The following is a 288,358-nucleotide window of genomic DNA, read 5'->3' on the forward strand; positions in this document are numbered from 1 at the left end:
CTGGGTAGAAGCTGTTCTTGAACCTGCTGGTGTGTGTGTTCTAGCTTCTGTCTTCTGCCTTCATGAAATTTCAAGGACTTTACACTGTCTTTTGATGCATTTATTAAATCTTTAACAATCTTCCAAAATTATAGAGCTACAGCCATTTTACTCTGACATTTCTTTCCATTCATGATTCCAGACTTATCAGTATTCCTTTCAAGCAATTTTCGATTAGGTGATATATTTTTTCAAAAGATTTTTGCTGAAAATACATTAAACCAATTAATTCACAATTTCTAGGATTCTTTTCTAACTTTCTTGCCTTCTGACCATAAAGAAAGAAAGACTTTCAGTTACATAGCAACTTTTATGATCATGGGATTTTCCCAAGCTTTAACCTTCCTTATGCAGTGCATTCATTACTGTACTTGCCCAAAACATCATGTGAAAAACAACAGGTTGTTGACAATTTTATTCACCTTAATCCTGTCAAGAGTGACAATTTTCAAAATAAACACCTGCTCAGTGACCAGCCCAATGCCCATTTGTCTTGAATAAATTTCACATTCAGCTTTTTGGTACATTCAAAAGTCTGATTTCACCTCCCTCTTTGGGAGAAGCTTACACAGTTAATTGATCTGTCAATTAATACATCAGTACTCCTGCTGTGCTTGGATTATAATGTGAATAGTTATGTGATATGTTTCTAAGACTGAAGCAATGCCAAGTTGTAACTATATACTTCCACTAAGGAGCACTCTATGGGCCTAACCTAAACCTTCTTCCAATCTCACCAAAGTGTTCAACAAACTTGCTGAAATATTTTGGATTAACAAACTGTGCTATAACGTCCAGATAATTTAGAAGTTTCAAATGCTGTCTTTTAATGGTTAAAAATCACACAAGACCAGGTTATAGTCCAACAGTTTACTTGGCTTTCGACACACTGTCTCTTCATCAGGTGGTTTTAATGGTTTAATTCATTGGTGGCCAAGAAAATTTATAATTTGCTTTACTCATTGGTGGCCAAGGAAGTTTTTAATTCATTATTCTTTTTGTCAGCATCTACTAATAACTTCACAGGGGTCAGTTAGTTCAGTTGTCTGGACAACTGGTCAATGATGCCAACAGCATGGGCTCAGTTTCTGCTGAGGTTACCATGAAGGTGTCTCCTTCGCAATTTTGCCCGAGGCCTGGTGACCCACAGGCTGAGTTTGCACTAGTTGCTTTCACTGATGAGGGAGTGGGGCTATGATGACTTTGCCCTTTAATAATTTCACAAACTCTACCTGATTCTTAATTCTCCATTCTTTCCCTTCTTAATTTTTCCAAAAGTGCAAATGGTTTACCTTAGGTACATTGTTTTCGTTAATTCATCCTGACTGAGTGTTTGCTTTGGAAAGAAATCAGGCATTATCGGTTGTTTGTACCTGTTAAAGAGTCATAATATCATAGAGATGTACAGTATCTTTCAGTCCAACTTGTCCACACAACCAGATATCCTAAATCAATCCGGTCCCATTTCCTAGCACTTGGCCCAATTCCCTCTAAGCCCTTGTAATTCATATACCCATTCAGATGCCTTTTAAATGTTGCAATTGTACCAGCCTCCACCGCTTCCTCTGGCAGCTCATTCCATTCATGCACCACCCTCTGTTTGAAAACATTGCCCCTTAGGTCCTTTTTAAATCTTTCCTCTCTTAAATCTTTCCTCTCTTAAATCTTTGCCCTTTAGTTTTGAACTCCCCTACCCTAGGGAAAAAAAAGATTTTGGGGCAATTCACTCTGTCCATGCCCCTCATGATTTTATAAACCTCTGTAAGGTCACCCCCCCACAACGGTCCAGCGAAAGTAGCCCCAGCCTATTCAGCCTCTCCCTGTAGCTTAGATCCTCCAACCCTGGCAACGTCCTTGTAAATCTTTTCTGAACCCTTTCAAATTTCACAACATCATTCCTGTTGTGATTGTGTGCTCAGTGCTATGTGGCACTCTCACTGTTTAGAGAAGTCTTCTTACTGGATCAAACTTTCCCACAAACAGTAAGATGCAAAACTGGCTGGAGATCAAATGCAATTTAATGTCTATACAGTTATATGCTGTCCCCTTATGGCACAGGCATCAGATTATAACAAAACAGCATACATTTCTTTGTATGAAAAGACATACATTGTTCCATTGTTATATTGGTTATTTTGTTTTTGACCTCTTGTAATTGTGTTCAGGTATTAAAACATCTGTGTGTACACATATACATATGTAACAGTGGTAGCTTCATTTAACATCCCCAGAGCTTCACATGACTATTACTGAACATATTTGACACCAAGCTACATAAGTAGATATAAGTGCTGATGTCCAAAAGAGCTAGGTTTTAAGGAGGGAAAGAAAAAGAGTGTTGGAGTGGTATAAATCCGCAAATTTGGGCTAAAGGGACATCTAATTAAAATTAATGCTGTATAAGAAGCCAGAATATTGATACAATACAGCAAGACCCAAACAATATCCAGACTCCACTGACAAGGGTCAAGTAACAACGTTGAACACCATTCACAACTCACTCAATGCCCAAATGTGGCAAGATGTGGACAACTATCAGCTGACAAGTAACATTTACACTGCATAAGTACCAGGCAATGGCCATTTCCAATTAGAGGATCTAACCATTACCCCTTGATTTTCAGTGACATTGCCCACTACCAATGTACTGGTAGGTACCATTGACAAGAAACTGAGCAGAGGCAAAAGTGAGGATCGCAGATGCTGGAGATCAGAGTCAAGATTAGAGTGGTCTGGAAAAGTACAGCAGGTCAGGCAGCATCCGTGGAGCAGGAAAATCAATGTTTCGGGCAGGAGCCCTTCATGAATGTCGATTTTCCTGCTCCTAAGAAACTGAACATGGCTAGTCACATGAATGCTATGGCTACAAGAACAAGTAGATTGTAGGTGAGTAACTCAACTCCTGACTCTGCAAAGCCTGTCCATTATCTGCAAGGCACAAGTCAGGAGTGTGTGGAATCCTTGCCACTTGCTTTGATGGGTCCAAATCCAATAACACTCTAGAAGCTTGACACAATTCAGACAAAGTAGCCTATTTGATTATGCCACATCCACAAACATTCACTCCCTCTACCAACAACACTCAGTAGCAGCATTGTCAGCTACTGATATGCACAGCCCAAATTCACCAAAGTTCCTTAGACAGCATCTTCCAAATCCAGGATTGCTATAATCTAGAAGGTCAAAGGCAGCAAATACATGGGAATGCTACCATCTGTAAGATCGTATCCATGCCACTCACCATCCTGACTTGGAAGTATATCACTGTTGCTCCTGTGTCGCTGGGTCAAAATCTTGGAATTCCCTCCCTAACATTATTGCGTGTCTACCCACAGCAAATGGACTGCAGCAGTTTAAGAAGGCAGCTCACTACCACCTTCTGAAGGGCAACTTTGGACGGGTAATAAATGCTGGTCCAGCCTGCGAATAATCCTGTGAGTGAATGACGTTTAGTGGGTAGAGACAATTACAGGCATAGGGAGGATCAACACCATGAGGGGATTTGAAAATAAGGATAATGTAACATTCACTTGTGCTTCTGCATCCAACAAAAACCATGTGTCCTTTCCATTCGTGACTCATGGTAATTTAAAATTTGTCTTTCATTTTTGATTAGCTATTGCTAAATCCATATTAAAATCCCAAGTGACTGTTCTTACATGTTGACCTTCATTTTGTGGGTTGCATTTTCTGTGAGTTAGGATATCCTGTTACTTTCGCAACTGTTGGCTTTATTCTTGTCTCTTAGTCAGATGCTGTTGGCTCATAAAAAGGCAGTTGGCACAGCATTACAGAGGGAGTCCTGCACTACTAGTGGCGCTGTCTTTTGGATGAGATGTACAACTGAGTTTCAGTCAGCACTCTCAGGTGAATGTCAATGATCCATTGGCACTATTTCAGAGAGGAGTTATTTCCAGTATCATAAGCAATATTTGTCCCTGAATCAACATCATAAGTCATTACTTGGAGATGCCGGTGTTGGACTGGGGTGTACAAAATTAAAAATCACACAACACCAGGTTATAGTCCAAGAGATTTAATTGGAAACACTAGCTTTTGAAGTGTGTTCCTTCATCAGGTGGTTGTGGAGTACACAATTGTAAGACACAGAAATTAGAGCAAATTTGTTTTAAATTCTGTGTCTTACAATTGTGTACTCCGCAACCACCTGATGAAGGAGCGTCGCTCTGAAAGCTAGTGCTTCCAATTAAACCTGTTGGACTAGAACCTGGTGTTGTGCGATTTTAAACAAGTCATTACCACCTTGTTGCTTATGGGATTTTGAAATGGGTTAATTGACCCCCTTGTTTCCTATTCACAGTGGTAACTAAAGTTTGAACATCCTGAGGTCATGAAAAGCGCTACATTAATACAAATCTTTCAGCATATATATATGACAAGACTTATTTGGCAATCCACAAATTATCTTGTTTGTTAATAGTCATTTTGTCTTCTCCCAATTTTATAAGCCTTATAAATTTTTAATTCCTTCTTTTAGTTTTATTAATTCATGGGATGAGGATGTTGCTGGCTAGGTCAGCATTTATGGCCCACCCTACAGGGCAGTTAAGAGTCAACACATTGCTGTGGATATGCATTCACATATGGTCCAGACCAGGCACGGAGACAGTTTCCTTCCCGAAAGGATATTAGAAAGTTTATGTTTGTTTTTCCATGTGTGTGCTTGTATACATTTGGTAATTTTAATAGGAATAAAGTTTAAGTTACATCTATTAGAAAATGTTGTTATGACATGAGGTAAACCCTTCTGCTTAATTTAAACCAGCAACACAGAAAAGATCTATCCCATGCAGTAATCTGTGAAAATTCAAGAGACCAAGAATTATTTCAAGTAAAAATTAACAACTTTATTTCTTAAAGTATAACAGAATAATTAACCAATAATGATTTACCACTCCTTCCTCTAGGCTATCTTTTACCTTCCTTCTATAATACTAGTCTGATAAAAGCCCCCTGATTAAGATTTACCAAAAATTCAAGTTTTCAAAACCAACCAGCTGTGGAATCTTCTATTTGTATCTTCCTGTGTCTTCTTTTCTTCTTCTTAGGGGTTATGCTTCGCAGGTTACTGATCAATAAAGGTACCTTTAAGAAAGCTATTCTCTGGACAGCCTGCAGATGTCGTTGGCTTGGCAGTTCTCCTCCCAACTGTTCAATTTTCCCTGGTCTTATCCCCCTAATGCATCAGATTGTATCATTGGCTTTTAAGATTGTCAATATACTAAATTCAAACTTGATTGGAATTTGGAATTTTTTGGGATATGATTTAAACTGATTGGGCCCAATTCAATCTGTTTTGTTGTTTCCAGGCAACCAGCTAATCTAGCTTTTGACCAAGTGTTGCATTGTTACTTTATTCAGAACACTTGGTGCTGTCAGGTAGTTCTGCTAGCTTTTAACTCTCTTAAAGGTATAGTACACCCACATCTTCAGAGCAATGTGTTCTAGTTATAGTTAAGAGTGCCATAATAACAGTTATTTTTATTGTTACCATAGAAACCTGATATCTGGAAAACTGAAATAAATCCAATTTGCTGGAAATACTCAACAGATCCAATAGCCTCTGAGGAGAGAGAAACAGCATTAACATTGTGAGTCCAATGGCTCTTCTTCAGTTTGCTTTTGTTTTGGATGGCAGTAAGTCAAAGACAGATAGAGACTCACGGTAGTTTCATTAAATCGTCACATTTGTCATGACTCTGGAAACTTTGGGCCTTGATTTCCAATGTATTATCTCACTGGAGGCATGCCAATTCTATATTTTTGAATGGTTTCTTCCATTTCTGCAAAGGATAATTCTGTACTTTTTAAAATGATGTTATAAATCAATCAGTGTCTCCTGTTAACTAACAAGAAGATGATGCAGGAAAGTGGGCTTGAGTTGATGACCCAATTGAGCAATGGAGCATTTTAGATGGGCTAAATGGACTACTTGTGTTCCTATTCATTACTGCATCCCTTGCCAAATTATCTCTCCATTCATAAATTTTAAATGTAGCAGACAAAACATCACCATCTGCAAGTTCCTGACAAAACCATTCATCATCCTGACTTGGAAATATATCACTGTTCTTTCAGTCTTGCTGACGCAAAATCCTGGGACTCCTTCCAGAACAGCATTGTGGATGGTATCCATCAAACAGACTGCAGTGGTTCAAGAAAGCAGATCACCACCACCTTCCCAAAGGCAATTAGAGATAGGAAAAAAGTACTGAACAATCAGCAAAACAACATGACCATAAATCGTTACTCTAGATTAATAATGGGCCTAACACACTTTAATGACAATTACCTTTAAAAAGGCCACACAGCTGGAAGTTACCTCCAAATGTAAATTCAGGGGAAACCTGGAGAAAGAGAGACTGGAATGTCATACCTGATGAGGTGTCAAAGAAACTTCAGTTTCTAACCTCCTGGGAACTTATGCTCAGAAAAAGGCAATTGTCTGGACAAAAGCAAGATTTGCGCCTTCATCTCTTTTTCAAAAATACACCGACAGAGTTTAAGAACAAGCTTTGGGCTTGTCAGTGTGTGTTAGCTTGATGCTTCAGCGTAGGAACCTGTGTGCTGTGAAGGTCACAATTCTGAGATGGCCATTTAAACACTCCTACACTGCAGGTGAAGAAAGAAAAGACTCTGTCTGACACATTGCATGTTCCTAGTCAGTCACTGCTAAAAGGAATGAAAATAAAGGTGCTTCAATCAAATCACAAAGCAAGGATCTAGAAATCAACTGCTCAATTGTTAATGTCCATGCAGCTAGTAACATGTATGGAGCAATTGCAGCATTCAACTATTCACTATTCACAAACAATTCAATATCACGTATCATCTTTTTAACCTGTCCTTTTTGGATTCACGCACAAGTATGTGGATTGTGTTACTAATCCTTCTCGTGTTTAGAAATTAATAAACTCATGCTTTCTTGTTAATTCAAGGAAGTCTGGTAAATTGGCTCCTTTTAACATATGAGTTCATTTAGGTCTGAAGGAAAAGTATGTACAGGCAAAGGGATCCTCCTAAAATTAACCTTGTTGCAACTAACCGAGTGCATGGGTTATTAGCCAAGGGTTGCCTGTTTGTCCTCCTCATCTGGGAGCATTACTGAATGATGTATTCTGTCCAGAATCATAACAAATTGGGGAGCAATACCTGGGTGTCAATTGCCAAAGCCATATAAAGTGATCAGTCAGAGAATCTATGAAACAGAAAAAGGCCCTTCAGCCCATCGTAACTGCACTGATCAAAACCAATCACCTAACTATGCTACTCCCAGTTCCCAGCACTTGGCCCATAGCCTTGTATCAAAAGATGTGGTGCTGGAAAAGCACAGCCATTCAGGCAGGATCTGAGGAGCAGGAGAGTCCACGTTTTGAGCAGATGCTCTTCATCAGGAAATCCTGACACTTTTTGACACTGATCTCCAGCATCTGCAGTCCTCACTTTCTCCATAGCCTTCTATGCCTTGGTATCGCAAGTGCACATCAAAATACTTTTTAAATGCGATAAGGCTCTCTGCCTCAACCACCCATACAGGCAGTGAGTTTCAGATCCCCCCCACCCTCTGGGCGGAAAAGTTTGTCCTAACTTGATTGAATATCATATAAAAGCTTGTCTCTATATAGTTGCAGTAACGTAATAACAAAACTCCCAAAGCTATTCAGGGTGTTAGCAGATAAAATATGACATGAAGCAAAACAAGAAGATACTAGGATGGGTGAACAAAAGCTTGGTCAATGATGGAGGATTTGGGTTTTGATGTGATTGTTTCTTAATGAGGGAGGGAGAGATGGATAAATGCTGCAGACACAACAGACAGTGTTCTAAGTCCGACCTCAAAAGATGGAGGTCCCCTCCCTCTCCTTTACCTGACTGGCAAGACGCAGTCTTTCCTTGCTGAAGAGTCTCCTCTTGGTCATCCAGCCTTGAGAGACCTTCCAAAATGCACTGCAGAAATTCACCAAGGTTTCTTCAGATAGCACCTTCCAAACCCACAAATACTTTGTCTTGAGGGACAACGGTAGCGGATACATGGGATCACTCTCAAGTTCCCCTCCAAGCCACACATCATCCTGAGTTGGAAACGTATCACTGTTCCTTCACTGTCACTGGGTCAAAATCCTGGAATTCCTTCCTTATCAGCATTTTGGGTATACCTACAGCAGGTGGATTGCAGTGGTTCAAGAAGGCAGCACACCACCACCTTCTCAAGGGAAACTAGGGATGGGCGATAAATGCTGGCCCAGCCAGTGATACCCACGTCCCACAAGTGAATTGAGAAAAGTCCTTTACCGGATGGTAAGCACATCCTTTGGTCACTGGTTGGCGAAACCGTCGAATTGTTGTGAGGTTGCTGCTCCCAACGCGGTGTGGGGTCATGACCTGCATTGTATCATGACATTGAATTCCAATGCAAAAGTCAAAGACCTGATTAGGCTTTCCAGCACCCTTACAATGTCAAAGACAGGAGAAAGTGAGGACTGCAGATGCTGGAGATCAGAGCTGAAAATGTGTTGCTGGAAAAGCGCAGCAGGTCAGGCAGCATCCAAGGAGAAGGAGAATCGACGTTTCGGGCATGAGCCCTTCTTTGTACATCTGAGGCCTTGATAGGTCTTTGCAAACAACAGGCTAATTGAACTTAGTGTCACCATCAATGGCCTGGGAGCCTGTCCTGTAGCAAGATCACAAGCCAATTTGACCAGAAACTAACTCTGTGCCTCTTGCTTTTCTTAACAATTTCTATCCCGCAGCCATAAAGCTAGAGGTGGGAAGGGGAGAAGCGTATCTTTCTTTGCTCAGTAATAGTCTCTCTTTTCACATAATGCTGTTGACTACTGAACAACAAACACACTTGTATGATGTTTTTGGCTGAACATTCCAAGGCACTTCATGGGTGTGTTATCAAGCAAGGTTTGAGTGGAGGCCTCCAACAATCTCTGAAAATAACTGGGGGTTGATAGATGTGGAGCTGGGAAAACACAGCAGGTCAAATTGCATCTGAGGAGTAGAAAAGTCAACGTTTCGGCCCAAACATTGACTTTCCTACTCCGAGGATGCTGTCTGAACTATTGTTTATTCACAGCTCCACATCTATCGACCCTGACTTCCAGCATCTGCGGTTCCTAAACCCTCCAAGTCTCTGAAGATAATTGTTCATGAGCATTGACTGTGTTTTTTTTTAAAAATGAAAGAACTGTGGCTGCTGGAAATCAGAAACAAAAGCAGAAATTGCTGGAAAAATTCAGCAGGCCTTGCAGCCTCTGTGGAGAGAAATCAAAGTTAACGATTCAGGCTAACGCCCCTTCCTCAGAACAGTTCTGAAGTCTTCTGAAGGAAGGTTACTGGACCTGAAGTGTTGAATCTTTCTCTCCACGGCTGAGCTTTTTCAGCAATTTCTGTTTTTGTTTTCAAACCTGTGTTTGGCAGGTTGCAATATGTTGGCCCAATGACGATGTCACTGCATGTTGTACAGAGGAACAGCCTCTCACTATCTACAGCTCTGTGATTATTAAGTAACAATCTCTCCTTTTAGTTGCTGAGACCCACTAATCTGGCAATGTGAGCCTCTGTTACATTGTTAAATGAGCCGACCCTGTCTTATTGGGAGAGGGGAGGCTGTGGGTGGAAGTAAAGGTTAGGCCCATGGCACAGTAATAGTGTGTTCCTGAGAATAACTCAGTCATTATTCCAGAAGGAACATTAACTGTTGGCATTCTATTCCCTGCATACTGCAAAACAATTTTTATGGCTTTGTTTATAGTGACTCCAATAGGGTAACAATCTCTCTTTGAATGTGAACTCTGTTCACTGAATGTTTGACTGGGTGAGGTTCTCTCTCTCCAAATAAACTGGTTAATTGCTTGACGCCATCTCCTAAATGTAATTCAATGGACAAAGGTCTCTCCCTAAATCATCCAAAACAGACCAACTGCAATCATGCGATCTCACTGAATCACAATAGGCCTTGTATCGGAAACCTCTGAGATCCTGTGATCTGTAACCACACGGGACTCGGCAGGAAGTTCCAACATTGTTGTGGTATGTGGGCACCAACCGAGATTTTGTTATCTATTGTCTAACACTTTGATTGTCTCACTGCAAGGTTTTGTGTGCAAACTACTAGCCCAAGATCAGTTACCAAAGCGAAGTGAAAAAGGAAAGAATAGCAATTAAATAGCACTTTTCACAACTCCCGCAGGTCTCAGACACATTCACAGTGGAATGAAATACCTTTTGAAGCTGTTGTGCTGTTGAAAATGTGGTAGCCAATTTGTACGCAGCAAACTCCCTCAAGGATAATGACCAGATTACTGGTTTTTCATGATATTGATTGAGAGGTAAGTATTTGTCAGGACACAGGACTACTCTACTCTCAAACATATCTAGTCAGGGTAGCTGCAGGAAGGATATTCTTAACGCCCGGAGAGTCCAGCAGCTGGGCTCACAGCCTAGGTATCAGGGCTCAGAACAATCCCAGTCACAATCACACAACACCAAGTTATGGGCAACAGGTTTAATTGGAAGTACTAGCTTTTGGAGCACTGTTCCTTCATCAGGTGGACGACCCTAGTGCTTCCTATTAAACCTGTTGGACTATAACTTGGTGTTGTGTGAATGGCACAGCAGAGTTGAAGGGCTGAATGGCCTCCTCCTGTTCCTATTTCCTTTATTTCTGTGTTTCTAAAATTGTGCCATGGGATATTTTAGTCGCAACTGCCTGAGCAGGCCGATGGGGGGTGGGAGAGAGGCAGGGTCTGGGGAAGGGTGAAGTTCCTGTTGAAGGAACCTTGATGAGTTACCACAGTGCATTCAGTAGATAGTACAAACTACTGCCAGAATGCACCAGTATTAAAGGGGGTGAGAGAATGGAAGATTTTAAACATGATATTTATTGATTTATTTCCCATTGAAGTTATCGGATGACGGTTAAAATAACCAACTAGCTTTCATTTCGATATATATTGCAGATTTTCTCTGTGTGGGAACATTAAGGTTGATTTCAGTATCTCCTGGTGTTTGCACACAGTCATGACTGGAAAGTTATACGCAAGAACAAGTCAAGGAGAATGCCAATGACAGAAAATCCTGAGGAACTCAAAGACTTTGGGAGGTGCCAAAGCTGAGACTGCTTGAAGGAGTCGGGTTTCATTAAGCAGGCGCACTGTTTTCCAGTCTCACCAATGTCCCCATAAATACTTTAAAGAACAACCTGGTAAAAAACTATACCGACATCTCTCACAAAAGTCTTCAATGCTTGGCCTCAACAGTTTCCTGTAGCAGAGAATTCCATAGGTTCACTACTCTCTGGGTGAAGAAATATCTTCTGTCCTAAAAGACCTGCTACCTCTTCAAAAAAAAATGAAAAACTGCAGATGGAGGAAATCAGAAACAAGAACAGAAATTGCTGATGAAACTTTTATCAGGTCTGGCAGCATCTGTGGAGAGAAAACAAAGTTCATGTTTCTGGTCCAGTGACCCTTCTTCAGAACTGATTGTGATTGGTTTGGAGATGCTGGTGTTGGACTGGGTAAAGACTTTGCACTGATTTGGTACCTTTTCATAGCCTCAGGAGAAGACATTCCTAAATTCTGTCGGGTTGCATTCCCAATGAAGGGCTTATGCTCGAAACGTTGACTTTCCTGCCCCTCGGATGCTACCTGACCAGCTGTACTTTTCCAGCACCACACTTTTTGATTCTACATACTTTACAGTCACTGAAATGCTATTTAGAATATGCTGTCTGTGAAAAGTAGGGAACAGCTATCCCAGTCACTCCTGATGCATAGAAGAATCATGGAATCCATGCAGGCCATTTGGCCTAGCGAGTCCACACTGACCCTCCGAAGATAATGCTGCCCAGACCCAACCCCCTACTCTATCCCTTCATTTCTCATGGCCAATCCACCTACCCTGCATTGTGGGAGAAAAGCCACGCAGACATGAGGAGAATGTGCAAACTCCACACAGACCCAAGGGAGAAATTGAGGCGGAAGTGAGGACTGCAGAAGCTGGAGATCGGAGTCAAGAGTGTGGTGCTGGAAAAGCACAGCAGGTCAGGCAGCATCCGAGAAGCAGGGAAATTAGCATTTCGGGCAAAAGCCCTTCATCACGATTGAGGCTGGGAGTCTCGGGGGGGGTGGAGAGATAAATGGGAGGGGGCTGGGGCTGGAAGGAAGGTAGCTGAGAGTGCAATAGGTGGATGGAGGTGGGGGTAAAGGTGATAGGTCGGAGGGGAGGGTGGAGTGGATAGGTAGGAAGGGAGATTGACAGATGGGACAGGTCATGAGGTTGGTGCTGAGCTGGAAGGTTGAAACTGGGGTATGCTGGGGGGAGGAGAAATGAGGAAACTGGCGAAGTTCACTTTAATGCCATGGAGATGGAGGGTCCTGAGGTGGAAGATGAGGCATTCTTCCTCCAGGCGTTGCGTGGTAAGGGAATGTCGATGGAAGAGGCCCAGGACCTGCATGTCCTCGGCAGAATGGGAGGGGGAGTTGAAGTGTTTGGCCACGGGGCGGTGGGGTTGATTGGTGCGGGGATCCCTGAAATGTTCTCTGAAGCGCTTTGCGAGTAAGCATCCAGTCTCCCCAGTGTAGAGGAGACCGCATTGGGAGCAACGGATACAGTAAATGACATTGGTGGAAGTGCAGGTGGAACTTTGATGGATGTGGAAGGCTCCTTTGGACTGAGGTGAGGAGTGGTGACGTGCGGGTACAGGCTTTGCAATTCCTGCGGTGGCAGGGGAAAGTGCCAGGAGGGGAGGGTGGGTTGTTGGGGGTCATGTAACTGCTGATGTAATCATGGAGCAAACAGATGCTGCCTGACCTGCTGTGCTTTTCTAGCACTGCATCTTCAACACTAAAAGTTCTAGCAATACCTGCATCCCATTCATAAATAAAGGAACAAAAAAGGCATATGTATGGATATATCTTGACCTTTATCAACTTCAGGAGTTTCAGAGGTATTGAAAATTGCCCACCAAGCCACTCCATGGACAATTATGACTCGGCAATAAACTCTACCACAGCCAGCTGTCCCCACAAATGAATAAAATCAGAATGATAGACTTTAAAAGAACTTGAGTAGTTATAGCATGTTTTGAAATATCCCGGGGTTATGATAGCATTTACAGAAATATAAGACTTTATTTTTATGAACATGGAGAGGACATGTTTCGTTGCCGTTGTTAACTAAAAGCACAATCCAGCCATTGATGTGCTAATGAAATATAGTCACTGTTGTCATGAACTAAGGCTCTCATTGGATGTTAATTATGAATGGTACAGGTCAAAGAATAGAACTTTGTTTTAAAATTAATCTGTGGATGGAATGTGAGCAATGACAGCATTTGTTGTCCATCTTTTGGATATGACTTGTTCTCCAAGCTAGTTAAGAGTCAACCACTGTGAGTCTGGAGTTATATGTAGACCAGACCAGGTAAGGACCACAGATTTCCTTCCCTGAAGAAAATTAATGAAGGCCCCATGTGAGTTTTACAATAATAGACAAATGGTGACCATTAGACGAGCTTTGAATTCCAAAACTTTATTGAATCAAATTTTACCATCTGCCGTGGTCTGGATCTTAGCTGGATCTCTGGATTACCTTTCCACTACAGCTCCCACTGGAGTTAATGAAAATGAACTGACAAACAGACAGTGCTGTAGTTACTCCTGGGGTCTGGCAGCATCCGTGGAGAGAGAAGCAAAACTAATGGAAAGACTCTTCAAGTCCCAGTGGAGTTGCAGTTGGAGGCAGGAAAAGCATTTAGGGTACATCATCTTTGCCAGCTACTCTCAGTCACTGGAATCAGGATTGGGGTAGAGTTTGCCAACTCTCCACTAACTGAGGTTCTTAGGAATCCAATGAAGGTCTATTTAAGGGCATCAGGCTGACACTGCTGGGATTGACTTTTGTCTTCCCTGAGGCAAGAAGAGTGTGAGTTACTTATTGGGCAATGGGAGTGACTTCAGTCAAAGATGCCCAGTGCCTGACAAAGGACATGGGCATTCTGCAGAGGGGTGGCTAATCCACCATGCCCTTTGCTTCCTACCTCCCATTTCCCACTCCCCCCCCCATGTCTCGCGTGACTTTTCCTGTATCCTGGGGTGACACTGTCTCAGCAGAATCCAAAACATTCCAAGTGAAGCTGTCAAGTGAGGGAGCTGCCTCCCCTCTGATTGGCTGGCAGTTCCTGTCAGGAGGGAGCTCTGACCTGGGCTAACAAAGCAGTTAGTGCCTGAAAGGGTTAACTGTCATCATAAGCTAGGATCATCAAGATATAAAGGACTGGTCATGGGAGACGCTAACCATTTCTGTGTATCTCCCATGTGCTCTGTCCAGAAACAAAACAAAAAGGAACAGGAGGAGGTCATTCAGCCCTTTGAGTCTGCTATGCCATTCAATACAGATCATGGCTGATCATCCAACTTAGTTTGCTGTTCCCATTTTCTCCTTATTGTCCTTGATTCCTTTAGCCTTAAGAGTGTATCTAACTCCTTCTTGAAAACATTCAATGTTTTGGCCTCAACCACCTTTTGTGGCAAAGAATTCCACAGACTCACAACTGTCTGGATGAAGACGTTTCTCTTTGTCTCAGTTCTACATGGCTTACACCATATCGTTAGACCATGACTCCAGGTTCTAGATTTCCCAGTTATCAGAAACATCCAATATGGGCTCCCCAGTATGGGTGTAGTGCTCCAGTGATTGTAATTGTTAACTGCTTGTGGCTGAAGTAGTCATGTATACTTAATCTTAAATTGAGCTGGATAGTCTCACAAGAGTCAATCGCTTATTGCAGGTGTAATTATAACTAGCTTGGAGCAATATGTAATATCTTGGTTAACAAAGCCTGGTCTTACTTCTGCCTCAGATTTTTTTTAGCGACAAAAAAACTGCAGATGGAATCTGGGCACCATGCTGGGCAGCACAGTGGCTCAGTGGTTAGCACTGTTGCCTCCAGCACCAGGGACCCGGGTTCAATTCTAGCCTTGGGCGACTGTCTGTGTGGAGTTTGCACATTCTCCCCGTGTCTGTGTGGGTTTCCTCTGGGTGCACCGGTTTCCTCCCATAATCCAAAGATGTGCAGGTCAGGTAAATTGGTCATGCTAAATTGCCCATAGTGTTCAGGGATGTGTAGGTTAGGTGCATTTGTCAGGGGTAAATATAGGATAGGGGAATGGGTCTGGGTAGGTTACTCGTCAGAGGGTCAGTGTGGACTTGTGGGCGGAAGGGCCTGTTTCACACTGTAGGAACTCTAATTCTAATCCAAGGTAGACAAGCAGGTGGCTAGATAAACGCAGCGACAGGAGGTGGAGAAATCAACACTCCTGAAGAAGGGTTTACACCTGAACTGTTGACTTCTCCACCTCCTGATGCTGCCTGGCTCAGAGGCTTTGCGGGCATTTTTCGTCACATGGTACTGGTGCTGGTACTGGTACCATAATGGTAACAAGATGGGTTGGTAGTGGCAAACCTACCCAAAATATCTCAGGTGGTTTCAGTAAAAGACAACGTATGCAGAGAAACCTGATTGTGTATTGGTACTGCCTGTTTGACAGGGTCTCCAATGGGGCTTCCTTAGGGTCTCTCACTGGCACCGCAGCTGTATCTAAACCCCAAACTGCCACTGTGGAATATTCCACCTAACGTTTCAAATCAAACATGATTCTTCTTTAGAACTATTAGCGAGAGTGATTGCCTCAGTTAAAATATATTGTATTCACACATTGTAACTATTGAAAATCTCTGTACTATATTATGCACCATGTCTGTGGCATTGCACATTTATCTTATGGGCGTAAGCCCTTCATCAGGAGCCTCATTTCTGATGAAGGGCTTAGGCCCGAAATGTCGATTCTCCTACTCCTCGGATGCTGCCTGACCTGCTGTGCTTTTCCAGCACCACACTCTCGCCTCTGATCTCCAGCATCTACAGTTCTCCCTTTCTCCACAATAACCTTATGTTTATTTTCACTAGGGCGATTTTTAAAAATCCTTTCTATTGATGCAAGACTGCAAGCTTTAACAAAAAGAGATATTGCACAAACGCAAGACACTTGAGAACTGGGCATGGCAAGAAGGCAGCTTTGAGAGTACAATGCTGCGGTATTCTAACCCTTCCTGTAAGGGCTCCTGTCCAATGCATCAGAACACTCACAACGTCCCAAGCAAAGTGCTGCAGCAATGAAGAAGTTAAACGCTGTAAAAATAATGACAGTGCACAAATCAAACAAAAGGACACTGAACAAAGAATGAACAGACAAAAGGGGTGAGTTAACAATCGAAGAGAGACAAAAGAGACCTCGGACAAAGGAAACAAAACAATAGCTCCATTGGCAATGCAAGGCAATACAAAGGGCTCTGTGACAGCAAGACAATGGCTCCACTATATTTACTCCAACATTATCTCTTTACAGCTGCTGGCTGTTCCATTTTTGCAGCGTCTATTTTTAATAGCCCCTTTGTTTGACATTGCCCAGCTTTTTTTCTTTTGTTGAGTGCCTTTGTCTGTTTGCAGATAAACGAATTCTGTTCAACCAGAAATAAATTGAGTCTTTCTTTGAGACACACTAATAGTTTCCACAGCAAAATATCTCTGTCCATTCTCTCCTCTTTCACCCTGTCCTCTCTCTTTACCTCGTTGCCTGTGTTTACTCATTTTATTTCTCCCCTGCCCACATCACTATAAGATTTCACGTAGGATTTGGTATTTTTTTCACCTTAAAAGAATGTTTTATGAAATACTTATGGGTTTATATCTGTACTGATCATTCTGCCAAGACAGTTAGCTATTTGTCATTAATTAGTTTATTGTTTAGTTAACGATCTAGATGGCACAGTCTAAACTGCTTCGAGAGATTGATTGAATTAGCAGTAATTTTTGTTTGAGAAGGGACAAAGGAACATAAGACCTCAGAAGTAGTCTATTTAACCCCTCAGGCCTCTGCCAGTCGACAACATCATGGCTAGCCTAACTGGGGCCAGGGCTTCACTTGTCCACCTATTCCCCCAGAACCTTTTCCTCCCCAGTCAATCAAAAATCCAATGTTCACAGCTTTGAATATACCTTGCATCCTTCACTGCTCAATGGGCGGCACAGTGGCTCAGTGGTTAGCGCTGCTACCTCACAGCGCCAGGGACCCAGGTTCAATTCCAGCCTCGGGCAATGTGTGGAGTTTGCTCATTCTCCCTGTGTCTGAGTGGGTCTCCTCCCACACTCCAAAGATGTGCAGGTCAGGTGAATTGGCCATGCTAAATTACTAGGTAAAAACAATGACTGCAGATGCTGCAAACCAGATTCTGGATTTGAGTGGTGCTGGAAAAGCGCAGCAGTTCAGGCAGCATCCAAGGAGCAGGAAAATCGACGCTTCAGGCAAAAGCTCTTCATCAGGAATACAGGCAGAGTGCCTGCAGGGTGGAGAGATAAATGAGAGGACAGTGGGGGTGGGAAGAAAGTACCATAGAGTACAATAGGTGAGTGGAGGGTGGGGATGAAGGTGATAGGTCAGAGAGGAGGGTGGAGTGGATAGGTGAAAAAAAAGAGAGGCAGGTAGGACAGGTCATGGGGACAATGCTGAGCTGGACGTTTGGAACTGGAGTGAGGTGGGGGAAGGGGAAATGAGGAAACTGTTGACCATGTCCTCGGCAGAGTGGGAGGGGGAGTTGAAATGTTGGGCCACGGGGCGGTGTGGTTGATTGGTGCGGGTGTCCCGGAGATGTTCCCTAAAGCGCTCTGCTAGGAGGCGTCCAGTCTCCCCAATGTAGAGGAGACAGCATCGGGAGCAACGGATACATAAATGGTATTGGTGGATGTGCAGGTAAAACTTTGGTGGATGTGGAAGGCTCCTTTAGGGCCTTGGATGGAGGTGAAGGAGGAGGTGTGGGCACAGGTTTTGCAATTCCTGCGGTGGCAGGGGAAGGTGCCAGAATGGGAGGGTGGGTTGTAGGGGGGCGTGGACCTGACCAGGTAGTCACGGAGGAACAGTCTTTGCGGAAGGCGGAAAGGGGTGAGGAGGGAAATATATCCCTGGTGGTGGGTTTGGAAGTGGCGGAAATGTCGGCGGATGATTTGGTTTATGCGAAGGGTGGAAGCCTGAAACGTCGATTTTCCTGCTCCTCAGATGCTGCCTGAACTGCTGTGCTTTTCCAACACCTCTCGAATCCATGCTAAATTACCCATGGGGTTAGTTGAATTAGTCAGAGGGAAATGGGTCTGGGTGGATCACTCTTTGGAGGGTCAGTGTGGACTTGTTGGGCCATAGGCCTGTTTCCACACAGTATGGAATCTAATCTAATCACTGTGGAGGATAATTCCAAACACAAATGGCCCTGTAACAGATATATCCATCCTAAATGGTGCTATCTCTTATTTTAAACTATGCCTCTTGCTTCCAGACTCGCCCACAAGAGGAAACGTACTTTCAGCATCTCATCGGGATCTTACATGTTTCAAAAATGTTGTGTCTCACACTTTGAAACTCCAATGAGTATAGACTCAAACCTCACGGCCCTGGAAGCAGCCTTGTTGACCTTCCCTGAACTGTGAGAAAGTGAGGACTGCGGATACTGGAGAGTCAGAATCGAAAAGTGTGGGGCTGGAAGAGGCACAGTCGGGACTCTCCTGCTCCGCGGATGCTGCCTGCCTTACTGTGCTTTTCCAGTGCCACACATTTTTTTCTCTGAACTGTATCCTGCCTGGATTCCCTTTAATTCCTCCAGCCACTGCATGGAACTCTGAAGTCTGCACGTTAGCAGCTGGAGACGTTGGAAGTGACAGCACATTGATCGGTGTGCATAGACCCTCAGAACCACTGAGCAGCTTAGCAAGAATGTTGCTTCCAAGGTAAGTATGTTTCATTGCGAAGATTTATTCATTAGATGCCAACTTGTGAGTTTTTCACATCTTCCAGGATATTCAATACTTTTGTATTACTGATCATTCAAAAAACCTCACTGGATGAAAGGCAGCATTCCCACTGACACCCAGGGATCACTGGTCTGAGACCATCCAAAGTGGAGAAGGAGCAGCCAGGGAAGTGGCGAGCATCTTGAGACTTACCATCAGGAAGAAATGGAAGCCAGGCAGCAACAGTGAAAGGAGCTCATTGCCGCACCAACGCCGCATCCACCCCTTCCCAGGACCACCTTCTGCCCCAAGTGAAATGGAGCCTGTGGAAGCCACCTTGGTCTGTACAGCCACCCACCTAGAGACTCAGCCTGAGAGTGGCAGAGAGTCATCCTCATCTGCAAAGGACTGTCAATGATTACTGATTATAGAGTTATAGAGTCACACAGCATGGATGTACAATGTCTACGCTGTCCAATAAACACGAAATTACATTAATCCCATTTACCTGCTTTTGATCCATTACCTACTATGGCTGAGCATTTGAAGATGCTTCTTAAATGTTGCAAGAGCATCTGCCTCCACTAACCTCTCAGGCAGAGTGTTCCCTATTTCTGTTACCTTCTGGGTGAAAAAAATCTTTTTAAACCATTTGCTCCTCACCTTAAACTTTTGCCCTCTGGCCTTCGACGTGTCTGTCATGGGGAAGAGATTATCTCAATCTACTCTGTTTATGCCTCTCATAATGTTGTATCCCTCAAGCTGATCCTCCTTCAGCCTTCTCTGCTCCAAGGAAAACAAACACAGCCTATCCAGCCTCTCCTCATAACTAAGACTTTCCATCCGAGGCAACATCCTGCTGAATCTACTCTGCTCCCTCTCCAGTACAATTGCATCCTTCCGAGAGTGTAGCCATCAGAACAGAACACAGTATTCTATCAGTGGCCTAACCAATATTTACTAACGGGTCCCTGATGCTAACCACTGAGCCACCATTCTGCCCACAATGGCCTCAGACACTAATCCACCACTAATCCACTGTTGATACTGTTTTATTATTGAATAAAGTACTTTCTTGCTTTCCCAAGATGAGGGCCATTTGTGCTAGGCAATAGATTTTTTTTTGCATTTTAATTATCTACTGGTAGAATTAAGCACGTTACAGTCTGGTAGAATGAACTAGATGCAAAGTAAAACTGCCCTGTGCTCCACTAATCATCCCAGCCCCACTCTGAAAGGCACAATCCTTACTGTCCTTGTGTAACATGGCTTTGCCATTTCTCCCACTTTTAGTGAAATCAGGGTTAAATTGGGACAGATCAGTTTATAACATAGATCCGGACTCACTGAGCACCTGACTGAGATTGCTTGAACTCTTCTGGGCCTTGAACAGACACGACTATCATTGTATCTGTTTGGATTTGATAGGTCAGCATCTAATCCAGTGATGCTCAAATGGGGGTTCAGGTGGCCCTGGAAGGGTCCGCAGGATCTTTCTCATGGATCTGTGAAATACTGTAGAAGTTTGAGCAAAGAGATGGGCAAGCTGAGCAAAGTGAAAGAGCGGTGCCAGGAGCAGAGTGTGGACACCATACTTACAGCATGTAATGGGGATGGTTGTCTCTTGGATGGGCAGTGTTGAACATTGCAATACCAACCCCAAGTGGCTTGGTCTGCTGCAAATCTTCCTTTCCAGTCAAACAAAAACATTAATTGTTTAAACAGCTCCTGTTGGGGTGTTGTAAAAATCAAATGGTCAACAGATGACTTAACTAACTATTGTCATCCAGGGTGATGGTGCACCCCAGTATGAACATTAGGTTTGGGGTCCGGATTAGTAGCTCAGTTACATCATCACTACTTTCGAAACATTGTTAAAACCTGATCAGGCGCGCTTCTGGAGAAGGTCAGACTTGAACTGAGGAAACCTGGTCCAGAGGTAGAGACACAGCCACTGTGCCACAAGAGCATTCCTCCTCCTTGCTATGCTGAGCCTAATGGTTTGCAGAGAGAGAGGATAAACCGCTGCTGAGTCTTAATGGGAAGAGGCATTTGACTGAACAACTAGAGAGATCTGACTGCATGATAGCAGTGGATAGCAGGAGCAAGGGATGTCTCCATTGGGACTTTGTGCTCAAACTGCTTCTCCTCCTCTCAAAGACTGTGAGATCATCAGGTCGGATGGAGCTTAGTACAAGTTCAACATTAATTCTTTGGAGCCATAATCTTATATCTGTGTTTTCATAAAAGCATTAAAGTAGAAACTACATGCAAGACTTTTACATTCTCAGTATTATGAGGTATTCTAATTAGATGACAGAGGTGTAGTTGGATGAAAGAGGTGTAGTCCATGATTACTCATCCATTTGAAAAGAGGGTCCTTAAAGTATAAACATTTCTAAAGTAGTGGACCAGCCCAATGTGTTACCTAATTCTCCAGCTAAACGGTTGCTAAGGAAACCAAGACAACAGCTTGGTAGGTATGCAGGGCACTGAAAGTGATCCAGTGTGAGTCACAATTACAGCCTCATGTGAAAAGAAAAGGAACAAAGAAACAAGAATTAGAGGAAGACATTCAGTATATTGAAGTTTATCTCTCCAAAGGTAAAAATAAGAACTGCTCTCCCATAAGAGAGTGGCACCTGGTAGTGGTTTAACTGAGAATCACTGCACCTCTGGTGACAGGGGAGGTTGGGGCAAAGAGTCGTTCATGGTAAACTCATGCAGTGCAAGGACTGAACCCTTACTGTTAGCATCACTCACCAGCTATCCAGCCAACTGAGCTAACTGTTCCAACTTATAGCTCTGCACTTTAACTCAACCATTTCAAAACCCAACTGTATTTAACAATGTCTTTGAATGGTTGGAATGTTTCAGCTTTTGTTGAAAGGTTTTTCCAATTATTTTGCCGCCAAACAAGGGTCTGGCCACTCATGTCTAGGGGCTGCTTGACCAAGTTAGTCAGAGGTCAGAGGTGAATAGTTTTGAGCTCTGTGCAAAGATTAATGAGGTGATCCAAGGGGAGTCTGGAGGAGCAGAAGAGGGAGTCACTGCTAAAAAGAAGTGGGGCAAAAGCAGAGCCATTTATAGAAGTGGGGGATACATATGGTAATAGGGGAAAAACGCAAGATGCATAGGATTATATTGAATGGTATTGGAGATCAGAGGTTATAGGCACTGACTACCAACAGTAGGAATCTAGAGAAGCAGGGTAGGCCTCATTAAGGTGTAATGTCAGAGTTTGGGGGAGGGAAAATAGTTGAGATGAAGTTTGATGTGGTGAATCAATTGGTTGGTGGGGGGGAAGTAAATGGAAAAGAGCTGCCGGGCTAGTGCAAGATAAAAGGGGAGGGACCTGGATACTTTGCAGACTGGGTCACCAGGTGGAGCCCAGTGATGATGATGCCTACTGTGAGCTGCATTCTAGAGGCATGTCACTCTCTAGAGGCAACTGAGAAATGTCTTGGACAATGCCCAAGGTGGGCAGATTCAGTGTCACTTCAATGGGTGAAAGTGTAGGATCCATGACTGCTGGATGTGAGGACATTGAAAGGGCAAGTTTATGAAGCACATGTTTGGTTGGAATGCAGCAGGCATCCCCTTTTGGAGGTAAAGGGTTGGTCAATCAGCCGGCATGGCACCATCGCCGAATTGGCACACAATCTGCATCTACGGGCATGGTGGAGCTGATGATAGGGCAGCTGAAGACATGATTCCCCAGCTTGGACTAGTCTGGGGTGTGCCCTCCTTATAGTCCAGCCAGAGTGTGCCATATCATCCTGGCATCATGTGCTGTCCACCACTGGGGCTGCCAGTGAGGTGATGTAATAGATGTTGAGGAGTGGGGGAAAAGGGAGCAGTCATCTGAGGTAAAGGAAGAGGACATTGAGCAGGAGGAAGCTCTCCATGAGGATGACAGAGGTATACAAGGTAGAGAGGACCTGACTGATACCCGGTTCCTGTAGACATCAACTGGGTGCAGCAGACCAACATGGACTGTCAAGATCAAGATTCCAGTATTTGGTTTGCTTGCGGGGATACACTGCAGCCTTGGCTCATTTAATTGTGTCCCCCTTTGCTGGGTGTAAATAAAAGCTTCTGTTTTGGACTTGTCTGATTATTTGTCTGTGTGTGATGTTCCCTACTGGACAAACTGTGGCTGTCCAGTGGGCACTGGGGACCAAATAGGGGTGGCATAGAGAGTGTTTTGATGGGATGTATCTAAGGTCAGGTAAACTGTGTGATCTGGTGGTTTAACAGTGATTAGGGTGAGAGATCGGGGTTGTATGTGCAAGTGAGTGTCACCCACACCAGCTACATACTGTGGGCAGCGTGGCTTTGTGCTACTTGTCTGCAAGTGGGGAGTCGGATTGCCCAGGGAACAACAGCCTTTCAGAATTGACTATGGGGACATAAGGGATCCCAATCTTTCCATGGATGTTTGAAATGATGTGCTGTTCTGGAAGTGGGGCATGGAAAGATGGGGCTACAATCGGACGGAAGAGATGGGGGGGTTGCATTTGGTAAGATGACGGGGACGGGGGGGAATCTCGCTGGGCACATGTGTAAAGCCCCATAAATAAAACCGTCTCTTCTGGCACCTGGCCAGAAAAGCCCACAGCTTTCTCAATGGAATCTCTGTTCCTGGCTGGCAGAGATCCCTTTCCACTAGATAAATTAATATCAGGAAAGGGGAAGCCGAGGCCATGGAGATCAGGAGATCATTGTCGTCTGCTGTTCTTTAGGCCAACCATGAGCAATGTGACTTTGTCACTGACCGCAAAATAGAGGGCATAGAATTTACAGTGCAGAAAGAGGCCACTAAGTCCAATAATCTTACTCAGCTCCCTCGCCTCCGCCCCGCCCCCCAACCCACCGCGCACCCCCACCACCCCCTCCCCCCCTCCCCCAGCCTGTGCCGGGTTTAACATTGTCAGTCTCAAGAGGCTGACTGCTTTTTCTGAACTCCTACTCCTGGGCCCCAGTATGGAAGTGCAGAAGTGGGTGGTGGTGCTCAATCACTCTTGTCCTCCCTCAGATCTTCACAATCCCCATCTTTGTAACTTTTCTGAAATGCTGCTTTTCATGTAACCACTTCCTGTTGTCACACATTAAGTAAATATACAGTCTGCTGAACGTTCTTATCGTCCAATGAACTTGACATCCTTTTTGCTAAATTTGGTTACAGCTATAACAAAATCCATCTGCTGTCTTATCTTTCAGCTTATCCTCATTTATTCAGATTCAAAAGAAAAACAACTGACTTTGACTGCAATCAACAGTGCTAAAAGCTGACACAAGAATAAAATAACATTAATTCTATTTTACATTCCTGGGTGCATGCATCCAACAGTTGATCCCTCTCAGATGGTTATGTCTCTCTATGGAAGTTTTCTTATGTTGGATTTAGACTGTCTGCGGGTTAGTTTTGACACAGCAATTTATGTTAGCTATAAGCTGGAGTGAAAGATCCTATTCATCATATCCAAGTTTTGAGTGATGTACACAATTCTGCAACACCTTTCAAACACTTGCCTTCTGCTTCCTGAAAGGACAAAATCATCTTGGAAACATGACTACCACACAAGTTCCCTTCCAGCCGCACAACCATGCCGACCTGGGAAAATCCTGGATTTTCCTTCCGAACAGCTCTCGCTACATCATTTGCAGTGGTTCAAGAAAGTGATAGAGTTAGGGCTAGTCTGCTGAATCGCCCTGTTAGCCCTTATCTGCTTGTACAGATTGTGGAATGTAATAATGTGAGTATGTAGCCCCTGTTCCATCTCATTTACCCATTATTCAGAACAAATTTGGTTCCAAATCTGATCGTTATGAGTATTTTCCATTACCAACACTTTCCCCCATAACCCCACATCCCAGCTATCTGCCCTTCTGTTGTTGAGTCCATTCTTAACTCAGCAAGACAATTTGTAATTGATCTGGGCCACTTGAGAAATAATCTTGATGAAGCCGCAACAAACACCACAATTTGCATTTATATTATACCTTTAATGTATTAACACATCTCAATGTTGTTTACACCGTATACATTTGTGTAAAAGTCAAATTTTGTCAGACTATTTTTTTAAAGTTAAATTTATGGCGTTGACTATTACATGGATACCACTTTTGAGGAGATGAAATTCAAACAACAGTCCAAAATACCGCATCATTAGCAGAAACCCAATTGATCTCTCAACGAATAAAGAGAAAAAAACACAAAAGGAGGTTGTTACCTGACTGATCTGATCCATTGTAAATTTTCACACCAAATTCTTCTATTTCCCTCTGTTTTCTCTTGTCTCCTGTTGTTTTAGTTTTTCAAACTAACAAACTAACTGAAAAATATTTATTTCCTCATCACAACATTTATCGACATGACTTACAAATGTGATCTGTTATCTGTGAAGAACTGGGTTGACTTTTACATGAGATATATGGAAAATTCCAGATTTTTTGGCCAAAAATAGAGGGTAAACTTTTACATGAGATTGATGTTTACTTGAGTATATACAGTAAGCATTGTCTACCAAAGTATGACAGAATAATAACAACTTATATTTACGTAATACTCTGAATAGAATGAAATGTTACAATTATCTTCACAGGAGCATTATCGAACAAAGTTTGACACTGAGTTTGGTGAAGGGTTATGAAGACCGGTCAAGAAGATATTCAACTTTGTCAGAAAGGAAGAAGGTAGAAGCTGATAGGCTTAGAATGGGCATCTTAGAGCCGGTCAGCTTGGATTGGTCGCTGCAGGATGTCCTGAGGCACTATGGAAATGTAAGTGCTCCTTTTTTCTTTAAGTAATCTCAACAGGTGGTGAAAGTGAAGATGTTGAGCAACTACTGACAATATAATAAGTGTTTTTTTAAATACTTGTAAGAAAAGGGAAAGAAAATAAACAATGGAAACACAAATTCAGGATAGTTGGGGAAGGAAACATTGCAGGAATAGCCACTGGAATAAGGGAAACTAACTGGAGTGAAGGAGATATGGCCAGTAGAATAAGAGTACAAATCCCTTGAGACCAAAACCAATTTGTACCAGTCATTGGTATTACCCTGTATAGAATAATTTGTGAAGTGCTGAACATTATACTCCATTGGAATCATTGACAAAGAAGGTAGCAAAGCATAATTTAAGACATTAGAGTCCAATGGGAACATTCAAGAGCCTATAATCAGGAAGGGAACCAAGAGTTATGAGGAAAAGACAGGAAAGTGGAGTGGAGGATTATAAGATCAATCATTGAATGCCTAGGCAGATGAAAACCAAAGGAAACTAAAACAGACACACAGTATTCAAGATGTGGTCTCACCAATGCCCTGTATAACTGAAGCATAACATCCTTATTTTTATATTCAGTTCCTCTCATAATAAAAGTTAGCATCCTTTTAGCCTTCTTAACCATTGTTGTACCTGCACTCTAACTTCTTCTGGCCCACATACTCCTAGAACCCTCTGCACCTCGACAGTCTGCAATCATCTTCCGTTTAAATAATACTCTGCTCTTCTGTTAAGTATTTAAGGGTTTTATTTGCAGTTTGTAAATCACATTCCACCACCTAATGTGACAGCAACATTGGAACATCTTCTCTCCCGTGATGGTTCAACGAAAAGTAGTGAACCTGGAGATTGGTGATATCAGAGATGGCCACATTATGGGCACGAATTCATTGTTTCAAACATTGCTGGATGTTGACAGTTGAAGAACGTTCATGCTTTTTACTAATGACTGTGGCATCACATTGACTCTAGTTACCCATTAATAATTTGCTGTTAGCTCAGTGGTTATGGTGTGGAGGTGCTGGTGTTGGACTGGGTGGGCAAAGATAAAAATCACCAGGTTATAGTCCAATAGGTTTATTTGTAAGTACCAGCTTTCGGGGCACTAGGTTTGTTCAATACATCGCATCAGTTGTATGACACTTTGATCATTTACTATAAATTCTGTGATCCTGCCACACCAACTATCTGAAAAAGGAGCAAAGCTTGTACTTCCAAATAAACCTGTTGAACTATAACCCAGCGTTGTGTGATTTTTTAACTTAACTCAGTGGTTTGCACTGTTGCCTCACAGCACCAGGGCCCTGGGTTTGATTCCACGCTTGGGCGCCTGTGTGTGAGGAGTTTGCACACTCTCACTGTGTCTGTGTGGGTTTCCTCTGGGTGCTTTGGTTTCCTCGCACAGTTCAAAGACATACCAGTTAGGTGGATTGGCCATGCTCAACTGTCCACAGATGCGCAAGCTGGATGGATTAGCCATGGGAAATGCAGGGTTACAGGGATGGGGAGGGATGCTCTTTAAATAGTTAGTGTAGACTTGATGGGCTGAATGGCCTGCTTCCACACTGTAGGGATTCAAAGATTTTAGCTTTTGACTAACTGCAAGTTAGTATGGATTGATACTGAATGTTGCTGTTGTTATGTATGGTTACTTGCTGCCTCCAATGATCACTGTTGTTTTAGCTGGTTGCGTAAAGTTGCACGCATATTGTCAGAGATTATTGCTTGCTTCTACAGATCATTTTTGACTGTTGTATGGAGTCAGAGAGTCATAGAGATGTACAGCATGGAAACAGACCCTCTGGATCAACTCGTCCATGTCAACTTGATATCCTAAATTAATCTAGTCCTATTTGCCAGCACTTAGCCCACATCCCTCTAAACCCTTCCTATTCAGTTACCAGTTATAAATCCAGATGCCTTTCAAATGTTGTAATTGTATCAGTCGCTACCACTTCCTCTGGCAGCTCATTCCACACACACACCACCCTCTGCGTGAAAAAGTTACCCCTTAGGTCCCTTTTAAATCTTTCCCCTCTCACCCTAAACCTATGCCGTCTAGTTCTGGACTCGCCGACCCCAGGGAAAATATCTTGGCTATTCACCCTATCCATGCTCCTCATGATTTTATAAACCTCTATGAGGTCACTCCTCAGCCTCTGACGCTCCATGGGAAACAGCCCCAGCTTGTTCAGCCTCTCCCTATAGCTGAAACTCTCCAACCCTGGCAACATCCTTGTAAATCTTTTCTGAACCCTTTCAAGTTCACAACGTCCTTCCTATAGGAGGGAGACCAGAATTGTGCACAATATTCCATAAGTGTCCTAACCAATGTCCTGTACAGCCACAACATGACCTCCCAACTCCTGTACTCAATACTCTGACCATTAAAGGAAAGCTTACCAAACGCCTTCTTCACTATCCTATCTACGTGTGACTTTACTTTCAAGAAGTTATGAACCTACACTCTACTGTTTATGAATTATTGCTGACTTCAGCACATGTTGTTGCAGATGGTTGTTAGCTGTAGCATTCAGTTAATGACTTGTTTCTATTACTTTGCATGTCTTAATGTATTGTTGAAAACCTCAAGTCAAAGTAGTAATGTGATGAATTGCTGGTGGGACACTCATTCTTTCAGATAAATACCCGATGAGTGATTGTCACACTTCCCAGTTAAGTGTCATTGACTCATAGAATTGAGACAGCACGGAGACAGGCCTTTTGACTCAAATGGTCCATGCCGAGCAAAATGCCCATCCACGCTAACCCCATTTCCTCGCACTTGGCCCATATCCTTCTAAATCTTTCCTATCCATGTATTTGTCCAAATGTCTTTTAAATGCTGTTAATGTGCCCACATCAACCATGGCAGCTCAGTCCATATGCATACCACCCTCTGTGTAAAAATGTTGCCCCTCAGGTTCCCTTTTAATCTTTCCCCTTTAATCTTAAACTGATGCCCTCTAATCCTCGATTCCCCAACTCTGGGAAAAGACTGAGTGCATTCATCCTATCCATGCCTCTCATGATGTTATAAACTTCTATAAGATCCCCCCTCAGTCTCCTATGATCTAAAGAAAAAAGTCCTAGCTTGGCTAACCTCTCCCTATAACTTAGACTCTTGAGTCCTGGTAACATCCTTATAAATTTCTTCTGCACTCTTTCCAGTTTAATAACATCCTTTTTATAGCAAGGTGACTAAAACTGAACACAATACTTCAAGTGCGGCCTCTCCAACGTCCTATTTAACTGTAACGTAACATCCCACCTTCTATATTCAATGCCCTGACTGATGAAGGCCAGTGTACCAAAAGCCCCCTTCACTGCCCTGTCTACCTGGGACTCCACTTTCAGGGAACTGTGCACCTGAGCTCCAAGGTCCCTCTGTTCCACTACACTTCTTTAGGCCCTACTATTCACCGCAAAACTCCTACCTTGATTTGACTTTCCAAAATACAAGACCTCATAATTATCTAAATTAAACTCCATTTGCCGTTTCTTGGCCCACTTCCCAAGCTGGTCATGGTCTTGTTGCAATCTCTGATAATCTTCCTCACTGTCCATGATACAACCTTTTGTAGTGTCATTTGCAAACTTACTAATCATGCCTTGCACATTCTCATTAAAATCATTTGTATCGATAACAAACAGCAATGGGCCCAGCACCGACCCCTGAGACACTCCACTAGTCTGACAGGCATCCTTCCACTATTACCCTCTGCTTTCTACCATCAAGCCAATTGTGGATCCAATTTGCCAGCTCCCCCTGGTCTCCATGCGATCTAACCTTCCACAGCAACCTACCAGGTTCCACTGAAATCCATATAGATTACATCTACCGCCCTGCCCTGGTCACTTCAACAAAGAACTCTAACAAATTTGTGAGGCGTGATCTCCCACTCACAAAGCCATGCTGACTATTCCTAACCAAAACTCTGCCTTTCCAAGTGCATGTATAACTTTTCTCAGAATTATCTCAAGTAACTTACCCACCACAGATGTTAAGCTTGCTGGCCTTTAGTTCCCAGATTTTTCTTTGCAGCCTTTCTTGAATAAGGGCACAACATTTGCTGCCCTCCAGTCTTCCGGGACCTCACCCGTGGCTAACGATGATGCAAAAATATCAGTCAGGGCCTATAATTTCTTCTTTAGCCTCTTGCAGTGTGTATGGATATAGCTGGTCAGGACCAGGAGATTTATCCACCTTCATACATTTTCATATGTCCAACACCTCCTCTACTGTGACATGGACTGTCCCAACGTACCACCACTAACTTCCCAAGTTCCCAAGTTGTCATGTCTTTCTCCACGGTAAACACAGAGGAGAAATATTCATTGCAGACCTCATCGACCTCCTGTGGTTCTGCACATACATGTCCATGTTGGTCCTTGAGGGGCTCTATTCTCTCTCTAGTTATTCTTTTTCCTATAATATACTTAACAAATCTTTTTGGATTCATCCTAATCTGCTCAGCCAAGGCTATCACGTGCCCCCTTTTTGCCCTCCTGATTACTCTCTACCATCTCTTAGAGGTATTCGGAAAGCAGTTGTGAATGTGGGGTAGGAGACACGAGGAAATTAACTCAGACCAACAGCAACACATATATACAAACATATTGCCTTTCACATCAACAATATAAAACAAAATATAGCACAGAGGCACATAAGGAGATATTAGCTCAGATGATCCAAAGTTTGGTCAAAAAGGTAGATTTTAAAGATTGTCTTAAAGGAGGGACGTGTGGGAGAGAGGCTTAGGGAAGTCATTGCAGAGCTTGAGGCCTAGATAATAAAAAAACATGTTCCATAGATTCACCACTCTCTGGCTGAAGAGGTTTCTCTTTATCTCTGTTATAGAGTCATAGAGATGTACAGCATGGAAACAGACCCTTCGGTCCAACTTGTCCATGCTAACCAGAAAACCTTAACCTAATCTAGTCACACTTGCCAGCAGTTGACCCAATGCTTCCTTCTTTGGAGACTGCAATTTCCCTTCCCGCGTGGTTGAAGTTTCCCTCCAACGCATCTCATCCACATCCTGCATCTCTACCCTCATACCCTAGCCTTCCAACCGTAACAAGGACAGAACCCCACCGGTGCTCACCTTCCACCCTACCAACCTTCGCATAAACCGCATCATCCGCCGACATTTCCGCCACCTCCAAATGGACCCCACTACCAGGGATATATCCCCCTCCCCACCCCTTTCCGCTTTCCGCAAAGACTGTTCCCTCCCTGACTACCTGGTCAGGTCCACGCCCCTCAACAACCCACCCTCCCATCCTGGCACCTTCCCCTGCCACTGCAGGAATTACAAAACCTGCACCCACACCTCCCCCCTCACCTCTATCCAAGGCCCCAAAGGAGCCTTCCACATCCATCAAAGTTTCACATACACTTCCGCACATGTCATTTATTGTATCTGTTGCTCCCGATGTGGTTTCCTTTACACTGGGGAGACCGGATGCCTCCTAGCAGAGCACTTTAGGGAACATCTCTGGGACACCCGCACCAATCAATCCCACCGCGCCGTGGCCCAACATTTCAACTACCCCTCCCACTCTGTCGAGGACATGCAGGTCCTGGGCATCCTCCACCGCTGCTCCCTCACCACCCAACGCCTGGAGGAAGAACACCTCATCTTCCGTCTTGGAACATTTCAATCCCAGGGCATCAATGTGGACTTCACCAGTTTTCTCATTTCCCCTCCCCCCACCTTATCCCAGTTCCTAACTTCCAGCTCATCACCGCCCTCATGACCTGTCCTATCTGCCTATCTCCCTTCCCACCTATTCACTCCACCCTCCTCTCTGACCTATCACCTCCATCCCCACCCCCATTCACCTATTGTACTATTTCATACCTTCTCCCCAGCCCCACCACCACCCCCAACCACCATTTATCTCTCCACCCTGGAGGGTCCCTGCTTCCCGAAACATCGATTTTCTTGATCCTTGGATGCTGCCTGACCTGCTGTGCTTTTCCAGCACCACTTTAATGTAGACCCCCCCATCCCTCTAAACCCTTTCTATTCAAATACTCATCAGCTGTCTTTTACATGTTGCAACTGTACCAGCGTTTGCCACTTCCTCTGGCAGCTTGTTCCATATACGCACCACCCTCTGTTTGGTCCCTTTTATAACTTTCCCCTCTCATCTTAAACCTAATGCCCTCCAGTTCTGGACTTCCACACCCAGGGGGAAAAGACTTTGTCTATTTACCCTATCTATACCCCTCTTGATTTTATAACCCTCTATGAGGTCACCCCTCAGTCTTCGACGCTCCAGGGAAAACAGCCCCAGCCTGTTCAGCCTCTCCCTATAGTTCAAATCTTCCAACCTTGTAAATATTTTCTGAACCCTTTCAAGTTTCACAACATCCTTCCAATCGGAAGGAGGCCAGAGTTGCATGCACTATTCCAAAAGTGGCCAAACCAATGTCCTATACAGCTGCAACATGACCTCTCAACTCCTTTACTCAATACTCTGACCGATAAAAGAAAGCATACCAAACACCTTTTTCACTATCCTATCTACCTGCGACTTTACTTTCAAGGGGCTATGAACCTGCATTCCAAGGTCTCTTTGTTCAGCAACACTCTCTAGGACCTTATCGGTAAGTGTATAAGTCCTGCTTAGATTTGCTTTCCCAAAATGCAGCATCTCGCATTTATCTAAATTAAACTCTGACTGCCACTTCTCAGCCCATTGGCTCATCTAATCAAGATCCCAGTGTAATCTGACATAACACTGTTCACTATTCTAGAAGGCCTTCCCTTTACTCTAAGGTCGTGCTCTTAGGTCCTAGTTTCTCCAACCTATGGAAACATTTTCCCAATATCTACACGATTCAGGCTATTGTATATTTTGTAAGTTTCAATTAGGTGCCCCCTCATCTTTCTAAACTCCATCGAGTATAGACTCAGAGTCTTCAAACATTCCTCATATGCTAAGCAGTTCATTCCTGGGACCATTCTCGTGAATCTCCTCCGAACACGCTCCAGAGCCATGCATCTTTCCTGCGATATGGGGCCCAAAACTGCGCCCTATAGAGCCTCAAAATCCTTGCTTTCATATTCAAGTCCTCTCGAAATAAATGCCATCATGGCATTTGCCTTCCTAACTACTGTCTCAACCTGCAAGTTTACTTTGACAGAATCCTGGACTAGAACTCCCAAGTCTCTTTGCATTGCAGATTTCTGAATTTTCTCCCCATTTAGGAAATAGTCCATGCAGAAATTTTTCCGACCAAGGTGCATGACCTCACACTTCCCCACATTGTACTCCATCTGCCACTTCTTTGCTCACTCTCCTAACCTGTCCAAATCTTTCTGCAACCTCCCTGCCTCCTTAATGCTACTTTCTCTCTACCTATCTTTGCATCATCTGCAAACTTAGCCAGAATGCACTCAGTTCCTTCATCTAAATCATTAATGTACAAAGTGAAACATTGTGGTCCCAACAATGAAAGCCTTGTGGAACAGCACTTGTCACCGGCTGCCCTCCTGAGAAGGACCCTTTCATCTCCACTCTCTGCTTTCTGAACCCATGTCACCAGCACATTAACCTGCAGTTGTAGATTACCAGTCCAGCAAAGTTATCACCATACCCCTGCTTTCGCCATCCAATAGCAATAGGAAAAGGTGAGGTAATGGAGGGTTTTGAAATGGGAATCTGAATTTTAATAACAATTTGTTGCTTGACCTGGAGCCAATGAGGTTCAGCTGACACAGGGTGCAGTGATTGTAATGAGGTCAGCCAGGTGGATCTCATTAGAATATGAGTTCCCTGTTTGGGGCTGTTAACCTGGTCCAATCAGGGAGCCCTGGCTGACAGATAGAAACAGGAGTGCAAATAAGCACTACCACAGTTAGGCAGTAGTGTGAAAAAAAAATTCTATCGAAGGGCAGTGCTTGTCACAGACCACTTGGGTGTTTTCCCCCTTTTGGAGATTGGATCAGTGTGTGACTGTGACTCTGTGTGTGAACACAATAATAAAAAAAAGAAACAGGAGTGCAGGACTCCCAGCCATTAATATCGACAGAAACACAACCTCCAGTATAAACACAAATACAGCTTCTAATATCTACAGACACACAACCTCTAGAATAAACACAAATACAGCCTCTAATATCTACAGAAACACAACCTCCAGTATAAACACAAATACAGCCTCTAATATCAACAGAAACACAACCTCTAGAATAAACACAAATAAAGCCTCTAATATCGACAGAAACACAACCTCCAGTATAAACACAAATACAGCCTCTAATATCGACAGAAACACAACCTCCAGTATAAACACAAATACAGCCTCTAATATCTACAGAAACACAACCTCTAGAATAAACACAAATACAGCCTCTAATATCTACAGAAACACAACCTCTAACATCAACACAAGCAGCTTTTAAAACACCATTTTCCAAACATTTTTCCACTGCGACCCCGTTTACGAGGCTTGAACATTGTCATAGCTCCTTGATGAGAAATGTGAAGGCAGGGTAAAGGGGTGGGTGGGGTGACCGAGGTCAATGGCAGCCATAGTCACCTTGGAATTTGCAAGCCCCAAAATCTCTACTTGTGACCCCACTAAAAGGGGCCGTGACTTACTTTGAGAAACCCTGCTCTAATATCAGCAGAAACACCTCATTCATCATCAGCAATAGCACATTCGGTGGTCCCCTGTTGTGCAAAGTTTCGGAAGTATCCAAAGAAACCTGAGGCACTGCACCAGCACAAACATCAAGGTTCTAATTTAGTTCATATCATAATGTCTGTGAGAATAGAAATAAGCTACTTCCTGAAATATGCCCTGACGTAAAAGCTAGTAGGAGTCCTCACTTTCTCCCATTGTCACTGAGAGTTTAACCAAGATTGATTTGCATTAACTCCAAGCTCAGTAGTGGGCCCAACTCACAAAGTCAGAGATCTCCTGACAGTACTTTCACTATTTGGAAAGGCAATGGCACTTTGATAGACACAGTACTTTGATTACGTTTCTCCCTACCTTTTCACTAGATTGGGAGGTTTTGCGTGTTAACCAATTCAAACTAGTTTTCTGAAAAAAATTCAGAAAAACAACACTGGAGTTCTGGTGGCATCTATGGAGAGAAAAACAGAGTTAATCCTGTTACAAAAACAGAAATTGCTGGCTAAACTCGGCAGGTCTGGTAGCATCTGTAGAGGGAAATCAGAGTTAACGGCTTGTGTCGAGTGACCCTTCCTTAGAACTGATGATAACTAGGAAAATGTTAGTTTATATGAAGAGGGTGGGTAGAGGGTGGGAGGAGGAGTAAGCAACAGAGCCCAAAGAGAGAAAAGAACAGTTGGACAGAAAAAGGAGTGGATAACGGTATGGCAAGGTGGGTCAATATTTATTAATAGACTGTTAGTGGCTAACAATGGGATGTGTGCAATAGCAGATTATGTGATATCAAGGCCTGGGATGTGGGGTTGAGTAAACACATGGGAGAACTCAAGCCCTCAAATTATTGAACTTGGCATGGTGGCACAGTGGTTAGCACTGCTGCCTCACAGCGCCAGGGTCCCAGGTTCAATTCGCGCCTCAGGTGACTCTCTGTGTGGAGTTTGCACATTCTCCCCGTGTTGCGTGGGTTTCCTCCGGGTGCTCCGGTTTCCTCCCACAATCCAAAAATGTGCAGGTTAGGTGAATTGGCCATGCTAAATTGCCCGTAGTGTTAGGTGAAGGGGTAAATGTAGGGGAATGGGTCTGGGTGGGTTACGCTTTGGCGGGTCGGTGTGGACTTGTTGGGCCGAAGGGTCTGTTTCCACGCTGTAAGTAATCTAATCGTGAGTCCAAAAGGCTACACGGTCCGCAAGTGGAAAATGAGGTGCTGTTCTTCCAGCTTGTGCTGAGCTTCACTGGAGCACTGCAGCAAACTTGAGTCAGAGATATTGTCCAGGGAACAGGGTGGGGTGTTGAAGTGGCAGGCAACTGGACATTCAGGGTCTTAAACCTGTTACGGTTGCTCTAACAACTCTTCAGATCAATGATCTTTCACTATAACTGGGAGAAGTTGGAAACTGAGTTTGTTTTTTACACAAATTCAGAGACAGGGATATATGGACGGGGAAAAGAGGAGATGTGGAAGGTAATTCAAAAGGAAAGGTTTGTGATAAAAGGAAGGAAATAACAATAAAATACATTGATCTGGAGATGGAAGTTTCTCACCATATAGATGCTGCCTAATCTGTTGAGAATTTCCAGAATTTTGTTCTTTTTAGTTTCAGAAAGTAAACTGTCCACTTTTATTGTTGCCTTTCCTTACTCCAATATCTGGTTGTGCTAACATGTGAGGAATGTTCCCTGATGCACAAGCTCTAACTAGTTTTCATTAAGCATTCCTCCAAGAAGACTCTTATCCTTTTGCATGTTCAGTGAAACCTGTCATACTGAAACACACCATTTTGTACAGAATGAACCACTATCTTTTCCCCAGCCTACGCAGTTGACCTAACTGGATGGCGTAAGGTGCACACTTCATTCCATGTAAACTAAACAAGGCGAAGATAACTTTTCCTTCTGCCTCCACTCCCTGTTTCTGATATTGTCTCTTAAGGTACCACCTGTCAATGACATGATTCCCATTTCCAAAGTTGTCTGGGTGAGATAGAAGCTATGGGTGGAATCCTTGTAAGCCCTGAACAGTCTGGGCCATGTTGAGAAATCTCATAAAATTGGGATGAAGTGTGTTCAGTGAGGGGTTTCTTAATGTCAAGAGCGAAACCCCATTTTTAAAACCAGTAATGGACAGCAAAATGATTAGATTACATTACAGTGTGGAAACAGGCCCTGCAGCCCAACAAGTCTACACAAATGCACAACCCACCCATACCCCTAACCTAACACTACAGGCAATTTAGCATGGCCAATTTACCTGACCCTGCACATCTTTGTGAATGTGGGAGGAAACCGGAGCAAACCCACGCAGACACGGGGAGAATGTGCAAACTCCACACAGTCAGTCGCCTGAGGTGGGAATTGAACCCGGGTCTCCGGCGCTGTAAGGCAGCAGTGCTAACCACTGTGCCACCGTGCTGCCCACAAATGAGATTCCCACCAGTGAGCAACAAGAGGTCAATTTGTATGGATTATTGCTCATTATCATCCCAATCTTTGTCTTGTTTCTCTGATTGATCCAGTGGTAAGGTCTGCTGTCTTTACCTCCTCTGCCAGTCCTAGGGGAAGAGGGAAGCCCTCCTCCATACCATTTCATCCAACAGAACATCCAGGGCCGAGTCCACAAAGCAAGGCATCGATATCCCCTTGCTGTTATTTCTGGGGCAAGTTAACTGAACGATGAAGATAGCTCCGCACTGCCAACTGGCGCTTAGGGGCATGAGGGTCTTGTTAATATGGCCCCAGCATCAAGGATCCCAAGATAACCTGGCAGTGGTGAATTGGACTAGCTTCAGATGAGTGGGATGCCATAAGGATGTGGTGCACATAAGGAGGTGAGTTTGGAATAGTTTGTGAGAGAACTCACTCAGCTTCACAGAGCAATCCCTCCACAAAACTCTACAAAAAGGACACTTAGTCAATTTTTGGTAAGGTTCAGCTCAGTGAATCTGCCTCAGGAGGTTTCAACCTCAAACATTGATAGGGACACAGCAGATACTGCTAAAGATTCAACCAACCCACTACACAGCCCACCTTTCATAAAACTCTCAGGAGGAACAACAGAAGTACTCTAGTGCTCCGGCCAGACTTCGATCGGAGACTGTTGCTCTGAAGATCCCACTAGATCTCTTTGGATCCCACTCTTCTCATTTTTCAGCACAGGTAGATCCAGAAGCTAGCATCAAAAGTAGATCTCCACAAGAGACCTGATTGTCCCCAAGATCCAAGTTATACCCTTTCATCCATTTCTCATATATATTTTAAATTCCCTGGTCAAAAGGAAACAGTATCTTTACTCTACGTATAACTGCTGAGCATGTGTGAATGGATGTGGATTAGATTGACTTCAAGTCACATGGAGCTGGAACTTGGGTTTGTATAACTCCAGGTAAGATACACTGTCTGCCCATCCCCTGGATATTGTTATATTCAATATGGAAAGGCAAGATAGATTAGGACTTCTTACTCTGGACCATAGGAGGTTGAGGGGTGACCTTATCGAGGTTTATAAAACCATAAGGGACACGGATAAGGAGAATAGCAAAGGGCTTGCCCCTAGGATAGGGAAATTCAAAACGAGGATATAATTTTAAGGTCAGAGGAGAAGGATTTAAAAGGGACCTGAGGGATGGCTTTTTCACATAGAGTTTGGTTCAGATGTAGAATGAACTGTGAGAGCAAGTGATAGATGCAGGTACAGTTATAACATTTAAAAGACGTTTGGATGGGTAAATAATTAGGAAAGGTTTAGAGGGATATGGGCCAAACCCAGGCAAGTGGACCTAATTCAGTTTGAAAAATCTGGTCGGCTTGGACGAGTTGGACTGTCGGGTCTGTATAACTCTACTAAAATCTGTTAATGATCACTCACAAGAATATAACCCTCACATTAGTGCATCAAGTACAACACTACTTCAGTCATAGTATTCAGATGAAACTACCCAGAGAATCCTGCATCACTTTGCAAACTTCAGTGTGAGTCAACCTCTGCACTACCCCATCCCACAACCTCATGACTGTTTCTTCCATCCCCAAAAGCCCCGGTAGACACATCTATGCCTTGTGCGTTCATGGCCAGAGACAACACCTCAAATGTTAGATATGCCTCAGAATGAGAGCTAGTACATATCATTAGGGAGCTTAGAGTGTCATGGGATTCAGAAACGTAACCTCGATTCTGGCATCTGCAGAAAATGGGCAGTGTCCAAGCTCAAGATTAAGTGCTACATATCAGCATTACACAGGGGCTCCATCAATGTCAATGTTCCATTCCAAAGAGAAAGTTCCCCTGACATACTTACTATTGCCTGAGTCCTGCTTTCTGAAGCAGCAAAGGCTAAGAGGTGATTCAATGGAGATGTTTGAAATCATGAAATTCTTAGATTGTGTAAATAGTGAGAAACCTGTGAGAGGACACAAATTATAGAGTCATAGAGATGTACAGAATGGAAACAGACCCTTCGGTCCAGCCCGTCCATGCCAACCAGATATCCCAACCCAATCTAGTCCCACCTGCCAGCACCCGGCCCATATCCCTCCAAACCCTTCCTATTCATATACCCATCCAAATGCCTTTTAAATGTTGCAATTGTACCAGCCTCCACCACTTCCTCTGGCAGCTCATTCCATACACGTACCACCCTCTGCGTGAAAAAGTTGCCCCTTAGGTCTCTTTTATATCTTTCCCTCTCACCCTAAACCTATGCTCTCTAATTCTGGACTCCCCGACCCAAGGGAAAAGACTTTGTCTATTTATTCTATCCGTGCCCCTCATAATTTTGTAAACATTTATAAGGTCACCACTCAGCCTCTGACGCTCCAGGGAAAACAGCCCCAGCCTGTTCAGCCTCTCCCTGTAGCTCAGATCCTCCAACCCTGGCAACATCCTTGTAAATCTTTTCTGAACCCTTTCAAGTTTCACATCTTTTCGATAGGAAGGAGACCAGAATTGCATGCAATATTCCAACAGTGGCCTAACCAATGTCCTGTACAGCTGCAACATGACCTCCCAAATCCTGTACTCAATACTCTGACCAATAAAGGAAAGCATACCAAACGCCTTCTTCACTATCCTATCTACCTGCGACTCCACTTTCAAGGAGCTATGAACCTGCACTCCAAGGTCTCTTTGTTCAGCAACACTCCTGAGGGCCTTACCATTAAGTGTATAAGTCCTGCTAAGGTTTGCTTTCCCAAAATGCAGCACCTCACATTTATCTGAATTAAACTCCATCTGCCACTTCTCAGCCCATTGGCTCATCTGGTCCAGATCCTGTTGTAATCCAAGGTAACCCTCTTCGCTGTCCACACCTCCAATTTTGGTGTCGTCTGCAAACTTACTAACTGTACCTCTTATGCTCTCTTCCAAATCATTTATGTAAATGACAAAAAGTATATGGTCACAGGCCTCCAGTCTGAAAAACAACCCTCCACCACCACCCTCTGTCTTTTACCTTTGAGCCATTTCTGTATCCAAATGGCTAGTTCTCCCTGTATTCCATGAGATCTGACCTTGCTAATCCGTCTCCTATGGGAAACCTTGTTGAACACCTTATTGAAGTCCATATAGATCACATCTATTGCTCTGCCCTCATCAATCTTCTTTGTTACGTCATCAAAAAACTCAATCAAGTTTGTGAGACATGATTTCCCACGCACAAAGCCATGTTGACTATCCCGAATCATTCCTTGCCTTTCCAAATACATGCACATCCTATCCTTCAGGATTCCCTCCAACAACTTGACCACTACCGAGGTCAGGCTCACCATAAACAAAAAAAGCAATATTTATGCAGTGAATGGTTGGGAGCTAAAATGCACTGTCCATTAGACACCTAGAAACATATGTAGGCTATGTAGCACTTGGAGCCTATTCTATCATTCAATGTGATTATGGCTGATCCATGACCTATATCTATATACTCGCTTTTGCTTCATCTCCGTTGTTATGGCCAGAGTATGCCTTTAAAGCTTATTAGGTGATGGGCAGTTTACCTTAAAAACAAATGGAGTATTGGTGTCAGGTGACTTCCTTCAGACAGCCAAGGACAAACATGGTTACATAAATTGCATCAAAATGTGCCTTTCAACTTGGCTTCCCTGCAAAGTGGAAGAACCTTTTCAAAAGAATTTCATCTCACTCAATGGAGAGGGGCAAGATCACATTTTTTCACAATACAAACTTGATTATAGTTTTGACCAAAAATCCAAAAATCTAACCTCTATTTGTTGTAGAGTCATAGAGATGTACAGCATGGAAACAAACCTTTCTGTACAACTTGTCCATGCTGACCAGATACCCTAAATTAATCTAGTCCCATTTGCCAGCATTTGACACATATCCCTCTAAACCCTTCCTATTCATACACCCATCCAGATGCCTTTTAAATGTTGTAATTGTACCAGCCTCCACCATTTCCTCTGGCAGCAAATTCCATACACCCCAGGAAAGAATTCTGAAAATTTTGAATCGTAACTTAAGGAATGTAAAGAAATGACCAATTTCTATTTTACCTTTCTCCTAATCTAAGTACATTTTATATCTCCAGCACCCATTTTGTATGTGTACATTTTAAAATGGGTCTTTCTATTGCCTTTAATTTTGGGCATTGTGGAAACAAATATTTATTTTCACTTTTGATTTAAATATACAATAAAGTCTGTTCTTGTCTGTCACTACAGTCAAGGAGTTAAAATGCTCCTCTTCAAATACATCTTGTTGCAACCAGCCAAGGAGTGAGATAAGACACAAATTATCCCACATTGCGCCCGATCTGTTACACCAAACAAAACATGATCAACCTCAGTGTGAAAGTAATGCTTGATGCAGCGTCAAATGCCATTCGTTGAAGAGAGTTCCAAACAGCGACCACAATCTGTGCGTAGAAGTGTTTCCTAATTTCATTCCTGGTAAGTCTCGTTCTAATTCTTAGACTAGGCCCACTGTTCTAGATTCCCCAGTGACAATCATTTCTTTCCTTCTGCCTTATCAATGCCCCTTCATATCTTGAAAATTTCAATCAAGCCACCCTTAACTTTTTAAATTCTATGGAATACAATCTCATTTTGTGTACTCTCACCTCCCACATTAACCTTTTGTGACCAGGTAAACATCCTAGTAAGTCTGTACTGTACACTTCCAGAGGCAGTATCTCCATCCCAAGGTGTAGTTCTTCACTGGTGTTGTCTAACCATGACTATGTGTAGCAGCGGCATGATTTCTTCTCCTTGTATTCTAAGGTGATGGATACAGATTTAACAGTGACTTGGGAATAGCTGTATTAATCTTTGAAAGAGCTCATTCAGACTCAAATGACTGAATTGCCTCCTTCTGTGGTGTACTATTTTATGGGTGTACATCTCAGCACCTAATCTTCCTAATTGGAATTCTCTCAGGCCCTGATTCATCTCGTATCCTACAGGACACTGCTGAACCTTGCCCATGGGACAATGAGAACTGCCCTTATCAATCTGACAGGTACAAGCCTCATTACTGGTTGTAAGAATGTGAACCCATCTCACCCTGTCCCTTCCTGATGGTTCCACAATATGGTCAAAGAATATATGAAACTGATCTCAATCCCACTGATGAATGTTTGACCTTTGACTGGTAGCACATGGACTCCCAGTAACTAAGACAAAACAAGTTGCCTCACTGCCTGATCTATATTACTCGTAATGCAAACAGAATCAAGCTAAGAGCTTAGGCTGTATCAACGCAGTCCCACTGTAAGCAATTAAAGTACACAATAGGCTCATAAAATACACACATGAGTGTATGCTTCAATGTACAAGGCCACCACATGTGCTAAGGTACATACAAACTTTGAGAAGTCAATAAAATTATATTTTAATGTGCATTTGCAGGCCAGGCTTCATGCAAAGGAGGAAAGGAATGTTTAATGCTATCACTGTGATCCCTCAACACAGCTTAATTCCTTGTTTCAATCATATTGGCTCAACCATGAAATCTTAAAATAATTTATGTCCAAATTACATATGGTTTTTATGGAAAAAAAACGTTCTCACTGAAGAGAAGCTTAGTAGCCAAAGGACATATTGGTTTAAGTGGACTGGTAAAAGGGCAAGAGGGGATATTTAGAGAAATGGCCTTTAGGGATCTAGGGAGTCCTTATGACCTGGAATGGGCTGTTTGAAATGGTGGCAGCAACTTTCAGAAGGGAAGCTCAAGAAGGAAACACTTGCAGCCTATGGGTAAAGAGTACTGAACAACACCAATTGAACAATTGTTTTGAAAGGCCAGCACAAGAATGATGGTTCCAATGGTATCATATCGATAGAATCAACATATCATCACTCTGATTAATGCCTCCCACACCTCCTTTCAGCTCTGGGAAGCACAGGGATATGAGACAGGTGTAGATGTTGTGTGACCACAGAACACCTTGGCAATCAAGATTACTGCAGTTATCTATTGTAAAAGATTTCAGCAATGCATCTGTAGTTAAAATCCCAGTGAAAGGAAACAAACTGAAGTTCTGGAATTTTCTTTTCTGTTTAAAGCAACTGAGGGTTCCAGGATCACATATTTGTGGCTCAACAGCTAAAATTAAAGGGGTGAAGTGGTCGATTATTTCTTCAAACTCTCTTACACTTTGACTGTTTGCACCTTGCACTTCAGTAATCTCTAAATCCTTCACTGCCGCAAACTGCATGTTCAAGTGATACCTTGTCTTTCATCTGTCTCACACACTTTCAGTCTCACTCCTTGCCATGGGTGTGCACCAGGCGCCGTTTGCAAGTTGGGAATTTTTGCCCATTTTTCTTTCCCAGTTGTTAGTCAATGATTGGTCATCTGTGTAAATGGGTCACATGGGCTTGAGGCACACCGTCCTGTTGGATAGACCCATCTCAACAATTCTCAATTCACTCTGCCTGATCCCCGTTCCCAAAGAGCTTCACAGAAAGTAAAAGGGAGATGAATATGGGTGAAAGAACAGTGGCCTTTTGGATCTCTGCAGGCCCAACACGGAGACACTGAACACGACTACTACACTTTGCAAAGATTTTATAGATTACAGATTTGAATCTGTTTATCATTAGGGGCAGTCAATCTGGTAATCTCTTAAAGGAAGAAATATGCTTCTCATTTCCTCCAACACTTCCAGTCTTCTAACTAACTTAATGAGCTTACTGCGAAATTACTGAAAAATGGTTCCATACATTTTATGAGTTTCTGGCTGGAGTCTTCAGGTTCACATGTGCTGACAGAGATGATTCTGTGCTTTATTAACAGTGCCTGGTATTCACTGTGGGCTACAACTGTATAGACGTGTTAGCTGCTGCGCCAAGTCACACTAGTTCCCAAAGGATCATTTACTGTTTCCTAGGATTACCGAGATCTCTAGTTCTTGAAATAAAGTTCCTTCATTGTTTATCTGTTTTTGATTTTACTTTGCAAGTAGCTGCCAGGAAACAAATTGAAAAGAAAAATACAAACACTCTCAGACTGCTGCGCTGCCAATGTCAATGAATCCCAATTCCAACATCATTTTCAGTCCATGTTGCAAATCAGGCACACCCTTTGTTTAAAAAACACATTCATTGTATGTATATTGATTGTAAATTTTTACTACCCAAAACATGTTGGCATAGAAGAGGGCGAAAGAGCAAGAAAGGTAAAATAGGAGTGGGAAAGCAAGAGAGAGAGAGAGAGAAACAAAAAAAAAGCAAGTAGTAAAATGAGAGAAAGAAACAGATGAGAGCGAAAGAAGGAAAAAGAGGAGAATGAGAGAAATGGAAACAATAAGGAAAGGAGAGAGAAAATTACTGAAAGAGTTAAAAAGACAATGCGACAATGATGTTGCATACAAATGAACAAAACCAGAGACTGGCAGGCCCAATGCATTTATACAAAGAGACAAAGAAAAATAAGTGCAAATAAATAATTGAGAGACAAGGACTAGTTTACACAGATCTCATTTATAGGACATCTGTCCAGTGCAACATAATTTCAAGGCTGCTTGGAAAAATGGAAATGTTTCAGCAGATCGTTGGCTTTTGCAACTCAGTGTGTTCAGGGTGTAGTCAGGATGGAGAAGGGGCCTGGTCCAGTAAATGTAGCATTACTTGTTTTTCAGGTGTACTGTTTTCATAAATGCTCACCATAAATGACGTTACATTTACGATTCTGTCGATAACATTAAAGACACCTCAGAACGTGCACGTGCTCTCAATTCTTCTCAGCTCCTGTGCACAAAGTTTATCTTAAAAACAGAGTTAAGCTCTACTGAACACTTAATCTTCCGCTCATATCAACTATTCAAAGTATCAAAGAGGGGTGGAGATAGTTAACATCCTTAGATACACTAACACTGAAAAAATATCAGAATACATTAAATGTTTCAGAGGAGATTTACCAGGATTTGGCTAGGCTGAGTTTTTACTTATAAAGAGAGGTTGGATAGACAGTGGTTATTTTGCATGAGGCACAGCAGGCTGAGGGGAGGATATGACTGAGATGTATAAAATTGATGGGGTATAGACAGAGTGGATAGGAAGAAAAGCTTTGCCTTGGTGAAGGATCAATGAGCCTGGGGAATAGATTCAAGATCACGGGCATGAGGGTTAGAGGAGATGTGAGGAAAACCTTTTCAACCCAGAGGGTGGTGGGAGTGTGGAGCTCATTGCCTGTAAGTGTCGGAGAGGCAGAACCCCTCATAACATGTAAGAAATATTTAGATGTGCAAATTTGATGCCAAGGTAAACAAGGCTATGGGCCAAGTGCTGGTAAATAGGATAGTTAGATGCGTGCTTTTGTCTGGAGTAGACTCGATGGGCTGAAGGACCTTTTTCTGTGCTATAGATCTCTATGACTCTATCCACTAAGAGCAGGAGTAGGCCACTCAGCTCCTCGAGTTGCTCCACCACTCAATAAGATCATGGCTGACCTAACTGAGGCTTTAACTCCTCCTTCCCGCCAACCTCCAATAACCATTGACTCCCTTGTTAGTCAAGCATCTGTTTACATCTGCCATAAAAGTACTCAATGACCTCCAGCTTCATATCCACCTCCACTGCTTTCTGAAGAAAAGAGTTCCAAAATGTCCTCTTCATCTTAAATGATGGACATCTTATTTTTAAACGTTGTCCTCTAATTCTAGAGGCTCCTCAGATGGAAATATTTAATTTTAATTCATTCATAGAAAGGGAAAAAGGAAAGACTGGCATTTATTTTAACTCCTTTCACAGTTAATGAACTGACTCAAAGTACTTTTCAGCCTTTTTAAAACTGCAGTCACTAATGTGGAAGCTCCCACAAATAGTATTGTGCAAATGACTAGATAACCTGTTGTGTGATGTTGATTGAAGAATAAATAATGGCATGGACAAAAGCAATAACACTCCCACTTCTCCAAAATAAGGCCACAGAATCTTTAATGCACATTGAAACGGGGCCCCACTTTGCTATCCTGTAGGGAACATGACAATTCTGATGGTGAAGCATTCCCTCAGTTCTGCACAAGGGCTTCAGTCTTGATTTTTGTACTTAAACTTTGGAGTGGACTTGAACCAAAAATCTAGCAACTAAGAGATAAAATGACACCAACTCAGCCGCAATTCATACACTCATGCAATGTAGTCACAAATATAAGCTGCACAGATTTCTCTGTAGAAATAACATCTTGGAATGCATTATGTAATTTCAAGATGACATACTACTGTCTAACATATGAAGGATAAAAAAACTTATGTTGGATCTATAGGTCACAGAGCTCCCTGTTCTCTCATTTCTATGTCTGTTGTTAATTAATTGATAGAGACAGATTGTTATGATCAGTCAACAACTCCATTATCATCATTTGCAGGAAGGTAATAGGCAAACTAGATGGACATTGGACTTTTATTGTCTTATGTTCTTATAAGCAAATTAGCAGCAGTAGCGACAGGGTTTCACTTGATACTACAAGGGTTTTAATTAGCTTTTACAATTGTAAAAATTGATTGTAACCAATCATCTTTGATTATAGTTGAGTATAGTTAATCAAAATAACTGCAGAGTAGATAAATAGTCTATAGATCACGGAGGTACACTGACCCTCACAGGCAAGTTATCTGAAGCATTGTTACGTTAAAATAAAACAAAGAACTGTGGATGCTGGAGACAAACAAAAACAGAAATTGCTGGAAAAACTCAGCAGGTCTGGCACCACCTGTGCAAAGAAAGCAGAGTTAATGTTTTGGGCTGAGTGACCCTTCTTCAGAACTAATGGTAGCTTGGAAAACGTTGGTTTAAATGCAGAAGATAAGTTGGGGGAGGGAGTAAGGAGTAAATGATAGGTGGGCATCGATCCCAAAGACAGAGAAGAACAGTTGGAAAGACAAAGGAGTGGATCTGGCTGGGAGATGGAATAGCTATTGATGGAGACTGTTCGTGACTAATCATGAGATGTGTACAGCAGACTACTGTATATGACAACAAGACCTGGGAGGTGGAAATTGGTGTCAGGACATGGGAGCGATCAAGCCCTAAAGCTATTGAACTCGATATTGAGTCCTGAAGGCTGCAGGGTCCCCAAGCAGAAAATGAGATGCAGTTCTTCCAGATTGCACTGAGCTTCACTGGAGCACTGCAGCAAACCTGAGACAGAGATGTTGGCCAGGGAACAGGGTGGGATGTTAAAGTGATAGGCAACTGGAAGCTCAGGATCTTTTTTATGGACAGAACCTGAGTTTCCATTTGCCTGTCACTTCAGCACACCACCCTGTTCCCTGGCCAACATCTCCATCTCAAGCTTGCTGCAGTGCTCCTGTGAACCTCAGCACAAGCTGGAAGAACAGCATCTCATTTTCCACTTGGGGACCCTGCAACCCTTTTGGACTCAATATCAAGATGAACAATTTCGGGCTTGATCTCTCCCATATCCTTACCACAATTCCCACACATTTGGCCTTGCTATCACATAGATTAGAGTGGTGCTGAAAAAGCACAGCAGGTCAGGCAGCATCCGAGGAGCAGGAAAATCGACGTTTCGGGCAAAAGCCCTTCATCAGGAATAGAGGCAGAGTGCCTGCAGAGTGGAGATATAAATGAGAGAGGGGTGGGGGTAGGGAGAAAGTTTCATCGAGTACAATAGGTGAATGGGGGTGGGGATGGAGGTGATAGGTCAGAGAGGAGGGTGGGGGAAGGTAGCAAAGAGTCCACTCTACAGGCATCCTGCCTCTATTTCGGATGAAGAGCTTTTGCCTGAAACATTGATTTTCTTGCTCCTCGGATGCTGCCGGACCTGCTGTGCTTTTCCTGCACCATTCTAACCTAGACTCTGCAGTCCTTGTTTTTACCTTGCTATCACACACAGCCCAATGATAACCACTAACAGTCCCCATTAATAACTATTCACTCTCCTAGCCAGATCGCTACCCACTCCTTCAGCTGTCCAACTGTTCTTCTCTCTCCTTGGGCTCTATCCACACCTATTGTTTATTCCTTACCCCGTTCCCACACCCTATATTCTGCACATTTTCCGAACTACTATCAGTTCTGAGGAAGGGTGACTTAACCTGAAATGTTAACTCAGCTCTCTCCACAGATACTGCCAGACCTGCTGAGCTTTTCCAGCTATTTCTCTTTTTGTCCTTGTTGTGCTAAATATTGGTGACTAGCGGCTGCTGAGACACAGCTGTCAGACTGGAGCTATACTGTTTGGGTTGCATATCTCTTTCTGAAATATTGGAGTTTTTCACTCAGCTACATTTAAACATCAACTGAATTTTAATGTGTGCAGTATCCATCCCAGTGACAGCTCCCAGTTTATACTAAAAATATATAAAAATAAGGTTTTCAAGATCAGTCGACATGCACTGTTTTTTACAAAATGCTTTGCTTTGTGTGACTCTGACAAGGCTGAGTGTACAGTTTGAATGATGGTAAGACTTCCATGCTGCTTCAATTGGCAGAAATGGAAGATATAGACTGTAGGGAAATAGATGGTGACATCTTGCAAAATGTCCAGAATACAGAAGAGGAAGTGCTGGATGTCTTGAAACGGTTAAAGATGGATAAATCCCCAAGACCTGATCAGGTGTACCTGAGAACTCTGTGGGAAGCTAGAGAAGTGATTGCTGGGCCTCTTGTTGAGATATTTGTATCATCGATACTCACAAGGAGGTGCCAGAAGACTGGAGGTTGGCAAACTTGGTGCCACTGTTTAAGAAGGGCAGTAAAGACAAGCCAGGGAACTATAGACTGGTGAGCCTGACCTCGGTAGTGGGCAAGTTGTTGGAGGGAATCCTGAGGGACAGGATGTGCATGTATTTGGAAAGGCAAGGACTGATTAGAGATAGTCAACATGGCTTTGTGCATGGGAAATCATGTCTCACAAACTTGATTCAGTTTTTTGAAGAAGTAACAAAGAAGATTGATGAGGGCAGAGCAGTAGATGTGATCTATATGGACTTCAGTAAGGCGTTCGACAAGGTTCTCCATGGGAGACTGATTAACAAGGTTAGATTTCATGGAATACAGGGAGAACTAGCCATTTGGATACAGGACTGGCTCAAAGGTAGAAGACAGAGGGTGATGGTGGAGGGTTGTTTTTCAGACTGGAGGCCTGTGACCAGTGGAGTGCCACAAGGATCGGTGCTGAGCCCTCTACTTTTTGTCATTTACATTAATGATTTAGATGCGAGCATAAGAGGTACAGTTAGTAAGTTTGCAGATGACACCAAAATTGGAGGTGTAGTAGACAGTGAAGAAGGTTATCTCAGATTACAACAGGATCTTGATCAGATGGGCCAATGGGCTGAGAAGTGGCAGATGGAGTTTAATTCAGATAAATGCGAGGTGCTGCATTTTGGGAAAGCAAATCTTAGCAGGATTTATACACTTAATGGTAGGGTCCTAGGGAGTGTTGCTAAACAAAGAGACCTTGGAATGCAGGTTTATAGCTCCTTGAAAGTGGAGTCGCAGGTAGATAGGATAGTGAAGAAGGCGTTTGGTATGCTTTCCTTTATTGTTGAGTATTGAGTACAGGAGTTGGGAGGTCACGTTGTGGCTGTACAGGACATTGGTTAGGCCACTGTTGGAATATTGCATGCAATTCTGGTCTCTTTCCTATCGGAAAGATGTTGTGAAACTTGAAAGGGTTCAGAAAAGATTTGCAAGGATGTTGCCAGGGTTGGAGGATCTGAGCTACAGGGAGAGGCTGAACAGGCTGGGGCTGTTTTCCCTGGAGTGTCGGAGGCTGAGGGGTGACCTTATAGAGGTTTACAAAATTATGAAGGGCATGGATAGGGTAAATAGTCAAAGTCTTTTCCCTTGGGTCGGGGAGTCCATGGAGGACATGGGTTTAGGGTGAGAGGGGAAAGATATAAAAGAGACCTAAGGGGCAACTTTTTCATGCAGAGGGTGGTACATGTATGGAATGAGCTGCCAGAGGATGTGGTTGAGGCTGGTACAATTGCAACATTTAAGAGGCATTTGGATGGGTAAATGAATAGGAAGGGTTTGGAGGGATATGGGCCGGGTGCTGGCAAGTTGGACTAGATTGGGTTGGGATATCTGGTCAGCATGGATAGGTTGGACCGAAGGGTCTGTTTCCATGCTGTACATCTCTATGACTCTATGACTCTATAAGTGGTGTCATTGGCATGGCAAACATTTGAATAGATTTGGGTTTGATTTATTATTGTCACATGTACCTAGGTGCAGTGAAAAGTTTTGTTTTGTGTGCAGATCATAACATACAAAGATCCTTAATTGCCCTTGAGAAGTTGGTGGTGAACTGCCTCCTTGTACATCTGCAGTGTGTGTCATACAAATATACTTGCACTGCTGTGGCCTCCTACCAATGAAGGTAGACATAGACAACAAAATTCATCATTGTTGTCAATTGTGTCAATTCAGCCTTTGGCCGACTAAGGGAAAGTACATTTGAGAACTGGGATCTCAAACCTGAGATTACAGAAATATAGACAGTACAATACAGTACCACTATTGTTATGGTCTACTGGGCAGCAGTGATCTCTATGCTCCTATTTGCTTCTGAGCCTTGTACATCCTACAGTAGCCTAAAATACTGTTGAATTGCCAGCAGTTGTGCCTTTGCAAGGTGCTCAAAATTCATGGCAAGAAGGATGGTCCAATAACAGCATTCTCTCCAGAGCCAACCTCCCCAGCTTCAAGGTGGGAATCACTTAAAAGCACTTCGACCTACTGGGCCAAATTGATCATGAGCCTGACACCAGTCTCTTGAAATAATTGTCTCACTTGACAATAGATTGCGACAAGACACTCCCAAAGGGACTGCGGAAACACTTCAGGGAAAAATCCCCTGGAGGAGGACAAACACTCCCCACCCCCATGTGGAAAATCAAAGTTGGCAACTCACCAACATTTGGGAAGGCACTGAAACTGTCATGAGACTTTGTCACAAATATGCAGAGATAAAGTTGAAGCTTTGGAAGGAATGAAAAACCTCCAAAAAGCTCAGCTACCTCACCTTTTAAGCACCTGCTGACTTGATTGGAGCTGGGTATACAGTCCATGCACTGGACATACTGATTATATTAGATTAGATTACTTACAATGTGGAAACAGGCCCTTGGGCCCAACAAGTCCACACTGACCCTCCGAAGAGCAACCCACCCAGACCTATTCCCCTACATTTACCCCTTCACCTAACACTATAGGCAATTTAGCATGGCCAATTCACCTAACCTGCACATTTTTGGACTGTGGGAGGAAACTGGAGCACCCGGAGAAAACCCACGCAGACACAGGAAGAATGTGCAAACTCCACACAGACAGTTGCCTGAGGCGGGAATTGAACCCGGGTCCCTGTGAAGCAGCAGTGCAAACCACTGAGCCACCGTGCAGTCCATAATTGTCAGCTGTCTCTGAGCTCATTGAACCATAGAGGAACCAAGCCATTCTTCATAAGAATAAAAAGGAGAAGGTAGCTGTTTAGAGAGAAACTTATCATTCAATATGCTTTGAAATTAATCTAATATAACGATACACTATATATGGCCTGTAGTAGGCACCACAGGGAGTGCAGTGCATTATTTCCCTCTTCAACTCTATTTTGATTTAGTCCCTGCCCTCCCCTTCATTGTTTGATCACACAGCCTTGCCCTTTGATGTGAAGGGCACTGCTTGTCACTGGCCACTCGGGTGTTTCCTTTCTTCCTGGTGGAAACTGAATAAAGATTTGTGCACCTTGTGTCTTTCACTGTGTCTTACACCTATATAAAAAAAACGCCTGTAATACTTTGCTCGCTGAGCTGGAAGGTTTGTTTTCAGATGTTTCGTCACCATACTAGATAACTAGACTTCACCGGAGGCTCACTGAAGATGTTACCTAGTAGGGTGACGAAATGTCTGAAAATGAACCTTCCAGCTCCGCGAGCAAACTTACATCCAGAACCTCAACCTGAGCTATAAATCTTCTCAAAAACTCGGTAATTGGTAAGAGTTAGATACGGTTTGGTTGGCACACTGACCTTCAGGTTAGAAAATTCAATTTCCACCTGGAGCAATCTAAATTGATTGTCAAGAGGCTCTGGCTTTCTGTCAAACCAACACTTTGGCTGTTCTCTTGGATAGATGCTGGCACTATGTAGAGGAAAGGTGGCTGAGCCCTGCCTGGTGTCCTGTCCTATATTTGTTCCTCATTCAACATCAGTGGAGAAAAAAATAACACAGGCTATATTCATATATTCATTGATGTTTACAGGACAGGAGGAGGTTGTTCATGCCAAACTCAGCGGCATTTAAACATTAACTGAATTTTAATGCTTGCAGCATCCATCCCAGTGACAGCTCCCAGTTTATATTAAAAATGTATAAAAATAAAAATAAACTTCTGATTACAGCAACCCTATTTCCGAGCTCTTAGCCCTTAGCCCTGGAGGCCATAGCAACACTAGTGAACAGCTAAGTACTGCTTACATGAGAGTTTCTGATTCAAGCACCTCTCAGGCAGAGGATTGCAGATTCCAAACACCCCTTGGCATGAAAAAAGGTTTCTTAACTCTTTTCTGAGCATTCTACCGCTCACTGAGTTGAGGAGGAACTTCTTTACCAAAGGGTTGTGAATCTGCGGAATTCTCTGACCAGTGAAGCAGTCAAGGCCAACTCATTGAATGTTTTTAAGGCAAAGATAGATAGATTTTAAAATAGTAAAGGAATGCAGGGTTATGGTGAGGAGGGCGTGTGAGTGCAGCTGAATCCTTGAAAAGCTCAGCCATGATCTTCTTGAACGGTGGAGCAGGCTGGAGGGACCAGATGGTCTGTCCCTGTCTTGTTTCTTATGTTCTTAAAACGGTGCCCCTTGTTTATTGATTCCTCTCATACATTACTGTTTGTGTGCCTTACTTATTATATAAGTTTAGAGTGGTGCTGGAAAAACACAGCGGGTCAGGCAGCCTCGGAGGATCAGGAAAACTGACGTTTCGGGCAAAAGCCCTCAGATGCTGCTTGACCCGCTGTGCTTTTCCAGCACCATTCTAATTTTGACTCTAATCTCCTGCATCTATCTGCAGTACCCACTTCTGCCTTATTGTATGTTATCTATACCCCTCCAAATATTACTGTTTGTGGGAGCTTACTGTGTACAAGTCAGCTGGTACATCAGCACAGTAGCGACACTTTGAAAATACTTCATTGATTGTAGAGAGCAATGGGACATCTGGAAGTCCTGAAAGGTGCTAAATAAATGCACTTTGTTAGGTGCCGCTTTGGCAGAAAGCTGGACGCTAATATCTTTATGGACTGGTCCCCAGGATCTATATTAATTGAAACATGTTTTTGTACAGGTTTAAATCAGAAAACAAGTAGCTAGGCTGTTAATTCTCACACCTCACGCGTTGGGTTGAGTTGTCATTATTTCCAACCAAGACTTGTTTTTAATATTAGAAAGTTCAAACAAAGAATTAATTGGAAGGGGGGGGGGGGAACATGATTATTTCTGGGCCACGCATGTTCTTTTTTTTCCCCTCTTCCCGTAATGACAGTGGCAACGCCGCGCCTTTAATGAGCGAGCTGTCGGCCAAAGGGCTGCGGACCTGCCCCTTTAAGTGCCGGCGAGTGGGTTCCGCTGCTGGTTACAATGGAAAGGGAGCCGGGATCGCGAGAAGGCGTCTGCATTCGGGGAGCGTTGCTTTGACTCCCGTCCCTGCCCGCTGCCCCTCAGACACACCGAGTGAGCGAGTGCAAGGGTCCGTGGCGTCCCCCTGAGCACAGGGCAGGCTGTGAGTGCTCACTGATCGGGCAGCCTAGAGCCTGGAGCAGTCGCCGAGTCAAGGGAACAAAAGGACAAGAGAGAGAGAGAGAGGAGTGTCCGCTGTAAGTGGGGCTCTGAACTCGCGGTGGGGGGGGGAGGACACCCAGAAGGATCGGTCGGGTGAGCAGAGGAGGGAAGAGGGTGCAATATGGAAACCTCCAGTAACACTCGAGATTTAAGTAGCCCCCTATCTCCTTTCTCCCGGGGGAGACTGAGGGTCTCAGTTCCCCACATCTTCCCCTTCCCTCCCCTTCACCCTCTGTGTGTGTGTTCCCCGGTATTCGATCCTGGAATCCTTGTCCATTTCATTTTCACTTTCATTGCCTCATCATTGTTTTGCATTAAAGTTCACACTTGCCTCTTTGACAACATCTGCACTTTTTAAGAGAAAAATGCCCCCCACCCTTTATCTGTCCGTGTACGGAATGAAACTCTTGTTTCCAGAAACCCCCACCCCTTTTTTTTTGCTTTTAAACAGTTAACAGTGAATTTTGACTTGAACGCCGGTCAGTTGAGGTTTAAGGTTTTTGCTTAAAGTTAATCCCTGAAAACTTCTAAGCAATTCTGTCTTTTTTTTTCTTTGGCAAACGCGCACATTTCACAAGCAGGACCGGAGGTTGGCGAGATCCGATTCAATCATTTAAAATTACCAGCGTTTTAAAAAAAATTATAAACCAGGCGGCAGAAAAAGAGGAAAAAAAAGTTGACAGGACATTTGGCGCCAACATTATCTACAGGAACCAGTTTATTATATATTAAACTTTTTTTCCCCCGTTCTCTTTCTCTCTGTATAAATGGAGCGATTGTTAGTGTGTTAATTTTTGTTGGTCTATTCACAGAGCACAGAGTGAGTCTGTTCTATAGCACATTCCAACCTCTGTTTGAGGTAATATAGGCTTTCAGTCCAGAGCAATGTGGTGTCCACAAAGAGTGAACGAGTGTCACTGTATTAATCTTGTCTTGAATGAAATAACTAAGTGATCCCTGATCAAAGCTAGTGACAGGATGAGATGCGGGGTTTTAAAGTAATCATTTTCTCTCTGAATTGGCTGTCTTTCATCTTGTCTGTTGTCCTCTTTATTTATATAATTTGTGTATAGTTCGATCATTTAATTTTCTCCTTGGAATTGATGACCAGATCCTGGTGAACACACTCCCTATAAATTGGCAGGCAGTTTAAATTCTTGAGCATACCAGCTTGCAAGTGAATGGGTTTTTTTTCAATTAAAGGGATTTTAAAAATTTAAGCAATGATTTCTCTTAAAGCTTGTACTCTCTGTTTAAGGGACACTCGGTCATGTTAGATTTAAACTTCTGGTTTATTCTGCAGCCAGTAACATTGGAAGGGATCGTGGACAGTACCCTGTACTCTCATGGCTGTTTTCCTGTTTAATTCTGCAGATGTACAGCAAATTTGGTTAGATTTATGTCCGCAATTGAAACACAGATTTACTCTGTCTGTACTTTCTGTGTTCATAGGGAGCAGGATATTCAATGGACAATATTGTGTTTCTGACGGTATGCTGGTGTTTAAACATGTACATCTGCTGCAAGTGAGCACTTCATATCATAAGTGAATGTCAGATTTTGTTTTATAATGTTGGTAGTGAGTTGTACCTTTAAATTTTGTTTACTGGATGACTAGAACAGAGAATTCCTTCCAATTACACTATGCATTCAGACAAAGAATCTTATAGATTTGCTGAATTAACCACAGTCAAAGCTAATGTGTGGCAAATTGTGGTGCCCAGTGTATTGAACAAGCAGTTCATCACACAGTGGGAGCACCTATGGAATCTCCTCAGCCTGACCTGAGTTTGGGGAAGTTCAAGAAGAAATGAGTCCTGGATAGTCACACCAGAATGTGAAATACTTTTGTTCTTCTGACGCCAACTTCCCTGTTTATTTTTGGAAAAAAAAACTCGCTTAGACAGAAATGTTGATTTGAGAGTCTGTCAGTCAGCCAGCATTTTGTTTGTATTGTAAGACTCTGAGTGAATTTCTTGTCTCAATTTATAGAAGGGGATCTCTTGTTCCCTGGTGAATGTTCCCCAAACACCTCTGAAAACAGGCCTGCCTTCCAAAGAAACTGAGAGAGGGACATGACCAATTAATTTGTCAAGTAGATTGTACCCATCTCTTAGTTTGTGTGTGATTTCAAAACAAATAGTCTGTTTGAATTTAAATGTGATTTTTCTTTTAATATGCTTTTCTACGGCATGAGCTTGCCTCTTCAGGATAGGAGTATGGTGGAAGTCAATATTGGATTTAACACATCAAATATTGGATTACGTACTTTTGAAATGTGTTGTCCACTATAATCATCGCTACGTGTAAAATTCATCGCTACTCTTCTATAAATGCAATACCTCTCTTTGTCAAAAGTTTGCTGAGAGCAGTATAAATTATGTATTAACATTTTGGGCTCAACATAGAAGCACTGTGTGTTTTGTATTGTTTAAAAGAAAGGTCTGCAGTCGTGTTCTAATGCTTTCCATTTCTGAAAATCATTCTCAGAACTATTGTTTACTATTTACACAAGACTTCTTATCAAGTTCAAATAAAAAAATGTTTTTAATCCAGCTGAGCTCTTATTGGATAAATAAGTCTCGGCTTTGGCTGATTTAAAACAGGGCCTTCTTTCAATTTTTTTTAAATTGTAAGGAAACTAAAAGGGCCAATCTACAAATGTGTGCAGAGCAAATGGGAAAATCACTCGTAACCTCCTAAGCAAGAATAACATTGTATAAGAAAGGCTTTGTTAACTAATCTGAAAAGGCCATACTTTAATACATTCTAATTCAGTCTCCGTGCAGAGTCCACTGTTTACTGCATGGTCTTGGGGTCTGTATATCGTGATGTTGGTGTGAGAGTCTGTGCCTTGCTCTGAAACCTAGTAGCTTTTGAAGCTAAAAGGAGTTGCTTTATGTAAAAGAAAAGTCTCTTCAACACAAAAGTTATATTTACTCCTTCCGTGTCAGTGAAATTTAGTTATTCAAATTCACTACCTTGACAAGTAGATTGGATATAGTGGCTGGAAAATGTTTTCTTTAAAAGGTAATTTTTAAAAAGGTTGTTGCACAATAACTACTGTAAACTATTTTGGAGTCGATGGGCCTATTGGTCTGTATTACCGCTAGCAGCCTTATTTTGTTTCAAGGCTGTCATATGATTACTTAGGATTTTTTTTCAGTTGTTTAAAAGGACCTCTTTCACTATTGTGGAAATCAGTAGGTGTTGAAAGACCAGGATAATGGTCGGAAAGGTCACTGAATAATCTGACTTCAGCACCGAGAACAATAAGAATGGGAATGCACATTCTGTGCATTTCTGAATCCACAGTTCTGCAAACTGTTGCTGGAGATTGTTGTGGCATGGGAATCATCTACCTTTTAATAAGCACTGGTCAAATCTGAGACCTACTGGCTTGACTTACAGAATGAGAAATTTTGAGATGCTGTGACAACTCATTGATTGTCCAGATCAAAATGTTCCTGGCTTTGAATAAATTTTAAAATTGGAAATTGCATGCCCATGTGGATCTGTTGAAAACTCTGCCACTGAGGTCTCCTTTGAAAACAGAGATTGTGATGTGAGCATTATCTCTTGATTTATGTGATTTTGTATTGATGATGAGCGGTGGCAAATGATAGAAACTTTTTTTTTAAATAAAGGGAAAAATCTGAAATCTTAAAATGGTTTCTTAACGTTTTCACCTAAATTTGTATAAAACATCGTCACCTTTCCTGACAAGGTGCCTTTGACAATCATAGTCAGGCTGTGTAAAGCAACCTTCCTTCATCTAGCAAGGTTTCTTCTGAAGCTGGCTGAGTGGGGTTTTGAAGGATTTTGAAAAAGTGCCCCAATGAAAAATTTGAGATGTCACTCAGCATTGAAATAAGGATAATTTTCATTATACTTGCTATAGTGAATACCACCAAAAGGCATCTGCGCTGAGGTTAGTCCAGGTGTGTGTTTCTGTGAATCAACCATGACTACTCCTACTCAGGCTCCTCGTTTCAGATGATCCTAACTTGTGGGTAGGTTGAATTTTAACAGAAGTATTCATCTCGCTAAACCATTTAAAAGGCATCTTGATGGGTATATGAACAGGAAGGGTTCAGAAGGGTAAGGGCTAAATGCTGGCAAGAGGTTTATAAAATCATGAGGGGTATGGATAGGATAAATAGACAAGGCTGAGGCACTTGGGGCTTTTCTCATTGGAGAAAAGAAGGTTTAGGGGAGATTTGATAGAGGTGTACAAGATGATTAGGGGTTTAGATAGGGTTGACAGTGAGAACCTTTTTCCGCCAATGAAGTCAGCTGTTACTAGGGGACACCGCTTTAAATTAAGGGGTGGTAGGTATAGGACAGATGTTAGGGGTAGATTTCTTACTCAGCGGGTTGTGAGTTCATGGAATGCCCTGCCAGTAGCAGTGGTGGACTCTCCCTCTTTATGGTCATTTAAGCGGGCATTGGACAAGCATATGGAGGTTATTGGGCTAGTGTAGGTTAGGTAGGCTTCGGTCGGCGCAACATTGAGGGCCGAAGGGCCTGTACTGTGCTGTATTTTCCTATGTTCTATGTTCTAAGTCTTTTCCCTGGGGTGGGGGAGTCCAAAACTAGAGGGCATAGGTTTAGGGTGAGGAGGAGAAAGATATAAACAGACCTAACGGGCAACCTTTTCATGCAGAGGATGGTACGTGTCTGGAATGAGCTGCCAGAGGATGTGGTGGAGGCTGGTACAATTGCAACATTTAAAAGGCATCTGGATTGGTATATGAGTAGGAAGGGTTTGGAGGGATATGGGCTGGGTGCTGGCAGGTGGGACTAGATTGGGTTGGAATATCTGGTCGTCATGGACAAGTTGGACTGAAGGGTCTGTTTCCATGCTGTACAACTCTATGACTCTATAAGTCGGATTAGATCAATTTAGGATGACTGGTTGGCATGGATGAGTTGGACCGAAGAGTCTGTTTCCATACTTGCATCTTTCTTACTCTGCGTTGGTACTTTTGGGAGGTGAATATAAAGTGCAGAGGCTAGCTTGGTTGGAATGAGGAGTTTAGGCTTTGTAGATTGACACAAGTTGGTGGTAGGAGTGCTGGGCAGGCTGGAACTTTAGGTAGAGTGGTAGTGTTGGGGGGGAATGAGTGGTTTGCCACATCCTGTGGTACAATGTACAGGGGCAAACTCTAACTGAGAAGGGAAGGAGAGTGGGCCAGTCTGAAGGGTAAGTCACCACGCGTTGGCTGTTGGAGTGGAAAAGGAACATGTACATGTCATGGCCTGGTATCACCAGAAAATCGATGGAAGATTTGATGACCTATAAAGCAGTGTAGTGGACTGGGTTTCTCAGTTTATCACAGAGTTGGCTATGTGGAACTGACTCACCATGCTGGTAGTTTAATACTGAAAACCACTGTTGAGACAAGTGAAGCATTAAAGGACTTGTTGCTGTCTGGCAAAGTTACTGTGCTGTGCATGCTATACGGTGGCATCCTGTTTATACTGTGGCCAGGTATCTAGTGATCAGCAACCTCCTGTCACTGAGACAAGAATCCACTTTGTTCTAGGTAAGCATTCGGCTCACTCAGCCTTGGCATTGCCGCTTCTGTGTGATTTATAGAGTCCCACCATGTCAGCAAGTGCTGTCCCAGTCTGATTAAACAGAGTTGCAGATGATCAGTTGAATTCATCACAAACTATGTAAGGGAGAACTTCAAAGAGATCTTGCCACCGGCTGGGATTTGATTTAGTAGCGTGTGTACGTTTGGTGAGTAAGGTGGAGCTCGGACAATCGGTGGTCGGTGGGGTAAAGATTTGGCAGCAGATTTAGTTTGATTTCCAGCTTGCGTTTGACTAATATCAGCTCTCTTGGTTCAAAGAGACCTTTTCCATTATAAACTGGTTTTAGAGACATTTTGAGTGGGTTATGTTTCCGGAGAATGAAGGGAGATCGTCAGTCAGTTTTCTATAAATACACTGCAGATGCAATTGAACCTTCAGTGATTCTTAATAATATCTTGTAAATGAACTAAAATATGATTGCTCTTTTAACTCTTAAATTGTTCCCAGTGTGCATTTTTTTCTTCAAAGTAACCCCCAAAACCTTGGGGCAACAGAAAAAAAATTACATTTGTTTAAACAAATTATTTCAAAACTAGAACTTGCAAGCATTTGTGAACTCAAGGAGCCCAAATTTGGTTCTGTCCATTATCCCTTCCAGCACATGACAACAGTTCTTTTATTTTCTTGAGTTAGACTGGAAAGAATTAGCTGCCGTTAGAAATGTTGTTGTGATTGTAATTATTTGTCCTCATCTTTACAGAGTTTGCCTTTATCAGAGTATTTCGAATGGGGGCTGAAGAAATGACTTGCACTTTTGTAAAAAAAACCAAAACAACTTCCTTTGGGAATCTACCTGTTGAAGATGAAGTGAATATGGGTTTTTGTATTTTTTTGGAAAGGGAGTTTGCATCAGCTATCCTGGTGATAATGTCGTCTCGGCCTGTTCAGAGCTGGGGACAGTGCGCGTGCCTCTCAAATATAGTCCCATTTAAAGTTTAGAAGTCGAGAAATGATGGGATCGCGCCTTTTTTTTTCTGGAGTTAAAGCCGCGCGTGCAGAGTCTAGAACACATATTGGTTATTGCTGTTTGACGGAAGCATTGTGGAGCGTACAATGGGTACAGTCCACACTTTGCACCGATTCGCTTACATTATTTACACGATATCCGATATAGCCTCTTATCAGCAGCGTTCGTTTCCTTTCTGTTATTTAGTGACTGTTCTCGAATCCTTTTTCTCTCTTTCTCTTTGAAATCCGAGGGGAATGGTGATGGTTGCACTGTACAAACTGCAGCTGTTGTGCACACTGAGAGAGAGAGGGTGGAAAGTCCAAGATATTGTTACCAACGTGGTTGACCCAGTCGGAAAACAATTCAGTAGCTTTTATTTTGAACGGTGATGGGGAATGTGATCAGCTTTTTGCAAATAAAAAAAATCCTGTTTTCCCCCTTTGCAAGGAGTGGTTGAGGACAGCTGGAGAATATTTTAATTTCCACTGGGAAGGTATTTTTGTCTTTGCGACACACTGGTCAGTAATTCATTTATGTGGTGTGTGATGTGTAATTCTAATGAAATTATGTGGGCAGGAACTCTCCGCAGGAAGTTGGGCTGATTACAGAACTGTCCTGCTTAGATTAGGGGGAGAAAAAAGGCATCGTTTTTCAAGAGTGAAGTTTTAAAACTCCTGTTGTATTATTAGGTGGAATTGGAGAAGAGGTGTCAATGATTTTTGTCTTCGAGTCAGAGATGTACAGCACAGAAACAGACCCTTCGGTCGAACTCCTCCATGCCGACCAGATATCCTAAATTAATGTAGTCTTACTTCCCAGCACTTGGCCCACATCCCTCCGAACCCTTCCTATTCATATACCCATCCAGATGCCTTTTAAATGCTGTAAATGTACCAGCCTCCACCAGTTTCTCTGGCAGCTCATTCCTTACATGCACCACCCTCTCCTTGAAAAAGTCACCCCTTAGGTCCCTCTCACCCGAAACCTATTCTACTTCTGGACTCCCCCAGTCCAGGGAAAAGATCCTGTCTATTTACCTTACCCTATCCATGCCCCTCATGAACACATAATGGTGACACTGCTCAGATCTTGGATTCTGGTTTCTGATATTTCTAGGCTGGGAGCGGTTGGTTCTAATTTTTACTTATTCTTGGGATATGGGTGTTGCTGGCTAAATGAATATTTACCACCCATTCCTGATCACTGGCAGTTAAGAGTCAACCACATTGCTGTAGGCCACACCAGGTAAGGATGGCAAATTTCCTTCCCTATAAGACATTAGTGAAGCAGACAGGTTGTTCCCTACAATGGTTCATGGTCTTGATTAGACCCTTAATTCCAGATATTTTATTGAATTCAAAATCCACCATCTGCCGTGATGGGATTTGAACCTGTGGTCCTCAGAACCTTACCTGGATCTCTGGATTAATAGTCCACCAATAATACCATGAGACCACCACCTTCCACTAGTCAGCAGTTTTAAATCTGCTCGGGCCAGAAGAGGCAATGACCTCATTGGATTAACAGTCCAGTGACAATACTGAGACACAGGTAATGTTCCAGGGGACTGGGTTTGATTCCTGCCATAGCAGATGGTGGCATTGAGTCCTTGTTGATTGTTGGAAGAGTCCATCTGGTTCATTAATGCCCCTTAGGGAGGGAAATTGCCATTCATACCTGGTCTGGCCTACACACCCATATCAATGTGGTTGACTCTTTACTGCCCTGTGGACAATAAATATTGGCTTTTGGTCCAGTCAGCGACACACCCCCCCCCCCCCCACCGCATCCCATGAATGAACAAAATAATCCTCATAACCCACCTGAAGGGAAGCCTGGCATTGTGAAAGTGTGATTAACTTCCCTCTTTTCTTCCTTAACCTCAGTTTGTGTTTATGAGGCCAAGGGCAGCCTTGCTGATGGTGAGCATGAAATTTGTCTTTTTTAAAATCTGATTCACTGAAGTCCCTTTTGGGGAAGGAGACCAGTCACCTCCTACCTGGTCTGACTACAAATCCACAGCAGGTTGCAGAAGGCAGTAGAGTCAATGATTGAACAGGCTTCCCTGTTAGTGACAAATGGGCAACAATTGCTGGCCTTGGTCCCACCACTTGCATTGCATTAAATAATATGAATAATAAAAGAATAATGAATCTCAGCGGCCTGAATTAGTATTGAATGAATGGCATCTCTCCCATTGATTATCATTGTATGAATAACAATAAATGTACTTCTATGATACAGAATTAAATAAATTCACCAAAGATCCTTAGACAGTGCCTTCCAACCCCACATCCACTTCCATCTAGAAGGACAAGGGCAGCAGATACATGGGAGCACAACCCCTTGTGAATTCCCGTCCAAGCACTCACCATCCTGACTTGGAAATATATCACTATTCCTTCAGTGTCGCTGGGTCAAAATCCGAGCATTCTCTCCCTCGTGGCATTGTGGGTCTACCTGCACCAAGTGGGCTTTTGTCAGAACACACTCGATGGGCCAAAGGGCCTGTTCAGTATTGCATGATTCTGTGAATGCAGGGGTTCAGAGATGCAGTTCACCACCATGTTCTCAAGGGTAACTCTGGGCAGGAGCAACACCCATGTCTAGTGAATGAATAAAAACAAAATAATTTCTTTTCACTCTCCTGTGTCATTGGTCATATGTATTGTGAATGCTTGCTGTAGTCAGTATGTGCTCTGACATATCTAGCTGCAGATACTTTGCATAAGGGGCATGTTTTTGCCTGAAAAATTGTTGTTCGAAGCAGGAATAATATGAAGCATTTTGTGCCATTTGAAGCTCTGAGTCTGCTTGAGTTACTTTGAATATATCCCTGTCTGCAGCTCTGAACTTATTGATTTTATTTTCATATACATTGACACCTCAAGCCATACTTGTACCTAATTCTTTCTTTTTCCCAAATTGTGCTCTTGATTTTTCTGTTTTGGCCACTGTAAGGGGGCAGTTGTTCATTAAGTGCATTAGGGATGATCTTGTTGTATTGCAAAATCCTTTAGAAGCTGAACAAATTGACACTCGCCATTGCTCCTTGAATTGAGTGGAATCCATCACTTTATTTTTTGTTTTGAATTTGGCTGTGGTGATTGTGTTGTGTAGCATGATAAAGAAAGTAAGCATTTGCTCAGTTACTAGGTGCAGGGTGAATTGTTGGAACATGTGAATATTTCATTACCAGGAGGTGCTGAGGCACCTTTTTTAATTGATTAAGCATTTGGGATGCGGGTTGACAGTTTTGGAGACAGGCTGATGCAGTGGGGTTGAATCTTAGTTTGAAAATTGTAAGGACTGTGACAATATGCTGAATGGCTTCTATCTGTGCTGTGATCTCCCATGGATCTGATAATGACCCTGGGCTGTAAATTTGCTCCAGTTTGTGTATTGCTTTTGTTTGAACATTGTTCCCACACCCCAAGTGTATTTGCTGTTACAGTGTTTGGTTTGTTTATTAATGGCTAACTTTATACATGTACATATGCACACTGTAGTATTGAGTCTCACTTTCTTCAGGGTTGAAGCAGAAATATTAGTCATTCCTCCTGCACATTTCTCATGTTGTAGCAGCATGTAGCCATTTAGGTGAGAATATTATCTTGAGGCCCTACTAAAGCAGTTGAGAAGACTTACAAGATTCTTGCTGGGTTATGATGATGTTATATTTAACAAGAATCTGTCTTTAAGCTGATCTTCACAGGTCCATCTCTTCAAATTTGTTGTATTTGGGATTTGGGATTGTGTTCAGGCCGGATGTGAGCTTTTCTTTGAAACATTTAAAATGTATTTATCAGGCATTTAATTGCCCTTAGCTTGGATCAACTAACCTCCTAGCTTCATGACTTTTGTGACCTGTTGGTCTACTGTTCGATTCCTCCTAAATTAGCAATCTCCACCATGTAGAAGGGAAAGGATGCAAGTATAGGGTATCGCCATTACTTCTGAGTTCCCCAGAATTTGGACCTGGGCATGTCTCACTTTTTGTTCCTTTCCTACATCAAAAACTTGGAACTAATTTCCCTAAAAGCTTTGCACAAGTGCCTTCACCGCACAAAGGGCCCATCACAACTGTCCCAATTGTAGCTAGGAATCACAAAGACATTCTGAAGCATTGTCACTCTTGCAATGTGGAAAAAACAGTAGCAAAATTGTGCACAGCCAATGGCTGTAAACAGTGCAATAATGAACAGATAATGTTGAGAGGGGTAAATATTGGTGGTGGCATTGGGGGGGGAGCTCTTTGAATCTTGTACAACCAACCAGCAGGCAAATAGAGCCTTGGCTTAATCACTGTAAGACAGCACCCCTGACAGTGCAGCACTCTCCCATTACTGCAGTGGAGTCTTAGCCTTGATATCTTTGTGCTCAACCTCTGGAGTGAGACTTGAACCCTGAATGCTGTGACTCAGAAGTGAGTGTGCTTCTGAGGCATCCCTAAGGTCTTGAGGAAGTGCAGATAATTTATGGTTTGTAGAAATTGACCTGGATTTGGTCTGAGTTGTACCTCTGCCCCTATAGGCCTCCTGGAGCCAGATTACACAGAGTTTATTTATTGGCCTAGTTGAAGTTTGCAATGGCTCATTGACTGTGCTACCCCAAATCTTCCAAATTCTTCACTTCCAACATTTAAAGTTCTGAAGAGTCTTATCGCCAAAGCACAACAAAGGCGACTGTCCTTTTTTATGCAGCAACTAAGTGACTGAGCTTCATTTAACTTGAGCACAGGGAGGATGTCTGCTTTGTGTTTGTCTCTGTCAGCAAAGCAAATGTCTTTGTTACCATCAGTGAATCTCGATGTATTTGTCGTATTAACCTATGCACTGTAACCACTGAAACCATACTGTGTTGAAAGATACTATTCTGTAGAGATAAGTAAGTCATGAAGTGCCAAAGCAGCTGTTTGGTGCTAAATATGGGCAGATACTGTTTACGCCAAACCACAGGTGAGAGTTACATGTAGAATTTCTCAGTTGCAAGCCAGGAATTCCAGGTTATGGACTGTGGCCAATTCTCCAGGATGAAGACTGAAACCTGAGATTAGTAATACGCCACATGCAGTAGTGATTTTGGGCTGTCCTTGTAGAACTCGTTCTTACAATCTTTATTTCTGTCCTCTGCCCAGAATGTGTTCTCACAATGTTGCTCTCCTCTCACTGTTGTTTTACGACAGATGATGGTGACTGAAAGCTTCAATGCTCAAGTATCGGAGGGTTTTGCTGTATAAAGAAGGATGGTCAGTATTAGGAAAAGTGGGCACTTTGCTTAAATTTGTCATTATACAAGAAAACATTTACTTAATAGGATTACTTAAAGTGAAAATGTCCAGGGTTACTGTCTATTTGTTCAGAAACTTTGATGTGTTGTACATCCTCTGCCTTGCAACCACTTCCGTCAGATAGAAGGTACAGTAGCTTGAACACATGCACCAACTGGTTTGAGAACAGCTTCTTCCTTGCTGCTATTAGGCTGCTGAATGGACCCCTCCAATTTCAGATCTAATGTTGACCTGGCTTTGAGCACTTCCTGTGCAGCCATAACTTTGTATACCTCATTCTGACCAAGCACCCTATGATCTGTATGACCTTTTTGCTATGATCTGCCTGTACTCCTCACAAAACAAAGCTTTTCACTGTACTTAGGTACATGTGACAACAATAAATCAAATCAAAATTGATTTGCTTATGGTATGAAAGTGAGATGGCAGATTTTGAACAATGAAAATAAGCTGCAAGATATTGCTAGGATGAAGACAAAGAAAGAACAAAACTGGCTATAACCTGGGACATCCACTCTTGTGTAACATTTTATTAGAATTTATGAAGTTTATAAGATTTATGTTTAAGGACTGCCCTTCAATCTAAACTTAAAATGAAAGGGGTCACATGATCTATTGAGGTCTACTGACTGTAAGCCTGGATGGTTTAATTGTTAAAGATCAAAGGAAAGTTTAAATTGTTTGTTTGTTTTCCTAGGAAGAAGGTGCAAGATATGCATGCTTGGAGGCAATGGCAGCAGTATTTTGAGTTCACACTGAGAGTAGATGTCGAGTCTCCCAAAGTCCCAGAAAGATGTTGAAAGTATAGAGTTGTAAACAGATTTGCTATGAATTGTCCATTGACTTTAAAGATAAGAGATTAGTTGGTGTCAACAACAGATAGTCAGCATTTCTCTGTTGATGCATGGCAAATATGTTTCATGCAGCCATGGGAAGAGAAATCCATATTTGAGATCTGGTCACAGGCTGCCCTTCAAATCAGTGAATGTCACCCACAGACTGTAGGTTTGTGTAGTTACCAGAGAGCGGAGACTGGGCTTGTGAGATGTCATAGCCAGATGCAGAAAAGGAAATATTGTCTACTGGCAGGCAGCTAAGGATCCAGCAGAGAGTCACATCACTGCTACCTACGTGAGCGATTAGCATACAAATTCATGTGGGAGCAGAGCAAATACCCAGAGTTAGTTGGTAACTCTAAAACAAGCTGAATGCAACAAGTAAGAATGAGCTGTTTGTAAAGAAGTGGAACAGTAACAAAAAACTCTTTTTATCCCTGCCAATCAGTAAGTTGTGCCTACAATTATGCAAATAGTGTGAATGAAGATGGGAGTGGTATTAATTTGTATTTGTGATTTGTTAATCTGTTGTACGTTTTGTCTGTGCTACACGTATCGGACGGGGCCGCATTGCATCTTTTAAAATTCTCTTGGTTTTGTGTGGGACAATTTGTACATTTGGATTGCACCATTTGGTTTTGATGTTTGATTTCAGCTCAGGTGCTTGGGAACATGCTGGCTGTTCTTTAATTCAATTGGTTGGAGCATAGGAATGGCTGCACCCCCTATTACTTCCCTGTTTTACCATCCATTTAGGCCATGGCTGATCTGTGACTTAATCCCATTGACCTGCTTTGCCTCATTTTCAGAGATTCATCTTGAAATTAAATTGAACCAAAATCCTGGGAGAGGTTTCGAGATCTCTGCTGTTCTCTGTCTGGGAAACAAGCTCTCTGTTTTCATTCTTAAATGGCCAAGCATGAATTTAAGAAAATCTCCTCCTTTTTGTGTTGGATTTTTCCCATCAGTCAAGATAATATAACAGAGGCTGATGTTAAAATATTGATGCTGAACGGGTTTGACAGTTAGGTACTGAGAGGATGTTTTGTCTTGTTCATGATATGGATGAGCCGGTGTTGGACTCGGGTGTACAATGTTAAAAATCACGCACCAGGTTATAGTCCAACAGGTTTATTTGGAAGCACGCTAGCTTTCGAAGCACTGCTCCTTCATCAGGTGGTTGGTGAAGGAGCAGTGCTCCGAAAGCTAGTTCCTCTTGTTCAGTGTTGAGGCGTCACTTATGACAACAGATCTGGTCTCATACTTGCATGCATGTGACTGCTAAGAATGAAGATTTTACCAAAATGTGAACTTTTTATTTCCTGAAATTGAGCTTGTCATCATTCATACCAAGGCTTGTTCATTTGTCACGTTGCACTCAATTACCTACTTGGATTCCTGGACCAACTGCAAAATTCTGTTCATCGATTTCAAATTCGTCTATAGTCTAGTCCTTCTTCAGCCCAGTACCTTCCTCTTACTCTTCTTAACTTTCCTAGTCTCTGTGCTCATCCAGTTCTGTTTAATTACATGTCCCTGATTTCCTTCTCTCTGTCATTGGCGGCTAGTTGTCTTGGCATTAAGTAAGTTTTCTCTCTTTCTTTCTTTTTTTCTTTCTCTCTCTTTTTTTTTTCTCTCTCTCTTTCTCTTTGTCTCTTTCTCTTTGTCTCTCTCTCGCTCTCTCTTCTGTGTTAAAACCCTATCTTTTGAAAAGCTACTGCCTTAATATCAAGGCCTTTTCCCCACGGTAAGGGAGTCCAAAATGAAAGGTGATGAGGGAATGATATAAAAGGGATCCATGGGGCAACTTGTTTAATGCAGAGAGCAGTGTGGGTATGGAATGAACTGCCAGAGGAAGTGGTGGAGGCAGGTACATTTATAAGATTTAAAAGGCATCTGGATGGGTACAGGAAGAAGGAAGGGTTTAGCGGAATATGGGCTAAATGCTGGCAAAGGGGACTAAATTAGGTTAGGATATCTGGTCAGCATGGACAAGTTGGACTGAAGAGTCTGTTTACATGCTGTACATCTCTATGACTCTATTATCTTATATGGTTTGTCATCCAACTTTGTTAGGTAGCGTTCTTGTGAAGCATCTGAGATCATTTCACTGTGTTAAAGTCACTATATAAATGCGTCACTTTGTTTTTGAAGTACTTCATTCATTCCCTGTGATCTAGGCTCTAGGTGTTTTTAGTATTTTAAAGGTAGTTGACAGTGCCATTAGTTTGGAAAACCGGCTGCTCAGACAAAGCTCCTCGATGGATGTTTAACATTAAATAAAAGACTTGCTTTGTTGTAAGCTGAGTGAAAGTGAGCATTTGACTGGGATGTTTGCTCCTGGCAATTCCTGTCACCACAAACCCAATCCCAGAAGCAATTCCTCGATATTAGGATTGCCATGTGATGTTGGGGTGGGGCTGGGCAACGGAAAGAGTTCAGAAGCTGTTGGGTACAGAGTCAGGCAGGACAGAGGTCTTACCCGGTGCATTCTTTGTCGCAACGATTCAAATAAACATTAAAACAAAAACCAGCTCTCTAGCCTGCAAGTCGCCTCACGCCCCACATTCCCCTTCTTTCCCAATCCATACTCTCTCATGCTCTCCTGCACTCTTCATACTGACCCAAGTCCTCCCATAATCATCCCTTTGCCTTACAAATAGAAGACCAACTAACCTGGAGTCACCATGAGCATACTTCAGGAGCCATGCTAAGATTAAATAGAACTCTACATATCTATAGATTAATTCACTGCCTTTTTTTTTAAAAAGAAAAGACTCTTGTTGGTCTTTAAAAATGCTGCATTTAGCAACCTTGAATCCTACCAAACAAGCATTTCCAATCGTAGTCCCACATCAAAGAAGTTGCAACTATTTGCAACTTTCAATCAAACAGTGAATTGACAGACATCCCACTGTGATAATGCTGTGAAATCAGCTTTACTTTTCTAATGAGAAGTGTGCAGCAGATGAAGAAATAGCAAGCACTGATTTCTTTAAGATCGCAGAAGGATTTTCTTTATCCCTTAGCAGGAGGTTGAGTGCCTTAGTAGTTTTCTTGATAGTTCCAAACAAAGTGATATTTGCAATGAGTTCATTGTACTCCTATCTCCTTCTAACAATTCCAAAAGACAGCTTGCCTCTTCCCAAAGGCTGCCTGGCCTCCCCCGGAACTTTTCCAAAAGACTTCAGCAAGAAACTTGTGTAGATCTGCTCCTACCAGGTCTAAAGCGCACAAATCATATTTTGGACATTCCACTAGCAACATTCAGACCAGTCTCGGGCAGATACCCTCAACTTGTGCAGGGATCTCCAGGAACCACGGCAGTACAGACTCAACTGGCTCCATCCCTCCCCTCTGAAAATGGACGTTTTATGTTGAGGGATAACACTTCCAAATTCATGCCTCTGCTGCCATCCTGTTTTTGCAAAGTCAGGACCCTGTCCATCCCTGTGAAAATTCATTCCCCTGTTTCAGGGCACAGCAATTGTCTACTCAGCCAATCAGTTACATGTCACCTTTTTATGTTTTGCACGAGTCTCCTTCCATCCTTTGTCATCGCACCCATCTAGTGATCCCTCCGCATTTCATCAAAATTCACAAAGGGGAATGGACTAAAATTCCCCCTGTCATTCATTAATCGTTTTTTAAAAAAATGAAATTTCCAAATAATCATTCCTTAAGATTAAAGCTGTCAATAATTTAAGCACTGCGTGTGATCGAACAACATTACTTAAAAAAATTTGCCATCCATCATTTTAAAGTGTGTAATCACCAACTGTTTGAGGAAATGATAATTCACTGGCTAGAGGGTCTGGAGTCCTCTTCATTCTGCATTAATAGAGAATGTTGACTGTCTACTTTTCCCTTTTTTTTTCATAACTTTCTGGTTGGATTGTATAACTGAGAGTCTTTCTGGGTTTGCATGCTGTTTCAACACAAAGGCAAGACTAAATGACATCTTGGTCAATGGCTACATTACTGTCAGGATAAACTCTATCCTTCAGTATGAGTATGTATCTGAAGACTTTGTATCTTATGGATGTCCCATTCGAAAGCTTTGAGGTTTATTTGCAGGCATTAACTGTTTTTAATATACATGAATATATAAAATTTGAAAGCCAGTTTGCTGGGTTCTTTTGACCTGGGAGCAGAGATTTACAAGTAGTTTAAATTATCTTAAGAAGTGACAAACCATTAAAGTTCTGTGGGGTTGCCTGTTAAGATCATGCCTCATCAGGGTGTACTTGAATGAACTAAGAAGGATGGGAATAGGCTACTTGGGCCTTGTTTCTGTGCAGTTTAATGTTTCAACCATGCTTAGTGTCAACTCTAAAAATCACACCACACCAGGTTATAGTCCAACAGGTTTAATTGAAAGCGCTAGCTTTCAGATCGCTGCTCCTTCATCAGGTGGTTGTGGAGCGGCTGTGGAGGAGCAGCACTCCAAAAGCTAGTGCTTCCAATTAAACCTGTTGGACTATAACCTGGTGTTGTGACTTTTAACTTTGTACACCCCAGTCCAACACTGGCATCTCCAAATCAATAGTGTCAACTCAGTTGATATCATGCCTGCCTCTGAATCCCAATCTGGGACATGAGCACAAAAAGCAAGGCTGCATTATTGAACAACAGGGGAGTGTGGATTGGGTGGGGAAATGGAATATCAGATCTGATCATTTGGATTGTTCAAGCAGCTTGAGTGGCCATGTTTGATTGTGAGCTGAGATGAGTGTTGGCTGTTCACTTACAGAATGTGCACGTTTTCAGTCTTTTCCTCATTCAGGGTTAACCTGAGAGCACTTTTCGGGGGTGGGAAGGATGTCTACAACTATCTTTTTATTCACTTTTTAAAGTAGTCTTTTGGAGTCATCAAGTCATTGTGGCCCAGAATAAGGCCATTTGGCCTATTGAGTCCATGCTGGCTCTTTGTAGAGCAATTTATTCATTTTCATTTCCCCACTGTATCCCCACAGCCCTGAAGATCTCTGTTCATCTGGTTCCCTTTTCACTGAACTCATTGATCGTTTCTACATGCACCTCTTTCCTAGGCAGTAGTTTCCACATTGTTACCACATGTTGTGTAAATTTAAAAAAAAATCTTCCTCGTGATCCTGCCCAAAGGTTTAAATCTGCACCCATGTTGTTTTTGTAGCATGAGCTGTTGGGAACAGCTTTTCTTTGTATGTCTTAGATAAACCTGACATACACTTGTATACATGCTGGAAAAGCACAGCCAGTCAGGTAGCATCTGAGAAGCAGGAGAATTGACGTTTCTGGCATAATCCCTTCATCATTATGCTCGAAACATCGATTCTCCAGCTCCTCAGAGGCTGCCTGACCTGCTGTGCTTATCCAGCACCACACTCTCCTGAGGCTGACCGGTGACCTTGTCGGGGTTTACAGAATCACAAGGGGCATGGATAGGGTGAATAGCTAAGGTCTTTTCACTAGGGAAAGATTTAAAAGGGACCTAAAGGGCAAATTTTTCATGCAGAGTGTGGTGTGTATCTGGAACAAGCTACCAGGGAAGTGTTGGAGGCTGGTACAATTACAACATTTAAAAGGCACCTGGATGGGTATATGAATAGGAAGGGTATAGAGGGATATGGGCCAAATGCCAGCAAGTGCGAGTAAATTGATTTAGGATTTCTGGTCAGCATGGACGAGTTGGACTGAAGGGTCTGTTTCTGTGCTGTACATCTCTGACTCCCAACTCTGATCTCCAGCATCTGCAGTCCTCATTTTCGCCTATATATACTCTTGTGTATCCCTATCTGAGCTCCTGTCAAACTCCCTGATACCAAAGAGAAACAACCCCAGATTCTCAAATCTACCCTTTTTATTGTTAAAATTCCTTCCTGTGAAACCCAGATCATGCTGAATACGGAATTTTGTTCAGTTTGCCAAGGGATATGAGTGCTGTGGATATAAAATTTTCCTAACTTTAAAGAACCCTTCATGACGAAAAAAAATTGGATAAGTACTTCTGTTAGATGATGACAAGAATGGTTGAGACGCGGAATGAATGGAATTAAACTGGAATGCGCACATATTTTGCAAACCAAGCAAAGAACGAGCATTTACATAGCGCCTCTGCTAACTTTGAGACATCTCGAAAATACCTGATAGTAAGGAAATACCTTTGGAGTGTTGTCACTGTAGCACCAGGAAAGGCTGCAAGCTATTTTACATTACAGTCCCACAATGTGATAAATGACCAGATAACCTGCTTTAGCAATGCAGGTTCCAGTATAAATACTGGCACATTGTGAACTGCCAGGAGCAGCCAAATGTTCCAGTGGCCCTTCTGGCTTAAAAAGCCACGAGAATGCACAGGTTTCACATCAATCAAAATGTTCTTTTATTCTTGTTTGATTATGTATGGCCTTTGACGCAGTTGTGTGAAGGTTCTGGATGACGATACCCCTTTAAGGGTCCAGTAATATCCGGGTTTACAGCACTTTCTTTCTCTCACACACTAAAAGTTTCCTTTTGTTCACCAACAATAGGGACGTTATCTCGCCAAAGAATCTGAACAGCAGCATTTTTTCTGTCACAACCGTAAATCTATGATTATTTTTCCCTGGTGAAGCGTGGAGACTCGAGATGACTATCTTTCCTTTCTGAGGGAGTGGGGCATGTTTTTACAGAATACTGCTGCAATTCTTTAGAGTGAGAAATGTTATAAATGTCAAGATTAATCCTTTTGAACCTGTTGGTGCTGGCTTTCCATTTTACAGTCTGTGGGTGCCCTGTGTATATATTAGCTTGCACAAATGGACCAAAGGATGTCTATTGTTCTATCATACTGGGTTGTGCAGTACCGATTGTTTCACACGCTACAGTTTAGTATGAACATGACCTGCTTTTAATCTCCCCCTTTTTCCTGAAAATACACACACAGACATTGGGATCTTCTCAACCAAATGATCCCTCAATTTTTTTTTTAAACAGGAAAGACAATGTACTGTGTGTCTAAATGTTACCTCTCTGTCTTCTGAAGTTATGGTACCAACTGAGGAGAACTGAACATTGAAACGGATCTTTGTGCTAAATCTGTGACTCACAAGGACACTGTGGTCCAGTAGGCAGGATGTGTTGGATGTGGCCATCAGGGGAATTCTTCTACCCCTCGTCTGGAGTGTAAATTAAGAGCAAGTTCATTGTCAACATTAAACTTGAACTTGTGGGCCAACTCAAAGAGAATGGGTTGAGTGGGAGACACAGTTGCTTGTTGTCTCATTCCTTGCCCTGTCAACACTATTGAGTCATGCCTCTTCACTGCCACTAGTATTTCTGTTTGCTTCTCGGGAAATGGGCATTTTATTGCTTACTCCTAACTGCCCTTGAGCTGGCGGTAGAGTTGGTTGCAATTGATGCTAAATTAAGGACAACTTTTAAAATGCCTTCGTCGCACAAAAACACTGAAACATTTGGACCAACTAAGCTTGTTTTTGTCCAGACCCAGAACGGAGAGAGGGAGTTTTCCACCTCATTAATCTGAGTCGGATTTATTTTCCCAACATGACTGAAGCGATATCTCCACATCAGTAACATCTGGTTTCCCTTTTAGTTACCTTGATTTCCAAAAGTGGCCTTTTGCAGTGACTCCTAAAATGTAGCAAGCGAACAACTTCAAGAAAATGGGCTTCAAAGGAATGAGACTTCTTAAGAACGTGTGCAGAAATGCAAAATGTTGCTGACAGCACCCAAAGCTATTCTTCCTACTGCAAGGTCATTTGCAGTGCACATATCTGTATAGCTACTGTATTGCAAAACAAACAAGTACCTGTTTCATTGAATGCTATTATAAACCTTTTGCCGGTGCCAGCTATGGCTCATTGGGTGACACTCTTTCACCACCACAAATCCACCCCCCTCGCCCCAGCAGAGCCAGGAGGTTGTGTGTTCATATTCTACTCCTGAGGCTAGAGTACAAAATCTAGGCTGACACCCCAATGCAGTCCAAAGGGACCTCTGCCCTGCTAGAACTCTGTACCTTCTCCAAGGTGGACTGCTGTAACTTGGCAGAGCGAGTTTGACAGCATCTTTTCAAACGCACAGCCTCCATCTTCCAGAAGGACAAGAGCAGCAGGTATGTGTGAAGGCCACCATCAGCAAGCTTCCCCTCCAACTGTCAAACTGTGCTCTCTTGGGAGTGATATCACCTATTCCTTTAGTGTCACTGGGTCAAAAGTTTGGAATTTCTTTCCTAAACGCACTGTGGGTGTGCAGCACATGGACTCTTATGGTTCAAAAAGACAGCTCATCATCACTGGAAGGGCACTCATTGCCCACATCCCTGAATGAATAAACAAAAATGTCCAAGGTGAATGTCTAAGATCCCATGGGACTATTTGAAGAAGAGTAAAAGAGCTATTTCCCATAGTACCCTAGTTGGTATTTTCACTAAATCGTCTGATGAAACACTGTCACTGCATTGCTTTTTCTGGGAGCTTTCTGTGCACAGGTTGGCTTCTGCATTTCCTACCTTTTTTTAGAATCATAGAATCACCTAAAGGGCAGGAGGAGGCCATTTCAATCCATCAACTCTGCACCAATCCTCAGAAGAGCATCCCACCCAGACCCAGCATGCCCACCCTATCCCTGCATTTACCCTAGCCAGTCCACCTAATGTGCACATCTTAGGAATGTGGGACCCAGCAGTAACCCACACAGACGCAGGGAGAATGTGCAAACTTCACACAGACAGCTACCCAAGGCTGGAGTCGAACTCCGTCCCTGGCAACCGTGCGAACCACTGAGCCACCCTTTACAACAGTGATTACAATTCATAATCTCTTCATTGACTATAAAGTGCAAGTCTGTCTTTTTCTTCATTCATCAAATTAACAACTGAAATAATGAAGGATGTAGAGAACTTATAATCTGCGCTGTGCTGGCACTTGGCTCTTCTTTTCCGTCATCTGAATTGTGTGATGGCAAAGCCGTGACCAGATCAGATATATAAACCATGTGGGTAAACATGCCACCTGGGGCATTCCACGGTTTGTGTATCTGCAGTCTGGTATTACCATTTTGTTCCATTCCAGGTCATAAACTGAGTGCCACACTGGCATCACCAGCTTCCCTGACTGCCTGGGTACTGCCAGCCAGGAAATTAGCAGGATTTACCTTGACTAGCAGTGAGGGAGGCCCTGGCTTCTTGCCTGATCCAGAAGACAGGAACAGATCCGGTGAGTAAAGCACCATGAAATATTATGGATGAGACGGAAATATTGAGCTACACAGTATGATTCTGTCAGGGGAATGGACTTGGAAGGAAATGTTGAAGTGAATGGATCTTTGCTTTAATATTGAACACTCAATTATGAGTCTTTTAATCACTAACAAGGTGGAGATTTGTTAGATGGTGGTGGAGGTGATGAGCGTGTGGCTGGGTCATGGGGTGCTGTCAGTGACTAGGCACAGGCTGTGTTTCTCCAAGGATTATTGTGTATTTGAATTTGAACGTGTGTGCCCAGGGAAAGGATTGCCTCTAGGAATGGCCTGCAGTCTTCAGAAATTGATGATTAATCGTCCAGACAATCGCCATATGTATTCCTGGAAGGAAATAACTGGGACATTGAGAAAGATGGACTTTCATTTTGTCTTTGTTTTTGAATGTCACTCTTTACTCATTTCCAAAAAAAGGCCATTTGGCTGTCAATCAGACATCACCTGATTGGACACAGAGTCTTAATGCTTTCCAATTGGTTTGATGGTACTGCATCAAGAGAGTCGATCTGTTGGCTGACTCCTGATCTCTCTCTCTCTCTCTCTCTCTCTCTCTCTCTCTCTCTCTCTCTCTCTCTCTCTCTCTCTCTCTCTCTCTCTCTCTCTCTCTCTCTCTCTCTCTCTTTCTCCCCCCCCCCCCCCATTCATTTTCACTCGCTCATTCACGCTCACTTGTTTTTTTTCACGATCCCTCTCTTGTTCGAACTCTCCCTTCCCTCTGCCCCTGCCTCTCGTGTGCTCTTTCTAGCTTTCTTGGTCATTTGCTGTCCCTTGTGATCTCCTTCATGCCCTCACCCTCTCCTTGCTGCTCTCACTGTCTTTTCCTCCACACTCTGCTTGCTGTCTTGTTCTCTGTCACTCAGCTGGAATGTATAGCAGTGGCTTTAGCAACAGCACTTGTTGCTGGGATCAACAAACCCATGGCAAATGTTGCTGCTGTTGCGTTGAGTTGTTGACCGCCATGTTTCCTGAACAGCAATTTGTACCCAGCAAGCACCTACAAAACAGCAATGCGATAATGACCAGATGATTTTTTTTTCTCAAGTGACATTTGTTGAGGCATAAGTATTGACCAGGGAACTGGCCATAATTCTCCAGCTCTTTTAAATCCACTTGATGGGCAGGTGCAGGGCGTGATACAACGGGCCTCATCATTGGGTTTTGGGTCTTGCTGTGTCTGGGCCAGGAGTGTAGCCAGGAGCAACATTGAGGCTTGTGATTTCTGTCCCCACACCCGGGCAAGTGAGACTCCTGTTGCGTCATCCAAAAGTTAGCACATCTGACAGTGTAGCACCAGAAGGTCAACCTCGATTGTGTCCTTGAATCTCTGAAGTGGGCACCTTGATTGTAACTTCAAGGTGGCAGAACCCCCAATATAAAATTGGCATCAGCTGGTTACTGCAAACATGCACACTGATCTGCTGCTTCTGATGTGCTTGTGGATTGAGTGCGACAGGGAGTCTGCATTATAAAATCTAGCCATGGTTTTTCACAGACCTGGGAAAATGTAACTTGGCTTTGAAAGCCAACAGCAGACTCCTGTCAGTCCTGGTGCCAGGGGAGGTCTAGTCACCTATTATTCCCTTTGATCTTCTGATTAGCCTGACATGGTATCAAGACATCAAAGGAAACCCTGGGATGCAGCCAGTATTTGAACTCTGATGGTTGTGTAACATTAGGGGCTGAATAAGAAAGGAGGGGACTTGCCCACCTTCCAAGTTTTTAATATATATTTATTTAAAAAATAGAAAACATGCATTTCTTCTAAAAATAGACCTTATTTTTGAAAGGATTTGTTCTGCGACAAAATTTTCAAGTGATTCCATTTTGTATTCTTAATAGAGAATCACTAACAAGCTACAACAGTGGCTTATATTTGGATAGCGCCTTTTAACTTTGCTCAAAGTTGTTGGAGAAACTCAGCAGGTCTGGCAGACGAGGGTCTGTGGAGGGAAAGCAGAGTTAGCGGTTTGAGTCCAGTGACCCCTGAGAAGTTCTGAAGAAGGGTCACTACAGTCACTGTTAATTCTGCTTTCTCTCCACAAATCCTGTTGCATTTCACAAACATCATGAAGTAAATTTCAGCACCAAGCTGTGTTAAACATCAATATCTTTGACATAAACATGCTGTCCAGGTTACTCCACTCTTTGAAGGAATCCTTTGCACCAAGGCAGGTAAGGTGATACTGGTCAGATGACCAAAGGCTCTGTCTATAAGTAGGTTTTAAGGAGTGCATTCAAAGAGCAAAATAAAGCAGACAGTGTTCCAGAGCGAGGCAACTGAAGATGCCGTCACTAATGGTGAAGTGATCAAACTTGGGGATGCACTTGAGGCTGGACTTTTGAGGGGTGCAGATATTTCAGAGGGTTGTAGCAGCTGGTGAGTTGAGTCAGAAGCATGGGATTGTGTTGGAGTACAGAGGAGAATCACCAGATGTTGCCTGGTGGGGGTTAGTCTGGATAGGTCCCTGCAGACCCGACGGGCTGAAGGGCAGCATCTCTGTGTTGCTTGTGTCACACAATGTAAGATAAAACAAAGAACTGAGGATCTGTGACTAAAATTGTTGGAGAAACTCAGCAGATCTGGCAGAGGAAGATCTGTGGAGGGAAAGCAGAGTTAACATTTTGAGTCCAGTGACCCTTGAGAAGTTCTGAAGAAGGGTCAGTGGAGTCGATATTAATTCTGCTCTCTCTCCACAGATGCTGGCAGTGCTGCTGAGTTTCTGCAGCAATTGCTATTTCACATGATAAGAATGTGTTGCCTCCGCTCTGATCGTGTGCTTGATATTGGGGAACTGCAGAGTTGTAACATGGTTCCACAGTTCTGTTGTTGGGGTAAGGGAATGGGTCATGCTGTGGGTATCTGGGGAATGCAAACTTGGTTGAAGCATTTGAGTTGCTCGCTTTGTGAAAGTGGAATCTTTGTGCCCACTCTTTTCAAAAGTGTTAGCCTTGTCCTTGACATTTTATTACTCTGGATGGCGCCTGGAGGGTTTTGCATATTTTACTGAATGTTTGTATTGCATGTAAAGGTCATTAATAAAACGGCTGCAATGGATCAGTCCCTTGGTCAAAATCCAAGAAAAATGAGTTGTAGATTTGGGATCCTGCTGGAGACAGAGGCAGTGAGAGAAGAGGGAGTGTATAAATCCTTCACCATTGACACCAAGTCCTCCAATGCAGGTTTCATTTAATGTGCTGATTAATGATATTTATTTATCCCACTTTTTTTGTGTGTCTTTCGTAGGACCGTCACATTAAACACAAAATGGGTGTGTGTCAAAACTTTGGGCCAGTGAAAACAGATTTTGTTTTCGTAAAGCTAAGGCTATCAGCACGACACCAGGAACAGGGTTAGGTGTGGAGACAGTGGTATTGCCACTGGTCTAGTTATCCCTAACCTGAGGCTAGTGTTCTGGAAACATGGGTTCAAATCCCATAATGGCAGATAGTGAAATTAGAATTCAGGAAAAAATGGACTTAAAAGCTAGCCTGATAGAAACCATGTAACTATTGGTCAGTTGTCACAAGAACCTATCTGGTTCACTAATGTTCTTTTAGGGAAGGAAATGTGCCCTCCTTATGCAGTCTGGCCTACATGTGACTCCAAATCCGCAGTAATATGTTTGACCTTTAGCTGCACTCTGGGTATTTGGGAATAGGCAATAAATGTTGGCTTTGCCATATCCCACAAGCCAATTTTTAAAAAAGAAACAGGCAATTTGTGTTTGGCTGGCTCGAGTCATAGAGATGTACAGCATTGAACCAGACCCTTCAGTCCAACCCATCCATGCCGACCAGATATCCCAACCCAATCTAGTCCCACCTGCCAGCACCCGGCCCATATCCCTCCAAACCCTTCCTATTCATAGACCCACCCAAATACCTCTGCAGCACTAGCTTTCTGAGTGCTGCTCCTTCATCAGGTGGTTGTGGAGTATAAGTTCTTACATTCCACAACCACCTGATGAAGGGGCAGTGCTCCGAAAGCTAGTGCTGCCAAATAAACCTGTTGGACTATAACCTGGTGTTGTGTTATTTTTAACTTTGTGCACCCCAGTCCAACACGGCACCCCAAAATCACTAATTAATCTATTCTTATTGACCAGCACTTGGCCCATATTCCTTAAAACTCTTCCTATTCATATACCCATCCAGATGCCTATTAAACATTGTAATTGTACCAGCCTCCACCACTTCCTCTGGCAGCTCATTCCATAAACTTAACACCCTCTGCATGAAATGCTACCCCCTCGGTCCCTTTTAAATCTCTTCCCTCTTAGCTTAAACCTACCCTCTAGCTTTGGATTCCCCTACTGTGGGGAAAAGACCCTGTCTATTCATGCCCCTGATGATTTTATAAACTTCTATAAAGCTACCCCTCAGCTTCCAACACTCCAGGGAAACCAGCCCCAGCCTATTCAGCCTTTCCGTGTAGCTCTAACCCTGGCAACATTCTTGTAAATCTTTTCAGTACCCTTTCAAGTTTCACAATGACTTTCCAGGGAGACCAGAATTGAATGCAATATTCCAAAAGTGGCTTAACCAAGTCCTGTACAGCCGCAAAAAAAGAGACTGTTTATCTCGAACCTCTCAGCCATTACATAGGGTTAAGGGTTTGTGTTGATTATCAGGAGAACAAGAGTTGAAAATTATATTGGCAAGTGGTTAAGAGTTAGAATGGATTATCTGGGGTGGCAAATGGATGCAGATTCATTGGTAGCCTTGGAAAGGGTGGTGGATTAATGCTAAAAGATGAAACACTTACAAGGCGATAGGCTACAAGGAGGAGCGGGGTGTAAATTTATTTGTCTGCCTCATCTATTCAATAGGCTAAAAAAAGCATTACATTTAATTTGTATATAGCCATGGCCATCACCAGGTAATCTATCTTTAGTGATTTTAGTTGTGGAGTAAATATAAGGACACTGTGGAACTCCTTCTTTTGCTCGAGTGCTTTAACTTCTGATCAATAAGAAAGCCCCTCCAACTATGCAGCAATCCCTCCGTATTGCGCTGGGAATGTCAGCCTTGATTCCGCCATGCTCTCCCTTTTTTTTTGGAGGCCAGCCAAATGGATCAGGTCGGAAATTTGTTTCAGGATTGGGCAGCAACAACAACAGTGTATGTTTATGGAGTGTCTTTTAAAAAAAATGCCTTAAAGTGCTTCACAGCAACATTATAAAACAACATACAACATTGAGCTACATAGAGGTGTTGGGTCAGATGTGTTAAAGATTGATTAAAGAGGTTTTTTAGGGAGAAAGTGAGGACAGCTGATGCTGGAGATCTGAGTCAAAAAGTGCGGTGCTAGAAAAGTCAGGCAGCATCCAAAGAGCTGATGCTCAAGACATCGACTCTCATCTTCAGATGCTGCCTGACCAGCTGAGCTTTTCCAGCACTGCACTTTTTGACTAAAGAGTTTTGTAGACTGTCTTAAAGAAAAAAAAAGTGAATGTAAGAGTGTTAGGAAAGGAATTTTGAGAGCTGGGGCCCTGGGTAGCTGAAGGTAGGGCCACTAATGGTGGAGCAATTAAAATTGGGGAAATTCGAGAGACCAGATGTTGGAGGGTTGAGGGGTTGGCCAAGTTTATAAGAGATAGGGAGGAGCTAAGGCATGGAGAATTTGAAAGCAAGGATGTGAATGAAAAATGAAGATTTTCTTTGATTGTCAGCCACTCTCGATTGATGAGCAGAACAATGTGAGGTGAATGGGACTTTAGATTAGATTACTTACAGTGTGGAAACAGGCCCTTCGGCCCAACAAGTCCATACCGACCCTCCAAAGAGCTATTCACCTATACCCATACACCTAACACTATGGGCAATTTAGCACAGCCAATTCACCTAACCTGCACATTTTTGGGCTGTGGGAGGAAACCCATGCAGACATGGGGAGAATGTGCAAACTCCACACAGACAGTCACCTGAGGCAGGAATCGAACCCAGGCCTCTGGCGCTGTGAGGCAGCAGTGCTAACTACTGTGCCTCCATCCCACCCACGAAGGACTTCTTGTAAGTTAAGACATGGACAGTAGTGTTTTGGATAAATGCAAGTTTACAGAGGGTAGAATGTTGGAGACCAGCCAGGACCAAGGCAGAATAGTCAAGGTAACAAAAGACAACCTTTCTTTTTTTTTCAAAGCTATCCCATTCATTTGTTGCTGTTTCATCTTCTCCATGACACACATATGGGCCTGATGGAATTGCTAATCTCCCAAGGAGTTTGTAATGATGAAGATCTTAACACAATTCAGTGATAAACTGGTTCAGTGGTGAATGAATGTTTTTACACAATCAGAAAATCCCACAGGAATTTACTCAGAAGAGTTATATAGTTCCATAATGCAATATCAGAGCCATATCTGGGGACAGATGAATCATGCTGGTAATAAACAGAAGGACTCCTTACCCTGACTGACCTTAACCCGTCAGTAATTGGGTTTTTAGAAGGAAGCAGCTGGCCTATTATCACTTATCTGCTTATCCTGAAGTCCAAAATATCAAACCAATCTTTTTTTTAATTTCCCTTTTGTGAATGTTAGGAGACCAGCCTCTAATAGCATAAAATTGCTTGAGATCAAAACACTGCCCATCAGCTGCAGCACCTTTGGGTATAATGGCCAAAACAAAGCTTTCTCACATCTCTGCTAGACTTGTGTTTCCTTTCTGCTGATTGCTAAGGTTCATCCAGATTTGAGTACTTTTACAGCCCCTGTCTGTCCAGTTAGCCAATGATTGACTTAGCCGATGTTAGGGAGCTGTAGGAGCATAGCATGAAGAGCACCATACCTGGTTCATGTAGCAAGGAATCGTAGGAACAGACTGCACTTTGTGGTTTAGACTGTGGTTTAGCTTTTGTTAGACTAGCCTTGCCTCAGTTCCCACTGTGTCTCCCATAATTTATGTTGCCACCAGTTCTAATTTGAAGTCTCCATTCCACCACTGACCAGCCAATCAACTCCGTCAAATCAGGAAGCAAAGGTTTGTATAATGTGCACTCCTCTCAATAAGTTCTCCTTGTTCTCACTGAGATTGCTATTCCCTTTACAATTCCTTCAGGGTTGGGGAAGAGGCACTTTCAAGTTATCAGTCAGGAAGTGGCAGAGTAACTAATGAGAACTTATTGAGAGGAGTGCACATTATATAAACCTTTGCTGACAGATCTCAAATTGCTTCCTGATTTGACTGAGTTGATTGGCTAGTTGCTGGTGGAATGGAGACTTTGAATTAGAACTAGTGGCAACATTAAATCATGGGAGATACAGTGGGAACTGAGGCAAGGTTTGTCTGACAAGAGCTAAACCACAGTCTAAACCACAAAGTGCAGTTTGTTCCTATGATTCCTTGGTCGCCTACATGAACTGGAGAAGTCCAGGTATGGTGCTCTTCATGCTAAGCTTCCTAACATCGGCTAAGTCATTGGCTTACAGAGTAACTTACTGCAAGCAAATGAAGTGCAATCGACTCCCACCTTCAATGTGCTTAATTCTGATTATTATGAGTACTAAATCTTCACATTACCTCAGAATATGGCTTGCTTCAGTCCAGCCTTTACAATTTATAAGACTTAATTTAACAAAGTTTTTTAAATATAAAATGTGGAAAATGACTTCAAATCATAAAGGCTAGACTGAAACCAGCTATTTCTGAGGTAAAATACTGCAGTTGCTAGAAATCTGAAGTACAGACATTCAACAGCAAAAGATTTAAACACTTTGACCTGTGGCATGAACCAACATCATTACATCCTTGTTGTATGAGGCTCTGTCTGCACTATTGCTCCCCATGGGGTAGATTTACTGTCGCCCTCCTCTCGTATAAAGTGGGGATCTGCAGGGTGCCCTCTGGAATAGGTTTAGTAGAGGAAAATCACTTGGTAATCTAACGGGAAGAGGTTCTTGTCTGAAACAAGGTGTGGTTTATTGCCCTTTCACAACTGCGTAAGTTGTGCAGCTGTGATAGACATTGTTACAAAGACTGAGGAAGAAGCAGATGGTCGGTCCTAATTCTTCAAGGTCCTGAGCTGTTCTCCCACCAAGTCTGTATGATGTCATCGTTGTGGGTAATGCTTAAGACACACCTTGGCATTAAGCCTTTCAGACTCTTGCATCCTTCTGTATAACACTAACCTCAGGCTCTTCTGGCCCAGGTTCAAATCCCAGCTGCTGCAGAGATGTGTCGTAACAGCTAAACAGTTTGATTTTAAAAATATCCTGAACACCCTCCACCTTGTCTCATCCTTTTTACACTTGCTCAAAACCTTTTACATTTCTATCTTACCTCAGCTTTGATGAAAGGTTAATGTTGAACCCTATTCCTCCCCTCAGACACTGGCAGATCTGAAGAGTATTTCGACCCTTGTTTCATTTGACTTCAGATTTCTAGAATCTGAAATATTTTACTTGAGTAGAGCTGTGAGAGAAACTGAGACTAAGTCTTGATTTGTGGGCTTGACCTATAGATTATTTAGTGTTGACGTGGTAAATGTATTGGATGGTTCCTAACTTATTTCATCTGGAAGTTTTTCATATAAATGTTCATGCAATGCATATTGGCCATTATAATTTATAATGTATTGGTTGTCTTCTTACACTAACCTGACCAGACATGAGGATACAGTTGGATTGTTAAATGGCACCAGGGTGTCTCAGCTATTTGAATTGCCAATGGCTGACATATTCAGTAACTCTGTCCCAAGTTGGTGTTGTTTTTGGGTGAGACTTAATGCTAGAAACTTTGGGTATCTTGCAATTGCTGACGCCATAAAATTTTCACCCAATACGTAGTGCAAAACTGTTGACTCCTGTGATACATCAGTGGCCTGTAGATAACTGTGAGGAGTTACGGCAAATCATCAAACAAACCTTTTCCATTTTGAATGATGCAATGGGATGTTTAAGTACAGGACAATTTTAGCAGAGTGAGATCCATTGGCTGAAGTAAATGAGTTGAGCTCTGGAAAGGATGCAAGTTCAAAATGGAACAAAATGTGGTTGCTGGATTTCACTGTCACAAGGTGGGTTGTACTACGTCAGAAGTTTGGCAAGATGCTTTGTTTGGAAATTCTGACTGCTCTTGAGCAGGTTCTGCTGGTTTCCTGTAAGCACCAAGTTAAAAAGAGGGGTCTTCAAATGGTTCCACCCCAGAAAGGGTGGGGTTACACTTAAAAGTTGTTGTCCTATCGTTTGTTAGATTAGGTTATTCCTGTCTGACTGAAGAGGCATTAATGCAGTGCAAATAACTTTTGTGTGCATGGTAACCCTTTTGTCTTTGCACCTAATGTAACCTGTCTCCTTGGTGACCTTCGCCATCGAGCTGTGGATATGCACCAGCATTCCAGGATGTAATTGTTCTCGTGTCTGAACTGGAAGACTAGTTTTGAAGTAATGCAAGCAAGAATCTTAACAAAGGGTCAAAGCTTCTTGAAATACAGGGACACCTCCCACCTCTCTCCCTCCCACCACCTTTCCCTGAGTAAAACATATTCTTGTCAGTTTACAGATTGCGGGTGAGTCCCCTGGACTTCAGTTACTGGGGGATAGTATTCAAAAGAAATTGGATTGGCAATTATTTTAGAACTTTGCTCTTCTCATCCTGTTCCATTTGAGTATTCCCTTGCTGGGCAATAAGTTGAATGGAGTTGGCAATGTTTTGCTGGAATTACTGATGCCATAGTCTATAAAGATGGAATCTTACATAAGGCAAGTTGGGTTGTGTTGACGTTTTCCATTCTGCGTACTTTCCATACTTCATGTGTCATAGCCTTGTCAACAATTGGAATGCTGAAGTGTTTTTTTTAAATGTAAGTTGTAAGGCTGAAGGTTCTTTTTAATGGGCTAGTCAGGTGTTATGTGTTTATTTATGTAGCTTAGCTTGGCAAATGCATGACAAATTTGTATTACTCATTCTGAGTCAAAATTCAACTTGCGATTTATCATAACATTTTTTTTTTCTCTTTCTTTCCTCGTCTTTAAGTTTCTTTTACGGGGCTTGCATATTATAACATGACAAATAAAAGCCTTAACAGTTCTCTTAAGATCATAAGGCATAGCAGAAGTAGGCCATTCAGCCCATTGGGACTGTTCCAATGTTCCATGAGATTATGCCTCATCTGAGGATACTCAACTCCACATTCCCGCCTTCCTCTCCATAATCCTTGATTCCCTTCCTGGTTTAAAATCTGTCTGTTTCAACCATGAACATACTTAATGACTGTGCTTTAACAGCGTTCTGTGCTAAAGAATTCCATAGATTCACTACCGTCTGAGAAAATAAAATCCCCCTCATTTGTCTTTTAATGTCTAACCCCTTATTCTGTGAATATTCCCTCCCATCCCAGCCTTTCCCATAAGTGGAAACAACCTTTCCACATCTACCCTATCAAGCTCACTGAGAATCTTATAAGGTTACTGCTCACTCTTCTGTATTCCTGTGGGTACAGGCCCAGTATATTCTATCTCTGTTTATAACACACTCCTTCCATACCTAGTGTGAGCCTAGGGAACCTTCTCTGGACAGCCTGTAATGCCAATGTATCTTTCCCTTGGCTAAGGGGGCCAACACTGTCCACAATATTCCAGCTGTGGTCTGACTAGTGCCTTGTGTAGTTTTAGCAAAGCCTCCCTACTTTTAATTCCAATGGAATGGAGTATAAAAGCCAACAGTCTATTTCCCTTCCTGTTGCCCATTGAACTTGGATGCTAGCTTTTGTTATTAATGGATGAGGACTCTCAAATCCTTCTGTTCCATTGTTCTCTACAGTCTTTCTCCATTTAAATAATAATCAGCTCCTCTACTCAGTTACGTGGGAATGAGTTGCAGACTGAAATCTATTCAAGGGGTTCAAGGTTGTTTATGTAGAATAACAGATGCCAAGGAGTGAATTACTGATTGGTATCTAATTGAGGGATCCAGGTCATAATTGCCTATCTGGTTTTGTTTTATCACCCCTCCCATCCCCATTATTCTGCACCCAGAATGTGTTATAGTCTTCTGTTCATTCCATGTTTTCTCTAATTTGGTTTTGTTTTCTTTTCACCACCCTCCTTTCATCTTTTTTTCTACAATTTCTCCCTCACTCCTTCAGTCATGTTATTGTTATGCAAGCTGCGAATGTCACTATCATGTAAGAATATGGGTGCAGAAGAAGAGGAAGAAAATGGGGTTTTAATTTTTCAGTTCTGTGTTTTGAAAGTCAGTCATTTCCGAATAATGAATTCAAAACAACATTTGCAATAAGTCATGTCATTCAGCTAAATGGCCAATAAGCCATCCAAGGAGATGTTTGCTGTAGTGTCTGCTGAATTGTGTTTTATGCCAGATCAGAAGCAAGTTCATGTGGGAGGAAGAGGCCCATAGCAGCAGATGCGCTGTTAGTATTTTTCTTCTAAGTTAGTTAAGGCTGGAGAGAAGTTCTGAGTTGCTTAGAAGTCCATGAGAAGAAAGCTTCAGAAGCAGAAGGTGGCATCGGAAAGCAAGACATCGTACAAGATTGTTGAAGGCAAAGGTTTAGGGAAACCATGTTGAATAAGAATGAGTTGAGTTAGCAGTTGGTTAGCTGTCCCAGGCACAGACATGAATTGAAGAAAATAGCAAATTTCTGCACAAGGAAACTGATTACAGCTGGGCAAAAAGACAATGTGAAGATGGGCTGACTCTTCACTGAGTGTCAGTAAGGATACTTCTTGATAAAAGAAATGGATCTTTCTTTCTGATGTGTGCGATAAGATTGTTCCATTCATTCTTGTGTAACACAGTTTGTGTTTTACATTTGCTCATGTGATGGGGGGAATCACTGTCTCGGCCAGCGTTTGTTACCCATCCCTAATTACCCAGAAGGCAGTTAAAAGTCAACCACATTGCTGAGGGGTTGGTGTTACTTGTAGACCAAACCAAGTAAGGGTGGCAAATTTCCTCCCCTAAAGGACACTAAGTGAACCAGCTGAGGTTTTATGACAATCAGCAATGGTTACATGGACCTAGTTAGGCCAGTTTTTATTCCAGGTTTTTATTAAGCTCATGTCCTGCCCTCTACCATGGTGGGATTTGAGTGTAACATCACTGGAGCGTTGGCTTAAGGTTCTGCTTTGCTATGTCACCACCTCCTCCAAACAAACCATTTTTATGTTCTTCCTTTAAAAGTGTATTGGCATCCTCTTGAGAATAGTTCATAGCAAAGAAGAAAGAAAATGAAACTTGACAATCAAGCTGAGTTTCACTCAGCTGGGATCTGACTTGTCCAGCATTTGATAAGTAGAGATCATTACACTAAGTTCCTGCTGTGTTCTCTGGGCTGCTTACATATAGCCATTGGAGATTTTGAGTAGTGCCTTGCCTTGCAATTTGAAGAATTAGCACATGAAATTGCCTTTTTGATTTTGGTTTTAGTTTTTAGCATCAACACTGTTTGCCTGCCTTATTGTAGTATCTATCCGAATGCATAGTACAACAACTACTCTCTGCCCAGGACCGTAAGAAACTAGAGAGCTGTAAACACAGCCCAGTCCATCTCACAAGCCAACCTACCATCCATGGACTCCAACAGTACTTCTCATTGCCTCGGAAGGGCAGCCAACATTAGCCTCCCACCCTGGTTATAATCACTTCCAACCTCTTCCATTGGGGAGAAGATACAAAAGCTCAAACACACAAACCAACATATTCAAGGACACCTTCTTCTCTGCCATTATTAGACTTCGGAATGCACCTCTCAAATTTCAAATTTAATGTTGACCTCGCTCTTTGTGCACCTCCACTGCAGCCATAACATTGTAGTCCTTGCTCTGTTCTGTTACTCTTAAGCACTTTGTATGGTATGATCTGCCTATACTGCATGCAAAACAAAACTTTTCACTGTACCTAGGTACATGTGACAATAATAAATCAAGTCAAAGCCCCTGGTTCTGAGAGTTCCTAACCTACACCAAGAATCTAAGGATACAATCTAATGTAAATACTTCAGAGCCTCACAAGAGGAGTGCTGCACTGTTGAGGTATTTCTATTCAAGTGTTAACCCAAAGCCTATTTGCTTCAATGTACAAATAAGTTTCCATGGTAAAGTCTTCTGTCCTTCACCATTCATCCTTCAACCAGAATTTCCAGAACCATATTAGTTGACCACTTATCTCCTTTCACATTGCCGATCTTGCCTTGATAGTGACTCAACCTCCAAAGTGGCCGTGAATGTTCTTCAGAGCATCTCGAGGAAATGGAAGATGATTACGTAAATACCAATCTGAATGTGATCAATATGCCCCAACTCTTGAGCTTCTTTGTTCACTCTGGTTGCTGCACATCTGCTTCCAGTATTTGCAAAGTGCTTTTCGCAATTAGCAATAATGGTGGAAGTAAAATCGATCCATTTGCCTGAATTGACTAACGGGCAACACAAAAGGCAGCAGGCTATTTTCATCCATGTTGAAGCCAATGTAATAAAAGTAATTACTTTCCATGAGTGTAAAGCATTAGCTGCTTTGAATACTATAAGAGTGGAGATAATTGTAGTGTTGTTGTGAGGTGGTGTTGTAATGCATTGGAAAGAGTCTGTCTCGAACCAGAAGCCCAGGGTTTGAGTCTGGCTGCAGGATTTGATAGCCAAGGAAGGTAAGTTCATTAAATGGCCAAACTGTTTGTTTGAATATCAACCTTTTATGTTCTTTTGGCACCTGGCAATACCATGAGGTGAGAGCGGGAGATCAATTTGACGGAAAGCAAGTCGGAATAAATACATGCTGGAGAAACTTGACAGGGGCTTTTGCGGCATCTGTGCAGAGAGAAACAGCTAATGTTTAGTGTCTTCTTTGGACTGAAGAGTTCTATTGGACTCACAATATTAACTCTGTTTCTGTCTTTGCAGATGCTGCCAGATCTGCTGAGTTTCCCCATTGTGTTTGGCTTTTGTTTCAGATTTACAGCATCTGCAGCACTTTGCTTTAATTGGAAGAAAGGTTGGACCCAATATTTCCGCAATCCATAGCTCCAGACTGAAGCCTGCATCTAAAGGTGCATGTTACCAGAGTAACTCCAACTCCGAGTGAACATGCCACTGCCATTTTTACCCCTGAAAGGAATTGTGATGAACATTTAAAAGATAGAATTTTTAGCAATCTTTTTATTGTCTTTCTGTCACCTTCAGTGAAGTGTTAAATTATATTTTTTATCACGAAATGTGTTGAGAAGGACAGAAGGTTAGTTAGGCTGAAAACAAGTATGGGGGAATTTCTTATGAGAATCACGAGAGGCATGGGTAGGGTAAATAGACAAGGTATTTTCCTTGGGGTGGTGGAGTCTAGAAATAGAGGACATTATGACTGAATGGTTGAGTAGGTTGGGTCTGTACTCATCAGAATGTAGAAGAATGCAAAGAAACCTTATTAATAAATACAAGATTCTTAGGGGACCTGAGAGGGTAGATATGGAAGAGTCGTTTCTCCTTTATGGGGAGGGTCGAGAAGCAGAGGGCATAATCTCAACATGAGGGGTCACACATTTAAACACCAAGAAAAGGATGAATTTCATATCTTGCAGTCATGATTTGGAGATGCCGGTGTTGGACTGGGGTGTCCATCTGATGAAGGAGCGGCGCTCCGAAAGCTAGTGCTTCCAATTCAACCTGTTGGACTATAACCCGATGTTGTGTGATTTTTAACTTTGTACATATCTTGCAGGGCAGTGAATCTGTGGAATTCTTCACTGCAGAGGGCTATTGAGTCTGGGTCATTACGTATATTCAAGATTGAAACATACAGATTTTTAGTCAATAAGGAGATCAAGGACTATAGGGACAAAAGGCAAGAAAGTGGAAGTTGAGGATTATCAGATCACCCATGATCCATTGAATGACAGTGCAGACTCAATGGACTACATGGCCTACGTTTGTTCTTATATCTCATGGTCTTTGTCATGGCTGATCATGACAGAAGAAAGTGAAAAGTAATGCTGAACTGTTCACCACTTTTTCCTTGTGTGCAAGTTATCTGCAGTCTCTAACCTTCCGAATTTCCAGTTTTTCCTTCTCTTAACTTTATGAGGATATTAACTTGGACCCTCTTGAACTGCATAACAACACAAATGTGTGATTCTCAATGCTGAGGAGAAACAACCCTTCCACAAAAACACAGACTGGGACTGCCATAGTGTTAAGGGTTTAGATGGAGATGAATTTGTTAACTCTGCATAAAAAAGTTTTCTGATTCATATTTGGATGTATCTACTAGAGAGGTTGCAAAACTTGACCTACTCTTGGGAAATAAGGCAGGGCAGGTGACTGAAGTATCAGTGGGGGAACATTTTGGGGCCAGCGACCATAATTCTATTTGTTTTAAAATAGTAATGGAAGAGGATAGACAGGATCCAAAAGTTGAAGTTCTAAATTAGAGCAAGGCCAATTTTGATGGTATTAGGCAAGAACTTTCAAAAGTTGATTGGGTGCAAATATTCGCAGGTAAAGGGAAGGCTGGAAAATGGGAAGCCTTCAGAAATGAGATAACGAGAGGCCAGAGAAAGTATCTTCCTGTCAGGGTGAAAGGGAAGGCTGGTGGGTATAGGGAATGCTGGATGACTGAAGAAATTGAGGTTTTGGTTAAAAAATAGAAGGAAGCATATGTCAGGTATAGACAGGATAGATCGAGTGAATCTTTAAGTATAAAGGCAGAAGTATACTCGAGGGAAATCAGGACAGCAAAAACAAGACATGTGATAGCTTTGGCAAATAAGGTTAAGGAGAATCCCAAGGGTTTTTACAAACACATTAGGGATAAAAGGGTAACTAGGGAGAGAATAGCACACCTCAAAGATCAGCAAGGCAGTCTCTGTGTGGAGTTGCAGGAGATGGGGGAGATACAAGTATTTTGCATCAGCGCTTACTTTGGAGAAAGACAAGGAAGATATAGAATGTGGGGAAATAGATGATGACATATTGAAAAATGTCCATAGAATCCCTACAGTGTGGAAACAGGCCCTTTTGCCCAACAAGTCCAGACCTACCTTCCAAAGAATAACCCAACCAGATCCATTTCCCTACCCTATTACTCTACATTAACCCCTGACTAATGTATCTAACCTCACACATCCCTGAACACTATGGGCAATTTAGCATGGCCAAATCACCTAACCTGCACATCTTTGAATTGTGGGAGGAAACCGGAGCACCCGGAGGAAACCCACGCAGACACTGGGTGAATGTGCAAACTCCATACAGATAGTTGTCGGAGGCTGGCATCAAACCAGGGTCACTGGCTCTGTGAGGCAGCAGTGCTAACCACTGAGCCACTGTGCCCCCCATACTACAGAGAAGTGGGGTGCGGAGGGTGGGGTGTTGTATTTCTTGAAACGCATAAATCCCCAGGACCTGTTCAGGACCTAGAACTCTGGGAAGCTAGGGAAGTGGTTGCTGGGCGCTTGCTGAGATACTTGTTTCTTTGATAGTCACAGGTGAGGTGCTGGAAGACAGGAGGTTAGTAAGAAAGGTGGTAAGGGCAAGCCAGGGAACTATAGACCAGTGACCTGACATCGGTGGTGGGCAAGTTATTGGAGGTAATCATGAGAGACAGGATGTACGTGTATTTGGAAAGAATTGGACTGATTAGGGATAGTCAACATGGCTTTGTGCGGAGGAAATCATGTCTCATGAACTTGATTGAGGTTTTTGAAGAAGTAACAATGAGGATTGATGAGGGCAGATTGGTGAATATGATTTATATGGACTTCAGTAAGGTGTTTGACAAAGTTCCTCATGGTGACCAGTCAGCAGGGTTAGATCATATGGAATACAGGAAGAGCTAGCCATTTGGATACAGAACAGGCTCAAAGGTAGAAGACCGAGGGTGGTGTGGAGGGTTGCTTTTCAGACTGGAGGCTTCTGACCAATGGTGTGCCACAAGGATTGGTGCTGGGACCAATACTTTTCGTAATTTATATAAATGATTTGGATGTGCACATCAGAGGTATAGTCAGTAAATTTGCAGATGACACCAAAATTGGAGGTGTAGTGGACAGCGAAGACGGTTACCTCAGATTACAACAGGATCTGGACCAGATGTGTCAATGGGCTGAGGGTTGGCAGATGGAGTTTAATTTAGATAAATGCGAGGTGCTACATTTTGGAAAGGCAAGTCTCATAAAGGGCAGGACTCATAAACTTAATGGTAAGGTCCTGGGGAGTGTTGCTGAACAAAGAGACCTTGGAATGCAGGTTCGTAGTTCTTTGCGAGTTGAGTTGCAGGTAGATAGGATAGTGAAGAGGGTGGTTGGTATGCTTTCCTTTGTTGGTCAGAGCATTGAGTACAGGAGTTGGGAGGTCTTGTTGCAGCTGTACAGGACATTGGTTAGACCATTTTTGGAATATTGTGTGTAATTCTGGTCTCCTTCCTATCGGAAGAATGTTGCAAAACTTGAAAAGGTTCAGAAAAGATTTACAAGGATGTTGTCAGTGTTGTAGGGACAGGCTGAATATGCTGAGGCTGTTTTCCCTGAAGCATTAGAGGCTGAGGGATGACTTTCATAGAGGTTTATAAAATCATGAGGAGCGTGGATAGGATAAATAGACAAAGTCTTTTACCTGGATTGGGGTGAGCAACATTAGAGACATAGGTTTAGGGTGAGAGGGGAAAGATTTAAAAGGGACCCAAGGTGCAACTTTTTCACGCAAAGGGTGGTGCGTGCATGGAATGAACTGCCAGAGGAAGAAGTAGAGTTAGAGGCTGGTACAATTGCAACATTTAAAAGGCATCTGTATGGGTATATGAATAGGAAAGTTTTGGAGGGATATGGGACGGGTGCTGGCAGGTGGGGCTAGATTGGGTTGGGATATCTGGTCGACATGGATGAGTTGGACCAAAGGATCTGTTTCTGTGCTGTATGTCTCTATGGCTCAATGACTATAACTAGCCTGTCAAGTCTCCTAAGATTCTTATACAAATCAATAAGGTAAGAGGAGAGGCTGTTCTAGATTTGTAGCCTGAATGGTGAGTGTATGATGTTCGTATTGTATGACCATAGAACGCTGGGGCATCGACTTTGGGTTAAACTATAATCCATATGTAAAAGCCATAATACATGCTTGATGGAAGCTTGGGTAATTTCTGAACAAAATTGCACAGAAGCTACAGCAAAGAAACAGATAATTTAGCTTGTTAATCTACACTGCTGTTTTATATTTCACCTGAATCTGTTGCTGATTTAATTGCCCGTACTCTCTCTGTTTCTGTAGCTCCTTACTCCCCTCTCCTTCGTATGTGCATCTAACCGCTTCTTAAATCCATTCACTATCTGCCTTTAATCTGTCCACGTGGCAACAAATTCTGTTGTTTTTTTTTGCACTTTAACAAAATAAATTTCCTGTAAATTGGCTATTTAGCTGTTAGTGCCTTTTTAAAAAAAAATTATTCATCAGTGCACCCCTTTTTCTCCTCATCTGCCTTACCTCACGATTTTCGTAGATTCATCCAGTGAAGAATACGCCTTTGGGCTCATCAATTTTGTACCGACAATAACTATCACAAAGCATGCGCTCATCCCAATTTCCTGTCCATGTTCCATACCCTGAATTTTATGATAGAACATCCAGACATCTTTTTAAAGGTTGTAAGGTTTCCAGCCTTCGCTACCTTCCCAGGCCGTGCATTCTACATTCCTATCACCCACTGACTGAAAAAAAAATTTTTTTCCCCAAATCCCCTCTGAATCTTCTGCCCCTTACCCTAAAGCTATGTGCGCTTGCGATGATCCCTCAACCAAGGGATTTTATCAGTTTCTATCAGATTTAGTCATTGTCCTTATGTTCCAGAGAAATGAAATGCTCGACCATCCCATTTGTTGCATTCTCTCAATTCTAACTATGTCCTTATGAACTTTTTTATTTTGGTCAGGATTGAGCGAAGACCACAAGCTGCACAAATTTGGTATCTGCACGGTGGCTCAGTGGTTAGCACTGCTGCCTCGCAGCACCAGGGACGTAGGTTCTATTGCAGCCTCTGGCATCTGTGTGGAATTTGCTTGTTCTTCCTGCATCTGCCTGGGTCCCCTCAGGATGTTTGTTTCCTCCCACAGTCCAAAGATGTGCAGGTTGGGATGGATTGGCCACACTAAATTTCCCATTGTGTCCAGGGATGTGCAGGCTAGGTGGGTTACCCGTGGGAAATGCAGGGTTACAGGAGAGGATGGGAGGGTTGGTGTGGACTCAATGGGCTGAATAGTCTGCTTCCAGACTGTGTAGGGATTCTATGACGTATAAGTGATGAGCTGGCTCCTTCCAGTTCTGTGTAGGTCCTGTGAGATTGCACGGCTCAAAGTGAGCAAACATACCTCTACTTGTTCTTTATACATTTGTAGCAGAATTCTTTCTCATTTGAATTAGGATTCCCCAACCCTGCTCCTGAGTACATTGCCTTGTTTACAAGAGGTTCAAGATTCCTGACCTTTCAGGTTGACCCCTAAGGCACCTGCTGAGATTTCCCGAGCCCAGGGCACGATGAAGAATTGTGGAAAATTTCAGCGGCGCTTGAAAGGGGAAATCCTAGGCTCCGACAAACTTTGTGTACAATATGTCGAACACAATTCAGTTTTATCGCTGCATCTGCACAGGAAAAGCTGGTTTTAAAGTGAATGCTTGCTTATCACTGGGCAGAGATTAAAAGCTTCCAATCTTCAACTCAGTGCAACACACTAACTGAAATTGTATGGCAATCTGAGAGCTAACTTTGTATTGTACAAAATTAACTCTTCTATGAACCTTTCCAATGCCAGTTGGTTATGAAATCTTGCAAATTCTGTTCGTTGCTTATTATGTCTGGATCTTTGATGAGAATCTCCAAGTTATTATGGTTCCAGACTGAAAGCAGGGTCTCCTTTATTCATTTGCTGCCCTCAGTTTATCACAGCAAAGTTCATTTGAAAATGATCTGTATCTTTTTAGATGTTTTCACCTGGACCAAGTGAGTTTACGTTTTAAAAGAAAATGATTTAATTAAGCTTTCTTGAGCTATCAAAAGAGTGAGTTTATTAGTTACTAAACATAAGTTGAAAGAATAGTGACGCTCATGCACACGTACACGCTCATGCACACGTACACGCTCATGCTCACGCGCACACACACACACAGAGTAAGAATGATTAAAATTAAAAGATCTATAGATCAGTGTCTTCACGTCATTCACGAAGAGTAGATAGCATAACAGTTGAACAGTCGATTTTGGAATCCTTGGTTGGTAGTACTTGAAGCAAGGCATTCCTCCTTGTCCTGTTTCCTTCTGATTGGTTTGCTAGCTAGTTGGCTACTAACACTCAGCGAGAAATTCCTTTTACCTGCAATGCAGGTGCGACTAGTGGTTTTTCAACTGTTACCTTCACAGCACAATATGCTTGAACCCAGGCTAATTACAAGAGCTTCAGTTCACTAATACTACTCCTTCCATGAGTGCACAGATCACCCATGATGTACTCAACACTGTGTGCTCCAAGTCCTTTTGACACTATTTGTTAACAAAATGCCATCTCAATCTTAAGACCACCCTTAAGCCTTTGCATCACCCTGTCCTTCAATTTGAACAAATATCTTAAGTGAAAAACGTTTAATTGGTTCTGGTATTTTAACCCAGCGGTCCTGTGGCTTCCTGTTGTGTGAGAGCTATCCACAGTTCCACTACAGCAGTAAGGCTTGGTGCTCCGAAACTTGTTTGTCCTGTGACACTGATGCAATGAAACTAAATTGATATGAAGCCTAACTATGAGAGGAATATTCATAAGGAAGATGTATAACAGATTGTGTTTCCTTGATAAATGAAATGTCAGATTCTTTATGGTGCGACTGGATTCCACTTTTTAAAATTCTTTTAATGACAAGTCACTACCCACTACTGTGTCTATTTAATTGGTTGGTGTGGGTTTTACACTACTGTTTGGGGAAATGTGGGGCTGGATAAGCAACCTTTTGTCTCCTTTTGTTGAGAATGAGATTGGATTGTGTTTTGTACGTCAGTGAATTTCCTCCTCTCTAGAAATAAAATTGATGGCTTGAGTGTAATGTGAAGATGCTTGTGAGAACAGGAAGTGTTGTCACAGGAATTTGGCATAGAATTTGATTTCTGAGGAACTTCGTATTCTGACTGTGTGTTTTGAGGTTACCCGAGACAGACTTCAGTAAATAATGGTCTGACCTTCCCATTGTCCATTGCTGATGCTGCAGATGCTCCCAGCACTGAGGCTGAGAGGTGTCTATTGTGACACTGCCAATCGAGGCTCTTGCTTTCCTTTCTGTGTTGATTTGTAGTTTAGTGAGAGGAGATTGTTCAGCAGGATTATACAATAATTGAGTGAAATCCAGGCAAAATGGATGTCCGGGTCACTAGTGTGAAATGTTAATTAAACAAGGGATGAGTCTGCCAGTGCAAATGGTGGTTAATGCTGTGTAGAGCGCAGGTTTGTTTGAACATGGGGCATTTGCATTTTTGGAAGAGGCAAAGTCAACTCTCCCAACTGATATCAATCTTTGACTCAAATTGGCGTCATCGCCAGGCTTTTGGGTATTTTGTGATTTACTTCTGTGTGTTGGGAGAGGTACTGGATATCCTTTTTGGATGGAGTTGCAGTCGTGACAAATAATTTGGGTAATATCACACTTTCTTTAAAGCTGGATTCTCATTGTCAGTAAACCTTCTATGATCATTTCACCTCAAACCCAGTCTCTCCATCATTTAATTAACCAAATAAAAACAGGTGATTGACATACATTAATTGGGACTTTTCATGGCATGCTGTAAACATGTCCTGATGACACTTCATTGCAATAGGAAAACCATGGGCTTAAAAACACCACGTTCGACTAAACTGTTCACACAGAGTAAGTGGAGTTGCACCACAGCAACTGACCAAACCTCCCCTTCCAAACCCGTGACCTCCTCCAACACCTAGAGGGCAGCAAAGGTACACCATCAGCTACAATCACCTCTCCAAGTGGTGCAGTATCCTGACCTGAAAGTAGACTGCCATTCCCTCAGTGTCAGTGGTGTCAGAATCCTGGAACTTTCTTCCTCACAACACTGGGTGAGCAGCAGAAGGTCACTCACCATCTTCTCAAGAGGGAGTTAGAGTTGGATAATAAGTGCTTGTCCAGCCTGTGATGCCCACACCCTATGAATTAATAAAGGGATTCAGCTCTGTTCTGAAATGTGCTGCACCAATGCATGATGTTTTAAACATCAAAACCCTTGTGCCAGCAGTGTATTTTTACAAATGAACTCATAGGATCCCTACAACATGGAAGCAGGTCATTTTTCCCATTGAGTCCATACTGAGCCTCCGAAGAGCATCCCACCCAGTTCCTAACCCTTACCCCCTGCATATTCCATGGCTAATCCACATAGCCTGCATATCCCTGGACACTACGGACAATTTTTAAAGTGGCCAATCCACCTAACCTGCACATCCTTTGGTCCATGGGAGGAAACCTGAGCACCTGGAGGAAACCCACGCAGATCCAAGACAAACTCCACACAGACAGTTGCCCAGGGTTCGGATTGAATCCAGGTCCCTAACGCTCATTTCAGCCCAACGTATTTTGGTACGACTGCCTTTGGATTTTTATAAAGATCATTCATGCGAGATGTCTGTCAGAGGCAAGGCCCAGGTTTTCTTGCCCATCGTAACCACCTTTTACAGAAAGACTCGCATTCCCCTTGGAGAGCAGTTAGGATGAAGCACATTATGGATTTGGAGTACAGACCAAATAAGAACAACAGCTTTCCTTTCCCACAGAAGTGAATGGGACAACTCCGTAATCAAAAACTCACGGTGACTGTCATGAATGTCTTTGCCCTGCTATGACTGAGGGTTGTATGTTGCTCCAGTCCCACTACTATTTGGGATCACAGCACAAAGTAGAAATGCAAATAAGTGCTGGGGAAACTTGACAGGTCTGGCAGCATCTGTGATGACAGAAAGAGTTAAAGTATTCAGTATGTGCATATCAAATAAAACCATCTTTTTTTCAGGTTACTGAGGGGGGGGCCAAATAAAACCTATCTATGTATGGTTTTAAATGAAAAGATCCATAAAACAGCTTTCTTAATAAATATAATTATTAGCTTATTATCAAAACAAATGAAGATGCAATAGGAATTTAGCTTATGCAGTCAGTAATACAGAAATAAATATAAATGCTTAACCATCTAAATATCCCCAAAGTGTGGACGTACACACACAAATAGACACGCACGTTCACGCACACACAGACACTCTCCTACAAAACAAGTGATGGATTATCCCTCAATGCAAAAGGAAAGAGACATGAGAAATAAGAGGAATAGGTCATTCAGTCTTTCAGGGTTGTCATTCCATTCTATAAAGTCCTTGGCTGATCTACACCTGGTCTCAATTCCTGTTTTGTGCCAGCACCTCATAGCCTGCAACTCATTTGACTATTTCAAACATCTCTCCCTCAGCTCCTCTTCAAATACTTCCAGTGATCTAGCCTCTACAACTCTTTGGGGTAAAAAATTCTCAGACATACACTCCCCTCTGGGAGAAGAAATTCCTTCTCATTTCCGTGTTAAATGAATGTCTGTTTATTTTGTAACTATGTTCCCTCGTTTAAGATTCTTCACTAATAGAAATATAATCTCAAGATTTAGCCTGTCAAACTCCCAAAGTATCTTGTATTTTTCAATAAGATCACTCCTCATTCTTCTAAACTCTAATAATAAAGGCCTAACCTGTTTAGCTGTACAATACCCTCAAAATTGTGAGCTCCTTTCATGTGCAATAGCCTTCTCTGTGACATCTTATCCAATTCCTTCTGGAAATCCAAATACACTGAAAGTGTTCCCCTTTGTTTTTCTTCTGCTTATTGCGTCTTTTATCCCAGGAACGGAGCTAGTCAATCTCTTGGACAACCTTCAAATGTCTGTATATCCTTTTGAAAAAAACAGAGACCAAAACTGTACATCGTATTCATGCCTGTAGTCTCTTAACACTCTGCATAATTGGAACAAGACTTTGTTCTTTTTAAATTCCCACTCCTTAGTAAAAATCTCACTTTTCTTTTTAAATTACTTGCTGCATCTGCAAGGTAACTTTTTTGTTTTATGCACAAGGACATTCTGCTTTCTCTCTGCTGCACTTTTGTTTTTAATAGCCTGCCTTTTGATTCTTCCTACCAAAACACATGATCTCTCACTTTCCTGCACTAACCTCCATTTGCCAAACTTTTGCCCATCTACTCAACCTGTCTATTTCCCCTTGCAGATTCCTTGTGAGCTCATTGCAACATTCACTCCCACCTGTTTTGCTTCACCAGCAAATATGGCTACATTACACTCTGCCACTTCCTCCAAGTCATTAACGAAGATGGTGAGCAACTGAGGCCTTACAACTGATCCTTGTGGCACTCCATAAGTTACATCGTTCCAATCTGGAAAAGATCAATTAATGCTGACTCTTGGTCTTCTATGTGTTAGCCAATCCTCAGCTCCTTTCATGTGCAATAGCCTTCTCTGTGACATCTTATCCAATTCCTTCTGGAAATCCAAATACACTGAAAGTGTTCCCCCTTTTTTTTCTTCTGCTTATTGCATCTTAAATGAATTCTAGCAGATTTTTTGAACATATTTCCCTTTCACAAAACAGTGTTGATTGTGTTTGATTGTACTAAGTTTTTCTGAATGTCCTTTGATAATGGACTCTAGCATCCTCCCAACAATGGATGTTACGCTATCTGGCTTTTGGTTTTGCGGCTTTCTGACTGCCTCCCTCCTTAAACAGGGCATCACATTAGCGGTTTTCCAATCCACTGGAACCCTCCTGAAATATTTATACTCGGGGTCTCTGCGGTCAATTCTTTTAAAACCTTTTGGATGTCTGCTAACGCATTCTGGTGACTTGTCTGCTTTTCAGTCCTACTAGTTTATCAAATACTTTGTCCTTTGTCCTTTGTCCTTTGTAATACAGATTATTACAAGACTCTCCACCCATTAGCATCTTTGGGTTATTTATCACATCCTCAACAGTAAAGACGGTTGCAAAATAATAATCATCTGTAGTTTCCCTGTCCTTCATTATCGTTCCTCTGATGTATCCTCTAAGGGCCCTCACTCACTCTAGCTGTTCTTTTTATATTCCTGTAGAAACTCTTGTGATTTGTTTTCATATTTCTTGACGATGTGAGTTCCTATTCCCTTTCCTCCCTCTTTATTAGCTTTTTAGTGTCCACTGTTGTTGCATCAAAACAAAAATTCCAAACTGCTGGCCCTACCACTAGTTTTGACTGCTTAGTTTGCATTAGTCTTTAATTGGTTATTCTCCTTAACAACTTTTTGTTAACTATGGGTGTTTCACCCTTCTTGGTGAGTCCTTTTTGACTAGAATACGTTTTTGCTGAACATTTTGAAAGATCTGCTAAAATGGCTGCTGCTGGTCATCCACTGATGTTCCCCTTTGTCTATTTTCCCAGTCCACTTTAGACAGCTCTTTCTTCCTACTTCTGGAATTACCTCTGTTTAAGTTGAGGACACTGGTTTTGAAACCCAAGTTGCTGTCCCTGAAATTGAATCTTGACTTCTACCATATTGTAATCTGAAACTCTAGGGAGGCCTGTGATCTCCTATGAATGCTCCTTCATTACACGTTACTAAATCTGAAGTGTCTTTTTTCCAGGTAGGTTGCGCTCTAGGATGAGAAACTGAGGACTGCAGATACTGGAGATCAGAGTTGTCACTAGGGTACTGGAAAAGCACAGCAAGTCAGGCAGCATCTGAAGAGCAGGAGAATCGATGTTTCGGGCAAAAGCCCTTCATCAGAAATGACGATGCCCTTCCAGATGAAGGGCTTATGCCCGAAATGTCAATTCTCCTTCTCCTCGGATGCTGCCTGACCGGCTGTGCTCTTCCAGTGCCACACTCTCATCGAGTCATAGAGATGGACAGTATGGAAACAGACCCTTCAGTCCAACCCATCCACGCCGACCAGATATCTCAACCCAATCTAGTCCCACCTGCCAGTACCCAGCCCATATCCCTCCAAACCTTTCATATTCATATAACCATCCAAATGTCTCTTCAATGTTGCAATTTTACCAGCCTTCACCACATCCTCTGGCAGCTCATTCCATACACGTACCACCCTCTGCGTGAAAAAGTCGCCTCTTAGGTCTCTTTCTTTTTTTTTAATATATCTTCCCCTCTCACCCTAACCTATGCCCTCTAGTTCTGGACTCTTCAATCCCAGGTAAAAGACTTTGTCTATTTATTCTATCCATGCCCCTCATAATTTTGTAAACCTCTATAAGGTCACCCCTCAGCCTCCGACGCTCCAGGGAAAACAGCCCCAGCCTGTTCAGCCTCTCCCTGTAGCTCAAATCCTCCAACCCTGGCAACATCCTTGTAAATCTTTTCTGAACCCTTTCAAGTTTCACAACATCTTTTCGATAGGAAGGAGACCAGAATTGCACGCAATATTCCAACAGTGGCCTAACCAATGTCCTGTACAGCCGCAACATGACCTCCCAACTCCTGTAGTCAATACGCCGACCAATAAAGGAAAGCATACCAAACACCACCTTCACTATCCTATCTACCTGAGACTCCACTTTCAAGGAGCTATGAACCTACACTCCAAGATCTCTTTGTTTAGCAACACTCCCTAGGACCCTACCATTAAGTGTATAAGTCCTGCTAAGATTTGCTTTCCCAAAATGCAGCACCTCACATTTATCTGAATTAAACTCCATCTGCCACTTCTCAGCCCACTGGCTCATCTGGTCCAGATCCTGTTGTAATCTGAGGTAACCCTCTTCGCTGTCCACTACACCTCCAATTTTGGTTTCATCTGCAAACTTACTAACTGTACCTCTTATGCTCGCATTCAAGTCATTTATGTAAATGACAAAAAGTAGAGGGCCCAGCACTGATCCTTGTGGCACTCCACTGATCACAGGCCTCCAGTCTGAAAAACAACCCTCCACCACCACCCTCTGTCTTCTACCTTTTGAGCCAGTTCTGTATCCAATTGGCTAGTTCTCCCTGTATTCCATGAGATCAAACCTTGCTAATCAGTCTCCCATGGGGAACCTTGTCGAATGCCTTACTGAAATCCATATAGATCACATCTACTGCTCCCCCCTCATCAACCTTCTTTGTTACTTCTTCAAAAAACTCAATCAAGTTTGTGAGACATGATTTCCCATGCACAAAGCCATGTTGACTATCCCTAATCAGTCCTTGCCTTTCCAAATACATGTACATCTCATCCCTCAGGATTCCCTCTAACAACTGAGGTCAGGCTCACCGGTCTATAGTTCCCTAGCTTGTCTTTACCACCCTTTTTAAAACAGTGGCACCACGCTTGCCAATCTCCAGTCTTCCTGCACCTCACCTGTGACTATCGATGATATAAATATCTCAGCAAGAGGCCCAGCAATCACTTCTCTAGCTTCCCACAGAGTTCTCGGGTACACCTGATCAGGTCCTGGGGATTTATCCACCTTTAACCGTTTCAAGACATCCAGCACTTTCTCCTCTGTAATCTGGTCATTTTGCAAGATGTCACTATCTATTTCCCTACAGTCTATATCTTCCATATCCTTTTCCATAGTAACTACTGATGCAAAATGTGCATTTAGTATCTCCCCCATTTTCTGTGGCTCCACACAAAGGCCACCTTGCTGATCTTTGAGGGGCCCTATTCTCTCCCTAGTTACCCTTTTGTCCTTAATGTATTTGTAAACACTCTTTGGATTCTCCTTAATTCTATTTGCCAAAGCTATGTCCTGTCTCCTTTTTGGCCTCCTGATTTCCCTCTTAAGTATACTCCTACTTCCTTTATACTGTTCTAAGGATTCACTCAATCTATCCTGTCTATACCTTTTCATATGCTTCCTTCTTTTTCTTAACCAAACCCTCAATTTCTTTAGTCATCCAGCATTCCCTGTACCTACCAGCCTTCCCTTTTACCCTGACAGGAATATACTTTCTCTGGATTCTTGTTATCTCATTTCTGAAGGCTTCCCATTTTCCTGCGAACATGTGCCTCCAATCAGCTTTCGAAAGTTCTTGCCTAATACCGTCAAAATTGGCCTTTCTCCAAGTTAGAACTTCAACTTTTAGATCTGGTCTATCCTTTTGCATCACGATTTTAAAACAAATAGAATTATAGTTGCTGGCCCCAAAGTGCTCCCCCACTGACACCTCAGTCACCTGCCCTGCCTTATTTCCCAAGAGTAGGTCAAGATTTGCACCTTCTCTAGTAGGTACATCCACATACTGAATCAGAAAATTGTCTTGTACACACTTAAGAAATTCCTCTCCATCTAAACCTTTAACACTATGGCAGCCCCAGTCGATGTTTGGAAAGTTAAAATCCCCGACCATAACTACCCTATTATTTTTACAGATAGCTGAGATCTCCTTACAAGTTTGTTTCTCATACAGCTTTCAGAAACAATCGCTGATACACTTGTCCATCTGGGTCAATATGCAGATTAAAATCATTCATGACAATTGTCATGTCCTGCTTACATTGTGCTACACTGAGTCAACTCTTCATGTGCCCATTAAAGATTCCCACTATGCCTCCTTTCCATCAAAACTCTTTGCACATCACAATCTCCAATCCTCCCATATTCATACTCACTGTCACACTGATGCTATTCTTTATTAGCAACACTGACTCACTTTCATTTCCCCTTTTTATTTTGCCTGTTCTTCCGGAATGTTGAATACCCCTGAATATTGAGTGCATAGTCTTGGTCACCCTGAAACCATATCTCTGTAATAGCTATCAAGTTACATTAATTTATTTTTAATTCCGCTATCAATTCATTTATCTTGCTATAAATGCTGCATGCACAACTTTTATCTTTGACTTGTCGCTACTGTTATTAATTCTGATTCTAGATGTTACCCCTTCCTGTCACACTTTCCTTATCATTCACATCTTTATTACCCTGCACCTCTGCTGTCACATTTTTAAAAATTGGTTTATAGTTTGCATTCAGTTGAATCCCTGTCCCACAACTAATTAAAGTCCTATCAACCATCCTGAGATGTTCAATTCACCAGGATTCTGGTCTAGTATGATGCAAAAGAACAGCTCTTTCATATCCCAGTGCTGGGATGGTGCCAGTGCATCATGAATCCAAATCCATATCTCTTGTACCAGTCTTTGAGCCATGAACTTATCACTGTAATCTTATTCAGTGTATACCAATTTGTACGTATCTCTGATAGTAATCTTAAAATTATTAACTTTATTGCTCTGCTTTTTAATTTCGCCTGAATATCTATAATCCCTTGAGAACTTATTTCCTAGTCTCAGGTGACTGTCTGTGTGGAGTTTGCACATTGTCCTCCTGTCCCTGTGGGTTTCCTCATGGTGGCCCAGTTTCTTCCCACAAACCAAAGATATGCACGCTAGGTCAATTAGCCATGCTAAATTGCCCATAGTGTTCAGGGATATGTGGGTTAGGTGCATTATATTGGGGGAAATGTAGAGGAATAGGGTAGAAGAATGGGTCTGGGTGGGTTACTCTTTGGAGGGTCGGTGTGGACTTGTTGGGCTAAAGGAGGCCTGATCCAAACAGAAGGGATTCTATAGTCCCACCTATGTTATTGTATCAGTGTGCATTATGTTAACAGGAACTTTCACCTCCCACTTAAAGTTCTCCTCGAGCCCAGAAGAGATGGTCCTTAACCTTAGTACCATGTAGCTAACACAGCCTTTGAGATTATTTTTGCTGCAGAGAACAGTGCCTATTCCCTTAAATATACTGTTCCTTATTGCTACCATATTCCTCTTTTCTCCCCCAGTTGAATGTGGCTGTGTACAATGGAGCTTTAGTCAGTTTGCTCATCCTCCCTGGAACATTTGCTCCAGATGTGGACAACATGGATCACACCAGTGTCTAGGAGCTCCCACATACTACAGCTGCAACACATCACCTACCCTACCATCCCAATTCTATTTAATTAATTAAAGTTGGACATTAAAAGTTTTAAGTGCACTTCTTAACTATACTCCAGCCATAATGAAGTCTCACCCTGACTTAAGCCTTTGACCAACCAAAAGAATAAAGCATACAATGTGGTAGCATACATTATTAAGTCACTAGTCATGTTATCTCTGGACAATCTGCAGACACAGCTTGTTCAGGAAGTACAAGCGTCTCTTTCAGAAGAGCAAATCAGTTTCAACTTGAAGTCAACATGTGTGTTTTCTTTTCTGAAATGGATGAGCATACCAACATTATAACTTGGGGCAGGAGTAGGCCATCTGGTCCATTGAGCCTGCTCCGCCATTCAATAAGATCATGGCTGATCTTTTTGTGGCCGCAGCTCCACTTACCAACTTTCATACCGTAACCCTTAATTCCTTCATTGTTCAAGAAAATATCTAAATTTCCAATCTGCTGGAACTGCCCCAGAGTCCAGCGAATTTTGTAAAATTACCACAAGTGCATTTATTATTTCTCCCGTCATCTCTTTTAGTATCCTGGGAAAAATACCTTGCTCATGTCCATAATGACCTTTTCCAATCACTTCTTTTACAGGAACCACTCCAGGTATTTCCACAAAACTTGAAGGACTGTAGAAAACTTGAGCTGGAAATAAAATCCATTGTTATTCCATAGTCCATCGAAACTCAAGTCCTCCAAGCAATAGTAAGTGTCTTCCAATTTTTTTTTAAAAATTGCTAACTGAATGCTGTGGTGGGATTTGAATCTCCAACTCTCATTAATTAGTCTTGGTCACTGTATAATGAGTCCAGTTAAATAACCACTATCCCACCAGTCGCAGTGTTCTGGATCCAGCTGGAATTGGGCCATATGTGCATCTTCTAGGTCTATGTGGGATTGAATCAAGAACAATACAGACCCTTCGGCCAACATGTCTGTGCCAACCGTGATGCCATTCTGAATTGATCCCATTTACCATGGTCCACCTCTCTCTATTCCCTGCCTGTTCACGAATATGTCTAAATGCTTCTTAAATATTGCTTTCATATCTGCTTTTATCACCTCCCGGCAGTGTATTCCAGGCACTTACCACCCTCTGTGTAAAAAAAAAACTTGCCTTGCACACTCCTTTAAATCTTTTCCCCCTCTCACCTTAAACCTATGTCCCAGTATTTGACATTTGCACCCTGGTGGAAAAATACTCTTAACTATCTGTCTTATCCATTTTTAATAACTTCTATCGGGTCACTCCTCTGTCTCTGATGTTCTAACAAAAACAATCCAAGTTTGTCCAACCTCTCTTTATAGCAAATACACTCCAATCCAGGTAGCATCCTGGTAAACAAATAAAAACCCAAACAATTATAGATGCTGGAAAACAAAAATTGCTGGAGAAATGAGCAGATCTGGTGCATCTGTGGAGAGAAAGCAGAGTTAACATTTCAGCTCTAGTTTAGTGACCCTTCTTCAGATTTGGAGTTTTCCCAGCAATTTCCGTTTTTGGAACGTCCTGTTAAATTTCTTTTGCACACTCTCTCTACAATGTCTCCACATCCTTCGTATAGTGCGGTGACCAGAACTGCGCACAGTACTCCAAAAGTGACCTCACTGAAGTTGTATATAGCTGCAACATGACTTGCCAACTTTTGTAAGTAGGCATGCCATAAAAAATCCTTTGCCACCTTATGGACTTGTGTTTCACCTTTCAGAAAGCTATGCGCTAGCACTCTAGAATCCCTCGATAAATCAATGCTCCTAAGGGTCCTGCCATTTACTGTGTACTTGCCCCTTGCATTTTACCTCCCAAATGCATCATCTTGTACTTGGCCAGATTAAACTCCATTTGCCATTTCTCTGCCCGACTATCGAACTGATCTATATCCTTTTATGTGCATAACTTCTGAACTGCGTTGTTAATAATTTGGTTTCAAGGACAAGTGATTTAAACCTGGAGGTGAGCAAGGATGGCTAGGATTTTGGGAACTCTCATTTGGCCATCATGGTCTTCAGACGAAAGAGTCAACACCGTCAACAAACTGAAGTGTGACCTCAGCTACTTGTCTGATGTTTTAGTAGGTAAAAAGACTTTGGGGTATGTTGTGGTTCATGACTTGAGTGTCCATGACGTGCCCTTTACAGTCAGTTCTTTTATAATGCAATGGTCGTGTTCTTGTGCAACCCCGCGCTGTAGAAAAGTCACGCTTTAGAAACATCACTTAAAGTGTTGTAATCATGTTACAGCCAACACAAGTTTTAAAAGTTCATGCTTTAGAAACAGTGTCCCCAATTCGTCAATCGCATTAGAGCGAATTTGCATTGCCTAAATGCGGGTTATAACGGAATGACCTGTATATATTTCAGAATGCAAGTTACTCGGGCTGTTTGTTTTTCAGTAATCTCTTTTGTGGGTGCATCTGTCTATATGGCTTTTAAGATTATTATAGGGGAAGTAGGACAGACACATTTCCATTGCTGTTCAAGTGCATCCTATCTTGTATTGTAATTTAAACATTTTTGTTTTAATTTTAAAAGTTTTATTTGTGCATCTTTCATTGAAGCATCTTAACCATTCCTCAGTTTATGGCTCTTCTGAAGAGTAGGTGGCATGTTGTAATGTCACTCGACTAGTTAACTGGAACCCCCAGGCTAACATAAGAACTAGGAGGAGGAGTAGGCCCTCCAGCCCTTGAGCCTGCTCTGCCACTCAATAAGATCATAGCTAGTCTTTTCGCAGACTCCGCTCCACTTACCCACATTTTCACCACATCATTTTGGGGACAAGACAGATGATAGAATTTTAGTTGAATCAAAAAACAATAAAGTCTGGAATTAAGAGCTTGCCTAATGGTGACCATGTACCTCCTGTTGATGGTTGTAAAAACCCATGTGGTTCACTCAAGACTCTTTTAGAGAAGGAAATCTGTCCTTACCTGGTCTGGCCGACATGTAATTCCAGACCCATAACAATGTGGCTGACTCATAACTGCTCTCTGGGCAGCTGGAGATAAAAAAAATATTGTTTTTTGTAACAGCACCCCACATCACATGTAGGCTTGAAACAAAAATTTCCACAATGATCAGAAGTCTCTGTCCCTTTTGTGACAAACCCATCATTAATTTTTTTCATCAGATTTGTCTTGAGGTTTCTTCTCTAAACCCTAGCTCCTACCAGCTATGATAACAAAGTTGCTGCCTTTTGAGATTCAGGCTTTGATAAGACTTGTTTATGTTAAGAACACTTCTTGGTAAGTGTTCACCCGGAGATACATTTCCAACGATAGAGATGCGTAAGGCAGTACGGTGCACGTGGACAGATTATTCTGTCAGGTAATTCTGTTTTCTAAGCAGTCTTTTCTTTTACAGTATTGCTGTTGTTTGTGCTCCTCTGAACATTTGCCTCATTCTTCTTCAGCTTTTGTATATATGCATCCTTCCTGTAGTTGGTATCTTAATCCTATTGCAATCACAATGTTTTGCTCGAAGTTCTCACAAAGGAGACAAGAATGGATTATTGTGTTGGCTTTTTAACTGAGACAAGATTTTGTTATGGAAAAAGGCGTAGGATTGGGGAGGGACCGGGGAGAGTAAAATCAGTCCTGGAAAATAGTGGCAATTTTCATGAAGATCTGATGTGATTAAATCAATGCTTTGTTCCAAAGATGCACCTTTTGATATCCTGCTGTTCACTGTGATTCTATGCATGTTGCACAGCTTTTGTTTGTTGACAACCCGTTTAATAAATTGCTACTTATTCACTGAAAATTGCAACACCTTCTATTGGTTGGAAGAATTGAGATGCTCCATGACCTATTGCAAATCTATTGCTGTCTCTTGTGGGTTAATTTTCAAAGGGAAACATCTGAGCTGACTCCATAAGAGTGAGCAGTTCTCAGCTTTTCTAACCAACAAAAAATAAAAAGGATTTTGTTTAATTTGCCTTTTATGCCATAATGCTGGAAAGAGTGTCATCATTTAAGAATGTAGCTTCTGTTTTGAAGATAACACATTCTGAAGTCAGTGGTGATGGTTAATTGTATTCATGTGATGTTGGGGACTTACTGATATTCATGTACATAGCACCAGCTGCCTATGGGCTCATTGGTCTGAATATTCCTCATCTCCTCTAATTCTTGTATACTAAGCACACTTAGGCCTGGTTAGCACTTGAATGATAAAGGTCAATTTGCCATTATCCTATCAAACCACAGGACGGCTCTCTCATTACAGAGAGACAACTGATGGTGGTTTAACCTGAAAGTCACTATGTCTTGGATAAGGGGAAAGAGTGAGAAGGTGAATCCTTTTATGGTAACCTCAGCTAGTGTGTGAATTGAACCCACACTATAAGCATCACACTTCATTGCAGACCAGCCATCCAGCTAACTGACCTCCGAGGCATACCAGACACAGTTGTCTGGGTCTTCTGATGCAGTGACAGTGTCCTTGCCCCTGGGCCAGAAGGGAGAAAGGTTCAATCCCACCGTGATGACCACGGGAGTGTGCTGTAACTTGTCCTAGCAGGTTAACGAAATATAAATTGTACAACAGCAGGGAAATAAAAGGGAATATGTTGAAATACTACAATATTCAGTGTGTGCCCTAGCTAAATGTTTGATTGTAAGTAAGGACTAGATTCCAATACATTTTCCCTTCACCACCTGAGATTTGAGAAATTTAATCTCTTATTTTTATGTGTAGAAACGGCAAGTTTTATGATTCCCAGTGCACATTCCAATATAAATTTTACTGACCTTGTGCTTGGTTTAGAGCCCAGGTCTTACTTTGAGAGTATATTCAGTCTGATATTTAAGTAGAGCACCTGACTGTGATTGTACTGTTGGATTTTTGCTGACTAACATTTGGATATTTGGCTGAAAACTATAACACTCCATATTTTGGAAGTGAATGTTTGTGGGGTCTATTATCCTGAACTGGTGGAAATAGCTAGGATTTAAAAATACCCAGACCTCAATCCTATTGCACTTAAGTCATCCTTCCCATGACCTTTGAAACGATATAAACTCTTTCGCTTCCTCAACTTCCACGTCATCCTATAATAGATTTAGCATTACACTGTTATCATTTGTCTATCTCGGCTGTTAAAATGTTATTATCCTGATCCCTGAGAGATGTGCTGTAAAGAGGAAGGACCGTTTGAGCATTTCCTGGTTTGGCCTGAAATAACTAGTTACTTTAACTCCAATCTTGTGAATTAAGAAGTGCTGAAAGCAGATGCCGAGTTCTGAAGGAATTAGAATGAGGTTTCATCATCATCCGTGATCTGATGATATACTCACTAGACAGGATCTAGTTTTGGAGCCAGGCTGACTTAGCCAGTGTTCTGATGGTGGACTCTACGTCATTATGTTGTCTTTATCATTTCTTTCTTCTGGGTCCCAGCTGCTGAGTGTGTGTGTGTGTGTGTGTGTGTGTGTGTGTGTGTGTGTACACAGGATTGTGACAACCTGCCACTAAAAGGTTTAGATGAAGTTGAGAGTAAACCTTGAATGTTCCTAGCTGCTTCTTCTTGCAGAAAGGATTATTTGGGGGTGAGGGGGTTACTGTACATGCTTTCTTTTGCAATGTTACTTGCTGAAAGGTAAGCTTTTAAGCATTCAGTGTGCACATTACTAAATGAGTTAGTGAGTGGACTGGAGTGATTAGCAAGTAACTGGGTACTCCTTGTTCATCTTATTTGTTTTCTATTTCCTTTTTGTGATGCTTTTTTTTGTTTGGTTTTGCCCCCACCCCACACACACCCCAACCACCATTTTGCCTTCTTTAAGAAGTTTCATCAGAACTGGGGAAATGTTAGAAATGTGAATGGTCTCGACCTGAAATATTAACTCTGTTTCTCTCTCCGCAGGGACTGCCAGACCTGCCGAGTGTTTCTGTTTTAGGTTTGGAACAGAAATTGGTCACTTAACCCCTTGAACTAGTTTTGGCCATTCACTGCTAACACAGCTGGTCTGAAACCTTTATTCCCCTTTTGCCCTATATCTGAAACTATATTGGCTAATCTTTAGATCAACTGTTACCCTGGAATCTAGGATTGTGTGTCTTTTCAGGGTGGTCATCCAAACTTCGACCAGACTTTTGTGTGTAAGAATGGTTCCTAATTTCAGTCCTGCAAGTCTTGCCTTTTAATTTTAGATGCTCTGGTGCCTGTATCTATCAAGCATTAGAAATAGTTTCTCTTGACCCCCTGTTTTATCCCCTTAATATCTTGAGAAGTTTGATGAAAATCATCTCTTAAACCTTGTAAATAGAACCACGGTCTCTCCTTGTAGTTTAACCCTTGGGAATTCAGATATTACGGTAAATCTATTCTGCTCCCCCAAAGGTTTAATGTCCTTCCTAAGATATGATACCTAAAACTGCTCATGGGTTTGATTTTAACCAGGGCTTCTTATCACTGAAACATAACTTCTTTACTCCTGAATTCTAGAACTTTGGATATAAAGGCCAATGCTTCATGAGGCTTTTTGATAATTGTCACTATCGCCTATGCCATTTTAATGATCTGCATACCTGGGCAATTGCTTTGGTTGTCCACTGTTTCAGTAGTGGCTCAGTTGGTAGCACTCTCACTTTGGAGCCCGAAGGTAGAGCGTTTGAATCCCTCTGTGGTACTTGAACATATAAATCAATATTAATACTCCAAGAGGTACTGAAAGAGTGTGCATTGTTAGAGGTGCTTTGGTGTTTATGATCGTTAACTCCACATCAGGTGCTATTGAGATCAGTTGTTTCCCTCAATTTAATATCCTTCCATTTCGACTATAGGAAACCAGACTCCAAGGCCAATAGAATCCACCTTGTCTCCCAACTAAGTGGTGTGGACTTGTTGGGCTGAAGGGCCTGTTTCCACACTGTAGGGAACCTAATCTAAGGAAGAAAGCCAGCCAATAATGCTTCCCCTTTCCCAATTGTTTAAAATCTAATTTTTTGTTTCTTAACTAGATTGTAATTTTCCTGGATAAGGATCATTGAGAATCTTCTCACTGGATATTGCTAGGTATATTATATGGATATAACAAGGGAATAAGAGTTGGGTTGACCGAGTTGGGTTGAAACAGAAAACTAGTCAAGACAACTTAAATTGAAAGTATACATATGGATTTATGCAACTTTGGCTTATCAAGAGTATAAATCACAAAACTAAATCCATTTTAAAAAGAAGACAAAATGATTAGTTCTTGTATCTGAGAGAATCCAAAATTTTTATTCCTTTCAGATGTCAGACTTTAAAAAGAAGCAAGAATATCCAACAAACCTCAGAGTAAGGGTGCTTTTATCCCCAAGAGTCTCATTAGCTTCAGCATGAATCTGAAGTGGACGAGACTAACTTCAATGCATCTCCACACAATTCAATTTATGTTGAGATATTTGGAATGGATTTTATTTTGACAGTGTATTATGTAGAGGTTGCATGGTAAATGGTCATTCAATCTGGTCCGCATGGATGAGTTGGACTGAAGGGTCTCCTTTCGAGCTAAATGGCTCTAATCAGTTATAGACCACCTTATTAATAAGCTGCTTTTAAGTAGAGAGGATCAGCTACTGCACTGAGTTTGGAAATTGTTCAGTTTCTAAAGCTTTATTTTTAATTAATCCTTGAAACCTTAAGTGCTATGTAACAGTCACGTTGGTCAAATCGTTGAGTGAAATTAGTACATTTAGAAAGTTGCTAAGACATGGGGACCTGAAGTTGCTTCATCCAACTGTGTTTTAATCATTAGAGCCAGTATTATGTTAGTGTGAGTGTCATCATACAATTCCCCTGCATATTCCTTTTGTTAGGTATGTGTAATCCTTATCAGCAACCTCACATTGTTGTGAAGGGAGTTGACCATATTGGTTTTGCAAGCTGACTTTGTCCTTAACAAAAAAAAGTGCAGTTTTTTTTTACTGAAAAATAACTTTTTAAGCAAGTTTTCCTGCATCAATCCTATGTATTTTAACATTGGTTCTTGGCAGTGCAAATTTCAAGTGAGATGCTAAAGCAAGGCTTTGGGTCTTCTGGATGGAAAAATGTTCCATGGCACCAAATTTGAAGAGGAATAAGAAAATTCTCTGTGGTGCCTTGGCCGGTATCTTAAATCTGTTTTTATGATGCAGACTGAGATAAATAATGTGCTATTATAACAGTGTTTTTTGTGGGAACTTGCTGTGTGTAAATTAGTTACGGTGTTTGCTATGATACGAGGGTAACTGCAATTCCAAAGTACTTTAATGGCCATAAGGTGCATCGGGGTGTCTGGAGGTTCTGAAACACTCTGTATAAATACAACTGTGCCTTTTCTCTTTTGAACATTTGGAAAATATCCGACTCCATTCATTTCAGATGCAAATATGGCAAAAGGAAAGATATTGCATTGTTCTGATCTGGGTTGCATAGCCTGAAATGGTGGTGGAAGCCGATTCAGAGCAAAGTTTCATGTTGGAATTGAATGCCCACTTGTAAAGGAGCAATTAGCAGGGCCTTGGGGGAGAAGTGGCATACATTGGATTGCCTTTTCAGACAGCTAGAAGTTTTATGATCGGGCTGAATTGTCCTTTTCTTTTCTATTGTAACGTTCTGACTTGGTTGTAACGGATTTTGTTTTGCTCAATATTTTAGTTGCTTTATGCAATTTGTAGCGGCTTTTGAACTGAAATGAACGCTGTCGCTCACAATATTTTTTTGTCTCAAACTGCTGTTCTTAATTGTATTGCTGAGGACTGCTTCCGTTTCCTTTGTAGATGTAAAGATACTTTGTGCTCAAACTTTGTGCTCTGTCCTTATACCAAATCTAGTCTTTAATCTTCCCATTAGATAAAGCTGTGAACGTGTTTATTTAATATTACTGATCTTTGTTCCAGTACATACAATCTACCATTGAAACCAACAGAAATGAATTGTAAAAGACAAATAGTTCAATTCTACTTGAGACATTTCAGTGGTATATTTAATATTATATTTCCCAAATGTAGGATGCAGTTTGGATGTGTTTACTCCATTACAAGTGGCTATACTACAAAATGTACTTTTAGCCATTTGCTTGTACACAACTTGAATGTTGCTGGGAAAACAATATTTAGACAATGACTGACAGTTAACTGCCAAATTTTGAAAATATTTGGCAGTTAATGGTCAATCATCACCTAATTGGTGCATTCATCATGGTAAATTTCTCTATCAGTCTTCCAAGTAACCAGCACACTCTTCTTGTACTGTAAAAAATGTTGTTCTCTCTTTAAATTGGCATTTCTTGCAAACTGTCCTGATGAGCAGAAAAGTAAAAGTCTCAACAGAACGTTTTCTTTTTAGCAAAATGCATGTTGTTTAAAACCACAAGGACTTTAGCTAGAACAAACAAAGAGATGTTTTTCTAGTAGCCAAAGAGGTGATAACAAAGGGCACTTTTTAAAAACATTCATTCACAGGATATGAACGACACTGACTATGCCAGCATTTATTGCCCATTCCTAATTGCCCAATCACATTGCAGTTTGTCTCGAGTCACATGTAGGCCAGACCAGGTAAGGATGTCAGTTTCTTTCCTTCGAGGATGTTAGTGAACCTGACAGGTTTTCTGACAATCTGCAATGGATTCATGGTCGTCATTGGACTCTTAGTTCCACATTTTTATTCGATTCAAATTCTACCATCTGCCTTGGCAGGATTTGAATCCTGGTCCCCAGAGCATTAGCTGGGTCTCTGGATTAATAGTCCAGCAATAATACCACTAAGGCAATCGCATGGGTGACTTGTTGGTGCATTTTGAGTGAGATTCTTTAAATTTGGGATTGAGGAGGGAAACATTTAGAATCTGCTAGTATTAAGAGAGCAACTCGCAGTTTGGTGTCAATGAGAATGTTAATGTGCTGTAATAAAGTTGGTAATACAGCAACATGCCACTGATTATATCTGGTGTGAATTTCTTCCCTTCTGCTGAACTGAATAAATACATATATTGTGAAAGAGTTCTTGCTGCAAAATTGCCTCGTCTTTATTTTCAGTGATGTAGCTGCAGTGACTTTTCTTTGGCCTTCAGCACGCTAATGTGGGAGAGGGGAGCATTGTCTAAAAATTCAACAGTACGGTAAGGAGGAGGCTCAAGGCTGATATCTGCTGTTGTTATGCTTTTTAACAACGTATAATCTACTTAGGATCTATCCTAATTGCGTGCTCTAGATCTAAAAGCATGTTTGAGCCTCCCAATGGATCAATCCAATGAGATATGCTCCAAGTTCAATCTGAGTTAACTGAATCAGGGATAACATGGGAGAAGCTAGAAATGTTCTCCGTGTCTTGCACTGGAAAAGGGAAAATTGATTAGCATTCCTACTCCTCAGTGGCAGTGGCGTGTCTTGCTGGAATAGCCACTGTGCGGGCATTAGATGGTGCCAGGATTGCATTTCCTTTGCAATGTTCTGACTGCTAGATAGCCTGCCCCTACTTGCTAGCAAGACCTCTATGTGTAGGACAACAACTTGAGTGAGGAACAGGAGAGTGTCAGGTCTGAGACTAGAAGCAACATTGCAACATTGCCTGTGAATGCAGTGGAATTTCTCTGTTTCTTTATCGGGCTTCTGTAAAACTGCTATGCCCAGGGCTACAAAGTGCTGCACCCACAAAAGTCTCCACTGCCTGATTTGAATTCTGCAGCTTGCCACTGGCGGTTTTGCAGAGTGTGACTGAGAAGACTGTGTAACTGGGCACTGTGGGTGGGCTGAAGACTCCAGCTATCTCTTAAACCAGAAAAATAGCACCGTTCATATCATCTGCAGAATTGTCCAGGAGTTTGAGATGAGTTTATTTTCTCGAGCAAATGTGGCAGCCTCATTCACCTTTGCGCTGCCACTTACACCGTAGTGAGATCAAGGCAGTTTGAATTGCCTAGAGTGGTGGCTGATGGTGATACTGGTGGAATAACACTAACTCTGAAGGACTGAGAGCGTCTGATTCGAGCTGAGACATTACCAATGTAGGAATGAGGAGAATTGCCTTAAGAGTTTTATTCACAGTGGTTTCCATTTGTTGCTGAGCAGACTGTAACCATAATAGATATAAAGGATACAAGATCTTTAAATTGCATTATTTTTTAGCCAAATCTTTGGTCTAATTAATACTCTTCTCCCTGACTTGTCATATCTGGGCTCAAATTTCATTTAGTCTGTCCTAAAGAATTCTTGGAAAACTCCAGGGTTAAAATTCTACTGTGTGCTATGAAGGAGGTCAAAATGTTACAATAGCTAATATGCCTGGGAATTTTACACAAGCCCATTAACCAATACTCTAAAAATAACAATCAGTGGAATTTCAGCCCATTAATGTGTCCAAACTGGACTCTGATTTAAATACCATTCCGTCTGCTTTAACTGCCTGATCAGCCATGCAATAAGTCTGTGCTTTCAGGGATTGGAAATGTGAACCGCAGCAATGAAACTATCGCTTCAATAAGTGTAAAACAGAATTGAGTGAAAGAATGAATCAGAGAATAGAATCCCGACAGAGTGGAGGCAGGTCTTTTGGCCCATCGAACCCACATTGACCCTCTGAAGAGCATCCCACCCAGAAACCGCCACAAGAGGAAACATATTTTCAACACCCTCTGTGTCAAATCCGCTCAGGAACTTTTGTATGTCTCAATTAATTCAACTCTGACTCATCTAAACTCCAGAGGATACAAAAAACCTGCCTGTCTCACCTTTCCTCCTCTCATTTCAAGGCTTAGTAAACCTTCTGAACTGCTTCCATAACTCCACCTGCATCTTGAGAATGGGGTTGCATTTCAATCTCCCTGAGTTTCCTCTAGTGGGTGCTTTTGGCGGGTTTGGGTTGACAATGGGAAGGATGGGGGACAGAGAAGGAGAGGGTGGGCGTTCTTGAGAGCTAAGTTCCTTCTGCAGGAGGTTGTTCAATAACAATTGGGAATGTAGAATCATAGAATCCCTACAGGGTGGAAATAGGCTCTTTACCCCAACAAGTCCACATTGACCCTCCTGAAGAGCAACCCACCCAGACCCATTCTCCCACCTTAGTTTTCCTACATTTACCCCTGACTAATACACCTAACCTATACATCCCTGAACACTATAGGCAATTTAGCTCAGATGGTTCACCTAACCTACATATCTTTGGATCGTGGTAGGAAACCGGAGCACCCAGAGGAAACCCACACAGATACAAGGGGGGAATGTGCAACCTCCACAGACAGTTGCCCGAGGCTGGAATTGAAGCCAGGTCCCTGGCACTGAGACAGCAGTTCTAACCACTGAACCACTGTGCCGCCCCACTGATGCTTTGTAACGACTTCTTCCTTAGTCCAAATCTACAAGAAGCTAGGGGTAATATTCTGGTAGAGCGAAGCTGGCGCAGGGATTGAATCTGGAATCTTTCTGACTTATTGGTTGAGTGCTACACGCTGCAGTGCATGTACTGACTTCACTTTGGGGGAAGGAGAGAGCCCATGTCTCGTTCTTCCAGCTGCCTCTAATGGAAAATGACACCTTTTGAGCAGTTCTTGCCTTCTATCATCTAAGAACACTGTATCTGTTTGAGAGATCGATAATTAACCTTGCACGAGCCAGATACCATCGTGGTAAAGACTGCAAGAGGCTGGTGAGGAGATGAGGTCTCAGATAGTTGTGTGTGAGCGAGTAAAGGATGGATTGTTGCTTCCTTAATACTTGCGTGGCTAAAAAATGAACAAAAACATTGTTGATAAGAGATTGTGGTTTTAGTTTTAACAAGCTCCTAACTTTTCCTGCTTATTCTAGTTAGTTAAAATATTTTTTATGTGTTCTTCCCATCAGAAGATTGAATTTGAATTCCTTCATAATCCCTCATCTCACCCTGCCATTTGGCAGCCTTGCCTTATGTTCTGTAATTCCCTCCAGCAAGCTCTCTGCGTCGTTCTTTCTCTTTCTCTTCCTTTTCCTCATGATCTTCCTAGAAACCCGGCTCTTTTTGACGAGACTGATTGTCACCCCCTGTAATGGCTTTTGCCCGAAATGTTGATTTTTTTTTCCCTGCTCCTCGGATGCTGCCTAACCTGCTGTGCTTTTCCAGCACCACACACTCTTGCCCCCCTTAATGGTCTTTCTCTTCTAGGGCAAGACCCTCCAAAGAGTGAAGCTTTATTGAGCCCAGCTGATACATGGTGTTGTTCCTTGGGTCTGAGTGTGCAGCCACTCTTCCTCAACCCACATTGTCAACATATCAGGAGTGAAATAGTGCAGATGCTTAAAATCCAAAATAAACACAGAAAATACTGGCAATACTTTCATTTCTCAGGCAGCCTATGTGGAGTGAGAAATGCAGTTAATAAATTGGGTTGATAACTTCTGTTCTTCTTCCACTCTTTCCTCCCCTCATTTTCACTTGCTTTAAATATATTTACGTTTTAAATTTTCCCCACTTCTAACAAAACGCCTTTTGAATTAGGCACTTTATTGCGATTCAGACTCTCCATTAATTCAACATTTTTGAACCTTTAATCTCTGCGTCAATGGTTGTTTCCTTTTTGTCTTTCATTGGCTTTGCTTTACACCTTTTTTTAAAATTTCGTATTTTGGGTGCAGCTGCTCTTCATTCTACTATTCACTCCTCCTTGACAGTCAATAAAAAAAAATATGGAACTAGAAACTTGAAATAAAACCAAAATGATGGGGATACTCAACTGGTCCAGCAGTTTTCGTGGAGAGGGGAACAGTATTAACATCTGTTAAACCTGAAATGTTAACTCTGTTTCTCTCTGCAGATCTTGGTCTGTTGAGTTTCTCCAATGCTTTGTTTTTCTTCTTCCTATATTTATCTTGTACAGCTAACTCTCTTTTTGTTTTGTCATTTAATTTTCTCCTGTCTTTCATCCTTTCACTTCCCTTCACCCACCTGAAGAGAGATTGAACACTTGAGTTTAGAAGAATGGGAGGCAATCTAATTGGAGTATATCAGATATCAAAGGGGATTGACAAATATATGTAGAAATGATGTTGCACTTGTGGCAATCTAGAACAAGAGTTTTAGGTAAGCACTGGCAGATTTAAAACAGCTGGAGAGAATTTACTTCTCTCAGAATTGGGTACCTGGAATTTGGTACCCCAGAGTGCAGTAGATTTAGGAATATTGAGTAAATTTAAGGAGATAGATATTTTTAATTAGTAATGGGTTGAAGGGCTATTGGGAAAGGGCAGGAAAATGGAGTTGCGACTGAGATGAAATCAGGAGTGATCGTATTAGATGGCAGATAAGGCTTGGGGGGCTATGTTCTTGTGTTCTTTTTCACTGGCTCAATGCAATCGCCCAACCCTTACCATCCGACTCCTGAAGGAAGAACGGCTCATATTCCGCCTTTGGGACACTGCAACCACATGGGATCAATGTGGATTTTACCGGTTTCCTCATTGTCCCTCCCCCCACATTGTCCCAGTTCCAAGGCTCCAACTTGGTACTGCCCTCTTGACCTGTCCATCACCTTTCCCATTTATCTGATCTGACCTATCACCTTCTCCACTTCCTTCATCCATCCATTGCTTTCCCAGCTACCTTCCCACCCCCCCCTCCCCCCCGCCCCTCCTATTCATCTCTCAGCCCCCCGGCCTACAACCTCACCCCTGATGTTAAAACCCACGCAACACCGGGTTATAGTCCATCACGTTTATTATGCCCGAAACATCAATTCTCCTGCTGCTCAGATGTTGCCAGATCTGCTGTGCTTTTCCAGCACCACACTCGGTGCTTGCTTAATGCACCTTCTTTGCAGCCATAACCTTGTATTCTTCGCTCTATTCCATTACCCCAACGCACTTTGTATGTTATAATCTGCCTGTACTGCACGCAAAACAAAACTTTTCACTGTACCTAGGCACATGTGACAATAATAAAATCAAATCAAAAAATACTTCTGAAAGATCATCAACCTGAAATGCTACTCTCTCTCTCGCTCCTCATTGATGTCATCTGCCCTGTGAAATATTTTCAGCTTGTTATTCCCATTAATGTATCCTTCTGCCTTCTTCATTTTTTTGAGTCAAGGCTAGCCAACCTTTTTGCAAGAATTGGAAATGTGGGGGCGCATTTCAATGTGTTTTTTTTTCCTGGGGTAAGGGAACAACTTTCAGAAAGCTATGGATTGTCACAGTAGGAAATATGAACAAAACGCAAAAATCAATGAATTGATTATTTAAATGAGTAATTTATAGAAATTACCATTTAAAATATGCTGAGCAGCAAAGCTGTTTAATGAAGTAAATCTTTGTCTTTCTGGTTAAGAAGCAGAGCAAGAAGAAGAAAAGAATCCACTGAAGTCCATGATTGGGAGAGGCAATCAAGTGGCTCAGTGGTTCGCACTGCTGCCTCGGGAACCCGGGTTCAATTCCACCCTTGGGTGACAGTCTGTGTGGAGTTTTGCATATTCTCCACATGTCTGTGTGGGTTTCCCCTAAGTGCTCTGGTTTCCTCTCACAATTTTAAGGATGTGTAGGTTTGGTGGTGTTACGAGGGTAGGGCTAGGTTTTGGTGGGATGCTGTTTGGTGGGTCAGTGCATTACTGATGGACGGAATGGTCTCTTTACATATTGTAGGGATCCTATGATCACCAGGGAAAAGTAGTGATGACTGGGCCTAAGGAGTTTCATTTAACTAATGTTGACCTTGGTGAATCTCCGGTGGACCAGAATTAACATTAAAGCATGGGTTGGAAGTGAGTTGTCTTTTCACTCCATATGATTCTGGCCAACCACGTCATATGGTGGTGAGTAACACATTCCTAATAATTTGTGGGTAAAGAAGTTTCACCAGAACCCATCTTTAAATTTCTGATTATTGTTAGACCATACTTCTGGTAATAAAGCATCAAATATCTAACGCTGTACTAACGCTGTACTTGAGCATAATACTCTTCCAGAGGGAAGCTGTGCACAGTCTTGCATCCTCTTTCATCAGGCAGAAGATGTACACATTGTATACACCTACAAACAGATTCGACAACAGCTTCTTTCCCCGCAGCTATCAGACTTTTGAGTGGATCTTTCGAATGTTGATTTTCTCTCTTTCTCTCTCTCTCAGCATGCAAAACAGCGCTGGATTAGTGGTGCTGGAAGAGCACAGCAGTTCAGGCAGCATCCAACGAGCAGCGAAATCATTGGATGCTGCCTGAACTGCTGTGCTCTTCCAGCACCACTAATCCAGTATTTGATTTTCAGCATCTGCAGTCATTGTTTTTACCATGCAAAACAGCGCTTTTCACTGTATCTCGGTACCTGTGACAGCAATAAATCAAACTCAAACTGAACAGTAAGCTCCCCTTTTACCAACTATGTAATTATGCTCACTCCCAGTTGGAAATCTCTGAGAACACTGTGTGGATCTGATTCTTTATTGAAGATGAAGACTTTCTTCCCGTCTGTCTGAGTTGAAATCCAATCCAAATTGCTGACATTGAGGGAAAAATAGATATTAGGAAAGATAAAGTACTCCATGTTAGCATATTTGACTTAAAAATAATAACCATTTATTCCAGCCATCTTCCAATAATTCCATGGGATTTTGTCTTTGTTCCACTTTCCAGGTTCACCCTGATGTTCCTCTCTTTGTGTGAAGATCACTGTCCTCAATTTGATGATTTCATTCTGCAATTTTCTTTGACTTTGCTATGTTTAATTGATGGTTCTTTTAAAAAAATGAGTGTTTCCATCATGTCATTCACAATGTCAGGATATTTGAGGAAGGGTCGCTGGACCCGAAACATCTGATTTCTCTTCGCAGATGCTGACAGACCTGCTGAGCTTTTCCAGCAGCTTCTGCTTTTGTTTTTGGTTCAGGATCTTTGAAACTGCTCCACAGCCAATTGAGTTTAAATTACTGATGTACAATGTAGAGACGGTGGCAATGGTAGTGTCCCTGCCTCTGAGGTGGGAAGCCTGGGTTCAATCCCCGCTTATTCCAGAGATGTATAATAACCTCCCTGAGTTAGAAAATTCCTTGGAAATATGACAACCATTTGTTTACTGGATTGATCATTTTGTGTTGAGGATCAGTTGGACTGGCTTGCTTCCCCTGGAGTTTCGAATCGAGTGCATGAAGTTTCTAACCACCTGAATGTTCTTGACCAAGGTGGGCATAGAAAGGATGTTTCCCCTTGAGAGCCAGTCCAGAACTAGGGACCACTTTTAAAGGTTAGGGTCACGCATTTAGACCTAGGACAAGGGGATTTATTCTTTCATTAAGGTTTGTGCGACTTTGAAGCTCTCTGCCTCAAATAACAGTCAAAGTGAATATTTTTAAGGTGAGGATAGATGCATTCTTGATAAACTTCAATTCTATTGTCTGGTGTGGGCAGACAGGAGTGGAGAATTCGCAACCTAGCAAGATCTTCCATTGTCTTACTGAAGGAGGTGTGAGGGGCCAAATGGCTTACTGGTGCTGCTGTTATATAGGTCCATACGTCTTTATCTGCAAAGCAAGACTCTGCTGAAAACATTGAGGTAACCTAGCGGCTGACTTGTTTGGCCGTAATGTTGGGTCAAAGGTAAATCCTAGAAAATAGGATATTTCTGTCTACCTCTTAAAAGGAAAATGGGACAATGCAGTTATTTTACATCCACTTGAAGAAGGCGTTTGGTCAGAGTATTGAGCACAGGAGTTGGGAGTTCATGTTGTGGCTGTACAGGACATTGGTTAGGCCACTGTCGGAATATTGCATGCAATTCTGGTCTCCTTCCTATCGGAAAGATGTTGTGAAACTTGAAAGGGTTCAGAAAAGATTTACAAGGATGTTGCCAGGGTTGGAGGATTTGAGCTATAGGGAGAGGCTGAATAGGCTGGGGCTGTCTTCCCTATAGCATCAGAGGCTGAGGGGTGACCTTATAGAGGTTTACAAAATTATGAGGGGCATGGATAGGGTAAATAGGCAAAGTTTTTACCCTGGGGTTGGGGAGTCCAGAACGAGAGGGCATAGGTTTAGGGTCAGAGGGGAAAGATATAAAAGAGACCTAAGGAGCAGCTTTTTCACGCAGACGGTAGTACATGTATGGAATGAGCTGCCAGATGAAGTGGTGGAGGCTGGTAGAATTGCAACATTTTAAAAGGCATTTGTATGGTAATATGAATAGGAAGGGTTTGGAGGGATATGGGCCAGGTGCTGGCAGGTGGGACTAGATTGGGTTGGGGTATCTGGTTGGCATGGACGGGTTGGACCGAAGGGTCTGTTTCCATGCTGTACATCTCTGACTCTATGACTTGAGCAGACCCATTTGAGACTTCAGTTGAAATACATTGAGCCGTACTCCCTGGTGTTCCTTACAATACAGCAGTCACACCTTTTTGAAGTGAGGCTTGTCTTTATTACAGCCTGATTCAAAGACAAGAGTGCTACCCACTGAACCAAGGCTGTGACCCTTTTTGGTAATGATTTCCTTCAACATCCAGGCCTGAGCTGGACGATCAGAATTGTTTTGATTTGATTTTCAAGGTTTATCTTTTCTATACTGCTTTTAATACTCTGTGCTTCCCAAGATGCGCTCTCTGTTAAGATGTTGAGGAATAGTTTTTTTTTTGGTATTTATGTTCAAAATTTTACTCAGGACCACAATTTTCAGAGCTCTCTCTCTCTCTCTCTCTCTCTCTCTCTCTCTCTCTCTCTCTCTCTCTCTCTCTCTCTCTCTCTCTCTCTCTCTCTCTCTCTCTCTCTCAAGCCTGAACATTTGCCTTATGTCTGTAGTATAAAGTGGATACTTTTGGAGGCAGTGATTTACTTGAGCAGTGTACATTTACAGAGTATCCTCCTCCCCTCTCTCTCTTGTATCTAGTTAACATCCTGTGGAGGTGCTGGAGTTGGACTGGGGTGGACAAGGTCAGAAGTCACACGACTTCAAGTTGTAGCCCAACTGGTTTATTTGAAATCACAAGTTTTCAAAGTGCTGGAGACTCCACCTGATGAAGAAGCAGCGCTCCAAAAGCTTGTGATTTCAAATAAACCTGTTGGACTATAACCTGGTGTCATTTGACTTCTGTCCGTATCTTGTTAAGAGACATTGCCCAAATGATCATTTGCTTAGCTACAGTTAACCCATTCAATAAACCTATGAAGCCACAGCCACACCATTCAGTCTCGTAAGCTTCTCTCTTTCTTGGAGGTCTTGAGTCACTGTTTTGTACAACTCCCACGATCTCTTAATCATCGCGAAGCGTTGATTGCATCTGATCTCAAAATCTGTCTTGCAAGTGAAATTCCACCGATCTATTATCGTTGCAACTGGAATTATTCAAATTTGTTTAATGCATTAAAGCTGAGTATTTAAAACAGTTACCGTAAATCAGCACATGATCAAACAAGGTGTTAAATTCTCAAAGTCAATTAACATTAAATTCAGAAAAAGGAAAACTGATTCATAGTTCACTACCATTTGTCTAAGCACCCAGCGAGATCAAGAATAATTGCATTTTGAGAATGAAATAAACTTTTAAATACAATTAAACACTAACTACTTGTTCTGAATTTTGACATACCATGGGTTACTTTGGAAGAGAAATGATGTATTGCATCTATATTCCACTGTTCATGACTACAGAATGATCCAAACACTTTGTACTCATGAATTGCTTTTGAAGTGTAGCTGCAGTAGTAATGTAGGAGACCTGCAAGTAGCAAGATCCCAGAAACTTAGTGACACTCCATTGTAGCTGGACAAACTAAATAAATAGAGTTTAGATTAGAGTGATGCTGGAAAAGCACAGCAGGTCAGGCAGCATGCGAGGAGCAGGAAAATCAACATTTCGGGCAAATGCCCTTCATCAGGAATGGAGGCAGGGAGCCTCCAGGGTGGAGCGATAAATGAGGGGGCGGGGTGGGGCTGGGAAGAAGGTAGCAAAGGGTTCAATAGGTGAATGGGGGTGGGGATAGAGGTGGTAGGTCAGAAGGGAGGGTGGAGCAGATAGGTGGGAAGGGAGATTGGCAGATAGGACAGGTCATGAGGATGGTGCTGAGCTGGAAGTTTGGAACTGGGGAGAGGTGGGGGGAGGGGAAATGAGGAAACTGGTTAAGTCTACATTGATGCTCTGAGGGGTTTCCAGCATCTGCAGTTCTCACTTTTGCCTAAATAAATAAGAGTTGACATTGTTTCCAAAGGAGTTTGTCAGCCAGGGCTTTGTTGGTATCATGGCTGTAGGATCAAATTCCACTCAAACTTTGCACAAAACTGCTGATGTTCCAGAGTGGGATGCTCTTCAAAGGGTCGGTGTGGACTTGATGGGCTGAATGGCCTGCTTCCACACTGTAGGGATTCTATAAATATATCTTCCTTTCTTTTCCAAAGTAATCCATGGTTCATCCTAAATGCATGTCAAAATTTGGAAGAAAAAGCCAATATCTAATTGTATTTAAAGTTGCTTTAATTCCCACAAAAAGTGATAAGTCTTGAACTGACTTGGTGTTTAGGTAAAAGGTCATGAGCTATGAATCAGGTTTCTCTTTTCTACATTTGTACATTTACGAACTTTGAGAATCGAATACCTTGGTTTGATTGTGTGCTGATTTACAATCATTGTTTTAAATATCCAGCTTTTAATGCTTTAACCAAATTTGAATCATTGCAGTTGCAGTAATAATACTTCTGTGACACGTCATTTGAAACAGAATAGAGATCAGATATAACCAATTGCATCTCTTTGCAATTTTATAGAGGATCATGTATAAAGTGACTTGGTCAAAAGTCACACGGCACCAGATTATAGTCCAAACAAGTTTATTTGAAATCACAAGCTTTCGGAGTGCTGCTCCTTTGTCAGGTGGAAAACCAGCACTCTGAAGGCTTGTGATTTCAAATAAATCTATTGGACTATAACCTGGTGTCATGTGACTTTTGACCTTGTCCACCTCAGTCCAATATCGGGATCCTCCACATTGAAGTGACTTTGGGCATCCAGGAATGTTGCTAGCTTATGGAATGAATGATGCAATTGTGATCCCTTTGGTTGGTTGAACAAGGTAACTGAGGTCCAAAGGAATTAAATACACCCCCCACTTAAAAGAGGTATTTTTTGAGAATTTGACAAATTCACCAGAGTGGAAAAAGCAACCACAGCATCTTGATAGACTTTTATTTTTGAATGTAAGTGAAGAGTTACTGTGCTAGGAGTACACTTGAGATTTTGGTGGGACAGGGCATGACATGTCGTTGTGAGATGCTGTACAAGTTCAATATCTTCACAAGCTGGAAAATGACCATTGTTCCATTATGACCTTCATGTTGTTCATAGAATCCCTACAGTGCAGATAGAGACCATTTGGCCCACTGACCCTCCAAAGAGCATCCCACCCAGACTCACTCAGTCTACCCTATCCCACACTTTATTCCATCTCTCATCTTTCCTGTATTGCTCAAATTGCACGCAAGGCTCAAATAATGTGACCCACTGTTGGCACTGTGGTACAGAGACAGAACCAGTGAGTGTTTTGGATTCTAGCAGGGGCACAATCAAGATGGTTCCTTAGTCCTGCATAATGTTGAGCTTCTTGACAGTTGACACCATCTAAGCCCGGTGGGGATGTCTAGGGATATGGTGAGAGTTGGTGTCATCGCAGTCTGCTGCTGAGAAACCCCCATGTTGACATTCACTGCTTCGATCCATGTATTAAGAATGTGGTGCGAACAGGATGTCTGTATGAGTGTAAGCTGATGAGTTCTTCTCCGTAAGAGAGGAGGGAAAAAACCCAGGAGGGATAAGCCTATCCCTTTAAGTATTTCATTGGCTCATCGGCATTTCTTATTCATGCTAATTCATTCAGTACAAATAGAAAAGCTAGCAGTAACTTTCATAGATCATATCCCCTTTGGATTTCTAACTAGATCCTGGACAGCTATGATGTTTTCTTTTGTACCAGTAATCATTATTTACCAGTAGAAGAATTTCCTGGTAATTCAAGACATTCCTTAAACCACTCTTTGTCTTCTTATTTCATGTCTTTCATCAAATTAATGCTCCCAATTTATATATATACACCATTTAGTATCTCAGTATCCACCCCTGTAAGAATAACCCCAAGTCCTGAAGAGCCAAGTTTTCTCCTTTCCATGGTCATAAATAAATTATTTTCCAAGAGAGTCATCCTCATCATCTTTTATTTGCACTATCCATTTAAATGTTTGCCCCGATCATTCTTTGCTCCCAGCAAGTTTTTTCTTCAGTGTTTCAACTGATATAGCAATACAGTTTGACCTTAAAAGTGCTATCTTGTATGATACTGACATTTATGTTTTAAATTCTTTCTGCAAATCACTTTTGATTATCAGTGTCATTCAGAGTTATGATGTGTTTTATTCGAATGTGCAGTACTTTGTGCTAATGTTGTTCTTCATTTGTCTTTGTTCAATTCCATTTGGAGGTATCACCTTGGCTCATTGGCTGCCTCCATCTTATTAGTGTTGAGGGCGGCACGGTGGCACAGTGGTTAGCACTGCTGCCTCACAGCGCCTGAGACCCGGCTTCAATTCCCGCCTCAGGCGACTGACTGACTGACTGTGTGGAGTTTGCACATTCTCCCCATGTCTGCGTGGGTTTCCTCCCACAGTCCAAAGATGTGCAGGTCAGGTGAATTGGCCATGCTAAATTGCCCGTAGTGTTAACGAAGGGGTAAATGTAGGGGCATGGGTGGGTTGCGCTTTGGCAGGTCGGAGTGGACTTGTTGGGCCGAAGGGCCTGTTTCCACGCTGTAATCTAATCTAATCTAAAATGTATTATTATCAAAGTCATTGTTAAATGAAAGCCTTTAGGAAATTCCCTGAAACATTAAGCAAGGGAACACAGACGGATTCCTGAAATACAGCCTTCAAAATTGCCAAAGATCCCTTCATTACCACATGACTTTTAACATGTGCTTTTGTTTTGATTTTTGTCTATTCTGACTTCCCATTATCTTGGATTCACTTATCAACTTTCTCTAAGTTTTTGTTTTGAGACCAGCTTCCTAACAAACTATACTACACTACATGATTCATCACTACCCATTTGACATGGTGCATGTTCAGAAAGTCAAGAAGTTATGTCAACTTGATGTTTTTTAAGAAACTGTTCTAGGAGCTGCCAACTTGCTTAGATTGGCCATTTCGTAGATAGCCTTCGAGAATGGTCCGTTCATCATTTTAAAAGTTTTTTAATAGATCTGTACTTTTGTGTCAGGTTGTCGCTTATTTTTAGTATAATTTTGATTCAAGTTGACTGGTTACTTAATAACAAACTTTGATGGTAAAACATTGAATGCAACAGTCATTTGAATTGAGCTGGTCATGAATGAAAGTAAATAACACTGTGCTTAAATTTAAATATTTCCAGTCCAGAGGGAGCTCCTAGCATTCACTTGAGTACCTCACTTGCGAGTCGGTTTTTTTCTCTGGGATAAATCAGATCCAGCTTTGGGAATGTGTTTGTCTTCAACTCTTATCTCAAACTCATTGTTATGCAAGTGGTTAAATCTCTTTGGATTATTTCCAATAATCAAGAACAGGCTTCTCCTGCTTTTTCTCTTGTGACACATCTGGTATATAATTATTATTAAATATATTAACTGTTTTACATTCGTTCTCCACTTCAAGCTCTTTACAGGGTTCTCAATTCTTCATGACCAATCATAGGTGATTTTTCTTTCCTCTGCTGTTAACCATCACTTTCTTTCAGTTAGGGAAGTGGATGGTGGTTTCAGAATCTGAAACCAATTCCTTTTTAGTTGAACATTTCAATAAAACCGTTTACATTACGGGATGTTATAATGTCAGCAAGTTGACAACCTTAAGTATCAAGGTGTGTATTCTTATGTGCAGTTGCAACTTGGTAACTGTGTTCTGGTAAATGTCAAGGAAACTTTGTTACTGCTACTGATTTGAAATGGTTCTAAACTATCCTTTATCCAAGTTGGTGGTGGCTGGAGCTTCTTGATTAAATTGCTCCTACCTGCACTGATGGACTATTTGGAATCTGGCAGGTCTTTTTTTTTCTGAAATGCCAGTGCTCACTAAGAGCCTGTTCTCTCTAATATTTGAGTGTGACTTGGCAATGCACTTTCAACACTTCTCCAAAGGATACTTTAGAAACCCTATGTAGGGAGTGTTCAATTAACATTGATTTAATTACTGATCTCAAGAAATTGGCAAGCAGAGAGACAAAATGTAGCTCTGTAAAGACCGAATTATAAACCCCAGCCATATATTCTATTTGAGTGCCTGCCTGTATCTTTTTCCCCCCACTGTACCAGTAACCTTTCAGCTGTTGTACCGAAAGGTTTGCTTTTGTTTCGCTCCAAGGTCCGAATAGGGCAAAGGAACAATTTATTTTAAATGCTAGTGAAATTCCCCAGATATTTCCTTTAAAAAGAGTTAATAATACTAAATTCATGTATAAATTTGTGATCCCCATAACCCTACACACAGCTCCACATGGGGTCTATATGTCATGCATTATACAGCAATTATTTCAGAAGGTACAGAAGTATACAGAATGCAAACTGATGCTGCACAATATAGATTTTAATTGATCAATAACCCAAAAGTAAATCATTTTAATAGTATAGCAAATAAGTTGATTACAATTTGAAATATGTATCACTGAATTAAAATTGCACTGAAAATATTAAAATGTCAAATTCTTTGAAATTTATATCTAAATATATGTTTTAGTGAAATGTGTCTGTCTACTGTTTTTTTTAATCATTTTCCCTCTCATTCTGTTGTGGAAGTGGCCTCATTATCTCTTTCATTGTGTCTTTAATGTCACTGAGATAAATAATCTGGTCATTCATCACATTTACTGCGTGTAGAATCTTGAAGTGTGAAAATCAGCTACTTGGAAGTATTGTTAACTAAGCAGCTTGGTCTAATTTTGGCAATCCAAAGATTATGAAAGAGTTGCTGTTTAGCAATTGGAATGCTTGTATACAGAGGAAAGCCATGAGAATTCAGAAAAGTGGTTTTTTTGATAAAGTAGTCTTCTTATGGCACATGTAAGTTATTCTTTAACAGAAGTTGAACACACAGGACTGAGTAAAGGATCAGGCTGTTTGATTAATGCTTTATCCTTATCTATTGTGGGAAAGAATAATAAGGACCGATGATGGAAAATGCTGACTATTGTACCAGTTTTCTTCTGAGTTTATCAGGTGACAGTCACCATGGCAATGAATATTTGCAGCTCAATTTTAAAGCAACAGATCTTTCATTTATATGGTGTAGAAAGAAATGCCAAAATGTTTAATAGTTAAGGTTGCCATTGTCACAAAGGAGTACTCTCTCATTACAGAGTGCAAGATTGGCAGTGAGTTTAACTTGAGGGTTACCAAACCTCAAGTAAGGGGTGAGTTTGAGAAGGCGGGCTGTTCATGGTTACATCATCCGATGCGGGGTGGGAATATTGTTAAACCAAATTTGACACTGACGCTCAGAGGTATTTGTAAAAACTTAAAGTGCTCAGCAGGCCAGGCAGTATCCGCAGAGGGAGGAACCAGAATTTCAGTTTTCAGGACTGGCACCTTTCCATCAGAACTGAAAAATGTGAATGTGTATTTTTGAAGAGGCGGCAAAATGACAGATGAGATTGTGATTTAATCGCTTCGCCTTCCATCCTACACAGCTTTCATTCTTTTCACAACTCTTCCCCCGACTTCCTTTCAGTTTAAAACCTCCCTAGTTTGTTCCAATTCTGAGGAAAGTTGCCTCTTTCACAGATGCTGCCAGACCTGTCCGAGGATTTCTCGACCTTTTCAATCATCTTTCACTTCTCCAGTTTGTGCCCTGGTAAGACGATATTAGGATAGGTGGCCAATTCTCTGCTAGAGAGGTGTGCTCTGAGGAGAGGGAAGTAAGAGAACCAGAGGGGCTTATAACTAGAGGTGGGCCCAAGCTGAGAGCTCCAATAGCTGAAGACTGTGAGTGGTGAAATAATAGAAATGAAGGATGAGCAAGAGGCCAGAACTGGAGCTGTGCAATGAGGAGACAAAACATCTGGATATGTGTGACACACCTCTGTGCCAGAAGTTTTGGGTTCAATACCCACCTGCCACAGAGATTGAGACATTACTACTGTCTCTCAGACCTCTAAGAGTATGGAGTATACTGAGGATTACAGGCCTGGAGGAAGCTACAGAGGAAGGAAGGATCAGGCAAGATTCTCTCTCTCTCTCTCTCTCTCTTTTTCTTCAGGAAAGAACTCCCAAGTGGCCAGTGAACCATTAACAAACAAAGCCTGATAGGGACAATGCTTATGTGAACAAAGTGCAGGGAGATATTAGGCAGGCAAGATTCTTTTGTATTTCTCAGGAACTAACTGCTATTAAAACCCGTTAAGAATTATTAAAAGGATTTCAATCATTTTGTTTAAACCGTGATAATTAAGCTTCAATTAATTCATACCAAATAGAAAATTGTTTAAATACTACTTGGTAACAAGTGAATCTGTGACTTTGTTCTTGTCCTTTTCACTAATTTCCCTCCACTCTTGTACGCCAATTTGTTCACTTACCATTATTCATCCAGATACCTGTATGTCCTCCCAACGTCCTGTGTTTGGCTCTTTTTTTCCTGTGGCTCTGGTTTTCAGGTAAATCTTCTATTGTGAGGTCAGACGTGATTAAAACATTTACAGATTTGGTGGGTAACACACTTATTTATTGTCACATGTATCTTGTTACAAAATACAGTGAAAAGTGTTGTATCGTGTCACCACTGTCAGGCGCCATCTTAAAACACAGAAAAATAAACCAAGGCGTAGAATATAGAGGCAGAAAAGCGAGTAAATAAAGAAATGTGTCCAACTTTACAATCATTCTTAAAGCGCTGTGGGCTGTGGACCTGGTGGTCAGGCATGAGTCCCCTTCTCTGTGCTGCCTTTGGAATGAAAGTTGCCCACTCTTCGGTGCCTTCTCCTCTCCAGCAATGCCCTTGCCGCTGGACCTCGCCAAGGCAATGCTACCATTGCTGATGGGTACCAAACTGGCCCAAACTCAACTCTGTCATCGCATGAGTCTGCTTCGGGCCTATCTTACCGATGTGGCCATGGCTGATGGTGCCAGGTCTTGTACTGGGCCCAAACACCTCTCTTCCGCTGCCTCCATGAACCTGCGTTGGTCACAGACACCCCCAGCAACCCAAATGCACACCTGCCCCTCCCACCTCCTGCCAGGTGACGGCACTTCTGGGCCCACTCGAGGCCATACTGGGCCCACTCGCCAGTGCTGTTGCTACGCCCAAGTTCCCCAACAAGAGGTATGTAAGGCAAAATAGAAAAGGGGGAAAAAAATGAGAAAAGTGGAAGAAAGAAACAAACAAAAAGGAGAGGCTGAACAGGCTTGGGGCTGTTTTCCCTGGAGGGTCGGAGGCTGACGGGTGACCTTATAGAGGTTTACAAAATTCTGAGGGCATGGATAGGATAAATAGGCAAAGTCTTTTCCCTGGGGTGGGGGAGTCCAGAACGAGAGGGCATAGATTTAGGGTAAGAGGGGAAAGATATGAAAGAGACCTAAGGGGGCAACTTTTTCGCACAGAGGGTGGAATGAGCTGCCAGAGAAAGTGATGGAGTCTGGTACAATTGCAACATTTGAGAGGCATTTGGATGGTATATGAATACGAGGGGTTTGGAGGGATATGGGCTGGGTGCTGGCAGGTTGGACTAGATTGGGTTGGGATATCTGGTCAGCATGGACGGGTTGGACTGAAGGGTCTGTTTCCATGCTGTATATCTCTATGACTCTAAAAATGGTCAGAGCCCACAAGTCCAGGGCTTAGTTGCGCTACTCTGTCACCATCTTTCTAGACATTTTGTGGATTATCAAGGCTTTCATCACTTACCTCTCATTTAAAGGCCAACTCCCATTCCCTTCCCTCCTTGCCTCAAAGTGTCTGACCTCTGGCATAACCACTTCCTGAGAGTTCTTCCTCCCCTTTCTAGACTCTGGGCAATAACCCTTTTAAATATTTCCCCTGCGTTCTGCTGGTCTCCGGGGTGGGTCTCTGCGCCAGTTGCTGATCTTCATGGAATATATCACAAGCTCCACACGCTGCCTTTGTGAATGTGTCCAATGTGTTGAGTTTTCCGTTCCCACAGAAAACAGTGGAGCATTATTGAAAGAGTCCTCCTGCCAACTGTGGGGTGGGAACCCTGTCGTCTTGTGTTTCAGTGGGAATGAACAACTCTGCTCTGTGGTTAAACTCACCCGGTGACATGAATCAGAGGGAAATGAATGCATATTTTTTCACTTTCGCATTCTTCTGGTTGCTAAGGACCAGTGTTGAACCAACAACTTCCCTTCAATTGGGATAATTGTTGTTCCTTAAGAAGTTAGTGATATTCGTTCCAATTTGGATCCTTATGATCCACATGGTATGCATTTTTAACATATGAAACAAAGTGGAAAACAAATTCCTGGTCATTGCCTGTTGTCTTGACGTGAATGTTGATGTTTCCCAATGTCCATGATTGATAACACAGATATGTATTGATTAAGTGTTCCCTTGTCATCTGGTGAGCTTGTGCTAGTCTAAACTTCTTCTTTTCCATGGCATTCAAATTCTGCTCCATTCTGTTAGTCTAATATCTGGGAAAAGATGCATGGAATAACGCTCTACTGAGCTTGGAAGTCTGTTCTCCTTTGGTTTTCTGCATTTCGCGAACCACAAAGACCAAACTCCGTATTGGAAGTCACCTGATCACAACGGAGTTGAGAATGTGGTGCTGGAAAAGCGCATCAGGCCAGGCAGGATCCGAGGAGTAGCAGAGTCGACATTTTGGGCATAAGCCCCCTATCAGGGCCTATGCCCAAAATGTTGACTCTCCTGCTCCTCAGATGCTGACTGATCTGCTGTGCTTTTCCAGCACCACACTCTTGACTCTGATCTGCAGTCCTCACTTTTTCTCCTAATTGATCACAATGGAGGCAGTATACAAGCCAATGGCATTAGCTTGCCCTATTCCAGCCTTGTATGCATTTCCTCAGGACATTTTATTCCTGCAGCGAATTGATGCCCACTCCCGCATAACTCATCCTTGCATGGATAAGGGGAACAACATCCTCAGGATATCAGTAGTGATCACGGTCAGGACAGCATCAATAATGTTTGTTTAATTTTAATTGTTCAGGCTATGATCTGATGCCACCACTCTTAGCTGGTTAGCAAAAGGAGAATAAACAGGGTAAACAAGATGAGATCTTCCTCCTTTTTAATTGGGGTGGGGGGGGGGCGGGGGCAGAGTGGGGAGGGGGGATGGTGTTGCAGTAACCAGAAGCATAGATTTCTGGTAAGGGTTAGTTTTGAGGCCATTTGAGGAAACCATTTTTCACCCAGAAGATTGAAAGTATCTGGAACTCACTGCCTGAAAGTATGGTAGAGGAGGGAACGCACACAACATTTAAGGAGCATTTAGACGAATATTTGAAATGCTATAGTATGCAAAGTGCTGGGCCAATTACTGGGAAATGGGATTAGAGTAAATAGATGCTTGATGATTGGCATGGACACAATGGGTCTCTCCTTCTGATCTGTAAAGCTACTTTCAGGCTGTACAACAATGGGCATTTTCACAGGCTGGACACTTACCAAACAAAATTTGATATTGAGCCACCAAAGCAAGAAATTAGAAGAGATGACCAAAAGCTGAATGAAATGGATAGATTTTAAGGCAGAGAAAATTTAGGAAGGGAACTCCAGAGTGCTCAGGGGGCTTGGCAGCTGAAAGCATAGCTACAAACGGGGGGTGGGCGGGAGTGTGATTTAAACAGAGTAGGTACTTGGCCATAATCTGAGCCATGTAGAGATTGTGGAAGATTATAGATGATGATTGTATGTGATTTTGAAAAGTAATGGATAAGAGTTGCATTGGGACGAATTAGCATAAGCAATGAAAAGGTGGTTTTGGAGTATTATTCTGTATTTCTTTTGCCATTACTATGAGGGAGAGAATGCAGAATATTTTGAGCATGTTTGCCATAGTTTGAATTTTTTTTTTGGAGTCCTGCTTCAAAGGCTGAATCTACAATGTAGAATTTGGGTGCTATGGTGCTGTCTCCCACTGCTAGGGACCCAGGTTCGATTCCAGCCTCTGGCGACTGTCTGCGTGGAGTTTGCACATTCTCCCCGTGTCTGCATGAGCTTTCTCCAGGTGCTCCAGTTACCTCTCTCGATCCGAAGACGTGGTTAGGTGGATTGGCCATGCTAAGTTGTCCAGGGAAATTGAAATTGAATATCTACTTGTAACTCGGCCACTTTGTTCTCTGCAACATCAACCAGATTGGAAATGTGTTTTTTTGGCAGAAGTCTGATGCTGATGTTTTAAGCAGACAGGATCACGTGTGCGATTGTTCCGAAGGATCTTGTCTGTCTGGCTGACTGGCCTCTGTAGTATCATTCTTGTTGATTTCCCGGTGCGGGGAAAGGCTCTCCAGTCCATTGTGGACAGAACACTGTTCAGCTGGTCAAATTGTTGAAATGATAAACCCAACTTTCTTGCGCACCCCTTGATTTTCTCCAGACAGCGATTTGATGTGCCTCACACAGGAGGGAATGAGAATTGAGAACCAATGCCTGTTTAAAAAAAAACTTGACGTAGAAATTGCAATGCAGGCAGCCATTGAGGGTTCAGGGCCAAACAAGTCATTGTTGCTGTTTATCATCCAAAAGCATTCACACCAAATCAGCTATGATCAGGAACAGGCTTGAAGGGCTGAACATCCTTCTGCTTCTAATTTTTATGTTCATATGTAATCCATTAGGCATGACCTGTTCCCGTGTACCTTTTTGTCTCTTCAACTTCCAAGCTTTCACTATTCCACTATTATTAAATGTTGAACTGGCTTCTTGTTGCAATCACTAATCAGAATTATTATAGAGAGACCCTCTCTTCCCCCCCACCCCCACCAAACAAAAAGTGTTGTTGTCCTAAAACTCTTCCTTTTAATCTTGTAGCTTTTTAGGTTTATCTCCTCCATAACAACAATGGCTTGTATTTATATGGTGACATTAACATCATAAAACACTCCAAGGCACTTCACAGCAGCATTAATAAGTCAACGTTTGACACTGAGCTTAGAAGGAGATATTAGGGAGATGCCCAAAACTTTGGCCAAAGACAGAGCTTCTAATGGAGGTCTGAGGGGAGTTAGAGAGAGACGAGACAGACTGAAGTGCTGACCTCTCGAGTTAAAATCGCTATCAGGTATCTCTCTCTCTCTCTTTCTCTAATAAGAGAGCAGCCCAATGGTCCTCTGGGACTATGGAAACTTTACTTACACAGCACACAGGAAGTCTACTCAGCCATCTTTCCCATTCTAGCTCTTTTGAAAGAGCTATCCAGTGGGCTGTACTCCTGCAATATTTTACTTTTAGAAGATTTAACCAGTTCCCATTTTAGAAAGGTTTTATGTGGTGGTAATAGGGTAGTGAGTTGTAGGACCATCAGTTAGTCATATATATATATCATCACAGCACCTCAGGAAGCTGTACAGCCCATTGAGTTACCATGCCAACTCACCTAGCTTGGGTCAGTAGTAATGGTCTCACTGCTGAGTAAGAAGTTGTGGAATTGAACACTGCTCCAGTATCTGATTGCACAATGGCTCCTTGGGATAGTACCAAGGAAGTGCTGCCTTGTCAGAGATGCCACATTTTCTTTGAATAAACCTGCTTTCAAGGGGCGTAAAAGATTCCTTGGCACCAATCAGAGAAAAGCAAAGACGTTCTCAGAGTGTCCTGGCTAAGGTTTGTGCTTCCATCAGCAGTAACAGCTGTGCTAGTCGTGTGTCTCATTTCTGTTTGTGAAACCTTGCAAATTAAGTGCTGTATTTGTCTACAATAGTGTCTACTGTTTCTAAATGAGTAATTTCGCTATTAAGGTGTTTTGGAGTTGTCAAGCACGATGTGACACTGAGTTTTTCCTTCATATTTATGATGACGATTTTCGATGATGATTGCCCAGGCTTTCTGCCATGTTATTTTCCCCTTTTGATTTGAATTACAGGAACGATAGTTGTTGAACTTCATGATGCAGAAGACATGTTATGATCATATTTATTTTCAGGTAGGATGATTCCACAGTTGCAGTAAACTGAGATAGCATGACAACTATTTAATGCGATAGCTGACTTAACAGAATTTTTAAGGAAATTCTAAAAGCAGCAATTTAGTTTAATTTATTCATGGGATGTGGGCAACGCTGGCCAGACCAGCATTTATTGTCCATCCCTAACCACCCAGAAAGAAAACATTCAAGTATCAGCCACATTGTTGTGGGTCTAGAGTCGCACATAGGCCAGACCAAGTAAGGATTGCCGATTTCCTAAAAACATAAGTGAACCAGATGGGATTTAAACATAAACAACAGTGGCTACATGGTCATTGTTAGGATAGGTTTATATTTAAATTTTGGATTAGTGGTGCTGGAAGAGCACAGCGGTTCAGGCAGCATCCAAGGACTGCTGCTCCTCGGATGCTGCCTGAAATGCTGTGCTCTTCCAGCACCTCTAATCCAAAATCTGGTTTCCAGCATCTGCAGTTACTGTTTTTACCTTGTATTTAAATTTTACCTACTGTCATGATGGGATTTGCAACCATGTCCCAGAATGTAGCATGAATTATTAGTCCAGTGACAATACAACTTTGCCACCAGCTGTCCCATCTGAACACCTTTTAAACTTTAAATTTAACCTCTGGATAAAACATGCATAATCTTTACCATGGTACCCTGATAATAATTGGCAATAAGTCTTCAGTGCTGATTATGGTACTGAAGATGTAGGAAACTCAACGTCTCTGAGATTACAAAGGACAAACTTCCTGAGGATCAAAAGGCTTCTTTTTCAAAAGCCAGCTAGTTAATATTAATTGCTACTTTTCCTCTAATAAATTCACGGTATACACGCATCATTGACCTTTGATGAGAAGGGTATTGCTTGTCACTGGCTACTCGTGTGTTTCCTTTCTTCCTGGTGGGAATATAAATAAAGGTTTCCGCACCTGTTGTTCTTCACTGTGTCTCACACCTGCACACACACATAACATGAGTGCTGGTGAAAAGTATAAGCACTGCTGCTGCTAGTTGGAAGTGTGGGGATAAAGAGAGAAAAAAAGAAAAATAATTCACAGTATAGTTGCTTGGTTCTCAGTTGGTTTGTTCTCCCTCATGACATCAGGTTGCAGCAGTGTTGATTCTGTTTATCTGATGTGTACTGTAAGTTTTCTATTAGTCCATCATTGTCTTTGCAATCAACTTGGTCTGAACAGGCTGTAACACCAAAGACTGGGTGAAAGTGAGATCTGCAGATGCTGGAGATCAAAGGTGAGAGTGTGTGGGTGGAAAAGCACAACAGGTCAGGCAGCATCTGAGGAGCAGGATCTGATGAAGGGCTCCGGCCCGAGACGTCGATTCTCCTGCTCCTCGGATGCTGCCTGACATGCTGTGCTTTTCCAGCAACCCACTCTCAACTGTAACACCAAAGACAATGACTGACCATCTCCCTGTGAAACCAATGGTGTTGGAGCCGCTTGATGTTTCACATTTTGTCAAGAGTACAGTGAGGTTTTGAGAACTGGGTTAACCAAGGCCAGATTGAAATGGCATGACCCTTTTCAGATCAAAACATACAACATAGAAATGTCCCGATTTGAAGCTTGGCTGAACTTTTCCACTTGTGAGAAAGGCAAATGTTTATCCATCAATCTCCATGTTACATTACCACAGTGACTGCATCTCAAAACTATTTCGTTGGCTTTGAGGGTCATTAGTAGCACAATATAGTGTAAACACCGCTCAATATCTGATAATTGTACAGGGTCCTGAGAAGGCAGGAAAATGGAACTGCTCATTTGAAGAATGGATGCAGACACTGAGTTGAATGACCTCCAATTGCATTACAATTGCTGTCTGATTTTGTATTAAACATTCTATAGTGAGAAAGTTATCACAGGAGGAGATACTTGAGTAGAAGGGGCTTGTATTCCTTCCCCCTGTTTGCTGTTGAATGCTCTCCTCGTCTGTTGCTGCTTAATAGACGAGTCATCGCTGTCCTTACCTGGATGGCAGATAGCGTTGATCTTTTATGTTCTGTTGCGTCTTATTGGCATTTCGTGGTGACGAGAAACGGCGAGTCTGCGTTTAATGTAGGAATTGGTACAACCTTACTATTGTTTCCATCACCACCGCTCCTCCCCACCCCACCCCACACACACACATACCCCCACCTCAACACACACGTGAAAACAGTATTTTTGAAGTGTCACTGTTTTATTTAAGAGAGCCAACCAATTTGCTAACTGTGAATTCCCACAATCAGCAATATGGCTGCGACCAGACAATTTCTTCTTGATATTGGTCGAGGGTCCAGTTACGGTCCAGGCAGTAGGGACGGTCCATTGTCGTTCTTTGAAGTAGAGCCATGGGACTACCAAGGTCATTGAGCAGTCAGTCTGAGCCCCAGTTTAGTGTCTTGGAATTTGAAGGAGTGATTCTCCCCAGCAATGATTCCAGCCATATTTAGTTTGAACTCCTCTGTACTGCTGACAGATGCAGCTCCCACAGTTACTTTGGGACAAGAACTACTAGGATTGTAATGGGACTTTTTTTATGATAGATCAGTGAAGACCCTTGGTGTTCTGATCTTTTTGCCCAAATTGGAACACAAATGCACAATAGGTGCCTGTGGCATGTTTACCATCTCTATTCCAGACTGTCTGTCCTCAGGATGGGACAGTGTCAGTGGGGTGGAGAGGTATAGATAGATTATGAAGTCATCCACCTTGTTTATTGAGCACCCGGAGGTCATGAGGGTGCTCACAAGGAGAATACATTCTGACATCCTGGTGTTTTTGTTGGGATTGGTCACATTAAGGAGCTCTGTGGGAATTGACCCCCTTCAATCTGGCAGGAGCAGGTGAGGCACCATGGGATCGGTTTCTTTCTTAAATTTGATGCAGCAAAAACAAACTGGAGGATTTGAGCCATCAAGAGAGGCTGTACAGGCTGGGGCTGTTTTCCCTAGAGCATTGGAGGCTGAGAGTGACCTTATAGAGGTTTACAAAATTATGACGGGCATGGATAGAATAAATAGACAATGTCTTTTTCTTGGGCTCAGAGAGTCTAGAATAGAGGGCATAGGTTTAGGGTGAGAGGGGAAAGATATAAAAGAGACCCAAGGGGCAACGCTTTCACGCAGAGAGTAGTACGTGTATGGAATGAGCTGCCAGATGAAGTGGTAGAGGCTGGTACAATTGCAACATTTAAGAGGCATTTGGATGGGTATATGAATCGGAAGGGTTTGGAGGGATATGGGCCAGGTGCTGGCAGGTGGGACTAGATTGGGTTGGAATATCTGGTTGGCATGAATGGTCTGTTTCCGTGCTGTACATCTCTATGACTCTATGGTGAGCAACAATGAGACTTCCGTACCCTATCTTGAGTCCCAGCTCTCTGTTAACCCTATCTGTTTTGAAATGAAGATCCTTTAAGACCATACGACATATTAACAGAAGTAGACCATTTAGCCCATCAACTTTGCTCTGCCTTTCAATGAGATCAATGTAGTTCTGATAGACCTCCATCCATTTTCCAACATATTCCCCATAATCCTTGATTCCCTTACTGATGAAAAATCCATCTCAATTGTGGATAAACTTAATGTCCCAGTCTCAGCAGCATTTTGTGGCAAAGCATTCCACAGATTCCCATCTCATCTCTTTCTTAAATTTGCAGCTCCTTACTCTGGCCTCTGGTCCTGACACAAGTGGAAACAGTCTTTCTGCATCTACCCTGTCAAGTTTATGAAAAATCTTTGTAGGTTTCAATAAGGTCATCTCTCCTTCTTCTTTATTTCAACAAATGCAGACTCCACCTACTCAGCCTCCTCTCCAAAGACAGTCCCTTCATGTCCTGGATCAGCCTGGTGAATGTTCTCTGGAGCCTGCCTCCAAAGCCTGTCTATCTTTGGCAAAACCAGAAGTTGCTGGAAAAGTTCAGCAGGTCAGGCAGCATCTGTGAAGAGAAATTAAAGTTAACGTTTCGTGATTGATGACTCTTCCTTAGACTATCTTAACTTGGATAAGGGGTCCAGAACTATTCACAGTATTCCAACTATAACCTGATTGTTTCCTTGTATTGTTTCAGCAAAGCCTCTGACCTTTTATACTATAAAGGTCAAAAATCTATTTGCCTTCCTTTTTACCCACTGAATTTAGATTTTTTTTTTTGCAACCTGTGGATGAGAACTCCCAAATCCCTCTTCTGTAGCTTTCTGCAGTCTTGGTCCATTTTTAAGACCCCACACAGATGGCAGCCACAGCTATGGGTGCTGAGACTGATCTGCTGGTCTCCCCTTGAAAATAACTCTCCATCAAACCCAACTTTTTAGAGTCATGATTCTGTCACCTTAAAATTGTGGCTGGATGGCAACACTAGAGTGTAAACTGGGATCAATCCTGTCTCCCATTCCCTGCTCTAGACCAGCAAACTCTGTTCTTAATTTACCTCCAAATCATCTCTTTCTCTGGCAATTCCAGCTTAGTGGCTTATAGAAATTCTGGGATCAGAAATACCTTTATTAATGGCATACTCATCAGTGCAAGTGGTAGTCCCGCACTGCCAAATATTTGCCCATGGAGAAGTGAGGTTTTCCCACGTGCCGTGGTACCTCAGTTAGAACTCTGCTGTGTACCACCCTGCGTCAAATGCAAATACATGCTAAACATCTGAAATGAAAGTTCACCTGAAATGGTAACTTGTAATGCAAGTATCAAAGGCTCAATCAAGGAACCATTATAGTGCACTAGCGTTCATTCTATAGTGAAAAAGGGGAAATAGAAAGGCCTGTAATTTGAATAGCAACCTTGTTACAGGGAAAGCAGTATCAAGAGTGTCTCTACAGGCACAGGATTGATTCCTGGCCTTCTGCCCAGTATGAGGCTGTAGCTATTTCTAGAACAGCATGCTTGGCACTGGCAAGAATTTTTTTCCCTGGAGTATAGAATGATACTGTCTGAATTGGTGCTTGCACAGGATGGGCGCTGCCCTGACAGGAATGGGCATTTAAAAGAATTCCAGGATGCTGACTGGTAAAAGAACTGTTTGCTTACAGTCTGTGAGAAGGACTCGACAATGCAGCTGGTTTGGGCCTGATTTTGATCCAGGGTGCAGTGCCAAAGCTGTACAATTCACTAACAGAATCAAGCAATACCTTGAAATACAGGAAAAAAGTAAGATTGTGACGTTAATTCTATTGCTTGTGGAATAACCATTTCTAATCTCCAGTGAGGTTCTGTTGTGGAGTCATATTGGTCTCAAAACATTAATTCTGTTTTCTTTCTGTCCAGATTTTGCCAGATCTGCTGAGTTTCTCCAGTACTTTTTTTCTTTTACAGAATTGTAGTCATACAGCACTGAAACAGACCCTTCAGTCCAACCAGTCTACGCTGACCATGTTCCTAAACTAAACTTGGCCCGCCTGTCTGCGCTTGGCATATATCCCTCCAAACCTTTCCTAATCGTGAACTTATCCAAATGTCTTTTAAATATTCTAACTGTACCTGCATCCACCACTTCCTCTGACATTTCATTCCACACATAAACCACCCTCTGTGTAAAAGAAAAGTTGCACCTCATGCTCTTTTTCAACCTTTCTCCTCTCACCTTAAGAAAATATGTCCCCTGGTTCTTATTTCTGGCCTCTGGATTGGCTGAACACGTTTTAGATTAGATTAGACGTGGTTTATTTAATGAGGGAAGAAATGGATGATAGATGGGGGAAAGATGTTTCCTTCTTTTTCATCATCTTCTGGTCCTGTGTTTTGCCACATCACCCATCATGGCTGTCCAACTTCCACAGTCTTGGATACACAACTAACCTCTTAGTGTTACTATTCAATCGTGTGCCTATTGTTATAATCTTGTAAGTAAAGTTAAAACAAATCGGAAGATGGATGCTTATGACAAATGTTACCAATATAATTCAATTAATATCCAAGAAGATCATTGAAAGTACAAGAAGGAAATTTGAGATACTATTGGAAGCAAAAGGGGTTACAAAAAAGGATTAACCAGAAAAATAAATTGGAATCCTATGACATACTTCTAATTTTAAGGTATAAACAATAAATCGTGGATAAAGTTAAATGCAAACAAGTGTGGTAAGTGTTTTGCTCTTGTCTTTACAAACGAAGTGAATGATGTGAAGATGAGGGAGATCACTTTAGTTCATTTGGCTGGATGACAGGTTTGTGAAACAGAGTGACACCAATAGCATGGGTTCAATTCCTGCATCAGGATTTGATTACCATGAAGGACTGTCCTTTTCCACTGCCCCCCTCCCCTGAGGTGTGGTGACCCTCCGGTTGAGCCACCACCAGTCATTACTCTCTCCAATGAGTGAGCAGCTCTATGATCTGGTAGGACTAGGGTTACTTGATGCAAAAGAGGAGGTGGAAGGTATGAACTGGATAGTGGTGCATCAGCAAGATCATGATGGCTCAAAGTTATTATGTCACCTGGTCCAGACAGGTGCATTCTTGGTTACTGAAAGAAGCAATGGGAGAAAGATCAGTGGTACCGGTCATTATATTCAATCCCAATTGGTTACTGGAATAGTGATGAAGACTTGTTAATATTACTTGTCAAGGTGGTGGAAGAAGAGAGGCAGCGAGAAACTATGTATTAGGCAGCATACTATCAGTGGCTGGGAGGTTATTGGAAAAGGTAATGAATGGACAAAATACACACTTTTTCAAATGAAAGTTTATGAGCCAAGTTTGATTGAGTTCTTTTGAAGTAACCAGGAAGTTGGATCAGGATAGTGAGTAGATACAAAACCAGAAAATTGCTGGAGAAGCTCAGCAAGTCTGGCAGGATCTGAGCAGAGAAATCAGTTAACGTTTCTGGTCTGGCGACCCTTTCTCAGAAGAGCAGTGGGGTAGATTTTGTCTGTGTGCTGACTGTGTTTTTGTACAGTTCCTCAGGCGTTTGAAAGGACAGGTTTTACTTAACGATGAAAGAGGTTCTTAATGGTCGGGCAATTGGAATATGATTATTCAACTACTCCAGTTGTTGAAGTGAAAACAGCAGTCTATGGATTTCTTGAAGCATAGGAATTCCTGATGAAGGGCTTTTGCCTGAAACATCGATTCTTGGATGTTGTCTGACCTGCTGTGCTTTTCCAGCACCACTCTAATCTTGACTTTAAATAGTGTCAGCCTTGTGTGCTAGTGGTTCTTTCAGTCACAAAGAGTTTCCTGGGGGTAGAAGAAGTTAATTTGAGAGTTTTACAGAAAGTGAGCAAGGCAAAGCTTTTGGAATTAGCAGACAAGCTGGGGTTGGGGGTTTGCCTTTCTCCGTTGCAGCAAGAGCCTGACATTTACGATTATTAGAAATGCCTTTGGAATCTTTGGAAATGATCAAAACTCAATTGCAAATGAAAGAGCTTGAACACGAAAAGGAAGTGAACGAGTTTGAATTGTGATTGAAGGTAGAAGAAAAGCAGAGAGAGCAGCTCAGGTAGAGGAAAAAGGAAAAGAAAGAGTATCCTTGGTGGAACAAAAGCAAAAGGAAAGGATGGGCGCTAGCAGAAGAAAGGGAGAAAGAGTTTTTGAACTTCAGGGGTTAGAACTGAAAACTCAACTCAAAGTCGACTTAAAATGGCAGAGGTAGAGGTGAAAGGTAGGAGTAGTGATGAGGACATTGATGGAGAGCAATGCCATCATAGCCAAAGGCCTTGTGGGGATCTGTTAAATATGTCCAAGAATTGCCTAAGTTCAATGAAAAGGATGTAGAAGCCTTTTTCATTTCATTTGAGAAGGTGGCTAAACAAATGAAATGGCCAGTGACCATGTGGGTATTGTTGATCAAAACAAAGTTGGTAGATAGAGTTAGTTAGGTATTTGCATCACCATTAGTGGAGGTATTTGGGGAGTGTGATGAACTGAAAAAAGCCATCTTAAGTTTATATGAGCCAGTATCCGAAGCCTACAGGCAACGTTTTAAGAACCTAAGGAGGGAACCTGGTCAAACGTGCATTGAGTTAGAAAGGATCAGACAAAGTTAATTTGATAGTTGAATAAGGGCATTGAAAATAGATGAGACGTACAACACTCTTAGAGAGATGATTATTTTGGAGGAGTACAAAAATTCACTTACTAAAGGAGTAAGGATTCATATGGAAGAGGAAAGAGTTAAGATTGCAAGATTAGTGGCTGAAATGATCGATGATTATAAGTTGGTTCATAAATCAAAGTTTGGCTTTCGACATCAATTTCAATCCGTGAGGGATAGAAATTGGGGAAAAGAGAAATCCTAGCTGGTAAGGGCAAAGGAGTTCTCATTGAAGATAATAAGGCTAGGTTACCACAGAGTGAAAAGGAAACCCATGATGGGGAAACAGAAGGCAAAAAAGCTTATGAAGTCACAGTGTTGGCTTAGAAAAAGCACCAGGAGGATGGACATGGGGGGGGGGGGGGGGGGAAAGAAAGAGAATAAACCAGTGAATTTTGTTGAAGAGATAACAAAAAGCACAACAGAAGCTAAAATGATATTCCCTGGTTAGAGGTTTGTTAAGAAGGAAGTTCCAGATTGCATTGAAGAATTTACTTGTGTGGGTAAGGTTTACTCATGTATGACCAGGAGGAGTGGGTAAAGAAATGAAGATTTTAAGAGATTCTGGAGCAAGTTAATCTTTGGTGAGAGATGAGATATGTAATTCAGAAAGAGTATTGCTAGGAAAAGTGGTAATATGTAGACTTCCTGATGAGAAGAACAGTGTTCCATTATATAAAGTGAGGTTAGGGATATTTGGTGAAGTGTTGATGGGAGTACTGGAGGAATTCTCAGTTCTGGAAATACAGTTTATCCTCGGTAATGATATAGCTGGATCATAGGTGGGAGTGATGCCTACTGCAGTTGAAAAGCCAGTGGAAAATCAGACAACTGAGGTGTTTCAGGAAGTGACTGTGTGGTGACAAGATCACAAAGCCACAGTGGAAACCGGAGGACAAATCAAAGAATAAAGATAAGGAAGTTGAAGCTTGATAATCAGAAGCTGTTTGATCAAATGGTTGAGTAAAAAACAAGAATAGGTGGAGAACAAAGTGAATATTTTCAGTTCAGATAAATTAGCTTAATTGCAACAGAAAGAGGAAAAACTAAAGCAGTTTTATCAAAAAGCACATACAGAACAAGAGTCTAATTATATCTCAGTGTGACTATCACATATTCAGGTGGATGGAAAATGGGCAGAAGTTCATCAGGTTGTATTACCGGTGGATTAGAGAAAGGTTGTGTTGTGGGTAGCACATGAATTACCAGGAGGTCGTCATTTGGGAGTAAGGAAAACTCAAGCCAAAATACAAAAGCATTTTTACTGGCCTGGACTGTACAGGGGTGTGGCTGAATTTTGCTGTACATGTCATACATGTCAGATAATAGGAAAACTTCAGGCAGTGATAAAAATAGCACTGTTAATACCCATTCCTGCATTTGAAGAACATTTTACAAGAGTTTTAATTGATTGCGTAGTACCCCTCCCTAAAACAAAAAGTGGGAATCTGTAGATTAGATTAGATTACTTACAGTGTGGAAACAGGCCCTTCGGCCCAACAAGTCCACACTGCCCCGCCGAAGCGTAACCCACCCATACCCCTACATCTACATCTACCCCTTACCAAACACTATGGGCAATTTAGCATGGCCAATTTACCTGACCTGCACATCTTTGGAGTGTGGGAGGAAACCGGAGCACCTGGAGGAAACCCACGCAGACACGGGGAGAACGTGCAAACTCCACACAGTCAGTCGCCTGAGGCGGGAATTGAACCCGGGTCTCTGGCGCTGTGAGGCAGCAGTGCTAACCACTGTGCCACCGTGCCGCCCACATTGTTGACCATAATGGATGTGTCTACTAGATTTCCAGAAGGTATTCCATCATGCAATATCACAGCCAGAATGATTGTGGAAGAATGATTGGATGCATACTCAGACAATATAATTGAAGTGAGTTGCAGTAAATGGAGCTCACCCATAGTAATGGTGCTAAAACCAGATGGTACCCAATGATTGTGTGTGGACAATCGAAACATCAATGCAGCTACAAAATCTGATCCATATCCTATTCCACATTTGGAAGAATGTATTGAGAAGGTGAGACAAACAACTTATATTTCTAAGTTGGACTTACTCAGAGGATACTGGCAGGTACCTTTATCCAAAAGAGTGAAGGAAATTTTGGGCTTTCATGATAGAGTGGACTGTACCAGTTTAAATTCTCGCCATTTGGTATGAAAAATGCACCAGCCATATTTCAAAGGTTAACCAAGACAATCATTTTGGGATTGCCCAATTGTGTGGTGATTTTTTAGTCACACTTGGAAGGAATGTTGGAGTGTCTATCAGAATTGTTCAATCAACTTTGGGAGGCAGGCTTGGTGATAAACTGGAGTGAGTTCGCAAAAGTCAAAGTCAAGTTCCTGGGCCATGTCATCAGACATGGACAAGTGGCGCCATAAGATATAAAAACAAAGGTTATTGGGGAGTTTGCCTTAACATCGATAAAGAATGAAGCAATACGATTCCTGGGACTGAGTAGTTTTTATCGCATGTTTGTACCGAAGTTTGGCAGTGTTGTTGCTCCACTGACTGACATGTAGAACCTTTCAGTGGACAGTACTCTCCAAAGGCATTTAACATCCTGAAAGCTGTGTTAACCACTACCCCAGTGTTAGCCACACCTCATGACGTAAAACCATTCAAAGTGGCTATCATTGCGACTGATGTGGGTGTCGGTACTGTACTCTTGCAAGAAGGTGATTTGATTTGATATATTATTGTGAAGTGTCCTGATGTATAGTGAAAAGTATTGTCTTAAGTGCTTTACAGATAGATTATGCTATACAAATGCATCAGGGTAACATAACAGAGTGCAGGATACTGCTGCTGAAAAGGTGCAGACAGAGATTAACATTAACATTTGAGAGTTCCATTCAAAAGCGGGGAATAAGCTTTTCTTGAATCTGTTTATACACGTACACAAGCTTTTATATCTTCCACCCAATGGAAGAGGATGGATGAGAATATGGCCAGGTGGAAGGCATCTTTGATTATATTGATTGCTTTCCCAATGCTGCCGGAAGTCTAGATGAAGTTCACAGATGGGAGGCTGGTCTGTGTGTTGGACTGGGTTACATTCTCCTCACTGTGTATTTTCTTCCAGTCTTCAGAAGAGCAGTGGATGACAACAATATTGGCTATTTTTCCAGGAAATTGAATAATCGTCATCAAAAATATTCCACAATTGGGAAGGAGACTTTGAGTTTGTTAGTATTGCAGCATTTATATTGACAGTAATGTGTCTGAGACAATGGTATATACTGATCATAACCCCATTAAAATTTTTGGAAAAATTTGAAGACAAAATTCCAGACTGTTTAGATGGAGCTTATTATTGCAGTCATTCAATTTGAAAATTATACACGTGGCAGGATGAGAGAACATAATTGTTGATGCATTTTTGTGACTTTGATGAAGACAGACGGATGTGTCCTGTGGCGGGAAATAAATGGACTGAAGTGGACTATAGTAGTAAATGCTTTCATGCTTGGAATCAATGTAGCATATTTGTAGTGTAATGTACTCATAGTGTAAGACTAAAGGTATTTAAAAATGATGCCATTGTTTTTTTTTTGGCCAATTTATTTAAGGGGGGAGGCGTGACAACACTATGGCTTTAAGGGATCTATTTTCCACCAATAAAGGTTGAGACAGTGGTGTCAAGGGATAGGTTCAGAGCCAATGAAGTAAATGGCTTGTGAGGCCTTGGGTTTTTTTTAAAAATTGGAACAATAGAAGCAGCCTGAATGGGTGGGGTCAAGCTCTCATAGAAACAGGATTTTTAGCTTTAGCTTTCAAACTTTGCTGGGGTCTTGAGGCTGAATGCGGAAGTTCTTATTCATCTCTCTGTTACAGTAAAAGCTGGGGTTCTTTTTCTGCTGCTAGAATTCCATGTGAGACAATCTATTTCACTGAATTTGCCTTTGCTAAGAGTGTATTTATGGGATGTTACCATATTGGAACAGTTAGTTAGTAGCCGTTAATATATCTATTATTTTGTTAAAGCATTTCAATAGAGTTGCAGTTAAGCTAAATCTTTAATTTTTGTTTTGTCTGTAGTGGAAAGATAGTGTTTTGCTTAAAGGTGAGTAGTTTGACCAATCGGATTATATCTGGAGTACAACACTTTATAGGAGAAAGTGAGGACTGCAGATGCTGGAGATCAGAGCTGAAAATGTGTTGCTGGAAAAGCGCAGCAGGTCAGGCAGCATCCAAGGAGCAGGAGAATCGATGTTTTGGGCATGAGCCCTTCTTCAGGAATTCCTGAAGAAGGGCTCGTGCCCAAAACGTCGATTCTCCTGCTCCTTGGATGCTGCCTGACCTGCTGCGCTTTTCCAGCAACACCTTTTCAGCTACAACACTTTTTATACTCAGCTTTCAGGTCAGAAAATGTTAGGGTCTAGGCTGTCATCTTAATACATTTTGAGGGGTCAAAAAGTGTGGTGGTGGAAAAACACAGCAGGAGAATTGATGTTTCAGATTCCTGATGAAGGGCTTATGCCCGAAACGTCGATTCTCCTGCTCCTCGGATGCTGCCTGATCTGCTGTGTTTTTCCAGCACCAAATATTTTGATTCTAATCTCCAGCATCTGCGGTCCTCACTTTCTCTTATATTTTGAGGGGGTTTGGTCTAGTCCATAGTAATCAACTGGGGCGGGTGAAAGTCAAAAATGCCAGTAGCCATGAAATTCACTAATGCCAAAATTGCAGCAAGGTTTTATTAAATCATTCTGCCAAACCTCTTGACACCAAAATGGTCATGGAATCAAATAAAGAACCAAAACTTACCATCTGACCTTGTGATGACAGTTTGCATCCAAAGAAGATTAGGGGTTGCTGAGGGTGGGTGTGTGGGAAAGATCTCGCTGGAGGTTCCAAATGATTTGTGGCTCTTTTATTGAATGAAACCTTGCTGTGGAAGTGCTGGTGTGGACTGGGGTGGTCAAAATCAAACAACACCAGGTTACAGTCCAACAGATTTACTTAAAATCATAAGCTTTCAGAATGCTGCTCCTTCAAGTGAAAGCTCTGAAAGTGTGGCATTTTAAATAAATCTGTTGGACTGTAACCTGGCGCTTTTTGACTTCATTGACTGGGCTTCATATGGTACAGTTATATTTTTGAAAAAAAAAGGATAATGTTTGATTTTTGTTTTAGATTTGTTTGTTTTTCCTGCTGTATCTCAATACCCACACATAAGTAAAAAGAAATTTCTGATTTATTGGTCTTTTAATTGTTTCCCCCCCTGTTTTGACTATACGTGCTCAGCAGGGAGAAAGTTGATTGTATATTTATTATTCTGTCGATTGTAAAGCCCCATTTATACAGTACAGAAGTGGTTCTGTTTTCTGATTAGATGCTTTCATCACATTCCCATTTACTTTTTAAACTGTTACCCTGATGAATAACTAAATGCTGCAATCAGTCACACAACAGTGACTAGCCCTTGCAGTAAAAGGAAGCGAATGGACAGGGCACAGAGGTTAAATCACTTCTGCCTAGTGATTTCCAATGTAGTTTCTATGGCAACCAAACTACACAGAGCTGAGTGCCAATATTGGATCAGTGAAAATCTCTCACACTGTCTCATTTTGCTTTTTTTTTATTGAGCAGTAACAAAGCTTTGGTTCCCTCCCAACAATGTGTATCACATCCCATCCTTTAGTACTTTAGTATCTCATGTCTCTACTTCAAAATATGCAACAATTAAATGTACTTACACATGGAAGAACACAAGGCAAGAAACAGGAGCAAGAGAGCCATTAAGCGAGATCATTGCTGATTTTTTTTTTACTTCACCTTTCTGTACTTTTCCATATACCTCCTTTCCTTTAGTATCTAAAATTATATTGACGTCTCTCCTGATTAGAGTCAACAATATGGCATCCACAACCCTCTGGGGTAGACAATTCCAGAGATTTGTAACCATTTGAGTTGTGAAGTTGTTCTTCATCACAACCCTGAATGGCTAACCCCTTCCTTTAAGATTGTGATCCTGTATTTAAAGATTTCCCAGCCAGAGGAAATGTTTTCTCAACATCTACCTTGTCAGGTCCCTTAAGAGTTTTATATGTTTCAATCCAATAACCTCTCATTCTTCTAAATTTTAAAAGGTCCTATCAGTGTCCAGGAAGTGGTGTTGAAAGAGGATGACCTGTAGGTGTAAACATGTAAATCTGACTGTGTCATTTACCTCAGGGACACTTATTGTTCCATGGCTATTGGATCAGTAACTGTCACATCCTTTGTCCCACAGGAGGTTGTATTTCCATTCACAAAGGTCAGTTTTTTTTTAAGACATACAATTGTCCTGATACTGCAGCTCAGGATCCTAAATTATGAAAACCAGTTTGGTTAAAGTACTGATCAGGCAAATGGGATCTTTTTCTATATTTCAGCCACCATCACTGACCCGAGCCATTGTGTTTTTATAACCTCTTCCCACATGTTCCCAACTGATACCGTGTTCTACTTTTGGAATTAAGTTCAAATTTGCTGTGTAAAGATTCTGACGGAGAACAGCATGGGCTAATATTGATTTTTATTTTTCCGTAATTATGCGAGGTCACAGCTTTTGATTTTGGATATTCTGCACTTACACAAAGAAACTTTTTAATGCTTTGCATCAACCACTATGCAGGTGCAGCAAATCCGTGCTCGTTAAATGCATTATTTGGTGACCACTTGTTGCTGTTTTGCACCCCTCCTCGAATGTGAGACAACAGATGTAGAAATTACGTGTTATTGCAAGAGCTATCGGCAACTTTCATTCTGAGAATTAGAAGTTGTTAGAATTTTGATCTCGCAAATGCCTTCCGATTGTATAGATTTGCATCACCACCTGTCCAATTCCAGTTGATTTTTTAACTTGCTCTGTGTCTAATTAGTTGAAGGTCATGCCACAATCATTTTGCCATTTCAAGAGATGTTCAGCATTGTTCTTCCATTCTTCCTGATGCAAATCAAAGGGTTTAACCTTTCTCTTTCAAATCCTGTACAAAGCCAATACAGGAGAGTAGCCTATTGTGTTGACAAGGTCAAGAGAAAAGTGCTAGTAAGCTCGTACTTTTTAAGTACATTTATAAATGGTCAGAAGAACAAAGCCCTCGGTGGATTATGTTGTCCTGAGAGAGTTTAAATAGAAGGTAAATCTCACAGTATAGTTTATATGACGAAACATTGTTTACATATATACATGGCATGTGGGTCTTACCTGTCTAGGCAAGCATCTATTGCCCATCCCTAATTGCCCTAGAGAAGGTGTTGGTGTGCTACCTCCTTGATGTCTGCAGCCTTTGCTATGTAGGTACACCCACAATGCAAATGGGGAGGGTGGTGTGGGATTTCAACTTTGTGACAGTGAAGGAACGGTGATATTTCCAAGTCGGGATGGTGTGCAGTTTGGAGGGGAACTCTTTCAGAGATGTTCTGGGACTGAGATTATTGACCTACAACTTTCTTCCTTTGTGCCAGGTGTAACTGCAATGAGTGGAGAATTTCTCCTGATTCCCATTGACTCCAGTTTTGCTCAGGCTCCTCGATGCCACACTCTGTCACCTGCGGCTTTGATGCCAAGGGCAGTCACTCTCTCACCTCATCTCTAGAGTTCATCTCTTTTTTTTAATATATATTTTGCCCATGTTTGGACCAAGACCGTAATGAAGTCAGGAGCTCAGTACCAATGGTGGGAAGCAAACTGAGTGTGGGTGACCAGGTCATTGCAAAGCAAGTACTGCTTGAGAACACCAGCGATGAAATCTTCCATCATTTTAATAGCGAGTAGACTGAAAGAAAATTGGTCAGGTTGTAATTATCCTGGTTTTTGTGCACAGGATGTGCCAGACAATTTTCCACATTATTATTGTTTGGGAACTTGAGTTCTAAAATAGTGATAAATGGGTTTTTTGTTTATAGATCTGTGGAGGTAACTTTAAAACAAAATCACCTTTTTTGAGTAGTCAATCAAAATAGTATTTCTAAGAAATCATGACCTACGACAAGTGAATGGAGAAAGGAACCTAGTAAAATAATCACTGAAATGTTTTTACATTAAACTTTAGAGATACTGAGAAAATGAGGTCTAAAGAATAGATCCATACCAGCAGATGTGTCAATTAGCATTCAGAACAGTCTTACGCTTTTTATTAGAGTACAGTGAGAAAAGTCGGAGAGTTAGCTTGTGTCTTGGGAAGCAACAATAGAGACAAAATCCTATCTGGGAATGAGCTGAAATCACTGAATAGAAACACATCTGACCTTATCAGTTGGGTAAGATGTTTTGAAGTGAAGATAGGAGTGATATTTCACTGGGATTGAGGGTCGATAAAGGCTATTTCTGGGGAAACGGGTTGAATATTTTTGTTGTTTATGGTGAGGTCTGTCCAAATAGTCTTTTTTTTTCCTTTTGTGTAATAAAGTCTCTTCTTTGATTAAAAGTACATTGGCAGCCTTTTGGTGACTATGTACAGAGACTGACAAATTATAAAAATAAAGTTTTCCTCTAAATTTCATTCTGGAGTTTGACTTGCCCAGCATTACTGACTTGCCCAGCATTACTGACTTGCCCAGCATTACTGACTTGCCCAGCATTACTATCAGCAGGGATCATATCACAACAGAGAGTAAACTATATCTCTACCATCATCCCATGACAGATACAGTTTATAGTCTTTTTCTTTCAATCAGGAAAGATAGTTAGATATATTGGGTAAGGGTATTGAATATTGAACGTCTGAAGTATAAAATGTGGCAGTAGTATGCACGCGTCATGGAGATGATGAGATAACTAACAAGACAAGCATACAAGCCTAACATCTTGGTGATGAAAGTTGCGGTCTTCAGAAAACAGCATAATAGGGTGGAGGGGAGTGAAGGGATGTGAACTATAACAAAATAACATCTCTCAGATTTTGAGCATCAGCAGAAAAAAAATTACCACAACCTTTGAAGAAATGTTGAAGAGGCATAGTCTTATTTTGATATCTTTCCCCTTTCATTCAGTGAGAATCTTGGAGATTATCTTGATGACAAATACATTTTTCTGCTTTCAATGCACTTTCCACAGCAAAATCCCACCAAGGAGATAAATCACTTTTTTAATGACATCGATTGAGAGATAACACTGCTTCCTTTTCTTTGAATAGTGCGGTGAAATCTTTCACGGTCAGCTCAGTCCAATAAATGGGGTCTTGGTTCAATATCTCCACTAAAACAAATAGCATCTTATACAGTGGAATGCTCCCCAACATTCCACCGATGTGTTGTTTTAGTGCTTTAAGATCTGTGTTGCTTTAAGAGCTTATTATGCTAACGCTTCAAGGGCCAGGATGTAATTGGCATGACCAACTACTGTGTGCAGTCCAACAAGAGGTGTGCTAACAAGAGGGTGCGCATATTGTTCTGTATCTGCAGATTACTTTCTCAGCTGTTAGTAGATCTGTTTCCAGTACATTGAATCCATGCGACTCAATCTCTACAACTTGCTGAAATCACAAGAAAATGTGAAGATGAAATGCCAGCCTAACGTATGCATTCCTGCCACAGAAGTGCTACTTGAATCTGGGACCTTTTGATTTCAGGGGTTTGGATGCAACCACTGAACCAAGGCTGAAATTTACCTCATGATGTGTAATATTATTCATTTCTAGGACAAGGGTGGCACTGGCTGTGCCAACATTTATTGCCTGTCCCAAGTTGCCCTTGAGAAGGTGGTGGTGGTGAGCTACTGCCTTGGATTACTACAGTCCATGTGGTGTGGGTTGACCCACAATACCCTTAGGGAGAGAATTCCAGGATCTTGGTTGAGCAACAGTGAAGGAGCACTGATATATTTCCAAGTCAGGATGGTGAATGGCTAGGAGGTGGACTTGATGGTGTTCCCATGTAACTGCTGCCCTTATCCTTCTGAATGGAAGTTGTTGTGAGTTTGGAAGGTGCTGTCTAAGGACCTTTAGAAGATGCATAGCAGAAATTCACCAGATTGTGTGCACGCTGCTGCTGCTGAGGGTTTATGGTGGAGGGAGTGGATGCTTGTGGATGTGGTGCCAATCAAGCGGCTGTTTTGTCCTGGATGGTGTCAAGCTTCTTGAATGTTGTTGGAGCTGCACCCATCCAGGCAGTATTCCACCACATTCCTGGCTTGTGCCTTGTAGGTGGTGGTAAGGCTGTGGGGAGTCAGTTGCTGCAGGACCTTGAGCCTCTGACCCAATCTTGTAACTACTGTGTTTATACAGTGAGTCCAATTCAGTTTCTGGTCAATGGTAACCCCCAGACTATTGATATTGGGGGATTCATTGATGGTAACACCATTGAGTGTGAAAGGATGATGGTTAGATTGTCTCTTATTGCAGATGGTCATTATTCGACATTTGTGTAGTGTGAATATTACTTGCCACTTGTCAGCCCAAGTCTGGATATTCTACAAGTCTTGTTGCACCTCTGCAAGATCGACTGACCTCACCCCTGCCTCACATCTTCCATTCCTGAAGCACTTACTCATGGCTTTGCTTTATCAGGACGTGACCATTCTAACCCACTCCTACTAGTCTCCCACATTCCACCCTCTGTAAAACAATGCTACCTGTGTCTTAACTCCTAGCAAGCTCTGATTCCTGTCAACCTGGACTCACTGACCTTCATGATTGAGCAACATCTTGATTTTAAAACATTTATTGTTGTTTTTAAATGTCTCTCAGACCTCCATAATTCTGTAATCTGCTCCAGAATATCTGCTCTCCACTAATTCTAGCCTCTTGTTTTAATTGCTGGTCATGCTCTAGACCCAAAGCATAGAATACTTTCATTCTTCTCCTTTTTAAAGATATTCCTTAAAACCTAACTCTTTAACCAAATGTTTGGTCACCTGACCTGATATTACTATACACAACTTGATAAGGTGCCTTGTTGTATAATCTGCTTGTTAGATGCCTTGGGTCATTGTATTACTTGGAGGGCGCTATTTCCTTTCTCCATCCAATGGAATGTAAAGGAATGCAAGATGTTAATATGATTGGATGAAGAGAAGTAGGAGGGAGAGTCACAGAAGACATAAATGCCCATGTAGATCAGCTTGGCTAAAATACCTATTTTTGTGTGGTTTTGAAATGTTTTGGTTATTGTATTTTACCACACATGTATGGGGTAGGTGAGATTTTAAAACTGGACCTTCTGGCCCAGAGATAGGGACAATATCACTGTACCACAACAACCTAAAGGTGACTGCACCTTGTATTCTTGGGCTATCTTCCATCCAACCACTAACCAAACCTGAGTCTGTAGGTTCTGAGTAAGGGTCACTCAACCCATAACTTTAACTCTGCTTTCTTTCCACAGATGCTGCAAGACCTGTTGAGCTTTTCCAGCATTTTCTGATTTTGTTTGAGTCTGTTTAGCTTCTGAGAGCAGACAGGGAGGGCATTTTCAGGCTGGTATAACCATCGACAAAATAATTAAAATCTATTGCTTTAACCATCTTGCTATGCCTGAAGGTTAGACTGGAAGATGAGAAGCCAGCAATCTAATAGCTAATCAAGTAGGTAACAATGCTAGAGCATAGGTAAGGAATTATGTATAATAGGGGTGAATGGAGTATTTATCGAAACATAAGGCGCAAAGCTGGAGTAATTGGAATTTGAGAGTGAAGATGAGAACTTTAAATTAACATTCCTGTGGAACTGTGCAGTGGAGAACTTGCACAATGGACTGCAAGGTGCTCACAAAGAGAGAAACATGGATGTGGCATTTTGCAGAAGTTACAACATTTTGTACAATTGAAAGGCAAGCTTCAAAGGAGGGGAGAAAATTGGATTCTGCATAGGTAGGGGTTCCAAGGCGAGGCAAGAGCTGATATGAATCTGGTGGGTGGCCTTGGTAATGGAGAGAATCAAGATGCAATTACTGAGTGTCAGGTTGAGCTGTACATGAGGTTCTGCACCTCCTGGACCAGCCTGGTAAACAGAAAATAGTTACATTGACTTCAGATTTGTAGGAATATAGTACAAAACCAGCAAAGGTCCTTTCCAAGCTGTGTGGTGTTGTTGCAGCTGATGAAATGATTTATGGCATTGGACTGAATTGAAGAGACTGTCTGATTTTTGGTAAGGTTACAATCCTAGAAGGTACTTGTTCCACAGGGTAACTCCCTTATCACTGCTGGGAATAGATATTGTTGCTAAATGGTGATAGTGTTGTAGCTTTCAGTATCAAATATCAGTAAGTGACGTGTGTGGGGAGGTTTTACCTTGTGACCTGTTCTGTTTTTATCATTGATCTCACTCACAGTCTTTAAATATTTGAAGCAGCCTGAAAGACCCTTCTCACATCCATGTTGTTTCCTTTCCCCTTTACGTCTGCTGTTCGAAACCTCCACACTTTCCACCGTACCACCACCTCCAGGCTAACCCCAATCTGTAACTTCTCTTTCCTCTCAAGTACTTGAAAACACTGTTCCAACCCAACCATGTGTGCACAACTCTCAAATCATTTTGTTGTTGAATACTTTTTGGTTTGGTTAGTACTCAGCAGACAATCTCAAGACTGCTCCAGTGTCCCATTGTGATCATTTTCTTGTTCTTTGCAGCTTCATCTACTCTCCATTCCAATCCATCCTATATGTCACACAGGTCACTTCTATTAACTGCCATATCTTCATTGTTCAAGTGACACTTATCTGAGCTTCCATTTTCTTTGTGCTATATATAGAGTCATATAGCATGGAAACCACCCTTCGGTCCAGCCCATCAGTGCTGACCAGCTATCCTAAACTGATCTAGTCCCATTTTCCAGCATTTGGCCCATACACCTCTAAATTCTTCCTATTCATGTACCCATCCCGATGCCTGTTCAATGTTGTAATTGTACCAGCCTCCACCATCTCCTATGGCTGCTCTTTCCATCCACACACCACCTTCTGCAGATGGTGAAATTTGAATTCAATTAAAATCGGGAATAGTAAGCTGTTTTGATTGTCATAAAAGCTCACCTGGTTCATCGATGTCCATTGGGGAAGGAAATCTGCTGCTGGTCTAGCTGACATGTGACTACAGACACATAGCAACATGGTTGACTCTTGCCTCAGAACAATTAGGGATGGGCAATAAATACTGGCCCATGAATGAATAAAGCCAAGTGCTTGTCCAGCAGTTGTAGTGTGTGTCTAAGAATGTGATGTTCTCTGTCCATTGGAAATTCTTTCAACCTTCCAGTGTGGTCCTGGTGGTTGAATGTTACATTTTTTTGATGTAGTTTAATTTGAGGCTCTCTGTAGTGACTTGTTTCAACATGAAAGATCCCAAGAAGTCTTCCCAGCATCATGATCAGCATCTCTTCTTGATCCAACATGATGCAAACCATTCTCGTTTGTGGCATCTTATTATGAAAATAGAAGGCTCTCTGCTATTACAATACACCATCCACAAAGGTTCAGTGACAACCAGCATCAGATTTGGAGATAAGGGAATCACGACCTGCAGTTGGTGTCTGTACACCAGCATTTTAAGAGGTTCGACCCTGGGGAAGATGGAGAGAGTGACTGCAATGTAAAATAATTTGGAGTGTGCCAAGTGACTTGCACACTTATGAGAGTTGCAAAGACTACTTTGAATAAGAGACAGGAACTTGAAGCTGTTTGTCTTGCGCAGAGCAGGACTGAAATGTAAGAAAACCATCTTTGAAAGAAAACACAGCTTGAGAAGAGAATGCTGACTTGATGGACTATCATTGATACAGCAATGCAGCTGGGGTTGTCTGATGTATTTTTAAATTTTCTAATCAATCTGTTCAGAGTTGCTATCACACACACACACACACACCTCTGGAAAAGGTGGGACTTGAACCCGAGCCTCTTGGCACAGAGATACGGATACTACCACAGCACCATGAGAGCTAACTGCTAAGTGTCTTGGGTAACTGGTTAAATTCAAACTAGACGTCGACTGCAATTAGATTCGAGCGGTGCTGGAAAAGCACAGCAGGTCAGGCAGCATCCAAGGAGCAGGAAAATTTGATGTTTTGGGCAAAAGCCCTTCATCAGGAATGGAGGAAGGGAGCATCCAGGGTGGAGAGATGAATGGTGGGTGGGGAGAAGGTAGCAAAGAGTAAGAGCTTCAGGGCAGGGGAGATGACCTGGGGGGTGCAGTGAGAGAGAGACTCAGAGATTCTTGTGGAGAGAGGAGGAGAACCTCTTCAAGGTAGGCATCCTTGACTGCAATTAGTCATTACATTGTCACCAGGATTGGGCATTTCCATTATTCTTTCCTCAGTGAGAAAGGCTTAATATGCAGACATATTGGATGCTTTTTGTTTTGTTTAGCAACACTTAAAATTGCACATTGCTGAGCAATTATAAGAACTACAGCCCAAAATGGAAGCATTTCCCTTGCCTGTGACTATGCACGTACTGTCCGGTACATTCAGTCCTGTGACCTGAATCTGGCGTAACCTCAGCCCAAACACAAAACGGTCCAAACACTAATGGTGATTCTCAGAAAAAATAAGTCGGATGTGAAAAGCAAGGATGCTCCGTGTACAAGTTTAGAGAAACAGGAGTTTTCTGCTTTGTACCATGAGGGAATAGATTTAGGGAATCCTTTGAGGATCAAAGTTTGTGAGAAGATTTGTAACTCGGGTGCTCATTGTTGTGGTTCTGTTCGCCGAGCTGGGAATTTGTGTTGCAGATGTTTCGTCCCCTGTCTAGGTGAAATCCTCAGTGCTTGGGAGCCTCCTGTGAAGCGCTTCTGTGATGTTTCCTCTGGCATTTATAGTGGTTTGAATCTGCCACTTCGGTTGTCAGTTCCAGCTGTCCGTTGCAGTGGTCGGTATATTGGGTCCAGATCGATGTGCTTATTGATTGAAACAGATTCAATCAATAAGCACATCGATCTGGACCTAATATACCGACCACTGCAACGGACAGCTGGAACTGACAACCGGAAGCGGCAGATTCAAACCACTACAAATGCCAGAGGAAAGATCACAGAAGCACTTCACAGGAGGCTCCCAAGCACTGAGGATGTCACCTAGACAGGGGACGAAACGTCTGCAACACAAATTCTCAGCTCGGTGAACAGAACCACAACAATCCTTTGAGGAGCTCAGTGCAAAGTTGTGGAGCACAGACGACAAGGTGGCTCGGTGGTTAGCACTGCTGCCTCACAGTGCCAGGGACCCAGGTTCAATTCTAGCCTCAGGCGACTATCTGTATGTAGTTTGCACATTCTCCCCACATCTGCGTGGGTTTCCTCCCACAGTCTAAAGATGCACAGGTTAGACGAATTGGTCATGCGAAATTGCCCATAGTGTTTTGGGATGTGTATTCGTTGGAGATTAGTAAATGTTGGGGAGTAGATCTGGGTGAGTTACTCTTTGAAGGGCCAGTGTGGACTTATTGGGTTGAAGGGCCTGTTTTCAAACTGTAAGGATTCTATGTGAGCACCATTCTGAGAGATGCACATAGGGAGAGTAGCCCACCTGTCACAAAATAAACCTAAGGATTTCCATCTCCATCCTCCCTAGGGTCGAACCTTTTAAAATGCTGGTGTACTGACACCAACTGCAGGCCGTGTTTGTCTTCTCTCCAAGTTTGATGCCATTGTCACTGAACCTTTGTAGACTGTGTATGGTAACAGCAGAGAACCTTCTATTTCATATTGAATTACTAATGCCATATTGAGCATTGTTGCTGAGGACAGACAGGCCAATCAAATAATCCTTTAAACTCTAGAGTATGGATTTGGGAAAATTGATCCATTTCATGATTGAGTCTCCATTGTTCTCTGATACAAAACCATCTGCTGATGAAAGGCCAGTCTATAAGGTTTCCTTGTAATTTATTCTTTTCAAAGGATCTCGCTGCCTTGATCAGCTATTTTTTTTAGAAGAAACTATTTTTAAAGAGTGGACAAGAAATAAACTGAAAAAAACAAGTTTATTCCTCAGAGCAAGTTAGTTTGAGAGATACCTTGGGTATCCTGAACTGTGCACTGGTCAATGTTACGTTGTTGGCAATGAAAGAACTTTAGGAAAGGGCAATTAAACTACTTACAAATTCATTGTTATTGTTCAGAGCATTTTGTGGACCCCAGGTAAATGCACAAGAGCAGTGTTGTTTGTCGAAGTGTCTGTTCATATGGGGCTGTTTTCCCTGGAGCGTTGGAGGCTGAGGGGTGACCTTATAGAGGTTTGCAAAATTATGAGGGGCGTGGATAGGGTAAATAGACAAAGTCTTTTCCCTGAGGTCGGGGAGTCCAGAAGTAGAGGGCATAGGTTTAGGGTGAGAGGGGAAAGACATAAGAGACCTAAAGGGCAACTTTTTTTCGCAGAGGGTGGTACGTGTATGCAATGAGCTGCCAGAGGAAGTGGTGGAGGTTGGTACAATTGCAACATTTTAAGAGACATTTGGATGGGTATATGAATAGGAAGGGTTTGGAGGGATATGCTCTGGGTGCTGGCAGGTGGGACTAGATTGGGTTGGGATATCCGGTAGGCGTGGACGGGTTGGACCGAAGGGTCTGTTTCTATGCTGTACATCTCTATGAATCTATTGGTGCTGTTTTGTTTTTTTTTACCCCATCAGCTTCCTCTCCTGTCTGAATTTCTAGGCCTGTTGCCTCATTGTCACACCACTGCCATGGATGTGCAGAGTCCTGGTCAGCCCCGACTTCGGGTGTGCTCCCTCTGTACATTGTGCAGCACGGAGCAGTGAGAATTGTCCTCTGCTCCTTTGGCTGTGTGTGGAAGGGGAAAGCCTTGCTTCTGCACATAAGCTCCAGATCTGGAGACTGCACTTCCCCACAAGCTCCCACACATTGTGTGTCTAAAGTGCATCATTGGCAACCACCAAGTCTCCCAGGACTAGACTGTGACAGAATCTTTCCTGCTATATCGTGCAGTGTGCAAACTGTGTGATGTTGACATCTGGTGGCAGCAACTGTAGTAACAGTTAAACATTTTTAACATTTTTATTAGATTTATTAGATTACTTAGTGTGGAAACAGGCATTCGGCCCAACAAATCCACACCGACCCGCCGAAGCACACCCACCCAGACCCATTCAACAAATCCACACCGACCCGCCGAAGCACACCCACCCAGACCCATTCCCCTACATTTACCCTTTCAGCTAACACTACAGGCAATTTAGCGTGGCCAATTCACCTAACCTGCACATTTTTTGGACTGTGGGAGGAAACTGGAGCACCCAGAGGAAACCCACGCAGACACTGGGAGAGTGTGCAAACTCCACACAGTCAGTCGCCTGAGGCGGGAATTGATCCCGGGTCCTTGGTGCTGAGAGGCAGCAATGCTAACCACTGTGCCACCATTTATGATAGATGTGGATAAATAGTAAATATGTCATTGGATATATATTATCCTCAACCCATCCCCCTGTAATCAAGTAGCATCTGTCCCATTTTAGAAGCAGGATTGAGTCTCCGAATATGGGGTAGCACAGTGGCTCAGGGGTTAGCACTGCTGCCTCTCAGCGCCAGGGACCCGGATTGGACTCTAGCCTCGGGCAACTGTTGTCTGGAGTTTGCACATTCTCCCCGTGTCTGCGTTGGTTTGCTCCAGTTTCCTCCCACAATCCAAAGATGTGCAGTTTAGGTGGGATGGCTGTGCTAAATTGCACCTTGTGTCCAGGGATGTGCAGTCTAAATGGGTTAGCCATGGGAAATGTGGAGTTACAGGGGTGGACCTGGGTAGGATGCTCTTATGAGGGTCAGTAGGACTCAGTGGGCAGAATGGCCTGCTTCCACACTGTCGGGGTCTACGATATGATCTCTTTAAAAGGCCATTTGGGACTGAGATGTGGATGAACTTCATCACTTAGAATTCCAAAGATTCAGCATACTGTTTTACCCACCCTCTGTAGAAGGCTGTGAAGGCTTCAGTCATTGAGTCTGCTGCCAAGAGAGATCAATACGCTTCTAGATACTAAAGATATCCAGGATGTGAGGATAGTGTCGGAAGTTTTGGTGTTGAACTCAAGACGTTTCACACAACCATAACAAAGTGATCGGCTTGATTGGCACCACATCCACAAACAGCTGCAGCCTCCACCACTGATACTCAGTAACCGCAGTGTGTACCATCTACAAGATGTACTGCAAATATTCACCAAAGATCCTTCCAAACCCACAATTACTGCTGTCTGGAAGGACACAGGCAGCAGATACATGAGAACATCAGCACCTGCAAGTTCCCCATTCATTCCCTGCTCATCATTCCGACTTAGAAATATAATCTCCGCTTCTTCACTGTAGCTGGGTCAAAACTCCTGGAACTCCCTCACTAGTGACATTATGGCACCACCTATACAGCATGTGGACTGTAGCAGTTCAAGGAGGCAGCTCACCAGCTCCTTCTCAAGGGCAAATCGAGATGGGCAATAAAAGCTGACCCACACAGTGATGCCCACATCCCAGGAATGATTTTTTTTTTAAAAAGACAAGCCGTGATCTTATTGAATGTTGGAGTTGGGTGGGCGTGTGGAGTGGCTGACTCCTGCTCTTATTTCTTATGTTCAGATCGAAACATTGATTCTTTACAACAGGCAAGATGGACGCTGCTCGAATCGTTCTTGCGGCTTTGTAAGGGAGTTAATGTACGGTAGCTACGTTTGCCAATGGCACAAGCATTGGTCGGAAAGTTAGTTATCAAGAGGGTTTTCAAAGGGACAGAGATTGATTAAATGAGTGGGCAAAACTTTGGCTGATAAAGTACACTCTCATTTCTCATAATAGGTGGATTTGCTACTCGTGGATCCATATACACTCAAGGTCAACCCCATACCCAGTTAATTTTTCTTCTTCCCAATTCACAGGTCCTAATAAAACACTCAGCCTTTTGTGGGAAATTCCTTTACATTATCTGCAGGAGGTCTGTGCCCCCATCTCCTGCAGACAGCAAGGATTTGATCTGTAACCTGGTGGTGAATGTAAGCTAGTTTTCTCTTTGGCAGAAGGAATGAAACGAAAAGCACAGTGACACATGGAATTGGAGAGGGTTTGTAAACACCATGCATGATCGGAATCCAGATGTCCTTGTAGATAAATCACATAAAGTTACTTTGTGGGTACAGCAGGTTTTAGGACAGCAAATGACACTGTCTCACTTATGATTGGGAGAATGGATTACAAAAATAGTGAAGTTTTACTGAAGCTGTACAAAGTTTTGAGAGACCCACATGAGTTTCGGTCTTTTTTGTTTACTTTTTAAAAGAAGTTTAACTGCTTTTAGAGGTGGTTCAGAAAAGGTTCATGTGATGTTTTCCTGGGATGAGGGGTTTGTCTTAGAGTCCTAGAGATGTACAGCACGGAAGCAGATTCTTTGGTCCAACTCATCCATGCCAACCAGATATCCTAACCTAATCTAGTCCCATTTACCAGCACTTGGTCCATATCCCTTCAAACCCTTCTTATTCATATACCCATCCAGATGCCTTTTAAATGCTGTAATTGTACCAGTCTCCACCACTTTCTCTGGCAGCTCATTCCATACATGCCTGTTTAACTTGGCATCTCCTATTGTCCCTTCATGAGGAAAGAGTTTGACTCCTGTGTCCTTGGTTCCCCTGGTCACCAAGATCGTGGGATTGCGAATTGAACTGGGAGCGTTTACCAAGAGCAGGTTCGACAGGAGCTTGCACATTCTCCCTGTGGGTTTCTTCCGGGTACTCCAATTTCCTCCCACAATCACAAAGGTGTGCAGGTTAGAATTGGCCATGCTAAATTGACTATAGTGTCCAGGGGTGTGTAGACTAGGTGCATGAGTCAGGGGTAAATATAGGGTAGGGGAATGGGTCTGGGTGAGTTAATGTTTGGAGGGTCGGTGTGGACTTGTTGGGCTGAAGGGCCTGTTTCCACACTGTAGGGATTTTAATTCTAATACAAATATCTGCCTGATGCAGTGAGGAATTTAGTTCTGAGGCTCTCGTGCAGAGGGGTGATTAATAGGCAACATTTCCAGACATCTACCTTCGATGATTCACAGTTCCAAGAATCTTGTAAGGGAAATTCAGAAATGCAATGGTGTGTGTGCATTTGTAGCCTAAGCTTCCTCATGGCTGATCAACTGGGCAAATGCACACCTCTTATAACTTGTTGCAACAGGCAGGTGCCTCTTGTTTTGAAATATTAGAATCTCACTGCAGTAGAAAGGTTATTCTTTTGGTAGCAGACTCTGTCATGCAGTTCGTTGCTTCCGATAGGTGCTTTTGATGAAACGATTTCATCTCCTGCAGCTCCTCTCAATTCCAAAGATGTTTGAAATTCCCATTGGCTGAAGTGAACTCTTGACAACTACAAATACAACTCTCTTTCCCCCCCCCGGTTTTCTCCTCTGTAGGCAAGGATAGACTGACTGCTTGCTCTTTGAAATAGATTTTCAGAATATTGATGAGTTTCTTACTGAGTGCACAGAACAGACCCTCTGTTTCAGCACATTTTTCTGAAGACCCTCTTCGCTTGCTTCAGTGACTGTGCCTGCCTGATTGACCTGCATTGAATGGAAATTCTGGGTACGAGAGTGTGTTTTCTTGCCAAATTCCCCTCTCCTGTTCTTTGTGCACACTGAACAAAACAAGGGATTGATAGCTTATTGTCAATCCAGGGCTTTCATTACAAAGCTCATATGTTGGGTTCAGAGGCCATATTTTCACTAATATGGTCACCACTACCTTATTTCTTGGAGTAGGCACCTTAAGTTCCAGATGTCAGTTTTGTCTCAAGAAATATTGAGCTTGTATTTGGAATCTTGATCTGACAGTCCCAGAGCAGCAGCTCATTTAAACAAAAAACAAATTGGCTCGGAAAGTTTTATCTTAGCAACTTCGAAAATTTGTCAAATGGCTCAAAGCTGTTTGCGGAATCCATATTGTTTTATAGACACAAAAGGAGCCATTTTATGAACGATAAGGTCCCACATACAGCATTGAGGCTATTGAGCAGTTGAAAGGTTTACATAGTGTTGGTGAACTGAGGACTGGGAGATGAAGTTGGGTCGCAGGGGGAGGAAGAATGAGTTTTCCCAGAAAATGTTGACACCACTCACAGCAAGAAAATGGAGCCTTGACTTTATGGTCCCATTTAAAGTGTGGAGTTAAACAAACGTAACTTCAATCGTGTGCACTAGAGTTTGGTCTCAAAACTTGGTTTCTGCCTGGCTTCCTTTTCTTTCCTCTTGGCTTACTGTGCCCTTGTTTAGGAGAGCCTTGTTATTTCCAATGGCTGGTTTGCGATGCCAAATGATGCCAATAGTGCAGGTTCAATTCCCACACTAATTGGGGCTACCATGATGGACTTCTCAACCTGTCCCCTCACCTGAGGCGTGATGACCCTCAGGTTAAATCACCACCAGTCTCTCTCTGTGTCTCTTTCTCTCTGTCTCTCTGTTTCTGTCTCTGTCTCTCTCTGTGTCTCACTCTTTTTTTTCTCTTTCTCCCTTTCTGTCTCTCCCTTTCTGTCTCGCTCTCTCTGTCTGTCTGTCTCTTTCTGTCTCTGTGTCTCTCTCTCTGTCTCTCTATCTCTCTGTATGTGTCTCAATCTCTCTGTGTGGGTGTCTCTCTCTCTCTCTTTGTCTGTGTGTCTCTCTCTGACTCTCTCTCTTTCTCTCAAATGAGAGAATGACTTTATTCTCTGGTAAGATTATGGCTGCATTATGTTAATGTCTTCTCCCAAATAAGACTGCCTACAGAGCAGAATAGGATTTAAAGAGATGAAGATGGAGCTTGTAGTGTATTGGTCTGAACACTTCAGCACATATGCCCAGAGTGATGTTGCACTGCTGTAGTGAGGGAGGTGTTATCTTTCGATGAGCTGCTGAACCAAGGTCTAATGTCTTCTCTGGGGTGGATGTAAATGATCCCAAAGAGAAACAGGTGAGTTATCCTCCAGATTCTGGTGAAAATTTAAGCACTCGATCCACATAACTAAAAACAGATATTCTGATCACCATGCCATTAGTATTGTGGGATGTTGCTATGTCTGTATTAGCTCCAGTATTTCTTACAACAGTGACCACTCGTTTCAAAAGCATACCAGCAGCAGCAGTTTTGATGATGTGAGAAGTGCTGTATAACTGCAAGCCATTCTTTGTGTGAACGCAGACACATAGGGACAGGAGCATTACGTAAACACATTCTTGTTGCTTTCCTCAGCTTTTTCACTTCCAACTTCAAACAGAGCCATCTTCAGAGACAATAGTGATTTGTCTTTTGTCCATCAGCCAAGCAAGCAATCCCATTAAATAATGATTGGGAGATGCTGAGAGGTGTGATGGAGTGTGGGACAGTGGAATTGCCCAGTGAGGCTGAAGCATTCATAACAGCCTTTGGCCAGGTGTGCCAAGTTGATGATCCATTTTTGCCTCCTTCAGTGGTCTCCAGCATCACAGATAGCAGTCTTCAGTCAATTCATTCCAAGTGAGGTTGAAAAACAATTGGAGGCACTGAATAATGCAAAGGCAATGGGCCCTGACAACATTCTGACAATAGTTCTGAAGACTTGTGCTCCAGAAGTTGCCCCTCCCTCAGCCAAGCTCTGCCAGTACAGTTACAATACTGTCATCAACCCAACAGTGTAGAAATTTGTTGGAAAAGCTCAGCAGGTCTGGCAACATTGATAAAGTGAAATCTGTTAACGTTTCAGGTCCGGTGACCTTTCCTCAGAATCGTCTGAGGAGGGTCACCGGACCTGAAATGTCAACTCTGATTTCTCTTCACAGATGCTGCCAGACCTGATGAGCTTTTCTAGCAGCTTCTGTCTTTGTTTCTGGTTTGCAGCATCTGCAATGCTTTCGGTTTTTAATGTGGATGTTTGCCTCAATATGTCCAATCCAAACCAAAGCAAGATAAATCCAACCCGGCCAATTACTGGCTCATCAGTCCACTCTCGATCATCGGTAAAGTAGATGAAGATGTCATCAATAGTGCTGTCAAGCAGCACTTGCTTAGCAATAATTTGCTCAAGTTTGGGTTCTGCCAAAGTTATCCAGCTTCTGATCTCCATACAGCTTTAATCCAATCATGGCTAAAAGAGCTGATTTCCTGAGTGACTCTCCAGGATATCAAGGCTGCTTTGAGCAAATGTGGTATCAATGGGCTCCAGCAAAATTGGGATCAACGGGAACCATGGGTAAATATCTCTGCTGGTTGGATCATAGGAAGATAGTTTTGCGGTTGGTGAAGGTCAGTCATCTCCGCTCAGTCCACCTCTGCAGCACTTCCTCAGGATTGATGTTTTCTAAACAACTTATTAAGAGATATTATTTCGCTCCTTGGAGAAGGTGGAACTTGAACCTAGGCCTTCTGAGTCAGAGTTAGGGTTGCTATCAATGGTTGTATCTCGCCCCAGTCCCTTTCAGCTGAATTGTCAATGGCTTCCCCTCCATCATAAGGTCAAGTTTCCCTCCCAAGTCACTCACCAGCCTGACTCAGAAATATATCGCCATTCCTTCACTGTCGCTGGTCAAAAGCCTGGAATTCCTTTCCTAAAACATTGTGAGTGTACCTACAGTACATGGACTGCAGTGGTTCACGAAGACAACTCACCACCCCCTTCTCAACGGCAACAAGGGATGGGCAATAAATTCTGCCCAAATCATGAATGAATAAAAAGTTAGGGAATTGAATTGGAGATGTTGGGGCAGTTTTCAGGAAATCTCATTGTTTTCTCATTGAGGGGCATGGATAGGGTAAATAGGCAAAGTCTTTTCCCTGGGGTTGGGGAGTCCAGAACTAGAGGGCATAGGTTTAGGGCGAGAGGGGAAAGATATAAAAGAAACCTAAGGGGGCAACTTTTTCATGCAGAGAGTGGTACATGTATGGAATGAGCTGCCAGAGAAAGTGGTGGAGGCTGGTACAATTGCAACATTTAAGAGGCATTTGGATGGCTATATGAATAGGAAGGGTTTGGAGGGATATGGGCTGGGTGCTGGCAGGTGGGACTAGATTGGGTTGGGATATCTGGTCTGCATGGACGGGTTGGACCGAAGGGTCTGTTTCTATGCTGTACATCTCTATAAGTCTATGACTTGCTGGGGTCCTGGTCAAGGGTAAGCTCCATTGTTTTTTTTTGCAAGCTCTGAGTGACCATTGCCCTCGGTGTTCTTGAATTTCTCTGCCCCAGGAAACAAGTTCCCAGCTCTGTTCAGAGCACTCCTCCACTTGGCATTGGAGGCAGTCCAGAGAAGGTTTGCTAGCCTGATACCAGGTATGGCTGGATAGTCCTATGAGGAGACATTGGGTACAATGGGCCTGTACATGTTGGAGCTTAGAAGCATGAAAGGTGATCTTTCTTGAACCTTGCAAGATTATTCATCAGTCGAAAAGTGTGGCGCTGAAAAAGCATAGCAGGTCAGGCAGCAATCGATGATCAGGAGAGTTGACGTTTAAACTCTGATCTCCAGCATCTGCAGTCCTCACTTTCTCTCAAGATTCTTCATCAACTTGACAAGTTAGATGGATTAGGAGAAATTGAGCACTGCAGGTGCTGGAGATCAGAGTCGAGAGTGTGGTGCTGGAAAAGCACAGCAGGTCAGGTAGCATCTGAGGAGCAGGAGGTGCATTGGCCAGAGGGAATAACTGCAGAATGAGGGGTTGCCCATTTAAGACTGAGGAGGAAGTCCGTCTCTGAGGAATCTGAGGAATTTGTTATCGCGGAGGCCTGGAGAAACCAGGCCATTAAATGTATTCAAGGCTGACACAGACACATTTTTATAGAGTAAGAGAATTGAGGGGTCTGCGGAATAGGCAGGAAAATGGCGTTGAGGATTATCAGATGAAACTAGCAGAGCTGACTTAATGGGCTGAATGGCCTATTTCTGCTCCTACATCTTAGTGTTAAGGGAATAGGCCTGTTTGAAATCTCAATTCTTCCCTTTTGCCTTAACTGCAGAGCTCGGTATTTGCCTGATCATTATGATGATACCAGTGGGACAGCTCCGTTTCCCACACACATTGCTTTTATTAGCTCTGTGAGGGAGGTTGCTAATTATTGTGGTTTGGGCCCTTCCTTCACTCACGACTGTTTTTAATGCAGGCTAATTCCATGTGGTACGTTTGTAGCGTTAACGGACAGAATTGTGATTCCCTCACTCCAGCCTGAATTCCGGTCCATTCCCATCCAATCTGTCAGCCATCACTGACAGTGTGCTTGTGTGACTCCTGTCAGAGCCCATTTTCAACCTGATCATGTCGTCAAGAAACAGTTGGAGCCACTGGATACTGCAAAGGCTGTGAACCCTGACAACATTCCGGCAATAGTACTAAAGACTTGTGTTCCAGAATTTGCTGTTCCCCTTGCCAAGTGCAGTGGAGGAGAAAGTAAGGACTGCAGGTGCTGGAGATCAGAATCCAAGACTGTAGTGCTGGAAAAGCACAGTTGGTCAGGCAGCATCCGAGGAGCAGGAGAGTCGACATTTCGAGTATTCCTAATGAAGGGCTTATGCCTGAAATGTCAATTCTCCTGCTCCTCGGATGCTGCCTGACCGGCTGTGCTTTTCCAGCACCACACGCTTCGTCTCTTCCAGTGCAGTTACAACACCGGCATCTACCCAACAATTGGAAAATTTGCCCAGGTATGTCCTGAACACAAAAAGCAAGACAAATCCAGCCCGACCAATCACCGAACAATTTTCATTGCCCGTGGAATGAACGTAACTTGGTTGTCAGAGAACTTGCGACTGCTTCTGTTGGCACCTTATGGGCACTTGATTCACCTTGCTGAAAAATGTCTGAATTATGGTCACCCACATTCACTCCTCAGCCACATGTCCAGCTGTCCAGAGTGACCACACACACACCAAGGCTGGAATCGTTGTCTTGGTAACCTCAGCCAGATGGGCTGCCTTACACAAAGTATTAAAGTATCCTACCATTCTCAAGAAATCTAAAAGCCTTGTGCAATGGCTGTCCTACTTCAGTGATGTGAAGTCTGATTTTTACTTTGCATCTCTTTTGTAAATGGGTTCGGTGCTGTTAGGTTGCTATGCAAACTGCATTGTGGTGGTGCTTTTGAATTTGTAATGGTAATTGCCAAAAGAACTATTGGCATCCCCATGTTTTTTCTTACATTTTCCAGTGTGAGAGGGCAAATCTGGGTCACTTCCCCTTCACTCTTTCTCCTGGCTGCTGGAATTAACTGCAATGGATGTTTTTGTTTTCTTTAAACATTTTGATTTTGATACCTGACCAAGTTTTTGTGTGTTGACCCAGGTCCCTTGCAGTCTTCAGTTAGAGTCAAACTCTGCTCCGGGGGTTAAGTTTCAGTCTGAGTTACGTTCTTGAGTGCAGCACTAACAGAGTGCTGCACTGTTAGAGGTTCCTTGGTTGGATGGAATGACCTTCGAGTGGTTATTAAAGATCCTACAGTCGCCTGCACAGGAAGATGAATGGTGTGTTGCTTTAGTTGTAGAGGCATTAACGTAGCTGAGTGTAGAGAGATCGTACTACAATTATACAGCACATTCGTGAGGCCACAGCTGGAGAATTGTGTGCAGTTTTGGTCTCCTTACCTCAGATATGGACATACTTGCCCTGGGGGGCTTCAACAAAAGTTCACCAGCCACTTTCCTGGATTGGCCTTAAGACATTCCTGGAGGAATTAAGTAGACTTTAAACTGAAGGGAACTATAGAATTAATGAGATGTGATCTAGCTGAAACATTTAAAGGGACCTGACAGAGTAGACAATGTTTCCTTGTCTACAGAATGGAGACCATTAGGTCACATTCTCAAAATAAGGGGTCAGCTATTTTGGAGAGTAGAGGAGAAATCTTTCCACTAAAAGGGCGGCAAGTCTTTGGAATTTGCAGGTTCAGAGACTGGGAGCCACTCAGTCACCGACTATTGGCAAAGCATTCACCAATAGAGTTTAGATTTCCTACAATATGGAAACAGGCCCTTTGGCCCAACAAGTCCACACCGACCCTCCAAAGAGCAACCCACCCACACCCATTCCCCCACACTGTATTTACCCCTAACTAATGCACCTAACACTATGGGCAATTCAGCACGGCCAATTTACCTAACCTGCACATCTTTGGACTGTGGGAGGAAACCGGAGCACCTGGAGCAAACCCACGCAGACACTGGGAGAATGTCCAAACTTAACACAGACAGTTACCCGAGGCAGGAATTGAACCCGGGTCCCTGGCACTGAGAGCCACCGAGCCACCGTGCCGCCCCAATTCTGAAGCATTACGTAGGTTAATGGAGTGGGACCATGGTGTTGAGGTGGAGGTAATCTTGTTGATTGAAGAAGCAGGCTTCCTTAGCAACCATTTGTTCCTCCATTACTGAAGCAGATTCATGTTGGTTTATCTAACTGCTGCTTGCAGGGAGACTGTGTGGTATTTAGCCGCTCATTTCTTTAACCACTCCAGCTTAGTCCTTCACCTACCTGTGAGGTCCTGATGAAGGCTTTAATATGGACTCTCAATGTGTTAAGTCATCAATTAATAATAATTTTTTATGAAAATTGGATGAGTGAGGGGTTTTGCAGCCAAGTGTCTCTCCAGTTTTTTTTTTAGAAACAGCCCAGCATTGGCAACAGCAGCCTGCATTTATATAGCACCATTCTCTTTTAAACAGAGCAAGCCATCCAAGGCACATCGCAAGCGACTGTCAGGCGAATGTTCATACCAAGCCACCCAAGAAGATACTGGAACAGGCAAAAGGGGCTCTGAGGTTTTAAAGCAAGGGGGGAGGCATGGGGAGGATCCACAGGCAGAAGTGATTCTCAAGATCTCCATAGAGCTGAAACTGTGGGGGAAGCTTTCAAGATGGAGCTTTAATTATTAAAAAGGGGACTGGGCTTTCGGTGTGTCGAGGAGTTGCAATTTATGTAGTTCCGTAATCCTGAATACTCGCCGAGATGCTATGAAGCAATGAAAGAGTTAATGGTTGCCTTCAATTCTGTGATTACTGTTGAGTCACACAAGAGCTTAAATTAAAACTCGCATTAACTCGATCACAGATTCAATCCAGTCCAGTGGACAAAGAAATCTGTTGAAAGGAAACGAGATATGATGAAATCCAAACAGGAGGCTTTGGAACGGGAAGGAAAGAGAGATAAACCTGTTCCCTGAAAGCAGGAATGACGGAACAAACAGTATGCTATTGTCCTCTTGTCACATTTCCCTTTTGTTTGATTCCTTTTGTCTTGAGGCCCATTGTTGCACTTCCTCTCGTCCCCAGTTCACTCCATTCTCTTTCCATTACAAAACACATTCTGTTGTTTCACTACCTTTTTTTTGTTTGGAGCTGCCCTAACCGCCACTTCGCTGAGAACTGTTTGACTTGTAGGTGGAATTATTTGAGTTACTTTTTGTTTGCAGCAAATATTACAGTCGCCAGAAATCTCTCTGCGTGTCCATTTTCCATGCACTGCTCCTGATCTCCCACTGCTCCCCACCCCCCACCCCCAACTCTCCACGCACCATTCATTCTGGGTGAATCACGTGGGCTCTCTCTCTCTCTCTCTCTCTCTCTCTCTCTCTCTCTCTCTCTCTTATCTGTGAAGAGATGAATCCAATATTCGCTTTTGTTGAGTGCAGAATGGGCTTGTATGTTCCTGACAAAAAATCCATTTTGTTCTCGGTCTGTTGGACAGCTACTCGCTTACAGAAAACCTCGTCTCCGAGAGATTTGTGGCGATGCCTGTGGAGTCGGAGAAAGAAGCATTTTCTTGCCTTAGCTGTTGGGGTTTGTAGAGATTTCGAGGCAAGTGTCCTTGGTGCACCACTTTGGAGACAGTTGTTCCTAATGCATGGGGTGAATTCCTTAAATTAAAGCCCTTTTTCTCCCCTCTCTGTTCACGTGGTTAGACACGTGATAGCTCCCTGCTCCCACCTCCTCAGACTCCATCACTTGTTTAACTTTTCATTACTTTCTTTTGCAGGGGGTTGAGTTTTGATTTAAAAGTGAACGCGTGTTAAATTTTCTGCTTTTACTCTCTCTTCTCGCCCACCCCTCCATGCCTCACAGAATGTCCACACGGCAGCTGGCTTCTTGTTGTATGGACGTGAATGGTGACGTAATCATGGTCCATGACCAGGTGAAAGTGGAGGAGGTGGAGGAGGAACGGAGTGGTTACGGGTCGCTCAATATGTCATTTCCCAGCAATCCTCACTCCGACAGGCTCCCGAGCAAGACAGCGCCCGGGAGAGATACCTTGGACTTCGATAGGTCAGGGGTCGTGAAGCAAACGCACGTAAGTGAGCCCGCGGCTTCTCGTTGAATCCACCTCAGTGACAGGAGTTGACTCCAAGTGAGGTCCATCTTTCCTCACCTGTGAATGAGCATCTGGTAAACGTCTAGAAACCAGAGGGTTTGGTCGGATTTCCATAACTTACAGGCTGTCACTGATGCATTCATGATCAAAAGGAAGAAGCTGGAAGGAGAGACTACATACATACTGCCCAGTCATAGAGTCGTAGAGATGTACAGCATGGAAACAGACACTTCGGTCCAACTCATCCATGCCAACCAGATATCCTAACCTAATCTCGTCCCATTTGGCAGTACTTGGGGCCAATATCTCTCTAAACCCTTCCATTCATATACCCATCCAGATGTGGTTCAAATGTTGTCATTGTACCAGTCTCCACCACTTCCTCTGCCAGCCTATTCAGCCTCTCCCGGTAGCTCAAATCGTTCAATCCTGGCAACATCCTTGTAAATCTTTTCTGAACTCTTTACAGTTGCACAACATCATCCTTCTGATAGGAGGGAGACCAGAATTGCACGCAATATTCTAAAAGTGACCTAACCAATGTCCTGTACAGCTGCAACATGACCTCCTAACTCCTGTGCTCAATGCTCTGACCAATATTCTTGCTGTCCCACCCAATACCTCCATATGCTTTGTAATTCCAGAGTCGATTGAGTGGGGGCAAGGGGGGTGAATCATAGAATCCCCACAGGCCATTCCACCCATCAAGTCCACACTAACCCTCTGAAGATCGTCTTACCCAGACCTACTCTTCCCACCTGCTCAACCCTATTCCTATTACCCCACATTTCCCATGGCTAACCCACCTAGCCTACACATCACTAAACACTATGGCCAATTTAAAATGGCTAACCCACCCTAACCTGCATATCTTTAGACTGTGGGAGAATCTGGAACAACTGGAGGAAACCCATGCAGACATGGGGAGAATGTGCAAACTCCTCATACTGCTGTGAGGCAGAAGTGCTAACCACTAATCATTATGCCGTTGTGGCACTGAGTCATTGTGCCACCCTGCCCCAAAATGTCTCTTATAAGCAGAGGCAATGCCATAGGTGGAAATGTAAGTTTGCAAAATACACCACTGAAATGGGTCATTCAGCCCAACTGCTTCATGGTACTGTTCATGCTGAAGCAAGTTTCAATTCCATTGAATTGAAGTCAAATCTTCAATTCCATTCTCCCTTTACATATTTGTCAAGTTTGCCCGTAATGCCCCTGTACTATTTGACTCACCCATTCCTTGTGGGAGCAAGTTCCACATTTCTCAGTGTTCTGGGCAAAGAGATATCTCCTGAACTATTTGATTTATTAGTGACATGTTATATTTATGTTGCCTTGTTCTACATTGGTCATAAGTGGAAACATATCTTGAATTCCTATCAAACCATTTCATATCTTAGAGACCTCTCTATTGGGTCACTTTTCAGTTTCATTGTTTTCTTAAGACAAAAAGCCCAACATATATCCAATCTTCCTTGATACTGCTCAGTTCTGGCGCTATTCTAAGAAATAGTGTTTGCACCATTTCCAGTGTCTTTATGCTCTTCTTACAACATGGAGATTAATGTTCCTCAGAGTACTTAAAGTATATTCCAGAAAAGATTCACATTAAAATATTAGAGCCATAGAGATGTACAGCATGGAAACAGACCCTTCGGTCCAACCCATCCATGCTGACCAGATACCCCAACCCAATCTAGTCCCACCTGCGAGCACCCAGCCCATATCCCTCCAAACCCTTCCTATTCATATATCATCCTCTGCATGAAAACATTGGCCCTTAGGTCTCTTTTATATCTTTCCCCTCTCACCCTAAACCTATGCCCTCGAGTTCTGGACTCCCCCACCCCAGGAAATAGACTTGTCCATTTATCCTATCCATGCCCCTCATGATTTTATAAACCTCTATAAGGTCACCCCTCAGCCTCCGATGCTCCAGGGAAAACAGCCCCAGCCTGTTCAGCCTCACTGTGTAGCTCAAATCCTCCAACCCTGGCAACATTCTTGTATATCTTTTCTGAACCCTTTCAAGTTTCACAACATCTTTCTGATAGGAAGGAGACCAGAATTGCACGCAATATTCCAACAGTGGCCTAACCAATGTCCTGTACAGCTGCAACATGACCTCCCAACTTCTGTACTCAATACTCTGACCAATAAAGGAAAGCATACCAAACGCCTTCTTCATTATCCTATCTACCTGCTGCGACTCCACTTTCAAAGAGCTATGAACCTGCACTCCAAGGTCTCTTTGTTCGGCAACACTCCCTAAGACCTTACCATTAAGTGTATAAGTCCTGCAAAGATTTGCTTTCCCAAAATGCCGCATCTCGCATTTTTCTGAATTAAACTCCATCTGCCATGTTGCAGCCCATTGGCCCATCTGATCAAGATCCTGTTGTAATCTGAGTTCACCTTCTTTGCTGTCCACTACATCTCCAATTTTGGTGTCATCTGCAAACTTACTAACTTACTACAAACTTTTGCTCATCTCCAAACCATTTATATAAATGACGAAAAAAAGTGGACCCAGCACGATCCTTGTGGTACTCCACTGATCACAGGCTTCCAGTCTGAAAAATAACCTTCCACCGCCACCCTCTGTCTTCTACCTTTGAGCCAGTTCTGTATCCAAATGGCTAGTTCTCCCTGTATTCTGTGATATCTAACCTTACTAACCAGTCTCCCATGGAGGAAATACCGTACATTCATTGAGCTGCACCAGTGAAGAGAAAGCAGGGTAGGCCTTTGAGATTACATTTCATCACTGTTTACCTTCCTTGTGTACTGTGTCTGATACCTAAAATATCATTTTCACTTTATCTCATGTTGTCTTTCACATCCTGGGGAATACTATTGATCAGAACCTCAACAGGATCAACTGCATAAATACAATGGATATAAGAGCAAGTCAGTGACTGAGAATCCTTCACTGAATAAATCTCCTTGTCATTCCCCAAAGCCAATTCACAAGGCACAAATCAGGAGTGTGTTGGAATACTGCCCACTCGACTGGATTGGTGCAGCCCCAACAACACTCGAAGTTTCACATGTTCCAAGACAAATGTTTGATTGGCACCCCATCCATCACCTTCAACATTCACTCCCTCCATTAACAATGCATAGTGCCAGCAGTGACTACCATCTACAAGATGCATTGCAGCAACTCACCACTCACTCTTGAACAGTGACTGCATGGCGAGAACCACCATCAGCTGCAGAGTCTCCTGCAACTACGACAGCATCCTGACAGCTTTGTCATTGCTGCAGGGCCAAAATCCTGGAACCCCTCCCCCCCTCCCTAACAACATTGTGTGCGTGTGCATCACCGTATGGACTGCAATGGTTCAAGAAAGTGTCTCACCACCACCTTTTCAAAGGTGATTAGAGCCTAGCAGTAAATGCTAGTCTAGTCAGCAACACCCCCCATCTCATGAAAGAGTAAAGAAAAATTAGTTTTAGTTTGGTCAATACACTGGAACCATGACTTTGTTGTAAGTTGCCTGAAGATCCTATTTTGTGAATTGTCTTGCTGTTCCTGGATGATTTAGAGATAGCTGAATGAATATGACTTGCCTTGAGAAGGTGTCCATGTATCTTGATATATTAAATTCCCATTCTTTATACCCCCCCCCCCCCCCGGTCACTTGTACCCTCTCAAGATTTGTGCATTCCCTGGAAATTGTCCACTAATGTGAGGCTAACGGCGAATTTAGGTGATTGTTTAAAGGAAATTATTTTTTACTGATGAGCAGCTGAAGGTGTTAGTGGAGCTTTGAAGCTCACTTGAATTGGTGTTTGTCACAGTGTACTGACTCTCTAATGCAATTAATGGGTGATTTAAACAGGCCATGTATTGGGAGGTGATGAAGGGAGTTACAGAAATATATAGAGAGCAAGGTGGGAGAGATTAAATGATGGAATGGTGGCGCAAGGCAAAGGAATGAGTCACATGAAGAGAGATAAATTAATCCATCCTTCCCCACCCCCTTTCACAGAGCTTCCCTTTTGTACTTTCTCACTTCTCCTTTCTACCCTTCCTCTGTACTTGCTGAAAACCACTTGCAACTCTAATTCCCTTTTGCTCTGGCAAAGGTTCATTGACCTGGGATGTTGGGCAGAATGTTATGAAGGCAATGGGGGTGTCAGTTGCAGCTGGAGAGCCAGCGAGACACCCCACCACTCCTCCCCCAACCCCGACACCCTCTGAAACAAAAAGGGTCAAAGAACCTGAAGGCAGGGAGTCAAACAGCCCAATCAGTAGCTGGCTGCTCCTCTGTACCCAGCAGCGCTGCTGGAGAGGTGGTGGCTGTTGCTGGTACTACAACCACCAGAAGTCTCAAACAGAGTGGGGGCCCAAGGCACAGGTGAGTGATGGTGTGGAGGGGGCAGCTGGGCAGAGGTGAGGAGAGAGGGACTTAGCAGCAAAGGAGGTGTAGTGGCTCTGAGCGGATCCTTCCCATTCCATTGTCTTGTTTCTTGTTCAGGTACCAAGTGCTTTTGAAGGAGTGACCCCACCCTGAGAGCCCACAAATAAACTCCTCACACTCCCTACACAGACATCCGACACCTTCCAACGCGCCGCTGTGTTAATAACAGAAGTAGCAGACTGAAGTCCCTTAAGGGGGCATTAAGTAACCACTTAAGGTACTAGTTATAGCATTACAATGGGCCATTCAGCCCAATTGCTTCATGGTGCTCTCACAAACCTCCTCTTTGTTTAATGCTGTCGACATGTCCTCCTCCTATTCCATTCTCCCTTACAGGTTTGAGAGTGTGGTCCTGGAAAAGCACAGCCAGTCAGGGAGCACTCAAGGAGCAGGAGAATCAACGTTTCGGGCATAAGCCTTTCATCAGGAAGGATTATGCCTGAAACAGTCGATTCCCCTGCTCCTCAGAGGCTGCCTGACCTGCTGTGCTCTTCCAGCACCAAACTCTTGCCTCTGAGCTCCAGCATTTGTGGTCCTCATTTTCTCCCTTCGAGGTTTGTCCTTCATGCAGCTGCACTGTTTGATTCAACTATTCCTTGTGCTGGGCAAGCTTCACATTTCTATGCTCTGGGTGAAGAGCAATCTCCTGAACTCCCAGTCTGTTTATTAGTGACTTTATATCCCCTCTGTTGTAGTTTTTCCCATTTATTGGGGGACATCACCTTAACTTCTACCCAATCAAATCAGTTCGTATCTTAAAGATTTCTATCATGTCATATTTCGATTTTCATTTTTTAAAGACAGAAATCCCAGTCCATCCAATCTTTCCTGATATCTCTCAGTCCCAGCATCATGGTGAGAAATATTTTTTACACCATCTCCAGTGTCTGTCTTCTTTTTTAGAACATGGAGATTAATGGTATTAATACACATCGAGTGCATTCTAGCAAGGTTCCAGAAATGATTCACATAGATTTAAAAATAAAACAACGCAGGTGATGGAAGTCAGAAATAAAACAGGAACTGTTGTACACAAGTTAAGCTGTGACTGTGGACAGAGAAGCTAGTGGTTGTTAATTGCCCACTTAGGAGCCTCAATGGTCACTGGAATGAGAATTGTTTCCACAGACCTTCCTGCTATAGACTGCATGAAGTGGCATTTTAAATACCACCCTGCTCCCTCCCACCACCAAACTCCCTTACTGGGGGCGGGGGAGGGGGGTTGCACACAAGAGTCCACACATTAGCTTGGATGAAGTCATCTAGATTCGAAACTTTAACTTACTCTCTCCACAGATGCTGCCTGACCCGCTGTGACTTCCAGCATGTTTTGTTTCCACCCATTAACTCTCCTCTCTCTCCACGGATGTTACCTGACCTGCTGAACATTTTCTGATTGTGTAGTAGCTGGATTACGCCTTTCCTGCTCATGAATAAACCAGTTTGAAATACAAAATGCGTACAAACCTTTTGTAGTGATTTAAATGCCATGGTTCAATAAAAACAATATCATTCTGTGTCCGTGGCTTTACTTTGAGGCAAAACGCTTAGTGCTGCGGTGAGTAATGTCGAATGCCCATAAAATTTTGTGAGGACTCTCTGGAGTTAACATGATTTTTTTTTCTGTTCACTGCTAAACGGCATCAATTTCACAAACCGTGGAATGTTGTGTACTGTGGAAATTTGTTTGAAGTCCCCTCTATAATCAGGCAAGCTTTACCTTTTGGATGGAAAAATGTGTGATATTATGAAAGCAAAGAGCATTTTGACCTTTAAGCACATTATACGCGGATAACTAGACGCTTCCTCTTTCTCTCTCTTCTCTCCCTTGCACTCTCCCTTACACAGCCTTTGCAATTGTTTTAATGATACAACAGTCAAAATATTCTTGATCCTCAAGATTTTGTACTTCCAGAAAGAAGGTGCTGAGTCGAAAAGTGTGGTGCTGGAAAAGCACAGCAGGCCAGGCAGCATCCGAGAAGGAAGAGGGCTGACATTTCAGGACATTCCTGATGAAGGGCTTATGCCCGAAACATCGACTCTCCTGCTTTTCGGATGCTGTCTGACCTCCTGTGTTTATCCAGCACCACACTTTTCGACTCTGGCCCTCCAATGTGTGCAGTCCTCTCTTTCTCCATAGTGTCTCAGCCAAGTATGAGACTAATCTATTGGAAGTCTCATCAGTTAGTAACTTTTAGCATTTGGTTTCAGTGTCCTTTACTGTTGGTGAATATTATGTTTGTACAAAATTTAGGTGGGGGGGGGGGGGGAAAGAGCTTCAAATTGAATGTATTTCCCTTCCAACAATCACCTATGAATCTGTTTGCTGCTCTTGTTATTGGGAACTTGGTGTTGTATGTGTGTTGTACAGAACACTGTGTCTTGACAAGTGGAAACTAACTGAGTTTTTTTACATTTACAACCCAGGCTTCATCTTCACCAAGGGAGGAGGGGCAACAGGATCACAGTAAATTCACAAATACCTTAAGCAACTTGGAAAGAATAGATTTTACTAAGAATCTAACTGAAGGTGAGTATATCCACAACCAGAGACCAACAGCATGAGCTGAACAGCTGATCTAGATTTCACACCTGGGTTTAAAAACTGATTTGCATTGGGCTCCAGAGTTGCAGGAAAGATCATCTTTCTCTCTTTTCTTCCCTCCCTACTGCTTAAGTGTTGCTTGATAGACATCAGAGACTAACAATTGATGAGACAGTTCAGGCATATACATTTCTCATCAGAGTTTTGTTCCACCTGACATGTTGGAAAACTCTAAAACATCAATTACTCCGTTCCTATTTGTGTACATAATAAATATACATAAAAATCTACAACCAGTTCTTACCCAATTACCCCTTAATTAACACTTAATCATTACCTGCTTCCTGGTTTGGTCTCTAGTAACCCTTACCAGACTCTGTTGGATAATAACGTTACTTGCACACTTAATTGGTCCATAGACCAGAGCAGGTGTTTAACTCCAACATCTCTCACACTGCTGCTCTATAATCAGCCATTAGGACACTGGCCTTGGATGATTGGTTACTCCTTCTTATTTTTTGTTCGGCCCTGTCCCTCATAACTGCCTAGAGATGGTTTGTAGAGGAGTCCACAGCTAAGTCAGGCCAGGGTTACACCATCAGTTATAAACTTGGAGTGTAGAATCAGCTGGATAGATATTCGGAATAATGGCTGGAAAACTTTGAGTTCCAAAGAGAACAGTCCTGTGTGTTACAAGCTGATGTAATAGAAGATTTCTAGATGAAAGCACTGGACAGGAGATAGAGAAAAGCATTGAATAGGCTGGATCTATTTTCCCTGGAGCATCAGAGGCTAAGGGAGGTTTATAAAATCATAAGGGATATGGATAGGGTGAATAGTCAAGGTCTTATCCCTATGGTAGGGGCATCCAAAACTGGAGAGCATAGGTTTAGGGCGAGGGGAGAAAGATTTAAAAGGGACCTAACGGGCAAATGCTTCATGCAGAAGGTGATGCGTGTATGGGACAAGCTGCCAGAGGAAGTGTTGAAGGCTGGTACAATTACAACATTTAAAAACCATCTGGATGGGTATATGAATAGGAAGGGTATAGAGGAATATGGGCCAAATGCCAGCAAATGGGGGTAGATTGATTTAGGGCATCTGGTTGTCATGGACGAGTTGGACCGAGGGGTCTGTGTCTGTGCTGTACATCTCTATGATTCTGTTCCTTCCAGCAGAGGCTATGAATGTAAAATTGCTGACAAAATATTTAGTTTTTGGGATGTGGAATACTTTACCTGGAAAAGCTAGTTTCATGAATAATTTCAATGGGTTGTCAGACAGGTCCTTGTCTGAGGGACTTTGTAAGGATGCAGACGCAAGGCAGGGTGTGGAACTAAGCACATAAACTCTTTCAAAAAGTCAACATCAACACACGATGCGATTAATGGATTAAGTTGTGAAGTTTTAATTTGAGATTTATCAATGTTTGTTCTCGGGTAGTATTGAGAGACATGGGGCAGAGGCAAGGTATATAATGTTGAGCTGCAGAACAGTCGTGATTGAAGGTAGAACAACAGTGAGGGATCAAATGGCCTCATCCTGTTTCTTATGTTATTTACTTGTCGTCACACATCAGGGAAATACTGAAGGAATGACAGTGGAAAGTAAACGATCTGTTTTTGAAGATAGACTGGCAGATCACCATGTGGCCCAAACATTTAATAACTTCAGAGAGGAAGAGAAAGGTAAAAAAACAGAGAGAGAGAGAGAGAGAGAGAGAGAGAGAAATATCACACACTGTCCAACATTCACTCCCTTGAGGTACAATCATACTGTGTAACAGTAATACACCCAATTACCTTATATTTGATTTCCTTTACATTCGATCTGTAATCTGATCGAATTTAAAACATTTGCGCAGATTATTGTGATTGTAATTGGAACAAAGATGCTATCATTGTGTTTTTGCTTCAAAGTGAGTTAATCCCCTTTATTTAGTTAGCAGCTGGAAGAAGTGACACACTCGCTCATGTTCTCTCACACCGCATGTTCAACCTGTTTGAATTAGACTGTAGTTCTAATTACTTTGGTAATGATGGCAGCTAAATGTTCAACACCTCCATTGTAATAACTAGTGCTGCGATGGTGATAGGTTTACCTGCTATGTATTGCAAGCAGTTATTTCTAAGTCCATCGCGTGATTGGTAACTCTGCCGCCTCTTTTTTAAAATAATGTTGGTTCCGAAGACGAATCTTACTAAACTTGAAACATTGCTTTCGTTTCTCTTTTCATAAATGCTGCCAAATCAGTTGATTTTCTCCAGCACATTTTTCTGTTGTTTTTAATTTCAAATTCCCAGCATCTGTAGTAAAAGCACTTTTGGTTTGAATGTGGTTCAGACACAGCTCTCTGGTCTTTGAGTTCAAGACCTACTATAAGATTTTCAGAACACAAGCTGACACCAATGTACCAATCATACTGAAGGAGCAGGAGATTAATCTTAGGTGCTGTCTGCACTCCATAAAAGATCACACATTACTGTTTCAAAGGAGAGTTAAGACCATAAGACATAGGAGCAGAAATTAGGCCATTCTGACTATTGAGTCTGTTCTGCCATTCAATTGTGGCAGATACATTTCTCAACCCCATTATCCTGCTTTCTCCCTGTAACCCTTGATCCCCTTGATACTCAAGAACTTATCTATCTCAGTCTTAAATATACTCAATGACCTGGCCTCCACAGCCTTCTGTGGCAGTGAATTCTATAGATTCACCAATCTCTGGCTCAAGACGTTTCTCCTTATCTCCATTGTGAAAGAGTCTTCCCTTTACTCTCAGGCAATGCCCTCTGGTCCTAGTCTCTCTCACCAATCCCATATCCTAGCCAATATTTATTAAATCACAAAACCCGATTATCCAGCTATCCAAAGATGTGCAGGTTAGGTGAATTGGCAATGCTAAATTGCCCATAGAGTTCAGGGATGTGTAGGTTAGGTTCATTAGTCAGGGATAAATGTAGAGTAATAGGACAGGGAAATGGGTCTGGGTGGGATACGCTTTGGAGGGTTAGTGTGGACTTGTTGGGCCAAACAGCCTGTTTCCACACTATAGGGATTCTATTGTTGTTACTTGTATATTAATTATCATTAATTGCAGACAAGTAGTGGCCATTAACTGGGAATTCACTGGAGCCCCTCATTAATAGAGCTGAAAATGTGTTGCTGGAAAAGCGCAGCAGGTCAGGCAGCATCCAAGGAACAGGAGAATTGACGTTTCGGGCATTAGCCCTTCTTCAGGAATGATGATGCCCGAAACGTCGATTCTCCTGCTCCTTGGATGCTGCCTGACCTGCTGAGCTTTTCCAGCAACACATTTTCAGCTCTGATCTCCAGCATCTGCAGTCCTCACTTTCTCCCCTCATTAATAGACTCCGATTAAAACTGTGAGTACTCAGTTAGGAGGCACATGTTTAGTAATGTGTAACTTCGTAAATAAATGTAAAAGTGTGTGAAGATTGGCTCCATTTTGACCTTTCCCCTAGTTGCTTTTACAAATAGAACAATTACTTCATTGTGAGAGCTTGCTATATGCAAATTGACTGCAAAATGCTGAAGGCAGTTTGATGGGGGCGTCATTCGGAAGAAAACAAAATAATCCTGTATTTATCTTGCATTTTCAACAACCTCACAGTAATCAAAAGAAAATCAAAGAACTGCAGATGCTGGAAGTCAAAAAGCAAAACAAATTGCTGGAGAAGCTCAGCAGTCTGGCAGCATCTGTGGAGAGAAAGCAAAGTACTTTTAATTTCAAAAATATACTGTACTCATAAAATATTTCTTTATATATAGTGCACAAATGTCACAAATGTAGTTCGGTTCTGTACAGTAGCATAGCAAGGAAACTAACAAACATTGGAGTTTAACTGTGCAAACAAACCAAAGACATCTCTTACACATACAAGACTATATTTACAAAGTTTCAGGTCAGAACTGATTGTCGCTGAGAAAAGGTTGGTATATATTGTGAAGATGGGGGAAGGAGGAGGAGTAATGATAGATGTAGATGGAACCCAGAGAGAGAGAGAGAGAACAGCAATTGGCAGACAAAGGAAGGGGTAAAAGTCAGCCCTGGGGGAATCAATAGCTGGTACTGGGGACCAGAAGTGGCTGACCATAGGTATGTGTGGCAGCAATCCACGTGATGACAAGACCCGATGTGTGGGGATTGGGGTAAAGATGTGGGAGAAAGGTACTGAGGCCCTAAAATTGTCCAACTCGATATTGAGCCCTGAAGGCTGCAGAGCCCCCTATGAGTCAAAATGTGGCGCTGGAAAAGCACAGCAGGTCAGGCAGCATCGAAGGAACAGGAGAGTCGACATTTCGGTATAAGCCCTTCATCAGGGGTCATGCCTGAAACGTCGACTGTCCTGCTCCTCGGATGCTGCCTGACCTGGTGTGCTTTTCCAGTACCACAAACTTTTCGACTCTGACTCTCCAGCCCCTGCAGCCCTTGCTTTCTCCCAAGTGGAAAACTGCAGAGTTAGTGCTATCTGTTTTGTGGTGTAGTTATGTGTTCATGTGCCAGTTTAAATCAGGCTGAACAAGTTAATGGGTATCTGTCTGACCATTCTCTCCACTCACTTGCTCCCTTTATCTTTCATAGTTGTGTTTCTTTCCTGTTATTATTTTGTCACCATAACAAAGACCTATGAACACTGACAGGTGTGGCACCTGCAGGGCAATTACTGAAGAATGCCAAGAACTTTACTCCAAGGCAGCGAGTACATATTGTTCTCGTATTCTGATTGTGCTGATTTTTATGGTTGAGTCAGCATCTTTCTGTGCCTGCCTGCCTACCAGGTATATGTTCTTTCAACCCTTCCTTTACTGTTCATTCCAGTAGCCATCTGTCCAATTTCCCATCCGCTCACCTGTAATCCAATTTCTAGTTATCTATGTGTTTCTGCATGTGACAATACAAACACTTTTGTGTCTATTTGCCTATTGTGTCTATTTGGCAATCACCCAATGATTCCTGCTTTTGCCCACACTCTTTTATCCCTTTAGCCCTAAGAACATGGGAGGGTGGAGGGCCCCACATTGATGTTGTACTGCAAGGTGGTTGATTCAGATCCTGGTCCATTACAAAGAGGCCTTCACCATTACTGGGACCATTTTGACTTTGCCAAATGCACGAAATTCAACGCCACTGAAAGTCAAATGCCATTGTAATCTGGTAACAAGAGACCAGTGGGCTGCTCCTGAGTAAGTAATGCACAGGTCTTTGTGCAGTGAATGAGATCAGTGAAGTGCAGTATCCCTTAGGAATTCCAGTGACTTTTAGCACATGTAGAATGACGTGTGCTTTATGATGCTGTGGTACTACTATTTCACATTACAAAGCCACAGGGAAGTTGATTTCCAAATGACAAATAATTTTTTTTATTAATAGCAGCTCTTTCTTTCTTAAACAATTGAGTCTGGACCAGAGGAAGGTAGAGAGCAATCCATTCAGAGAAACCTGTTCAGTTGGTCCACTGGGGCCTCTGCTTTGAAAGGGGCCAGCTAATACCCGGACAAATCCCAGTTTCTGTATTCTGCTTCTGCTCCTTGACAACATAATCCAGACCAGGAAACCTGCTGCAAAGCCCAGCTCCTATGCAATGCTCCCAGAGGATACTGTTGTGTCCAGGATCTCAAGAAATGCAAAGTGTAATGAACCCTGGCCCTCACCCAGAGTCGCTTCCTTTTAAAGTCTATAATTCCTTTATAATGGCCGACGGTAAGGCGCTCGATTTGTCTATTGTTTTCCTTTCCTCCTTTACCAACAGCGCGGCCACTTATCCACATTAGTCAATCTTTGTTACTGTTAATTGTATCCAAGGCTCCCAAGGAGTTTTGTCTAATTGTCATTCTGTCTTCCTGCAGTCATGCCGAGTATTGAGAAGCTGCTGTCCAGTGATTGGAAAGACAAGCTCCTGGAGAAATGCACCTTGAGCAGCAAGGACATCAAAGGTACGAGCACCAATACTCTGCATTTGTGATAGGGCACTGCACTAGCTATGAATGTTACCTGCTTCCTGTGTCCAATCTGTTCAAGTCTGCTGTGTGCAGTCATTCCAGTTATTGGTGTTTGCAAATTCCTTTTCATTGGTAAATGATCGATGGAAAAAGATAGTTTGATATGTTTCTGGAGGACGCCACTCTTGGCTGGAAAGGGGGATCTCAGCATGTGCTCACTCAAACAAGAAAGATGGCCATTCCGACAGTAAATTAGCGATACCATGTGGATACTCTGTCCTAAGAGGTTAGACAAGATTCCCTACAGTATGGAAACAGGCCCTTAGAACATAAAACATAGAACATTACAGTGCAGTACAGGCCTTTCGGCCGTCGATGTTGCACCGACCTGTCATACCAATCTGAAGCCCATCTAACCTACACTATTCCATGCACGTCCATATGCTTGTCCAATGATAACTTAAATGTACTTAAAGTTGGTGAATCTACTACCATTGCAGGCAAAGCATTCCATACCCTTACTACTCTGAGTAAAGAAACTACCTCTGCCATCTGTCCTATATCTATCACCCCTCAATTTAAAGCTATGCCCCCTCGTGCTCGCCATCACCATTCTTGGAAAAAGGCCGTCCCTCTCCACCCTATCTAACCCTCTGATTATCTTGTATGTCTCTATTAAGTCACCTTTCCACCTTCTCTCTAACGAAAACAGCCTCAAGTCCCTCACCCTTTTCTCGTAAGACCTTCCCTCCATACCAGGCAACATCCGAGTAAATCACCTCTGCACCCTTTCCAAGGCTTTCACATTCTTCTTATAATGCGGTGACCAGAATTGTACACAATACTCCAACTGCGGCCACACCAGAGTTTTGTACAGCTGCAGCATAACCTCATGGTTCCGGAACTCGATCCCTCTATTAATAAAACCTAAAACATTGTATGCCTTCTTTACAACCCTGTCAACCTGGATGGCAACTTTCAAGGATCTGTGTATATGGACACAGAGATTTCTCTGCTTATCTACACTACCAAGAATCTTACCATTAGCCCGGTACTTTGCATTCCGGTTACTCTGACCAAAGTGAATCACCTCACACTTGTCCGCATTAAACTCCATTTGCCACCTCTCAGCCCAGCTCTACAGCTTATCTATGTCTCTCTGTAACCCTGCAACATCCTTCGTCACTATCCACAACTCCGCCGACCGTAGTGTCGTCTGCAAATATACTAACCCGCCCTCATTCAGGTCGTTTATAAAAATGACGAACAGCAGTGATCCTAACACCAACCCTTGCGGTACACCACTAGTAACTGGACTCCAGGATGAACATTTCCCATCAACCACCGCCCTCTGTGTTGTCTTTCAGCAAGCCAATTACTGATCCAAACTGCTATATCTCCCACAATCCCATTCCTCCGCATTTTGTACAATAGCCTACTGTGGGGAACCTTATCGAATGCCTTGCTGAAATCCATATACACCACATCAACCAGTTTTACTCTCATCTAGCTGTTTGGTCACCTTCTCAAAGAACTCCATAAGGTTTGTGAGGCACAACCTACCCTTCACAAAACTGTGCTGACTATCCCTAATCAAATTATTTTTTTCTAGATGATTATAAATCCTATCTCTTATAACCTTTTCCAACACTTTACCAACAACTGAAGTAAGGCTCACTGGTCTATAATTACCTGGGTTGTCTCTACTCCCCTTGTTGAACAGGGGAACCACATTTGCTATCCTCCAGTCTTCTGGCACTATTCCTGTAGACAATGACGATTTAAAGATCAATGACAAAGGCTCAGGCAATCTCCTCCCTGGCTTCCCAGAGGATCCTAGCATAAATCCCATCCGGCCCAGGGGACTTATCTATTTTCACACTGTGCAGGATTTCTAATACCTCTTCCTTGTGAACCTCAATCCCACCTAGTCTAGTAGCCTGCATCTCTGTATTCTCCTCGACAACATTGTCATTTTCTAGAGTGATTACAGTTGTAAAATATTCATTTAGTGCTTCCCCTATCTCCTCTGACTCCCTTCAACCCAACAAGTCCACACCGACCCTCCGAAGAGTAACCCACCCTAACCCATTTCCATCTGACTAATGGACCTAACACTATGGGCAATTTAGCATGGCCAGTTCACCCAACCTGCACATCTTTGGACACAATTCTTACAAAGACACATGACAGATACTGGAACTGCACCAGAGTCTGGCAGCACCCACATACCTGCATTGACATTCACGCCTATACATACCAATTTTGCCTCCTCTTTGCTAGTGTCAACTTTTCTCTTATTTTTGCCCTCCAATAGCGCATCTAATCTCATGATTCCTTCCTCCTCTTACCCAATTTGCCCAATGTGAGCAGCACGGTGGCACAGTGGTTAGCACTGCTGCCACACAGCGCCAGAGACCCGGGTTCAATTCCCGCCTCAGGCAACTATCTGTGTGTAGTTTGCACATTCTCCCCGTGTCTGCTTGGGTTTCCTCCGGGTGCTCCGATTTCCTCCCACAGCCCAAAAATGTGCAAGTTAAGTGAATTGGCCATGCTAAATTGCCCATAGTATTAAGTGAAGGGGTAAATGTGGGGGAATGGGTCTGGGTGGGTTGCTCGTTGGAAGGTCACTGTGGACTTGTTGGGGTAAAGGGTCTGTTTCCACACTGTAAGTAATCTAATCAATTTCCTCCGATCCCTTTGACAGGATTCATTCTCCTGTGATTCAGTCTCTCCTAACCTCCGCCCTATTGCTTTCCTTTCTGTCCTTGTGCCACACACAAATCCAACCACATCTTGAGAGTTTTCCCAATTCTGATGAAAGGTTATTGAGCTGAAACACCAACAATTTTTCATCTATGTCGACACTGCCTGGCTTTTTGAGTTTTTCCAGTGTTTTCTGTTTTTAAGGTCAATTTGATCTTCCGATTAGTCAGCTTTGTTGTTATTAATTTAATTAGGCATTGGCCTGCGTATCGATCTCTGTGAAAGATCTGGATAATGCTCAAACCATGACATATCAAATGAGTCAATCCACCAAGGAGTTGATGGCCTAGTGGTATCATTACTAGACTACTAATCCAGGGGCTCAGTGAATGTTCCGGAGATCTGGGTTCAAAACCCTGCCATGGCAGAGTGGAATTTGAGTTTAATATTTTTTAAAGTATGGAATTTAGCATCTCATGATCTGATCGTTTAGGGAAAGAAAACTGCCATCCTTACCTGGTCTGACCTACATATGACTCTCGATCCACAGCAATGTGATGGACTCTTAACTGTCAGTTAATTTGGGCAATAAATGCTTACCCACATCAAATATGAATATCTCTATGCCTTCATCTTACCCCCCCCATACTCCTGCCATTGGTTGCTTGACATATCCTTCCCTGTTGGTTTGGTCAATTGGAAGGTGAAAAGGACTTCTCATGATCGATTGCTTCTTACTGAATGGAATGAAAAGTGTTTGAAGGAAACAAAAATGAAGTAAAAGCCACAGCAGACTCCGTGCAATGTCATTTCGTTTGTGGAGACTTCAGGGCATTCCTGGAGAATTGGCAATTTTAGCACCAAATGTCTTGGAACAGATGACAATGTCAAAATGACTTTGAAAGAACAACTGTTGTGTGTTTGTTTTTGCCTTCCAACAAAAAAAACTTGAATAATTCAGTGTTTTGTGTATTTTCTGCTGGGCCAGGAACAGCGGAGAGTCTGGCGGAGAAGGAATTGCAGCTGTTGGTGATGATAAACCAGCTGTCAAGTCTCCGAGAGCAGCTGCTGACAGCTCATGCAGAACAGAAGAACATGGCAGCCATGTTGTTTGAGAAACAGCAGCAACAGATGGAATTGGCTCGACAGCAACAGGATCAGGTAGATGAAAAAAGGAACGAGGTAGCGATTAGAGATCAATGTGGCATCGTCAAAAGTCAGATGTAGCACAGACATTATCCACATTAAAGATTAAATGTCTTTGCAAGATTTGTTTTGTTACTAAGATTTTAATGGAGAAGGGGTGTGGTACAAAGGGGAAAAGTGAACTTGAATTGCACAGCATTTATCGCATCTCTTGGAAATATTCCAAAAGGCCTCACAATCTATTCATTTTGTGAAAATGTATTGACTTTGAAAATCATGGCTGTAGGAGACAAACTCTCAGAGCCATCAGGTGTGTTCTGGACTGTTATCTTTTAGATGTTCTTGTTACTTTTTGTGAATCGGAATTTTGTGAGTGCACTTTTAACCCACAAACACCAGTGAAATGGTTGATCAGGTTCATTAGTCTTTGGTTAAGGAAGGATTGTTGGCTGGAAGAATTCCCACTTATCATTTTTTTTCTAAATGTGTCCGTCTTTCCCCTTTTTTCATTTTTACACGCTCACCCTATCCTTCACCACTGCCCCCCTCACTCTTTTTCCGTCCTCTTCCCTCTTGTTCATTCTCTTTATTTTTCTCTCTCTCTCTCTCTCTCTCTCTCTCTCTCTCTCTCTCTCTCTCTCTCTACTACATTGCAACTTTACTTTGTTCGATACTTTGCTCTCCTGCCTCATATGGTTTTTAAAATGAGTACTTTCTGTCATTGCACCATTCAATGAAGCATCTTGACTCTCCAGCTTCACTAAGCCTATAACTGATGGTGCTGTTAATCCAACATCAGGAACTCTTCTGACACATGCGTTAAATTGTCTGTAGTGTTAGGTGAAGGGGTGAATGTAGGGGAATGGGTCTGGGTGGGTTGCGCTTCGGCGGGTTGGTGTGGACTTGTTGGGCCGAAGGGCCTGTTTCCACACTGTAAGTAATCTAATCTAATCTAATAAAAAAAACTGAGCAGGAAACTTCCTGGTCAGCCTTAACCTTGTGCTATTGCAGAACAACACATTTCCTCGTGAAAAGACTCGATCAAAAATTCATGGGCCATAAGCAAACATTGTCTTCATTCCAAAGGATTGCCCCATAAGACACACACGTCCTCTCACCCACACTCTGTGTGTCTCTCTCTAAACCCTCTGTCCCTCTCTCCTCTCTCTCTCTGTCTCTCTTCCTCATCACTCTCTGTCTCACTCGGTCACACTCTTCCCTCCCCTCTCTGTCTCCTCTCTAAGCCCCATCTCTTCCCCCCCGCCCTCTATTCCTCCCCCTCCTTCTTTGTGTGTGTGTTTCTCTCCCTCGCATCTTCTCTGCATCTCTCTCCCTCTCATTTGCAGCCCGTTGCGTTCAATGTGAATATTCAACATTATCTTTTTGCTGAGAGTTTATTCCAAATATAAATCAATAAACACAGATTCCTTAGTAGTTGCTCAATAGGTTAAACATTATCCTACACGTTTTCATTACATTAAATTCCTGCAGTTATTACATCATTTAATACAAGTATAAATTGTTGGAAATTTGCAGGGTAAAAAGAAATGGGCATCCTCAGGAACTATCTGTAAAGAGATTGAAACCCATTATCTTTTTCTTTGTCTTGCATTATCATCCCTTTTTAAACTTTAATCAATCCTCTCTTCCACCTGATCATAGATCCTGCATTATTGTCTTTGCCCCTCTCTAAACCCATCTTCCCCCCATCTTCCCTGACTCTGTACACACTTTAAATCTGTTAATTCTCTAACTAAACAGGTAAGGGGCTATGCAATAACTGTTGCTCTGTCTTCACAAATCCTGCCTGACCTGCGGAGGGTTTCCAGCATTTTGCACATCAGATCCCATTACCCCTCATGTCTTTGCAGAACCCATTCCATATGAGGACCAATACTAGAATAAATGACAATTATCGATCTTTTGGATTTTACGTTATTGACAGCTGTTTTGTTGCTTTCAGTTTCACCCCCCCTCGATAAAGACTTAAAATATAATCCTTGTTGTTGTGAACATCTGCGAGTGATTCTATTAATATCTGTCCTCTTGGGTCAGTTTCCAAAACATCATCGCTGTACAAAATCACGAGTGCATTCATCGATTTGAATTTACACAAAATCACAAACTGAAAACTGAGTCACCACCAGCACCCACCCCGCCCACATATGCAGCACCCCCACCCCAGACACGCACACCCACGCACATGTCCACACACACCCCCACACACACACACTCTTCCCCACACGTGTGCACACAAGCCCCCACACACCCACACAGACACCACACACACACTCCCCACACACACTCCCATACACACACCCCCACACGCCCGACACGTGTACACGCCCCACACACACACACACACATGCACACAGATACCTTGTATAGTTGAATAAGTAAATGATTGCTGTTTTTTGGGAGCTTGCTATGCACAGATTAGTTGCTGTCTTTCCAACATTACAACACTGACTATGCTTAGGGGAGGCGGGGGGGGGCATGGGTAATTATTTGAGTGCAAAGTGCTATTGGACAGCCAGAGATTTTGAAAGTTACAAAACCAAACTGGCAGTCTTCCTTTTTGTTACCCGGCAGATTAATAAAGATTTCTGAACTGAACTTGTGTCTTCAGAATATTTAAAAAAAGGAGCTACTCCAATTCTATATTAATGAGGAGTCAAGCACAGAACTGAGCTGTGAGTAAAGCTGCTATAGCAGAGGACCGATCTCCTGTCAATCATTCCAGTGCCATTGAAAATTAACATCATTGTTTGTTCCTAACGACAGATAGCCAGGCAGCAGCAGCAACTCATTCAACAACAGCACAAAATTAATCTCCTGCAACAGCAGATCCAGGTAAGAGTGTTGAGAAGTCTGGCTTTGTATGTCTGAGGTGTGGAGGAAGAATTTCTTTTCAGAGAGGTGTTAGTGTTTGGAATTCTTTCTCACTCTCCCCTTTCCCCCAGCAAGCAATGGAAGCCAGGATGTATTCTAGCCTGAATTGATTTCTAGTTTCCTCCCACTGTCCAAAGATGTACAGGTTAGGTGGATTGGCCACGCTAAATTGCCCCATAACAACATTCAGGGAAGTGCAGTGTAGGCAGATTAGCCAGGGGAGATGCAGGGATAGGATGGGATGCTCTTTGGAGAATCAGTGTGGACTTAATGGGCTGAATGGCCTGCTTCCACACTGTTGGGATTTATGATTGAAGTAGGCATGGAAGAATATTAGAGGGCATTTGGGAAACTGTGAGTTTATATCAAATCGACCCTGATCTTGATGTCTAGAGCAAGGTTGTCCATTCCTGCTCTGATTTGTTTTTATCCATTCATGGAATATGGACATCCTTGGCCAGGCCAGCATTTATTGGCCTACTAATCGCCCTAGAGAGCAGTGAAGAATTAACCACATTGGTCACACCTGGTGAAGATGGCGGTTTCCTTCCCTAAAGGCCACTAGCTCAGCCCGGGTGTCCTTGGAGAAGGAGCACGCGGTGTCCACCGACACCCTGGAGTCGTTCAGGGAGAGGTGGGCGCCGCAGGGAGTGGAGTGCATCATTTCTCCCTCCAACTCTATTTTGATTTAGTCCCGACCCTCCCCTTCGCTGTTTTGCTCACACAGCATTGCCCTGTGGTTTGAAGGGCAGTGCTTGTCACTGGCCACTCGGGTGTCTTTCCTATCTTCCTGGTGGTGGAAATTGAATAAAGATTCGTGCACTTTGTGTCTTTTCACTGTGTCTCACACCTGCACACACACACCATGGGTGCTGGGGAAAAAAATAAGCACTACCGCACTTAGGCGGTAGTGTGGAAAGAAAAAAAAAAAGAAAAAAAAATATTAAAAAAAAAAAAAAGGCCACTAGCTCGCCAGATGGGTTTTTCCACCAATCGACAGGGTTTCATGGTCATTACTGGACTCTTAATTCCAGATTTTTGTTGGACTCAAAATTCCACCATGTGGTGGGATTCGAACCTGGGTCTTCGGAACTTCCCCCGGATTAATAGCCTAGCAATGCAGCAAACTTTATTATTAATTGGCACCTATGGGACCAGGAGTGTGCTGGTTGATCAAATATTCTGGTTGATCAAGAGGTCCACATAATCAAGAATAAGTATAATGCAGGGGGTCTACACATCCCTGTTACACTATATTTACAGCACAAATCACTTAAATAATAATACAACCTTGCCTTAAATAAAACTTGCTGGCGGAGAGCCTTCTCACTTGCACCATCAACTGACTACTCGGTGATTGGGATAATACAGTAAGCTTGTGGTATTCGAGTAAATAATTATTGCCAGTTTGTCAAGAGGAGCGGTTCATAAGGTGCCAGTTAAAACAAAGTTTGCTGTAATACCACTAGGTCATCACCTCCCCCAGCTCCTGTCTTTATATTGAAGACGGTATTGTCACATAGATACATGCGCACTATAATAAACTCACTTAACACTCCCTGCACATTGCTGTAATCATGGATGAAAGCTTTAAATCTCTATTTTGCTTTTGGCCTTTACACTCAGCTGAGATTTTTAATGGCAATAGTTCAGCTGCTGCCTATAAGGCTGGCTTTTGAAATGTCTTACTTTTTACGTTGAGCTCGTTTGGTGACTATAGAGATGAATGAATGACTGTTGTACATCAAATTGCAGGTTAATATAGAAATGAATTCTAACCATTTTGACTGTGGACCAAGTTTACTGATCACTGATGTAAAAAGAACTGCGGATGCTGGAAATCATAAACAAAAATAGAAATTGCTGGAGAAGCTCAGCAGATCTGGCAGCATCTGTGGAGAGAAATCAGAGTTAACGTTTCTGGTCCAGTGACCTTTCCTCAGGACTGTTGGTAGCGAAGGAAGTGTTGGTTTATGTATGGAAGATAGAGTGAGGGGAGGGGGTAAGGAATAAATGATAGGTGGCAATAAAAGCCAGAGAGAGAGAAGAACAATTGGATAGACAAAGGGACAGATAAAGATCAAGTGAGGATGGTAAATAGCTATTAATGTGGACTGTTAGTGGCGAACAATGGGTTGTGTATAATAGCAGACCATGTGATACCAAGGCCTGGTGCATGGGTGTGCTAGGGGATCCTGCCGCCTTCTGGATTCAGTATTGAGTTCAACAGTTTTAGGGCCTGATCTCTCCCATGTCCTTACCCCAATCCCGTACAACTGGCTTTATTATCACATGGTGAAAGTGAGGACTGCAGATGCTGGAGATCAGAGTCAAGAGATTAGTGCTGAAAAAGCACAGCAGGACCAAAACGTTGACTCTCCTGCTTCTTGTCTGCTGCCTGACCTGCTGTTCTTTTCCAGCACCATGCACTCGACCCTATATTATCACATGGTCTGCTATTTCACATCCCATTGTTAACCACGAACAGTCCCTACTAATAGCTATTGTCCCTCCTAGCCTGATCGTTATCCACTCCTTTGTCTATCCAACTGTTCTCTCTCTTTTGGCTCTATCCCTATCTATTGTTTACTCCTTCTCTCCTCCTCCCAACCCTATCTTCTGCATTTTCCTAGCAACCATCAGTTCTGAGGAAGGGTCGCTTGACCCAAGATGTTAACTCTGATTTCTCTTCACACTTGCTGCCAAATTTTGTGAGCTTTTCCAGCAATTTCTGTGTTTGGTTTTAGTTTGTGATGTGATGGCTGCACAATGCATTGTCTAAAACCTGATTGATTGTGGGTCAGAGCCTAAAAGGAACCAAAGCTGTGTTTACTTGTAATAAAATGTTTACCGTATTCCGCTTGGATGTTCACAGCGTCAAGCAATGTTCACATTTCCGTGATAGTTGGGGGTGAGGGGATTGTGTTTTACTGTCATGCTTTACCTTTGTCAACACACTGTTTCCTTTCTTCCAGCAAGTCAACCTGCCTTTTGTAATGATTCCAGCATTTCCCCACAGTCCGCAGCCTCTTCCAGTCACCAGCGATCCCCAGCTGAGCCTTCAGATGCAGCCAGGACTGTCATGCAAGCCAAGTACGTTCCCTTTGATCTCATGTGGAGCCATTCCTTTAGGGTGAAGGCACAGCAATCTGCCTGGAGGTTTGGATCTTGCAAGAGATCTCAGCTGTAGTGTGTGCACCGCTATCTGGCTTCATCACATTCTTTAAATCGTGGTGATTGTCTTTGCTGCCAGGATTCCCTACGTCAGCCATAGACTGAATTCGTACGTTCTTGTACACATCTCTCATATTCTGAACAACTAAATTTCTCTTTAAAAAGACTTTTCTTTCTCCATCTGTCCCCCACTTCTCTCTCCCCCACTTCTCTCTCCCCCACTTCTCTCTCCCCCACTTCTCTCTCCCCCACTTCTCTCTCCCCCACTTCTCTCTCCCCCACTTCTCTCTCCCCCACTTCTCTCTCCCCCACTTCTCTCTCCCCCACTTCTCTCTCCCCCACTTCTCTCTCCCCCACTTCTCTCTCCCCCACTTCTCTCTCCCCCACTTCTCTCTCCCCCACTTCTCTCTCCCCCACTTCTCTCTCCCCCACTTCTCTCTCCCCCACTTCTCTCTCCCCCACTTCTCTCTCCCCCACTTCTCTCTCCCCCACTTCTCTCTCCCCCACTTCTCTCTCCCCCACTTCTCTCTCCCCCACTTCTCTCTCCCCCACTTCTCTCTCCCCCACTTCTCTCTCCCCCACTTCTCTCTCCCCCACTTCTCTCTCCCCCACTTCTCTCTCCCCCACTTCTCTCTCCCCCACTTCTCTCTCCCCCACTTCTCTCTCCCCCACTTCTCTCTCCCCCACTTCTCTCTCCCCCACTTCTCTCTCCCCCACTTCTCTCTCCCCCACTTCTCTCTCCCCCACTTCTCTCTCCCCCACTTCTCTCTCCCCCGCCCTCGCCCTCGCCCTCTCCCCCGCCCTCGCCCTCGCCCTCGCCCTCGCCCTCGCCCTCGCCCTCGCCCTCTCCCGCCCTCTCCCGCCCTCGCCCGCGCCCTCGCCCTCGCCCTCGCCCTCGCCCTCGCCCTCGCCCGCCCTCGCCCGCCCTCTCCCGCCCTCTCCCGCCCTCTCCCGCCCTCTCCCGCCCTCTCCCGCCCTCTCCCGCCCTCTCCCGCCCTCTCCCGCCCTCTCCCGCCCTCTCCCGCCCTCTCCCGCCCTCTCCCGCCCTCTCCCGCCCTCTCTCGCCCGCTCTCGCCCGCTCTCGCCCGCTCTCGCCCTCTCTCGCCCGCTCTCGCCCGCTCTCTCTCGCTCTCTCTCGCTCTCTCTCGCTCTCTCTCGCTCTCTCTCGCTCTCTCGCCCTCCTCCACTCCCTCTCCCTCTCTCTCACCCACCCCTCTCCATTCCCCCCACCCTCTCTAGCTCTCCCCAACCTCCCCACCCTGAGAATAAAAATGTTTCTTGTAAGTTTAGATCCTGTTTATGAGCGCAAGTCAGTAGCTCGTTTCAAGAAAAAGGCCTTTTCAGTTTCTGTGGGACTCTGTCCTTGAGGATGGAGCTGTTAACATTTCAGTTATGTAACCATTAGGGCTGTGTTTGAGCAAAAAAATTGTCGCCTTTTGATAACTTTCTGCTCAGTCAGGACAAAAAAAAGTAGTAAATGTTGAAACCTGGCAAGAATATTTTCTTGGGAGAAATTACATTTCGAGCAAATAGGTTCAGCAGAAAACTGGGATGTTTGTAATTAGGGTTGCAAATCATGTTGTTGGAGGTGACAAAAAAATGTCTCCTGTCAGAAGAAAGTTGGTGAACTTCTGAATTTATTGCGTATGTGTCACTCTTCCAAGCAGGTATGTTCCTTTATCTGGTGCCGGGAGATGATTCTTTGCTCAATGTTTTGACTTTTCAGTTGATAGCAACAAACTATCATTCTCTTTGGCCCAACCATTTCTAGCCTCAACGAGAAGCCTGGAGGATTTGAGCTATAACGAGAGGCTGGAAAGGCTGGGGCTAAATTCACTGAAGTGTAGGAGGTTGAGAGGTGATGTTATAGAGGTTTTTTTTAAAACCTTGAGGGGCATGGCAAATAGGTGAATAGCAAAGGTCTTTTCCCTAGGGGTGGGGAGTTCAAAACTTAGGGGGTTTATTTTAAGGTGAGAGGAGAAAGATCTTGAAGGGACCTGAGGGGCAACTTTTTAACACAGAGGGTCATTTTTAAGTGGAATAGAATCATAGAAATCAAAGAATCCCTAAAGTGTGGAAACAGGCCCTTCAGCCCAACAATTTCACACCAACGCTCTGAAAAGTAACTCACCCAGACCCATTCCCCTACCCTAGTACTCTACGTTTCACCTAACCTGCACATTCCTGAACACGATGGGCAATTTAGCATGGCCAATTCACCCGAACTGCACATCTTTGGATTGTGGGAGGAAACCAGAACACCCAGAGGAAACCCACGCAGACATAGGGTGAATGTGCAGACTCCACACAGACAGTTGCCTGAGGTTAGAATCGAACCCAGGTCCCTGGCGCTGTGAGGCAGCAGTGCTCGCCACTGAGCCACTGTGCCGGATGAACTGCCAGAGGAAGTAGTAGATGCTGATACAGGTTCAACATTAAAAAGGCATTTAGGTAGGTACATGGATAAAAAAAGGTTTAGAAGGATATGGGGCAAATGGAGCTAGATTAGCTTGGGAAACTTGGTTGGCACAGACTAGTTGGACCAAAGGATCTGTTTCCATGCTGTATGACTCTATGACTATGTACAACCTTGGCTAGTGCACTCCAGGATCAATGCCAGAAAGGTTTCAGACACAGTTGTTGCCAGATTTCGACAATTTTGGCAGCGAGGAAAGTTGGGATTACCCTGTTTGGAATGGAGGTGGCTGAGAGGAAGTATAATTGCAAACTACAAAATTATGAGAGAATTTTTATTCACTAATGAGATGTGGGTGTATCTGGCTGTCCAGCATTTATTGCTCATTCTCTTTAGTGAGCTGCTGTCCGTGCATTGAACAGGATCCCCCGCCGAGCAGTTGGGATTGGACATGGTAGGATTCGGTGATATAGCTACAAGCCTGGGTCCTCTGTACTTGGAGAAGAACCTGCCTATTTTGTTGTTCCCAGAGAGTGGGACAGAGGATGCAGTGACAGGTCAATAATCAGTCAGCATAGATTAGCAAAAGGATTAAAGGGGAGTTCAGGAGAACTTATTCTTCAGGTAGAGGAGAGTACGAATCTGGAAATCATTATAAAAGGGTGAAGGAAGACCAACAAAGAGACCTCGGCAAACCCTTTCATAGCTCCTTGAAAGTGGAGTCACAAGTAGATCAGTTAGGGATGAAGGTATTGGTTACAGTTGCTTTAATTGGTCAGAGTGTGGAATATAGGAGTTGGGAGGTCATGTTGTGGCTGTACAGGACATTGAAGCCACTTTTGGAATACTATGTTCAATTCTGATATCGCTGCTCTCGGAAAGATGTAAAACTTGAAAGGGTGCAGAAAAGATTTACAAGGAATTAGCTGAGATTGGAGGGTTTGAACTATAGAGAGAGGCTGAATAGCCTGGAGCTAATTTCTCTGGAGCGTCAGATGCTGAGGGGTAACTTTATAGAGGTTTATAAAACCATGAGGGGCATGGGTAGGGTGAATAGCCAAGGTCTTTTCCCTGGGGTGGGGGAGTCCAAAACTGGAGAGCATAATTTTAAGGTGAGAAGAGAAAGATATAAAAAGGACACAAGGGGCAACTTTTCAGGCAGAGTGTGGTGCGTGTATGGAATGAGCTGCTAGAGGAAGTGGTGGAGGCTGGTACAATTACAACATTTAAAAGGCACCTGATTGGGTATATAAATAGGAAGGGTTTAGAGAGATATGGGGCAATTGCCAACAAGGCCAGTGAGCCTGACCTCGGTGGTGGGCAAGTTGTTGGAAGGAATCCTGAGGGACAGGATGTACACTTATTTGGAAAGGCAAGGACTGATTCAGGATAGTCAACATGGGTTTGTGCATGGGAAATCATGTCTCACAAACTTGATTGAGTTTTTTGAAGAAGTAACAAAGAGGATTGATGAGGGCAGAGTGGTAGATGTGATCTATATGGACTTCAGTAAGGCGTTCGACAAGGTTCCGCATGGGAGACTGGTTATCAAGGTTGGATCTCACAGAATACAGGGAGAACTAGCCATTTGGATACAGAACTGGCTCAAAGGTAGAAGTCAGAGGGTGGTGGTAGAGGGTTGTTTTTCAGACTGGAGGCCTGTGACCAGTGGATTGCCACAAGGATCGGTGCTGGGTCCTCTACTTGTTGTCATTTATATAAATGATTTGGATGCGAGCATAAGAGGTACAGTTAGTAAGTTTGCAGATGACACCAAAATTGGAGGTGTAGTGGACAGCGAAGAGGGTGACCTCAGATTACAACAGGATCTGGACCAGATGAGCCAATGGGCTGAGAAGTGGCAGATGGAGTTTAATTCAGATAAATGCGAGGTGCTGCATTTTGGGAAAGCAAATCTTAGCAGGACTTATACACTTAATGGTAATGTCCTAGGGAGAGTTGCTGAACAAAGAGACCTTGGAGTACAGGTTCATAGCTCCTTGAAAGTGGAGTTGCAGGTAGATAGGATAGTGAAGAAGGTGTTTGGTATGCTTTCCTTTATTGGTTAGAGTATTGAGTACAGGAGTCGGGAGGTCATGTTGCAGCTGTATAGACATTGGTTAGGCCAATGTTGGAATACTGCGTGCAATTCTGGTCTCTTTCCTATTTGAAAGATGTTGTGAAAGTTGAAAGGGTTCAGAAAAGATTTGCAAGGATGTTGCCAGGGTTGGAGGATTTGAGCTATACAGTGAGGCTGAACAGGCTGGGGCTGTTTTCCCTGGAGCGTCGGAGCCTGAGGGGTTTACAAAATCATGAGGGACATGGATAGGATAAATAGACAAAATCTTTTGCCTGGGGTCGGGGAGTCCAGAACTTAGAGGGCATAGGTTTAGGGTGAGAGGGGAAAGATATAAAAGAGACTGAAGGGGCAACGTTTTTACACAGAGGGTGGTGTGTGTAAGGAATGAGCTGCCAGAGGAAGTGGTGGAGGCTGGTACAATTGCAACATTTAAAATGCATCTGGATAGGTATATGAATAGGGAGGGTTTGGAGGGATATGGGCCGGGTGCTGGCAGGTGGGACTAGATTGGGTTGGGATATCTGGTCAGCAGATTGGACCGAAGGGTCTGGTTCCATGCTGTACATCTCTATGACTCTATAAATGGGACTGGATTTATTTGGGACATCTGGTCAGCATGGACAAGTTGGACTGAAGGGTCAGTTTCTGCGCTGTACAGCTCTACAACTCTAAGGAGTACTTAGCTGTCCACTGCCATTACCTGCGAGGCCACAGACCGAGAACTGGAGAGTGGAATTGGGCTGGATCTTTGGCTGGCAGAGGCACGGTGGGCCATTGGCCTCTTTCTGTGTCATAAATCAAGCGAGGAATATCAGCTAGAGCTCTTGGCTGTTATCCAGTGACTGGTTCGGACAAGAATGGGATATTGCCTGAGGATAGGGATTGTGCAGTTTGAAACCGGTTTAAACATTAGTGAAATGTTGGGAGCAGTCAGTTCTGTCAAAAAAAAGGTCTCAAATGAGAAAATTGAAGTGAAGAAAGGGGAGAAACTTCATGGTTTTTTGATTTGCATGGTGAGCAGTGGTCTGCTATCTCAAAATCTAACTCTGTTATATTGACTAGGAGTGATGGGCTTGCAGACCCAGGTTTGTCTACTTCAGGACCCTAGGCAGTGAAAGAAAGTCTCCTCTATTTCTAGGGACTGGGTAAGAAGATTACTAACGTTACGATATTTAAAGTTGCAGCATTTATATATTTGTTTCTTCTGCACCCCCAGATGACTATGCTCTGCAGCTGATGCCAACCCCTCCAGCAGCCAGGAGGACACCAGGACTAAGCCCTGCCCATACACACGTGAGTCCAGTAGGCAATCCGTGCTGCGATTGAAGGGGGATAACATGGAATTTGGCTCTGGAGTTCGCAACATCTGAGATTATAGTGTGAAAGCTGTGCTGAGTAACTCGTTTCCCTTGCACACTGCAACAACAACAGCATTCACATTGATTGATTGGTATCTTTAACAGAATACAACACCCCCAAATACCTCAGAAGAGTGCACTGTAGAATTTGCACTTGGAGGGACCAGACAATCTAGTTTGCAGTGATGTTTTGTCACAAACATCACAGTGGATCAGGGAAAAGTAAAATGAGGAAACTGGGCTTTTCAAGATTTGGAGATGCCGGTGTTGGACTGGGGTGTACAAAGTTAAAAATCACACAACACCAGGTTATAGGCCAACAGGTTTAATTGGAAGCACACTAGCTTTCGGAGCGACGCTCCTTCATCAGGTGATAGGCTTTTCAAGCAATTGTTGTTAACTCCCTAAAAAAACTGAAAGAACTGTGGATGCTGGAAATCAGAAACAAAAACAGAAATTTCTGGAAAAACTCAACAGGTCTCAAAAAGGGTCACTGGCTTAACTCTGCTTTCTGTCCAAAGGTGCTGTCAGATCTGCTGAGTTTTCCCAGCAATTTCTGTTTTCGTTAATATTAACTCCCCATTCACTACAAAGGGTGTGAATCTAGTCACATCTCCATAGATTCCTACTCCGCATCCTCGTTTCTGTATAATAGGGTGAAGTTAAGATTCCTTGCTCCATGCCTTGGACAAAGTGCTAAATTAGAGCAGTGCTCACATAAGTCGGAAAGATTCAGGAAGCATAGGAGGCTCTTCTGTCAGTCTGACCAGAATTCCCATCTCCAGTAGTAATTCTAGACTATAAATAAAATAAATCTCCATTGTCTTTACTTTGTGGGTCAATGCTGCATTAGAATGGCTGAGCAGTTTTTCAAAATAACAGTCACAACTATTCATGTACAATTGAAGTAATATTTCCCACTGCTGATGTGTACAGTGGACTTTGTGTTCTTTTGTTGTTGAAAAGAATTCTTCACATTAGATCAATGCCTCTAGCAATGTTGTTTTCATGAAGCCCTAATTAAAACATCATGGGAACAATCTCCATGTGAGTAAATTGCTTTGGTCTCTAGACATTTGATTAGAAACACAAGGTTGCATTGTAATTGTTATTTGTGTTAATTCATGGTTTAATCTGTGGTTTTGTTTTGATTCATGATTTCTACCCTATGATTTTCAAGTATGGAAGTGGTTACCTACTTCCTCGCTCACAATTCCATTTCAAGAAAAACAAAATGGAATCCTGTGATCGGGCAGTACTTGCTGAACAACCTAGCATGTGCTAGTAGCTACAGTAACCAATGATTCAGGATAATCATTCCTATTGTCACTCATTTGAACTGAATACAAGTGACATGCAGGAACCCCTTCACTACAGACAAAAGGAATCTTTTCAAATTTTGCAGCTTTTTCACATTACCCAGGGAGTTTGGTAAGCTGAGAATGTTTCAATGGCATCACCACTAACTGGGGTAATTCACTGAAAATCAAACTCCCTTATTCCCAGAGTCCCCACAAATGTCCAAAGTAATATTTTGAATGCTAATGCACTCAATTCCCCTCCACTGTCTGTGGATCTACTTACCAGCTGCTTCCCAAATGTTCTATACAGTTGGCCTGTTGTTGTAGTGTGGTTACTAATAATCATCGATTTTAAATGTGAAAATCATTGATAGGGTGACTTTAATCAAGGGAAGGTGGAGTAGAATTTGCTGATTAGAGAGAGATTCTCAACTTCAGAGAGATTATCCTTAATTTATTAAGATGTTTTTATTGTCATCTTTGACATTCTCCATCTCCAGAATGTTTGTGCGAAAGCTTGTGGCTTTGTTGGAAATTCGCACTTAATTCTCTCTCCCTTTTTTAAAGGAGGAGACTTCTCAGCCATTGAATTTGACGTCGAAAACTAAAGGTACAGACATGTCAAAATCCCCCTCACCTCCGCAGGCTAAACTCAGAAGAGGACCCTCCCCATCAAGCTTTGTGATCCCAGCAGAGTTACAATCCAGCACACCAACCTCCTTGTTAACTAGAGGTAAGGGCAGACTTACACAGCTCTACATGGTTCGACTCCTGTTGATGGTTGCTCATTGGTGCTGCCTGGAAAGCAAACCGCTCCTACCCATTGCTGACGAATGAGGAACATTCAGCCAGACGCTTTGTCTCTTGATGGTGTGGTCAAAAGGCCTGTTGACTCCCATTATGCTAACTAGTGACAAGTGCAAAAAGAGACCATTCAGCCCAATGAATCTGCATCGACCTCCAAAGAGCATCCCACCCAGACTCACCCTATCCCCGCATTCATCATGGCAAATCCACCCCACAAACACATCCTTGGATACTATGAGGCAATTTAGCATGGCCAATCCACCTAAACTGCACATCTTTTGGACTAGAGGGAGGAATCCCACGAGGATACTGGGAGAATGTGCATATTCCAAACAGACAGTCACCTGAGGCTGCAATTGAACTCTGGTCCATGGTGCCGTGTGATAGCAGTGTTAACAACTGAGCCACAGTGGATAATAAAAGGATGACTGTCACTGCTTGTAGAACCAATATCCCACGACAATCAAGCGTCTAACCAACATCAGGCAGTTCCTGTCTCTTAGCAAATTTGCCTTTGGCCAACTTCTACTCTTTGACATTCCCTGGTCTTCCATCCGATCTGAAATATCTCCAAACGATCCACTTGTTCCTTCAAAACACTTAGTTGTTCTTAAAAGCTCTTTGATCCAAACAGGATAGAAATTGCTACAATGATTTGATTTAAACAAAACACGTGTTTCAAATCCCTGCATAATCGATTGATCAAATTATATCTTCTGCAACAAAAAAGAATGAGGAGAGAGCACGAGAAAGTTGCGTCATCTGCTGAGTGTAACCTTTCAGAAGGACAGTCTTTTGGCAAACTTGATTATCCAATTTGGTTCATACCAAGGATTCCATTATAAAATGGTTCCTGTAAACTGCACACATTCTACTGGCTTGTTCAAAACTTTGGCTTTGGAAAACATCTTTTGAGATGTGTTTACACAAATGATATTGCTTTCCTGTGTGAAGTTGCAACTTTAAACTGCAGTAAAACTGAAAATACTGGAATGACTCACTAGGCCCAATTGCATCTGTGGAGAGAGAAACAGTTAACATTTCAGGTCCAATATGACCCTTTTTCAGATCTGAAGAGAGAGTTGGAAAGGTGATGGGTTTTTTTGCTGTAATAAAATGTGGGGATTAGGAAGGAAGGGGTCTAGGGGAAGGTTAAAGATCACCAATGTCTCATAGCAAAGGGCAAAGGGAACATGGTAGAGGAAGAGAGAGAGCCAGCCAGAGAAGATGTTAAAGGCAGAAAATAGGCCAGCTCTGCTGAAAGTAACATAAAAAGTTGGCAGGGGAAACAAAACAGAGAACTACGTGTTGAGTCCAGAAATTATAAAGGGAATGGGGAGAAAGTAGAGGATTGGCACTCAGTAATGATGCACTTCCAGCAAGCTGATACAGCATGATGGGCAGATTATCCTCCTTTTGTACATTATCCGCACTGTGAAACACTTAGAGGATACAAATGGAAAATGAGATGCCACTCCTTGTGCACTGAACTTTTCTGTCCTAGGTCTATTGCGATATTCCAGTAATGTGAGTACAGTACAGAGAGGGTTAGTTTTATACACGGCAGTTTCAAAAGGTTTGACTTGATAGATAATTTGTCACAAATTTTCACTGAACTACATCGAGATAACATGGGAAATCCCTCATTCGCATATACTGAGATGCTTTACCGATATAAGTGTCTTTTAGTTCACATACCCTCATTCACAGGATCTCCAACTCCTTCATGATCCCAGTCCAGATCTTCTTCTTTTCCTTTTGGAATGACAAAAATCTCATTTTTACCATTTCTTGAAAGTCCTGTTTTATTATCTAACCAAAATCTAAAGGCTCTTACCATTTTAATGAATCACCCCCTGGTCGACTTCTATTAGATTAGATTCCCTAGAGTGTGGAAACAGGCCCTTCAGCCCAACCAGTCCACACCGACCCTCTGAAGAGTAACCCACCCAAACCCATTTCCCTCTGACTAATGCACCTAGCACTGAGCAACTTAGCATGGCCAATTCACCTGACCTGCACATCTTTGGACTATGGGAGGAAACCAGTGCAGACACAAGGAGAATGTGCAAACTCTACACAGACAGTCACCTGAGGCTGGAATCAAACCTGGGACCCTGGTGTTGTGGGGCAGCAATGCTAGCCACCGTGCCGTCCACTCACAAAGGAATTTCTTTATCCCAATCATTGGGAGATTAGATTCTCTACAGTGTGGAAGCAGGTCATTCAGCCCAACAAATCCACACCAACCGTCAAAACTCATTTGCGTTCTTGGCTATCTCATCTGCTCTCTGGTGAATTCCCACATAACCTCGAAATACAGTTCAGCCTTTCATTTATGTTGTATTTGATCTATGCTCACTCTGCTTGGTTGGTTCACCCTGGGTGCTGATGTGGCTAAATTAAACAGCCAGCCCAAAAACTGCTACAAGAAGCCAAAGCAGGGATAAACAGGAGTACAGGCATTTTGAGACATTTCAAACACTTTAAGTAAAGGTGGCCCAGTGGCTCACTGGTTCCTCCCACAATCCAAAGATGTGTAGGTTTGGTGAATTGGCCATGCTAAATTGCCCATAGTGTTCAGGATGTGTGAGGTTAGGTGCATTTGTCAGGGGTAAATGTAGCATAATAGGGTAGGGGAATGGGTCTGGGTGGATTACTCTTCGGAAGGTCGGTGTGAACTTGTTGGGCCGAAGGGCCTGTTTGCACACTGTAGGGACTCTATGATAAATCTGTTGCACAATTAGAAATATCTCTATCTCTGCATTGCTCTGAAACATATAAAATATACAACCAACCAGGGAAACACAGTAGCCTTCAAACAACCAGAGATGACATTCTGGTGTCACTAGACTAGAAATACAGAGGCTGAGAGTAAAGCTGTTGGAGCATAAATCCCACCAAGACATCTGATAGAATTTAAACTCAAGAAAATCCGGAATTCCAAGGCTAGTCTCAGTAATGGCAACCATGAGAACTGTTATCAATTGTTGCAAAAACCCATCTGGTTCAATCCTCTTATCCGTCTCTGGGTGAATCTTAATTGTCCCCTGAAATGGCCTTCCAAACTTTGTTTTCTCATGGCAGACAGCATGCATTGGCATATCGGAGACTTAACAGTCTGGGTATAGGGGCTTACGATCATTGATCCACATCCCATTGCTTTGTGCACTTTGAAATTGTCATTAATAGAAGGAGAGGTGATTTTCTCAATGCGCTGCTTGTAATTTAAATGAGTAAACCAGTCCTTTATCATTGTGCATAGGGGGAACATTCCTCCCACAGAAAGTTTTTAATGCGTATGATAAAAACATCAGCTGTTTTGAAAAACTGTTCATAAACATTCTGTTTCTGAATCATTGCACCAATTATCTAACCCATGTAGCTACCTTCAATGATGCTAAAGGCAGATGTGTGTACAACTGACCAGCACTTAGCAATGGGTAGCTGTGTCTTTGTACCTGACTGAGGCGATGATATGTTGGTGGGGATGAGGTCAGATCTCTGTGTTTCATGGGGTACTAACTCTCCTTTTCAACTGCCTTTCTTCAATAGAAATGATAAGTAAAGACGTTTTCTGGAGGAATCACTGGGGTCAGTAACTGTTCTATTTTATGTTTTAACCTTGCTTTTAAAGCCAATTGGATAGAGTATTTTATGTTGTTGCTTATTCTGTTGATATATTAGAAACATAGCCAGCTCCTCCAGCGGTAGCCAAATATTTCCTGTCCTGTTCAAACTGTGTCCTGTCAGCGATCCTGACTGCTGTGGTGCAGGAGGCTCTTTGTGGTATTACTTACCAGTAGGGTAGCTTTGCTTTACTGGTGCTTTCGAGTAAGGCCCAACTCATGTGATGGAGGAAAGCTTGTGAAACAAGAAGAGGCTGTTGTCTTGAACATGTTAGCAACTCAGTACAGTCCTACTGTAATGGGCATTGCTTCAGCTGCTCTGAGGAGGATCTTTTGAGATCCGGGTGTTCCTTCACAGTGTGAGGCATCATCAGAGTAGGGTGATGATGAAAGCAATCTTCCTTGTTAATTCTTCCAGACCCCTCAAGCCCTGATGGCACATAAACCCAAGGAGTTTTAAATGAACACTTGACACCTATCTTCTCTCAGGAGAAGGAAGACATAGGTACAGAATTTGGGAAGGAGGACTGTGAGACTCTTGAGCAAATTGACAGAGGGAGCGAAGAGCGTAGGACGTTGAGGGGTAACTTTAGAGGTTTATGAAACCATGAGGGGCATAGGTAAGGAGAATAGCAAAGGTACTTTCCCTAAGGTGGGGGAGATCAAAACTAGAGAGCGCAATTTTAAGATGAGTAGAGAAATATTTTAAAAGGGACTTCAGGGGCAACTTTTCACACAGAGGGTGGTTTGTATGTGGAATGAACTGCCAGAGGAAGTGGTAGATGCAGATCCAGTTAGAACCTTTAAAAGGCATTTGGACAGGGTTTAGAGGGATATGGGTCAAACAAAGGCAAATAGGGCTAGTTTTAGTTTGGGAAACTTGGTCTGCATGGATGGGTTGGAGCGGAGGGTCTGTTTCTGTGCTGTGTGACTCTCCTAATGTATTCTTTCAAAATTCTTCCTTAGATTTTTAGCCCCTTCTGCCCCCTCAGCTCATTCTGCAATTTGCCTTCCCTTTACTGAAAGATTTGTTGTAAGAGGTTACTTAAATAATTAGAATCATAAAATCATAGAGATGTACAGCATGGAAACAGACCCTTTGATCCAACTCATCCATGCCGACTAGATATCCTAAAATAATCTAGTCCCATTTGCCAACACTTGGCCCAAATGCCTTTTAAATGGTGTAAATGTACCAGCCTCCACCACTTCCTCTGGCAGCCTATTCCATACAGCACCACACTCTGCATGAAAGATTGCTCCTTAAGTCCCTTTTAAATCTTTTCCCTCTCACCTTCAACCAATGCCCTTCCCACCCCAGAGAAAAGATGTTGACCATTCATTCTATCCTCCTGATTGATGAGACATATCTTTGTTGATGTTTATTACTGATACTGGTGATGAAAACTGTTTGTTATTTCATGGCACTCTAAGTTATTGTGATATTTTCAATTTTAACTCTTTTGAAAACAAAGTCATTCTTGGAATGTGTAGTTTCACTGGCAAAGCCAAATTTTATTTCCCCCGACCTGCACTGAGGAGCTAGTTGAGTGGTTGCCTTCATGGCCCAGTGGTGGTAAAGTTGACGCAACTCAGTGTTGAGATTTGGATGCAGTTAATAGTCAGCCAGTATGAGGCTGTGGTCACATACCAACAAGACTGGGTAATCCCTGTTGGTTCCCATCACACTCTAAAAGACATTAGTGAATGATTGGACTTTCACAACAGTCCAATGGGTTTATGATCACATTTATCAGTACCAACTTGTAGATATTTTGTTGTAAACTTTATTCAGATTCTCAAACTGCCATGGTGCGATTTGAACACCCATCTCTCGATGATAATTCCAGGCCGCAAGTTCAGTAAAATGGAGAGTGCATTACTAAATCCCAGCAGGCTTTCTCTTGCCACTTCCAATTTTAAAAAATTTATTCACGGGATGTGGACATATTTGGCTCGGTCAACATTTATTGCCCATTCCTAATTACCCAGAGGGCAGTTAAAAGTCAACCACATTGCTGTGGGTGTGGAGTCACAAGTAAGCCAGACCAGGTAAGGATGGCAGATTCCTTCCCTAAAGGACATGAGTGAATCAGATGGGTTTTTCCCAACAATTGACAATGGATTCACGGTCATCATTAGACTCTTGATCACAGATATTGTTGAATTCAAATTCTCCCATCTGCCATGGCAGGATTCAAATCTAGGTCCCCAGAACATTAACTGGGTCTCTGGGTTAACAAGTCCAGCAACAATACCACTAGGTCATTGCTTTCCCTTAGTTTCTGTCAACATTCCCGATGTCCCTTTCTGATGGCCTGCTTCCAACTGCTGTAGATCCACAGGACTTGAGAAAGTTCACTGGCATATTGCTCATTTTTGCCACATGAGACCATGCAGGAGAGTTCCCTGACTGAACCTGCTCGTGTTCCTCACAACCATCCACATACTTCCACTTTCCTGCATGTCCCACTGAGTAATGCTCAGGAGTATTTCTTCACCAGGAGCATCCTTCCATCCACCTCGATCGAAACCCAATCTTTCACTTGACATCCAGAAACCTCTGCCTCTGAAGCTGTTGTTGAGGAGTGAGGGTCTTTGTCCCCGATTTTACAATGTTTACCTTTTTATGTTGGCAGAATGAAACATCTGGCCATGAATTGCCCTCAGTTCAATATTTGTTTTGTCTTGTGTTCTCTAGGTTATGCCATTGAGCAGGACACCATCGGGAAGGTCATGCAGAGTCCAAAGCAGATCTTTCTCGGGAAGAGTCGGGCTGTGGATGGTCCAGCTGTAAATAATAGCAGGAAAGACAAGGTCAGTGTTAGTGTGAAGTTTGTGTGTTCAAATTTCTTGCCTCTTCACCCAAGTAGTGAAATTCATTGAGTTACAGAGTCATAGAGATGTAAAGCATGGAAATTGGTCCATGCTGATCAGATATCCTAACCTAATCTAGGCCCATTTACCATCACTTGGCCCATATCCCTCTAAACCCTTCCTGTCCATAAACCTTTCCAGATGCCTTTAAAATGCTGCAATTGTACCAGCTTCCACCACTTCCTCTGGCAGCTCATTCCATACACACGCCACCCTCTGCGTGAAAATGTTGCCCCTTAGGCCCCTTTTATATTTTTCTCCTCTCACTATAAACCTATGTCCTCCATTTCTGGACTCACCCACCCCAGGGAAAAGACTTTGCCAATTTATCCTTAACAGGCCCCCTCATGATTTTATAAACCTCTATAAGGTCACCCCTCAGCCTCCAACGCTCCAGGGAAAACAGCCCTAACCTATTCAACCTCTCCCTATAGCTCAAATCCTCCAACCATGGCAACATCCTTGTAAATCTTTTCTGAACCCTTTCAAGTCTCACAACATCTTTCCTAAAGCAGGGAGACCAGAACTGTTGCCCATCTCCAGAAACCCTTGAACTGAGTGACTTCCTGGGGCCATTTCCAAGGGCAGTTATGAGTCGACAACGGCATTAATTTAAATTCCTCACTTGGCAATGGGGTGGGAAGAACATTTATGAGGCTTCCTGTCATGAACTTGATCAAAAATGGAGCAAAGTCCACTTGCAAGATTCAGTGGTCCAAGGCAAGCGAAATAGCAAGTTCCTGACCCTACACCCTTCAGCCCACCCTCCACCACCACCAAACCTGCAACGGTGGGGGAGGGTATTATATTCCACCCAATATTTGTAAAGCATATATTGGTGGAGGTGAGCAAGAAAGAGGCTGAGAGATTTGGGACCCAGGAAGCCAAAGAGGTGATTGCTAAAAGTCGACCAGTAAAAACTGGGGAAGCTTGAGAGGCTGGAGTTGAGGGAGTAGAGGTCATTCTGGGACTGTTCGAGATGAGGAAGAGTGACCAGGGAGCACTTTAAAACTTAGACATTGGTTCCCAATCTGACCATATTGGTCAGCCCGTTGGGGTGATGGGTGAATGGGGTTCACGCAAGTTAGGATACAGGCAGCAGAGTTTGGATGACCTCTGAAGGTTAGGTTTAGGACCACCGCTGGTGCCATTGAGCCGAGAGCTAACAAAGGCATAGATGGTGGTTCCACCAGCAGATGGATTGCTCGCTGTTGTTGACACAAGGATGGAAGTCTGCTTTCTTCGGTGCTTGTTCAGAATCTGCTCCGTAGCTGGGTGTCCCCTGTAACCTTGGCTTTGCTATCTTGATCCACTCTGTCCTACGCACGTGGCTGCAGGTTTCTGTGGACTGTGTTCTGCATTGATTTGATTCTTTCATGGAATGTGGCTGTCACTGGTGAGGTCAGCATTGGCTGCCTATCCCTAATTGCCCTTGTGGCTCGCATTTCAGAGGGCAGTTACGGATCGGTCACATAACTATGGGTCTGGAGTCACATGTAGCCCAAACAGGCATAGCAGATTTCCTGTCCTAAAGGAAGATTAGTGAAGAATTGCTGTTAGATTCATGGTCACCCAACCCCACGATGTGGTTTCAATGCCAGATTTATAAAACTAAGGGGAGGCAGTGGCCGAGTGGGATTATCGCTAGACTATTAATCCAGAGAGCCAGGCAATGTCATGTGGACCGTGTTTAAATACCACACTGGCAGATGTGGAATTTGAATTCAAGAAACATCTGGAATTAAAAATCTAATGATGTTCATGTTCATTGTTAGAAAAACTCACCTGGTTCACTTTTAGGGAAAGAATCTGCCATCTTTGCCTGGGCTGGCCTACATTTGACTCCAGACCCACAGCAGTGTGGTTGATTCTGCCTCCGAGCAATTAGAAATGGGTAATAAGTACTAGCCTAGTTAGAGACACCCGCATCCTGTGAATGATTTTTTAAAAAAAAAATTTGAATTTAACAAACTGCTCTGCTAGGATTTGAACTCCTATCACCAAACAATTTGCCTCTAGGTTCCTGTTCCAGTAAACATTATCACTATACCTCCAGCTTCTGGGTCTACACCTAACTAGACCCTTACTCCTCAATGCTCAGCCTTCTCTCACCCTGGGCGTATCATGTTCTCTGACCCCTGGGACTCAGTCCCTCTCCCTTGCAGTGTGATACTGTGTCATCATTTCCTGGGATAGGTCACTGGAGATTGAGCCTCGCTATTTATATGTATCTATACATCTGATATTTTTACTTGATCTAGCCTACATGTACGTTCAGAGTTGTCACAGAAGTTAAAGATTTTAAAAAATACGCAAAGTTTCCCAATTCACCTGTCCTTTCAACCCAGGTCGACAAAGAGCATGGTCTAGGTTTTGTACTTAACAATAATTCTTATATATTGCAAACAAATAGATTCCAGTTACAGATAAATAATTATGCATGCACACACACACACACACACACACAGCCTGCAAACACATATACACACACACACACAGATCTGGGTGTTATTGGTAGAGGTTAAAACTGGGAAAGTGTTAAATGGTCCCTGTTCACAGGGACATTCCTGTGCAATGACTTGTGCCACTGTATCAGAACACCGCTTTTCAATTTTCCATCACCAGATGCTTTCCCTGGTTTGGCACAAGGCACAGTGTGGCTGGTTTGTGCTTACAAACAATCACTGATAGCTTTTAGCAACTGCTGAAGGCAAATTAAACTGGTTGTCTTCAGGTTTAAATCGGCTTTTATGGCAAAGAACAACGAGCCCCTAAGCTGGTGGAAATCTAACGGCTTCGCCCTGTCTTGTTCCTCGGCCCATGCTGTGAGCCAATCACATCACTGTTGGTGGGCAGCAGGCCTTTGGCTTCAGTAACTTGTCAGTAGCTCACAGATCAATTGGTTATTTGTTGCTAGCAGGCTTCCATTTGTACACATTCTTGGTTCCAGCTCATGTGCACCTTTCCCTATTCCTCTTGGAACCAGCAGCTGTGTAAACAGTAACTTCACTGAGCACCAGGTTACTTACTTTCAAAAATGTGCAGTAGCCCTTAGCTTTAAAATAGTTCTTTTCCCATTTCAGTTCATAATTAAAAATACAGGAAAGTATAAAAACACGGTGCTTATACACACATTATACCCACCCTTGGGTGACTGTCTTTTTGGAGTTTGCACATTCTCCCTGTGTCTGCGTGAGTTTCCTCCCACAATCCAAAGAGGTGCAGGTCAGGTGAATTGGCCATGCTAATTTGCCCATAGTGCATTAGTCAGGGGTATATGTAGAGGAATGGGTCTGGGTGTGGTTACTCTTTGGAGGGTCGGTGTGGACTTATTGGGCCAAATGGCCTGTTTCCACACTGTAGGGAATCTAGTCTAATCTAATAAGTATCAGAATCAAAGCCTCTAGCCTCCTGTACACAAGGGACAGTTCCTTTCATTACAGGGTACAAGCACAGTGGTAATGCCACTAGATTTGAGGCCCAAGGCTAATGCTATTAGGACACAGCGTTTAAACTGAGGTTGGTGGAATTTCAACCTTATTCGTAAGAATGTGGAACATGAAGCTAAATTCAGTGATGGTGACCATTAAATCATCATTGATTGTTGTAAAAAAACCTATCTGGTTCGTTAATGCCCTTTAGGGAAGGAAATCTGCCCTTTTACCTGGTCTGACCTCCGTGTGAGTCCAGACACACGGCAAAGTGATTCTTAACAACCCTCTGAAATAGCTTAGTAAGTCATTGATTTAAAGACCAGCATAGTTGGCCAATAAACACTGACCCTGTCAGCAAAACCCACATCCCTTAAATTAAAAAAACTCAGTACATTTCCTTTGAGAATATAGGGCTTAAATTTCCACAAGTATTTTTTAATCTGAAGATTTTTTTGTTTACAAACTAAATGGTTAAAGTAATGAAATGCTGGGTAAATAATGAGTGGTGTCCTCTCCCTAACCTTAAATATGTTATGCATTGAACAAGATTTATGCCTGAAGGGGTTCCGCTGCGTAACTGTGGTGCTGTTGATGGATTTTCTTTGCTTTGTCCATAAGTGCGTCACTGTCTTCCTGTTATAATTTACCATCACGGTTAACTATTCCTCAAGTTGTTAACTTTAACATCTGCAAATGTCCTGCCTTTTAGGATTCGAGAGTTACAGAGTCATCTCTTGTGAAACAAGGAGATGACGGGAAAGCAGCAAGTGGGAACGAAGATTTTAACAGCTGCAATGACTCCGAAGGTGCGTAACACAATAATGTTTCTTCCAATAGGAATCACTGAGGTGCAGTGAGTAGCCATTTTGATTTAACTCCAGGCAATGGGTGTGAGGTTAAATTCCACTCTTTATGCTTTCTTGATTTGTGTGTCATGTTAATGTTTCTATTTGAGAGAATGCACTGTTTTTATCACCCTGTCACAATGCTGTTAATAAAAGCCCTCTGGTATTCTGAGTCATTCAACTAATGTATCTGTTTGCATCAGGAAACCTGACTCTGGCAGGATCAAAAGGCTACGAGACCAGAGGTGGCAGCAACCATGAACACATCAAGCGACCAATGAATGCCTTCATGGTATGGGCCAAGGATGAGCGACGGAAGATTCTTCAGACTTATCCTGATATGCACAACTCCAGCATCAGCAAGATCTTGGGTAAGACAGCACCTGTTTGGGAAATGTTGAGATAGCACAAGCGTATAGAAGACATTTTCTCTTGCCCAGGAAACTGCGAACCTGGAGAATATGTTATGCTCTGGGGGCATTAGTCAAATGGAGCTCCCCTGTGTGAGCCTGTTGATCATGCATAGCACACTGTTTAGCTTCTTTAGGACCTTGAGAATAGTTCACCGTGCTTGAATTGAAAAAGTCATCAAGAGAAAGAAAAACCAGTAATACAGTCGGTTCTGCCATAACACCTGTTTCTTCAACACAAACTGGCTTTAACGCGATTGAAGAATTTAGACCATTATTTGTAGAACACAGACTTTCCTTACCTTTATTGGCTGTAACGCGATTCTGGCCCCATTAGTTTAGGTGGCACTGTTTTTTCTTATAACACGAGATCGCGTGGGAATGAAACTATCATGTTATATCAGAACCAACTGTACTTGGAAATGAATGTACTGGTTATACTGGACCATGAGTCCAACTGGTCTGTGCTGTTCACAAGGTTTACTGTTTCCTTGCCTTCTGTGCTGTCTGCTATGTTGGAAATCATAATTTTTCCAATGTGTAGTCTTCTCCAGTGGGGCTCAGAATTGATCAAAAACAGAATCTTCTCAGTTCCTATTCTGATTACTTAATGGGTGTTGTGTTCAGTAGTGATGCAGAGGGGTTGGGTTCCAGTCAGTGAGAATGTTGAATTGAGTTTCTCTTGACATTGGATGTAAACTTGTTTGGTGATATTTCATCTGGTTCTTATATGTTAGGAAAAACTATTTGATACTCTCAATGCTGAAACTTCATAAAGTGTATTATTGCAACTCTCCATTTGGCTGAAAGACTAATACATTGTATTTTGGCACATGACCGGAATGCAGCAGTAAATGCAGCACCTTAGGATATATGTTCACATAATAATTGGTTCCTAGCTCTTTACAAATAATATAATAAAAGGGTTAATGCAGTCAGATGACAATTCAGCAATTCTTAGCTCCCAAAGGATGGGTGTGACAGATTCAGCAATAATCCCAATGAAGAAGGGAAGAACTTGCATCTATGTAGCGCCTTTCATGACCTTAGGATTTCCCAAAGGACTTTACAGGCAATGTAGTACTCTTGAGGTTTGTAATGTAGGAAAGGCAGGAGCCAGCAGTAAAATCTCACAACCCAGCAACATTACTGATCCGTTTGGGATGTTGTTTAGGGATAAATATTGACCAAATTGCCAGGAAGAACAACACTGCTTTTCTTTCGAAATATTGCCATGGAATCTTTTACATTCATCAGAGCCATTTAATGACTCATTGGTTTAATGTCTCACCTGAAGAAACAGCACCTCTGACAGTGTTGTACAGGACTGTTAGTCTGATTTTTATGCACAGTACCGGACTGGGACTCAGATACCGTTCTCTCTGCCTCGGATGAAGAGTCTTAATAACAGAGTCATGGCTAACCCTAAATAAATACAGCATCATGTTACAAGGAAGGTCTTGTGCTCTGACTAGGTGCAGTGTATATAAATGATCAACTAGTGCAATAAATGTTATCATCAGCATCTAATCCATGCGTTATATAATGGGTGTGAACATTTTTACCCGTGGCTTTGAAGGGAGATATTTGTCTTACCTTGTTTATCTATAGGTGTAACCTTTTGCAGAGACAACACCTCCTCTGCCATGGATACCAAATCTTTCCATCGACAAGGCTGGTTCTGTCAGACAATGTACTGCTGCTGTGAATGGAAGTTTAATCCTTTTGTATGTGAAGTACAAAGCCTTGTATTTATCCACCTCCTTCATACACCTTTCAATAACATTGCAAAGTGCTGCAGAGGCGATAATTAACTTTTGAAGTGAAGTGATTGCTGTTGGACAGGCAAATCCATCAGCCGTTGTAAACAGAGTATAATCTCACCAAAAGCTGTGACATACATTGAGTTGCTGTGTTTCACATGGTGATGACTGAGGAATATAGATGTGCACCTAGTCAGTAGAGGGTAGTTCCATCTCTGGACTGGTTCCTGCTGGATGTTAACCATCAGACATGGGTCACACACTCATCTTCAAGCCAGATGCTGTGGCTTCAGCCACTTTCCAGAGACTTGAGTATGTCGTGGAGATTGACCATCTGGTACGGAAGTGAGATGTTAAGGTAAAGCCGTGGCTGCCATCTTTCAGATAAGCCATTAATCTGAGGCCTTTGGTGCCATTTGAAGAGGAGAAATTCTGATCCGTGCTCTGGTCAACCTAAAGAATATGACCTGGTCATTAGTGTCACGGCCATTAATGGGATCTTGCTGTGTGCAGATTGGCTGCTGTTTTTATCCACATCGCAGCACTGGCAATTCTTCAACAGTATTCCATTAGCTATGAACCATCTGAGATAAAGAAAGGTGTTATTGAAATGTGAATTCTTTCCTTGGAGCATGGGTCCATTGGCATTAGAAGAGATTGAGAGGGGTTGAGCCCTGGGCTGGGCAATCACTCTGGATTAGTGGTGCTGGAAGAGCGCAGCAGTTCAGGCAGCATCCAACGAGCAGCGAAATTTGCCCGAAACGTCGATTTCGCTGCTCATTGGATGCTGCCTGAACTGCTGTGCTCTTCCAGCACCACTAATTCAGAATTTGGTTTCCAGCATCTGCAGTTATTGTTTTTACCTGGGCAATCACTCTGATGTAACTGAGCTTCGATGGGGCACAGAGGGTGGAGTGACATCCTTTCAGAACAATCAACAGAACCTGTGCAAAGTGAGAGGGCAATGTCAAATGATAGAACAAAAAAAAAGTGAGAGATGGACAGAATTATCTCCTTTCCCAAAAACCTTGCTAGTAACTGAAAGAACTTCATAACCCAGTGGAATATTACAAGAGTAATAAATGAATACACAGACAAGTTAGGGGCAGGAGTAGACCATCCAACCCTTCGATCTGGTCTGCCGATCAATAAGACCCTTGGTTGATCTGACTGTTCCACATTCTTGCCTACCCCCAATAACATTTTGCCCATGTAGTAATCACAATCTATCTACGTCAACCTTAAAAATATTCAAAGACTCACAACCCTCTCTTTATCTCTGTCTTGAATCAGTGATCCTCTATTTTACAACAGTGACCTCTGTTTCTCAATTTTGCCACAAGAAACATGCTCTCCACATACTCCCTGTCAAAACCTCTCCAGGTCTTAACTGTCTCTTACACCTCTAACCCCCTGCTGATACAAGCCTAGTCTGACCAACCTTGCCTCATAAGCGAACCCACCCGTTTCGGGTATTAGTCTCGCAAAGCTTCTCTTAAATCGCCTCCAATACATTTACAGGCTGCCTTGGATAAGAAAGTTAAAAATCACAGCACCAGGTTATAGTCCAACAGGTTTAATTGGAAGCACACTAGCTTTCGGAGCGTCGCTCCTTCATCAGGTGATAGTGGAGGGCTCAATCCTTACACCCAGAATTTATAGCAAAAATTTACAGTGTGATGTAACTGAAATTATACATTGGAAAATTGATTGTCTGTTAAGTCTTTCATCTGTTAGAATATCATGACAGTTTCACTTCTTTCATGTGTAAATCACAGAACCTTTTTTTAAAAAATTGCATTCTCGGGTTAGCTGTTAACAATGGTGATAGCTCGACAATATGTTGAAGGTGTTAGCCCCCTGTGTTCTCTGTCTATGCCATGATGTTTAGATTGATTCTAATCTAAAAAGTGAGATAACTGAGTTCTACATGAATGCATGCAGTTTTTGAGCAAAGTACAATGTAACCCTCCAAGTACAAATTCACCCCACAAAATATATGTGTGCATGTGGGTCTTTGTGTCTGGGTTGGGGGTTGTGAGTGTGAGAAAGTGTATGTGTGTGTGTTGTGTAGTGAGTGCAGAGTGTCTTAAGTCTGTGAGGGGTTGCGTGTGTGTGTGTGTGTGTGTGTGTGTGTCATGAACCCAAGGTCCCGGTTGAAACCCTCCCTATGGGTACCGAACTTAGCTATCAGCCTCTGCTGCCTGTCCCGAAGTCCACCTTGGATGATGGTCACCCGAAGGTCCGAGGCTGAATGTCCTGGACCACTGAAGTGTTCCCCAACTGGGAGGTAGCCCTCCTGTCTGTTGATTGTTGTGTGGTGCCCATTCACCCGTTGTCGTAGCCTTTGCTCAGTTTCCCCAATTACCATGCCTCCGGGCATCCTTGCCTGCAACGTATAAGATAGACAATGTTGGCTGAGTCACATGGGTACCTGCCATGTACAAGGTGGGAGGTGTCCCCACGCGTAATGGTGGTAACCATGTCCACACTCTGACTCGTCTTGCAGCGCCTACCGTGACAGGGTTGTATGGAGTTGTCCTGAAAGTCGGGCAGCTTGCTACGAACAATGATCTGTTTGAGGTTTGGCGGTTGTTTAAAGGCAAGTAGTGGAGGTGTGGGGAAGGTCTTGGTGAGGTGCTCATCCTCATTGATAAAGTGTTGCAGGTCACGAAGAACATGACGTAATTTTTCAGCTCCTGGGAAATACTGAACAACGAAGGGTACCCTGTCGGTTGCAGCCCGTGTCTGTCTCCTGAGGAGGTCATTACGGTTCCTTGCTGTGGCACATCGGAACTGGTGGCCGATGAGTTGGGCATCGTACCCTGTTTTTGTGAGGGCATCCCTGAGTACTTCCAGGTGTCCGTCACGTTCCTCCTCATCTGAGCAGATCCGGTGTAAGCATAGGGCTTATCCATAGGGGATGGCTGTTTTAATATGTTTTGGGTGGAAGCTGGAGAAGTGTAGCATTGTGAGGTTGTCTGTGGGTTTGTGGTAGAGTGTGGTGCTGAGGTGTCCATCCTTGATGGAGATGCATGTGCCCAAGAATGAGACAGATAGTCGAGAGTAGTCCATTGTGAGTTTGATGGTGGGATGAAACTTGTTGATGTCACTGTGTAGTTTTCTCAATGACTCCTTGCCATGGGTCCAGAGTAAGAAAATGTCGTCAATGTACCTGGTGTATAATGTGGTTGGAGATCTTGCATAGAGACGAAGTCTTATTCGAACCTGTGCTAAAAATGTTGGCATATTGGGGTGCAAATTTGGTCCCCATGGCTGTTCCGTGTGTCTGGATGAAGAACTGGTTGTCAAAGGTGAAGACGTTGTGATCGAGGATAAAGCGGATGAGTTGTAGGATGGTGTTTGGAGATTGGCAGTTGTTGGTGTTGAGTACTGAGGCTGTTGCCGCGATGCCATCATTGTGGGGGATGCTGGTGTAGAGTGCGGAAACGTCCATTGTGACGAGGAATGTTCCCGGTTCGACTATAACCTGGTGTTGTGTGATTTTTAACTTTGTACACCCCAGTCCAACACCGGCGTCTCCAAATCTTGGATAAGAAAGTGATGGAGATTAAAGGGATGAGTAGTGACACAGTGGAACTCCATTCATTCAATAGAGCTGGAGGCAATTGCAAATACTCGTCTATCCCTCTCCCAATTGTTCCCTTTCTGCCCTCCAGACTGTCGTTTCTGCTGAGCGGGTCTCTGCTTTTCCCCTCAGTAGAAAAAGCAAGTGAAATTTGTACAATTGTTGAGGAAGTCCTGCAGCTCCACATTGCCTTAAAGGCAGGAGATACCTTTGCCAGGAGGAGATACCTGCACCTTACACCTGAGGGTGATGTGTCTTTATTGCCTAGATATGCTGCCAGCAACCCGTCTTGCTTTTACTAGTCTCAGGACTTGAGCTTATTCAGTGTGAAGAATGAGCCTCCGATCAGAGTCAGCAGAAGAGGATCCTACTTAATGACAACAAGGGTTAATTGCATAGTAAAGGACAGGCTGCATTCCTATCCATTAGTCACCTCACACTAATAGAAAACATATGTGTCTTTGAAAAGGTAACAAGCTAGCCTACTTTTTTTATATTAACCTGTTCAGAGGTATTATTACATGCTTCTGGAGCACATGGGATTTGAATCTGAGCTGACCTGGCTCAGAGGTAGGGACATGACCACTGCATCACAAGACCCCCCACCATTCTAACCTAAGTTAACCTGGTTGTTAACTGTAGAGCGAAAGCTAACAGATGAGGAACTGGCTGACTCCTCCCAAGGTCTGTTGATGAAGGGCATATGTCCAAAACATTGATTCTCCTGCTGCTCGGATGCTTTCTGATCTGCTGTGCTTTTTCAGTGCCACCCTTTTCAACTCTGATCTCCAGTATCTGCTTCCTCACTTTCTGCATATATATATATATATATTTTATATATACAGGGTGAAACTGTATGGATTAACCCTCTCAGGCCAACTGTCATACCACAGCTGCTCCCTAAGAAAACACATTGAAGATTCCTAGCAGGCATCTCTGGATACTGTGTGAGGAGTAATAACCTGGGTGTTCAAGGCATTGCAGTTTGTCTAATTTCCAGCCATCAAGCTATGGTTTATTAAATGATCTCTATAATTACTGTTGTAATTTTACATATGTGGTTCCAGCAGCTGTAAATCCATTAATATTTGCACAGGGATCAAATAGCACATTTACAGGTCACAATGCTGTCTCTCGGGTCTAGGCTGAAACTAATCCCTTGACGTTCTTGAACATCTTAATTAGAAAAACAAATTCATTGCAGAGGAATTGAGAAAGTGACAGACGAGTTCTTGGTACCGTTGTACAGCTTTTCTGTGAGACCACGTCTGGGATACTATGTGTTTTTTTTTTGGTACCTACATTTAAGATCAGGATAGCCCTTGGATTGGAGACTGTACAATGAAGATTCACACATGTAGTCCCAGTGTGAAGGACTCGCCTGTGATGAGCAGATTGGATACGCCTGCTCTGGAGTGTAGAGGAATAAAAAACCGTCTCATTGTCAAACACAAGATGGTGAAGGGGCTAGGCAGAGTCATTGTTGTGGAGTTGTTTCTGCTGATTAGGGAACTTAAAACTTGCAAGATGTGGGGAACCATCTTTAAATTTGCACACTTCTGGAGCACATGGGATTTGAATCTGGGCTGACCTGGCTCAGGGGTGGGGACATTACCACTGCATCACAAAAGCCCCCACCAGTTTAACTTAAGTTACTTGGTTGTTAACTGAAGAGCGAAAGCTAACAGATGAGGAACTGGCTGATTCCTCCCAAGGTCTATTAATGAAGGGCATATGTCCCAAACGTTGATTCTCCTGCACCTCGGATGGTCTCATTGTCAAATCCAAGATGGTGAAGAGGCTCAGCAGAGTCATTGTTGTGGAATTGTTTCTGCTGGTTAGGGAACTTAAAACTTGCAAGATGTGAGAAGCCATCTTTAAAGACTGAGTGAGGAGATAGTGCTTTTCTCAGAGTATTGTGAATCATTTTAAAAAAAATCATTCACAAAATGAGAGCCTCACTGGCCAGCCCAGCACTTATTGTCCAGAGGGCAGTTAAGGGTCAACCACATTGCTATGTGGTCTGGAGTCACATACAGTCCAGACCAGAATGGCAATTTCCTTCCCTAAAGGACATTAGTGAACCAGATGGGTTTTTCCTGACAATCAATTCATGGTCACTGTTGGACTTTTCTTTTTATAACTAAACACCAGTTCCATCTTCTATCATGGCAGGATTTGAACCCAGCAACCCCCCAGGCATTACCTGAATCCCGAGATTAACAGGCTAGTGATAATACCACTAGGCCATGGCCTCCCTATGGAGACACAATTCTCTGTCCCAGAGAGTTGTGGATGCACCATGATTGAATACATTTTAGACTGACATAGACAGATTTGTGATCTCTCTGGAATATAGGGTTTTTGGGGATCAGATGAGAAAGCAGAGTTGAAGCTCCAAGGCCAGCCATGATCATGTTGAATGGGAGAGCAGATGTGATGGGCCAAGTGGCCTATTCCTACATGTGTTTTGTTGTATTGGGTGACAAGCGCCATGACTTTTAGCTAGCACATTGATCCAGCCTAATCCCACTGTGGCAGGAGGCCCCTTAATGACAACCATTTACAAATGAGAGCTAAATTGCCCCTTTTATTTGTCTTGTAGGAATACAATGACAAATCCTGTTCTATCGCCCACGTGCTTCTTAACCTAGATAGGCTCCTGGCCTAACATCACCCCAAAATTTGAAACTCTCATCCATGCAGTCAAACCCCATCATGGATTTTCCCCTCTGTGACACTGTAACCTCCTGCAACTCGAGAACCCTCCATGAACCAATCCAAGCTCTGGGCATGCTCCCATTTCCTTCATTACCGCTGGTGGCCAGGTTTTCAACTGCAAACACTAGAATTTCCTCTCTAAAACATCTCCATCTCTACCACTATCCCTTCCTTTAAGATGCACCTTAGAAACCACACAACACCAGGTTATAGTCCCACAGGTTTATTTGAAAGCACTAGCTTTTTGAGCGCTGCTCTTTCATCAGGTGATTGTTCATCAGAAGGAGCAGTGCTCCGAATGTTAATGCTTCCAAATAAGCTTGTTGGACTATAGACTGTGTTGTGTGATTTTCAACTTCGTCCACCCCAGTCCAACACCAGCGCCTCCAAATCTTAGAAAGCACCTTAGTAACCCCATTCTTTGCTCAGTTAACATATCTCATTGTGTGGCCTGGTGTTTGATCTTTTTTTGGCTATTAAGGTTCTGGTGAAGTACTTTGGGATAGAGTCGTTCAGCACAGAAACAGAGCCTTTGGCCCAACCCGTCCATATCAACCACGTTACCCCAAACTAAATGAGTCGCCTTTACCTGTGTTTGGTTAATATCCCTATAAATCCTTCCTACTTATGTACCCATCCAAATGTCTTTTAAATGTTGTAATTGTACTCACCTTCACCACTTCCTCTGGCAGTTCATTGCATACATGCACCACTCTCCATGTAAACAAAATTGCCTCTTGGGTTCCTTTTAAATCTCTCCCCTCTCACCCTAAACCTATGCCCTCCAGATTTGGTCTTCCCCTGGGGAAAAGACCTTGGCCACTCACCTTATCTGAAGATGGGTTACACCCGAAACGTTGACTTCTCCACCTCCTGATGCTGCCTGGCTTGCTGTGTTCTTCCAACCTTCTATTTGTCTACTTTGGATTCCGACATCTACAGATTTTTTTTTTTGTCTCTAATTCAACTTATCCATGCCCCTCATGATTTTATAAAACTCTATAAGGTCACCCCTTAGCCTCTGATGCTCCAGGACAAACATCCCAGCCTCTCCTTATAACTAAAAGACAATAGACAATAGGTGCAGGAGTAGTCCATTCTGCCCTTTGAGCCAGCACCACCATTCATTATGATCATGGCTGATCATCCTCAATCAGTATCCTGTTCCTGACTTATCCCCATAACCCTTGATCCCACTATCCTTAAGAGCTCTATCCAACTCTTTCTTGAAAGTATCCAGAGGCTTGGCCTCCACAGCCCTCTGGGGCAGAGCATTCCATACACCCACCACTCTCTGGATGAAGAAGTTTCTCCTCATCTCTATCCTAAGTGGCCTACCCCTTATTTTTAAGCTGTGTCCTCTGGTTCAGGACTCACCCGTCAGCGGAAACATGCTTCCTGCCTCCAGAGTGTCCAATCCTTTAATAATCTTAATATGTCTCAATCAATACCCTCTCAGCCTTCTAAACTCAAGGGTATACAAGCCCAGTCGCTCCAATCTTTCAACATAAGATAGTACTACCATTCCGGGAATTGACCCCGTGAACCTACGCTGGACTCCCTCAATAGCCAGAATGTCTTTTCTCAAATTTGGAGACCAAAACTGCACACAATATTCCAAGTGCGGTCTCACCAGGGCCCTGTACAGCTGCAGAAGGGCCTCTTTGCTTCTATACTCAATCCCTCTTGTTATGAAGACCAGCATGCTATTAGCTTTCTTCACTACCTGCTGTACCTGCATGCTTGCTTTCATTGACTGATCTAGATCTCGTTGTACTGCCCCTTTACCTAATCTGCCTTCCTGTTCTTGCCACCAAAGTGGATAACCACACATTTATCCCCATTAAACTGCATCTGCCATGTATCTGTCCACTCACCTAGCCTGTCCAGGTCACCCTGTAATCTCCTAACATCCTCTTCACGTTTCACCCTGCCACCCAGCTTTGTATCATCAGCAAATTTGCTAATATTACTTTTAATACCATCATCTATATCATTAATGTATATTGTAAAATGCTGCGGTCCCAGCACTGATCCCTGTGGTACCCCACTGATCACCGCCTGCCATTCCAATAGGGAGCCATTTATCACTACTCTTTGTTTCCTGTCAGCCAACCAATTTTCAATCCATGTCGGTATTTTGCCCCCAATACCATGCGCCCTAATTTTACTCACTAACCTCCTATGTGGGACTTTATCAAAGGCTTTCTGAAAGTCCAGGTACACTACATCCACTGGATCTCCCTTGTCCATCTTCAGAGTTACATCCTCAAAAGATTCCAGAAGATTAGTCAAGCATGATTTCCCCTTCATAAATCCATGCTGACTCTGACCTATCCTGTTACTGCTATCCAGATGTGTTGTAATTTCATCCTTTATAATAGACTCCAGCATCTTTCCCACCACTGAGGTCAGATTAACTGGTCTATAATTCCCTGCTTTCTCTTTCCCTCCTTTCTTAAAAAGTGGTACAACATTAGCCACCCTCCAATCCACAGGAACTGATCCTGAATTTATTGAACATTGGAAAATGATCACTAATGCATCCACGATTTCTAGAGCAACCTCCTTCAGTACCCTGGGATGTAGACCATCAGATTCCGGGGACTTATCAGCCTTCAGGCCTAACAGTCTCTCCAACACTATTTCCTGGCAAATATAAATTCCCATCAGTTCAGGTCCTTCAGCCACTGGGAGATTGCTTGTGTCTTCCCCAGTGAACACAGATCTGAAGTACCAATTCAACTCTTCTGCCATTTCTTTGTTCCCCATAATTTATTCACCCGTTTCTGTCTTCAAGGGCCAAAAAGGTGCTACATGAATGCAATTTGTTGTGGTGCTGGCAGGAAATGGCAGTGGTCTCGGTGGCTTGTTAGACAGTGTAATGCAGTGAGAGTAGAGGTTTTGTCAGTGCAGTAGATTAGCACTCCTTCTGATCTATTCTGCACTGTGCCTCAGAGTGCCCAGAGGCAGCTGCGTGTTTTAGAAATCTAATCACCATTGTGTAGAACCTGTATGGGTGTGCACTGTGCAGAGATTTCCCTTGAGTTTTGTTCAGATTGAGCTGCTGAATTGACTGATTAATTGAATCCAAAGACTTGCCTTGGCTGGGTTCATCTGCAGTCTGCAGAATCTTTTGAATAAGGTAGAATGTTTCAATAGAAAAGACAGCTCTTTTGTCTAGATTCCTCCGCCCCAGCTCTTAGTCACAATCTCCCTTTCAGAGACTATCGCGCAAACTTCATATTAAAAATAAATAATAGTTCTCGCATCAATGGCAATCTGCAGAAGGAAGTTCCAAACTTTTACCATCCTTTAAAAGTAGAGGTTCTCTCTAACTTGACTATTGGAAGGTCTGGTTCTAACAATTTATACAATGCACCCCTCTCTCCTTGACCTTGACTCCTCAACCAGTGGAAATGGTTTCTCTCTCATCCACCAAACCATTGCCATTACTGTGCTGAAAGACAATCAAATCACTCTTACCTTCTAAATTTCTAAACTTCTATCCTCTCTGGTACAATAGCATCAGGTACCCAGGTTCAGTTTCACCCTCCGGTAATTGTCTGCATGGAGTTTGCACCTTCTCCCTGCGTCTCTGTAGGTTTTCTCTGAGTGCTTCACACAGTCCAGTGCAGGTTAGGTGGATTAGCCATGCTAAATTGCCCATGGTGTCTAGGGATATGCAGGCTAAGTAGATGAGCAGGGTTACAGGATTGGGGTGAGTGGGTCCTGGAGGGATGCTCTTTGGATGGGCTGAATGGCCTGCTTCCAAACTATAGGGATTCTATGACCTTCCAGTAAATCCATGCTGGGTTTCCTCCAAGGCAGTTAAAACTCAGTGGAGAATTAAACCCAGAGCTCCAGCTACGGTCTAGCTAACATTTTATATAGATTTAATGTATACTCTTTTCAATATAACCGACCTTCCTGCAATAGACTTTTAATTATTGAAATTACATTTTGCAGACCACAGAAACCTATTGTTGATAATTGTTTTACGCTACCCCATGAGGAATCTGCTCTCTAGATGAGTGCAGTCCTAATGCACAACCACACCTTGCTCGTAATGACTCTGGTGCAGTTTGCTGTTGGTGCTGAAGTATCTGTAATTTTAGGGTCCCGTTGGAAATCGATGTCAAACATCGAGAAGCAGCCGTACTATGAGGAGCAAGCAAGGTTGAGTCGACAACACTTGGAGAAATATCCAGATTACAAGTACAAGCCACGACCCAAAAGGACCTGCATTGTGGATGGGAAGAGGCTGAGGGTTGGGGAATACAAGGCATTGATGAAGTACAGACGGCAGGAGGTGCAGCAGTGTTACTCTGCTGGGTAAGTATTCCTGGGGTTAAAGTGGCAACAACAGCAGCTGTATTGTTCGGAGAGACATTCCATACTCAGTTGGCATACTAAGGAGCAATATGACAATATGACATCACTTTCACACTGGCAGCTGGTGGCTCCAATCTAGATGGCATTACAACTGCCATGTCTCACATGCCCATTTCCAGTAGGAGGTGCTGGTTGCTTCCTGCCTATGACTGGTCCGTTTGACCAAAGCCTCCCCTAATGCCTGGAGGGGAAACCATTCACTCCCTCGAGCTTTATTTGTGTGATGAGCCCACTCATTCACCAACAACACCCCTTCACTGATTCCCCTAACCACTTTTGCCTGAAAGGTATATAAAGAATATGAGGTAGCTATAACTCTTATTTAGAGAAAATAAGATGCACTGGTTAAAGATTTAAATAATGTGAGCACCAGTTCTTCCATTGTGTCAAATGCCTTGCCTAAGGTATACAGCATGTCATTGTCCCTGATAGAACTCTACTGTACTGCATTTCTGTGTTAGTGCTCAGGTGGACCATTCAAATGGAGCTTTTCAGAGTGGGATCAGTAGATCAATACAGTCAGGTTCTCAAGAATTAAAAGCAAGATCTGATAACTGGTATTGATGGGTTTTTATTGCAAAAACATACTTTATCCACAAAAAAAGGATCTGACCGCATACAATAGCTCCTAAAACAATCTGGTACAGGGATGGGGGAGAAAAACACTTCAGAATTTCACTTTCCTCAAAGCTTCTCTGCAGTTGCAAAACAAAAATATTTTCAGATTGTAGGTTTGCTTGCTGAGCTGGAAGGTTCATTTTCAGATGTTTCATCACCATACCAAGTAACATCTTCAGTGAGCCTCTGGATGAAGCACTGGCAGTGCAGCCCACTTTCTATTTATATGTCTGGGTTTCCTTGGGTCAGTGATGTCATTTCCTGTGGTGACATAATTTCTTATGGTGATGTCATTTCCTGGTCTTTTTCTCAGCGGTGGTAAGTGGGATCCAAGTCAATGTGTTGGCAAAATCCAAGACATTGACTTTGATCCCATTTACCACCCCCAGAGAAAAAGAACAGGAAATAGCATCACCACAGAAATGATGTCACGAGAGGAAATTACATAACTGACCCAAGGAAACCCAAACATATAAATAGAAAGTGGACTACACTACCAGTGCTTCATCCAGAGGCTCACTGAAGATATTATCTACTGTGGTGATGAAAAGTCTGAAAACGAACCTTTCAGCTCAGCAAGCAAATCTACATCCAGAACCTTAACCTGAGTTACAAATCTTCTCAAAACTTACTAAAGACATTTTCAACTCATGCAGGAAACTTTATTCCATCTGAGGTAAAGAGGCTGCCTCAGAACTTAATGGACCCTCGATACACTTTGATGGAAAGACCCTTAGGTGGTGGTCTTTTCCCACCGCACCTTGGTAGCAGCTGGCCCAAGCTTTGATATGTCCTTCACCATTTGGTCCCCCCCGATATTGGTATGCAAAGCAGCAAGGATTGAATGGAAACATAGAACAGACCCAAGGAGTTGACTGGTCCCTCCAGTTCAACCATGTGCCAACTTGGTAAAATTGAGAGAATTAAGTCGAGAGATGCTCTTTTGAAGCTAACTGAGACCAGCCTAGAGGGGAACTAAAAAAATGGAGATCAGAAAGATTTAAATCAAAAACAGGAGTACAACTCAAAGTTATGGGGAGTGCCACTTTGATCTGAAGTGAGGAAATATTTTATCTTTGGAATTCCCTTGCTCCAAGAGAATGTATAAGGTAGAAATTGATAATTTTCAGGCAGCCAGTGGCATAGCCGGTCATAAGGTTGACTAGTACCGGGTATTAAGTGTTCAATTAGCTATGATCCTATTAAATGGCAGGGCAGGCTCCATGGAGTCCATGCCCCCCTCCTGTTCAGGTGTACAAGCACCAAAAGCGCAAAGTTGGTCTTTACTGCTTAAAACCTTGAAGGTTGTAGGGGTGACGCGAAGTCAAAACTTCCCACTGATTTAAATTTTCTTTAGTTAACTCCCCCCTCAGCACTCCAAGGCAAAGAGAGCTTCCTTCGGGTCTGCTCTCTCTCTGCCCTGGGGTGCTGGCTATCAGTACAGTGCTTTGTTTCTTCCAACAAGGAAAGAACTTTCATACCAAGTTGGTGCACAATACAGTTGGCCATTGGAAATAGAAACAGACACGATCTTGCAATTACAAATTTCCCACAATGAGGTCTTTCCTGAATAAATTTCTAGAAGGTAAGTCTTGCATTTACGTAGCATTTCACTTTCCAACCAATCAGACTTTGAAGTACAGTTGTTGTCTTGTACGAAACGAGTGGCCAATTTGCAGACAGAAAGCTACTGTATTTTTTTAAGAAAGGTGATAATGACTTGGTAATCTGTCATAGTCATACAGCACAGGGAAACAGATCCTTCAGTCCAACTCATCCACACCAGTCAGGTTTCCCAAATTAAACTAGTCCCACTTGCCAGCATTTGGCCCATATCCCTCTAAACTTGTCCAAATGTCTTTTAAATGTTGTGACTGTACCTGAACCTACCACTTCCACTGGCAGTTCATTCCACATACGAACCACCCTCTGCATGAAAGAGTTCCCCCTCAGATGCCTTTTAAATAATTCCCCTCTCTCTTTAAAATTAGATTAGATTCCTACAGTGTGGAAACAGGCCCTTCGGTGCAACAAGTCCACACCGACCCCTGAAGAGTAACCCAGCCAGACCCTTTTCCCTCTGACTAATGCATCAAACACTATGGGCAATTTAGAATGGCCAATTCATCTGGCCTGCACATCTTTTGAATTGTGGGTGGAAACCAAAGCACCGGGAGGAAACCTGCACAGGGAGAACATGCAAACTCCACACAGACAGTCGCCTGAGGCTGGAATCAAACCTGGGTTACTAGTGCTGTGAGGAAGCAGTTCTAACCACTGAGCCACTGTGCCACCCCAAAGTCTTCTACTTTATGCCATACTCTCAGGAAAAGGTTTTGTTGTTGGTTGAGGGATACTTAACATCAGGGAGGACTTTCCTGCTGCATTTCAGAATTGTGGCCAGGATTCTTTAAGTCTCAACTTTAAAGCGGCCCTTTTGGCATTGCAGCACTGCCACGGTACTGCACTGGAGTCTCGGGCTAGACCTTGTGTTCAGCTCTTGGAATGAAGCTGTCTGTCCCAGAGATGGAGCTGCTAATCACTGGCACACAATATGCTGGGACTAGAAACCTCCCACGCCACCCCCCCCCCCCCCCCCCCCCCCCCACCACCCCCCATCCTCCTCTTATGTTTGGAGTCTAAAACAACTCCATCTTTGTACGTATTGTCAACCGCGGTGTAATAACAGGAAATATTTATCATGATTCTGTTCTCTCCTCTCAGGCAACAGGACCAAGTTCACTTGCACCCGTCAGACATGATGTATCCCGGACAGATTGGGATGACATCGATTCCCGTACAGCCGGCAGTGTCGGAACACTATCGACCCTGCAGCCCCGATCCCAACATGCCTGTAATCCTCAACACGCGAAGTCTCAAACCCGAGCAGGCAGACGCGAAGGAAACGCAACTAAGCGATGCCAATGGCGAGATGTACGAGTACGGTGAAGAGGACGACTCGGATGTTGAATATCGCAGCGATGGCGAGCTGGTGGTCCTCGCAGACTAGCATCCACCTGTCACTTTGTCGGCGGAGGCTATGGAAATGAACCTTTCAGGCACAGATGGGCCAACACATTGTCCTGTCACAACCCTGGCCAACTATTCGAGCAGAGCTACTGGGGAAGACCTCACTGTTCTGGTTATGGAGCACGTTGGGAAGGGTCAGGGTTGAGGGTTAGATAACCACCACCTGTCTCATTCCAAATGTGCCCTTTTCATGGACCAGTTGATGACTGGATGAAAGAGGCAAGTGAGTCTGAGCTGGTCTGGGCCTATGTGAATAACACCATCACCTATAGGGAACACCGACTTATAGTAACCTCTCCTGTATTTGTCCACCAAAGGCCTATCATTACCCATCATGATTTTATTGTCACCACTGCAGTTAGATTGGGGGTAGTGTACAAGTGCCCAAAGTGTCACAATGGTTTGCTACTTCCCCCATTAGCATCAATGCTGGTTCTATCCCTTTGTCACAGAATCAGACCAGTGAAGATGGAATCCAGCCTAGACCGGCTCTTCTGCAGAGCTATATCCGACAAGTCACAGTCTGTTAACCCACGACCAGACAACCTTATTTCTTTTCGAGCAGTCTTCTAGTTCCCCTTTGAAAATTTATAGTGGAATGTCTTTTCAACACTTGTTTGGCCCACACATTCCAGATTATCAAGTCTCATCGTGTTTTACATAGGACTCCAGTGCAGGGGAGTAGACCATTCTGCCCTTCAATTCTACTCTGCCATTCAATGAGAACATGGATGGTCTGGTCATGGTCTCAAATCCCATTGTTTTGTTTGCTTCTCTCAATGCCTCGATTTGCTTTACCTAACAAAATTCCATCAGGCTCAGCTTTGAATCCAGTTCAAGACCTGGTCTCCACTGCTATTTGGTTAGAGAATTCTGAGAGAAATAAAATTCTCCGCTTCTCTGTTTTAAAAGCGGAATGTCTTTTTTATAATAAAAAAAAGCACGTTCTCTCCAATGGTTCATTTGCAAAGTGCCATTAGTCTGTGACCTCTGTTTCCTGACCCTCCACCAGTGGAAACGATTTCTCCTTATCCCATTGCCATACAATCCGAATCCTTTCGGTGCAAGCTTAGAAGCAATTTCTTTACAATGAAATGTTTTGTATTCACTGTTACTGAGTGAAAAGGGGAGTGCTCCCAAGAGTAGATTGCAATCCTGGCTATTTGGACCAGTAATGAGAGAGCGAGAGCGAGCTGATCTCTGGACTAAGCTTTTTGTTTCTCCTGCTTTTCCAATGATAACAGCCACATGAAGGAAGAGAGGACAGAATGTACTGCAATGTGTTGAAGGACAGGAGTTGAGCAGTTGTGTATCGTCTAGTGGGCAGGTACCATCATTTGATCTCCTGACTGCTCCATATTGCGAGACATTGACCAAGTTCCATTTTCATGTGTCGGGAATTACACCAATTGGAGAAGGTTCCATTGTTGACTGCGTTGGCTGAGAGTATCTCATTGCCTAATGGGTTTCAGGATCTGACTGTTCAGGGTTTATCAACTCATTCTTCAGCCAAAGCCACCATTTGTAATTCAGGTAGTAAAGCCTGCCTACCATTTGGCCCTTCCATTTGACTCAACCCAAGTAAGATGATGCAAGACTTGACTTGCGTTCTGCTGCTGTTGAAGCACGTGGGTTGCACACATGGGTCCATAAACATGGATGCACCCTCAAGGAAGCTTGATCAATGTGACTAGAACCTGTTTCAGCCTCCTCCTCCAGACCACACCCGCTCTGCCACAATCATCGATTTCCCACAGGGTTTGTAAAACTGGTCCCCCTTTTTGCGATTGCGAAGGGTGTATGCCAGTATTAGTTACTTGCCTGAATAGAAATAGCCTTGGGGTGAGAGGGAGGATTGTGTCTGTCTGCTCCATTGGTCACTGTACACAAGAGACGGGTTGGCATGGCTGGGAGGGAAAGGTTCTCGCTGGATTGCCCCAACGTGACTCTTCTCAAAAACCGCTTACCCCTCAGGTACTCTTTAGTATGTTTTTTGAAATAGATGTCAATATTTGTATAAAGTTTTAAACAAAAATCGCATTACAGTCTGTTTACTGAAAGTGTGTGTGTGTACTTTAATAGCAAGATTTTTCCTTGTTTCTCATTCTCACTGAGGTCCTGCTGATCTAAGCTGAGAAACAGCTGGTGATATGTTCTAGGACTTTAATTTATTTTTGTTTGTAAAGAATCTTTTTTGTTTTCTTTCCAGCCTCAAGTCTGTTTTTGTTTTTTGGATGGGGGTCCAAGAGAGTTTGTGGCATTGGGGATTCTTCCAGTTGTTTGACCGTAGCAGGGATCTGAACAGACCCTTTTTTAAAACTAGTCAGAATTGACCAAAGGGTGGGTGACTTCAATCACAGAGCTCCCAGCTCTGTAGCAGTGTAACTCCCACAGCCTCACATGCTGAAGGTGTATAACGGAAGCCAGGAAAGGGACAGCAAAACAAAATATCCACAAATCTTTGAAGAAAAATCTCAACACAAAGGTGTTCTGGGGACAGTTTCTGAAATGGCACCATTGTATAGACATATATCTAATGTAATTGACAAGTGCTTGGACACTTCCCCAAATTCACCTTCACGCGAAAGAAATAAACTCCAAAGGTAAAGAGTAGGTCCTCGTTGGTTACCCTTCCAAGTCAATCCAAGTATCTGCTGCCTAAGCTGCAGTGTTTTTGCTAGCGTGCCTATATTTTCATGTTGTAAGCCATCACCTGCCCCTGACTGAGGTATTTTTCTAGAGTTTGAGTCATTTCCTTTTCCTCATCGTTACTTTTTCCGCAGTTGTTCCTTTTTCCTTTTTTACTTGTTGATACTTATCCAAAAATACTGACTGCACCAATCGCTGAGCTGGATTCAGGACCTGGATGAGGAGGTAGACCTACAACTCCTGAGGAGGCAGAACATTTTTACTTTTATATCTATCTCTTTTTCTTTCTCCCTCCCATTTGTCTCAATCTTGCTCTATTTGTCTATATTGTTTGGACATTTCTCATTTCCATCCATCTCTCTCCTGCTCTTCTCACTCTTTCTCTCTCTCTTTCTACCCCCATCTTTCTCCCTCCCTCTTCTCCCAGCTTTCTCTCTCTTCCCACATCTCTCTCTCTCTACCACCATCTCTCTCTCTCTCTCTCTCTCTCTCTCTCTCTCTCTCTCTCCCTCTCTCTCTTTGCCCCCCATCTTTCCCTCTCCCCATCTTTTTTTCTCTCCTCTCTCTCCTCTCACCTTTCTCTCTCTCTCCTCATCTTTCTTTCCCCATCTTTCTCTTTCCCTATCTTTCTCTCTCTCTTCCCCCATCTTTCTCTCTCTCTCTCTCTCTCTTTCCCCATCTTTCTCTCTTCCCCCCCATCTTTCTCACTCTCTCGCACATCTAGCCCCCATTGCTTCCTGTCTCTTTCCCTCCCCATTACCCTCTCCCTCCCGTGTCCTCTCATATTCTTTGCATCCTTCCATCTCTTTCTTTGTCTTACAGCCATCTCTCTCCCATGTTCTCTCTTCCCACCATCATCTAATTTCCCCTCTCTTGGTCCCACCCTCCATTTTAGTTATTTTGCTTAATTATTTTCACCATTATTGTTTCCGCTTGTCTCACCCTCTCTCTTTCTCTTTCTCCCCTTCAGCCCTCCCTGCCCACCTTTAATGGACTACTGTGCTTTTCTTGTGAGCTTGAATATCCCGGGCAACTGCCTGTACTATTTCCCATCAGTCAGCTGGAGATTCTGGAAACCTAAACATCTAAACACACTTTATTCCTCTTCCCTCACACGTGATTCCCATAATAACTTCCTTCAGTGTCAAAGTTGCTAAGTTCACAGATTATTATTTTCTTACCTTCCTCGTGTGTTTGTAGACTCTAACTGCCCTGTGAAAGGCACATGAGAGTGCTACAGACACCATTCAATGCAAGTCATTTCAGGATAATGTTACAGGAACTCAGACCTATTACTATAATACTTTTATAGTCAACTTTTATCAGTGTTTTTTTTTAATTTTTTCGTAAGGGAGGGGATGGGCAGGGGGAAATTACTGGAATTTCTCTTATCTTGGAATCCAGATCTTGTTTTGCAATGCTGAGTTGGGAGGGTAAAATCACGACTCCTCTTGAAGTAAGACAAATGATAAATGGTTAATTTAAATGTGCATTAGTTCTCTTTGTGACCTGGTCCTCATCGGGCCAGACAGGTTACTGTACGTGGATCGTACTGAACTCTCTTTACTTCAGGCACCTTTGTGGTGCCAAGGTATTTTTGTTTAGGATGGATTTTTTTTTAACGAAAGCAATGTGAATTTGATTTGATTTATACAGTGTAATATATGACCATGTTTCTGTTAACAGGAGAGATGATCTCCCATTAGGGGTGATTTAAATTGATTAGTGCACCCAAATAAAGTGGAATATCACCACCACACTGTCTGGCTCCCATTTCTTTATTGCATGGCCTTAGCTATGTGTCAAAAGCTGATCAGTATTTCACAAATTTAAAGATAAAAGGGCTCTTTCACAGCTCCAGAAGCTTATAAAATCATGAGGGGCATGGATGGAGTGACCAGCTAATGTCTTTTCCCAGGGTAGAGGAGTCCAAAACTAGAGGGCATGGATTTAGGGATGAGAGGGGAAAGATATAAAAGGGACCTAAGGGCCAGTGTTTTCACGCGGATGGTGGTGCGTGTAAGGAATGAGCTGCTCGAGAAAGTGTTGGTGGCTGGTTGAATTACATTTTTTTTCTTTCATTTGTGGGATGAGGGCATCACTGGCCAGACCAGCATTTATTGCCCACCCTTATTACCCAGAGGGCCATTGAGTCAACTGCATTGCTGTGAGTCTGGAGTCATATGTAGGCCAGACCAGCGAAGGATGGCAGTTTCCTTCCCTAAAGGACATTTGCGACCCAGATGGGTTTTTCCAACAATGGATTCACAGTCATCATTAGCCTCTTAATTCCAGAGATTTTATTAAATTGCAATTCCACCATTTGCCGTGGTGGTCTCCAGAACGTTACCTGGGTCTTTAGACTAACAGTCCAACAACAATGACACTAGACCATCGCCTCTGCCTATACTGAGAAGGCATCTGAATGGGTGTATTAATAGAAAAGGTTCAGAGGGTTGTGGTCCAAGTGCTCGCGAATGGGACTAGGTCAGTTTAGGATATCTGGTCAGCAAGGACAAGTTGGACTGAAGGGTCCCTTTCTGTGCTTGACATCTCTATGTCAGAGGTGGCTAGGTTGGTGAGAGGATAAGTTCTGGTGGTTTTTAAAAAAGTTATTCTGTTTATTAAAGTCTAGAACATGTACGGGAAATGGTAAAAATACAACAAAGGATCCAACTTGTAAAAACAATATAATAGTGAAGAACATTACCTCAGAGTACAATGGGATCTTAATCAGATGGGCCAATGGGCTGAGGATGGCAGATGGAGTTTAATTTAGATAAATGTGCAGTGCTGCATTTTGGAAATGCAAATCAGGGCAGGACCCATACACTTATTGGTACGGTCCTGGGGAATGTTGTTGAACAAAGAGACGTTGGAATGCAGGGTCATGGTTCCTTGAAAGTGAGGTCACAGGGAGATAGGATAGTGAAGGTGTTTAGTATGCTTGCCTTTATTGGTCAGTGTACTGAGTATAGGAGTTAGGAGGTCATGCAGTGGCTGTACAGGACATTGGTTAGACCACTATTGGAATATTGCAATTCTGGTCTCCCTCCTACAGGAAGGATTTTGTGAAACTTGAAAGGATCAGAAAAGATTTACAAGGATGTTGCCAGGGTTGAGGATTTGAGCTATAAGGAGAGGCTACATCGGCTAGGGCTGTTTTCCCTGGAGCATAGAAGGCTGAGGGGTGACTTTATAGAGGTTTATAAAATCATGAGGGGCATGGATAGGGTAAATAGAGGGCATAGGTTTAGAGTGAGAGGGAAAAGATAAAAAAGGGACCTAAGGGGCAACCAAAGGGTGGTGCATATATGGAATGAGCTGCCAGAGGAAGTGATGGAGGATGGTACAATTACAGCATTTAAAAGACAGCTGGATGGGCATATGAATAGGAAGGGTTTAGTGGAATATGGACAAAGTGTTGGCACTAGATTAATTTGGAATGTCTGGTCGGCATGGACAAGTTGGGCTGAAGGGTCTGTTTCCATTATGTATATCTCTAGGGTTAGGTCTAGGGCTACTATCACAATTCATTCAGGTAGTGCTCTAGAAAGCCATCTCCATTATTCCCAAGGCTGTACGCATTAAGTAATCCATTGAATTGCCCCAATTCCCATTGCTGTCTCATTCCAGTTAAAAGAATATACACATCCTTGTAAATCCTTTCTGAAGCCTTTCAAGTTTCATAACATAGTTCCTGTCGGAGGTAGTCCAGCACAGTATTCCAAAAATGATCTGTCCAATGTCCTGTACACCCGCAACGTCACCTCCCAGTTTTTATACCACTGACCAATAAAGGAAAGCATACCAAATGCTGCCTTCACTATCCTATCTACCTGTGACCCCACTTTCAAAGAGCTATGAAGCTGCCCTCCAAGGTCTCTTTGTTCAGCAACACTCCCAGGACCTCCCCATTAAGTGTAGAGGGAAAGCAACAATCATGAGCACAGTTCTGGCACCAGTCCAGATTATATTCATCGATGAGTTGTTCTCTTGGCTCCCCCTGATTCTGAGCTAATTGTGCAAAGTTGTGGTTACACCAATCACTGGCTGAGAATTTGCCCTCTCGTGGTCCTCAAAGTGGTTTCTCTCCTTTTCCTTTCATCAGGGGAGTTTGCTGAGAGTGCAGTTTGTGGAATAATAGTGAGTGATAAAAGCTCTAAGGAGAATTCAGTTACATCTCCACATGGAAGGGAGAGAGAAAGGTTCAGGTGCTTTTTGTTTGCAGGCTATATGCTCCTCTGTTGTTTACATATGGGACTGTTGCCACTTGCTCAGCAACCAATCAGTCGTTGTTCCTAATCAGTCGTTTAGGTGGCATGGTGGCTCAGTGGTTAGCACTGCTGCCTCACAGTGCCAGGGACCTGGGTTTGATTCCAGTCTCGGGCAACTGTCTGTGTGGAGGTTGCACATTCTCCCCGTGTCTGTGTGGGTTTCCTCCCATGGTCCAAAGATGTGCAGGCCAGATGAATTGGACCATGCAAAATTTCCCATAGTGTTAGGTGCATTAGTCAGAGGGAAATGGGTCGGTGTGGACTTGTTGGGCTGAAGGGCCTATTTCCACGCTGTAGGGAACTTAATCTAAGCTGAGTCCTAGACAAAAGGTCATAGAGTCATACAGCAGAGAAACAGGCCCTTTGGCCATCCGTGTTTATGCTGACTGGCAAATGCCAAGCTACTCTTATCCCATTTGCTTTCACTTGGTTCATAGCCTATGGGCCCTGGCATTTTAAGTGCTCTTCCAGGTGACTTTTAGATGCTGCAGAGTATATCTGCCTCCACCATCCTCTTAGGCAGCACATTCCACATTTCTACCAGCATCTAGGTTTTCTTACTTCCTTCTCGTACCTCCTCTGAACCATTAGCCCCTCCCCTTCAACGTATGACCTCTGGTCTTTGACATGTCTGCCGTGGGCAAGGGATTCCCATGATTTCCTCTGACTATGCCTCTCATGATTTTGTGTACCTCAGTCACACTCTCCCCTCAACATCCTGTGCTTCGAGGAAGACAAACCCATCTTATCCAGCCTCTCCTCACAATCTCATAACTTTCCATCCCAGGCCTCATCCAGTCCACTTTTGTTTGTCATTTATATAAATGTTTTGGATGAGAATATGGTTAGTAAGTTTGCGGATGACACCAACATTGGTGATGTAGTGGAGAAGGTTATCTAAGATTACAAAGAGATCTTGATCAATAGGGTCAATGGGCTGAGGAGTAGCAGATGGAGTTTAATTTGGACAAATGTGAGGTACTGCATTTTGGGGAATACAAACAAGAACAGAATTAATGGTAGGGCCCTGGATGTGTTGCAGAACAGAGAGACCTTAGGGTTCAGGTACATAATGCTTTGAAATTTGCATCACAAGTAGACAAGGTGGTTAAGAAGGCTTGCCTTCATCACTCAGACCACTGAGTGTAGGAGTTGGGACGTCCTGTTGAGATTGTACAGCATATTGGTAAGACCTCTTCTGGAATACTGTGTCCAGTTCTGGTCTGTTATAGGAAGGATGTTAGTAAACTGAAGAGGGTTCAGAAAAGGTTTACCAGAACGTTGCCCGGAATGGAGGGTTTGAGTTGTAGGGAGAGGCTGGATAGGCTAGGACCTTTTTCACTAGAGCGTAGGAGTTTGATGGGTGCCTTTATAGAGATTTATAAAATCGTAAGAGTCATAGATAAGGTGAATAGCAAAAGTCTTTTCCTTTAGGAAGGGGAGTTCAAATTAGACAGTATATTTTTGAGGTAAAAGGAGAAAGATTCAAAAAGGACACGAGAAGCAACATTTTCACACAGATAAAATTACAATCACAAGAATAGTGAGACCAAGCAAACTGATGCAACTGTGGGCAGACAAGTCTCCAGGTCCTGAATTTCATCCTAGAATCTTAAAAGTGATGGCTAGTGGGATAATGCATATGTTGGTGTTAATGTTACAGCACTCACAAACTTTGGAAATATTCCATCAGTCTAGGAGGTAGCAAACATAATCCCCAAGGAGGGATGCAGACAGAAGGCGAGAAAGTGAATGTTGGTTAACGTAACATCTGTCATTTGGAAGGTGTCAGACTTGATGACTAATGAGGTGAAAGTGAGGACTGCAGATGCTGGAGATTAGAATCAAGACTGCGGTGCTGGAAAAGCATAGCAGGTCAGGCAGCATCCAGGGAACAGGAAAATTGAAGTTTCGGGCAAAGCCCTTCATCAGAAATCACTCCTGATGAAGGGCTTTTGCCCAAAATATCGATCTTCCTGCTCCTCGGATGCTTCCTGACCTGCTGTGGTTTCCAGCACCATGCTCTTGACTGTTGATGACTTATAGCTTGGCACTTGGAAAATCTCAAGGGAATTGGAAGGAGTCAGCAAGGTAGAACAGTGGCACAGTGGTTAGCACTGCTGCCTCATAGCGTCAGGGACCCAATCTTGATTCCAGCCTCGGGCGTCTGTCTATGTGGAGTTTGCACATTCTCCCCATGTCTACGTGGGTCCACTCCGGTTTCCTCACACAGTCCAAAGATGTTCAGGTCAGGTGAATTGGCCATGCTAAATTGTCCATAGTGTTGGGTGCATTAGTCAGAGGGAAATGGGTCTGGGTGGATTATTCTTTGGAGGGTCGGTGTGGACTGGTTGGGCTGAAGGGCCTGTCTCCACACTGTAGATAATCTAATCAAAGCATGGTTTTGTGGAAAGGAATTAATGTATTGTAATTTTCTGAAAGGGTAACATGTACTGTAGATGAAAGAGAGCCTGCAGATATACAGTACCTCAGTTTCCAGAAGTTATTTAACAAAGTGTCACTAAATATTGGACAAAGTAAAAGATCAGGGTGAAAGAAGTAGCATATTTGCATAGATAGAAGATTGGTTGGCTGGTGGAAAACAGAGAGAATGCATAGATGGGTCTTTTTCGGAGTTGGCAGGATGTGAAGGGGAGGAAAAGTGGGAGGGATGGAGGGACTCTGGCAGAATGCCAGAATTCTTCTCCCCTGTGTGTGAAAGGATGTTTCCCAAGACAGCACATCCCAATGCTGCCTCCAATTTGAAGGTGTCTTATACACGTACTCTTACCTCATGTTGCAACAAGCAGATATTCTCCGCAGTCAGGTATGTGTCGAGAGGAACACAAGTTTACTGCAGTTATTCTAATTGATCCCGCATGGAAAATAAACATGAATCAGAACAATCACATGTCAGATTGATCATTGATTCGTGATTAACTAACTACAGTATTAAAAACTCTACAGAGTGTGCCATTAAACAGTGGGTGACGTATAAATCTGCATAATACCCTAAAACTAGCTTTCAATTCCAGGTTTATTAATAGAATTTAAATTCCGCTAGCTGACATGTTGGGATTTGAACCCATGTCCCCAGAATATTACCCTGAGCATCCAGATCATTAGTCTGGTGACATTATCACTACGGGATCAGAAACAGAAGAAAATAACAGGAGAAATGAAATGGCAGAAAAAGAAAGAGGGAGTGTGGACCCTTCCTGTGTTATAACCATTGTACAATTTGCTGACACCCATTATAAAATGCTCTTTTGAAGTATGCATCGGAAGAGTGAGAAACATAGAACAGTATAGCACAAGAACAGGCCCTTCAGCCCACTATGACTGTGCTGACCATGATGCAATTCTAATCAAATCTCATCTACCTGCACATGGTCTGTGTCCCCCTATCCCTGTCTGCCTAAATGACTCTTAAACATTGCTATAGTATCTGCTTCTACCCACTCCCTTGGCAGCGTGTTCCAGGTGCCTACAATCCTGTGTGTGAAAAGGTTACCTCACACATCTTTGTTAAACATTCCCCCTTGCATGTTAAACCTATGCCCCTCATATCTGCTATTTCCACCCTGGGAAAAAGGCTCTGATTATCCACCTTATCCATGCCCCTCATAATTTTATATCCTTCCACCAGGTCGCCCCCTCCCCCCTCAGCCTCCAATGCTGCAGTAAACACTATCCAAGTTTGTATGAATTAGTGACTTTCATAGAAATTAGTTTGAGTACTCAGCCCTCATTAAGGACCTGGTCCTTTCCTAACATTTGTTTACAGTAGACGACATGAACAGAAATCACTGCCAAATTGAACCAGTTAGATCTGACCCCACATGTTCTTGGTTCTAAGAATTGTTTCTTAATAAATGTGATTAAAGAGTGGTGTCATGTGACAGGCTTATTCCATGAGGTGACTTAAATGACATTGTGAATCTGATAGTTTCTCAACTCACATGCAGAACAAGCAGCAACTTCAGGGGAGCTGTAATGAGAGGAAAACAGAGACTGAGTGTGTGAGGGGAGTGTGCTGATCACACAGGATTGAAGGAACTTGGATTGGATAAGGCTGAGGAATGACGCTCACACTGTCTGGGAATTGAAAGGGTTCAAAAAAGATTTAAGTTAGATTACTTACTGTGTGGAAACAGGCCCTTTGGCCCAACAAGACCCATCCCCCTACATTTACCCCTGCACCTAACACTGTGGGCAATTTCGCGTGGCCAATTCACCTGACCTGCACATTTTTGGACTGTGGGAGGAAACCGGAGCACCCGAAGGAAACCCACATAGACACGGGGAGAATGTACAAACACCACACAGTCAGGTGCCTGAGGCGGGAATTGAACCCAGGTCTCTGGCGCTGTGAGGCAGCAGTGCTCACTACTGTGCCACTGTGCCACCCACAAGAATGTTGCCAGGGTTGGGGGGTTTGAGATATAGGGAGAGGCTGAACAGGCTGGGGTTGTTTTCCCTGGAGCGTCGGAAGCTGAGGGGTGACCTTATAGAGGTTTACAAAATCATGGGAGGCATGGATAGAGTGAATAGGCAAGGTATTTTCCCTGGGGTGGCAGAGTCCAGTACTGGAGGGCATAGGTTTAGAGTGAGAAGGGAAAGATTTAAAGGGGACCTAAGAGGCAACATGTTCACACAGAGGTTGGTTCGTGAATGTAATGAGCTGCCAGAGGAAGTGGTGGAGGCTGGTACATTTACAGCATTTAGAAGGCATCTGGATGGTCATATGAATAGGAAGGATTTGGAGGGATATGGGCCAGGCGCTGGCAGGTGGGACTAGATTGGTATGGGATATCTAGTCGGCAGGGACGGGTTGGACCCAAGGGTCTGTTTCTGTGCTGTACCTCTCAATGACTCTATATTAAGTGAGGACTCTCCAGTGCAGTACTGACTTTGCCATTTTTTCAAGTAAGCTGTTAAACTTTTGCCCTCTGTAGTCAATGTAAAAATCAGCACAATTTTGGAGAAGAGTAGAGTTACTTCCTGGTATCAGGGCAGCCACCTCTCAGCAAGAAGAGAGTCAGCAGGTCCTTATCACATTGCTGTTTGTGGGATCTTGCTTTGTGCAATTGCTGTCCTGCTTTGTCCGTTACAACAGTGAGCACACTTGAAAAGGGACTACTTTCCAAGCTACTCATCATCCAGACTTGAAACCAAAATTGCAATTCCCTCAAAAGCCTGGAACACTTTCTCTAATGGCATGTGGGTCTACCTACAGCACATGGACTGTCGTTGTTCAAGAATATAGCTCAGCACCACCTTCTCAAAGGACAACTAGGGCTCAGCAATAACTGCTCACCCAAACAGTGACACCAACATCCTGGGAAAGAAGTTCTGAAATCTTCATTGTTTTGACATGTCCTGGGACTTGTTGAAGAGTCTCAAGAAATTCAAGGTTTCTTTCTTTTGTATGAGTGCTAGGAATTATCTTTTAATTAAAGTTTTAAGTTTCCAAAAATTAGAGGTGGATTATCTGCACACCGTTGTAATGAGCAACTCAGGGGGAAATTCAAGAATTTTAGAAGTTGGAAGTATTCCTCTGCTCTAAGTCAAGATAAATGGATGGGCAAGTGGTAGCAGAACATCATGTGGCCAAACCTGCAGGAACGCATCAAAAAAGAGTTGGTAATCCTACTTCAAGGTGCAACACAACTGTTTCATGCTATTTGATTGCCATTGATCTTCCATCTGTGACATAATTGAATTGAATTGAATTTATTGTCACATGTACCAAGGCACAGTGAAATGCTTTGGGTTGTGAGCAAAACAGACAGATCACAGAGTTAAGTAGCATAGATAGTAAATAATAGGCAAACAGCAGCAAAAACAAAAACACAGGTATAGGCAAATGTTAAGAGTTTGTGAGTCCATTCAGTATTCTAACAACAGTAGGGTAGAAACTGTTTCAAAACCGGCTGGTGCGTGTGTTCAGGCTTCTGTACCTTCTCCCCGATGGTAGAGGTTGTAGACAAACATTGCCAGGGTGGGATGGATGTTTAAGAATGCTGGCGGCCTTTCCTTGACGCAGGCCTGGTAGATGGATTCTATAGATGGGAGGTTGGCCTTTGTGATTGTCCAGGACGAGTTCACCACTCTCTGTGAATGGTACACTTGCCATACCAAGTAGTGATACATCCAGAAAAAAATGTTCTCGTTGGCATACCATAAAAGTTGGCAAAGGTATTCGCTGTCATGCCAAATTTCCTCAGCTGCCTGAGGAAGAAGAAACATTGTTGGGCCTTTGTAACTAGTGTGTCCACATGAAGAGTCCAAGAAAGCTTGTTGTGGATTACCACAGGAGCTTGACACTCTCCACTCTTTCCACCTCTGTGCTGTTAATGTGTAGGGGGGCATGAGTAACGAGGTAAAAACAATGACTGCAGATGCTGGAAACCAGATTCTGGATTAGTGGTGCTGGAAGAGCACAGCAGTTCAGGCAGCATACAAGGAGCTTCGTACATCCCACTGAAAGTCAATAATGAGTTCCTTGGTTTTGCCGGCATTGAGAGCTAGGTTGTTCTCAGTGCACCATTTTTCCAGGTCTTCCACCTCCCATCTGTAGTCTGTTTCATCGAGATTTGACCGACTATGGTGGTGTCATCAATAAACTTGTAAATGGCATTAGTCTGGTATTTGATGATGCAGTCATGGGTATACAGTGAGTACAGTAAGGGGCTGAGTACGCACCCCTGGGGGGCTCCAGTGTTGAGGGTTAGTGAGGATGAAATATTGTCTCCAATCTTCACTGATTGTGGTCTGTGGGTCAGGAAACTGAGGATCCAGTTGCAGGGAGTGGAGCTTAGTCTGAGATCACTAAGTTTGGTATTCAGTCTCAAGGGGATAATAGTGTTGAAGGCTGGATTATAGTTAATGAGTACGATTCTTTCGTAGCTCTTCTTGGTGTCAAGATGTTCTAGGGAGGAGTGAAGGGCAAGTGATATGACATCTGACGTGGATCTAATGTGGCACTTTATTCTGTGGAGACTTTATGGAGGATCTCAGCACTCAGATACTAACCCTACTGCGAATCCTCTTGCAAGGATGCCTGCCTTGAAGAAGTTTTCCTCCTCGCTCTAAAAGAATCTCAGGGAGTCCCTCTCCCACTGCAACTCCCAGGTCATTTCCTCTGCTCTGAAGATGCTACTCTCTCCCCACCCCCACCCTCCTCTAGCTTATCTCTCCACGCTTCAGGCTCACTGCCTTTATTCCTGATGAAGGGCTTTTGCCCGAAACGTCGATTTCGCTGCTCGTTGGATGCTGCCTGAACTGCTGTGCTCTTCCAGCACCACTAATCCAGTAAACACTTAACATCCTGAGTGTGACCTTTCAACTCCAGCATGGTGTTTCAAACGGAATCAAATTTCCCTTAATTTCCAGAGCAGTTGACTGAAGCATTGCTGCCCTCCAGTGGCTGTGTTGTCAACTACATGACAATTTGTAAATAGATGCTGTACATGTTGATGTGCAAGTCAATCTGTGAGTAAGTTAGTAAGTTTGCAGATGATACTAAAGTTGGTGGAGTGGTGGACAGTATGGAAGAATGTTGCAGGTTGCAGCTGCACTTGGATGAACTGATCTGAAAGGTGGCAAATGGAGTTCAATGCAGATGAATGTGAGGTGATTTACTTTGGGAAGAATACTAGAAAGGCAGAATACTGGATCAATGGAAAGATTCTTGGTAGTGTGGATGTACTGAGGGATCTTGGTGTCCATGTACAAAGATCTCTGAAAGTTGTCACCCAGGTTGATAGTGCTGTTAAGAAGGTATACAGTGTGTTAGGTTTTATTGGTAGAGGGATTGAGTTCTGGAGCCGCAATATCATGCTGTAACTATACAAAACACTAGTGCAGCCTCACTTGGAGTATTGTGTGCAGTTCTGGTCATCCCATTTCAGGAAGGATGTGGAAGCATTGGAAAAGGTGCAGAGGAATTTACTAGGATGTTGCCTGGTCTGATGCAAAGGTCTTATGAGGAAAGGCTGAGGGTCTTGGATGTGTTCTCATTGGTGATAGGAAGGCTAAGAGGGGATCTAATAGAGGCATACAAGATGATCAGAGGATTAGCTAGGGTGAACAGTGAGAGTCGTTTTCCTAGGATGATGACATCTGCTTGTCCGAGGGGGGTCATAGCTGCAAATTGAGGGGTGATAGATTTAAGACAGATGTCAGAGGCAGGTTCTTTACTCAGAGAGTAGTAAAAGCATGGAATGCCCTTCCTGCCAATGTAGTTAATTCAACCACATTAGGGGCATTTAAACAGTCCTTGGATAAATATATGGATGATTTTGGGTTAGTGTAGGGGTTTGGCTCAACATCAAGGGCCAAAGGGCCTGGTCTGTGTTGTATTGTTCTATGTTCTATGAAATGTGGTACTTATACCTGGTGAATGCAATAATCTGATTTTGGAGTTATAACACTGGGTCAACCTACACAACATGAGATATGATGAAGTCAGAAGTCACACAACACCAGGTTATAGTCAACAGGTTTATTTGAAATTACAAGCTTTTGGAGTGCTGCCCCTCCATCAGGATTTCACCTTCACCTCCTTCAGTGCTCCGAAAGACTGTGGGACAGCACAGTGGTTCAGTGGTTAGCACTGCTGTCTCACAGCGTCAGGGACCCGATTCGATTCCAGCCTCAAGTGACTGTCTGTGTGGAGTTTACACATTCTCCCCGTGTCTGTGTGGGTTTCCTCTGTGTGAGTCATAGAGTCATAATGATGTACAGCACGGACACAGACCCTTTGGTCCAACCTGTCCATGCCGACCAGATATCCCAACCCAATCTAGTCCCACTTGCCAGCACCCGGCCCATATCCCTCCAAACCCTTCCTATTCATATACCTATCCAAATGCCTCTTAAATGTTGCAATTGTACCAGCCTCCACCACATCCTCTGGCAGCTCATTCCATATACGTACCACCCTCTGCGTGAAAAATTTGCCCCTTAGGTCTCTTTTATATCTTTTCCCTCTCACCCTAAACCTATGCCCTCTAGTTCTGGACTCCCCGACCCCAGGGAAAAGACTTTGTCTTTTTATCCTATCCATGCCCCTCATAATTTTGTAAACCTCTACAAGGTTACCCCTTAGCCTCCGACACTTCAGGGAAAACAGCTCTCAGCCTCTCCCTGCAGCTCAAATCCTCCATCCCTGGCAACATCCTTGTAAATCTTTTCTGAACCCTTTCAAGTTTCACAACATCTTTCTGATAGGAAAGAGACCAGAATTGCATGGAATATTCCAACAGTGGCCTAACCAATGTCCTGCATGGCCACAACATGACCTCCCATCTCCTGTACTCAATACTCTGACCAATAAAGGAAAGCATACCAAATGCCTTCTTCACTATCCTATCTACCTGCGACTCTACTTTCAAGGAGCTATGAACCTGCACTCCAAGGTCTCTTTGTTCAGCAACACTCCCTAGGTCCTTACCATTAAGTGTATAAATCCTGCTAAGATTTGCTTTCCCAAAATGTAGCACCTCACATTTATCTGAATTTAAACTCCATCTGCCACTTCTCAGCCCATTAGCCCATCTGGTCTAGATCCTGTTGTAATCTGAGGCAACCCTCTTCGCTGTCCACTACACCTCCAATTTTGGTGTCATCTGCAAACTTACTAACTGTACCTCTTATGCTCGCATCCAAATCATTTATATTAGTGACAAAAAGTAGAGGACCCAGCACCGATCCTTGTCGCACTCCACTGGTCACAGGCCTCCAGTCTAAAAAACAACCTCCACCACCACCCTCTGTCTTCTACCTTTGAGCCAGTTCTGTATCCAAATGGCTAGTTCTCCCTGTATTCCATGAGATCTAACCTTGCTAATCAGTCTCCCATGGGGAACCTTGTCGAACGCCTTACTGAAGTCCATATAGATCACATCTACTGCTCTGCCCTCATCAATCTTCTTTGTTACTTCTTCAAAAAGTGCTCTGGTTTCCTCCCACAGCCCTAAGATGTACAGGTTAGGTGGATTTCCCAAGCTAAATTATTCAGGGATGTGTAGGTTGGTTGCATTAGCCAGATGTTAAATGTAGGGGAATGGGTCTGGGTGGGTTACTGTTCAGAGGGTCAATATGGACCTGTTAGGCTGAAGGGCCTGTTTCCACACTGTAGGGTTTCCATGACTTCTGACTTTAACCACCCCAGTCCAACATCTGCACCTCCACTTCATGAAATATGATAGATAACTAGACGATGTTCAAACAGCACTAAAACAGTTCCCATGCCTTTGGTGAACCTCCATAAACTTGCTCCCACAACTCTGATTCATACCTATTGGCTAGTGTTTAACCAGTTTCCCCTTAAATATATGTAGGCAGTCCTCAGATTGCCAAGATGTTCCATTCTGGAGTCTGTTTGTAAGTTACTTTGTTCATGAGTTAGAGCACAATGCAGGGCATTGCAAGGAACCATTCATAAGTATAGTAAAAAGAATCATAGAATCCCTACAGTATTGAAACACATTGAGTCCACACCAAACCTCCAAGAGAATACCTGCAATCAATTTGAAATTGCTGGAGAAACTCAGCGGGTCTGACAGCATCTGTGGAGAGAAATTAGAGTTAACATTTTGAGTCCAGTGACCCTTCTTCGAAACATTAACTCTGCGTTTTCTCCACAGATACTGCCAGACCTGTTGAGTTTCTCCAGCAATTTCTGCTTTTGCTTCAGGTTTCTGCTGCCCACTGTTCTTTGTTTCACCTGAAATAAAACTTAGTGCCTTTATTAAAGAAATGCCTGATGTGTAAATTGCAAAACTCTGATTTTCTGTAAAGTCTGGATCAGCTTGTGAGATATCCGCCAGACTTATTAGGGTTAAGGTGGTGTAACAATTGCTTGCGCCTCTCCTGCCCAAGTTTGGAAGAAAATACGGCGAGTGGGTGAGGTCAAGAGGTTATTTGAAGGTGAGGGTATCACAAGATGCGCTGATAGAAGCCCTCTGCAAGACCGATAGGTCCAGGAGGATTCGTCAGTATCCGTCTCAAGGCAATAGCGCAAAAAGTGACAAAGTTGCTTCTCAGCTTAACATCCAGAGATTTCACTACTTCAGTGCTGCGAACATGAATCACTCTTCAGGAAGCAGACTACAGTTGAAGCTGAAAAGCCCTAGACAGCAAACTCGGTGAGGGTATGGCAGCTGGATGAGGTAGGGTAAGTGCTGTAAACTGAGCAAAGTTACTTAAACAGCACAATAACACTTCAGCAACGCGAATACAGAGCTTTACCGGGTAGCCCAGTGCAAACTTACAGGCTCAATGCCCAGAGACAAGTCCAGGAATTTGGAAGGCAGAATTGAGAGAAGGATCAAAATGCTCAGCACCAAACAAACCACAAAGTACAAAAAGCACAATGTTTAACTTAGAATCACAGAGTCATGCAGTGCAGAAGAGGCCCATGTAGTGTGCACCGATATGTAAGATTCACCTGACCTTCAACGTAATCTCATTTACCAGCACTTGGCCAATAGCCTTGAATGTTATGGCATGCCAAGTGCTCATCCAGGTCCTTTTTGAAGGGATGTGAGGCAATTTATCCCTACCACCCTCCCAGGCAGGGCATTCCAGACCATCACCACCCTCTGAGTAAAAAGGTTTTTCTTCACATCCCACCTAAACCTCCATCTTGAACCCATGTCCCCTCTTGACTGACCATTCAACTAAGGGGAACAGCTGCTCCTTACCCATTCTGTCCATGCCCCCAGTCATCTTCAATCCAATCACCCTTCAGTCTTCTCTGCTCCAATGGAAACAACGCAATCCAACCTTCCCTCTTAATGTACACTTTCTATCTCAGGCAATATCCTGGTGAATCACCTCACAACCTTCCTGGAATGTGTTGACCAGAAATGCATGCAGTACTCCAACTGTGGTCTCAACAAAGTTCTATACAACTCCAAAATGACTTCCCTGTTGTTGCAATCTATTGATAAAAGCAAGTGTCCCAAATGTTTTTTTTTGTGTGTGTGATGGTGTAGTGTTACAGTTCATTTAGAGAGTTCTGAGTTGCTATAGTAACATGATATTTTAAATGCATGTCGAAGCCTAGTGTTATAATGATAAGAGACTTGGGTTATCTTCCCATCAAACAATTGAGCAGGAATCTCTCCCACTTTTATGAATTGCCAGTGGGAAATATTGGAAGGATTTGCAGGTTGATTCTGAGCTTGTTTGGCCAGGCTATGAACACCTTCCTTAATCTTCGCATTCTGATGTGCGACCCATATCAAAAGGCTTTGTCCCAAAGATTAAAACTCTTTCCACTAAGTTATATGATCTCTGCAGTTCACCAGTAGTTTGGGCTAAAATACACTCACTCTCAGGTTTAAGGGAAACTTAATTTTGGCTATCAGGAGACATCCTTTGGCCTTCCTCCCCCAGTCTCCTCTCTTTCTCTTTTTGAATGGCCCAGTAATGATGTCCCTAGAGATTTGGTCACCTAGTAGCCATATTGAATCAATAGCATTGAAGGAAGAGGGTGAACAAGAGATTCAAGCCACACAAGTGAATGGACAGCAGGAAACTAAGTAGCAGAAGCAGATTTTTGCTATATTTGTTCATGAGATATGAATATCACATTCAATCCATCTCCAATTACCCTTAATATAGTGATGTGCTATCTTCTGAACCACTGCAATCCACATTTGGTTTATTCATTTGTTAACAGGATCAGTGGGGCTTGGTCAGCATTCATTACTCATCCTTAATTGGCCATGAGCTGAGGGGCTTGCTTGGGCCATTTCAGGAGGCTGTAAGTCTGGAGTCACATGTAAGCCTGAGCAGGATGATGGGATTTCCTTCTGTAAAGGGCATTAGTGAACCATATTACAACAGTCAACAATGGTCACTTAATCTCCATAAAACCAGCTTTTTATTCCGGACTTTCCTTGATTCAAATTTCTGCCATCTGTCATTGCAGGATTCAAACTCATTTTCTGACAATGTTCACCTGGGTCGCTGGATTACTATTCCAATCATGGTACCACTAGGCCACAGTCTAATTCCATGCTTGCTGGGCCAGTCAATTTATCTCTGTATCCCAACGTACTCTGACACCCAGCTGAACATTTTCTTTTTCCCATCGCCAAATCACTTGGTGGGATGCTTTCATCAATTAACCACCATCAGTAAATCATTCACATTTTCCAGTTGATTAATTTATGTACAAAGTCTGTTAAGGGCAGTGCAGACCTTCAAAGGTGAGGGAGAGATAGGAGGAGAGGGAGGGGGCTAGATCGAAATGGATTTCAAAGGGGCGGATAAAAAACACTCCCCCACCCCCCCCCCCAACAATGCCCACCTCTCCGTGTGACTAAAGGAACTATAACTGATTTAATAAGCCATTTGCAGTTTCACTGTACTAGCTGTGAGCACTTCGACATGCATGGCTTAAACCTTGAGACAAGCAGATGTCACTGGCAGGATCAACCAGGTAGCTAGGCCAGTCAACCATACAGGGAGAAAGTGAACTCTGCAGATGCTGGAGATCAGAATCATAGAGTGTGATGCTGGAAAAGCACAGCTGATCAGGCAGCATCCAAGGAGCAGGAGAATCAACATTTCAAGCATAAGCCATATTTCTGAGGATTGGAACTATATGTAGGCCATATTGAGTGAGAACAGCAAATTTCTCCCACAATGAGTATTTGTGAAGCAGATGAGCCTTTGAACCAATATTTTCATAACCATTATTAATGAGACTGGCATTTTATTCTGGGTTTGTTGACTAGTTGCAGCAACACTCCCTCAACTACTATAGTGGGATTTGAACTCATGCCTCCACAGCTCCAAGCCAGGCCTCTAGATTTGTAATCCAGTAACCTCACTCCTATGCTACCAACCCCAAGGACACATGTCCAGATAGCTTTGCTTTCAATTTACAAAAAGTGGAGCTAACATATGGGAAAACCTCGCTGAAGATCAGATAGAGTTGAGGCGGGGGAAAGGAATTAGTGAAAAACTAATATCAAGATATGGAGGTTGGTGAGTGAGACCTGAGATTGATTGATGGGCAGAGCATTGTGGTATGTTTCACCAATGGTTTAAATACCTGAGTTGGTTGCTGTTTTGACAACAATTTAACCAGTTTAAATTAAGCCTCAGGACACTAAAACTCAATTGCGTTTGAATTTATTGTTTTTGCCAACATTGAACCAATGAGATGATCTGATGTTGGGGTATAAAAAAGCAGGCAGTTTGGAAGTCAGACAGAGTAACCGCCACCAACAGAATAACTGCCATCGAAACACCCTCTATTAAAGGTACCGTTTCATATGAAATGTCACAATAAAGAGAAAGAAGATGACCCAGGGAGATCTTCATCTGAAAGAAGAAAGACACCGATAATGACAGTCGCTGTATGGTTTTGAAATTGAGTTGATGTAATATTAATAGGAGTTTTATTGGAACAACAGAGTTGGAGGCAGATAATAAACAGTTAAGAGAAGGGGGGGGGGCTTAAAGTTGTGCAAAGTTGTTGTTTAGTGTTCATGTTTGGAGTTAAAAAAATTAATATTATTTTCTTTAAATAGTGAAATTTGGGAGTCCTCTGTCACTCATATTTTAACAAATTACAGGTGGAGATGAGCTTTCCTGGGTGTTTGATTTAATTAGCAAGAAGGTTCACTGCCATGTTGTAACAGTTTGGGGGCTTGGGTCTGTGATTTGAACAGGTTTAGACACACCCAGTCTGAGATTTGGACAGATTTGAACAGATTTAGAGTATGAAAGATCCCAGCAGATTTAAGCAGTTCTCAATTAGTGTCTTTGATCTTTAAATAAAATGTAGGTGAGACAATTTGTTTATTTTCAGTTACTTGTGGATGGAAGAAGGGCATATTTTTAGAATTAGCAGATAGTTTAGAATTGGGTCCATTCAGGAACAAAAGGAAAAGCTGAAATTCTGAGGTAGTTAGTCAAGCAGAGAAATAGACAATTGCAGTAGATTTAGAAAAACTTACATTACAATTGAGGCAGATGAAATGAGAAGATAAGGAAAGGGAGAGAAGGTTCTTAACTGAGCAAAGAGAAAGAGAAGAGAGAAAGAGGGGGAGAGAGAGAAGAAAAACAAAGACAGAGAGAACTTGAACTTCAGAAATTGTAAATTAGTCAGGAAAGTCAAGTTAACAGGATGGAGATAGAGAGAGAAGGTAATGATATATGCAAATATGTTAAAGCATGGCCAAACTTTGATGAGAAAGATGTTGAAGCCTTCTTTATTTAATTTGAAAAATCGGCTAGGTAGACGGAATGGTCTGAGAACTTGTGGGTAATGCTCGTTCAGACTGAACTGGCAGGCAGAGCAAATGAGGTACTTGTGGTACGTTCAGATGCGGGGTCAAGAGATTATGCAGATGACATAAAGGCTACTTTGAGTGCTTATGAATTGGTACCAGATGCTTATAGACAGCAGTACAGAAACATAAAGAAGGAACCAAGTCAGACTTATGTTGAGTTTGAAAGAATTAAACATAGTCATTTTGATAGTTGGGTGCGAATTTTAAAATTAGATTAGACCTGTGAGGCTTTGAGAGAAAATTTTCTGCTGGACGAGTTTAAAAACTCACTTCCAGAGATGATAAGAATTCATGTGGATGAACAGAGAGTTCAAGAAGTGAGAAGAGCAGCAGAGATGGCAGATGGATATACTGTCACTCATACTTTAACAGATTATGAGGTGAGGTGAGCTTTTCGGGATGTTTAGTTTAATTAACAGAAGGGTTCACTGCTCTCTCGTATCAAAGACCCAAGTCATGTTCTGGGGATATGGGTCTGAATCCTGCCGTGTAGATGGTGGAATTTGAATTCAATAAAAATCTAGAATTATTAGCCAAATGATGACCATGAAACCATTCATGGAAAACCCAGCTTGTTTCACTAATGTCCTTTAGGAAAAGAAATTGTACTCTCTACCTGATCTGGCCGTCCTGTTATAACACTTGCTTCATCAGCATGAGTTGGGTATAGTGTGGTTGACAAATTGTGGATGTTGTTTGGATAACACAAGCTTTCTACTGAATGGGTATGGTGATTTTTCTACAGTGTGATTTTCTAGGTTTTCTATACCGCGATGTTGTAGATGAACACAACTATCACTTTACAGGAATCCCCAGGTTATAAACCGATTCTATTTTCTCTGCTGTTTGTAAGCTGAATTTGTGTGTAAATTGGAACAGGTTCGGGCTAATTAGTCTGCCCATTCTTAGGATGAAACATTCTACGTAACTTAGATTTTTAAAACTAATTTTTAAAAATGATAAGCCAGCAGTTGGTTCGTAAGTACGGGACGTTCGTAACCCAGTATCTTCCTGTAAAGAAGAATGACCTATATTTGTAACTTCAGACACACATCAATGTTGCTGACTCTTAAGTTCCCCCTGGGCGATTCAGGATGGGCAATAAATGCTGGTCTGGACAGTGATACCCATGTCCTGCAAATGAATAAAGAAGTTTATTATGAAAAGGATATTGACACCAGCCCAGCTCCACTGCCTTCTGTGGTGTTTACCATAACTATTCCTCCAGCACCATGAGGTAATATCCAGCTGTCGCACTCTTTGGATATGTGGCTGTTTTGAGGTACTTCACTGCTACTCGACCATCATTGTTTTGGGCTGAAAATGTGTTGCTGGAAAAGCGCAGCAGGTCAGGCAGCATCCAAGGAACAGGAGAATCGACGTTTCGGGCATCAGCCCTTCTTCAAGGTTGATGCCCGAAACGTCGATTCTCCTGTTCCTTGGATGCTGCCTGACCTGCTGCGCTTTTCCAGCAACACATTTTCAGCTCTGATCTCCAGCATCTGCAGTCCTCACTTTCTCATCATTCTTTTGGGCCTATCAAATGATTAGCGTTAAAGATTCAAGTCAGCAAAGTCCTACCAGGCCAGCGGGTTGCCCTCTCATCAGAGGGAGAGATCATCTGTGGTTTAACTTGCGGGTCACCACCTGTGGGGTGAGGAGAGAGAGTGAAAAGAAGTCCTCTCCATGGTGAATCAGCCAGCGTAGGAATTGAACCCATGCTTCTGGCATTCCTCAACAGCCAACTGAGCTAACTGACCTCCAAATTAGTGATAAAGGGTACACCTTTGGTAGAGGCACTTTTCTTCGAATGCAAAAGGTCTATTGTACAATAGCATAAACTACAAATGCATTAGGTCAGTCAGAACTATCAGGATCTACAGGAGCTGGCACAGATCCAACTACTCCCTTGAAAAGCAAGAATAGAATTCCACTCACAGACTGGGATCAGCAGAATGTACTCTGAAAATTCACCTTTTCAGAACCATCACATTCTATACCTTATTATTGCCTCACCTCTGGTAAGGTCACACAAGTGGGAGACTGGAGATCTCCAACAGTGTCAGCGTTCAATCCCCCCTTCGGAAAGTCTTTAAAGGCAGTAAGGTTCTGCCCTCAAATAAAGGCAAAAATACTGTGAATCTGATAACAAGAAAAATGCAAAGAATGCTGGAGAACAGTACAGTGGCTCAGTGGTTAGCATTGCTGCCTCACAGTGTCAGGGACCTAGCTTTGATCCCAATCCTGGGTGACTATGTGGAGTTTGCACATTCTCCCTGGGTCTGCGTGGGTTTCCTCTGGATGTTCTGGTTTCCTCCCACAGTCCAAAGATGTGTAAGTTATGTGGTTGGCCATGCTAAATTGCCTATCGTGTCTAGGGATGTGTAAGCTAGGTGAATTAACCATGGGAAGTGTGAGGTTACAGAGATAGGATAGGGGATGTGGTTTGGGGTGGGATGCTCCTCAGAGGGTTGGTGTGGACTCAATGGGCCAAATGGCCTGCCTCCACTCTGTCGGGATTCTCTGAACAGGTCTGATTGCAGAGAAGGAGTTAATGTAATAAGTCTTGAATGTTTTTCTTCAAAAGAAGAATCATATGAAACTCAAAATGTTAGGTAGGAAGTTGCTCTTACTGTCCCATGATCTATTAATGAAAGTTTCATGTGGTAAATAAAACCTCAAATATTATAGACAACACTGTTCCTTTGTAACATCTATTTTCACATCAACCATCCATTGTATAGCAATCAGACACTGTTTGTACTGCAGCACTAGATGAGTAAGCATGACATTTAATAATGTTTTGGGTGTGACAACAGTGGAGAGATGCATAGATTGGGAAATGAGTTAATAATGCTCCTATTATGTTATTATGATCTTGTGATATCTGCAACAGATCAAGCATGAACAGATCCCTCAAGCAACAGAAAAAAATTGCCAGAGAGGCCTCAAAGTATCTTTTTTCTTTATATAGTGTGTGCATGTTATTTATATTTATAGTTTCAGCTGTATCACCATTCTTGCCTGCGGCTCTTAAGTCACAAGAGCTTATAGTTAACTCTCATTCCTGTGACAAGAGCGTAACATCCTAACTAATATTGTCCGTCCTGCAAAGTCCATGAATAATTAAATGAAGCAACAAAATCTTTCAAGGGACATTCACTGTTGCACTCATCAATGAAGATTAGAATAGTATGTGGCTGTACATACATAAGTATAAGCACTTATATTTGTGTGTGTGGCTGTTTGTGTCTATGTGAGTGTCCATGTTTGTGTTTATGGATCTATGTATATGTGCACGTGTGCATGCGTATGTGTGTCAATGTGTGTCTTTCTATGTGTGCATGTTTGTGAGTTTTTCAATGTGTCTATTTAAGTGTAGGCTTATGTCTATATGTTTCTTCACACATAGAGTCAAAGATGTACAGCATGGAAACAGACCCTTTTGTCCAACTCGCCCATGCCAGATATCCTAAATTAACCTAGTCCCATTTTCCAGCATTTTGTTCATATCCCTCTAAACCCTTCCAATTTATATACCCATCCAGATGCTTTTTAAATGTTGTAACTGTACCAGCCTCCACCACTTCCTCTGGTAGCTCACTCCGTACACGCGTGTGTGAAAACGTTGCCCCTTACATCCCTTTTATATCTTTCCCGTCTCACCTTAAACCTATGCTTTCTCGTTTTGGACTTCTGACCCTGGGAAAAACACCTTGTGTATCCACCGTATCTTTCCAACATACTTACAAACATTCCAATTAGGGCAGGACCAAATGCCGTTAGATGGCTCAACAGGTTTGGCAGCATTTGTGGAGGGAAAGCAGAGTGAACGTTTTTGATTCAGTGACCTTCAGAATGGAATTAGGGCAATTAGGCCCAATTAGGGCAGGAGTAGGCTATTCAACCCCTTGGACATGCTCCTCCATTCAATGAGGTCACAGCTGATCTGGTTATGGTATCAGTCCCACTTTATGTCCTAACCCCCCATAACCTTTGACTGTTTGTACAGGTTCATGGATGTCTGAATGAGTTTGTATGTGCATGTTCATTCATGTTTGCTTGGCAAAAGTCAAAACACTAATTGTTTTCAAAAAGGAGTTACATATAGTTCTCAAGGCTAAAGGTACCAAAGGATATGGGGAGAAAGTACCAACCATTAAGTGCTGGAGTGAATGCAGGATAAATTGTTTCCTGAACTTATTTGAACCCTGCTTTTGGCAAGAATGTGATGAACGAATGAGGATAAGCCCCCATGATGGGTCTTACTGACCAAATCTTTCATTGCCTTGTCTAAGTACTGTTTAATAAAAGTTTGGCTTGGTACTGGATAACTAATTGCTTTTGTTGCTATGATTCACTTATTTGTATTGAAGGATTGGGTGGGCTGCTCCTGCTTATATTATTATATGCTTTTATGTTTGCTTTTGGATGTTTAAGTGTGCATGTGTATTTCAGTGACCTTCCTGAAGTTACTGAGAATGATGACTTTACTTGAAGAGCATCTGCATTTTGTCTAAAACGTGGTAAAGAGTTAGTTTGCAAGCTCGCGTTACCCACTTCACCCAAAGTTTGGAATCACTGCTCATACACAATTTAACAACTTTCCATTTCATTTTGCTCTGTAGCTGATGGGCAATTTGCTTTAGTCACCACAGCAACCACCAAGTTCCCAGAGAGACAACTTACAGGAAAGAACAACAAGCAGCAACCATGGGAATACAGTGGGCGAGGGTAATGAGAGAAAGCAAGCGATATCCACTCTGTAATGGGACACAGGGTGCACCTTAGTGATGAACTCCTGCCCCTTTGCCATCCCCCCATCCCCTCCCACTAAAGTAAAACTGTTTCACATCCTGCCTCCCAATCTCCAGGATCTGCATGGTACCATTTATCCATATTACGGATCAGACCAAACCTCCTCAAAACATATCAAGGTAGCTTGGACCCTAACTTTTATTTTATTTAAAGGCAAGTATAAGGCACTGTGTTTCAGATGTGATTTGATTTGTCAAATTACTTGGTTTTAAGCACTTTATTCTTACACCACAGTAAAAATACAGACAAGAAAAGAAAACTTGGTATAACTTTAAGTGTATTAAAAGATTTAATAAAAGTATATATTATTTAACTACTACACATCAACTGTTCCACTAAAGCAACTTCCCACAAACACATCCTTGGCAAAGGCAAATTCAGTAAAATAGGTTTCCCTCACTTGCTATCTCCTCAAGTCCAGGACACGGAACACCGACAAAATGAATCGAGCATGAGAGCGAGTACTGAAGCATTTTCCAGCAATTGCGAGAGAGAGAGCTGTATCTAACAGCTTCAACTCCAACTTCAAAAACTCAAACCAAAAGTGAAACCCTGGGTCTGTGTGTGCCTGACTCCACCCATTCTTACTTCTTTTGTCTAATTTAAAATAAGCACAATGCTATTTACAGAGGAACCTCGATTATCTGGCATTTGGTTGTCTGAATTTTGGATTATCCGGTCAAGATCGCAAGGATCCAGTGCTTGGCTAAACTATGTTATCCAAACATTTGATTATCGGAACAAAATACTCCCTGCCCATGTTGTTCAGATAATCGAGATTCCTCTGTACTCTGCTTTCCCTGAAGCAGACACCTTGATACCGGTTTATAAACTTGTTTTCAAGAGAAACTGGACAGAATAAACCCTCTTTAAAGGCACATCTTGTCACAAACAGCAAAAATCTATTTAAAAATCGATTTCCCAGACTCACAGAATTACTACAGCGCAGAAGGAGACCACTTGGACCATGGTGGCTGTATTGGTTCTGTTGTATAATTTGGCTCTATTGTTGCAACACTGAGGCAGACAGGCACATCATGTCAGCCTCACTATCCCTCAATTGCAACAGAGTAACATTAAAATGCTTAATGACGCTCAAAATTGTCCCCAACCAGACTTTTTAAATAATCAGTTCCAGACCTGGTGAATAACCAATACTAGACAGAAAGTTCTCAGCTTAAAGAAAAGAATGAATAATTTATTAATGCTGCAGTCACTTTATCAGATAAATAACAAGGTAACCCAATCAATGTCTATGTTATAAACCCAATCTTCCCCCCACCCCCCAACTCCCCTAAGGACAGAGAGGCAGGCAGACACAGATATGTGATAAATTAAAAGTATAACAAGGAGATGTAACTGGCCAATTGATTTCATAGTTTCTTTAATCTGTGATATCACAGGCACATGGGATTGTAACTTGCTGGTTTCTGAAGACACCAGTGAATACAGGGAAGCTCCAAGGAATATTTATTTAATTGTTTAATTGAGATTCTTTCTCTGAACTTTCAATAAATTGATAATGCGAGGACACCCAATGAGCAATCGATTCTCCATCCTGTAAGTTTTAGCAGCCCCAATCCTTCTGGGGAAAAAAAATGCAAAGTGTTCAAAACCAGTATAAACTTCTGTTTCTCTTACTGAGATAGGGTTTTTTTTTGTTAAGCAAAGGTGCCAAGGGATGTGGGCCAAAGGCCACACGTCAGACAGGATCTCATTAAATGGCAGAACACAAGGCAAGAGTTCAAAGATAGTATATTCCTGTTAGTGCAAAGGGCAAGGCTGGTATGTATAGGGAATACTTAGGGAAATTGAGGCTCTAGTCAAGAAAAAGAAAGAGGTGTATGCAGGTATAGACAACTGGGATCAAGTGATCCTTAGAGGAGTATAATGTCAGAGGAAACTCAGGAGGGCAAAAAGGGGCCATGAGATATCTCTGGCAATAAGGGTTAAGGCGAATCCAAAGAGAATCTACAAATACATTAAGGGCTAAAGAGTAACTAGGGAGAGAATGGGGCTCCTTAAAGACTAATAAGGCCATCTATAAGTGGAGCCACAGGAGATGGGATGTCATATTGTGGCTATACAGGACATTGGTGAGGTCACTGCATTCAATTCTGGTCTCCCTGTTATAGGAAGTAGGTGGTAAACTTGAAAAGAGTCAGAAAAGATTTGTAAGAATCTTGCCGAGATTGGAGGGTTTGAGCTGTAGAGGGAGGCTGAATAATTTGGGGCTTTTCTTTTAACCTTAGAGGTTTATGAAATCATGACGGCCATGGATAGGGTAAATAGATAACCTTTTCCCCTGGGTAGATGAGTCCAAAACTAGAGAGCATAGGTGTAAGGTGAGATGGGAAAGCTTTAAGAAGGATCTAAAGGGCAACCTTTTCACACAGCGGGTGGTGCGTGTATAGAACAAGCTATTGGAGAGAATGGTGAAGGGTCATACAATTACAACATTTAAAAAACATCTGGATAAATGAATAGGAAGGGTTAGAGGAATATGGGCCAAATGCTTGCAAATGGGACCAGATCATTTTAGGATATCTGATTGGCATGGACAAGTTGGACCAGTTTTCATGCTGTATAGCTTTTTGACTCTATAACTCCATAACAGGCTTGAGTCGCTGAATGACCTACCCCAACTCTTATGTTCCTATTAGTACTATCCCTTTTGAATATTGTACCAGTCCAGAAGGATATTTGATGAACAGTTCATTCTTGATCAATCCTACTTGAAGAATTTTGGCAGAAGAACGCCATAAACTATAAGAATCACTCCCAGTCTCAGTCCAACTATTGAATGCATTCAGGGAAAAGGCTAATATTCCTCAGAAACAGGAAAACTTGTTCAGTGAAGTTGCTTCTACCCTGATCTTCACAGGAATTTGATGAATGGATGAGGATATGCACCTACTGACTGATTATTTTACTGCTTTGGAATAAACAGTTAGATTTTGGTGATAGGGTAATTAATATATTTTGTTGTTATTATTCATTTATTTGTAACTTTTAATCAACTCCTTGGGCATAAGTCTTTCATCAGGAATGAGTCTTGTGGGCCAGGGGCTGAGAGATAAATGGGAAGGTGTGATGTTGGGGGGAAGATGAGAATGTGGGGTAGGTAGATGAAGGTGGGAGAGAAGGTGATAGGTGGGAGAGGAGGGTGGAGCCGGTAGGTGGGAAAGGTGATGGACAGGTCAGGAGGGTGGTGCCGAGTTGGAGGCTTGGGACTGGGATAATATGGGGGAAGGGGAAATGCGGAAACTGATGAAATCCACATTGATCTTGTGTGGTTGCAGGTTTTCAAGGTGGAATATGAGGCGTTCTTCCTCCAGACATTGGATGATAAGGGTTTGGTGATGGAGGATGCCCAGGGCCTCCTTGTCCTTGATGGAATGGGAGGGGAGTTGAAGTGTTCAGCCACGGGGCGGTGGAGTTGGTGGGTGTGAGTATCCCAGAAATAGTCTGCAATTAGGCATCTTTTCTCCCCAGTGTAGAGGAGACCACATTGGGTGCAACAGATACAGTAGATGACATTGGTGGAGGTACAGGTAAATTTCTGTCGGATGTGGAAGGATCCTTTGGGGCCTTGGACGGAGGTGAGGGGAGTGGTGTGGGCACAGGCTTCGCAATTTCTGCGGTGGCTTGTGGGCTATCTGAAACATCAATTCTCCTGCTCCTCGAATGCTATCTGATCTGCTGTGCTTTTCCAGCACCACACTCCCGATTCTGCAGTCCTCACTTTCTCCCAGTTGGTTTTAAGATTACTGCGAAGCCTCTTCCAAGGATCCTTACCTTGAAGAAATTCTTCTCCTCTCTCTACAAGGACCCTGCAACCAAATGGGATCAATGTGGATTCCAACTGTTTCCTCATTTCCCCTTCCCCCACATTATCCCAGACCCCAAGCTTCAAACTTGGCACCACCCTCTTGCCCTGTTCATCACCTTTCCCATCTATCCGCTCCACCCTCCTATCTATCACCTTCATCTCCCTATCTCATTCTCAGCTACCTTCCCCCCAATCCCACCCTCCTTTCCATTTATCTTTAACACCCCCGGCCCACAAGCCTCATTCCTGATGAAGGGCTTATGCCCTAAACGTCAATTCTCCCGCTCTTTGGATGCTGCCTGACCTGCTGTGCTTTTCCAGCACCACACTCTTTGACTCTGATCTCCAGCATCGGCAGTCCTCACTTTCCCCAAGTCTTTGGAAGAAACTGGAGCAACCAGAGGGAATTCATTCAGATTTGGGCAGAACGTGCAAACTCCAGACAGACAGTCACCCGAGGGTGGATTTGAACCCAGGTCCCTGACACTGTGAGGCAGCAGTGCTAACTGCTGAGCCACCATGCCACCCTGGTGGCTGAGGGTGTGTGAATAACATGGATGCACTTAAGGCAAGCCATGTAAGGAAAAGAAGGAAGAAGGAACAGAACAGCATGTCTGGCAGCATCTGTGCAGAGAAAGTAGAGTTGATGTTTCGAGTCTAGGATTCTCAGAACAAGTTGTTGATTGGGTTTGGATAAAGAGGATGGGAGGAGGTTGAAGCAGAGCATGAACATTTGTCTTATCAACGCAGACTAACCAGGTTGGGACTCTACTCACTGGGGTTCAGAAGAATGCAAGGTGATCTCATTGTAACCTATAGGATTCTTACAGGGCTTGATAGGATAAATGCTGAGAGGACATTTTCCCTCATCGGAGAGTCTAGGAGCAGAGGGCAGAGTCTCAGAATAAAACCCATTTCAGACTGAGGTGAGAAGGAAGTCCTTCTCTCAGAGGGTTGTGAGTCTGTGGAACTCCTTGCCCCAGAGAGCTGTGGGGGCAGAGTCTTTGTGTTTATTTAAGGGTGAGATAGAAAGATTCTTGATCAGTTGGGGAATCAAGGGTCATGGGGACAAAGCAGGAAATTGCACATGAGGAATGTCAGATCAGCTTTGATTCTATTGAGTGGTGGAACAGAAGCCCATGGAGCTGAACTCCTGTTCCTATCTTTTACAGTCTTATGGTCCTCCAACTTCCATTAACTGAGGCATATACATTAGCCACATATATAGGGTGAACACACTTGCTTAGCCCAAAAAAAAATCAGCTTTTTGCAACATGTTTGGCATATAGATCGATCCCCTTCTCAACTATGCTGCTCACATTAGCAGTGAGGTTATTCCATTAATAGACATATTACATTCCTTTTAATTAAGTACCAGGGTCAAGCAGGCAATATTGATGGTATTGTGAAGATATGCAGTGTTTTAAGATACATCTGCCCAGCAGACCCGACACTCATACTGGCAGTTCACTTTTATACTAGATGTATAAGTCGACTCCATTTTTATAGGGATATCTCAACTTGTATACCAATAACTATGCTACCTGCCCTACACAGGGACTCAGGATCCATTTCCAAGTAGAATTTCTAATTTAGAATAGTTTGATGCTTGTTTTTGACTGGCACAAACTCAATGGGCCAAAGGGTCTTTCTCTGAGCTGTAGATCTCCTTGACTCAGCCTTGATTTCCTGTCGGAGTTTCCACCTCTTACAAGGGTGACTGGGAGCGTACGGTCAGGCAGGATCTTGTCAGTAGCATTGTTACTTTGTAATCTACTTTTTGATAAAATTTATTTTAGGAATCTATTGAAATAGTCAAGTAAATACCATCCCTTTCAGTCTTTTCTTTAAAGTTAAGATTGCTTGACTGGCAATCTATTCACCACCTCAATACTCACTCCCTCCACCAGAGGTGCCCATTGGAAACAGTGTGTACAAGCTACAAGATGCACTACAACAAGTCATTAAGAGTCCTTTTACAAGGATGTTGCCAGGGTTGGAGGGTTTGAGCTACAACGAGAGGCTGAATAGGATGGGGCAGTTTTCCAGGAGCATCCCAGACCTTATAGAGGTACCATAAAATCATGAGGGGCAAGAATAGCATAAATAGACAATTTTCCCTAGGGTAGTGTGTCCAACTTAGAGGGCACAGCTTTAGGGTGAGAGGGGAAAGATTTAAAAGGGACCTAAGGGGCAACTTTTTCACGCAGAGGGTGGTGTGTGTATGGAAGTGACGGAGGCTGGCACAATTACAACATTTAAAAGGCATCTGGATGGGTTTATGAATAGGAAGGACTTAGAGGATATGAGCCGAATGCTGGCAAATGGGACTAGATTGGGTTGTGATATCTGATCGGCATGGACGAGTTGGACCAAAGGGTCTGTTTCCGTGCTATACATCTCTGTGACTCTAAGACTGTTTGACTGCACCTTCCAAACCCATGGATTTTAGAAGGATAAGGGCAGAAGATGCATGCAAATATCACCACCTGCAAGCTCCCCTCCAAACCCACACCCACCCTGACTTGGAGATATATCGCCACTTGTTCGTAGTCATCCAGGGGAAGCGGGGTAACTAGGACCATAAGGACACCTGTGTTGGCAGGTCATCACCATCTTCTCACAGGCAATTAAGAATGGGTATAAATGCACCCCCGCCCCCACCTTGGCAGCAATCCCTCGAATGATTGAAAAATTGACTTACTTCAAGCTTTCCAACTTTCAACTGAATCTGCTCAATATTGAACATTCAATATTGTTCCAGAAAGTTCCAGAAAGTACCCTCGCAATTTCATCAACAGATGCCTAAGGGAGAGACAACGGAACGAGGACATGCCGCAACCCAAAGGACTAGCCACACTACCATACATCAGGAGCATTTCTGAACTGACAACCAGACTACTGCGACCACTAGGACTCATAACAGCACACAAACCAACAGCCACTCTCAGACAACAACTCACCAGAACAAAGGACCCAATACCCAGCATGAGCAAAACTAATGTAGTGTAAGGACTGCACAAAACACTACATCGGACAAACAGGAAGACAGTTAACGATCCGTATACACGAACACCAACTAGCCACGAAACAACATGACCAGCTATCCTTAGTAGCCACACACACAGACAACAAGTAACATGAATTCAATTGGGACAACACTACCATTATAGGGCAAGCCAAACAGAGAACAGCCAGGGAATTCCTAGTGGCATGGCACTCATCCACAGACTCTATCAACAAACACATCGACCTGGACCCAATATACCGGCCACTACAGCGGACAGCTCGAACTGACAACCGGAAGCGGCAGAGACAGGCCACTATAAATGCCGGAGGAAACAGCACAGAAGCGCTTCACAGGAGGCTCCCAAGCACTGAGGATGTCACCTAGACAGGGGACAAAACGTTTGCAAGACAAATTCCCAGCTCAGCGAACAGAACCACAACATTGTTCCAGAAACTTTCTTACAGAATTATCTCAGAACATTTTCTGTCTTTTTGCAAAGTGTACCCTTGTGAGAAATTTTCCAGTGTAATTAATTGAGAATGATTGTCCACAGCGTGTCTGCAGTGTGCATGTGGAGTGATAGAAATATAAAGCTGGCAAAACATTGAGGTAATTTTCAGTTGCAAACTCCCCCTAAGGTGATTTAGCGAAGATTGCAAAATCTGCTGGACTTTTATTCTCATTGTTTCATTACAACCAACCTTGCACATTTCTGTTTTCAGCAGCAAGAAGGGTGAGTCACTAATTTAAATCTTTCAAAGCTTACCTCAGAGAGCAGAGGTTTCTGGGAAAGGGGGGATTTCTTTTCCCCCTGAGCTATATAAGTGAGTGTCTTCTAATATCAGCTGAACACGTGGCTGCAGGGATGGTGCAGGAGGGAGGGTTTCAGGTGCATGGATAATTGAGGTTCATTCTGGAGAAGGTGGGACCTCTGCAAACAGGACGGTCTTCACTTGAAACAGAGGGATACTAATATCCTGGGTGGGAAATTTGCTAGTGCTGTTGGGGTGCATTTAAACTAGCTGAGGAGGGGATGGAAACCTGTGTTGTAGTTCCAGTACACAAGAGGATGAGAGAAGGGAGGACAGGGACAGGATTTCATGGTCACATGAGTATGCTGGCAGTCAGCATGCTGGTTTGAAGTGTGTCTACTTCAACACCAGGAGTATCCAGAATAAGGTCAGTGAACTTGCAGCATGGATAGGTACCTGGGACTTCGATGTTGTGGTCATTTCGGAGACATGGATAGAGCAGGGTCAGGAATAGATGTTGCAGGTTCCAGGGTTTAGATCTTTCATTAAGATCTGGGAAGGTGGTAAAAGAGGGGGAGGTGTAGCCTTGTTAGTCAAGGATGGTATAACAGTGGCTGAAAGAACATTTGATGAGGACTCATCTACTGAGCTGGTATGGGCTGAGGTTAGAAACAGGAGAGGAGAGGTCACACTGCTGGGAGGTTTTATTGGCCTCTGCAAAGTTCCACGGATGTGAAGGAGAGGATTGGCAAAACGATTCTGGGCAGGGGTGAAAGGAACAGGGTGGTCATTATGGGAGACTTTAAATTCCCCAACATTGACTAGAAACGCTATAGCACTGGTACCTTGGATGGATCAGTTTTTGTCCAATGTATGCAGGAGGGTTTCCTGACACAGTATGTCGAAGGGCCAACAAGAAGGGAGGCCACTCTGGATCTGGTACTTGGTAATGAACCAGGCCAGGTGTTTGATTTAGCAGTAGGTGAGCACTTTGGAGAGAGTGACCATAATTTGGTCACGTTTAGTTTAGCGATGGAAAGGGATAGGTACATGCCATAGAGTAGGAGTTATAGATGGGGGAAGGGCAATTATAATGTGATTACGCAAGATTTAGGAGGCATATAGTGGTGCAGCGAAATGCAGGGGATGGGAGCAATCGAAATGTGGAGCTGGTTTAAGGAACAGATATTGTGTGTCCTTGATAGGTGTGTCCCTGTCAAGCAAGGCAGAAGTGATAAGGTAAGGGAACCGTGGTTTACTAAAGAAATTGTCTCTCTTGTGAAGTGGAAGAGGGAGGCTTATGTGACGTTGAGATGAGATGGTTTAGATGAGGCAATGGAGAGTTACAGAGTAGCTAGGAAGGATTTAAAGAGAGTGTTAAGAAGAGCAAGGAGGGAACATGAGCAGTCATTAGCAAATAGAATAAAGGAGAACCCTAAAGCTTTCTATAGGTATGTGAGGAATAAAAGGATGACTAGGGTAGGAATAGGGCCTATCAAAGACAGAGGTGGGAAGTTGTGTGTGGACCCTGTGGAGATTGGAGAGGTACTAAACAAATATTTCTCATTTGTTTTCACTCAGGAAAAGGAGAATATTGTAGAGATGAAAACTGAGATAAGGGCTATTAGACTTGAAAGGATTAAGGTTAGCAAGAAGGAGGTGTTATCAATGACATAGAATATAGAACATAGAAAAGTACAGCACAGAACAGGCCCTTCAGCCCACGATATTGTTCTGAGGATTATTCCTAATCTAAAACAAAATAATCTAACCTACGCACCCCTCAATTCATGACTGTTCATGTGCATGTCCAGCAGGCGCTTAAATGTCCCTAATGACTCTGCTGCCACCACCGCTGCATTCACAACTCTCTGCGTAAAGAACCTACCTCTGATGTCTCCTCTATACCTTCCTCCTAACACTTTAAAACTATGACCCCTTCTGCCAGTCAATCCTGCCCAGGGAAAAGTCTCCAGCTATCGACTCTATCCATACCTCTCATTACATTGTACACCTTGATCAGGTCACCTCCCTTTCTCCTTCTCTTCAGAGAGAAAAGTCTGAGCTTAGTCAACCTCTTTTCATAAGGCAAGCCCTCCAGTCTGGGCAGCATCCTGGTAAATCTTCTTCGAACCCTCTCCAAAGCCTCCATATCTTTCCTATAATAGGGTGACCAGAATTGAACACAATATTCCAAGTGTGGTCTCACCAGGGACTTGTAGAGCTGCAGCAAAACCTCACTGCTCTTAAGTTTGATCACCCACTAATGAAAGCCAAAACACCATATGCTTTCTTAACAACCCAATCCACTTGCATGGCAACTTTGAGGGAGCTATGCAGTTGAACACCAAGATCCCGCTGTTCCTCCACACTGCCAAGAATCCTGTCTTTAATCCTATATTCAGCACTCAAGTTTGACCTTCCAAAATGCATCACTTCACATTTATCCAGGTTGAACTCCATCTGCCATTTCTCAGCCCAGCTCTGCTTCTTGTCTATGTCATGCTGCAGCCTGCAGTAGCCCTCAATACTATCAATGGCACCTCCAACCTTTGTGCCATCAGCATATTTACTAACCCACGCCTCAACCTCCTCATCCAAGTCATTTATAAAAACTACAAGGAGCAGAGGCCCATGAACAGACCCCTGTGGGACCCCACTCGACACTGTCCTCCAGGCAGAATTGTTTCCATCCACAACCACTCTCTGCTTCCTGTCAGCCAACTAATTCTGAATCCAGACAGCCAAATCTCCATGTATCCCATACCTCATGACTTTATGAATGAGTTTATCATGGGGAACCTTATCAAACGCCTTGCTGAAGTCCATATACACCACATCCACTGCTCAACCTTCGCTGACCTGCCTCGTCACCTCCTCAAAGAACTTAATAAGGTATGTGATGCATGACCTGCCCCTCACAAAGTCATGCTGACTGCCTTTAATCATGCTATCTTTTTCTAAATAGTCATAACTCCTATCCCTCAGAATTCTTTCCAAAACCTTGCTGACCACAGACGTAAGACTGATTGGTCTGTAATTGCCAGGGATTTCCCTATTCCCCTTCTTAAAAAGAGGAACAACATTCGTCTTCTTCCAATCCTGCCGTAGGACTCCCGTGGAGAATGAGGAAGCAAAGATCTTCATCAGCGGCTTAGCAACCTCCTTTCTCACTTTCCGGAGCAGCTGAGGATAAATTTGATCTGGCCCTGGGGACTTATCAATCTTAATGTTTGCCAAAATTTCCAGCACATCACCTTCATCGATCCTGATCTGTTCAAGTTTATTTCCCAGCTCCTCAAAGTTCTCATTCACAAGAAGGTCCCTTTCTTTAGTGAAAGCTAAAGCAAAAAGATCATTTAGGACTTCCCCTATCTGCTCAGACTCCATGCACAAGTTCCCTGACTGGCCCTACCTTCTCCCTGATCATTCTCTTATTCCTCACATATGAGTAAAATACCTTTGGATTCTCCCTAATCCTTCCCCTGCAAGCTTTTTTTGTGCCCCCTCCTGGCCCTCCTCAGTCCATTTCTGAGCTCCTTTCTAGCAAGCCTGTAATCCTCTAAAGCTGTGTTACATACTTGCTTCCTCCACCTTACGTAAGCTGCCTTCTTCCTTTTGTTCTCATCATCCAAGGCTCCTTAATCTTACCCCTTCTTACCTGTCTCAGAGGAACAAATCTGTGCATCACTTGCAACAACTGCTTCTTAAACAGTTTCCACATGTCTGTTGTGCCCTTTCTGTGGAACAATTGCTCCCAGTCTGTAATTCCCAACTCCTGTCTGATAGCATCATAACTTCCTTTTCCCCAATTAAATATCTTCCCTTGGTAACTGCTCCTTTCCCTGTCCATGGCTAGGGTAAATGCGAGGCAGTTGTGGTCACTGTCACCAAAGTGTTCTCCCACTACGAGATCTGATACCTGTCCTGGCTCATTGCCGAACACCAAATCCAAATTGGCTTCTCCCTTCATTGGCCTGTCTACATACTGAGTAAGGAAACCCTCCTGAACACACCTGACAAAAATGGCTCCATCCAAACCATCTGCACTAAGGAAGTTCCAGTCAATATTGGGAAAGTTGAAGTCACCCATAACAACAACCCTGCTACATCTGCATTTTCCTAAAATCTGCCTGTGAGTTCTTCGATCTCCCTACTGCTCTAGGGGGTCTGTAGAAAACCCCTAATGAGGTGGTTGCTCCCTTGCTGTTCCTAACTTCCACCCACACTGACTCAGTAGACAAAGCTTTCTCAACAATCTTTGTTTCTGTAGTTGTGATGCACTTTCTAATTAGCTATGCTACACCCCCTCCTCTTCTTCCACCCTCCCTGTTCTTTTTAAATGTTCTAAACCCTGGAACATCAACCAACCATTCCTGCCCCTGTGAAACCCGCGTCTCCGTTATGGCCACAACATCATAGCCCCAAGTACTGATCCATGTTCTAAGATCATCACTCTTATTTCTGACACTCCTTGCGTTAAAGCAGGCACACTTTAACTGATCCCTTTGTTTCATCATGTGAAAAACCTTCCCGATAGATTCATTACATCCTATCACTGCCCCAAATACAACTACCCCCTCTCAAATGTGTAGCTCTGATTCCCACCCCCCTGCCAAACTAGTTTAAACCAACCCCACATAAGCAAATCTCCCACCCTGGACATTTGTGTCCCTCCAGTTCAGATGCAACCAGTCCTTTATGTACAGGTCCCACTTTCCCCAGAAGACACCCCAATGGTCTAAGTATCTGAAGTCCTCCCTCCTGTACCAGCCTCACAGCCACTTATTAAGCTGCACTCGCTGACTGTTCCTCACCTCACTGTCTCGTTCACACAATTCTAGAATGTGTGAAAGCAGATAGGTCCCCTGGGCAGGATGGGAATTATCCAAGGATTCTCTGGGAAACTAGGGAGGAGATGGTGGAACCTTTGGCCTTGGTCTTTGAGTCGTCATTGTCTACAGGTTCAGTACCAGAGGACTGGAGGATTGCAAATGTTGTGCCCTTGTTCAGGAAGGGCAGCAGTGGGGACTGCCGATGGCGATGACTCAGTAGGTCTGCTTTGCTGAGCTCTGAACCAGAACCCAGACAAAGTGGGGCACTCACCCTCCCTTTTCTGCTTAATTTGTTGGAAATAACCATTTCCTGACACTTAGAACTATTTAGTACCAGTTTTTAACAGCTTGGAAAAGTTGAAAAGATGACTAAGGGGAAGGGAGCATGAGGATCGCATCAGGCAGGGTGTCCCCCCCACCCCACCCCCACAACAACGGACACACCCGTGGCCGCAGCGTCGGCCTGCGCGACCACCCCAAGGACTCACCTGCGGAGCAGAGCCTGATTTCGAAGTTCATGAAACTCCGAGACAAGATTGATTCGTCGATGGAGGAGACCCGGGCCAGGTTTGAATCGATCTCGGTCAGGCTGCAGAGGCATGACCAGGAGATCCAGTGTCTCGGGCAGCGTGTCGAGGAAGGGGAGCAATGGGCCGCGGTTTCCAAGGCCACGATGACTCCTCAGTGGGTCAGGTTCAGGTCCTGGAATGTCAAGTGTGGGTCTTGGAGGAGCAGGTTGATGATGTGGAAAATTGAGGTCGTTGGAAGAATATCCGGTTGCTGGGGCTTCCCGAACAGGAGGAATAAAGTCAGCTTGTCAGCTTTCTGGAGCAATGGCTCCCACAGTTTCTGAAGCTAGAGACTGAGGTAGGCCGGGTGCGGGTCAAGAGTCCCATGGTGTCGCAGTGCACAGGCCTGGATTGGACCAGCGCCCCCACCTAGTCCTAGTGCGACTCCAGCATTATAGAGACAAGCAAATGATGCTGGAAGATTCTAGAGCACTGGCGAAGGATCCTCAGGTTCTGATATACAAAGGAGCACGGAATATGCTTTCCCAAGACTTCCCGCTGGTCGTGATTAGCAAGAGGAAGGCCTTTGATGAGGTAAAAAGGCGGTTGAGGGACGTGAATATCCAGTATTTCGTTAGATATCTGGCAATATTTTGTTTCAGCCATGGAGGGTCCATGTTCAACTTTGATTTACTGGAAAAGGTGAAGGATTTCTTGGATGGTTTAAAATAGACTGACTAAACTAGACTAAATTATATGGTCAATTGATTTATTTTTTCTCTGTAATTTGCCTGGTTTACCTGGTTGTTGGAGGTTGGTCTTGGGTTTTCTTTTTAATATATGTCAGGGTCATAATTATTTCTCTTTTTTTGTCTCCTCTCCTTTCTCTCTCCCTTCCCGTTATCCTTTGTTTTGGATGGGGGTGGGGTGCGGTGGGGGCAAGCAGAGAGAGGTTTTATTTGTTCTACCAGGAGTGCCTAGGATTACAGTATGGAGGGGACAGGTTGAGTGCCAACTTTTAGCTTTCTTGTTATAAGATATTGGTATTTTTTTCCTACTATGTGTTGTCTGGGGTGGAGCCATGGCTTTAGCTAGAAGGATCATGGTGGGGCTGATGGGTGGTATGAGCGCTCCCCTGTGGACAAGGGGAAAAGTCTCCTTTCATTTATGTTATATATTGATATGTTGTAGAAGTACCTGTTAGAAGTTTTGATTCAGTAGTTTCGGAAGTTGCATTTCAAAACTTATACAAGCTATTTATGGTTTTCACTTGGCACGCTATGAGTGGGGTTTTTCATCCTGGGGTGGGGGGGGGTCACGGACTGTTTCTGACAATCATGGCTAGCCATTCGTTTAAATGGTGCACCTGGAATGTTAAGGGGAGTCATTCACCAATTAAGAGAAAAAAGATACTGTCAAGCCTTAGAAAAGAGAGGGTCGATATAGCCTTGATACAAGAAATGCACTTAACTGATAAGGAGCATTTAAAGTTGCAACAGTGAGGAGTGGCCAGATGTTTTTCTCATCCTTTAACTTAAAAAGTAGAGGAGTTGCTATTCTCATCTGGAAGAATCTCCCATTTGAAATGCTAGGCCAAATTAAGGATGAGTCCAGTCAATTCATAATTCTTAAAGCTTTAATACATGGAGAGGAATATGGGATTCTGAATGTATATTGCCCTCCAGCACATCCCCTTAGATTCGTAATGGATGTGCTTTCTAGATTGATGGCTCTTGGGGCGTGTCATACAATTAAAGGGGGAGACTTTAATCCTATTATTGACCCTGACGTGGACAGGATGCCTAGGGGTCTTGTGGGTATGTCCCCGCAATCTAGGCAGTTGGTGGACCTGAACAGGGAGTTGGGGGTTCGTGGACGTGTGGAGATGTCTTCACCCTGAAGGTAGGGATTTTACCTTTTTTTCTAATCCACATAAGTACCATATCAGAATTGACATGTTTTTTGTCCCATTGACCTTTTCGAACTCGGTGCTGTCTTGCAGAGTAGGGAACATAGCCGTTTCTGATCATGCGGCAGTGTGTATGGAGGTCAAGGCCGGAGGGGGTGGGACGGATTCCTGGCACTGGCGCATGGACCCTTTCCTCCTGAAAGATAGAAAGTCTATAGAGTATTTGTTGTGCCAGTTTTGGGATATTAACCCCAGACGGGTTTTATTAAGGGTTGTAGGTCTACCAACAATATTAGAAGAGTATTAAGTATGGTCCAAATATGTCAGCAAAGATTGATCCTGGGTTTTGTAGTCTCCCTAAATGCAGAGAAAACATTTGATTGGGTGGAGTGGCTGTACCTCTTTTATGTCATGGAATGGTTTGGTTTGGCAGAGGTTTTTACCAAATGGGTGGCAGTGCTGTATAGTGATTCGAAAGCAGCGGTGCTCATTAATGGTATACGGTCAGATAGTTTTAGTGTCAACTGCCATCAGGAGTGCCCTCGCTCGCCACTATTATTTATACTAGTGATCGAGCCACTGGCGGACGCCATCTGGACGGATCCCAATATAACTGCCCCAGAGGTAGGGCCAGGCAGGCTTAAAATCACTTTCTATGCAGATAACGTCCTTCTCTTTTTAACTGATCCAATGACATCTGTGCCCCGCTTAATACAAGTGATTAATCAATTTGGTTTGTTTTCAGGATATAAAATTAATTTCATGAAATCGGAGGCCATGCCTTTGGGGGGTCTTACTAGTATATCCAATTTTGGGGATGGAGCCACAGGGGGGTTTTCTGTATTTAGGTGTTTTTATTACCCTAGTTTTCGATTACTATTATAAAGCCAACTATGGGCAGTTGCTAGAGAAGATAAGGCAAGACCTTTGGTGCTGGGAAGATCTTCCAATGTCTTGGTTGGGCAGAATAGCTTTAGTTAAGATGAATGTTCTTCCTCGCTTATTATATTCCATGCAAATGCTCCCTTTGATGCTGCCAAGGCAAGCACTGTGCAGGCTTTACAGCTGGCTTTTATTTGGTATCATAGGCAGCCTCTTAGTAAGCTGGATAAATTGCAGCTTCCCCGGGAAAGGGGGGAGGGGGGTGGTCTACCCTTTCCAGACTTTAAGAAATACCAATTGAGTTCTTTACTATCCTATGTGGCTGAATGGGCCTATCAGGATACGTGATCGATCTGATTGGACATTGAGGCCTCCCAGACAAAATGCCCCATTGTTAATCTGTTGTTTATGGACAAGATGAGAATTTTATGGATCATTGTAAAAACCCGATTGTCCTAAACACAGTTAAAGCATGGGGAATGATGTGACAAGGCAAGGGCAAATTACAAAAAAACTTCCCCTTTCACTTCCATGATGGGAATGTTGGGATTCCAGCCTGGTTTGATGGACTCTGGCTTTAGGCTCTGGGAGTGCAGAGGAATTTCTTGTTTGGGAGATCTATTTGCCTACATTGATGGTTAGCCCCTACAAGTCGGACATGGAGAGGAGAGTGCTCCGGTCTATGGGTACCCTCTTGGTTAGCATTCTCTATCACCTGTTAGGTAGTAATGTCTCGAAGGACATTGACGGGCTATGCAGAACCTAGACTCAAGAATTAGGGCTGGAAATCTCATCAGAGATGTGGGAGGATATATGGGAAAATGTTAGGAAGATCTCGATTTGTAATAGGACCCAGGCTATTCAACTGAAGGTACTCCATAGGGCTCACGTGGCACCTGAGCGGCTTGTGAAATTCAAGACAGGAGTGTCCCCAATGTGCCCAAGTATAAAATGGAGGTTGGCACTCTTACTCATTGCTTGTGGTCATGCCACAAGCTCCTCAGGTATTGGAATACCATAGCGAGTGTTTTGCCTAAGGTTTTGGGAATGAGATTAAGTTGGAATCAGTGTCCCTCCTTTTGGGTCTTCCAAATCTTCCCTCCCTGGAGGCACATGGGAAGAAATTGTCTAATATTCTTTCTTTCTGTGCGAGGAAGAACATTCTAATGAGCTGGGTGTCAGGAATACCCCCAGGACTCTGCAGCTGGCGTAGGATAGTCATGGAAGGCGTCCCCTTGGACTTCCTTATGAGTATAATGCACCAGAAAACGGATTTGTTTTACAGAACATGGCAGCCCTTCCTGAATTATATTAATGCAGACTTATTGGCTATGTTATCCAAGACCTTTGTGTAGCCATGAGGGTTATGTCTGTCTGTCCTGGAGGGGAGAAACCTGAAAAAAATATGGGTTTACTTATTATTGCTCCTGTTGGTGGGGAGCTTCAGTGAGATTGCGCTGAGTGTAGTAATTTAATTGAATATAATTTAACTTGATATAACTTGGTTTGATTTTATTTCATTTGTTTATCTATTTTTCTTCTTTCTCCTTGGTTATTTATTGAATTGTAGTTTTATGTAGAGGTTTTTTTTTGTGCTTTGGTAGTTTGTGGAGTAGAGTAGGATTCGGTTTCTATTATTGCTATTATATTATAAAGTTGTCATACTATTTTGTGCCGGTTTTATAATTTTGTAAAAAACTTAAAAGCTTTTTTTCAACAAAAATATTTATTTAAAAAAATGGCAGCAGAGATAGCCCAGGTAATTATAGACCAATGAGACTTACTTCTGTTGTAGGAAAAGTTTTGGAAAGGATTATAAGAGATAGATTTATAATCATCTCACAAGCAACAATTTGATTGGAGATAGTCAACATGGTTTTGTCAAGGGCAGATCATGTCTCACAAAACTTATTGAGTTTTTTGAGAAGGTGACCAAGCATGTGGTTGAGAGCAGGACAATTGACGTGGTATACATGGACTTCAGTAAAGCCTTTGAGAAGGTTCTACATGGTAGGCTGTTGGAGAAAATGCAGAGGCATGGGATTGAAGGTTATTTAGCAGTTTGGATTGGAAACTGGCTTTCTGTATGAAGGCAACAAGTGGTGATTGATGGAAAATATTCAGACTGGGGTCCGGTTACTTGCGGTGTGCCACAAGGATTTGTTTTGGGACCACTGCTATTTGTCATTTTTATAAATGAATTGGACGCAGGCATAGGTGGATAGGTTAGTAAGTTTGCAGATGACACTAAAGTTGGTGGAGTTGTGGACAGTGTGGAAGAATGTCGCAGGCTGCAGGCAGACTTGGAAAAACTGCAGAACTGGGCTGAGAGGTGGCAAATGGAGTTCAATGCAGCTAAATGTGAGGTGATTCAATTTGGGAAGAATAACAGGAAGGCAGAATACTAGGACAATGGAAAGATTTTGGTAGTGTGGATGTGCAGAGGGATCTTGGTGTCCATGTACGTTGATCCCTGAAAGTTGCCACCCAGGTTGATCGTGCTGTTACAAAGGCATACAGTGTGTTAGGTTTATTGGTAGAGGGATTGAGTTCTGGAACTGTGATGTCATGCTGAAGCTGTACAAAACGCTAGTGCGGCCTCACTTGGAGTATTGTGTGCAGTTCTGGTCACTCCATTACAGGAAGGATGTGGAAGCATGCAAAAAGGTGCAGAGATTTACTAGGATGTTGCCTGGTCTGAAGCAAAAGTCTTATGAGGAAAGGCTGAGGGACTTAGCCTTCTTCTCTCCATTGAGAACAGACCCTAGAGGGGATTTAATAGAGGCATACAAGATGATTAGAGGATTAGATAGGGTGGACAGTGAGATTCTTATTCCCCTGATGATGACATCTGCTTGTACAAGGGGGCATAGCTGCAAATTGAGGGGTGATAGATTTAAGACAGATGTCAGAGGCAGGTTCTTTACTGAGAGTGGTAAGGTTATGGAATGCCCTGCCTGCCGATGTAGTTAACTCAGCCACATTAGGGGCATTTAACAATCCTTGGATAAGCATATGGATGAGGATGGGATAGCATGGGGGGGATGGGCTTAAATTAGTTGACAGGTCGACACAACATCGAGGGCCAAAGGGCCATACTGTTTTATGTTCTACGCAAGGATTCTCTGAAGTGTGACTGATTCCTTTTGACATTGCAGAGTTGGAAGTTCCTTCATTTTATGGATAAGTACATTATCACAGCAAAGGAGGATCATTATCACTGGTTACCCTGCTAGTTTAGCAGCAACACGCACTTGTAACAATAAAAGATACATGCCCACCTTGTGTCTCTCACTGTCTCACACCTGCACACACACACATGGGTGCTGGGGAAAAAATAAGCACTGCCACAGTTAGGTGGTAGTGTGGGGTGAAAAATAAAATACATGCCAGGACCCATTGTTAGATGAAGGTTGGCCAGATTGTACGTGTCAGATGGACAGAGGAGAGGGAATTCAGAGTTACTCCTGTATGCTTCTTGAGTAATTTCTGTCTGTCCACTGCTACATCAAACATGCTATACACGAAGTTGCACTTGTTTGTGTATTACATAACATTAAGTTGTTGTACCACTGAAGGCCTTTTGGCCCATCATGCCTGTCTGGAAGGATTTCACAATTAATTTCACTTCCCTCTGCTTTCCCATAGCCCTACATTTATTTTTCAAAAAATAAGACATTTCTGGAGAAACTCAACAGGCCTGGTAGCATGTGAGGACAGGAAGAAGAGTTAATGTGTCAATTCCAGTGGCCATTCTTCAGAACGCTCCTTAGATGCTGCTAGACCTGCTGAGGTTCTTCAGTTTTCTTTTTAGTTAACATCCACAATTTTTATTTCCCTGTTTTCTTTTGCCACCTTCAAGTATTTATCAATAGTCTTTCTTTTGCAAACCACTATTGAATGTGTTTCCATCATTCTTTCAGGCAGTATATTCCAGATCTTAACAATTTACCTCACAACACCTCTGGTCCTTTTGACAATCACCTCACTCTATGTCCTCCAGTTACGAACCTTCTGCCACTGGATTTACTCTCTTAAATCATTCACAACACATATTGCTCTGTGAAGTGCTCTGCGACAGCGCAGAATTGAACACTCCATGTTATAGATAAGTACGTTGCCAGTGAGCGAGGGTTACTACCAATGGTTAACTTGCCAGTTTAGCACCATTGCCCACCTTGCAATAACAAAACATGATGCGGAAGTGAATGTGTTGGATTGGGGTAGACAAGTTAAAAAAATCACAACACTAGATTAGATTATAGTCCAACGGGTTTGTTTGGAAGTACTAGCTTTCGCAGCACTGCTCCTTTGTCAGGTAGCTGTGGAGTAGGATCATAAGACACAGAATTTGTAGCAAAAGATCTGTGTCATACAGCTGAAACAAGATATATATTTTTTTCATTTGCATCTCATTTCAGCTGCATGACACAGATCTCTTGCAATTAATTTTGTCTTATGATCCTGCTCCACAGTTATCTGATGAAGGAGCAGTGCTCCAAAAGCTAGTACTGTACTTCCAAATAAATCTGTAGCACTATAAGCTGGTGTTGTGATTTTTAAATAATAAAACAAAGATACATGCAAGGATCCAATTGCAAATGAAGCAGTGAAGTACCCAATGCTTATCAATGCATTTGTGCTGTTGTGTGGAACACGTCACATCTTTTACACTTGGGTGTCGTTGTATACAGTGCATTACACACCTCACGGAGTGTGAGGCGCATTGAAACAAATTCACTCAAATTAAACATTAATACTTTCAAGGTGAGTGCACAGGGAGTCTTCCAGAGACTGTATTTTATTTACAAGATTATTAGTAATACAATCAAAACGTTTCATTGGATTCGTCAAGAGGTAGAGAAACCAACTGGTCCCAGATCCTCTCAGCTGTCAGTTTTACCCCAGATTATCTTGCCCTTATCAAATGGTCAGTTTTGTTCAACACCATTTGGGAATGTGGATTATTACAGTCAACCAAAAGTACAGATTTAGTCAAGTAAAACCAAATAGCTTAGTATAATGCACCCCCTCTTCGAGCTCACACAAGGCCAGGGCCCAAAGCTCGAAGTGCAGCAGGATTAAAATTTACAAGAAGTGCAAACAGTGCGAATAAACTCTCCTCAGTTTAAACATCTCAATTTACAACTGGGAGGAATTTGTTATTGATATTATTAAGAGTGGCTTGATGAACTTTCAACACAGGCCAAAGCAAAACGAGATGAAGTCTCCCCAAATCTCTCAGCCACCTCCATCCCTCTCCTTACTGCCTCCTTCTCCACCTCAAGCCTCTCTTACCCTGGGTACTGACTGATGAGAGACTTGGTGGAAGGCAAATCTCCAGTACAAACTAACCTCCAATCCATTCAGTTGGGCATAAATGATTCAAGAGACCACCAAAGGGTACAATTTGTCACAGTTCAATGTCTGGCTCAATAACCACATACTTTTGTCAGAAACCACTGTCACTATTTTCAAACTGGACAGAGTTTGCACATTGATAAATATTACATGGTTTTACTGGTTTATAAACAGGCATTTCACAAAAAAAAAGGTTGCACCATAATTACAAAGTGAACAGTTTGAAAGAAGTCTCAATGATAGATTTCTGCAAACAATTGGTTGAGATGCACATCATGGTCAGAAGTGGAGTCGGGATTAGAAACTAGGGGAAGGTCGGGAGTGGAGGGATTGCTGAAATGGTGACAGGTCTGCATACCATTTCTGGTACTGCTCCAGTGTGACTTTGCCCCTCTGACTGAGATGTGTGAATACCCTCCCCAAGACTGCGATGCCCATGGCCGCTCTGACTAGCTCGGAGGAAGGGAGAAGAATAAACTCTTCCTTCACTGTCCTCCTTCTCGGAGACTTGAAGAGGCCAGGGGCTACAATTTGACCGAGGACGCATTGGACTAAATTGGCCGATTTCCTGCCAACTCGGCCTCACGGTCAAACAAAGGCAGATTTAAAGTTGCTCAGTGATACACTTTGATCAGAGAAGCTATCTGTGGCACATTGTTGCAATGGGAAGATCACCTAGGTAAATGCATTGCAGCTCTGCCCCAGGAATAAGGCTTCAACAGGCATGCTACAAACCTGCCTCTGTTGACTGGAATAATAAAAAAAAACAAAGCAGTTGGTTCAAGTTTGATTTAATGTAAGAGATCTGAGCTCTCGTTTCAGAACTGCTGTCAGATCTAAGACCAGGTACTGTACAAGATCACTGGAATCAGCTGTAAACATGGGGAGAGAAAATAGCAGTAGTTTCTGATGAGATCACAGTGCTTAATTGAATTTTAGGGCGATTGATATTTTCCATGTGCACCTCCCTACATATTGAAGTAGCAGCAGCAACAGCAAGAGGAATTGTGTTTTCTTTGGCCCAAGGTTAACCCAAAAGGTTGAGAAAGTCCTTCCTCACCTCCCTGATCAATAGTCCCAAGGGAGTCTTTCCAATCAAGCCGAAAACCACACTGCCCTTGCTTTTATTCACCCAGTGGCCTCAGCAAAGAAGTAGATCGGCAGACAGAAACCCAAAATAACAGCAGTGTAAAATACTGTCAATTGATAACAGTGGGGAAAATGTAAAGTCTTAAGTTAGTGGCTAATATACAAGCTATCATACAAGACCCTCCCACAGTAGTCACCGAATTAATTACTTCACATCAGTGATAGGGAGTTCTGCAAAAGGAAAATGATTCAATAAAAGCTATCACAGTTCACAGGCTTTGGCCTGTCAGTCACACGGCATCGAAGTGATTCACTCATTCTCTCCTCATCTGGATATGCAGTTTGAGCAGGAGCAGTAGGTGTCTGCTGTCTTTGTCCCAATTCTCTGGTCACTATGATGCTGTTCTGTGACTCCTTTGTAAAACAGGGGTAAACAGGGTTCATGCACCCCTGCATTTATGTGCACTTCTGATGCAGGGAACCTGTTCCTCACCCCACCCTCCATCCAAAAAGAAAAATCAACTGGTTCTACCCTGTGCTGACTATGCTTGCAGGCTGGATAGGGCTCATCTCTGAGCACTACAGGATCATGTGACAGGCAGGTACAGCATGTGCTTTATTACACATTTCCCTTCAGCTAAACTTAAGTAGTTCCTATGGGAACTTGCTACTGTGTAGTTCAAAAGGTTCACCCTGTCACTCTGTGACAGTAGTAAAGTGCAGCTTGCTGGGGCTAACACCCAAGGCCATTCACAAATTGGGTAGGCTCCCTGAGAGAATAGTGTGTGCAGGCCTGTCGATCAGAGATAATTCACTAGGGCAAATGTGTCACTTTCTCATTCTGTACCTTGTCATTTTATCATATCACTTCCTGCCAGTCCTGAACCCCCTACCCGCCCCCCCCCCCCATTTCTAATGAACTGCAGTGATGCCCAAGGGCAAGGCTATATGAACCTCTCAGAAAGCTTTTTGAGCCCCATTCCTGTTTGTGGTCACACTCTCTCTCTCTCACTCACACAACTCATGTTCAATAATATATATACACGCAGATGCACGCACACACCCACACAGCTTATTAATAAGGAAAAATGCAATACAGATTTACTGAGTCCACTCTTGTACAGTTAGGGCTGAGACAAATCATCATTTCTTCTGACCAATTTTTGGAAAAGGTTAAACACAGAAATTATTTTAAACCTTTGATCATTGCCAGTGTGTGGACCTCCCTGTAATCATGGTGGCATAAGCTAAGTGACTAATTAGCAACTGAAAGATAGGCAATGCTATTTTATAAATAAAAGAGAACAAACCTTCTCCCCCTCCCCACTTCATTACTCCCTCACTCAGCCACCTGTCCTCAGCTTGGTCCCTACCAAAAGTAAACTGGATACAGCTTGCCATCAGAGTAACTGGGAAAAGGTGGGGGTCAGAGGAAAGATTCCAAAAGCCCCTTGTGTCCACAGCCCTGGGTACAACTGGGATCCGAATCAAAGGTAAAACATGGAGCCGAGGCTTTAGTCACGAGAGGAATGTATGCCAATTTCTCACAGCTGTCTGTGCTTAAAGGGTACAGTAGATGAGAGTTTGGGGGCAAGTCTACTTCTCGAATCACAGCATGAGATGGGAAGAAGTGGCTGTCGAAGTCTGTCCGTGGGAGGAAGCTGGAAAGACCAACAGATTGTGCAGCGATGGGTGGAATGTCATTCACACCATCATGCAGGTGTCTGGAGAACAATGACTTGAGGCTTCATCTTGAAATACTGGTTAAACCTCAGCACACTATACCTGGAAGACAAAAACATTTATGTTCTTGATAGACAAGACTGGGTGGGGCTGGAGAACAAGGCACGTTAAAGTAAAATTGCAGCTGGTGAGTTGTGTTGGAAAAGGAACATGTCACAGTTTATGAAATCTGTGTTCACTGAAAGATTCAGTGAAGGCTGCCTCTCTATTTCTCCATGCCCCATCTCCCACAGCCAAGACTTTTCTGAATATGTCAAATACATGTCAACTTTGAAAATGGTCTGACCGCAAGACATAGGAACAGAAATTAGGCCAGTCAGCCTATCTGGTCTGCTCTGCCATTCACTCATGGCTGATTGGGGTTGAGAAACCTTTCTCCCAATTTCTGCCCATATTCCTTGATATTCAAGAACTTATCTACCTCATCTTAAATATACTCAGTGACCTGGCCTCCACAGCCTTCAGAGGCAATGAATTCCAGAGATGCACCACTCTCTGGCTAAAGAGGTTTCACCTTATCTACATTCTAAACCATCTTCCCTTAACTCTAAGGTTGTGCCCTCAGATCCTAGTCTCCCCTACCAATGGAAACATCTTCCCAACATTTACTCTGTCCAGGCCATTCAGTATTCTGTAAGTTTCAATTAGATCCCGCCTCAATCTAAACTCAGAGTATAAACCCAGAGTCCTTAAACATTCCTCAGATGTTAAACCTTTTATTCCTGGGACCATTCTCGTGAATCTCCTCTGAACACTCACTAGGGGCACTACATCCTTCCTGAGATACGGGGCCCAAAACTGCACACAATACTCCAAATGTGGTCTGACCAGAGCCTTATAAAGCCTCAGGAGTACATCCCTGCTTATATATTCAAGTCCTCTCAAAATAAATGCCTTCCTATCTTCTGAACCGGTGTTTACCTCAAGAGAATCCTGGACTAGAACTTCCAAGTCTCTTTGCATTTCTGACTTCTGAATTTTCTCCCCATTTAGAAAATAATCCATGCCTCTATTCTTTCTCCCTCATACGCTCCCACGTTGTGCTCCATCTGTCACTTCTTTTCCCACTCTCCTAACCTGTCCAAATCCTTCTGCAGCCTCCCCACCTCCTCAACCCTACCTGTCCCTCTCCCTATCTTTGTATCATCTGCAAACGTAGCCAGAATGCCCTCAGTTCCTTCATCTAGATTGTTAATGTGTAAAGTGAAAAGTTGTGGTCTCAACTCGATGATCCTTGCAGAACACCACTTGTCACCAGCTGCCACCCTGAGAAGGGCCTTTTTATCCCCACACGCTACTTTATGCCAGACAGCTAAGCTTCTATCCATGCTCGCAGCTTGTCTCTAATACCATGGAGCCTCAGTAGCCTCTTCTGTGACACCTTGTCAACGGCATCCTTGAGGTCCAGGTAGATAACATCCATTGGTTCTCCATGGTCTAACCTGCTTGTTAGTTACTTCCTCAAAAAATTCTAGCAGATTTATCAGGCATGACATCCCCTTGATGAAACCTTGCTGACTTTCTCCTATTTTACCATACACTTCCAAGTATTCAGAAACCTCATCCTTCACGATGGATTCTAGGATTTACCCACAACCAAGGTTAGGCTCTCTGTCTGTAATTTTCTGTTTTTTGCTGTACTCCCTTTTTAAACAGGGGTGTCACCTTAGTGATTTTCCAGTCCTCTCAGACCCTTCCTGATTCTAGTGATTCTTGAAAGGGCCACTAGACCACCAATGCCTCCAATATCTCTTCAGCTATCTCACTTAGAACTCTGGGGTGTAGTCCATCTGGTCGAGGTGATTTATGAACCTTCAGGCCATTCAGTTTTTCTAGCCCCTTCTCCTTGGTGATGGCTACCATACTCAGCTCTGCCCCCTCACTCTCTTGAATATTTGGGATATTAGGAGTGTCTTCTACCGTGAGAACTGATGGGAAGTAATTATTCAGTTCCTCAGCCATTTCTTTGCTTCCCACTACTTTCTCTCCAGCGTCATTTTCTAGCAGCCCATTGTCAACTTTTGCCTCTCTTTTGCCCTTTGCATATCTAAAGAAACTCTCACAGTCTTGCTTTATATTACTGGTTAGTTTAACTTAAAAAAGATTAAATATGAAGGTATGTATGAAACCTACTGACACAGATCATTTTATAAAAAGTCGAGAGCTTTTTAAAAAAAAAAATCACTCACAGGATGAATGAATTTGTAGGCATCACTGGCTAGGCCAACATTTATTATTCATCCCTAATTGCCCAGAGGGCAGTTAAGAGTCAACCACATTGCTGTGGGTCTGGAGTCACATCTGGGCCAGACCAGGTAAGGATGGCAATTTCTTTCCCTATAGGACATTAATGTACCAAATGGATTTTTCCAACAATTGACAGCGATTTCATGAACATTATTAAACCCTTAACTTCAGATTCAAGATTCAATTCAAATTCTACCATCTGCCATGGCAGGATCCAAACCCGGGTCCCCAGAACATAAGCGGAGTTTCTGGATTAATTATCTAGGGATAAGAACTGGCCACTGCCTCCCAGAGTTTGCAGTGAAACATTAACGTGAATTACAATTGAATTGGACAAAAGAAAACTCTAGGGCAGGCTTTCCTCACGTGGGATTGAAATCCCAAGTAGGGGTCACAAGATGAAACTTTGGGCATGATAGGTTGATATTGTGGAGGCACAAGACGCAAAGCAACAATGGCCAACCTGCACTCCTTTCCCGACATTCTCAGATCACTCCCCCACCATCCAACCTTCCAACTGTTTAGTTCTCACTGACGATAGTGGGCAAGTCTCAAACAGCAAAATAGTGTCACAGCGTGAAAACCTTTGGGATTCACTGCGGCAGGGTTTGCATCATTAACACTTCGGGATGTGAAAGCATTTCTTTAGGATCTTTCTATTCAAGAAGTTAAACATGTAAAATAGATTTCAAATACTGGATAATAAAAATCCAAAAGCTGATTAAATGGTAACCAAGTAACCACCATCAGTTGTTGTGAAAAACAAAACTAATTGACTAATGTCCTTTAGGGATGGAAATTTGCTGTCCTTACCTGGTCTGGGCTACATGTGATTCCAGACCTGCAGCGATGGGATTCATTCTTAATCACAGAAATGGCTGGGACAACCAACCAATCAGTTCAATGGCAACTAGGGATGGGCAACATGCCAGTGACACCCACATCCCACACAAAAATAAAAACAAAACAGAGACACTAGGCCAGGATGCGAGTTTAGCAAAGTTTCTGCAGGTGATCAATGTTTCTCTCAGGTACTTACCCAAGGAAATCAAACTCTATGGTTGAGTACTTGGCTTGAATCAATGCCCAGAACCCCCAGAAGAAATGAGATGCCTGGAATCAAAAATGACAAAAGGAGTGTTAATTCAGTGCTTGCTGGTGTCGCAATAAGTTACTACCAGTCATCTATGTGGTCACGTTGTTTCTAGCAGAGCACGATACGGAATGTAGTGGCTGGAATGGTGTCATGAGAATGCAGTGTGTCATAATGGATTTGTGCATTTTCAGTGGGATCTTTCCTTGCGGCTGAATCAAGAATTGTGACAATGAAAAAAGTGTTCGAGGACCAAGTTAGTTACTGTGGAAATGAACTGACTTCAAAGGTAAGAATTCAGAGGTTAATGTGTGAGGAAGCAAACTGTATGTTACATAGCACTGCACTACACTTGTATCATCAGATCAGAATTCCTGCCTCCATCAAATCAGCCACTGACCAACTTGGGAAAAGCTCGATAAACAAGCATGATTTGAACTAGTTGCAATCCTATCACTCTGTCTGATCCACCAACAATACAGATATATGAATTAGGAGCAGAATTAGCAGAATTGGTGTCTGGGTGCTCTTTTCACTTCATCTGACAATGAGCAAGTGTTCTGAAAGCTTGTATTTCAAATAAACCTATCCAAAGATATCCTGGTGTCATGGAACTTTTGACCTTGCCCACCTGAGTTCTACACCAGCACCACCACATCAAGACAGCCAATAACCCTTTGAGCACAAAGCCCCATAATGAGTTTTCAGCTTTGGCCTCACTCCTACCAATCTCAAGATTGTCTTTCAGTCCTACAACTCTCCAAGATATCTGCACTCCTCCAATTCTTGCCTCTTGAGCATTAGTGTCATCACTCCACTATGTGGTGGTCATGCCTTCACGTGCCTGATACAGCTGTAACATGACATTCCAACTCCTGTACTCAGTGCTCTGCCTGATGAAGGCAAGCATGCCAAACAGCTTCTTCATCTCCCTACATACCTGTGATGCCTCTTTCAATTAACTTGCACCCCTACGGTCCTCTGTTCCACAATGCTCGCCAAAGCTGTGTAACTGTGTAAGTCCTGCCCTGATTTGCCTTACCAAAATGCAACACCTTGCACTTGTCTGAATTTAACTGCATCTGCATTCCT

At 42.9% G+C, this 288,358-nt stretch overlaps 2 protein-coding genes across 6 annotated transcripts in view; one reads left to right on the plus strand and one right to left on the minus strand.

Moving 5' to 3' along the window:
* The first annotated feature begins 53,397 nt into the window (after nt 1-53,397).
* On the plus strand, nt 53,398-237,340 carry sox13 (SRY-box transcription factor 13). Of its 5 annotated transcripts, XM_072563801.1 has the most exons (16): nt 53,398-53,655; nt 106,076-106,186; nt 174,555-174,780; nt 181,662-181,764; nt 187,651-187,737; nt 191,438-191,610; nt 194,380-194,448; nt 197,463-197,580; nt 203,374-203,450; nt 205,384-205,549; nt 209,179-209,217; nt 211,954-212,069; nt 216,273-216,369; nt 216,612-216,779; nt 229,010-229,226; nt 232,629-237,340. In XM_072563801.1, exons 3-16 carry the CDS (start codon nt 174,556-174,558, stop codon nt 232,912-232,914), a joined length of 1,941 nt encoding a protein of 646 aa, XP_072419902.1. In that variant the 5' UTR covers nt 53,398-53,655; nt 106,076-106,186; nt 174,555; the 3' UTR covers nt 232,915-237,340. The 5 variants fall into 5 exon arrangements, with proteins under 5 accessions (XP_072419902.1, XP_072419903.1, XP_072419906.1 ...); XM_072563802.1 differs by lacking the exon at nt 106,076-106,186; XM_072563805.1 differs by lacking the exon at nt 209,179-209,217 and having other exon boundaries at nt 53,399-53,655.
* A 43,160-nt stretch (nt 237,341-280,500) lies between these two features.
* The window catches only part of LOC140467445 (ethanolamine kinase 1-like), a 50,780-nt gene continuing 42,922 nt past the window's right edge, over nt 280,501-288,358 (minus strand). Inside the window, exons 7-8 of the mRNA XM_072563806.1 lie at nt 287,213-287,286; nt 280,501-283,968 (exon numbers count right to left, since the gene is read on the minus strand). Of these exons, the coding sequence (XP_072419907.1) occupies nt 283,896-283,968; nt 287,213-287,286 (147 nt within the window). The 3' untranslated portion in view covers nt 280,501-283,895. The remainder of the gene's footprint in view (nt 283,969-287,212; nt 287,287-288,358) is intronic.

The sequence above is a fragment of the Chiloscyllium punctatum genome, chromosome 45 (assembly GCF_047496795.1).
Source record: "Chiloscyllium punctatum isolate Juve2018m chromosome 45, sChiPun1.3, whole genome shotgun sequence".
NCBI lineage: Eukaryota > Metazoa > Chordata > Chondrichthyes > Orectolobiformes > Hemiscylliidae > Chiloscyllium > Chiloscyllium punctatum.

Bases quoted from the DNA above. Each gene is read 5' to 3' on its own strand.
- sox13 (XM_072563801.1), top strand. From the start codon at position 174,556: ATGTCCACACGGCAGCTGGCTTCTTGTTGTATGGACGTGAATGGTGAC. The intron at 194,449-197,462 runs GTAAGAGTGTTG...CCTTTCTTCCAG, and splicing joins TCCTGCAACAGCAGATCCAG to CAAGTCAACCTGCCTTTTGT. The intron at 229,227-232,628 runs GTAAGTATTCCT...CTCTCCTCTCAG, and splicing joins CAGCAGTGTTACTCTGCTGG to GCAACAGGACCAAGTTCACT.